The 204,066-nt window shown below is 43.9% G+C and overlaps 4 protein-coding genes, 2 long non-coding RNA genes and 1 other non-coding gene across 24 annotated transcripts; 3 read left to right on the top strand and 4 right to left on the bottom strand.

The window, feature by feature from the left end:
• The first annotated feature begins 4,819 nt into the window (after positions 1-4,819).
• SNRNP27 (small nuclear ribonucleoprotein U4/U6.U5 subunit 27) lies at positions 4,820-12,085 on the top strand. Its single transcript, XM_043917647.1, has 6 exons — positions 4,820-4,946; positions 5,893-6,013; positions 6,657-6,769; positions 7,477-7,556; positions 10,664-10,728; positions 11,690-12,085. The coding sequence occupies exons 1-6, from the start codon at positions 4,913-4,915 to the stop codon at positions 11,742-11,744; spliced, it is 468 nt and encodes a 155-aa protein (XP_043773582.1). The 5' UTR covers positions 4,820-4,912; the 3' UTR covers positions 11,745-12,085.
• A 1,166-nt stretch (positions 12,086-13,251) lies between these two features.
• On the bottom strand, positions 13,252-21,571 carry LOC122703336. The gene is made up of 4 exons (XR_006343461.1): positions 21,375-21,571; positions 20,363-21,099; positions 19,617-19,713; positions 13,252-13,307 (listed from the first exon to the last, which is right to left on the bottom strand). It is a non-coding gene; the product is annotated as an uncharacterized LOC122703336 (long non-coding RNA).
• Positions 21,572-21,883: 312 nt separating this feature from the next.
• MXD1 (MAX dimerization protein 1) lies at positions 21,884-47,537 on the top strand. The gene is made up of 6 exons (XM_043917545.1): positions 21,884-22,208; positions 22,955-23,054; positions 27,930-27,959; positions 40,350-40,464; positions 42,197-42,356; positions 42,551-47,537. Exons 1-6 carry the CDS (start codon positions 22,136-22,138, stop codon positions 42,739-42,741), a joined length of 669 nt encoding a protein of 222 aa, XP_043773480.1. The 5' UTR covers positions 21,884-22,135; the 3' UTR covers positions 42,742-47,537.
• Positions 47,538-63,579: 16,042 nt separating this feature from the next.
• On the bottom strand, positions 63,580-65,169 carry ASPRV1 (aspartic peptidase retroviral like 1). Its single transcript, XM_043918221.1, has one exon. The coding sequence runs from the start codon at positions 64,960-64,962 to the stop codon at positions 64,195-64,197; it is 768 nt and encodes a 255-aa protein (XP_043774156.1). The 5' UTR covers positions 64,963-65,169; the 3' UTR covers positions 63,580-64,194.
• A 4,874-nt stretch (positions 65,170-70,043) lies between these two features.
• On the bottom strand, positions 70,044-166,789 carry LOC122703329. 18 transcript variants are annotated; one of them, XR_006343448.1, is made up of 10 exons: positions 165,632-166,474; positions 164,786-164,876; positions 162,825-162,954; positions 139,393-139,497; positions 122,243-122,391; positions 109,349-109,579; positions 103,977-104,049; positions 101,516-101,722; positions 101,092-101,161; positions 94,807-98,934 (listed from the first exon to the last, which is right to left on the bottom strand). It is a non-coding gene; the product is annotated as an uncharacterized LOC122703329 (long non-coding RNA). The 18 variants fall into 18 exon arrangements; XR_006343443.1 differs by lacking the exon at positions 94,807-98,934 and adding exons at positions 148,830-149,010; positions 151,500-151,564 and having other exon boundaries at positions 100,250-101,722; positions 165,632-166,475; XR_006343442.1 differs by lacking the exons at positions 94,807-98,934; positions 101,092-101,161 and adding an exon at positions 70,044-70,555 and having other exon boundaries at positions 165,632-166,473.
• Positions 166,790-166,924: 135 nt separating this feature from the next.
• On the top strand, positions 166,925-168,621 carry PCBP1 (poly(rC) binding protein 1). The gene has a single exon (XM_043917532.1). The coding sequence runs from the start codon at positions 167,204-167,206 to the stop codon at positions 168,272-168,274; it is 1,071 nt and encodes a 356-aa protein (XP_043773467.1). The 5' UTR covers positions 166,925-167,203; the 3' UTR covers positions 168,275-168,621.
• A 22,809-nt stretch (positions 168,622-191,430) lies between these two features.
• On the bottom strand, positions 191,431-191,502 carry TRNAE-UUC. Its single transcript has one exon. It is a non-coding gene; the product is annotated as a tRNA-Glu (tRNA).
• Positions 191,503-204,066: the final 12,564 nt, after the last annotated feature.

The raw sequence follows: 204,066 nt of genomic DNA, 5'->3' as shown, positions 1-204,066 counted from the left end.
TCACTGGAGAAACCGGTAATTTTCAGCTAGTACTTCACACTGATAGTAAGATCTGTTTTTGTTTTCTTACCAAATACTTTGCATACTTTTCATTCTTTTTAATTGGAATATTTTTAATAAAGTATTAAGTGTCAGCTGAAGTCTTATATGAACTAATATATATGAAGATTTTTTTGTTTGTCACCTTTTGCCTTATAACCTTTGCCAAGTCTTTTTTTAAGCTGCAAGGGCTAAAAAATAAGATTTAACCAACTAATAATTATTTTTACTTGGCTATCAGTAAAGAAGAGGTCCTTAAGAGGAAATATTCTAGAGTTCCATGCTAAATTACTAGAGATATATAAGTATACCTTTCTTTTTCAAAAAACCAATTTGGCTTGAAACTTAGCAAGGTAGGCAAAATTAAATGATTAGTGGTAGTCATTGGTTTTTTACCAAGCATTTAGTAGCCAACATTTTCTCACATTTCAAAGTCTTTAAAGAGGATTGATTGCCATCATTAATAAGTAAATTTCAACATCAGATGTAAAAATAGGGTCACTGTGGCTATCTAAGCTAATTAAAAATAAATAGAATTTAAAATTTACTTCCTCAGTCACACTAGACACATTCCAAGTGCTTAGTTAACCACAAGTAACTAGTGGCTACTGTATTGGACAGTGCAAATATAGAGTCTGTTCATCATTGCAAAAAGTTCTATGGAACAGAGGTGCTCTAAAATATTGGACTGTTAACATTGAAACTGTCAAGAGTTATATTCCCTTAAAGAAGAACCCATGTAAAGAATAGAAAAGGATAATAGAGTGCAAATGGTAGATAACTTATCAATCACCTAGAATGATGTGTTGAATCATAACTTCAAGTAATTTGGACCTAAATCCATTAACTACATTAAAAAAAAAAAAGTCACAGTAGTTTCCTCCCAGCCACAGAGTTTGCGATTCTTCTGAAAGTCCATGATAAAAGGATACAAAAACAGAAAACCTCAAACACCATCAATCACTGTTAACTAGTGGTCAAACTACGTCTAATTGGTGGTGAAATTACTGACTCAACAGTATGCATTCATTTGTAAAGATAAAGTGAAGTTGCTCAGTCATGTGCAACTCTTTGCGACCCCATGGACTGTGGCCCACCAGGGTCCTCTATCCATGGAATTTTCCAGGCAAGAATACTGGGGTCAGTAGCCATTTCCTTCCCCAGGGGATCTTCCCAACCCAGGGATTGAAGCTGTGTCTCCTGCATTGCAGGCAGATGCTTTACCGTCTGAGCCACCAGGGAAGCCCCCTGTAAGGATAAAAGTAGGATGCTTTTGTAAAGGCTGGTGATTTTACATAAAATAGGACTAGAAAAGGTAAAACAATTTAACCAAGGCTCAAGATAGTACATTTGTAGGAATCACAGATGCTTAATGTTGATTCTTATATAAAGTACACACACTTTTTGGCTTCTCTGGTGGCTCAGTGGTTAAAGAATCCCTCTGCTAGTGCAGGAGAAGCAGGTTCAATCCCTGGGTTGGGAAGATCCCCTGGGGAAGGAAATGGCAACCCGCTCCAGTATTCTTGCCTGGGAAATTCCATGGACAGAGGAGCTTGGCAGGCTATATAGTCCATGGAGTCACAAAAGAGTCAGACACAACTTAGTGACTAAACAGCAACATACACAAATTTGCCTTTATTGAAAATTGCCCTGTCTGGTTAGGGAGGCAACTTATAAGTATGATCACAAGAGTTGACAGTACTCCAACCCTACCCCACTGAAGTCATTAAAAGAACCATTAGAATGAGGGAACCTCAAAACGGGATTTTTCTTCAAGATAACAGTGCTGAAAGTACACAGTGACGGATAATCTATATTCTGAGAGAGGGCAACTTGATTAGTAAATAAGGAAGCCTTAGCAGAGCACAGTTTGTGTCCCACATCTTCAGGCAGGGGAGAGGGGGCACTTTCTTTTCTGCCTGAGGTAAATCTCAGGGCTGTCCCTGAGGAAACTTTACTCCTTTGGTTTTCTCTTTCTCTTCTGTACTTTTCCCCCCCTTTATTTCTCTAAACTGACTTGTTCACACTAATATTTTAAACATGCTTAGGTTTCTCCCATCTTCACAAAACCTCCGGATTTACCTCCACCCATATTTTGCCCCGCCATATTTTGCCCTGCATAAGCCAAACTTCTCAAGAGGATTATGCAAGGAATACCCTGGTGGTCCAATGGTGAACCTGGGTTCAATCCCTGGTGGAAGAACTAATATCTCAAAAGCAACACAGACCTAAAAAAAAAGAGGGGGTATACAAATTCTCTCTCCACTGTAAAAGTCATTCACAACTCTATAAAACTGAGTGAACAAAGACTTTGTTGCTAAATCTTTTAGGTTAGATGTGGGTGAGGCTTGGTGGTTTTTTTTTTGTTTTTCATTTTAACATTTAAATTAACCACTTTGTTCTTAAAACAGCAGGCTTCTCTTAAAACTTACTTGATAACACTCCTTCTGTTTCTCTGGCTACCCCTTAGTCTCCTTTTGGGGTTCTTCCTCTAGCCGTCTCTAGGCCCTTTTCTCTCAGCCTCCCTGAGTGGCCTAATGCCCTCTCATGGCTTCAAATGAACATCTGTATTCTGATGATTCCTTTTCTGTGTGGTTGCAGCCGAGAGCTCTCCTCCAAGCTCCAGATACACATCTAGTTGGCATCTCCTTTTGGGTGTTCAGAATGGCTCCTCAAATTAGGTCAAGATACATAGCCTTCACCCAAAACTTATATGCCTTATCTTAGCAAATGATGTTACCATCTGCCCAGTTTCACAAGCCAGAATGGATGTCATGCTTGAATCTTCGAACTCTCATGCAGACATCTAAGAATCAAGCTTTTCCAGTTTTACCAATTCTCAAATTCAGCCACTTTTACCTTACCTACTGATAACCACTCTAGTGTAGGTCACTGGAGTTTCCAACCTAGACCACTGTACCTTCCTCCTTAGGTGTTTTGCACCCCCACCTCCCAGTCAAGTCTCCACGTCACCCAGCGTGTTCTCGGAATAAACTCAAATGTGAGTCCCTCCAGTCCTCAAAGCCCTTGAACGAACAGCTCTCTGTTGCTTTTACATCAGGGTAACTTGACCACAGCCTACAAGGCTTCCAGTCTGGTCTTCACACGTTCACTCCTTGCTCCGTAGGTCTCTACTTTTAGCCCATCTGCTCCCTTACGTCTTGCCCTGGCACATGCAGTCTCCTCTGCCTGGACGATCTTTCCCTGTCCCCACCACAAAAGTCACCCCATTTGACCTGGCTAATTTCTACTCATCCTTAAGGTCTCATTTGGACATTATTTCCTCCTGGACACATTCCTTGAGAACCCTTCCCCTCAAAGGAGTTAGGTATCCACTTCATGTGAACTCCTAGTATCTTGTTCTGCCCCTCTCCTGCATCTTGATACTGTTTACTTGTTTGTATCCCTCAGTGGACTGCAAGTACTCAAGAACAGACTTGCTTTTTTCATTGATTAATCCTCTGGTACAGGACTTCCCTGATGATACAGTGGATAGTAATCAACCTGCCAATGCAGGCGACATGGGTTTGATCCCTGACCCAGGAAGATTCCACAGGCTGTGTAACAACTAAGCCCGTGTGCCACAAGTACTGAGCCTGCCTGCTGCAACTACTGAAGCCCGAAAGCCTAGAGCCTGTGCTCTGCAACAAGAGAAGCCACAGCACTGAGAAGTCCGCGCACTTCAACTAGAGAGTAGCTCCTGCTGGCTGCAACTAGAGAAGGCCCATGTACAGCAACAAAGACTCAGTGCAACCAAAAAATTTTAAAGTTAAAAAAAATTTTTTTAATTCTCTGGTGCTAGGTGTGCAATAAATATTGTTGTGAATAACTGTATTAATCATGCCTTTTTAATTGCTTACATTTTCTGGTGTTTTGACATCTGGGGCCTTGCCAAGACTGCCCTTCCCAGGACTAGCTAATTCTGCGAGATAGCAAATGAGTCCCCTTATGAGTCTGACTTTAGTATGTAAGCCAGCTAGTGGGAAGACCCTACTCTATCACCTCCTTTATCAAGCTCACAAGTCAAGGCATTATTCCTCTGCCACAGATCCCAGGGCCAGGTACCAACAGCTCTGGACAGCCCTTAAATCTCAAGACCCGCTGATCAGTCTTAGAGAACCTGCTTAGCCTGCTTCCCAGCCTCTGCTATTCCCTCCAACAAAACTCAACAAAAGCTCTCAGCCATGCTTTTTTTCCCCTTGCTCCCTCTGCCTCCTGACCCGCCCTACTGCATCCCCGTGTGGACTTAAAACTTTGCATATGGTAAGTTTAGATCGGTTTGATATGAAATATTTTTTGCCTATGGACAAGATAGTCGGAAAGAACAATGGGGGCGGGGCGGGGGTGAGAACTGTGTTAGGGTGGTTTATATATGGCTTTTTCCTTACATTTCTAGAATAACAACAGGGAGCAGAGGCTTTCCTGGTGGTCAGTGGTAAAGAACCCGTCTGCCAATGCAACAGACAGGATTTCATCCTGGAGGAGGAACTGGCAACCCACTCCAGTATTCTTGCCTGGAGAATTCCATGGACAGAGGAACCTGAAGGGCTACAGTCCATGAGGTCGCAAGAGTGGGACACGACTTAGCGACTAAACAACAACAAAGCACATTCTAATGCCCACCTCGAAAGACGGGGGAGAAGATAGTGAAGCCACCAGGAAAGAGGGGTTGGAGGAGCAGAGATGACAACTCTGTTCTCGAGGGAACCTCTGGGTTCGGATGAGGCGGTATCAGGTTGGGGCAGCCTCTCTTCGCCGGAACCCTGGCGAGTCGTTTGGACGTTTCCCAGTCGGCGGTGAAAGCTCGGTTCCCGGCCCTCCCGGAAGTTGTTGCACAGCCGTTTCCGGGTCGACTTGTACTGGAGGATTCCAAATGGGTCGCAGCCGTAGCCGCTCCCCACGGAGGGGTGAGTCTAGAAGAGACTCTGAGGGTCTGGGGCTCGGTTGGAGATTCGTTTCCACGTTGGTTCCCAGTCTAAGGGCCGCGGACAGGGGGGAGCCTTCTCTTCTAAGGAGAAGAGAGGGGGTCTATTGGGAACGAAGACCTGGGCCCTACACGCTTTCAGCCCTCCAGTTTGAAGGCAGTCTTTTACCCAACTGGTGTTTGGCCGACTCTTTGTCAGCTTCCTGTAATAACTTTTGTTGTACTTGTGGCTTGGGAATTTAGAGTCAGGCCATGGTTCCTCCAATTTCTGGGTGACCGAGTGCAAGTCATCCAGCCCTCCTGCGTCCGAATTCCCGTAATTAGACATCTAGGGTAAATATTAAAAAGCTAACATGAGAATGGATGCCACACACCGTAGCGCTCAACATGTGCTGCCGCCAGGTTCTTAAGTGCTCAGGGTTTCCTCCCCAGCTTACAGTAGGGAAATCGACGTTTAAGAGTTTGCGTTCAGGGTGCTCACCTCTTAATGACTTCTGGCCCCAGCCCCCTAAAGGAGAGAGGGGAAGATTTCACATACAACCTCGATTCTGCCCCCTCGTTGGTTTCTATCACCTTCAGCTAATCAGGGTTTATCTTAAAAGTTAAATGAGCCCTCGAACCACAGAGGACTATTGAGCACTTAACAAGTTCTCAATCCGAATTGAGAACTGATGTTTAAGTGTCGAACACAGCGGTTTTCCTTGGTTAGTGCGGATAAAAAGAATATGTGTTTTTATATATATATATATAATGCATGTTGAAATGGTGGTGGGTGGTTTGGGTTAAATCTATACTGTTAAAATTAATCTCGTGTCTTTACTTTTTAAATGTGACATCTAGAAATGGCTTGCATTATATTACTGTTGGCCGGCTCAGCATCCAGTAGATGTTTGAGGTAATTTTCGACTCTGCAATTTTGTTTTTATTAGAGCGTAGGCGGTCCCGGTCCACGTCCCGGGAAAGAGAACGCAGGCGCCGAGAAAGGTCCCGGTCCCGGGAGCGAGATCGGAGAAGAAGCCGCTCTCGCTCCCCACACAGAAGGCGTTCCAGGTAAGTGCAGCAGAGCAGAAGTTTTACCACAGCTGCGTAGTCGCTGCTCTTGACTTTGTTGTTATCGCTTACAAAGGGACTTACGGTTTCATGACATCAGCGGAACTTTATCCCACTTTATTCTAAACCTAACATTCCCATTGGTAAAATGGGGTTGATAACATTCTATATAGTAGAGTTGCCTTGAGGAGTAAATGAGAAATAATACATGAAAAGCACTTAGCAGGAGTAAGAAATAAGCGGTTTGTATATTATAGTCTTACTTTTTTATAAACTTTTGGTGATAATAGTTTAGTCAACCATATAATCAAGACTGTGAGATCTTGGAAGAATCTTAGAAGTGGACTCTGATTCTTAATAACCATCAAATACACTTTTGTTTTCTTTTTTCTGCCTTACAAAAACGTTTTTGGCCTAGCTATACTGAGTGTAACTGATAATTAAACAATGAATAATTTTTTGTTAATAGTCAGGGCCTAGGCAGAACTTTCTTCCTCATTCTGCTTTGGGGAACAAATTCCTACCTCTGGAGTACGGCTTTTGTTCAGCCTTTACCTTTCATGCACTCATGTATATCTGTGCTCGTCAACACAAGTCACCAGGTATGTCTCTGTTTCTGACATCTTTCCTTATTAAATATTAGGTCTCCAAGACGACATAGATCCACATCTCCTTCCCCTTCTCGACTGAAAGAAAGAAGAGATGAGGAGAAGAAAGAAACAAAAGAAACAAAGAGCAAAGAACGTCAGATAACTGGTAATATTAGATAAATAACTGTAGGAAATGTACAGCCTTGTTTAGAAATTCAATTAAGAAATTAAGTATAATTTTTGAACATTTAGCTATTTAAGTTTTTGACAGTATTCAATAGGGGGTTCCGCAGTGGCTCAGTAGTACAGAATCTGCCTGCAATGCAGGAGACACATGTTCAATCCTTGGGTTGGGAAGATCCCTTGGAGGACAAAAAGCAACCCACTCTGCTCTTCTTGCCTGAAAACTCGCATGGACAGAGGAGCCTGGCGGGCTACAGTCCATGCCGTTGTGAAAGAATCAGATATGACTGAGTGCACACACACATAGTGTTCACTGCATATGGTTTTGAGATTTTGTTTTAATTGTACCCTAATTACTAGTAATTTGGTGCTCTTGATACAGGAAGGACAGTTAAAAACATGAAAATATTCTATTTTGGAAGTCTCTTCACTGATGTTGAAGGTGGTCCTTCCTAAAGATGCCAAGCATATCCTTTTAAGCAATCTCTTACAATGGAGGATGGAGACCACACTTCTTCCTTGCACCTTAAGTTATATTCTATCCAGTTTGAGGGATTTTTCATTAAATTCAAGTCTTTAGCTAATTGTTTAGTATATTCTCTGCTGGTAAAGTGGAACAACTATTAATCTATTGCCAGCTCTCTTTTTTATGTATAAAATAAGTTTAAAATGTATCACTTATTTTTGTAGAGGAAGACTTAGAAGGCAAAACAGAGGAAGAAATAGAAATGATGAAGTTAATGGGATTTGCCTCCTTTGACTCCACAAAAGTAAGTAAAACATGTAGCCAGTCAAGTATTCTTAATGTGAATTGATCTGCCCCATTTTTCAATATTCTTTTACTATCACTTGTAATTTCTTCCAATGATAACAAGTTTATTCTGTTAGAAAACAGTAACTATTTGTGTGAAGGGATTTGAAAGCAAAGAGAGGAAGTTGTGGGCTGCCATTGGAATTCAAGGAGTATTTGCTTGGGATATTTGAATTAGATCTTAAAGGGCCAGTAGAGGTGATCAGACAAAGAAGAGGAGGAAGATCATTTGAAGTAGAGGGAAAAGCTCACAGAGATGCCCTGTCAGCGTGAAGCAGCATAGAGTATTGGAGGAGGTTCAAATTCAGTGACTAGAGAAAGGGTGTTGATGGGCTGATGACTATAGATGGGGCTAGAAATAGAGGTAGGAGGCAACTCACGGAAGGCTGATATCCTTAGCCATACTGAGGAATATAAGTTGATTATTTTGGTGATGAGAGGAAGCAATGGTATTTAAGCAAGGGAGCAACAGAATATATGTATGTTTAGAAAGATGACCTGAGACCTCATGGAGGACAAACAAAAGACTGGGAGTACTGCCCAGTCATGCAGTGAAAGATGATGAAGGTCTGACCTGAGGAGAGAGGCTGGAATACTGAGAACAATTCAGAAGCAAGAGTTAGTGGTGGTGGGAATGGAGGTGAGTAGTCAGTGATGACTCTGAGGTGTCAGGCTGATAGGGTTAACCAAAGAAAGGATTGTAGGAAAGGGAAGTGCTATGAAACAGAATGAAAAGCAGCTGCTATCTCATAACTCAAGAAGAGGGATTGACAGGAATTTGAATGCTCTCTAGCCCTGACCATCGTATTGAAAAGAATAAGGAGGTGGGGAGGCAAAAGAGGGAAGGGTTGTGGAGTGGGAGATGGGGTAGAGAGAAATAGAGCAAAGGGGAAATGGAGGGAGAGAGGAAATTGAATGAAGAGAGAAGGGAGGATAGAGGAAACTATTAAGAATAGACAAGGAGAGTGTGTGTGGAGAGAAAATATATTTTTAAAACTTTCTTTATAGAATTTTAAGTCCTTTTCATTTTGCAAGTAGAAGTTGTAATCTCTGAGGAGAGGTGTCAAAAGTAATCCACTTCCCCTAATCTTGTGTTCCATTATGTCATGAATGGAGTGGGGTAATCGCAGATGCTCTAAGAGCGTCTAACTAATGTTATTCTGTAGGATTCCCGTGTATTTTTTAAATGACAGTGTGTGGCCTAAGAGGATTACCAGAGGCATGACTGTTTTGAGGTGAGAAAATTAAGAATGAGCTCTTTGATTCTCACAAATGGTTATGTGAACCCCATTTTAAATTTAATGCAATTTCTATATCAGGTTTTTTTCTTGACTATACCAGTTCCTTATTTGCTATTCCAATGAGGGTTTTGTAAGTAAACTGGTTTATTAATACATATATTGGATGAATAAAAATATTTTCAAAATGAGACAACTAAATTTCACTGTTTTTAGAAGAATAGTGAAGGACCTTATTAGAATTCCTGGTTTTTTGGGGTTTTTTTTTTGGTTTTACTATTGCCTGACATGTTTAGAATTCTTGAGAATCAGATGTAAAGATGGAACCACTACTTTTAAATGTAGTCTGTGCTGAAGATGTTTGTTTATAAAGGAAAAATTAGGTGAGAATTTATAGATTCCATAAAAATTATGGAGTACCACAAGAACAAATGATGTCAGTTGTTTTTTTAATGACATCAACAAGGATGTTAATTCATACGCAGTTGGCTTCAGGACTGTCAGTTATAGTTTCTCAGCTCATTTGTATTTTTCAGTAATGTGTATCTTGTAATATTTCATCATCATTCTATGGTGGAACCTCTTCAAATGCCAAATTAGTCACTTATTTTCCCTTCTATTTTAACATTCTAAAAAATTTCAAAGTTGGTTTTGTTTATTTACGGACAAATTTTCTATTCCAACATGTAAATGAGAAGAGAGCTGAAAATATACAACTCTACAAATAGTTTTCAAAAATCAGTTAGGCTTTAGTAATTGAACTTAGTAAAAAAGATTAATGGACTTTCCTGGTGCCTCAGTGGTAAAGAATCAGCCTGCTAAATGCAGGAGACTTGAGTTTGATCCCTGGGTGGGGCAGATCCCCTGGAGAAGGAAATGGCAACCCACTCCAGTATCCTTGCCTGGGAAATCCCATGGACAAAGGAACCTGGCAGACTATAGTCCATGGGGTTGCAAAGGGTCGGATGTGACTTAGTGACTAAACAACAACAACAGTGTGATGTTACACATGGTGATCATGTAGATGTTATCATCATGATTAGACATTGTGATAATTGGAGGGTAGAAAATGAGGGAATTGTGAGGAAAGCACAGTTAACATTCTGTGGGAGTTAGAGGAGAGAGCTCTTCCTAGCAGCTGGGTCATTTGACTTGGGCCTTGAAGAATGCACAAGAATCAGAGGGTTGAAGATTGGATGGGCATTAAGAAGGCAGTTTAGGCATGAGGAACAGAAAGTGGTGAGTTCATTTTGCTGAATCAGAAGACCCATAAAGGAATTAATGAAGAAGAAAGTCTGAGATACAAGTGATACAACGTTAGTACCTGTTACCCTGATTCTTGATTTAAAAATCAAAATTTCAAAGCCTATGCAAGAAATGGGATTATGTACGAATGGTGACTGATTGAGAATCCCACCAGTTCAGGTCATAAGTTAAATTTTTGTGAATGTGAATTTTTCTAGAGGAGATATCCATAACTTGTATTTGGTTTTGAAGAATGCTCTGACCGGAAAAGGTGAGGCTCTGCTACCTACTTTCCCTGCATGCCTTGCACATAATACATATGAGCGTTTGGTGGTTTGAATATTGGTATTTGCTTATATGTGACTAAAAATGTGAACAGAGTTATAACACTTGGGAGTTCCTGGGATATCATCAGGATCTGAAAATTCTTTCAGTCATTGGACTACATCATGCTTAAATGAATCTTGCCATTAAAGAGGTCTGTGGAATCCAGCTCTTTGATCAAGTCATTTACTGTATTCTTTCTCTTGTGTGTTGTTTGTTTGTGTGTGTGTTTTGGTTTTTGTTTCTTGCTTTTCTCCAGGGGAAAAAGGTGGATGGCTCTGTAAATGCCTATGCCATAAATGTGTCTCAGAAGAGAAAGTATAGGTATGCATAGCTGCCATTATTACGTTTGAACTAATATAAATTATATGCTTGGGAAAGAATTGGTTTTGGGATAATCATGTTTCTGGAAATGTAGCAGTTTTCTATACAATCCCTTACTTTAGTGAGGTTTCCATATTTTTCCTTGATTTAATCTTCCTTGTTTATATTGTTGTATGTTAAAATAATTTTAAATTTACCTGTGAACCAGAAACTATTACAGAGAAAGGGTAGTTGGCTTAAATATTTTAGATTATAAGTAGTTCTTTCTTCAAAATAGCATAATCTCAAGTCTTTAGACTTTAATTTCATTATAATTATAGGTTTTAAAATAGATTCCTCCTGAATTATTTATCTAAATTGATTATGTAAGGATTTCAACTATAAATGCCTTTCTGTTAAGTATAGGCATATTTTATTAATACCACAAAACAAACCAATCCATACTTGAAATCTCAGTGCATGAACAGGAAAGTCAAGACATCTTCAAACGTTGTCTTTTTCTCTACATTTATCACTTCAGTTAATTTAGACTAATACTTCAGTTAATTTAGGAATATGAATGGTGTGATTTGAGACTGCTGTGAGTTAAAATACTAGAATCAACAGTCCACTGTAAAATTACCTTCAAATAAGGTCTTATGGGGAGAACTAGTACAGTGTGTAATCAGATTTGCTTGATAGGTACCCGTTTGAAACACTTCTGTTTTCCTTAAACTTGGTAGGTGTTTAGTGTTACTTAAATATGGATTTTCAATTGATTTTTTTTTAAGTCTGTAGAATCTTCCCAAATAATATGAAAATGTATTTCCATACTTTTGTTTAGATTTTGACTTTGAATACTTATTGCCCTAGACGTTGCCATTTTAGAAATAGTTTATAGTTTTAACTTCTGAAGCATATGATTATTTCTTTTATAAGACAAACCCACAATTTTTTTAATAAATAAATTTTCTCATCATAGGCAGTACATGAATCGAAAAGGTGGATTCAACAGACCTTTGGATTTCATTGCATGAGCTGAATTGTTGAAGAATGATGTTTTTTCCCTCATCTTAAGAACAGTGGATTTTTGTATTTAATACACATCAAAAACAGGATCACAGTCCTTCCTCCTTGTAAAGTAAGAAAATTTTATTTATGATGTGTGTAGTTCACTTACCCTGCCTCAAGAAAAAAAAGTTAAATATTACATTTTTTTCCTTTAGGAAATATCGTTTGGGGCAGTCATCAACCCCATTTTTTTGTCCTTATTCCTATGGAAACTGTATATGTTTTTCTCTTGGATGCTCTTTATGACTTTTTAAAATACATAAAAGTGATTTGGAAGTAAGTTTCTCAAATAAAGCAATAATTTCTACCCTTTTGTATTTGATATTTTTATACCTAGAAAAAAAAGGATCTCCCTACACATTTTCTTTTTTCATCCATAGATTTAGATATCATGATTCTTCATAGGTTTAAAAGTTAGAATATTGAAAAAATATAACTGGATTTTTTGTGTCTTCTGTGTTTTTTGCCCCCTGCCCCAATACTGTATTTCCCCAGTTAAAAAGCAATACATGCTTATTCAGTTCAGTTCAGTCACTCAGTCGTGTCTGACTCTTTGTGACCCTATGGACCACAGCACGCTAGGCCTCCCTGTCCATCACCAACTCCCGGAATTTACCCAAACTCATGTCCATTGAGTTGGTGATGCAATCCAACCATCTCGTCCTCTGTCGTCCCCTTCTCCTCCTGCCCTCAATCTTTCCCAACATCAAGGTCTTTTCAAATGAGTCAGCTGTTCGCATCAGGTGGCCAAAGTATTGGAGTTTCAGCTTCAACATCAGTCCTTCCAATAAACACCCAGGACTGATCTCCTTTAGGATGGACTGGTTGGATCTCCTTGCAGTCCAAGGGATTCTCAAGAGTCTTCTCCAACACCACAGTTCAAAAGCATCAATTTGTCAATGCTCAGCCTTCTTTATAGTCCAACTCTCACATCCATACATGACCACTGGAAAAACCATAGCCTTGACTAGATGGACCTTTGTTGACAAAGTAATGTCTCTGCTTTTTAATGTGCTGTCTAGGTTGGTCATAACTTTCCTTCCAAGGAGTAAGCGTCTTTTAATTTCATGGCTGCAGTCACCATCCACAGTGATTTTGGAGCCCCCAAAAATAAAGTCAGCCACTGTTTCCACTGTTTACCCATCTATTTGCCACGAAGTGATGGGAGCAGATGCCATGATCTTAGTTTTCTGAATGTTGAGCTTTAAGCCAACTTTTTCACTCTCCTCTTTCACTTTCATCAAGAGGCTCTTTAGTTCCTCTTCACTTTCTGCCATAAGGGTGGTGTCATCTGCATATCTGAGGTAATTGATATTTCTCCCAGCTTGATTGATATTGATTCCAGCTTGTGCTTCTTCCACCCCAGCGTTTCTCATGATGTCCTCTGCATGTAAGTTAAATAATCAGCCTTGACATACTCCTTTTCTGATTTGGAACCAGTCTGTTGTTCCATATCCAGTTCTAACTGTTGCTTCCTGACCTGCATACAGGTTTCTCAAGAGGCAGGTCAGGTGGTCTGGTATTCCTATCTAAATAAAAAACACCTTGGGAGAAATCAGAAGGTAGGGAAAAAAACCAAAAATCACCTATAATCTACCCCCAGAATGTTAACATTTTGGTATTTATATTTCCAGGCTCCTATGGGTGTATATTTCTTGCCCCTAGCCAAAGAGACCGGATGCTGCTTTCTTTGCTAATCCTTTTTCTCCCGTGTACTATGAACGTCTGTTAAATGCTCTTATAAATTCTTTGGAAACTTAGGTTTTAGTAGCTACTTGGTTATACGGTAATTTATTAACTAATCTTTTATTGGTGAACATTGGCTTCCCTTCCAAGATTTGCTGTTATAATTAAAGCTATGAGTAGATTATTTAGGTTGTAAGGGAAAAAAAGCAAAACACAACATCCATGAAGTAGTATCCCTGTTGCGTGTATCTTTTTGTACTTGTTGCCTTATTTGCTCATTTTCAGTTCTTGGCGGTGGCATTGCTGGGTAAGAGAAAGGTGCATGCTTTACCCTTTATGTGCATGCTTAAGGCTTTTGATACATGTATGGTTAGAAGGCTAACACCTAAGCATCACCAGTAAAGTATGAGCATTCCTGTTTTGTATACGTGTACCAGTATTGAGTGTTTGGTTTTTTTTTTTTAAGCTTCCAGTCTGATGGTTAAAATAATGGTATTTGGTTTTGTTTAGTTTCTAAGGAAGATGTATGTTTTTAGACTGTATTAGCCCTGTGTATTTCTTTTCTGAAATACTAATTTCAAACCTTGGCTCCATTTGTCTTTCAGCAAGCTTTTCTTTTTCTTATTTGAAGGAATCTCCTTTTCTAATGACCATTACCTATTCTGTTTCCTGTCTCACTGATATTTGAGGCTTGTGGCTAGATTTTTAATTTGGCGGGGGGTGGGGGGAGTGTTGAGTAACCAATATAAACACATGGAACACAATATGATGTGCTAACTGTATCCTTTTGGAGATATTCCATGAATACATAAGCATATAATTTATATGTATATGTGTCTTTTATTACTCAAATTTAAGCAAACTTTACACTCTATTTTGCACCTATTTTTTCACTTACTACCACATCTTAAGATTGTTTCTTATCAGAGTAGGTAATATTCAGTTCAGTTCAGTCACAGTTGTATCTGACTCTGCAACCCCATGGACTGCAGTTCGCCAGGCTTCCCTGTCCATCCCCAACTCCTTTTCTAATGATTTTATTTATTTTATTTTTGGGTGGGCTGGGTCTTTTTGCTCTGCAGGCTTTTCTCTAGTTGCAGAGGGTGGGGGCTACCCTGTAGTTGTGGTGAACTGTAGTTGTTGTAGCTGTGGTGAGCTGTAGTTGTTGTAGTTGTGGTGAGAAGCACGGGCTTCTCACTGCAGTGGCTTCTCTTGTGGAGCACAGGCTCCAAGACGCACAGGCTTCAGTAGTTGTGCCTCTGGGGCTCAGAGCACAGGCTCAGTAGTTGCGGTGCACAGGCTTATCTGCTCCACGGCACATGGGATCTTCCCGGATCAGGGATCAAACCTGTGTCTCTGTCATTGGCAGGTGGATTCTCTTCCACGGAGCCATCAGGGAAACCTTATTGCCTCTTTTTTTAAGGGTAGCAGTTATGGTTGGTTAAATGTGCTACATCAGCTGTACAGCCTGTAGTACCCACTGCACAAGTGTCACTACCCCAAGCAGTTGGGTTATTTTGCTTAGACTTTTTGCCAAGTGAGTTGAGTAGATTCCCATATCCTGACCCTCCGAAATACAGCCTATCTGTAAAGTATCTGCGATAAGGACTGTTTCTGATCACATTTGTGCACATCTAAAGAAAAGCACACCCAGTTGTCTTACTGGGAAGCTAAAATTTCTGGAATGAAATAATATGCTCCAAATCAAACAATGGGTATTTAGATTGTCATTTTAGTGTGGTGTTCGGTATGATTGTCATTTCAGCACACTAACTTGAGATCCTCAAGGCAGCATACTTTGTAAAGAAATAATCTGAGAATACCTAATAGAGCAATAGGTTCACTCTCTGTGAGCTAACACCAAAGAAATGGAAGAGGAAGAAATCTTTAAAGATCTAGAGATGAGATCAGGTCTTGCTTTGAAGGAACTTTTATCCATCAGATCATCTGATTCTGTAAGAATAACAAAGATGGAGCATTCTTGTCTTCTTCTAACAGGCTGCTCCTCTCAGAAGACATAAATTCTGCCAAATCTTCTAAGTATCCAAATGTCAGAGTGCTCCAGGGCCCAACCCCTAGACTCTCCTGTCTGCCTCTGGTGAGTTATCCCTTCACAAAGCGTCAAATGTCTTCTGCTGTGGCTCTCCATTGTATACTTCTAGCCTTACTGTTTCACTGAATTCCAGTCTTGTAGATGCACTTGGATTAGTAGGCACCTCAAATTTAAGATGAATTGACTTCTCATTTCCCTGCCCAGTCATCTTCTCTCAGGCTTCCCCATCTCAGTGAGTGGCCTCTCCATTTACACCTTTGCACAGAGTGAAACTCCCTAGGCTCATCCTTCGCTCCTCTCTTTCTCCTGTGTGGCACATTTGATTCATTAGAAATCCCTTCAGCTCTAACAGAGTATATTTTGAATCCAACAACTTTCTCCCCCCATATTTATTGGGATATAATTGACAAATGCAAGTTTAAGATATTTAAAGTGTATATTGTGGTGATTAGATGTACATCAAATCTGACCATTTTTCACCCACCTATACTAACAGAAGCCATCTCTAATAGATTTCCTTCCCTCCCTTCTGCCTCAGTTTATTCTCTACCTAGCAGCAGAGTGAACCTTATAAATGTACATCTGGTCATTGCTTCTGGCTCTGATGGCTTTCTATCATTTAGAGTGAAGACCAGTCCTTATTGTGGGTCAACACATCTGTATAGTTTGGACTGTGGCTTCCTGCAGCCTCACCCCTTGCTACTGCATGCAGCCACACTACTTGCCTCTTTGCTGTTCCTTAAAAATAGATATACATCTACCTTAAGAGTCTTCCTACTTGCCTTTCCTCCTGGAATATCCCTCCTCTCCCTCCTCCCACCTTTCAAATTTACATGGTTAGCTTCTTTATATTGTTCAGGTCACTGCTTAAAATAAGGTCATTCCTGACTACCTTGTCCAAAACAACAGCCTCCCCTTCCCTCTCTATCCTTTTACCCTGTTTTACTCTTTTTTATTTAGCTTTTTTTATTTTATTTTATTTTATTATTTTTTTTTTTAGCTTTTTTTTAAATTGAAATAAAATTCAACCTATTAAAGTATATCATTTCAGAGACTTCCCTGGCGGTCCAGTGATGAGGACTCTGCACTAACTTGCAGGAACTAATATCCCACAAGCCCCATGTGGCATGGCCAGAAATAAATAAAAGTATACCAGTCAGTGGTTTTAATATATTGACAGAGTTATGTATTTATTGCCAGTAATTCTAAAATATTTTCATCATCCCCAAAAGGAACTCCATGCTCATTAACAGCTGCTTCTCATCCCTCCCCATCCATCTTACCCTCCACCCCAGAAACCGCTAAATGTACTTTGTCTTTAAAGGTGTATCTATTCTGGACATTTTCATGTAAATGGACATTTCAAATGGATGGAATCACACAATATGTGACATTTTGTGTCTAGCTTCTATTGCATGGCAGTGTTTCCAGATTCATTCATCTTGTATCATAAACAGTACTTAAAGGGCTTCCCAGGTGGCTCAGTGGTAAAGAACCCGCCTGCCAGTGCAGAAGACAGACTTGGGTTCAGTCTCTGGGTTGGGAAGATCCCCTGGAGGGGGAAATGGCAACCCACTCCAGGATTCTTGCCTGGAGAATCCCACGGACAGAGGAGCCTGGCAGGCTACAGTCCATAGTGTTGCACAGAGCCAGACATGACTGAAGGGACTTAGCGCACACACATCCCTTTTTTATAGTTTATAATACTCTATTCTGTGGATGTGTGTGCATGTGTGTGTGCATGCTCAGTCGTGTCTGACCCTTTGCAACCCCATGGATGTAGCCAGCCAGGCTCCTTGTCAGTAGAATTTCCCAGACAAGACTACTGGAGTGGGTAGCCATTTCCTTCTCCAGGGGATCATCCCAACCCAGGGATCAAACCCGATTCTGTCTCCAGCATTGGCAGGTGGGTTTTTTACCACTGTGCCACCTGGGAAGCCCCCACATGTCACATTGTAATTTATAATTCATCAGTTGATGGGAATTTGGGTTGTTCCACTTTTTTGGCTATTATGAATAATGCTACTATGGATGTTTGTATCCAGGTTTTGTATGAACAAATGTTTTCAGTTCTCTTGGGTATATAGCTAGGAGTGCTATTACTGGGTTATATAGTTAAACTCCATGTTTAACTTTTTGAAGCACTGTCTGTTTTCCAAAGCAACCACACTGTTTTATATTCCCACTAGCAATTTGTGAGGGTTCCAGTTTCTCCACATCCTCTGCAGTTTCCTTTTCCTTATAGTCTATCAGTGCCTGACACACTCTGTATTACTGTCCTTGAACTTTCAGAAGCAGGGCTTCTGTCTTGTTAGCTGCTGCAGCCCCAGCACCACAGTGCCTGGCACCCAGTAAAGCACTCAACGAATACCTGTACCTGAATGTAATCTAGTGACATTTCTTCACTTAAGGACTTCTCAGTGGTTTTTTTTTAATTTTTATTGGAGTATAGTTGATTTACAATGTTGTGTTAGTTTCTGCTCTTCAGCAAAGTGAATCAGTTATACATATATCCACTCTTTTAAGATTCTCTTCCTATATAGGTCATTATGGAGTACTGAGTAGAGTCCTTTGTGCTATACAGGAGGTTCGTATCTATTTTATATATAGTAGTATGAATTCGTCAATACCAGTCCCCCAATTTATCCCTCCCCCCTTTTCCTCTTGGTAACCGTAAGTTTGTTTTCTGCATCTGTGACTCTATTTTTGTTTTTTAAACAGGTTCATTTGTACCATTTATTTTTAGATTCCACATATAAGTGATATGTGATATTTGTCTTTCTCTTTCTGACTTAAACTTCATTCCACTTCCCTAAGTTTTTAAGTTAACCTTTAGTTATCCAACTCTTAAATGAGCACATTTTTCCTATAAAAATTTTAAAACATGACTGCTTAATCCCTTTTGAGCAGGCCTGATCCACTGTGAATCCTTTGTAGTGTTTCCTTCCAGACGTGCATGCCTGTGTGTGTGTATATATATATATATATGTAGCAGACTTAGTGTTAGAAATGAGGGGGAAAGCCCAGTTTGAGGTGTTTGGTTTGTTTCTTGTTTTTTTTACACAGATAATATGCTACAGGGATCATCTTATAACTCAGCTATTTACTCAGCACTGCCTTGGAGATGTTTCCATGCATATATATATATATACTCGTCTTTTTTTTTTTTAACTTCTGCATAGTGTTCTGTGTAGTGTGTGTACCCGTTTAGCCATTGCTCTGTTTTTAAAAGTATCAAATATTTGTGGAGTAATTAACTTGTGCAGATCAGTGTTTTTAAAGGTTTTTACATTTTAATTTTGTGATACTGTATATCATTATGTTAGAGTGTCCCAGGTAGCCACAAAGAAAGGGATTAATACTAAGACAGTAAATCACAGTCCTGATTTTTACACTTCGAAAAATAAAATCAGTTCCTCAGAAACTTAGAAAACAAAATTCATTTTAATGTCATTGTAAGTAGTGTTTTTTAATTCAGCATTCAGCAGTTCTGGAACTTTTTAGACAGTTAAAGGATTAGAATACCAACAGTTGTCTTCTCTGCACTCTGAGGTACTCAACTGAAATGCACCTGTCTGTCAGAAGTTCCATTGCATTTAATAAACCTGCCATTCAGCACTGGTATTTACATACTGTCCTTTGCCCACCTAGAGTATAAACCCCTCAGAGGAAGGAAACTAGGGCTTTTAAAAAAAATACAGTAAAGATTATTTGACAAATACAGTCTTTTGTGCTTCCCATTTTCAATATATTTTTAGTTTCCAGTTCTATCAGTTTAGCTTAATACCTCAAGGATATAAACTGTTGTCAGCCTATGTTTATCCTATTTCACATAGCTTTTTACTTAAAATTCTGGTCATAAAATTTAGGTTAAAACATTATGGAATTTCAAGTTCTTATTTTGAGGGTTTTGCCTATCCATCTGTTAGTGCTTGTGTAATGCCTTTGAAGTGCTAGATGCTGGGGGTAATCACTTCTTCATTTTAGGATTTCAATTCTTCAAAATCTATACTTTCAGATTATCTAACTGGTCATTGTAATATATTTGTATAAAATAATTGCTAGAAAAACAAGAAAAAATCCTTTGTTTTATACTTACTGCTTGATGTCCAGTAGGTGGCATCAGACACTATTTGGAGTTCTTCATGATACTAATTTCCTAGTTGGTGTTTCTGAATTACTGATTTCTCCCTCCGCTGCCAGGGAACAGAAAGAGGTCCATTCCTTAGTCTTAATTCTCTGATTTTATATATTATATAATTTATTTTTGTTTGGAATTTAAGCTAAACCTGTCGGTGTATAAATGGTTCCTTTGCTATATCTGACTCAGATTTCAACCATTTTTCCTTTTTTAATTTTATAAGTATGATTTTCAATCAGGCTAACTCCAGGGGAAGGATCATGATTTTGAAATAAGACTGGCTTTTTTAAAAAAAAGAGTTGAGGGTAAGAGAAAGAATAAAGAGATGCTAAATGTTCATAATAAAATCAAAGAGAAAATATAGAAGTATACAGAATCCAAAATTAAGAATGAAATCAGTGTTTTTACTATCAGTAAAAACTATATTCATTCCTATTTTCAGATTTGTTTTACAAATAACGTGCAGTTAAAAATAGTATCTTCATAATTTTTATAAACTTATATCCCCAATTCTAGCTTTTTGTGTTTTGAAAACTTTTATCTTCAGTGTATTTATTAATTGCCATAAAGAATCAGCTTTTAGATCCAATTAACCATTAAAACCAGAAAATGTGTTCTATATGTCAGGACTGGGTTACTCTATTCTTCTTCTTTTGAGTTTAATGGATTTATCAACCATTAAGAAAGACATATTTAAAACTTACCATCATGATTACATGTTTTTCTTTCTTTCCCCCGTGTTTGTCAGTGTTTGTGACTCATGGAGATCCGGTTCTTAATTCCTGTTTTTTAGAAAAACTATCACCTATAGTATGGGCTTTGGGTGAAACAGATCTAGGTTCAGTTTCCATTTCTGGCTGAATAGATGTCTAAGAAAGTCATTTAGCTTCTCTGGGCATCAGTTTCCTTATGTGCAAAATGTAGATAATTAACCTATCTAATGGGGTTATGTTGAGGATTAGCAATAATGTAGGTAAATTACCTTACAAGCTATTGTTTTCACATATTGGCAACAATAAACGTTTTTAAAGCTTTGTTAAATATGTTCATGCTTTTACTAATTTCTATATTCAGGAGTCTCAATTTACCAAGAGTTTTATTTCAGTTTTTTTAAATGGAGCTGTCAGTATATTAACAGCGTAACTTGGGTCTCAAGCTTAAGGAACAACTCTTAAAATTTTTAGTTCTGTTCTACGTACATTTATATTGGTACCACACACACAAAAACATCATTTATAGCCATCTTGAATAGGAAGTATTCTTTTTGAATGTTTTCCTCTAGAATTGGAAGGAAAGACTGAAAGAGATGTCAAACAAATCTCAGAATTCAGCGTCAGTCTGCAGGTACGGGAAGTTTCTGAGCTGTTAAAATCCACTCGCAGGAGGGAGTAATTGGCCAGCACTCAGGGCGGGGTGTACAGCCTCACGATTCCAGTGCTTTCTGGAGAGAGAAAAAAAACGCTGGGTGGCGAGCACTGAACACGAGACAGCCTCCCCCGCCGAGTGCTACAGCCACGTGGCGCTAGCCGGAGCCCCAGGCCCACCGCCCTACCGGGCTGTCGGCGGGGCTTTCGGCCCCGGAAAGCCTGGAACCTCCGGGCCGCAGGTAGCAGGCCCGGGGATCTGGCCCCGAACCCGAGCAGGGCAGAGCGCCCAGGTGAAGCGCGGTGCCAGCTTCCACTCTAGGGACGTCCAGCAGATCCCCGGAACTTTTACCCGGAGACAGGTTCCGGCAACAGGTCCGAGGCGGGGTCGGTGAATCAGCGCTGCTCGGTGCCCGGGTCAGCCCTGCGATGCAATGCCAGATTCGGGTAGGAATAGCCCGGCATCTAACCACCAGCCATTCAGGGATCGCTAGCCAGGGCAAAGATGACGTCATCGTAGCTGGGCGGTGTCGGAAGGTTCCACCAATGGGAGACAGGCAAAGTGGCTTGCTTTCTGTAGCTCTTGGCCAATACTAACAAAGCAAAAGGGGGCCCGGTTGTCCGTATAGAACCAATGGAAAACAGGGAAGGAGCACGAGGCGGAGTTGAGAATCCTGTCACCAATTGGAAAGAGGAGGTGGAGCCCGGGCCTTGTCAAGCGTGACCAACCAGGGAGAGGAGCGGACTCTGAGGGGTGGGGCCGTAGTGCCTTCCCCCAATCGGACAGGTCCGAGGGCGGGGAATTCTTTAGGGCGCCCAATGAGGAATGCAGCCGAAGTGGGCCTGTCAAGAGAAGGGCCTGGGGGCGGGGGAACGGTGAGTCGGGGATAAACACTCCGCGGCGGTGGCGGCTGCTGCTCTTCTGTAGGTTCTGTCACGGTGTCGGTGGTGCCCAGCTCGCCGGTCCCCTCCCCCCTTCCGGCGAGCGTGGTCGCCAGAGAGGCTCTCTCAGCCCTGCTCTGCGGGGTCCACAGCGGGGCGCGGGTGTCCGGCGGCGGCGGCGAGCCCGTGTCCAGTGGGGGTTGGTCCCGTGGCTCCGGCCCCCGGTGCAGAATGGCGGCGGCGGTTCGGATGAACATCCAGATGCTGCTGGAGGCGGCTGACTACCTGGAGCGACGGGAGAGAGGTGCACGGGGACGGGAGGGGTCCGGCCCGAGCTAGTGCCGGGAGCTCTGAGGGGCCTGGCAGCGGAACCAGGTGCCCAGCCGCTCCGGGGGTGGTTGGAGGAGCTGAGAGCGCGACCCGCGAGCGCTCCCAACCCCTCCAGCTTTCCCCACGCGCGGTCCGAAGGGAGGCCGTCGCTGCCCCAAAGTCAATGAATGGGAGTGGAAAGGGACCGCTGCCCCCGGGATTCTGAACGCTTCCCCCTCCGCATCCCGTCGTGAGTGGGGTGCCCGGGGCCCCTTCAGCCAAGCACTTGGTTTACCTCACCCGGCTCTTCCCGGTCCGCCCCCAAGTGGGCCTGGCGCCGGGTCTCCCAGTCGGCGGAGCAGCGCCTCCCTTGCCCCGCATCCTCCGTCCTCGGCTCTGGCTCCCGGTGTCTGGCCCCGAACCTTCGTCTGAGGCCGGTCCCACTTAATATACACCAACCTGCTGGACGTTGCCAGTGGGAAACCCAGGCTCCATGAGACTTGCTGTGTCTTTCTCAACAATGAGCAGCTGGAATGCTCTTTACACCTGCTCCGAACTGAGGGTATTCACTCAATTGAAAAAACAATCATTGTTCTAAGAATTCCACCTTGCTCCTTTTAATTATTTCCACAGTCTTATTTTAATGAAAAATAAATCCGTTTTTAAAAGGAAATATTGTGAAGGGGAGAGAGTGTTGACTGTTCTGGGTTCATTCATTAACTGGATCCTCCGGTTTTCTAGAAGCTGAACATGGTTATGCCTCCATGTTACCATACAATAACAAGGACAGAGATGCCTTAAAACGGCGGAGCAAATCCAAGAAGAATAACAGCAGTAGCAGGTAATTTGGTAAATATTTCCCTTTCTCTTTTAGGTTATGCCGCAGATGATGCCGGGTTTTAACCCCATAAATGAAGCGGCAGTCGTGATTCAGTAATGTATACATAGTCCTAAGGCATTGGAAGAAACCCTTCTGTTTGAGTTGAGGGGACTGAAAAGAAAAGAGAAATGGAAGTGTTTTCTATTTCTTTATGAACTTTTATTTTCCAGAACTTAATTTTGCTTTTCATCCCTTTTGAAAAAAAAAATATGTGAAAACTTCAAGTGAGATTAGCCGCAGTGACAGTATTTTGTCTTCAGAAGTTGCAGATTCAGGGCAAGTTTTCTATAGCTGAAAATCCTGGACATTACCCACTTTTTACTTTTCATAGTGAAGATTTTATAAATATGTTAAAGTATTGATTTGGCATAGGCGGTAGGATTTCATATTTGACGTGTAAATTAAATACAGTGATATGTCTGGTAATCTGTCACTCGATTTATAATGGCAAAGAGGAATGATTGAGGTTCAAACCTGCTTGTTGGGATGGAGGAATAGATTGATATAATATTAAAATATTCATATGCCACAAGTTTTTTACGTTAATCTTGTAGTTCTTGAAATTTGTAAGTCTCACTGGAAAGTATTTGGTTAATGGTCAATGAAATCACATAATAAAACCCTGAATGTACTTCCTGATATGAGTACTCCATTAATGCTGTTGCACCCCCTTTTTCCCCTCTTTGCCCTTAATATATACATTAGCTGGGAAACCTGTTTTTATTAGACTCATTGAATTATACCTTTTATTCCAGTAATTGAAAATCATTGACATTTTCCTTACTGATTTAGAATCCTTGTCTATCTCCCATTCTCATGAATACTCTCTGCAAATAACTGTATTTGGTTAGCGTCTATGACATTATACAGACTACTAAAAGCCAGAAGTTTCCCACTTAAACCTTTAACTCCCTTGTTCTTCCTTCCTCTTCTGTCCTTGGTTCACCCCATTGTCTGTAGCATTGGAAGAACCACAGGATATGAGTGAGCAGCACATATGTGCCGACTCTTGAATAGGAAGGCATGGGAAGGATGAACCTGTTAATGAGTTACCTGGTGGTTTTTCCTTTCCCTCCCACCTTTGGCATTATCTGAAGGTGGTAGCAAGTAGATCTGTGCACGAGTACTGACGGCCTTTAAGAAGAAGGTTAATGCTGACGTGTAGTGTGCAGTGGTATGAAGCAATATCTGTGTTGCTTTTTGTTACAGTATTTTTTTTTATAACTTTTTGACAGGACAGTGAAGCCTTTGGCTTTATTTTTATGGAAAAGTGTAGTTCATTTGTTACTTTTACTCTTGTCCACTCATGGTTTAAGAGGAATTGTTCATATTAATAGTCAAAGCTTAATCTGTAGTACTTTAATCCTAGTACTTAAGTACTTACTACTTAGTCCAAGTACTTAGTACTTGTTTTTTTCTAAGTTTCACAGAAAAGTTGTTGAAGGGATGTTCAGTGTTGAGGAGAAGAAGGGGATGTTGTCGATGAGAAGTAGCTTGGCCCCAAAAGGTGATTGCCATGCTATGCCATGCTAAGTTGTTTCAGTTGTGTTGACTCTATGCGACCCTATGGACTATAGCCTGCCAGCTCCTCAGTCCATGGGATTCTCCAGGCAAGAATACTGGAGTAGATTGCCATTCCCTTCTCCAAAAGGTGATTAGGAAAGAAAAATAGTGATAGTTGAGAATTTCAATTCAAGAAATAGATTCTTTCTCTTTTCTTTAGTATCCAGCTTTATTCCTGGGAAAATGATTGCAACTCTGGATTGGGGGAAAGCTCTATTATTTCTGTCAACGGATTTGGTTTGCTTTCCATGGTTAGAAACAGGAGGCTCTCACAGTTTTTCATGTTCTTGACTAATGATCAATTCGTGCAGTAATTTAAGTGGTACAGGGATCTCTGCGAGACCATGATTAAACCTGGAGATTGCACCAAGCAAAACAGATGAAGCAACAGCAGGTTGTTTTCTTTAAATGTAATCACTTCCTTCATGACCTGTTTGGAATGACCCTTACCTGAGCAATGAGACATCTCCCTAGAGAATGCAGTTTGACCCCTTGATTTGAATCAGACTTATATCCAAGGCCATGTATGGTCAGAATTTTGAACTGATTTAAGAGCTATAGATTACTTCTGGTTTACATAACCATTGGTAACAGTGTATTCTTGTTAATTCAGGTTCAAGTGCTGGGCTCTTTGCTTGTAGCATCTGGGAGTTACTCTTCCTTGGACAACAATTAAAAAAAAATAAGATTTAGCTGCATAGCAAACTTCTTGGAAACTGAAAATGCAGATCTTAAATTTCTCTAATTGCTTGTTTAAAAAACAAAAACAAGTGAAATTGTGAATATTGATTGTTCTCGAATCATCTGGAGAACTACAGGAAGATGGAACTTTTTTTTTCTTTCCTACTGATTTTTTAAATCAGTTACTTAAACAATTAGACTTGAAATCCAGAGTTTTTGAAAGTGTGTTTTGTTACATTGGTGAAGCAGGCATTGGCACTCATGTGAAAGAGGAAGCTCAGCCCTCGTCACCCAGTTCTTTTATGAGACAGTGGTCATATAGCTGACTTGACAGGGTGAGTCTTTTTTAACCCAGGGACTGGTTTGGCTTAGTTACATTTTTGTTAAAATATATTTGGACATTTGACCTTTATCAATGAATCCAGAGTTATCCAATCTTTTCAGTAATCACATGGAAAATGATTTTGATACAAGGTGTCTATATATTCTTATGATTCTTAAATTAAAAATGTAAATGTTTTCCCATCAACAGAGTTGACAGGGAGTCTCTGAATGGCCTTTTTTCAATGGCCTTCCTTTTATTAAAGACAAATTTAGTTTCACTAAACCAAATGTACTTCAGTAATGTCCTAGCTGTTAGGTATAAGTCCCCTTGTAAAAATCACCATGTGTTCAACACTCTTAAGTAATCAAATAAGATCCATAGTTTCCAAAACTGTTCAAAGTTTGGAAGGAGTTGTGCTGCTTATGGAATTTGTAAAAAAGATAATCTTGGGAATTCTGAATTTTTTTTATATGTATCTTCAAAGAATCCAGATGGGATAAGGGTAACTTGCGGTGCTCTGATTTTTCTGTAATCAGACACCATGTTCTTTTCAAATATCCACCCCTCTCTTCTCCACCTCCTCAGAATGGTCCTTGTCTACAGTTAAACAGGGAAATTTTGACCACCTGTCATCATATATTTTCATCCATCTAAAAAACCTGTCAGACTTTGAACTTGTTATTCTCTGTTAAAACCAGAATGCCATGTGCTATCAAGCCAAAGGTTTGCAGTTGCAGGCCAGACTCTTGTTAACTGTGATATCCTGCTGGCCATTGCAGGAAGTGAAGTATACATCAGAAAAACATAACTGAAGAACACTGAACGGTAACCAAGCGAATCAATTTAAAGCTTTCAAGTTAACCAGTTTTAAGGTTCATATATCCCTTATCTAGAAAACAAATATTCTAAAATTTAAAATACTGTCATTATTGTCTTGTTTGTTTTTCCTTGTGAATGAAAATTGGTATCCCAGAAGCCTTGTGGAAAAGAAGTTTAGTGCTGAATTAGAAATTTCCCATTTCAAGAATGCCCCAGATCCCACAACTAGTCTCTGGTGTGAATGAACGTGATGGTGGTGCCCCTTGATGTGAATTAGGGGTTGAGCATTCACAGAAGTACGGTTTCTCCATGATTACTGTGAGAATTTATTTCCAGTGCCCAGTAAAGTTCCAATTATTGCCCCACAGAATTCTTGACCTGAGCCAGGGCGTCATCTCTCCTGAACTGATTAGATTCTAGAGAATTTCCAAAAATAAGGTCAAGATTCAGTTCATTTATAATGCTGGGAGGTTCCTCAAGTTTATTTTTAACTAGTTGGGATGAGTTATGTGAGATGGACACTGAGATAGCCACACTGACTGACTTCTTGTGACATCTGTGAAAACCTGTCCATAAATCCATAGGCCAGACCTTATATTCAAGGTCAGCTATAAACACACTAATAGTCTGATTTCACACACACCTGTGCTTTCATCCAAGCCTCTCTCATCACTTTTACAGTTGCTACCTCACTGATCCACATGTGTTCTGTAGATAATTGGCAATCATTTTTATTTCCATTTTACAAAAGAGTAAAGGACAGGATGGTAAGCGTTTTTATTTCTTCCACAGTATCAGTCAGTGGCAAAGCTGGACCTCAGATTCCACCCAAAGGGCTGCCTTAACCAGCCTGTCATCTTTACATTGAACTGAGTTTTGGAAGCCCCTTCCTAAAAACATTTGGTAGCTCTTCAACAGTAGCATCTTTGGGGAGGTTGCATGCAATAAAATAACTTCAAGGAGTAGAAAGATTAAGGGAAGAAAGGTTATATTTATCCTTTTAAAACTGTGTCCTATGGTCAGACAACTAGTGTACAATTTTGGTGTACAGTACACCTAGAGAACTGCAGAGTTGGGTGGGGATGCCAAATTTCTGGTGTTCCACGCTCAGCCTAAAGAAAGCCTTGTGGTATTATATAACCCAAATTCGCATCACATTTTGCAGCTGTTTTCCCTTTGTATAAATAGAACCCTTTTATTTCCTTTCTTAAAATGGATTACTTTTCCACTAGGGATTGCATGCCTCTCAGTTTCTCCCTTCTCCTTGAACGCTGTTTGAGATATTTACATTTATCTATTTCCCCAGAGGGACTAATTTCTTTAGTAGAGCCCTTCCTCTGTCTTCTCTCCCTCCAGCTTGAGAGAGAAAGAAGTTAAAATAATTTTGTTGGCATTGGAGCAGTCCTTTAAAACAAGAATAATGTTTCTCTTATTGTTCCCTCTTTCAGATCGACTCACAATGAAATGGAGAAGAATAGGTGAGTTGGGGGTTCCGGGGGTGGGATGGGGGGAGCTTTGATGTATTTTTTCATTGACACTTGGTTGCTGCTCTTGACTTCTCACAATGAGCTCCTGATACTAGAGTTCACTCAGGACCATCTAATCAGCACTGTCTGTACAGCCCTTAGATAGACGGGCTCACCAGTTCCCAAGATGACACCCCCAGCCCTCACCCCTGCAGCCTGCTGTTCCCCAGCAGGGCTTTCCATGTGACTATTCTAAGGCCAAAGTGTTTTAAGTCAGAGGTAATGTTTCCGCAAATAGTGTTTTTCAAAAATTACATGCTACTGAATATAATTGGTAGTGCTGTCTTAAATCATGTACACACACAGATATATGTACATACACATACAGAAGTTCCCTTGTGAATAAAGATGCTCAAATTTTAGGTAAATATATGCAAAGCAGAAATTGGAGATAGTGAGGCACTCAGACAAGGCGGGCCACCCACCCTGGCCTCCATCTTACCACATCTCACCTGACTTCCCTTCTGCTGCCGATTTGACTCCTTATTTTTCAAATGATGTGGCCTAGTCACTCTTAACTCTGGTTGCATGTTAGAATCACTTGCAAAGCTTTTAATGTTTTTAAAAAAATTTTTTTCCATTAAATATAGTATACACATACACTCATATGAGTTGGGAGGGCATGGCTCCCCACTCCAATATTCTTACCTGGAGAATCCCATGGACAGAGGAGCCGGGCAGGCTACAGTCCGTAGGGTCAAAAAGAGTCAGACACAACTGAAGCAACTTAGCATGCACACACAGTCATATACTCTTTGGGGTAAGAGAACACATTTTTATTTTTTCTCATTATATAGAGTAACTTTTTATTATAGAATTTTTCAAATATACAAAAGTAGAGTGAATATGTAATCCACTTCTATGTATCCATCACACAGCTTCCACAATTATCAGCATTTTACCAATCTTGTATAATAAACTCTCTGTGGAGTGTTTTTAAAAGCACATTTTCTTCTACCTCTAGTAATACAAAACATAACCACTTGCTTTTATCATGCTGAAAAAAGTTAATAATTCTTTGTGGAACTTCAGATGAAAAAAAAAAAAACGAACACACACCAATGCTCAGACCTCACCCCTAGCAATTCTGATTTAATTGATTTGGGTTGAGATCCTGCACTAGTATTTTTTTAAAAGCACCCCAGGTGATTCTCATGTTCAGCCAGGGCTGCAGACCACTGAACAAGCCTCATTCTGGTCTCTGAACTCCCATCAGTACAGGCTGCCCATCCAGACTGAGTGCTTTCTCGGTGCTCTGCGTGAACAGGCTGATGTGTGATGATGGTTCTCTGAACACATGTGGCTATTTCATGCAAACCCTCTTTGAAGAGAGTCTGACTCTGATAGTCAGGTTCTGAATGGCATGTTTCATCAGTGAAAGGGAATACCAGACCTGACAAGGGAGGAGAATCTTGGAACAGGCCAAACATTTAGCATTACGTGTGTGTGTGTGTGTGATGAACTGGAAACTCCAGAGTGTCTCTTCTGAAGGCAGAAAGGTAGTCTGATGTGGCTTCTTTTTCTCATCTTTAGATTCTCTTACATCTCCATGCTTTTTAGGGGAACTGGTTGACTGGGACTGTTTCTGCTGAAAAGCCTCCTAGTTCTCCTCCTCATAGGCATTTATTTGTATTATTAAAATGTCATCCCTTCAGGTAAGGGCTCTTAGGTGTACTCATCTTTGTGCTTCACCCTCTGCAGGAATACCACAGGATGTCAATTTTATCATTTATTTTAGCACTTCAAGAATGTTTATTTTCTGCCTGCCATGTCTTAAGAGCTTGTGCTCAGTACTGGGGTACTAAGTAAGTTTATCCTGGGGTATGAAATCAACATGGTCTCCATCTTAGAGAAGTGTAGTTTGTCTAATGAGAAACATACAGACAGTCTGCACAGGAAGCGATGGAGGTAAAGGTTCTAGAAAACTGGATTTGAAGTCATCACAGGGCCGGTTGCTTATAATTCAGATTGTGACCAGTCAACATTTGCTTATTGAAGGGCTAGTGATCTAGTTTCCTTATTGTCCTTCCTTTTTTGGAATTTGGTCTTCTATGGTCTTGATCATTTTTCCTCTAGTCTAAAGCATGTGAGCAGAAGAGAGGGAAGTAAGGACTCACATTTAGTTAATTTAACCAAGTGCTGGTTGCTGCAATTGGTGATCAGGGGGGTGGGAGGGAGTTAAAGTTGTTGGGTTCTTCTCTTGTAAAGAGTAGATGCTTGTGATTTTAAGGTTTGATGGTCAGTTGAACAGCTGCAGTCTCCTTGGTTTTCATAGCTGAATCCTACAAAAGAAGACCAACTTGCAAAATGCTAATACAGTTAGGCCATTTTTTTCCTTAACATCACATTAAAAAAAAAGACTGACATGGCTCTCAAAAAAAAAAAAAAAGCAATTGAGGAAAAGAATTCTAATAATTGGATTTTTTTTTCCTCTTTAACATTGCAGAGTTAATTAAATTTGTGTTAAGTTTTTTCACACCAAAACCTTTTCGGTGGCTTTCTAGAGATTCTGAATAGTTGGTGTGCATCAGGACTCCACTATGAGGACATTATATTCAAACTGCCCCTTTGATAATCTTGGCAGTGGTGGGACAATTAAAAGATTTCCTGAATGGTGGAGATGGAGGTGGTAGTGGCAGAGGCGGCAGCGCTGATTTTCATTCGATAGACTAGGCATTCGAGGAGCACCGTAGATGCTGAGTACTAGGTGCTGGGATCCAGAGCCCAGCAGAACCCAAGCCCCCAGGGCGGAGGGCTCAATCTAGCATCACTGTAGATACATCTGTCACTTGGCATGTGCTTCTCTGCATTTTAACTAATTTTGTGAGTCTAGCCTCCTAAGGAAACACCCATGGTGAGTGTGTGGTCTTTCTTTCGCTTTTAAAAACTGATCTCATAGAAAATTTTGAGAAATATATAGTATATTGTGTGCTCAGTCGCTTCAGTCATGACCTACTCTTTGTAGCCACATGGACCGTAGCCCGCCAGGCTCCTCTGTCCATGAGTTCTTCCCAGCAAGAATACTGGACAGATCCAAGGGATCTTCCCCACCCAGGTATCGAACATGCATCTCCTGCGTCCCCTGCATTGCAGGCAGATTCTTTACTTCTGAGCCACTGGGGAAGCCTTGAGAAATATAGAAAATCATATACTAAAAATTAAATCATCCATAATTCTAGCAGCCCAAGGAGATCAGTGAAACTTTGAAATGTATCTTTCAATGGTTTTTTGGAAAGAAACATTTAAAATAGTTTTGTGTAGTGAGTTGGAAAGTTCAGAAAAGCACAAAGAAAATAAAAATCACCAGTAACAGACCTTGCAGCAATAACAACTGTCAACAGTCCTGCTAAGTTCTGTATCCACTAGACTTTTGTGCATACTTTTTAAAAATCAATATTACATCATATGGTGTGCCATAACTCATATAACCAGTCTCCTATTTTAGGTTCTTCCCAGTATTTTGCTAATATAATTGATGCTTCCTTACACTATCTTATAGATAAATCTCTATCCAACATCATAATTATTTCCTTAGGGTAAGTTCATGGTTGTGAAATGAATGGTATCCAAATGGTTGTGGTTTTTGATGTTGACTGCTGGATTGCCCACCAGGCAGATTATAGTCCATATTTTCCTTCTACCTTCACAAGTTTATATTTTAGCTTAAGACTTTTATAAATTTGATAGATACAAAGCAAACACACAACTTATTTTAACTTGCATTCTTATATTACTAAGACAGTTTAACAGTTTTCATTATCTTTGACAGTTTGTATGTGTGTGTGTGAATTGCCTGTTAAATAAGTGTTAGTTGCTCAGTTGTGTCCAACTTTTTGCAATACCCTGGACTATAGCCCACCAAGTTCCTCTGTCCATGGGATTCTCCAGGCAAGAATACTGGAGTGGGTTGTCATTCCCTTCTCCAGGGAATCTTCACAGCACAGGAATCCAACCCAGGTCTCCTGCATTATAGGTAGATTCTTTACTGTCTGAGCTTCCAGGGAGGCCTGTTAAATAACCTTTGCCCAATTCTCTACTGAGCATTTATCTTTTTCTTAATTTTGAAAAGATTCTAAAATATGAAGGGTGTGTATGAAAGAAATTGCCCCTTGGTGGACTTTCCTGGCAGTCTAGAGGTGTCTAGACTGGGAACTCCGTGTTCCCAATGCAGGGGCATGGGTTCAATCCCTGGTTGGGAAAGTAAGATCCACATGCCATGTGACTAAAAAAAAAAAAGAAAGAAACGGTGTTGTCCCTTCAGGTATCATACAGTTGTCCTGTTTGTCATTTACCTTTACAGAATCGATGTTCTCACACTGTTTAAAGTTGCTGCCTCTTTGTATACTAAATTCTTGTTTATGGCTAAGTTTGGTTCTAGACTTGTTCTTCCATTCCACTGATCTGTCTGCTCTTCCTGCACCAGTGTACAGTTTTAATCATTGTGGTTTCATGCAGTTTAGGATCTGGTAAAGCAAATCCCTATTCTTCCCTCCTCCTTTTTTTTTACCAGTTTATTTTTCTTAATGAATTTTATAGTTAGTCTTTCAATTCTCCATACCCCAAATTCTTTGGGGATTTTCAAATTTCAAACTAAATAATTTCAGTATAAATTAACCTTTAAAAGTACATGTTTACATATTAGAGTTTTCCATCCAGGATTTGATGTGTATGTTCATTTACTCAGATCTCTTTTATGTCTCTAAGCCAAGTTTTGTTGTGTTTCTGTGTAAATCTTACACATGCCTTGTAAAAGGTATTCCTGGATTTATATGTATATATTTTAAAATTGCTACTTGTTTCCCACTGTTACTACTACTAATTAATTATTGTTGGGATGTGGAAAACCTTTTAGTCTTTTTTTTATGCCCTTTATTGATGATAATTGTGCTGTCTCTTTTCCTTAGCTGGTAATTCCTCTGGTTTGAATGCCTTTCAATACGCTGCTCAGCAAAATGGAGACTGAGTGAATGCAAATACGCTGCAGCCTGTGGGTCAGGAGTCAGGTGCTTGAATGGGCTCCTTTTCAAAAGAAGGCTCTAGCATCTCCTTTAATTGTAGACACCCATTTTTTCTGGAATGGTACACACATGCAGGCCTTTCTGGAATTAAGCAGCTGGTCTAGAGAGATTACCTCTGCCAGAGTCTTCTGACCCCATGACAAAAGATTTCTGTGTGTGCTCTGTGAGAAAGACTCGGCAGCCTGACCTAAGCTGTTGTTTTCATCTGGTCAAACAGTATTTCTTGGCATCTGGTCTGACTTGAGAAGCCATTTCAGTCAGGTCTCTCTTGGAAAGATATGCTAATGGACTGCAGTTCCCTAGAGTTGTTTCTTCTGGAGTCTTGCTTTTCAAATGGCCACACTCCCACTGAAGGGGTAGGGGCCTGAGTTGTGATGGGCATTGCACCACTCTTCCGCTTTTGAACGCCCTTGACCACATTCACATTTCACTAGAATGTTGTAACAAATCCACATTGTTTTGTTGCCACAGGGGGCTGAAGACACAGCTTGGTCATTACAGAGGAAAGGTATAGGTATTAGTGTACAAATCTCTCTGGTGATGGTGTGGAGGTGCACCCTGATTTGTGCTACTAGAATCCGTTTTCCTGGACTGTACCTCTTGGAAGAACTTGTAGAAGAAACAAGCTAGTTATTCAGCCAATTTCTAATTCCCTACCAGAACACTGGAGGCACTCCCTGATTTTTTGTCCTAGACAGTAATAGTTGAAGGGTGAGATAGAGCTAGCAGGTATTAACTATAATCTATATTTTGTGTTTTTTAAAAATTGGGCTCTATAAAGGAAATATTAAATAGATGATTATGTATTTAATACTTTAATAGAGAATTGACTTTATTAAAATGTAGTCAGCATGAATTACTGTTTACGCATTGCTCACTTAGTGTCATGTTCCCATACAGTGAGGATGTATGGCTATCTTTGTGTATTTCATAAAGCTTACTATCACAGTTATGAACGATCTTCAAAACCTTCCAAGATTCCACTTAAGTCAGTAATAAAGATGCATTTGGCAATATTTATAAAGGGACCATTTTAGAAAAAGGAGAGTACTTTTTTCCCTCAGAGAGTGACTTGTATTTTTCCCCTGGATTTTTTTGTAATCCAGTAAGGCTTTGGTCTCAACTCAAAATCTGGAGAAGGTTATGATCTCCATGACCTGTAGTCACTTTTAGGGGAGTAAATTTTGACACCATAAGATTTATTGCTTCTTAGACTATACTAAATATTCTATTTTAAAATCACTATGCAGCTCATACATACCCATATTGGAAATTATCTTTATTCATCCTCCAGTTATTCAACCTTCCCTGGCTCGGGAAGATCCCCTGGAGAAGGAAATGGCAACCCACTCCAGTACTCTTGCCTGGAAAATTCCATGGACAGAGGAGCCTTGTAGGCTATAGTCCATGGGGTCACAAAGAGTCAGACACGACTGAGCGACTTCACTTCACTTCACTCTACAGTTATCCTATAGGATTTACTGTTTAATTGGCTAAATCTGTGTCCACACAAAAGTAGGAGAGGAAATAGGCATGGTTTATGTAACTTATTTTCTCCCTTCTAATAGTCTTAGGCCCAGTTTTAATGAAAACTAATACTCGGTGAGGTCCAGTGGATCATGTTCATTAAGCACGGCTTTCCTCAAAGAGAAGGCATGTGAATTACCAAAGAGATCAGATTCTACTCTTAGGATAGCATCTGCAGGTGCTTTATTATTTGTAGACTCGAGTGGATTAACACGAAATGGAAGACAGTCACTTCTGTTAGTTGGTAATGGAAGAAACAACAAATAGATACACAGGAGGTCTACAGCATGTAAGTGAAAGAATAAATGAATGTTATCTATTTGGAAAGGGAAACAAGCTTCTAATAAGCTGTGAAAGCTGTGAAAACCCTTATGGAGAAGTTAAGTCAAACAAGATGTGGATAAGGGAAAAGAAAAAATAATGTTTGGTAGAGGGCAAAGGAGGGTCCATTCTAGAACTTTCAGTGGGAGCTGTTATTTGTCACAGCCTGAAGGTAGCTGAGATAAGTGATTCTTCAATAATTTGTTTACATGTTTGATGTAAACTTCAGCTAAACTTTAAGTACTTCAAAGGCAGTGACTTTGTCTCACTTAGCATTCTATCACCAGCACCTAGGAAGGTGGCAGTGCATAGTAATCCTTTGAGAGATGCTAGAGGTTAACAAGTGAATGAAACAGCCAAGTGTATGTTTCAGGATTTCCATCTGTGAACCTCATTACTTATCTGTCCTCTTCACTGGCTACCATCCTGTTCGCTCTGCCCCAGCCTGATACGTTTTTGTGTCATACATTTCACTGTGAAAATCTGGCAGAGAGAGTTCAGTTACATCCTCCATAAAGAAGAGTAATGTCTGATAACATGCCTTTCTCTCAGTACACTCACACACACGCCTGCACACCTGCTTTCGTACCATTCCTCCTGGTCTTGGCGACATACAAGTCAGGAAGAACTTCAGGGATCACAGAGTAAATTCAGGAGCACTGTCTGCACATGGCATCATCTCTACCTGGAGACTTTTTTTGTTGTATCTTTCCATCAATTTACAAATCTGCTCACCTGAGCGAGAAAGGTGTGGATAGAATCAAAGAAGCTTGAGTCTGGAAGCAGAAATAAAAAGGGCAGCATTCGGAATTGTCTGAGAGCACACTGGTGAACCCACGTGCCTTCTGTCAGTGCCAAGCTTGAATGACAGGAAGTGCCCCCAAAAGACCAGAGCCCACTTCACTGATGACCCTCATTCACTTGCAGGTTTAATTTTCCATAATTCGTGGCTGACATGAGTTCAGGAAAACTAACAACAGAAATAAGTCATATCCAAATATACTTTATATTTAAATGTTTAATATATTTAGACTGTCTTTTGATATTTATTTCCCCACTCCCCTGCTATTTTCGGAGTAATCTGTTCTTTTCCAAGGATTTGCAGTGTTAGCTCCATTATATGCTCAATTCACATCTATTCCTAAGTCTGATTCTGGGAATTTTTTCTTCTCTTCCTTTGATTTGTCCACCTTTTCCTATATTAGTATATTCTGTTTTTAATTATTGATACTTTGTAATACAACTTAATGATCAGTATAGCACAGTCCTCTTCATTCTTCTTTTCTAAGAATTTTGGCAGTCTCTTTATTCTTCTAGATGAAGTTTAATTTCCCAGCATTAAAAAGAATGCTGTGGGGATTTTTTTCTCTTGGAATTACATTAAATTTGTAGAAAAAGTTGGGTAACATTGATATTTTTATTTTGAGGGTTCATATCTAGGAATGTGCTATTTTTTCCATTTATTCAGATTTTCTTATGTCTCTCAGCAAAGTTTTATAGTTTTCTTCCCAGAGAGCCTTCCCAGACTATTTTAAGTCTGTACTTAGACGTGCTTTCCTTTCTTCTTGCTATCGTACATGAAATATTTTAGGTTTTCTGGGTATGGATAACACATCCGGAAATGTACTTGCATTTCCAAGGTCAGTACATATTTACCCCGATTTTTACTTGCCTTTGGCCTTTGCACTAGAGATGTAGGCAGGAGTCTTCATGTGCTTTAGATGGTTCCTTCCACACCGCAGAATCCCTTCCAGCCCTGCCTCCGCATAATGGGGGTGGCCCCAAGCGAGTCTTTCCTTTGGCATGGGTTGTTTTGTAAAGTCCCTGCTAATTTTTTAAAGTTAAAAAAAAAAATAGTAACTTTGGCATAAGCAAGATCTGTGTCTCCATAGAAAATGGATTAGATTTTCCACTAAATCTTTTAATGACAAAAGATGTCCGTTTTCCTTAAGGAAGAGTTGAGTGAACTGGATTGTAACCAGACAGCCTCTGTTTACCTAGTGAGACACTCTGAGTTCCCTGTTGATTTTGAAAGGAATATGATAGGGTTATAATTATCTGTGTTTGCTCCCAGCAATTATCCTTCCTCAAAGGAAGCTAGGATTGAAAGAATAACTGCTACCATATACAGAGCACTTCCCGTCAGACCCTGGTCTGGGCTTCCATACCCCGTCTCAGTTAACACTCACGACAGGCCTTGCGGGGAGGCACTGTCATCCTCCTCTACTGCCAAGGAAACGGATGCTGCTTGGAGTTACGTCATCTGCTCAAGGCCACACAGGAAATAAGTGGCAAGGCCAGAGTCCCAAACCTTTACCCTTAATCATTGCGCTAATATTTGGTTGTATAGTGACTGACACATTCAGAATATAAAAATAATTAAAAACAAAAATAAAATTTGAGATACTAAAAAAAAAAAGCATAGCAAAGAGAAGCTGTAGTTTGCATCTAGTTTAATTATCACTTGTTATAGGCCACACTTGACTCTGAGCATCCAGATCAAAGACTGGTTTCTCTGTGCTACTGTAGACCAAAGGTGTATCAACGTATTCACAATAACGAGAACAATATTTCTGAAGAGTCAGCAGGTGAGGTTTGTCAAAGTCTATCACTTACAAAGCAGTTGGATCAGTGCAAAGAGGAGGCAGTTGGGGCAGGAGGGGGCCAGGATTTGACTACTCTTTTCTGCTGGGGGCGGGGCGGGGATGGGGAGCTGGGAGGCAGCTCTTGACAACAGGAAGAGGTCTGTCTGAATATGTGATGAGAGGGGACCCAAGTAAGGGTCAGATGGAGGTGTCGTGTGGCTTCCTGTTGAGGAGATGTAGCCAAACCTGCTAATTCCTGGAAGAGGGGGTTAGGCCAGGTTCACGGTGGGACAGTAGGATCCTTCTAGAAGGCCAGAGCCCTGGGCAGGGGAGGGGTCAGGCCTGAGGACAGAGAGCTGAGACAGGAGCTTGTTCTACTTGTTTTAGATCTAGGCACTCCATGGGTGCTCACCGCTGGCTGACGGATTCCGGGTTCCAGCTTGGGGGTAGGGGTGTGTCTTGGAGTCGAGGACCCTCGGTGGAAGCTGCTACAGGGGGGTCTGTTTGCTTTACTGCATCTGGCTCAAGAATTGAATTTCACTGCTCTGTGATGGAACTGAAGCTTCCTCACACACCTCATCCCTCCCCTGAGGTCGGTGCAGGTAGCAGCCTGCGGATGTGTGTGCGGCACGTGGGCAGGTCAGCTGTGAGGCTGGAGCAGTGAGGCACTGTAGCAGGCCGAGGCAGGCACTCCAGAAACACCAGCTGGCTTTGGATCTCTACAAAAATCCAGCAAGCACTGCGGTCCTATTTTCACAAAACTAGGTCAGCAAATACTGAACGAACATGTATTACTCTAAGCTTGAACCAGTCAAATGGATGATTTCAAGTTTCACAACTGGGAGTGTTCTTCGGCCACCCACACTTGGGGAGTGAAATTGTCCTTTCTTGGCCCGACTCCCTGGATAACTAGAAATGACACAGCATGGAAAGATGACTTTTATTATTTTTATCAGAAAACAAACTTCCTTAAGAATTTACATACTCATATCTATAGATAAACCCACATCATAGAAAGACTAATATGACACTGTTCTGAATCATGCAGTGTTTGCAGTGAGCAGGCTGAAACAAATGTCTAATTTTAATTTTTGAACTTTTAAAAAAATTTTTAAACTTTGTAGTGGGAATAAGTTAGATAGCTATATATGACTAATCATAGTTTTTCATAGTGTTTCTAATAGTAGGATCTGTTTTCATGACTCTTTTATGAAGAGGTGAACAAGTACATTTTATACACAGGTCCTGTGTTTGTGTTTCTCCTCATGTAGTAGTTGAAGGAGCAAACTTCTAATGTGAGTCTTTGTTTGCAGCCATTCCACGTGGGCAGGTTTTCAGAGCAAGCAGAAGTCTTATAAAATAGTACAGAATTTATACCACTACATCTTCCTAGCTCAGGAATGGACACCAGGGCTTAGGGGTCCTTGGAGACCTTAGGGCAACTTCGACAGTTGATGGGAAGGAGCTCAGAAGCAGATGAGGCGGGGGCTCAGAACCACTCAAGCCCCGAGAAACTTAGTCCAGTGGAATAGAAGACACCATCCATGCAACAAACATGTATTAAGCATATATATGAGAGGGGAAGGCATCAAGGGAAGCCAACAATAGTTAAGTTGTAATCCTGACTTTCTAAGGAGTTAGCAATGAATGGTTAAGTCACAAATAACCAAAAAATTCAGGCAGAACAGTGAATTTCCCAATGAATAGTATGAAAAGTACTCAGGAAAAGGAGGAAGCCCTGTGGACTGGAATGGCCTGTGAAGGCTTTGAGGAGGTGGAGGTTCACTGAAGCAAGAACCCTGAACCTCAGCTGTTTCTTACATTCACGGAATCTGCTAGGTTCCAGGTTAAAGCCTAAACCAGGGTTTCAGTGAAGTATTCATTTCCAAAATTCTAGAGACTCTTGTGCTTCTGTTCTGTAGTAAATGCTGTCTCTTCAGTGAGTGTTTGCAGCTTCTGCCTCAGGCAGCCTTCCTCCCGTTCTGTCCTGCTCCAAGACATACAGGTGGTCCTTGCCAGCTCTCAGCATGCTTGTTGGTATAGCAATACCACTGATAGGCTTTTTCCTTATTTTTGAAAAAAATGCATTTAACTTTTTGAATGGCTGAAAAACCAAAACCTGTAACAAATTATTCAGTAAAAATTCCCTCTCTTTCTTTGTCCCTGTCCGACTAGCCCTGATGCCTCTCTGCCTGGTCGCTGTTACTAGTTTCTTATGTATCATTTCAGACTTTCTTTCTGTCACACAAGAAGATATGAATATAGATAATTATTTTTCTTCCATTTTTACTCAAAGCTAGCATGTTATAGGCATAGTTTGGTATCTTGCTTTTCTCTTCTTAACAGCGTATCTGAGTGCTCTTTCCTCATAAGGCATAGAGCATATTTTCATTGTCTTTCATAGCTGCATACTACTCTACTGTCTGGGTGCACCCTAACTCACTTGACCAGTTCCTATTGATGATGGGTTGGGCTGTTTCAATCTTTGCTATTATTAATAAAATTGTAATGAATAACCATACACATTTGTCATTCACAAGGATAAATATTATATACAGCAAGATAAAGTTGTCATGATTTAGTGGTCCTGAAAGGGGAAAGAGAGGTATGGGTTCAAAGGATTCTCTCACTGACATGTATAGTGTATAGATATCAGTGTTTACCCTTGATGTGTGTTATAGACTTAACTTTAGAAAACCATGGATTTTGCATCTCCTTGGTTTTTATCAGAGTTGCCTAATTTCAAAAGATGTTCACTTGGCCAGAAGTCCCTGGTGGCATTTGCCGTCAGTGGGCCTGGGCAACTTCATACTCTGTTAGAGCTTGTTCTTCTGGGTGCCTTCTGGCCAGCTATGAAAGTCTCAAGTGCTTCTGTGATCTTGTTTTTGTAGACGGGCCCACCTTCGCTTGTGCCTGGAAAAGTTGAAGGGGCTGGTGCCACTTGGTCCAGAATCAAATCGACACACTACACTGAGTTTATTAACAAAAGCCAAATTGCACATAAAGGTAAGTGCACCCTGAGGTGCCTTTTTGTCTTGACCTGCCCACTGAGAGTTTGTTTGTTGTTATCAGAGACTGTCTCCAGGACAGTTCCCTCTGCTGAACTCTTCCAACCCACCTCTTGGACGAATCACAGACTAAACCTGTCCAGCACCCAACTGAGTAATTCTCACTCCCAAGAACCAGAAGTTAAATTGTCCATCCAGCTGTCCGTGTGATGTACGAGCCAGAAATTCAGGGTCACCCTTGATCCTGATATCATCTTGCTCCTTAGCCACATGCCTTCAAGACTCACATATGCCACAGCCTGCTCTGTTTCCATAAACACCATCATGAACTGCAGCAGACTCCTCAGAGGGCTCTTCCAAACTAATCTCCCTGCTTCCCAAGGTCAGTCCTGCCAAAGTTCAAATCAACATGTCACCACATGTAAAAGTGCTGCACGGCTGCTCGGGACACACTGTGTCACCAGGCCTGCCCTACCCGCCCCCTCCCCACTCCCTTGCCTGTGCAGCAGCAGCGCTTGCCAGACACTCTCCTCTCCCCACCCCCGCCCCCGGCCCTTCTCTCAGTCCCTTGCCCTTGCCAGGCTATCTCACCACAGGGCCTTTGCACATGCTGTTCCCTCTGCGTGGTGCACTCTTCCCCTCCCTTCTTCACCTAGTTAACTTCTTGTCATCCTTCAGACCTCAGCACAGGTGTCATGGTGCAGGGACACCTTCCATGACTGAGTCGCCTTCTTCCTGTTAAGAGATGGTCCTTACTGCTGGATCTCTCTCTTTAGGACTCATCACAGTTGACATCTGACCATGGTTTGTGTGACTGTTCACTTGTCTCCATCCACTATGTTAGGATACAGACAAGGATGGGACCAGATCTTTGTATTCACCTTGTATCCCCAGCACCTCCCAGAGGATCTGAAACAAAGTCAGCACACAGTATGTGTCTTGAAAAGCAAAGGGTAACTCCTGAGCCAAAATCACCGTTTAGCGTGTTTTTATAGTCATAGTCACAAGTGGACACATGTCACTTGAATTATAGTTAGTAGCCTGCATACATGGCAGTTCTGCGGCAGTGGGGCAAGAACCTCTGTTTAGAGCAAAACAACCACAATTACACAATCTTCATAATTATCTGAAGAATTATCTGAGAAACTAGAGAACAGATTTGTGAAAACAAAGTGATCTATGAAAATGTGTTTTCTAAGCTCTTATTTGGACAGTTTGGAATGAGAACTTCAAAAGGGAATATCATTCCTGCCAACAGACAAAAGTTAATTGAGATTTGGCATGACACAAAAAAATCACGAGTGCAATTGGGATGCGTACTTGAATAAACGTACCTTTACAGGGAAAGGCATGTTTCTGAAGCTTCTGTCACACACAGTTGCTCAGAGAGTAGGTGTTGGGGGAGGCGTCACCACAGGCAGGGGAGACCAGCTTGGGGGTTCCCGCCAGTCTGTTCACTGTCGTGGCTGAGGGGGGCGGGTGCCAGTGTGTCAGCTCACCCCGGAATCCACACGATGGTGTCACCGTGCCGCTGACGCTGATCAAGTCAGATGAACACGGGGTCAGCAGCCAGTCAGCTGCTTCCTGTCCCCGCGAGAAGCTCAACAAGGGACACGGCAGAGGCTTCTGTGGGAAACTGGCACATTTCACCTCTAGGCAAGGAGGTGTGGGCCATCACCTATTGTGAAATCTGCCCGTGCCCTTCAACAACTTGCCCCTTCGACCCGCAGAAACTTGAAGACTGTGACAGAAAAGCCATTCACCAAATCGATCAGCTGCAGCGAGAGCAGCGGCACCTGAAGAGGCAGCTGGAGAAGCTGGGCATCGAGAGGATACGGATGGACAGCACCGGCTCCACCGTCTCCTCCGAGCGCTCTGACTCCGACAGGGGTGAGCGTCCCCCCGCCCCCGCCCCCGCCCCCTCCCACCCGGGCAGAGCGGGGACCAAGAGGCCCCCTGACTTAGAGAAGTCAAGCGGTGTGACCTGCAGGAGCCAGCCTCCCGGTCCCTCGGCGGCCAGGCCCCGCAGCCGAGCTTGTCTTTCCCAGAGCAGGCCCTCACTGCGGTCTGTCTCGTCCCCACAGAAGAGATCGACGTGGACGTCGAGAGCACAGACTATCTCACGGGCGACCTGGACTGGAGCTGCAGCAGCGTGAGCGACTCGGACGAGCGGGGAAGCATGCAAAGCCTGGGCAGTGACGAGGGCTACTCCAGCTCCAGCGTCAAGAGAATAAAGCTCCAGGACAGTCACAAGACGACGTGTCTTGGTCTCTAGGAGAGCGTGGTCGCTTCGGCTGCCGCCCGGATGGTCCTCCCTGTCGGCTCCGATTTAGGTAGCGTATGGGACCTGCCCACAATCCCCTCGCACGTTGGCTTCCGTGTACCACGTCACCAAGAGCAGCTGCGTTTAAAGTTGTCAAGGAAGTGATTAGGATTGTGGGTTTCTGTTTTTTTCTTTTTCCTGTTTTTTTCTTTTCCCTGTTTTTTTTTTTTAAATCCCTGATCCCCATCTCGAAAGGGGTTGAGCGGCCCGCGCCGCTGAGCCAGTCAGTGCAGCCAGGACACCCAGGGGCATCTCGACTCTGTGTTGCTCAGTTTGGGGTGGCTGAACGCTGCTTAGCCCCGCAAAAAGTTGGGGGACGCCGACCAGGATCGTGGATTTCTGATTGCATCCTCTAGCTTCTCTCTTTCTCTCCACAAGTCTCTCTGAGAGACCATACATTCCAATCAGTTTGAAGCATCCAAGAACTCTGAGGCCGAATAAGCACCTCTGACATCTCGGCAGTTTCCCCCTCTTATTTACTGTCCTGTGTGGTCTTCTAGACCTTCCTTAACGTTTTCTGGCTTCCTGTGTGACATGCCTAGCAGAAACGTCCGAATGTGTCTTGTGCTTAGGAAACTGAAGGAAACAAACTTCTCAAGTTGAGATTCTGATCTCAGAACTCCAAAGTAAGCTTTGAAAGTGGCATTTAAGAGCACTTAGCCCTGGCCCTCACTACCCGTGACAAGTCAGGAATACCTCCAGAAAACATGCCCTTCACACACACACAAGTACACACATCCCGAGTGAATGCCCCAACCCACGTGCAGACAGGAGCAGTATTTCTCACCTTCAGATGGACACCTTGCTTATAAAAGTTCCAACGTTATTTGTTCTCATGAACACAATGGTACAATCTATTTTTGCGCGCTGTCCCTGGGTCCGTGCTGTGTCCTGCTCTCCGAAGGCACGTTTCCCCTCCAAGTTGGTTTTGCTACTTGTCTCTGGAGCATTTTTTTTTCCTACCTCAGAGATAAATGAGATCTCCATTTCCCACTTAACACAAACTGATTATGCCTCTTTTTTTTTTTTCCCAAATAAGTGACATTTGGTCCAATCCTTAACTATTTTCCTATGTAACTTTCAGCAATAACTGAGCTTTGGCACTAGCTGAGCTAGTGTCCATCATCAGTGAAAGGGGAAAAGTCCACATTTCTACTCTCTGTTGCAGGTGAACAGGAGGGGATGGTACAGTGTTACTAGAATCCCTCTCCTCACTGTTTTTGGACGCACCCGGAGACTTCTTTATGGAGGCTTTTGGGTTGATAGTTTAAAAGGCTGATTTTTCTTTCTGGTTATGATTTCTCCCTTAAGTGGTCTCCCACTTTGTAGCATTTTTATTTAAGCTAAAACAGAGCACATGTATATGTACATAAGACACATTAAATCTATAAATACTATTTATTCATTTTATATAAACTAATGTAATGGAAAATAAATTCTTACGACTTTGTGCTTTTATAGATGTTCTAGAAACTTTGTATGTAGGTATCTACAAAATTGGTTCATTTCCCCTTAATATTTTTGCATTCATATTTTCGAGGTCTCAATGTTTTCAACCTCTGGCGAACCTTTTTCATTGAATTTGAACCATTTGTAATAACTGTGACTCTGAAACAGTGTGTGTCACAACGTGATGAGAACATTCCTAAAATCTACAGCCGCACTGCAACCTAAGGGCTCGCTGGCGGAACTGGTAGTGGGGGCCGCCTGTGCCCCCAGCTGACCTGTGGTCTCCCCACCACAGCCTCGCACCTCCTCTGTGCCCCCTCCTTGCCCACAACTAAAAGTTCAAACGCACTCCACACGGAAGCTCATTCTAGACATGAAGAGCAGTCTGAAACATTACCTTTGTGTTTATTTTTGCTTTTTAAATGATTTCTTAATGTATTCAAAAAATTTTAATTGGAAGTGGTGGATTCCTAAATGATTCCAAAGTCATCTCTAATTCTTCTATTTTTGTTTTCTGTTTTTCTCTTCATTTCAGCTTTTGGGTGGGGGGAGGGGCAGGTGATACAAAAGATTTTTCTTTCTTTTTTCTGTTTTTTAATTGTTGGAATCTTTTCCAATTACCAGCTGAAGATTTGCACTGAAATACAACTTGTATGCCTTTTGCATTTTTAAAGCCTGCTTCCTGAATTTAAGCAGAGTGATAGTGTTCAAAGAGCCAGCTCAGCCTGTAACATGTTTGAAAAAAGATATAACTGCACTTTGAGGTCCCTTTTGAATGCCATTCACTAGACCTCGAAAGCATTTTAATTGCTACCTTCAAGCGCCTCACAAGTCCATGATGCTGGATGCTGTACGGCATCGAAAACTCAAGACTTTGGGAAAAGCTTGTGGGCTTGCGTTGAGGGAGGGAAGGGAACAAAACTCATGTATTTTGTTTGTTTAATTTAGAAATAAGGCATCTGAGAGATGCCGTTATTTTCTGTGTTTTAATTGTTGTGCCTTTTGAGTTAAACTGCATTTTTGTCTTTTGGTTGAAATATGAAATGTACTGTCCCAATATAAAATAGTAATTATTTGACCTTTGCACTGTTTGTCTGGTCCTTTTCAATTTGATGGCATATAAATGTGGAACTTGATAGATCTCTATATTTTTTATTCACTTGTGATAAACTGACACCAGGGTTAGACACAACTTTCAAAGCTCGAGGTAGACCAAATCGGCGTGCCAGACAAGCCTCTCTCTAACCAAAACTGTAAGCTTCAGGACCAGCAAACTCAGCCCAAGGCAGCTAATCCTCTTCCCCATGTGGCTGATCAGCCGCCCTGATTCGCCAATCTGCCCTGCCATTCACTTATCCACCAGCATGACTGTTAAGAGCTAGACAGTCTTTTGGGTTCTGGTTTTTCTTTTCTTTTTTTTTTTTTAATTTTTTAAGCAAAATGAAAAACCTTTCTATTAGGGTTGTTGGGGGGAGGGAATGGGCAAAGATATAAACCCCAGCCTTTAAGACTTTGACTGTTGTACGTAAATAATAGATGTGTGTAAATATAGGCACATGCATATTTTTATGTGAAAACTGGTTTTAAGAAACTAGGAAGAAATCTACACTCTTATTGATACCATTGCAATGCAAGTGGGAAAATAAATAGTATGTAGTGCAGTTTAATTTCATGCAGTGAGAAAATCTCTATGTGTGCTTCTGCTAACACCCAGAAGACCTAACTTTCCCTGCCTGTTGGCTTAGAATGGCGGGCATGCACCCAGGGTGTTTTTGGTTTCTTTTGCTAAGCAGAGATCTGGAATCAAGGTGGTGATAGTGACCGCGGCTCATTTCTCTAGTCACATATCTTATGCTAGTGATTCAAAGAGCGTCACCCTTTAGAGCAGGACCTAGATTTTTCTTCCTGTCAACTCAAAGCTAAAATAATTTCAGTGTTGATTCAGAATTGAGCTCTAAGAAGGCCCTGACCCTACACTTGGCCACTTAAGTGGCTTGAGGATTTTTTTTTTTTAAAAGATGGGCATTCTCCTTTAACCTCTACTTTTTTTCAAAAGAAACAAAGGGTCCTTCCCTGGGTTTCCTATGGGTCTCTTCTCTGTCCCTGAAGTGGCCAAAAGCAAATCTTGGGGTGTGGGGGAAAAAAGTATAAACTGGGTAGGATTGTGATGTTCAGAATAACTGCCAAGCAATATCTCGGGACTTAATAATGCATTTTGTGGACTTCCTTCTTCCTCTCCCCCATCCTTTAAAGAGAAAACTTACTTTTGAAAAGTATATACAGACACATAACTTAGGTTTTTATATCATACTGAATTGGCAAGGATACCACTTTCATTGTGCTTTATAATCCATTTAGTCCCCCAAATCGCACTCCTTTCTTTCTTCTTTGTTTCCCCAAGTGTCTTTGTCTTCCCCTTTTACCTGCCCTGTGTGTTGAACACCAGAAAGTCAAAGGCTGCAAAGCAATTTCCTGCATGTCAGTTTCTTATTTTTGTATGTCTAACTCTTGGATGCAGTAGGTTTCAGTAGCTGGCTACTCCTGATTTTAAAAATCCTTCCTGGGAGAAGATGACCCAAAGACCCTTTTAGATGAGGTGTTTTTTCTCATTTTACATGATCAGATCTCTGTAGACTGTGGGATGTTTTGTTTTTGGAAATATTTGGGGATGGGGGCAGGGGGGTATGATATGTGATTTATCATGATTTTTTCATTAATTTACTACATGGATGATTTTCTTACCCTATCTTCTGAAAGAAGAAATAATTGCCTGGGACTGTTATCATCAGCTATTGAATGGCTGAAGAAATTGAGTATCTTTGTCTTCTCTCAAAATCATAAAATAAGAATTAGTAAAGCACTTGTTTCTAAGATTTACCCAGATTTAAAATTTTTATTTTATATTCTGTCTGGAGGGTGTGGAGGATTGAGAGGGCTTTCTTCATTTTAGCTTTCACCAGAGAACCAAGCTTGCCTTGACCCCTGTCCTTAGAATTGGTGCTCTAGGAATGTTGCTGTCAACCATCAATGTTGGGGGCCATCACCCTAACAGTAAACACAGCCTAAACAGGGAGCAGCAGACAAGAGTGTGAATTTCTGTTTCCAGATGTTTATTTCTTGATGTAAATATGATGCCAATGTAAATCCTGTGTCAAGACATAGAGAATGGTGCTTTTCACTACAGTTAGTACATGCGTTTTGAGAACTACTCCATGTTTTAGAGAATCTTTGCTGTGTATATGTAAACTTCTGTATTGTTCAACCGTTAACAAATAATAAATTATTTCATTATTAAAGAAGTTTGCGTCTTCCTAATGTTCTGTACCCAGTTTAACCTTCCGTGGTTTTTTACTTAGAGAACTGAGTTCATCAGGTTTCTCTTTCCTTTTAATAATCATGGAAAATTTGCTGGCCAAAAGTTCTCAGGACTTGGATTCTGTAGTGGGAGCTTTGATCTTGTGGCTCCGATTGAGGCCCTTCCCCGCTGCTTTCCTCCTGTTCTCCTGCTCAGGCACTCGCTCTTGGCTCTGCTCCACTGTGTTACATCTGATCATGCAGACTGTCTGGGGGACCACACAGCAAACCAGACTACCCTGTCTTTCTGGCAGCCCATGGTCGGTGTGGAAGAGGGCAATGTACTCACCACTCAATGCAATACAGTTGGTGGTGGGATAAAGTCATACAGGGACTGGCTATGAGAAATCATAGAAGTGGTGACATTCAAGTTGGGCCCTGGAGAAAGAGTTTTCCCTTGCAGGCAAAGAGAAGAGTCAGTACAACCAGGCAGGTGATGGAGAAGGGAGAGCTCCTGGGGCTGGGGTGTGGCTGGGAGCCCATGGTGAGTGATGGGGTGCAAAGGGGGACACTGCACCAGGAAAGACAAGTCACTGAGAGGAGAAAACACACCCAGTTTAGGAAATTTGTTTTTTCACATATTAAACCCTTTGATTAATTCACATTTATTCATTCATTTTTAAAAAATTTGTTTGGACTTCATTTGTTTTTCTTGATCCACGATCCTACCAAAGACACATGTTAAATCCCAATCATCTCTCCTTCAGACTCCTCTGGCTGTAACAGTCACTCAGACTTCCCTTGTTGTTGCTGTTGTTCTGAAATATTTATTATTTTTTAATCATTTATTTGGCTGTGCCAGGTCTTAGTTGTGGCACTCGGGTCTTCAGTCTTCATTATGGCATGCGGGATCTAGTTCCCCGACCAGAAATTGAACTGCCCCCTGCATTGAGAGCACAGAGTCTTGGCCCCTGGACCACCAGGGAAGTCCCTTTCTATTCATTCATTTGACAAACAGGGATTGAGTGCCTGGGCTAAGCCAGGCTCTATCTTAGAGCTGAAGACATACCAATGAACAAAATACACAACCCCCCTGCCCTCTCGGAGCTCCTTTCTAGAGCATCAGGCTTCGTGTTCAAGTCCTTGGCCAGGCAAGTCTGCTGAGCTGAGTACACCGCCCTGACCTGCCATTGTTCCCTCAGCAGAGCACTTGTTCAGTTAAGGAAAAAGGTGTCTTTCTTCTTCTTGGCCAGTGGCTTCTTATTCTAAAACCACCTAAAATTTTTGAAAGGTTTTTATTGTGCCCCAAAAGTGAACTATGATGACTTGAGGGTGTTATGAAAAAGGATCCTTCTGGTATTTCTACTTGGGAAAAGCTAAGGCCTACCTCTTCTGTTTTCTCCCCAAAAAGCAGAGCTATATGGTAGGCCTTCCTAGGACGTGTGAGTCCTGGGTCCATCTGTGTGGACAGGCTCCAAACTGAATCCACCAAAACTAAATCGCCAGCACCATGGACAAAAGCCACATTCTGCCTCACATCAGGACCCCTGTTTACTGTGGCTGAGAGAGGAAGCTTTAAACCACAGATAACCAAGACAGCTCTCACATAAAGAGAACCTCGCCCACAAGATGACAAATCTTATTTTCAAGGTTTCCTGACTTTGTTTGTTCATAGTAGCCTGATGAAAAGAGTCCTCTTCTGCTATTTGGGCCCATGGTCAACTCACATGTGCTGAGTGCTCATTGAGCACTGAGTGCTCTGCTCTGTGCCCCTCGATCCTGGCCAGGAACTCTCACAGCCCTGGGGATGAGCCATCATTATGCCCACTTCACAGGTGAGGACTCAGAGAGAGGGCTGAGGCATCTTGCCTTGAGTCCACGGAGCTGGCGACCTCTGGCCAGAGTCCCGCTCTCCCTTGCCTCAATTTTTGCAAATTGCAATTGTGTCAAGTTCTAATTGGTTTTTCATGCATAGTCACCTTTTCTGTTTTAAGCCTTTGAATGTAGCTACCTACTTTCTCTGGAGTCACTTTCAGCTCCAGTTAGTGGGGCAGAAACAGGGAAAGCACAAGACAATTGTGGATTGTCATGGCTTGGTCATCACCCTCTCCTAGATCTCTCCTCTCTGAGCTGGCAGTGAGGAATAACCACCCTCTCTGGACCCTAACACGGAGCCCGTGGCAGCAACCCAGGCAGCTCCTGAAGGAGGATGTCTGTCCAAGAGTTAAAGATGCTCTTTCTCTACCATGTCCTTTGGGTTGAAGACCCCATGACGTCACTCTACTGATTCTACCAGCATTACCACATACAGATCTGCTTGGCCTTGGAGTCCCCATCACCCCATCATCACCAAGCACTGCTTTGTCCCCCTCTTAGGTGTCATGTGACCTAGACGCGGACGGGCACACCGAAGCTCCCTACACAGAGACCCTGGTTTAGCAGGCCTGGCCATATAGCCCTCTTGGCCTTCCCTTCTGCTTGGGAGAGTCAGCTTCCAGGGCTCAAGGGCCCCACAGGAAGTCCTGTTCAGGGCTCAGCATTGACTGGGTGGAAAGTCAGCTCTCTGCCCCCTCAGTCCCAGGTGAGACTTCTGGAGTGGCCATGTGGAGCCCAGACGAAGAGGTTGGGGCTGCTGACTAGGGGTGACAGGCTGCCCAAAGGGAAAGGAAGCCACATGCAGGAAGAGCGTGAGGGACCCTCCTTCAGGCGGATGGGAGGGTAGTTTCTGTCTGGCTGGAGCTTCCGCCAACCTCCCTCCTTCTGAGCAAAGTCAGCGTCTCTATGAACACAGGCTCTAGACTTGGTGGGTAGCTGAGGCGAGAGCCAGCACTGGAGCAAAGGGAGTGGCCCCAAGACCACGGAAGAGCTGAAGGCCAGGGAACCTGGTGGGTTGAAGAGGCTCACTGTGGCCCTGGCATGGGTGCTAAGTCATTTTAGTCATGTCTGACTCTGTGTGACCCCATGGACTTTAGCCCGCCAGGCTCCTCTGTCCATGGGATTCTCCAGGCAAGAATACTGGAGTGGGTTGCCATGTCCTCCTCCAGGGGATCTTCCTGACCCAGGGATTGAACCCCATCTCTTAAGTCTCCTGCGTGGCAGGCAGATTCTTTACCACTAGCGCCCCCTGAGAAGCCTTGGGGTGGTGGTGGGGTGTTCTTTTGTAGATTGCTCTTGGCCGCACCTGGGGCAGAGGTGGATGAGGACAGTCAAAGCAGAGAGCTCTGTATCAAGGCTCCGCCTACCTTCAGAGAAAGCATGACCTGGGAGAAAAGACGCCTGGAGGCTGTCCCCAGCCCCACACAGAGGGCCGGGGGATAGGAGACCCAACATCCACCTGCTGGGAAGTTTATTCAGTTAAAAACAGAATGTCTGACCAACTCATGCCTTGCCTGGTTGATATTCCCATCGCCCAGAAGGCAGAGATGTTTTCATGAAACACCAGACCGAATTCTGATCCACGAAGACAAGCAGGATGGCCAAGTGGGAGGAGAGGTCCTCAGGAGGAGCACCATGTCCCTTAGATGCCTCGGAAGGGGGTCCCAGGTGATGGTCAAACACACACACTCTGGTCAGACGGATCCCACCCTTTCCACTCTGGGTGACCTGGCCCTAGTTTCCTGGGTCTGCATAGTGAACATAAAATAGTATTTAACTTCTTGAGGCTGTTGAGGGGATTAAGGGAGACATGGTGTGGAAAGTCCAGGGCCTGGCAGTCAGGAAGCTTAGTGTCTCTGAACAATGACAGTTAGTTCACTTAGCAAGGATAGAAGCTGGAGGAGTGTCAGGAATGTAACAGATTTTCAGGAAACAAAGTTCTGACTTTCCGAAAGAAATCATCCTGGAAGGTAAAATTACACTAGAGGGTAGGGAAGTGTTCAAATATGTCACTCTGACTGTGCTGTTTAGACAACAAATTGTGGGCAGGAAGTGGTTAAACTGAAAGGAGGAGCAGAGAAAGGCTGACTTAGGGACAGAAGGTGACTGACTGCGGGGGAGGCGCCAGTTTTCAGGTGGTCCCTCACCGGGGGTGCTGTTCAAAAGGCAAAACTAGCCCTAATGGGACTTCCCTGGTGGTCCAGTGGCTACACTCCAAGCTCCCAATGCAGGGGGCCCAGGTTCAGACCCAGGTTCAGTCCCTGGTCAGGGAACTAGATTCCACATACTGCAACTAAGAGTTCATGTGCTGCAACTATAGAGTCCTGTGTATCACAGCTAAGACCCAGCGCAGCCAAGTAAATAAATATTAAAAAAAAAAAAAACGCAGCCCAGAATCCCCCAGCCCGGTAAGGGCAACCCTCAAAGAGAACGCAGGCAGTGCAGGGGTGGCTCTGAGAGACGTTTTCAAGTAACTCATCAAAAGAGTGCTAGATCCTCAAGTCCTGGCCTTCGCGTGCATCTTTCTAACAGCAAATTCAGACCAATCACAGCTAGAGTGCTAGCCAGATAGTCAAGGAAAAGCCACACTTCAGGTGTGAACTCTGAGCAACTACAGACATGGTGACATTCTCTGCAATTTTGGAGTTAAAAGCTTGAGTCAAAGCAGTTGCCGGTCAAGTGCAGACCAGCACCAGGCAGTACCTGCATGGGGCCTAGAAAAGGCACCAATGGAAACAGATCATCAGGGCAGGGCCTCTCTCTTCACCACACTTAGATCCTTTAAGGGCTTCCCTGATAGCTCAGTTGGTAAAGAATCTGCCTGCAATGCAGGAGACCCCGGTTCAACTCCTGGGTCAGGAAGATCTGCTGGAGAAGGGATAGGCTACCCAATCCAGAATTCTTGAGCTTCCCTTATGGCTCAGATGGTAAATGCGGGAGACCTGGGTGCAATCCCTGGGTTGGGAAGATCCCCTGGAGAAGGGAAAGGCCACCCACTCCAGTATTCTGGCCTAGAGAATCCCAAGGGGGTCACAAAGGGTTGGATGTGACTGAGCGACTTTCACTTCACTTCACTCCAGATCCTTTAAGGCAGGGCAAAAATTCGAACCCAGTGCAAGTATCCCAGCTCTTTCCCTGAAGAAAGGGTGTGTGTTTCCTCAGAGAAACGGTGAATCATGAAGTTGATCATCTTTCTCTTCTTGCTTTGGCTGCCAGGAAGCTCAGAGTCAAATGCACACCTCACCTTTAGTAATTATGTGAGACCATGTGATTTATAATTAGTGTTCTAAATTCCCCCTAGTCTTTTCTGTCACCTTGATTTTTATTTAAAGTTTCCTACTTTAATATATGTAAATTTGGAAGTCATTTCAGATTTACTCTTGTAGAGAACAAAGAGGATGGTCATATAGGAGCACTGCCTGTGTATAATGAAAAAGTTTCCGGTCTTTTCTTTTGCAAGCAGGGGGAAGTGAGGTTGACTAAGCCAGGGTGAGGTTATGAGGGTCAACAATGAGGACAGGGAAGGTGAAGTGTTTTTCTTTAAGTAGTGGAAATGAATTTGCCAAAGTATAAAAGAGAGCTGCCTCGGGGCGGAGGGTAACCCCACCTCATCTAGAGAAACTGGGCTCCTCCGGGACTTTCCGCAGAGGCTGGAGGCAGCCGCAGAGTTGACCTGGGTCTGAGTCACCTGTCAGAAGTGGAAGGAACACCACTCTTTCTTCCCAACTCAAGAAAGTTCACTGGATTGAAAGCAAATGAGAATAGTGTTTTTATAGGACTAACCTGGAATCCACGCTAGTGCATATTTTTAAAAAGTAAATCACCCACAAAGGTCAGCATTTTATTAACAAATTATTCATGGCCCCACCAAGTGGACCATAGGTTAGTGGACACAATCTGCAAGGTGGTGCCCGAGTGTGTAAACAGAACACTGTCTTCAGCCCTGGACCATTCAATACAGCTGTGGGAACCTGGAGTTGAGTGTGGCCGGCACGTTCTCCACATCTGCGATGACCCCTGGATAGCAAGTTGGCACGCAGACCGCCTGACAGAATCAGGGTCCAGTCATTCTTGACAGGCTGCCGTGAGGGGTGTCGTGGACCTGTGAGGGGTGTCGTCGTGGACAGATGCATTTGAAGAGACAGCAGAGGCTCCTGTGTTCAGTCGTGAACACACCAGTCACAGGGGGCTGTCGCCAGGTGGGCTGGATGCCAAGCCTCCACTGTGAAGGGGCTACCACAGAGCAAAGCCCTCGGGTCTCATAAAGAGGCCCACAGGGGAAACCAGAGCAAGTAGGGGCCCCCAGAATTGGGGCTAGGCTCAAGACAGCACGGGGCCCAGCAAAACTTCCTCCCTGGCTCTGCTCCCCTCACTCCACCCCAGGCTCTCCCCACCCCCATCCACGAGCATTTCAAAACAGACTTCAGATCTCAGCCTTCCTTAATGGCCCGAACCCCCTTGCCGAACTCCACCTGGCTCAGCAGCACATCTGAGTCCCCACATGACCTGGTCCCAGCCACCCTTCCTGACACCTCTTTGCCGATTTCAAAGTCCGTATAGTCAAAGCTATGGTTTTTCTAGTAGTCATATATGGATGTGAGAGTATATGACAGAATCTTTATGGTTGAACCATAAAGAAGGCTGAGAGCCAAAGAACTGATGTTTTCAAACTGTGGTGCTAGAGAAGACTCTTGAGAGCCCCTTGGACAGCAAGAAGATTGCACAGTCCATCCTAAAGGAAATCAACCCTGAATGTTCATTGGAGGGACTGATGCTGAAGCTGAAGCTCCAATTCTTTGGCCACCTGATGCAAAGAGCTGACTCATTCGAAAAGACCCTGATGCTGGGAAAGATTGAAGGCAAAAGGAGAAGGGGATGACGGGGGATGAGATGGTTCGATGGCATCACTGACTCAATGGACATGAATTTGAGCAAACTCCAGGAGATGGTGAAGGACAGGGGAACCTGGCAAGCTGTAGTTCATGGGGTCACAAAGAGTTGGACACGACTGAGCAACTGAACAACAACCCTCCCTGAGCTCAGATCCTACCATCCTACCCCTCACTCATTCTGTTTCACCTGCCCTGGCCTGGGGGCTGGGCCTCTGCCCAGAAGGCTAGCCTGGCCACCTCCCTTCACTCAGGTCTCTGCACAAACATCAGCTGACCCACGAGAACTCCTTGACCCCCTTGGCATAAAACTGCATATCCCCCATCAGTTCAATCCACCACCCACCCACCCTGATTCATTTCTCTTTATCATCACAGGACAAGTCATTTTTTTTGTCTGTTTGGTATTCAAATACAGCTGTGCAAAAGCAGAGGCTTGACTCTGTGGCTCTGTCCTAGCACCTAGGCCAGTGCCCAGCACACTGGATGGATGGATGCTTGAATGGATGGATGGAGGGATGGATGGGTGAGCGAGTGAATGAGTAAGAGGCCAACTTCTAATTCATAGCAGAAGCAGACAATAGTCTCCACAGTCATGTGCCCCAAAGGCAGATGGTGAGACATGGAGTGAGGTTTCTCCTACATGTTAAGGACATTATCACCTTCAAAGCACAATGAAGGCAGCATGATGAGAGTCGTGGAAATTGCCTGAGCTTTAGAATAATCCAGATGACTTGGCCAAAAAAAAAAAAAAGCAATTTGATAGAAAATAATTTGGTTTAGAAGAAGTCGAGAGGAAAACAATTATGCCTGAGGGACAATTTGGTCTAAAAAACACATTCCACCTTATTTTCCAAAAACTGGAATTCTGATGTAGCATAGAAGAGGAGCACATTCTTTTGTGCCTTTTCAAGTATGTTGCTTAAGTTTCAGAATAGTTTTACTCTCTGCTTTAAATATCTAGTTAATATTTTAGCCAATTATTAATATTTTAATTCTGTTCATTTAAAAATTTTATCATTAAATGTCACACATATGGATAAAAGTCCATAAAACATAAATGTATTGCTTAGTGAATTATTATAAACACCCATACAGATACGACCCAGTCGAGAACCAGGACACTGTCAGCCCTCAGGCGCCCCCAAATGCCTTTCCCAACATAGAACCCTCATTACCCAAAGGGATAGGGCAACCCTGCTTCTGCTGTAATCATATCCTTTCTTGCCTTTATAATTTCCCTCCTGAGTAGACATCTGTACACACTGCAGTTTAGTTTTGCTTGTTGGTTTTAGAATATTTTGTAAATGGAATCACACCATACATGTCTGTGTCTGGCATATTTTTCACTTACCAGTGTAGCTGGGAGGCTTGTGTGTGTCACATGTGGTTGCAGTATGCTCTTCTGATCACTGTATTGTGAGGTTGGTAACAGCAAAAGGTTGGAAACAATCTGAATGTCCAAAAATAGGGAATTGGCCAAATAAAGTATGAGTTTACAAAACAGAAAGTACTGCATAATCCTATTTTTGCTAAAAAAAGAAAACCAAGAGTTAGAGAGTGAAAGAGAAAGAATGAAGGGAAGTACATCCATATGAAAGTCTACAGAGAAAGGTCTGGAAAAATATGCCACGTCTGACCTAGGCAGAGTGAGTGGGTACAAGGCTCTTTGCAAAGTTTCTTCATATATTTTTGGACTGACCTAATTTTCTGGTTTTCCTAAATGAGCAGTATTGCTTTTGTAAAAGAAAGGGAAAAAAGGAATTAAATAATGAAAAGCTCATCAAGCAATAATAAGCAACAATCAGAAAAAAAAGACTGTGGAATTTTGGTGAGGTTTAAGGGAGGGTTTTCCTTCCTAGTTTATTTTAACACCAATACGTCTGCTCTACATGTTTGATGACTTTTGTGAATTTTTTCATAAAGCGATAGAATCAATGAATGTTTCCAACCACAGTTAACAGGTTAGTGAGTTCTGCAAATACCTTACACACTGTTTAGTTAATGAAGACCTCTTTGTTGAACATTTCAGCTATTCAAATTCATTTTCACCCACTTTGTCTTGTCTTGCTCTATTTATAATAGATGCAAACAACCTAAATTCACTTTAGCCAAATCTGTTTGTCCAAACCGCTCCAGTGGACTGAACTGAATATTCTAAAGGCAGGCAGGCTTCAGTGCCAACCTCAGTTCAATCATTTACCGTGAGAGCAGCACAGCAAATTAACCTTTCCCAATTTCAACTTCCCCATCTGTTAAAGGGGGGTAAAACCTACACCGTAGGGGTTTTGTGACACTTAGAAAGAAATGTCCACTCAGCACCCACGCGTCACCTCAGGCCAGTCTCTCCGTCTCAGCACTGTTGATGCGCAGGGCTGGGGGATTCTGTGCTGGGGGGTCGGGTTGGTGGGGGGGGTCATGTGCACTGGAGGATGCCATCAGCAACCTCCCCACCCCCAGAGCTGTAACAACCAAAACTGCGTCCAGACGTTGCCAACTGCACCCTGAGGGTAAAACTGCTGCCTTATGTAGACTTGTACCCCTCTCACAGCCCGTCACTGAGGTTCCCCAAGTCCTGCTGGTTCTTCCTCCATGTTATCGGCCCCTTTCCCCACTAAGCCTGCTTAGCCTCATCAGCCAATGACTGAGCAGCACAAAAATCCCACAAAAATCCTAGACAGCCTCCCTTCACCCCGACTTGTTCCCTGTGCTCCATCTGTGGGTAGTGGGACAGGAGAATACAAATGTGCGCTTTTGTTGTTGATTGTTCCATCTAGAGCAAGTAACCAGGGTTTTAGGACTCTCTTACGTCCCTGGGCCAAAAGCCAATGTCACCTGTAAGAGAGAAGATACGTCCCTTACCCATCCTTTGTACCTGCCCAAACCCACGGATGACAATATGTTCGAGTGTCCTGAAAGGGAGGTGGGGGGAGGCCTGTAGGTGAGTGAGAAAAGATGAGGACAGATCTGGCCGGACAGGGGGTGGACCGCAGTCAGTCCTGGAGAGAAGAGACACCCACACACCGCGCAGCAGCCTCATCCCAAAGAAGTGACAAGACAGCACAGGGAGTGGCCAGCCTGGTGTCCCTAATGGCGGGACCTGAGACCTGGGCCTCTTGTACAAGCGTGCATGGCACAGACATCAGCTCGGCCACGTGGCCCAAAGGAACCTGTGGACAGAGACGCGGGCATCTGTGACTTGCAGCCCTTCTCCCGCAAGGCTTCAGTGCTGCCTAAGATTCTGGGGCTTTTCCCCAATCCAGAGCAGGGAATGTCCCCAGAATGACTGACAGTGACTGTCTTAAGAGCCTAGTTAAATGGGGACTCAGAGTAAGACATAATTAGCTTTAATATTGGGGGAAAGTATCTTTAAGTGGCATTTCCCACACATCTCTGAGTTTGCAGAGAGGCTCAGATGTGTTACAAATGCAGATGTCAACATGTCACTTCCCTGCCCTCCCCTTACCTGAGAATGAAGCCCCCTGACTGCACACGATGGAGGAAGCAGATGCTTATTCTCCACACTTGCTCCCAGGACAGACATCACCAATCAATTGTGCAATCTTGCTGGCAGTGTCTGTACACAGTCCCAGAATCTTTCTCAGTGCCTCCGGGCAGGCAGCGGTGTGGATCTGAGCTGGTACTCGAGATGAAACCAACTATTTACTTTAGGACCCACTGTGCCACCACCACCTCATCCTCCACAAACACACTTTACCACTTTTAAAGTTGGGCTACACCACTGATACATACGTTAACATTTACGAGGTTTAGTTTTTCTTTCTTCAAAAAATACTAAATTTATAATGCACTCTTGAATTGAGTGCATCTCAGAGCTGAAGAAATCCAGCGTTGGCTATTCCTGGCCTTCTGGAGGTTCCTCAAAGGCCATTTAGGACCCTGCCCCTTTGTCCCCAACCCCGTTAGCCAGCACCAGCCCAGTTTGTCTCCCTCCCTCCCCTCACGTTTCTCTCTCTACCCTGCATCGTCTTGGGAAAGAACCACTTGTCTTTCAAGACTCAACTTAAAGATCTCCTCTGGAGCCCTTCCTGACCCCCAGCCCCACCACATGACCCTCCCTGAGCCCCTGCGCACATGGGCATGAGGAGGGGACGCCACACGGGGCTTCCTTTGCCTGGCTGCCTTCCTCCTCTTCAGACTGTGAATCCCTGGAGGGCAGGGCTCCTTCACACCCTTCCCAGGGCTGGAAGTGAAGTGAAGTCGCTCAGTCGTGTCCGACTCTTTGCGACCCCATGGACTGTAGCCCACCAGGCTCCTCCATCCATGGGATTCTCCAGGCAAGAATACTGGAGTGGGTTGCCATTTCCTTCTCCAGGGGATCTTCCTGACCCAAGGATCAAACCCGGTCTCCAGCATTGCAGGCAGATGGTTTAACCTCTGAACCACCAGGGAAGAGGACTGGAAGATGCTCTAATTGGAACTCAGAGAGACAGGGCAGGGCAAGCCTGGCCCTAGGCAAGTCCCACAAGCAGCAGGTGGAGAATTCACCCCCATCCAGGCTTAGGCAAGGCTGGTCCACAAAATCTGAGCAATCAGAACTCAAGAACCAATTTATGAGCCCACAGTGAGAAGCAACAGCCAAGTGGAGTGGGTGGTCATAGTGGCCTGAGCAAGGTTTGTCCTCCTTGCGACCAAGCCAGGGAAGCCACATATATTACCCAGGGTTGCTTGGTAGCAGTAGATTCTGGCCAGGACAGTGACTGATGGGACCAGAACATGTGGCATCAGCTCTGACAGCTGCCTCAGTGTCTCCTCGGGGGCTGAGGACCAGGTGGGTAGACCAGGTCACCTCTCTGGGGCATTGAGGCCGGCCAGTCCCTCAGCATTGCTGTAAGAGAAGGACATGTGGCCTTTGGTCTCTGACTCCAACTGCCCTCCTGATGGACACATTATGTCCTCAAGGTAAACTAATGGCCACAGACGGGCACCTAAGCACACCTGGGGGCCTTAACTCGCCTTGTGATGACTGCAGTCTGATTTGATTGTTTATCTTTCTTATTTGTTGCCAAGAACCACCCACACCTGGCACTGAGTAGGTGATTAATAACTGGTTGCTTCTGGCTTTGTTTTTCATAGGCTTATGGTTAGCAGTTCTGAAACTACTCTCTGGGTACTTAGGATTGAGCAAATAAGTAACCTGGAGTCAAGTTTCTCACTGGAGAAAGAAGTTGCAAATATGGAAAGGAGGGAGATTAGAATAAACTCTATGGTGCTGGGTTGGAATTGGAGGTTCAGTATGAACTCAAATTTTAAATATATATATTGAGAGATACATACAGAAGCATACATAGATGAACTATTTTTTTTCTTAGTTCTGATACTGAGAGGATCTAAGAGTATTGACACCCTAGTAGTAACAAGCATACCCAACACCCAGCTCCTGGTTTCTAAATACCAGACTCCACCTAAAGGAACCAGGGCTCTTGGAGAAATGACCAGTTTCAGGGGTGGTTCAGGGAAGGTATAAGATGAACCTAGAACATCTTGTGACAGAAAATAAAGAAGGGCTCAGATGATGGTAGGGACCTGTCCCAGAAAGACAAAAACTAGTTGAAGAGTTTCCCAAGGCCAAATTTAAAACAATGTGAGCATCAGAATGATAGTAACAGAGTTCAGTTCAGTTCAGTCGCTCAGTCGTGTCCAACTCTTTGCCACCCCACGAATCGCAGCACGCCAGGCCTCCCTGTCCATCACCAACTCCCGGAGTTTACCCAAACCCATGTCCATGGAGTCAGTGATGCCATCCAGCCATCTCGTCCTCTCAGTAACAGAGTACAGCTCACCAAATAAAACAACAGTCTGTGAGTCTACAATTATTTAAATAAACAAACAGGAGGGAAAAACTTTTCTTCAGCGTTGACTGCCAGCTAACAAATGTAGGAGGGTAGAATTAGAAAATCACCATTGGCAGGCAAGGACCATCAAGGGTCTAATAGGTAACTGATGAGAAAGGCTATTTGTATAGTTTCAGAGCATCAGCCTGGAAGACACTCATTAATTATACAGGGAAGGGACTTCCCTGTGCTCCAAAGGCCAAAATTCTGCACTCTCAATGCAGGGGGACTGGGTTTGATCCCTGGTCAGGGAACTAGATCCACATGCCGCAACTAGGAGTATGCATGCCACAACTAAAGAATCTTGTGTGCTCTAAATAAGACCCGGAGCAGACAAATAAGTAATAAAGAAGATAAATATTTTAAAAATTTATACAGGGAAAATACATGTAGTTTACAGGGGGAAATCTGGCACCATTTTGACCAGCTAATTCAAGTTAACATCACCAGTAATAGAATAAATAGGTGTCCCACATCACCTGATATGATCCAAGGAGAAGGATACAATACCACTTTTGGGTATTCTTACCAAAAATGCATAACCTGAATCTAATCCTGAGAAAATATCAGAGTCACCCAAATGTAGGTTCACATTCTGCAAAATAACTGACCAGGCTCTTCATAAATGTCAAGATCATGAAAGACAAAGTCTGAGGACTGGTTCAAATTAAAGGAGACTGAAGAGACATGACCCCTAAATGCAGTGTGTGGCTGGCTTGGATCCTGAACCAGAGAACAATTGTTTTCTTTCACTGTAAGGGTCATTATTGGGCTTTCCCTGGTGTCCAGTAGTTAAGACTCTGTGCTTCCAATGCAGGGGGTGCAGGTTCAATCCCTGGTCAGGGAACTAATTTAATTAAAAAAAAAAAAAGCATGAAGAATTCTCTAGCAAAGTTAGTAGACTTAGTAGGCATTTTAGTATATGGGGTTTGCATGCACGCTCAGTTGTGTCCAGCTCTTTTGCGACCCCACGGACTGTAGCGGGCCAGGCTCCTCTGTCCATGGGATTTCCCCAGGCAAGATATAAAACCGGAGTGGGTTGCCATTTCCTTCTTCAGGGGATCTTCCCGACCCAGGGATGGAACCTACATCTCCTGTGACTCTTGCACTGACAGAAGGATTCTTTTACCCCAGAGCCACCTGGGTCATCATTAAAGAGGGTGTCTGGTGGGCATCATGAGTTGCCCCTTAACTAGAGGCATCAGGAAGTTCTAGGACAGGAATTCTCAAACATTTGTGTGTATAAGAATCACCTGGAGATTTTGTTCAGTACAAGTTCTGCTGCATGTCTGGGTGGGGCTCAGATCCTGCATTTCTAACAACTCCAGGTGATGCTCACAATGCCTTTCCGCTGGCCCAGGGACCACCCTATGGGTCACAATGAGGTGGATACAGCTGGGATTAAGACCAGGCCTTCTCGAGCCTGGCTGCACTTCAGGACCACCAGGAAGAAGCAGATTTTATTGATCCTCCCAGGGATTCTGATGGGCAGCCAGGATTAGACCTTCACAGCCTCACCTGTGTCTGTCTTCTATTCACTGTCTCAAGTTCAGACCGGAAGTCTGAATGCTGCCATGGCTGCCAAGCTGAATTTGTTGCTGCTGCTCTACTCTGTCCTGTTCCCAGAAGCCAGGTGAATCTTGCTGCTCCTTCACAGTTCAAACACTTTCATACAAGTTAGGTGCAACTCCCCACCCAGAGATCAAGCCCTCTGAGATGTGTGGCCTAAACCCACGGTACCCGGCTGCTCACCACCCTCCCCCTAGAGCGTCCCCATCCTGCAACCCAGGTTCCCTTCACACTCACAGCACCTGTCTTGTCTCAGTCCAGTCTCCAGGTAAGAGGAACCCTCTCTCAGCACCTTCCTCCAGGAGGCCTGTGCTGTGATGTCAGTCTGGCTGGGCCCACCGGGGTGCTCGCTTCCCCTAGGAGAGAGAGCTGGCTGAGAGCCTGGTGACAGACTCACTCCTAGCAGGAGACGAAGGGTCTCTGAGGCGGGGACACAGGCCATCCTGCTCCTGTTCACACAGGCAGGGCTCTGCAGCCTGCGTCCGTGGGGAATCACAGGGAGGGGACAACTTGGGTGTTGCCCTGAAATTCTGACCTGGCACCCAACTCCCCATTCACCTGTTCACCTCCCACCCACTCTTTCCCTTCCCTCCTCCAGCCCAGCAGGTGGCTAGGATCTGAGGGACCTAGAGGAAAATAGGTCACAGGGAGGTGCCACCTAGATTGTCCCCTCTGGGGAGGGTTTGGCCTAGGAGAGAAGATGTATTTGTCAGGCGTTGAAAACCAAATTTGAGATGGGGAGTGGGGGACCTGAATGCCATGAGACCCACCTCCTTCTCCCCTTCCCCTTGGCTCCAAGGCAAGGGCCAGGGATGGGCCACCACTTCTCTGGTCCTCACATTCCTGAGGAAGAACTTCCTCTTGATCCAGCACCCGCTACTGGCCCATGCGCCCTGCGGCTGATGTAGCCGATCCCTGTTAGGATGCTGGGGAGCCCAGGGAAGGGGCTTCATAATCAAGGGGATTAGAGACTGGGGGTGCCGCAGCTTCCAGGAGAATCATAGCTGGAATCTGAGGGAGGAGCAACCACTCTTGTCTCAGACAGGTTCAAGATCAAGGCCCCAAAGTCTTCTTAGAATAAAGCTCGTCCCCACCTCTGACTCCCACTCAGGCTCTTCCCCTCTCCCTCAGGAATGTCCAGATGGAAACTCCCAGGAGAGGCTCATTCCACCCTCATGTAGGGAGAAGACCCTTCCCACCTCCCATCAAGTTTCCTGAAGCTTTGCACCCTTAGTCTCCCTTTGGACCAAGGAGTTTTCAGAGTCCCAGTCCTGCTGAGTTCTAGAGAGAGGGGCAGGAAACTGGATGCAAATATGAGGTAGATCCCCTAACAGAGATGTACCCCATTCCTTGATCTGGAGTGTCCTCCCCCCACCCCACCTCCACTATCCTGCAGAATGCCCTTGGGCTGCCCCAGGCAGGGTAACACTTGCCCCCAATCATGCTTTCTGCCTCCAAGTCCCAGCTCCTAGGTGGCTGTTAAGAACCTATTTCCAGGCAGAGACTTTATCAGTTGTTTACAATAATCATAATTTTCCAATCCCCAATCAAGACCACAACTTGAGGGTCACTCTTGGGCATAAGAGGCATGTTGGATACTAAAATATTGCAGTTTGTAATGATTAGAGGAATCAGGATTAGATTGGACATGACAAGAATTATGGAGGAAATAAGTCAAGCTATTTGAAATCGAGGTTGTCTTGGAAAATCCAAGCTATATTGTTTCTATACATGTATTCTCTTCTGTTTTCCAGCGAGACCCTCTGAAAATACTTGAGCTTTCCTTCTCTTCACCACTCACTCTCTGCCCCAACCTCTCACATCCATTGCATTCATTCCCCAATCAACACATTACATGGTTTTTCCATGAGTCATCCTTTATTGCTGTTTGAAGTCATGAATTATTGGCACAAGACACAGTGGGTTTCAAAGCAAATGACAGAAGGAAACAGTTTGCAGGTGGGAAGACCCAACAGTGAAGAATCCTAGAGCAGCCATGACCTTGGCCTTGAGGGTTGGGTCTTACTTGTAAGGACCCTGCAGCCAGGACCTAGCCCAGTCGAGTCAGACTACCTGGCCCACAGGTGATCAAGCCACATCTCGGGGGAGCTGAAGGGGTCCCCCAGTCCTCTCTCTAAGACCATCATTGTAGCCTTCTTGGAACCTTCTTCTAGCCTCCAAGTCTTTGCCACCAACAGCAGTGTGACAACCACAAGGACCCCCTCCCCTCTGAGACAGCCAGCCTGCTCTCCTCACCCGTCCCTTTTCCAATGGAAGCTTCCCCTAACCAGGGCAGATAAAGGCCCCTGCAGAGGGAGGAGAGGGGAGGGGAGCAGGAAAGTGGGGAGCAGGAGGGAGGGAGTTGGTTTTAGAGGACTGGCCAAGTCCAGTGGCCCCCTGAGGAGAGGTGCCTGTCCCCTCCACCACAGTGGGTCCTCCCGCCAATATCTGAGGGGTGAGGCAAAGGGGGCTTCTCAACAAGAGAGTTGCTGCCCCCCCTCCTCTGAGGAGGGCTCCTCCTCTATGAGCTCCAGGTCGAACTCATCTTCCAGGGACCCTCCCACCGGCAGAAGGCGGAACTTCTTCCCTTTAAGTGTGCATGTGCGATGCTGGAAGTCCAGGACGGCGTTGTGATCCTGGAGAACGTCGGTGCCAATGATGGCTTCCTCCGCACTCGCGTTGGCCACTAGGAAGGCTGCCTTCAGCTTCAGCTTGCCCAGGGACACCACCGTATCCCAGACGCCCAAGATCTTCATTTCGGCCCCGTTGGCCACTTTCACCACATTCTCAAAGGGCCGCAGCGTATCTAAGTCACCATCAGTGACCTCCTCCCACAAGCTCGGGTGGACCACGGAGACCTGGGCCCCGGAGTCCACCAGGAACCTCACGGGCACTTTGCCAATTTTCCCCTTGAGATAGTAGCCCTTACCCATGCTGTTGGCAAAGACGATCTCCTTGGGCAGGTGGCTGTGGGCAGCCTCGGGCCCCCCAAAGGTCTTCAGGAGGGTCTCTTTCACAGCCCCGTAGTTTCCCTGGTCCTCGGGACTGAGACTATTGAAGGCCCCCAGGGCATCTCCCCTGAGAGACTCTTTCAGGAACCTCAGCTTGGTGATGTGGTCCCAGTGGTTGAGGTCGTTGATGACCTCAAAGCGATGCAGCCAGAGGTGTGGGGCCATGTTGGCTCCATCGAAAAGCTCTGGGACGAAGGCTCGCTCACGGCTCCTGGCTCCGCTCCCGGCCATCCCTCTGCTCCCTTCTGGAACTGCAGCAACAACCCACGGCAGGTAGAGAAAGCCACAGAGCAGTGTCAGCGCAATCACGCTGGAGAACAAGGCTTCTCTAAGCAGACTGTTGCTGGGTGCCCGCTGTTGGCAGGCTGGAGGGACCAGGCGAAGGCTGTCTGACGGACTGCTGGGTGCAGAGCTGTGGCCTGCTCACTCTGCAGAGCCTTTTTGATACCCAGCCTGGGCCCCCAAGGCTCCCCATTCGCCTTTGTTCTGGAAGCTCCGCCCCTGCTCCTCCTACCCCCCTCCCTCCAGCATCCTGTCCGACGGGCAGGATCAGTGCCCCGCCCTTCTGCATCCATCAACTGGACAGGCCGCGGGCAGCCCACGTTGCAAGGAAGGCCAGCCTGGGTCAGAGGGGGCCTCCTCAGGTACCCTCCCCAGCCTGTGTCCCAGAACAACAGATGAGGACAGGACGACGTTACGACATCCAGGTGTTTGTCATCAGCTGGAGAAGGAAGGTGGAGTCAGGGGACCAGAGGCAGGGACCAGAGACCATCAACTTCTAGACTGGGGAGGCCCCTTTGCCCTCAACCTTGAGTGATCCCCTTTGAGTGGCTAAGGGGAAGGAGCTTACATTTACTGTGTTTCTGCTCTGTGTGAAGTGAGAGGCTGGGTGTTTCTCATGAGCTCTGAACCAAGTACAGAATCCCATAAGATTCTCTGGAGAGATGGAGGAGAGTCCCCAGAATCAAGAATGCCCATAAATAGTTTCTTTAAATGAGGGAACACATGCACACATTTTCCATGAATGCAATTGCTACAGTAGTTTTCCCTCGTTGATCACACCTAATTCAGAGTCAGTCTGCCTTCTGGGAGTGGGTGCCAGAATCTGGAGTCGGGCTTCGACTCTAGCTCTGGGCAGGCCCCCTCCTTGGCTTCTCCCCTCTCACCTTCCAGAAGCCTTTATAAGAGTCTGTTCCCCAGGTTCTTCAGACCACCTCTTCATCTGGGCATTTGTGGAAAGAGCAGCCAGAGAATTCCACCCTTTTTATTCCAAGAGGGGGAAGCATCCACTTTGTTGGCAGAGCCAGCAGTGAGAGTCTGGATGGCTTTAGATGGAGGAGGCTGGCTGTGGGACCTCTTGCTGGGCTTGGGGGTGGGAGGGTGGAGGGCCCTCCCAGGCCACCCCATGGATACCCAGAAGACAGATCTGGGAGTTCATGGCTGGAGTCTGACTGGGGCTATTGGGGGACCCACACTTATGACCCTGTTTAAGTGTTGCCCCTCCACAGAGCCCTACTCTGGCCTCACCAGTGTGCCCACTCCCAGGTGACAACCGTGGCTGTGTGGTTCATTCATTAAGTCTGTGTCCTGCGCATGTACAACTGCCTCCAGGCCTGGTAGAAACTGACTCTGGGGCTCTTTACTGGGCTCCAAGCCTGCTGAGTGCTGTCACCAAACAGGACAGATGAAGACAGGAGAGGAGCAAGAACCAGCAGCACACCTGTGGCTCTGGGCTGTTTTTCCTGGCCCAGAGCCTGTCTCTCACCAACTCCCTGTCCCACTGATCACCCAAGCCTGGTTGAATTCCAGAGGACCCTGGCTCCAGCCCTGCCCCTGGTCGGTCCCAGGGCCTCTGACTATGCCAGAAGACCCTTAGCCCCTGTGGCTGTGTCAGCCCCTTGCACCTGACGCAGTGAGCCAGCACAGAGGCAGCTGGGTCAACACCTCTCATCACAGCTGCCTGGCTGAGGTGGGGCCATCGTGCCATTCCAGAAACCCAGAGGAGGGGGAAGTGGAGTCACTGGGCAGGTGGGTCTCCCAGAGGATTGCACAATGCAAAACCTGCACCCAGAAAAATGGCCCTGCACCCACAAGACCAGGAAGCCCCTTCTGCAAGTGGATGTTTGTGGATGGACTCCCAGTCCCTGGAATGGGCGTTGTTCTGTGGCCCAGGTAACTGACCTTAGTGGCTTTGTGGCTCCCTGGTGTTCATCACCTTGAACCCCTGGTCCCCTGGAAGTGGGAGTGAGTTAGGAGGCTGCCATGTGACCAAGGGAATTAAGAAGTAAGGTGGCTTCTCAACTAGCAACTATGACTGCTGGACGCCCCCACTGTGGCCTTTCAGACCATCATGGTGGCCAGTGACGTCAGGTCTCCCTGTTGCCATTGTCTGGAAATAGGACGTCCCTGGCACCTGGGTCATGGTCCTCACTTGATTGGGTTTGGTGTTCACTTTGGCCAAGTCATTCAACGTCTATCCCCGCAGTGAGCGTCAGGACAACCTGCAGGGCAGACCAGCCTGCACTCCACCGTTCTGAAAAACAAGGCGCTTGAATGGCTAAATGATTTGTCTCAGGCCCAAGCTGCCCAATGCATGTAAGGGCATTTTGCAAATAAAGGCAGGGAAGCAGGTGTATTGGGCTCAGAGAGGCATCCAGCTAGGTCCTGGGGCTTTGCTGTTGATGGCCTCTGATGAGGGCAGTGATCTAGCAGGCAGTGAGAGCTGATGGCTAAATATTTGAAAATTTTCTGAGTCTTTTTTTTTTCATTTATTTTTATTAGTTGGAGGCTAATTAATTTACAATATTGTAGTGGTTTTTGTCATACATTGACATGAATCAGCCATGGATTTACATGTATTCCCCATCCCGATCCCCCCTCCCCTGAGTTAGTCCTAAACCAATTGGTAGCTTGAAACCAGACATGGTGGGAGCATTTATACCACAGAAATTGGCAAATTCTAAATCAAGCCCCCCTTTTTCTGGAAAGCCAGCTTGTCATCACATTCCTGCCTGCGGACCTTGGTCACTCCCTCTGGGGCAGGCAAAGCACCACAGCCAGTGATTAACAAGCTTCTAGCATCTCCACTCCTGCCCAGCCACTTGTGCACAAGTCCCCTCTCTAGCCCCGCTTGCCTCACGCTCCCCCACAGCCCTTATTCTTCTGGGTCCTTGGACCTGAGGCCCTCCTCAGCGAACCCCTCCAGGCTAGCTGTCCACACAGTCCCACCTGGGGTCCCCAAGACAGAAGCACACAGGGGGTCTCATGGTTACTAGGCGAGCTGGCAAGGGTTGAGATTAGGGAGATTCTCTCATGAAGATCAGGAAAATGGTGACCTCAGTTCTCCGGCTCCCTTCAGCCTTGGGAGAGGCCCATCCCTGGAATACCTCAGAACCACTCAGGAACCTTGGGATTGCTGTGTCAGTGTTGAACTGATGCGCTAGCCCAGCCAGGGCAGGACAGACGCCACTGCCTCCTCCCAGGTCCCAGGAAATCGTGGTTAATTATTGACAAATATAGGTATTGGGGTGGGAACACCCTCATTATTACCCATTGGCATCTCCAAAGTGTGCTTGGAGGCAGGCACTTATCCCAAGAGGAGGTAAATCAGGATGATAAACAGGAAGGACTTACGGGGTCCCCACCTTCCACACCCCTCCTTGAGATTTTGGGGCTGTGAGCTCTGCTGGCCCCACTCCCTGCCTCCCCTTTGCCATTTCATCCCTCCCATGCCCTAGGGGTGGAGGAGTGGCGTGTGACGCATTATAAGCCCATGAAAGGGCCCATCGGGGGCCCCTGAGAATTGAAGCCCTTGGTGAGCAGTGGGGACACCCCAGAAGCTGCATGCCCGTTCTCTTTACTGTTTCTTCTGCCTGACCACTGCTGGGGCACAGTGGGGCCCAGAGAGGAACCCAACTCCTCAAGTTCTGAGATTAGGGGGGTCCTGAGGTGCAGGGTGGGCATTGGGGGGGGGTGCTGGGAGGGGACCTGGCATTCTCAGGAGGTCATTTTGAGCAAAGAGGCTAGAGACACCCTACAGATTCCAGGGCTCCAGGTGAGGCCCAGATGTAACACCAGGAGGGGCAGAAAAGGCACCACCAGCCCCTGCTGTGCCAAGATAAGGGGCTCTGCAGCTCCTCTCCAGCTGCCTGGCTGGCGACCTACACTCCCAAGATCAAGGTCACCCTGGGAACTGGATGGGGCGAGAGCAGACACGAATTTGAGGAGTTTTCAAGGCAACAAAGAAGGTTGAGGGGAGACAGAAGGTGCACTTTCTGTAAGCGGGGACGGCTTCATGAGCATCCAACCTGTGAAGTCCCAGGGACTCTGCTCTCAGAAAGGCCAGGGTTGGTCTGATGTGCTGCTGACTTTAAATTCCCAGTAGTTTGGAACAAGGAGACCCACGCGAAATTTTTCCAGGCCCTGTAAATTATGTAGCTGGTTGTATCTCCAGCCCATCTGATGAGACTTCACACACATGGACTTATACACACATGTACATGCACACATGCACACCCTCCTTACCACACATCACACACATGCTGTCACTCAGTTGTATCCGACTCTGTGACCCCACGGACTGAAGCCTGCCAGACTCCTCTGTCCATAGGATTCTGCAGGCAAGAATACTGAAGTGTGTTTCTGTTTCCTATTCCAGGGGACCTTCCCGATCCAGGGATTGAACCTGCTTCCCAGGTGGCATTGGTGGTAAAGAACCCTCCCGCCAAGGCGGGAGATGTAAGAGACACAGGTTTGCACCCTGGGTTGGGAAGATCACCTGGAGGACACAGCAGCCCACTGCAGTGTGGGTTGGAGTGCAGAGTCAGACATGACTGAAACGATTTAGCACACACACACACACACCAACAGAAACATACATACCCACACACATACTACACACCCTCCTTACCACACATCACACATATATGCTCAGTCACTCAGTTGTTTCCAACTCTTTATGACCCCGCGGACTGAAGCCTGCCAGGCTCCTCTGTCCAAGGGATTTTCCAGGCCAGAATACTGGAGTGGGTTGCTATTTCCTACTCCAGGGGAACTTCCTGACCCAGGGATGGAACTCATGTCTCTTGCGTCTCCTGCTTTGCCACTAGCACCACCTGGGAAGCCCTCACACATATACACACGTCCACAAAAATGCACCCACACACACACTGTGCTCACATCCTGCGCATGTAAACACACCAAACACAAACAGTCACACTATAGTTCTCAGCTCAAAACAACTAAGCAATTGTGTAACATGCATATAGACCTCAGCTCCCACCTTTCATTTCACAGATTTCTTTGCACACACATTTACACTGAGTATTAAAACCATATTTATTGGAGGCACCTGCAGTTTATTAGCCCCTGGGCATACTTACTGGCCCAGAAAACTAGGCAGGTCCCATCACCGTGGCTTACACGCTAATGAAAACAGGATACAGCTGGTTAACAGCCTGGTTTTGAAGAGTTTAAGACCAACGTGTGTGTGCAGGCTGACCACTTGAAGCAGCCCCAGTCACAGCCGCACCGCTTCAAAAGTGGGTCACGCCGCCTTCTGCCGCCACCCACCGCCCTCACTGTGCGGGGCCAAAGACACGAGGCCCTCTGTTCCTCCTACCTCCAGGCTCTCCCGCCACAAGCAAACTCCCCCAGGCCTGCCTCGCTCCTTGCAGCTCCCACCTGGCCCGTCCCTCCCAAGGCCCTGTCCTGGGGTTGATGTGAATGTGGAGTTGGGGAGGGTTGATGGCACAGCTCCTGGGAGGTGGGGACCCAGCTGCTTCCGGTGTCCTGCTTCAGTGGGTGGTGGCATCAGGTCCTCAACCTGGAAAGAGGAGCAGAGCAGTGAATTGTGCATGAAAATCTAGTTAGGGATTCAGATCAGAATCCTAGGGCATCTGGGTGGGCTCTGACCAAAGCCAGGCATGAGGGAAAACCCACAGTGCTGGCAGGTGCCTTAACCCCAAACCACAGCCCCTGGACTGCCAGTCCTGCTCACCTGGCATTCACATCACCTGTGGCCAAAAGCGCACGGGCAGGATAGCTTTTCCTTGTGTGTTTCCCACCCTGGGTCCTGGGCACAGCTCAGGGACAGAGTATTCCTGCCCCGGGTCCCTGCCCCAGTTCTTCACTGTTCCAGAACCACCTTCTCCCATTTGCGTCCCCCTCGACACTCATCTACCACCTGGTCTAAAAGCCTTCCACCTGGACGTCACCCCACTCAACCCACCAGCTGAACTCCCCTTGTCAGCAGCCTGCAAGACCATCACACTGGAGGGTCCCAGAGATGTTTAGGGAACAGTGATCCCAGGCCTAAAGCCACTGTCAGCCCTCCAGACCCAGGGTCAAGGCCAGGACCAAACATCAGTTGGTCACAAGTTTCTGGCTGACTCCCTAGAAGTCCAATATGCCAAAACCAGTTCTTCCCATGGTTTTATCTTTCAGTCAACTATGAAGATAACTTAAGGTGTTTGGAAGGCCTCCCCACTCCCCTCCTCCCAACCCAGACCCTCCAAAGAAGGCTCCGCCTTCTTCCCAATTCCTGGTGCCCCTGGACCAAGCCCTCATCCCTTCCTTCTCTGATTTCCGCCACCCTCCCTAGGGGCAGGGGTTCTAGCGACAGGGACTGGATCTAAGGGAAGACCCCAGAAGATCCCCCTCTTTCCCATCCCCATGGTCCCCTCCATTTAACTGAGGTTGGCAGCAGGACTCATCAGGTAGTACAAACAGCTCTGGAGATGAACTCACTTTTAACAAACAGTCCTGAAATTTATGAAACGTTCACAAAAATCAAAGTATGCAGATTGTAATCTCCAAGTACAAATGGGCTTCTAATGACATCAGGACACTCAGCTTAAATCTAGACACGTGGAGGACTTTTGTCCAACTTAAAATACCTCAAAGGCAGCTTTGAACTGATCCCAAAATAGCTTTAATTGCTGCTAATGATAACTGGTATCTTGAGGAATGCAAACGTATAAAACAGCCTCGGCACAGGAGCTGCTGCTTTGGAATCCACTGCCAACTCAGCTTTGCTCCTGACTTACAGAAAATGGGGGACAATGGGTGGCCCCTTCCATCTGGCTTGTCAAAGTGGTCTCTGCTTTACCATCCAGAAGAAGGAAGGGAAGGCAGGAAAGGGAAGATGGAAATGCCAGGGGAGCCCTGACACGGATGGAAATCTCCAGGTTATTAGTAGCAGCAGTAACAGCCATTTATCGAGCACCTACCCTGGGCCACACACCATGCTGGCAGCTGTGAGTGAGTGTAAGGCTCTGAGTCTAGTCTGAAGCTAGATGGGGATGGGCAGTGCCAAAGAAGCGGGTTGATTCCATTCCAGACCTATTTCTTGAGGCTAACCCTGCTTCACGTTGGGTGATGAATCAGATCTGAGCCCGGCCCTCACAGAGTTCTCAGGTGAGTGGGGAAGAAAGACTCAGACACAGGTGCCCTAATTCCGGAGAGATGAGAATGGGAGATAGGCAAGATGGTGGTCCAAGGAGCACTGGGCACCTCCTCCCACCAGAAATCTACAAGTATTACCCAAGAAAAACAAAAAGTAAAGGGATGCTAGAGAGGAGGGAATGAGCTGAAACCAGGGAATGAGGGCAACCACACATCACAAATTCAGATGGACTGCTGTTGCTCTCAGCTCACTCTGTGCAGGGATTTGGGGGCAAAGGCCTTCGGGCTAACACACAAGACAGGAAGGCAATTAGTTTCTAGATACAGCAGTCCAATTGAAAATATGTGTATAAACATGGAAAAAAGACTGGAAGAAGATACTAGGTTAGCCAAAAAGTTGGTTCAGGTTTTTTTACCATCTTATGGAAAAATCCAAGCAACCTTCTTGGCTAACCCAATACAACAAAACAAGGACAGTACCTTTGTCTGGGTGGTGGGATCATAAGGACCTTAATTTTCTTCTATATTCATTCTGAGAATATATTCTCTAATAAAAAGGTTATTTAAAAATAAATAAACTTGTTCTTGCAAGTTCTATAAGTTTAAAATTATTTTCAAGTAAAAAAGTTTTTAACAGGGAGTATATGAGAAATCTGTGCTATGAATCTAAAACTTCCTTAAAAAATAGTCTTTTTTTTTAAATTTCTAAAAGGTACTTAAAGAAGGGATAGTAACATTGACAATAGTAATAACTGTTGAAACTAAATGATAGGTATAAGAGAGTTTGAGTTTCCCACAACTTTGGGGTATATTCAAAAATATTCCATAACAAAAAGTAAAATTGTAAGTAAATAAGGGACTTCCCTGGCGATCAGGGGCTAAGACTCCGTGCTCCCAATGCAGGGGGCCATGCTCCCAATGCAGGGGACCAGGATTCGATCCCTGGTCAGGAAACTAGATCCCACATGCTGCAACTAAAAATCCTGCATGCCACAACTAAGACCTTACACAACCAAATTAAAAAAAAAAGTAAACCAAAGCTCTGTGCCAAGACCATCCTCAGCCTGGCCTGCCCAGTTCTGGACCCACTGCCCCGGGGTCGGTGTGTCACCCAGTCTCGGGCACTGGAGCCACTGGTGACCCAGGACAGGCAGGGTCGGTGTCCCTGCTGGGCATCCTCTCCCCAGCCCCAGAGCACAGGTTCTCAGCTAACTCCTGTCCGCAGCACCAGCTGGCACACGGGGCCTAGGGTCCAGGCTCAACATACAGTCCTGCTCCCCAAACTCATGGCAACAACACTAGCCCTGACCCTCCTGCCAGGGCCGCCACCCAGCTTCCTGCAGGCTGCAGGCTCCTGCCTATACTCTTTCCTCATGGACTCTCCTCCCTCATCTGAGTCAGCTGGCACCAGGCTCTCACATCCTAAAAATGAGTCCCTCGCTGGTCCAGCATCCCCGCCTTGATTAATGACCATTCCTCTCCTTCCTCCCCAGTCAGTTTCTAGAAGGGCTGGTCCACACTCACAGGACCAAGGCCTGCACGTGCCCCACTGTGGGCACATGGGACTCAAGGCCACCTGTGTCCCTCTGTCACCAAGCTGGTCTACCTTGCACAAGGCGCCGCGCGGTCTAGAGCAACCTTGCTTCCCTCTGTTTCACTGTGTCCGTGCCACTCACTCCCCAAGCCCCTGGCTTCTGCCCCCTTCTCCCGGAGCTGCACCCTGGCCAAGGGCATCAGTGACTTCCCAATGGCCGCATCCCAGGAGCCCCTCAGGGAATCTGCTTTTCCTCCTAGGTCTCTCCTGCCCCATTGGCTCCTGGGACCCAAGTTTTTTGATCTTGTGCCTCAAAGAGCACTCCCCTAGTCTTTCCTGGCACCTTCCCCTGGCATTCTACAATCTCCCCAGCCTGTACCCCTGACCTAACTCTCCGCTCCACTGCCGCGTGCACCCCACAAGTCCACTTTCAACACTAAACACATTGTCTTCCCAGACCTGCTCTGCCTCATGTGTTCTTTCTTTATCTGGGCAAAAGTCACCACCGTGGAGCCAGTTTCCCGATTCATTCATCCTCACCGCCTGCCTCCTCTGCTGGCTCCTCCTGAGTCCCTACCCCAACTCCCACACCCACCTCCATCCCCACCTCCATCCCGGTCCGCCTGCCCTCTACACCACCACTGCCCTACTTCAAGCCCAACTACTGTAATAGTTATCCCACAGGTCTCCATCCCAGCTGTCCCCTCCCTGGTAATCCACTCTCCCGGGGATGCCAGAGTCCTGAGATGGAAGACTACTCATGTCATTCTTCTGCCCTGAATTCCTCCATGGCGCCTCAGGCCAGAACAAAGTCCTGACTCTCAGCAGGGCATGTGAGGCCCCTCCCTAACTCATGGTCCACCTACACCAAATGGCTTGTAGTTCCCCAAACATGAGAGGCTTTTTCCTGCCTTTTCACAAGCCTCTCACTTGGCTGGGCAAGCCTTCCCCACAGCCCTATTCTCCAGGTGAACTCTAACTCTTCCCTCAGAAGTCAGCTAAGCTACTGCTACCTCTGGAAGTCTTCTTTGATTTCCCTGACAGACTTAAGGGCTCCATCCTCTAAGCTCCCATCTCAGGGACTATAGTCTTCATGCCATCTGCAAGCTTCCAGAAGCCAGAGCCAGACCAGTTCCTAGTTGGAGCACCAGCACGATCTAAGCATGAAGGACGTGGTCTTTGAGGGTCTTTACTCCTATCACTCCCTCTGCTCATCCATCCTCTAGACCCTGCTCACCTTCACTCTTTTCCCCAGAAGCACTACCTGCTCTCCCTCAACAATTGCCTCTCCTCTGTGACTTTGCAAGTCAGGCTAGCAGTGCTGTCTTTACCAGGTAGACTGGTGTTATTCAAACCTGTTACTGTGATCATAGTAAGGAAGACATTTTTCATCATACTCCAGCATACATATGCATTATAACATATGAAAAATACATTTACATATGTGTATGTGCTGTGCTTAGTCGCTCAGTTGTGTCCGACTCTTCCCAACCCCATGTACTGTAGCCCACCAGGCTCCTCTGTCCATGGGGATTCTCCAGGCAAGAATACTGGAGTGGGTTGCCATGCCCTCCTCCAGGGGATCATCCCAACCCAGGGATCGAACCCAGGTCTCCCACACTGCAGGCAGATTCTTTACCATCTGAGCCACCAGGGAAGCCCAAGTATACTGGAGTGGGTGGCCTATTCCTTCTTCTTGGGAAGATCCCAAGGGAATCTTCCCAAGACAGGAATTGAACCGGGTAAAATGCATTTACCATATGTGATACACTCATGTTTTCTATTTTACTCCACTTTGTCTTTTTTAAATGCTGGTACTGACACACTAAATTAAGCTCCCAACCATGAACTGGTCCCCTGCCCCCACCATTTAAAACCTCTACCGTAGCCAGTGGGGATCACTAAGGGATTCCTGCAAGGCAGCAACATGATTAGAAGGGTGGGTTAGGACAGTGCTTCTCAAATGTATGAAAGTGAAGGCCCTGTGCATTTACAATCCGTCCTATGCTTTACTTTTTAAAACTAGCAATAAAAATGAATTATTAGAAAAGAAAATAACAAAAATATAAAAAAATAACACAAGTCCCTATTTGTTATAATAAAAAAATATCCTTAGTAGACACTGTGGAGTGATGTCAGGAGCATGCTGGGAGGTAGATGCTAGGCTGGGACCAGAGATGTGAGGTGACATTGCCAGGCCTGTTTGCCAGGCAATGCATTTGAGCCCTTGACACGTGCCACTCTTGCACTGCCAACCTCTCTGCCAGGGCACTTCCAATTTGCACAGTCTGAAGGGCTTTGCTAAGGTGGCAAGCGCTGCTATGCAGGCTCCTTGTCTATGGATCCACCCTGCTTACATTCGAATCCCAACTCAGCCACTAAGCAGCTCTGGGCCATGGACAAAGGACTTAGCCTCTCCCAGCCTCCGTTTCCTCTTGGAATCATCCTGGGAGATTAATAAAACAATCTGTCCTGCAGGGAGGGGCCCAGAACCGGAACCTGGTTGACACCCTTGCTTCTGACGCTCACAGTTAGGATTCTGCTGTCCTGGTCCCCCGTCTTTCTGAGTCAGCCTCATCCTTGCAGGTCCCTTCTCTGCCCCTCACCGACCACTGCAGCCAAACCACCTCACTCCTTGCTTCCTCTCTTTCTCATGCTCTCAGAATATGGCTTGCATCCTACAAGGCAGAGAGAATATAGTAAGCCCTAGGTTCTGTCCACTCCCACTCCTTTCTCGGGGACTCTGTGCCCATCAGACTAATCCCTCCACCTGAGTCTCACTCACCCACTCCTCCTCTCTACATTGACGGAGCTTCTTTTCACTGATTATTCCCTCCCTCTTCTGAGTATCCTTCCAAAGAGTCAAGTCTCTGATCAGTCCTCAGCCTAAGGAATCTGCCCTGTGGTGTGCTGATAAGTGTTAAACAACAGACCTGCTAGAGAAAATAATGTATACATATATACACGTATATGAGTTTATTATAAATTTTACTGACATAAAAGATATTTAGCAATTTATAAATAATAATAAAAATACTGTATTCTTTATTGTAACTGAATATAGCAAATGGAGTCTTATATAATGCTTTCATTGATTTTTACCAACCCCCTGACTCCATAACCAACCAAAAATTATAACTGAAAAATGAGTGTAGTTCCATTATGAATGGTGGTTGATATTTTTGTTTGTGCTATCTAGTGAGAAAAAAAGTGAAACAATAAGAACATATGTTGGAATTTGTCTATGGTGTGACCAACTTCCCTACTGAATCAGATAATAGTTTTTGAATACTGGAAGAACATGTGTTCAAATTTTATTGCGCCATTCAATAATGTAGGGGCTACTGGCAAAACATACATTTAAATTTAATTTAATCTGCCTTGTTAACATTTCCTTTATAAATTTCTTATGTCTAGATAGTCAACAATACAATCAATCAAGCCCTGATTTGTGGTATTTATGAATTTCAATGATGTAAATATTCCCACCATGGCTGACTTCAAGCTACCAACAGGATGTCAGTGAATGCAGAGCTGGGAAGAAAAGCACAGTAACACAACATTATATAGCATTTCCACAGACAAAAGAGAGGTTAAAAAAAAAAAAGCATAAACAGTAAAACCTTGTAAAATTCTTAGGAGATGATGAGTTTGAGTATTTATCTTTGTTTTTAACAGAACTTATTTCATTGTAATTTTGTATAGTTTAATTTTTTAAAAATAGCTAGGTTTAACAACTGTCTCACAAAATTCCTAAAAATTTAGGAAGTTAGCCCTTAGGAGCCGATCTGATCTGAACACGTGTGGACCTGACTCCTCCCCCCATCTCTGCCTTGAATGGGATCTCCAGAAAGTTCTCCCAGCTTGATGGCCCCTTCCAATGTATAAATTTCAGGTACTATCCTGTAAGCAAAACTGAACTACTGCTCTTGCACTCAAACTTGCTCCACTCCAGGGCTACCATCTTGGTGAAGGGTTTCTCCATCCACCCAGGAACCCAGGCCAGAAACCAGGACCCTGGCTAGCCCGCGAGGGTCAAGAGAAGCCCACAGAGAAAGGCATGATCCAGAGGGATTTTAATCAGCACATAGGGAAAATTTGATAAATGGTGATGCTGATAAACGGTGATAAAGGCAACAGGGAGCAATGAAATTCTTCCTTATCCAGAATTACAGGCCTTTCTGAAGGATCAATTTGAGAAATATAATGGAAAAATACAGAGTACAGGGTTAAGTGATGGAATCAGAAGTACAATTAAAAAATGCTTAAGGCATGGTGATTCTGGGGAGAGGAGTGGACAGCTTGGGAAGGAATGCAGGAGTACATGCTGACCACCTGGAAGGGATGACTAAGCGGGCTGCCTGGTTCCTGGCCTGGGTGACTTGGAGGACAGTGGCAGCACTCTCTGGAGACCCCAGAGGAATGGCTTTGTGGGGTGACTATGAACTTATCCTGGGGTGTTCTGGGTTTGAGGTCGATGTTCAACCAAATGGAGAAGTCCCTTTGTCAGTTGGCTATTAGAATCTGGACTTCAGGAAAAAGTCATGATCGAAAGATGGAATTTGAGAGTCATCAACAGATCAGTATTTAGGAACCATCACCCCTTGGAGAGAGGGAATTGGTTGGGCAGAGGACCCCGCCTCAGGCCTGGGGACACCAGCATCGGAGGGATGGCCATGGGCCCGGAGATGGAGAAGCAGTGAGAGAGGCAGGAGGCTGAAAGCAGAGTGGAGGACAGAGAGACAGAAGGGGTGACAACTCTGGGAGGAGGGCGTGCTTAGCACCAGCCAAGGGTGGGGAGGATGGAAGTTATTGCTAAGCATATTAGCAACTTGGTGGCCCAGGGACATGGGTCGAAGGAAGGCCAGTTGGTGAGGACAAGGGCAGGGCAGCAGAGGGAAGGAGAAGGTTGGGAAGAGGGGATGCTGGCTCCCAGGAGCGTGGGGCCTGAGGGGGACAAATGAGGGAGACGTCCACAGCCCCGCTGGAAGGGTTAGCCTTGGGCGGGCAAGGAGCTGTGTCTCAGGAGGTGTGCAGGGGGACACCAAGGCGAGCTAGGAAGGCGGGGTGTCCGTCCAGATTCCCTAGGAAGCAGATGCGGAATGGAGTTAGGAGTGACGAGATTCAGTGGGGAGACACCTGTGAGAGAGAGGGAGGGCAGAGAAGGCTGAGAGCAGGCAGGAGACATCTCACACCTGGGGAAGAAGTGGGGGGCCCCTCCCTGCCCTGCGGCCTCAGCACTGGCTACAGCTGGGACACAGCTCCCCCCACACCTCTCAGCCTCCCCCCCAGGACTGAGCAGTGTGCCTCCATGACGGCCACAGCGGGGGCTCCCCATCTCTCAGAGATGTGGTGTTGGGGTTGTTTGGCAGGCGTGTGGTGGAGAGCTGATGGATGGAGGATGGCGGGGAGGGTCTGGGACAGTTCCAGGGGAGAAGGAGACTAATGCTGGAGGCCTGAGGTGTGGCTGCGTGTGGAGGCCTGGAGTCTGTAATCACTTCAGTGTCCCCACGGGGGAACGAGGATAGCAGGAGGCTGGTCTGTCCTGGGCCAGATGTCTAGCCCAGTCAAGGGCAGTGGAAGGACAGAGGAGCAGGGGGTGGCAGGTTGGGGGGAGGGTACCTGACGTGATGAAAGGGTCTGGGCCTCTGAGAGTAGGAGGGGAGGATGGGCTAGGGCGGGTGCTGGGGAACTCTGTGAGGTTGAGGACAGGGTGATGGAGTCCTGGATGAAAAGTCTGTGAGGGAGAAGGCTGGGATCAGAGCGTGGGGACTGTTTCAGAGCAGAGGTGGAACAGTTCTAGGTCATGACAGTGTTGGGTGGCTGAGAAAGGCACAGCACCACGAGGCCAGGCTGTTCCCAGGATGTGGGGTCGTGGACTGACGGCACGTTTGCAGTCCTGTCACATCCCCCATCAGCTGGGGCCATGTAGCCCTGTGGCTGATGGCCCCCGGAGCTCCTGGAGCAGGGCTAACTCTCCTGCCAGTGCTCCCCTCAGGGCAATTCCAGGCTAAGGCTTGACCCTCAGGCAGGGTCCACCCCAGGCAGAGGCCACGGAAGATCAAAGACCCCCAACCCTGAAGGGCAGAGCTCCCTCTGACGAGACACTAGGGTCCCGAGAGGAAGTATAAGCAGGCATTAACAGAGGATTTGACTGCCTCCAGGCACTCAGGGAAGGCTTTCCACATTTGAGATCTGAGGAAAAAAAGGGGTGCCCTAGGTGAAGTGATGGGATCAAGAGGAGGCTCACAGAGAGGGCCCACTTGCCCAGAAGGAGCCCCAACCTGCAAAGTCCCCTTTTCTTCCCGTCACACTGCCTTCCTTCAGGGTTTTGAAGGGCCCTTGTTATCTTCCACCACAGGCCCCTTGCACGTGCTGTTCCTCACCCTGGAAAGTTCCCCTGCCCTCCCCCCCTCCCTTCTTTAGGGAATTGCTGAGTTTGGAAAGTACCCAGAATTACTTGAGGAAGGCTCTAGAGCAGACACACTTGAATTTGCCACACGCCTCACTCAGAGGCAGAGGCCAAGTCTGTGGTTTTTCTCCCCGGGGAGCCATGTCATCACCAGTAAAGTGTGGGCCTTGCTGAGTGATAAAGGGGAAAGGAGTGAAGCTTGAAGGAGACGTGAGCCTGGAGGCCCCTCACTGTGACAAGCACAAAGTAGATGCCCAAAATTATTTGCTGAATAACTGATCAGTTGGGCCCAGCCTCAGTTCAGTTCAGACCTAACATTTATTTTTAAGATGGCGGAGTAGAAGGACATGTGCTCATCTTCTCCTATGAGAACTCCAAAATTACAGCTCTCTGCTGACCAACCATCAACAGGAGAATGTTGGATTCCACCAAAAAAATACACCCCACATCCAAGGGCAAAGGAGAAGTCCCAGCAAGATGGTAGGAGGGGCAAAATCACATTTAGAATCAAACCCCATACCCACCAGAGACACTCAGAGGGCTCAAACAAAACTTTATGTGCACCAGGAAACTCCACAGAGACTGAGCCAGACCTGTATTTGAGTGTTTGAGTGTCTCCTGTGGAGGTACGGGTCAGCAGCAGCCTGCTGCAGGGGCTTTGGTTGCAGCAGATGTGGGTGTGGCATAAGCCCTCTTGGAGGAGGTCGCCATCAACCCCACCATAGAGCCACCAGAACTTACACAGGACTGGGGAAACAGACTCTTGGAGGGCACACACAAAACCTTGTGCACACCAGGACCCAGGAGAAAGGAGCAGTGACCCGACAAGAGACTGACCCAGGCTTGCCCGTGAGTGTCCAGGAGTCTCCGGCAGAGGTGTGGGTCAGTGGTGGCCTGCTGCAGGGTCAGGGGCACTGTGTCCAGCAGTGCATGCATGGGACCTTCTGAAGGAGGTCGCCATTATCTTCATTACCTCCACCATAGTTTGGCCTCAGGTCAAACAACAGGAAGGGAACACAGCCCCGCCCATCAACAGAAAATGGGGTTAAAGATTTACTCAGCATGGCCCTGCCCATCAGAACAAGACCCAGTTTCCCCCTCAGTCAGTCTCTCTCTCATCAGGAAGCTTCCATAAGCCTCTTATCCTTATCCATCAGAGGGCAGACAGAATGAAAACCACAATCTCAGAAAGCTAACCAATCTGGTCACATGGACCACAGCCTTGTCTAATTCAGTGAAACCATGAGCCACACTGTGTAGGGCCACCCAAGATGGACAGGTCATTCTGGAGAGTTCTGACAAAACATGGCCCACTGGAGAAGGGAATGGCAAAGCACTTCAATATTCTTGCCTTGAGAACCCCATTAACACTATGAAAGGCAAAAAGACAGGACACTGAAAGATGAACTCCCCAGGTTGGTAGGTCCCCAGTATGCTACTGGAGATCAGTGGAGAAATAACTCCAGAAAGAATGAAGAGACGGAGCCAAAGCAAAACAACACCCAGTTGTGGATGTGACTGGTGATGGAAGTAAAGTCCGATGCTAAAGAACAATATTGCATAGGAACCTGGAATGTTAGGTCCATGAATCAAAGTAAATTGGAAGTGGTAAAACAGGAGATGGCAGGGCCCAGCCTCAGTGGCGTATTTAATGTCCATGCTTCCTCAAAAACAATGAATTTCCCTTTGACTGGACTGAGCCAGGGTCAGTAGATGACCTTGAGGCCACAGCATATGTTGGAACCTGTGTTCCTCAGGGCACAAGGGGTTATACCTGTCCTTGCTCAAAAATTACAGGAAGTTGCTAAATGGGCCAAAAGAAGAACCTGCACACTCTCTGCCCCACCTCCAGCTGTTGCTTCACGAAAGGTCAAAACAAACAAGATAAAATCTGTCCAATTCACAGCTGCAAAGAGACAGGAGTCAGAAATGTGACCCACCCGTCCCCATCTAACTCCACCATGTGGCCAGGGGCGGCCCAACCCAACCCAGGACAGAGACCCCTGAGGCGGGCGCCCCAGCCTGTGCCAGGGTCCCTGGGTCTCCATCTTTACACTCTATGCTGGTCTCTCGTGAGAGCCAGACTGGTTTCATTTCTGGACAGTGGGCCTGGTTGCTTTCATCTTCTCTGACAGAAGGTCAGGGGTACGTCAGGGAGGACTAGGGGCCCACAATTCTCCAAGCCCTGCTCCCGGCCCACTGGCTTCTCAGGGGAACTGCGGTGGTGCTTTCTCTTGGAGCCAGGCCAGCCCCATGGCACGTCACTCCCTCCAATCTGATCTTGAGGAGGCAGCGGTGTGCAGGGCGGCCTTCACCCCCACCACAGCCCCAAGAGGCCAGGCTCCAGCCAGGAGTCTCTCTGGGGCCTTGAGGCAGACTGGAAGCCCTCAGGCAGGCCATGGGCCCAGAGCAGACTGATTCTTTCGTAGAGAGGACAGAACAGAACCAAGACATACCCTCAGATATGAAACACGTCCCTTCTGGAACTTGACACTGGGTCTTTGCCCAAAGGTGATTTTATATCATTATTTGTTGAATCTTCTCCAGAATTACTTGAATGAATGAATGAATGACACTGACACTGTCAGGCTCCTTCAAAAACCTATACATCTCTGGGTTAAGGAAACTTTTCACCAGACCTCTTTCCTTTTTTCCAGAGACTCCACCTCATCCCACCAGGGCACAACCATGGCAGACAGACCCCTTCTCCCTCAGGTCTGGAGCATCCCAGAGAGGAAGACGGCATGAAGCCTCCTTTCCTCATGGACACCGGCTGCCTCTTCCCCACACTTCTTGCCCACTCTGCTCTGTCTCTGTCATTGTGCCCCATGTAAAGCACACATAGAGAGCCCTCACCCAGATCAGCCTATGTGAAATCGTCTGAGGATAGAAAGTGCTAGAATACAAAATACACACACACACACACACACACACACACACTGAAGAAGCACAAACTGGACAAAAATATAGGAATTAGATTTCACTGAATTTTTTTAAATTATGGGATTTCCCAGTGTCTCAAAAGAAAATTACAACCCCTCCCCCAGACAAGCATATATAAGTAAACAACATAAAAACACTGGCAACAAGCCCACTGTGGGTGGGAAATCACCAGCAAGGGGAACTCTCCTCCCCATGAGAGTTCTGTAATTGTTCCACAGGTGCCTTTCCTGCATCTCCAACCAGAGTGTAAGTTGCGTAAGATGCTGTTGAAAGAGCAACGGGGCCAAAAGGCAGGAACCTAAGTGGCTGTGTGACCTTGGCTGAGCTCTTTAGTATCTCTGGGCTATCCTCTTTCCACCTGGAAAATAAAGGCTGGCCTTTAGAACTTCTGTTGTATTCATAGCACCTGGCCCAGTACCACCTTGGAAGGGCTTTTAATAAATAGAAATGGAAAGAAATGGTCCAACATGATTTATGAGTCAATATAACCCCAAATCTGAATTAAGATTTGGATGAAGGTACCATTACCCAACAAATTCTTCAGGAAAGTTGGATAGAATGCATCTTTGGAGGATCATAAGAGCTCTTCTCTTTTTTGACAACCAATTTTTCAGCCCCTGGGGTGAAGGGGAGAGAGGTTGAAATTAGTAGGAGTAACTCTGTGGGGGCAGTGGAGGGACTCGTGTGACAGAGTCACTAAGCTGGGTCTTGCTGTGTCACTGCACCACTGTAGGCTGGCTTGCACCTGTCTCTAGCTGGTGAGCCCAGGTCTCTGCCCTTGGTGGGTGCACAATGACAATGCATGTGTCTGCCCACTGACTGGATGCAAGTTCAGATGTCACCCCCACTCTGGCCTAAGGAGGAAGCAGGGGAGGTACCTTGGACCCCATTTGCAGAAACACAGGAGAAACGAGGAGAGCCCTCTGCATGACAGGTGTGCAGGCAGAGACCCCAGAACTCTGAGAGATGCTTGCTGTCATCCTCAGAGAACCCTCTTCCCCAGGAGTCCTGACTCTCCTCCCAATATTCTCTCCCTATCGGTTCAGGATGCAGGGGGACATGAGAACCTGGGAGTCTCCTCGGGAGGACTGTCCTAGATTGGTTCTTGGGATGGTCACACGTGCCTCCCAGGACATTTGCCCTCAGGTTCCCTCTGGCCCAGAGGGGACACAACCCAGTCGGCTGGAATCCTCAGCACAGAATCTAGAATTCTTAGCCTAGAATCCTCAGAGTCAGCCAGTACCACCCCTCAGTCACCATTCAGCTGTGGGAAAGCTACCTGACCTTTGTCTCCTCTCTTATAACATGAAAGATAGGACCAACCCAACACACATTAATGAGAATTAAATGAGATAGTGTACCGAGAACACTGGCCAACCCAGAGCTAGAGCATATTTACCGTGAAGATTACACAGAGCTGCACACCCCTCACAGATTAGACCAACAGCAGGCCTCAGGAAGTCTGTCAGCCACACTGCTAAAGGACTCCTGGTCAGGTCACGTGACAGGGACTGGGACAGGCCAGGAACATCACAAAAAGGAAAACCTGCCCCCTCCCAGGACTGGCAGACTCTAGGACGGTGCGTGTCCACAGCTGCTGTAGAGGTTGTGAAACCACCCGCTCATTGCACAGCCAAGGAAACATTCTCAGAGACTATGGGTGACATGTCAGAGGCCACGCTACGAGTTGTGACTGCATTTGGACAAGAGAACATATCTTCCAGTGTCTTCTCAGCATGGCCAGATTACCTTCCCAGATATTAACTTGTGTTTTAATGGTTGTGTTCTTCCTCTCTCTTGCCATTCCAGGAAGGTCTTGGATCTGTCTTCTTTGAGTTTCAGGGCCAGACACCTGATCCTGGGCACAGAAGCCTGACTCATGACCTGGAGGCAGAGGCGGAGTCTCACAGGGCACCAGGGCCCAAGCAAGTGGACAGCCCATAGGAGGCCACTTCCTGCAGCACCACAAGGCTCCTGGATTCCAGGGTGACCCTCCCTGGGAAGGGCCCTAGAATGACCACGGTGGAATTCCCTCCCCTTCAGACCTGATGGGAGCTCAGGGGTAGAAACGAGTTGATCTCGGGAGGGTGGTGGGTTGAGATTCGCACTGTCCACACAAGGCACTGCTCAGGCCCCTTCACTACATGGTTCTCTCTGACCACATCACCCATTTGTATAGCGCTTGACCAAGTGTCTTCACAACTGTCCATTCAGTCCCTGAGATTCTGCCCATCAACCACAGGGAAAAAACTGGAGCTCGGTAAATGGACTGCACTCGCTCAAGGCCACATAAGTAGTAAGAGAAGTAGGACAAAACCCAATTCTTCTGATCCCAAGACAGAGCTCTTGACAACACGTCACTGCCTGCCCTGTCCTGCTCTTTGCATACAGCTGGTCTCCTGGCCACTGGTTGAGCCTAATCTCGGAGAGCACACCTCATGTCACCTGGGTCCACAACCCAGGCCAGGCCTCTGTGGGAGAAACAGGCCTGGAGGAGGGCACCTGGGGGGCCCACCCTGCCCAGGGACCTGCCTTGATGACTTGGCAGGATGCAATGATGACTTTCTAGAAACTCACCTGACACTGGTATGATGTCAGCTTGGGTGGAAGCTAAAGGCCTAGACATGGACAAAAACCCCTACAGGTGATTGGAAACCAAAAACAAAAAGTACAACTGGCCACCAAATATGAACAAATCTGTAAACCCACTAACAATTAAGAAACGCATGTTAGGGAAATTCCTTTGCAGTCCAGCAGTTAAGATTCTCCATTTTCATTACCAAGGGCCTGGGTTCAGTCCCTGGTCAGGGAACTAAGAGCCCACAAGTCGTGCGGCATGGTCAGAAAAAAGCCTGTTAAAGGCACATTCCTGTTTTTGCTCTCATGTCTATTAGATTGGCAAAGTCTTTTTCCTTCTATACTATTCATGAGAATAAAAATTGATACAACTTTTCTACACACACACACACACACACACACACCCAAAGCCTTAAAAGTATTCATTTTCTAAATACAATAGGAATTTGAATTTTCCATGGAATGGAAAAAGGACATTAGTAAGCTATATATACCTATGGCTGATTCATATTGCTGTTTGACAGAAAACAACAAAATTCTGTAAAGCAATTATTCTTCAATTTAAAAATAAATGAACTTTTTAAAAAAAAGAGCATTGGTTAAGAAAACTGGTGAAAGCCAAATAAAGTCTGGAGTTTAGTTAATAGTAGCATACCAGTGTTAACTGATTAGTTTCAACAAATATACTCTGGCTGGTAAGATACTAACATAGAGGAAGCTGGGTGAAGGGAATATGGGAACTTGCTGTACTATCTTTGCAAATTTTCTGCAAATCTAAAATTATTTCAAAGTGAAAGCTTTTTTTTTTTAATGCTCACATTCTTTTACCCAGAATTTCACTTCTAAGATTTTATCTCAAAACTTACCAGAGATGTGGATGGACATTTACGTATCAGGATATTGCACCAATTGCGATAACCATAGAAATGTGGAAAAGAATACGTCCAAGAACAGCATGTTGAGTAAATAAGTTATGGTGCATCCAATGATGATAGAATGTAGTCAGAAAGAATCACACTATAATAATATGTATTGACATTGAAAATGCTTATAATAGAAGGTAAAGTGAAAGAATTAGGACACAAAACTATATATATTTTAAGCACAGTACAATTTTTAAATGATGTACATAAGCAAAACCACCAATATATTGATGTTAAAGGCAGTTATTAATAGATATATTAACCTACTAATGTATTAATAGATTTTTAATATAGTTATTAATATAATTATAGTGAACCTAAGCTGCTTCTTGGGCTTCTCTGGTAGCTAAGCTAGCAAAGAATCTGCCTGCAATGCAGGAGACCTGGGTTCAATCCCTGGGTCAGGAAGATCCCCTGGAGAAGGGAATGGATACCCATTCCAGTATTCTGGCCTGGAGAATTCCACAAACTGTAGAGTCCACAGGGTCACAAAGAGTCAGACCCAACTGAATGACTTTCACTTCACTTAAGCTGCTTCTTAAATACATTTATGTATATTGTAAATTTTCTACAATGAATGTATATTACATTTATAATAAGGGAAAAAAGCTATCAAAAATCCCCAACCCATGGCAGTTCCTCAAAAATTTAAACACAGAGTTACCAAATGACCGAGCAACTCCACTACAAGATATGTACCCAAGAGAACTGAAAACATATATCTGCAAAAAATAACTTCTATGTGAATGTACACAGCAATATTATTTATTTATAACAGACAAAAAAATGGAAACAATCCACACATCCCTCATGACAAATGAAATGTGGTATAACCAGCCAATGGAATATTTTCCAGCAATAAACAGAATGAATTACTGACATGTATAACATGGGTGAACCTTGAAAATATTGTGTCAAGTGAAAGACACAAGACACAAAATGACACTGATTATATGATTCTATTCACATGAAATGTCCAGAATAAGTAAATCCATAGCAACAGAAAGTAGGTTAGTGGTTGGCAGTGGGGCGTAGGGAGTGACTGCTAATGGGTGGGGTAAAGAAAATGTTTTGGAATTAAATAGTGATGATGGTTCTGCTACTTTATGAATATACTAAAAACCACTAAATTATACACTTTAAAGAGTAAACGTTGTGGTTTGTGGATTATTATATCTCAAAAAAAAAAAGAGAGAAAGAAAAAGAAATAAAAAATTCCCCTACCCAAATACTACATTTCACTGCTTCTCATCATTTCAACAATTTATTTTCCTTACTTTTCAAAGAAAACTCAAGACGGTAGAGACCAGCTGCCCCCCAAAAGCCAAGCCTTTGTAGGCAGAGCAGGTGGCCATATGTTTATGGCATAAATGGAATTCTGAGAAAGTAACAAGAAATCACACCCCATCAGTTCCTTCCTTCCACCAGTTAGTCCTCGCTCCCTCCCCTCCTCCCTCTTTCCTTCTCTCCATCCCTCAGGCACTAGAACTACCCTGCCCAGGGAACCCCACAATAAGGAGCTAACCCTTCAAGTTACCCTTTGAGATTGACACTCTCTATTAAATCTCCCCTATAAATACAAGTTTTCTGAGATTTTAAATGTACCACCTGTGTGGGAATTAACTGATGAGACCTCCCAACATACAGCTGGCTGAAAGGGAAGGCAACCCAGGAGAGAGAACTTTGCTAGGGCCTTGCCGAGGTTCACAGCAGCAGTGCCTCCTGGGATGGACAAGTCTTGGTGGGCGTGAGGGCACTGGTGCTAGGAACCTTCGAAGAGGGAATGGGAATCAAGGCAAACATACCAACTTCCCAGTCCTGAGCAGCTAGATGTGCTTCTCAACCTACTCAGGCCTGGAGGCCTTAAAGGAGGAGTGAAGAGGAGCAGAAAGGGCTGGCAAAGCTGGTGATGGGTCTCTCCCCCAGACCCACCTCTCCCATAGCCCCACGGAGGGCTTGGCACCTAAGGACACTTGGCGGTCTCAGTACTTGTCTTCTCAGTTTGTCCCAGTGGAGCCTCTTGTTCAGTTGGAAGGCCAAGTTCTCCCGCAGCCTTCCCAAGAACATAGGACAGGGCCAAGAGTAAAGTAAAAAGAGTCAATTTAAAAAAAAAGCATACTTGAAAGTTTTAAGAACTGGCCTGAGGACTTCCCTGGTGGTTCAGTGGTTAAGACTCTCTATTCCCACTGCAGTGGGCATGGGTTCCATCCCTAGTCAGGAAGCTAAGAGCTTGCAGGCTGTGTGGTACAGCCAAAACAAAAATTTTTAATTAGAAAATAAATAAATAAAAAGTGGCCTGAGGTTTTTTCCGCAGGGTGTACAGAACTTAGCAAAGAGCAGGTGAGTATGTGGGCTGGAATTCTTGTGGAGGATGGGGCAGAGGCGGGAGGTCCTGAGCAGTGTAGCCCTTTGAGTAAAGATGCGCTCCTCCTGCGCGGGGCCAGGCCGGCCTGGGTTGGGCAGATAGTGTGTTGAAATGAAAAACTGGTGGAGGACTTAACCTTACTCGGTATGACAGACTCTAGGTCCATCCACATCTCTACAAATGGCCCAGTTTCATTCCTTTTTATGGCTGAGTAATATTCCATTGTAAATGTGTACTACATCTTTATCCATTTGTCTATTGATGGACATTTAGGTTGCTTCCATGTCCTGGCTATTGTAAACAGTGCTGCAGTGAACACTGGTGTACACGTCTTTTTGCACTATGATTTTCTCAGGGTATATACCCAGGAGTGGGATTGCTGGGTTATATAGTAGTTTTTAGATTTTTATCGTACATTAATGCATATATGTGGAATCTAGAAAAATGGCACAGATGAACCTATCTGCAGGGCAGGAATAGAAATCCAGACATAGAGAACAGACATATGGACGCAGGGGGATAGGGGAGAGTGAGAAGAATTGGGAGATGGGTTTTGACATATACACACTGTCATGTGTAAAACAGACAGCTAGTCGAAACCTGCTGTAGAGCACAAGGAACTCAGCTCTGTGCTCTGTGGTGACCTAGAGGAGTGGGATGTGGGGTGGGGTTGGAGGGAGGTCCGAGAGGGAGGGGATATATGTATACACATAGCTGATTCACTTCGTTGTACAGCAGAAACTAGTGCAACATTGTAAAGCAATTACATGCCAATAAAAAAATTAGTGGAGGAATTCAGACAGTGGAGGAGGAGAGGGGAAGCAGTAGGTACATGGTTCTGCGCATGGAGTTTAGGAACTAAAAGGGGAAGATTCTGTTGACAAGTACAAGGGCTCCACAGGTGCCTAGAGACCAAAGCCTCCCATTCATCCAACTCAACATTGAGTACCTACTATGTGCAGTCAATCCTAAAGGAAATCAGTCCTGAATATTCATTGGAAGGACTGATGCTGAAGCTGAAGCTCCAATACTTTGGCCATCTGGTGCAAAGAACTGACTCACTGGAAAAAACCCTGATGCTGGGAAAGATTGAAGGCAGAAGGAGAAGGGGATGACAGAGGATGAGATTGTTGGGTGTGATCACTGACTCGATGGACATGAGTTTGAGTAAGCTCTAGGAGTTGGTGATGGACAGGGAAACCTGGCGTGCTGCAGTCCATGGGGTCTCGCAGAGTCAGACACGATTGAGCGACTGAACTGAACTGAACTATGTGCTGGGCACTGTCCTAGTCTCTGGGGACACAATCATGAACAAGAGATTAAAAACCCTGCCATGATGGCAAGAACATGGAGAAACTGGAACCTTTGTACATTGCCAGTGGCAATGTAAGATGATATGTCCTTTGTGGAAAATGGCATGGTGTTTCCTCAAACAATTAAACATAGAATCATGTGGCATATACATACCATGGAATGGAATATTATTCAACTTTTAAAAGGAAGGAAATCTGACACATGCTACCACATGTCTGAACCTTGAAGACGTTATGCTAAGTGAGATAAGTCAAACTCAAAAAGACAAATATTGTATGACTCCAATTATGAGGCACCTAGAATAGACAAATTCACAGAGACAGAGTAGAATGGTGACTGCCAGAATCTAGCGGGAGGGAAGTTGGGAGTTATTGTTTAAAGAGTGGAGAGATTCTGGTTGGGATGATGAAAAAGTTCTGGAAATGGATAGTGGTGATAGTTGCAGAACAATGTGAATGTACTTGAATGCCACTGAACTGTACACTCAAAAAATGGTTAAAATGGCAAATTTTGTGTTGTGTATGCTTTACAATATATATTTTTTAAAACCTGGCACATGGAACTCAGGTTTTAGAGGCATAAGCTGGAGCAGAGCTCATTAACAAAGGGTAGCGCTAACTGTCCCCATCTCAGATCGGGGGCATAAACTACATCCAGGTTCTTCAGAATCTGGGTGAGGCGGTAGAAGAGGGTCAAGAGAGAGGAGGGCAGGCACAGGTTTCCACACGTCCTCTTCACACAGAATATCTGTTTTCAATGTCAAGTCTGTTCAGATGAAACTCTGGGGGAAGCAAGGCCACCACATAGATTCATCAGTTGTAACAAATACATGGATCCAGTAGGAAATATTCAGTGCTGGGGGAGGCTTTGTATGTGTGGGGTCAGGGCGTATATGGGAAAACTCTACCTTCCTCTTAATTTTGTTGTGGACCTAAAACTGTTTCTTTTTAAAAATGTCTTTAGGGAAAACAGAAGGCCACCACTGCTTAAAAACAGGTCTTTTTCCTAAACTACTGCCTTCTTTCTCTAAAATGATCACTAGTTGAGAGATGTTTCCTTGAAGAGTGAGCAGGCAGGGACCACTTGGCAGGAGGGTCCCCTGAACCAGGGTTCCCAGACAGGCACTGGCTTTGTGGGGGGATCCCATGACGAGGCAGGGATCCGGGGAGCAGGAGACAGGCCTGGCAGGGTGGGGCTCTCGGAGCCCTCTGGCCCCTCCCCTGGCTGGAGTAGTCAGTTATCAGACGTCTGGCTCCAGGTCCTCTGGAGGGCAGGGTTCCCAGCTGAGTCAACTAGAGTCTTGCCCAGGGTGAGGTATGGAAACGGCACCCAATTTTGGCCTTGGAAACCTTGGGTCCAAGTCGTGGCCCCACCCTTTATAAGACACTTAAGGTTCCAGCCTGTTTGCTTAGCTGTAAAATGGGGATGACTGATACCAATACCACCTGTCTCCCGGGATACGCTGTGCCGACTGCCCGGGGAGGCACCCAGGGGGCTTAGCATCTGGGGCCCTAAAGTTCAGGAAGAGGGTCTGTGGGTCCCTGCTGTGCTGGGTGCCCTGGGGCACCCCTAGACCCTTGGACCTGCCAAGCCAGCCTGGCCAGTCCCAGCATTGATGGGATGCAGCAGGGGCCCTCATGCACGGCCACCACCCCCAGAGCCAGCAGGCAGGGAGAGTACCGCATTGACAAGACAGCAGCCCTGGGACACCTGAAAATGCTCTGGAGCCAAGTCAGGGTTTCAGAAGCTCGTTTCAGAGGAAGGAGGCCCCGGCCTGCCATACACACCCTGCCCAAGGCTTGCCCTGTGCTGCCCGAACCCCCTCTTCACACGTGATGGGTCTCCACCTTCCACACTGGGCTTTGAGTTCTGGAAGGCAGGGACCCAAAGTACTGGCCTCTACTTCCCCAGCCCAGAGATCAGTAGATTAGTAATTGTGTGACAGATTGGGGAGGTGGGGGCGGTGACATCAGGTAGATGACAATCACAGAGGTTATCTGGTACACAGCCCTTAGCAAAGCTGTGGCGTGGTTCTAAGGGCCTTGCTTTCACTCACATAAACTTCACAAGAGTCCTAGCAGGCGTGTACTATTGCCATGATCCATGTGTTTAATGAAGGGACCAAGGTGTAGAGAGTAACAGGCAGAGTGGCAGAAGCAGGACTTGAGCCCGAGGCCTCAGTTTGCCCCTTGCTCCAAAGTGCCTGGGCCAATGTGCTCTCTGCGGACTCCTCATCCACGGCAAAGCGGATCTGCAGGCCACCTGGAGAAGCATCCGCCCCGAGATGTCCCTGCAGGGAGGCCATCCCAAGGCTGCACAAAGCTTTCACTGACAAGGAGGACACAACCTCCTCAGACAGAGCCGAGGCCTGCTTCCCTCTCACTTGGCCCGCTCTCGGGACATACAGCCTTGTCCCCTCCTTCACTCTCAGGCAACTCTCAAGTATTTGGACTCTTCCCAAAGCTGACGGTCCTGGTCTCAACACCCTGGGCTCCCAGGTCCCCAGACCCTCTCCATCCTGATGACCCACCCCGGATGTTTCCTTCTTGGTGAGCACTCCTGGTCTACAGGGAGCTTGTGCAAAATCAGCCTCTTCATGCCCCTCCACAAGCCCATCTCAGGCTACCCCAGTACCTACTTGGATGACTAAGTTCGTTGAACCCAAATATAAAATACTACCTTTCCCTTACAAAATTCCTTGCTGTTTCCACCCTGATAAGACTGTTTCAAACCCTCACTTTGTCACCCCAAAGCCATTTACCAGAGCTGTCATCTTTAGCTTAGAGCAGACCCTACCCAGTGGGTCTTTATTGATTTAAAATTGCTGAAAAGGACAGCTTTCGGTTTCCTTATCTGTGTTTAAATCTAGGACTAATAAATGGATCTGTCTCTGGGTAGACTGCCTCTCCCTGGAAGTACTATTTCAGGGACATGAGTCAACCGAGATGGGGAAATGTGACAGGTGGACTTTGCTCTGGGGAAGCAGGTTCCATTACCATCTCCCTCTACTGTTGGGAGCTTCATTTCATTCCATACGATGTTTGTTACTTTTTCTCCCCAGCCTGGGGACTATTCTCAAGGGAGGCAGAGTTGGGAGTAAATGGGAATTGGCTGATTTTTTTTTCTCTGTGACATGAATACTCTGCCCATCCCCCCAGCAGAGGGCCTGTCTTTGCCTTATTCCTCCTCTTGACTTCAATAAGGAAGCAGTCAACTTTTATGCTGGTTGGGATTCCTGTACAATCTCTTCTAATTTTGGACTTGGCTCCTTCTGGACATTCTCACATGCGTGTACCACACACCAAGTACCCCATACATGTGCAAAAACAGTGGGTTCATTGAAAATCTAAGCTCATGGGTCTTCTTTTGCTGATTCCCCTTCTTTTCCCTGTTAAAATCATTTGTGATTTCATCATCAGAATCTAATTTCCACTAGTTACAGTGCTTAAGCTTCAGTGTTTTTTTCTCTATCCTTCACATTATATTCCTAATTAAAAAAAAAAAGAATTCCATTAGGCAGCATCTCAGAACCACCACCTGACCAAGCCCAAATTCATTTCAGGCCTTGGGGACACATCAGTGAATGACTTTGCAAACTCCTGAAATCTTTTTAAAGATTTGTGATATTGTCATTTTAGTTTATTGTTATTCTCCCCATGGGGAGACATGGTATTATCATTTTATAGTCAGACAGCATTTGCAAATATTAATAATATAATTGTATTATGCTTGCATACTATGTATAATCTATTGTTAAGACAGAAACCTCAGACTTCCCTGGTGGTCCAGTGGTTAAGAATCCGCCTGCCAGTGCAGGGGACACAGGTTCGATCCCTGGCCCAGCAACATTTCACATGCCACAGGGCAACTAAGCCCATGTGTCACAGCTACTGAGCCTGAGTGCCCTAGAGCCAGCGTTCCACAACAAGGGAAGCCACTGCAATGAGAAGTCTGCACACAGCCACGAAGTGGAGCCCCACTCATCGCAACTAGAGAAAAGCCCGCACACAGCAACAAAGACCCAGCACAGGCAAAAATAACAAATAAATAAGACAGAAACCTCCCAGGGGTGTGACAAATCACCAACTCCACTGCTTTCTACTCAAAGGTAGCTTTCTCAAATGGTGTGGAATAAGTGATCTCTGTCTCAGAAATAATCTGACTTTTCTTTAAGTCCCCTTACTCCTTGGGGCACTCCTGCAGTCACTCAGGGTGACTCACAGAAGCAGATTTGGGGATAAGGTGGCCAGTGAGCCTCAAATGGACAGGTTGGGGGAGAAGCAGAAACCTGGCTCTGTCTCAGTGAGCAGGCTGCCTTCAAGCAAAGCAGTGAAAAGGGTAGAACTCGGCCCCCCACTGCTTCCTAAAAACTCATCCCAGCCCCAATCCCAGGAGTTTCGTCCTGCCCTCTGGTCAATCCTAAAGGAAATCAACCCTGAACATTCATTGGAAGGACTGATGCTGAAGCTGAAGCTCCAATACTTTGGCCATCTGATGCCAAGAGCCAACTCACTGGAAAAGACCTTGATACTGGGAAAGATAGAAGATGAAAGGAGAAGGGGGCAGCAGAGGATAAGATGGTTAGATAGCATCACCGACTCGATGGACATGAACTTGAGCAAACTCTGGGAGATAGCAGAGGACAGAGGAGCCTGGTGTGCTACAGTCCATGGGGCCACAAAGAGTCAGACATAACAGTGACTTAACAACAACTACTAGTCCTTCAGGCCACTGCATCAGGTCCTGCCCCACCCCACCCTCAGGGAGTGTCCAGTTCAGTCCCTTCTGAACATCTCCCTTCAGGATATCAGTGAGCCACAACTGTATCAAAAAGCTTTCAGAATGGAAAGAGTTCATTCACAAATTCACACTGGTGAGCAAAGGAACCTGACGTAAGAGTAATGGAGGGGTTGCAGGCTATGAGGCTGACTAGGGCTGGATGGGGAGGACTTGCCCATGAACCCAAGCTCACAGCATGCCTCAAACTCCGAACTAGCCCTGACCAGCAGCAGTTCAACAGCACCTGAGTTCCAGAATAACTGAGGTTCCCATGAATGTTTTCTGAAAAATGAAACTTCAACAGCCAAAACACTATTTTAACCACTTTAAAGTGGTTGCTCAAATGTGGCCCACAGTTTACTAATGCTTTAAAAAATACCCTTTTCCAAAAAAATAAAAATAAAAAATACCCTTTTCCCACTGAAGTGGTCATTATTAGGAGCTTTCCCTAAGGAATGAGACAACCATATGACTGTGGTTACTGTTTACTGTTTCTCTCTCCCTCCCCATGGCTTTTACTTTCCTGTTACCTACACATCTCTCTTTCTCTAGAAAAGACCTACCACCAACACCTGTCCAGGCAATTTATTTTCTTTTTCAGTGGGTTGAGAAATCAGATAGCCGCTTTTCTTAGAAAAGTGTACTAAACAAATGTCAACAGACTTTGAGGCTCTCAGAGAGATAAAGCACCCGGCTTAAATGCAGGGGTTTTGAAGTAGTTACTCCTACAGGTTCTGTTTTCACTAACTTCCAGTTCCAGAGGGAGAGAGGGCTCCAAGATTCACTGCACCTGGAATGTTCCTTGTGTATTGATGGCTTTATCATCCACCCTCTGGCCAGTAAGAGCCATCACTTCTATCGTTGTTACTATAACGCATGCAAGAGCCCCATGTTTTGCTCTTATTCTATTTGTTATGTGTAGCCCTGTTAGGTGAGTAGGGCTTCCTGGCTGGCACTACCAGTAAAGAATCCATCTGCCAATGCAGACGACGCAAGAGAAGTAGATTTGATCCCTGGGTAGGGAAGACACCCTGGAGGAGGAAATGGCAACCTGCTGTAGTAGTCTTGCCTGGAAAATTCCATGGACAGAGGAGCCTGGTGTGCTACAGTCCATGGGGTCTCAAAGAGTTAGACACGACTGAGCAACTGAGCCAGGTGAGCAACACCATGAGCCCCAGAGGGGCTGGAAGCTTTGCCTCCACGAGGAGCCTCATCTAATGGATGAGATACACAGCCCTGTGACACTTGACACTGAGCTGGCATCTTGCTGTCAGGCGTGTGGAGTGCTTCATAGACTTCCACCTCTCAGCACTGACAAAAGTATCTGTGCCCATGGCCACTTTATGGCACAACCAACAGGGGCCCTGAAAGGAGACTCCACAGAGAGAGCAGACAGAGCACTGCCCAGTGGACCGCCACCAGGCGCACACAGCCACCGGCGCCATCATCTGCCTGCTTGTGGAGGAACCGAAGAGCAACATTTGGAGAGGGCCCCTCGGCTGTGTTTGGAGTTGTTCTGAGCACTAATGATCTTACTCTGTGTTTTTCACCCTGTTGGGTTGGGACCCATGACTGGGTTGTGAAATCAGTTTAAGGGGCTGCAACTAGCATTTTTCTTTAAAAAATAAACAGAACAGAAAATACCCAAATGGATCACACAGAGTGTGTGTTATTTTCACAAAACTTTTGCTTCAGTTTTATATATCTGTTTGTAAGTGGTGATCAAAGAAGTTTGAAAGGCCGTGACCTTGTGCACATCCATCCTGAGACCCATCTTCCTGAGACCCATCCCTGCCACCCCCATACCCAACTGGGAAGCCAGTGGGAATCTGTTCAGAGCTCCACATCTGGCTTCACCTGGAAGGGATGGGAGTCAGGGAAGTCTTCCTGGAGGAGGCAGGGCTTACCATGGCACAAGCAGGAATAGAGAGGGAGCCGCAGGGCAGAAGGAAAGGTATGGGTAGTGTTCTGTGGTAATGAGTAAGGTGAACCAGGCCTGGGAGAGACTGGAATGGTTTAAACGCTTACTAAAGCGTAACTGGTTGATATCAAGGGCCTGAAGAAAACCAAAGAATGTGCTGTCTAAGGATGCTGGTGGAAGATAAAGCTCTTTGATCAGCAGATGAGGAAAACCTTGAGACCTGTGAGGAAAGGAAGTGACCCACAGTGATTACTCATCCTCAAGTGAGAAGACTGATTTTATTTCCCAGCAGTCCTCAGCAACGGGGCGGTTACATGAGAAATAAGCATTTCTGTTTCAAGGGAGGGAGGAAGAAGTAGATAGACCCACGCCTTCCCAGAGGTGAATGAGTATGAACTTGGCCTTCTTCTGCCTTCTACATTCACTCTACAACCATGCCCATGGCTTGATCTATCTCCTTCCCACCAGTGACTCCCTGAAAAACACCACTGGTCCAGGCCTGGAGATCCACATACTTGCTTGGTGTTTTCACCAGAAGCCTCCATTCAACAATCCCAAGAAGAATTATAGCAATCTCTGGCCCACTCCCCACCCCCCTTCCTGTATTACTGATTCTGGCTCATCCACCACCTACTCAAGCCGCCATCCAGGTCAGCACCTTGTGAGTCACCCCAGACTCCTTCCCCTCCCTCCTTGCTCCCCACCCAAGGTCATCATCCTGGCGACCTCTCCACTCCGCTTTGAATCTGTCCAGCTCAATCCCCTCCTGCCCTCACTATTGCAGCAGCCACCCACTGATCTTCCTGCGTTCTGTCATGGCCGCCTCCAGCCAAGTGGTTCTTCACCAAGATAAGCAACAGAATGACTTGGGGAGGTATTCAAAATCTAGACTCTGACTCAGTACATCTGGCCAGACTGAGCATGTATACTTTCGCAAAAGTGCTCCCAGGTGATTCTGATGTGTACCCTTCACTAAGAACCACTGCCTCCTCCTCCTCGTTATTAATAACAACAAAAACAACAATTAACATTTTTGGGGGCACTGACAGGTACTTCCTTGTGTAATCTTCATGACAAACTAGTGAGGTAAGAGCTATCACCTACTCCCATTTTACAGTTATTGACACTGAGGTACATAAGTCCCATGGCTGGTAAGGGGGATGACCAAACCATGACCCATCACTCCTAACCATTCTGCTCTCCACACCACTATATAGTCTTGGTGTGAGGCTCCCTCCTTAAGCCTCTTTAAACACAGTTCTAGAAAAAGATGGCAGCCTGGGGACACACTCGTGATCTCCCTCTCCATGCAACCTCCCACCAACAGCTTCTTAACTCTGAAAAGATTACCTTGATCAGTGTGGTAGTTTCATGGTGTACAGATACAAAAAAAACTCACTGAGATATATGCTTAAAATTTGTGACTTTATGTTCATTACTCCTCAATAAAAACGGACCCTGGAAAAGTCACTTAATTAAAAAAAACAAACCTAGCAAATGTGAAAGAGGAGGAAACTAGGAAGAAGCCGTCACAATGCTGGCAATTATGAAGAATTCTCTAGAAGTAAAACACATTTAAGAGTCAATTAAGGAAAGATCCCCAGAACTAACCTACAGGAAGTCATTAGAGAAGAGAAGACTTGGAGACGGCAACGACTGAACACAGGATTCCCTGCAAGATGAAGAATAAAAAACCCCAGTACAGGCTGATTTGTCTACAGTGGGGAGCATATAGCTGGGAGCTGTAGCAGCCACAGCAGCAAGGACACAGGGGCTCTGAGAATCCACAGGAATATCCTTGGGCCAGAGAATGGGGGATGCCCCCAAGTCAATAGCAGTGAGGGGCGTCTTCCTAAAGAAACCTCATGTAAGATTTCTGTACCAATAAGGAAGTCCAGCTTCATCAAATCCAGTTCCTGGTATATTTGGTGCTGATGAATACCAAGGGTCCCACTGGGGTCACTGGTGTTTCCAGCTCCCACTGTGCAGTCCAAGGGAGCAGGGCCTGACACAATGATTTTGAAGGCCATCCTAAAAGAGCAAAGAAAATTCTGAGAGGAAAAAGAACAACTGTGAAGTATACCTTATCACTAGCACTGATTAGATATATTGGGTTGGCCAAAAAGTTCACTTGGGTTTTTCTGTAACATCATACAAGAAAACCTAAACGAATTTTTTGGCCCACCCAATATTTAAGGAAAATGTGATCAGGACATATGGTGCTAGTGTAGTACCAAACAATTCACTGGGACACACCAGAGAATTCTGGAGCAGACTCAGGTATATACATGGAAATCTACTGTAAGATCCAGGTGGTATTTCAGATCAGGAGGGCAAGGATAAATAGGATGAAATGGCAACCCACTTCAGTATTCTTGCCTGGAGAATCCCATGGACGGAGGAGCCTGGTAGGCTACAGTCCATGGGGTCGCAAAGAGTCGGACATGACTGAGCGACTTCACTTCATCTATCCTTAGGGAAAAGAAAATTAAATCTTTAACTCACAACTCATGAAAATACAACAAATTCATCCAGATTTTAATGTAAAAATAAAAATCCCTCGAAAAAAAGAAAAAAAAAAAAATCCCAAAAAGATAAAATTAAAAGTATTAAGAGAGAATTTATCTCAATCTGTAATTCTGTAGCAGAGAACGCCTCTCTGTGCTTGACACAGAGACAGAAACCAGGCCAGGCCTAGAGATCCAGAGACTCCATCAACAGTCGCTCCCCCTCACCCCCAGCCCCTCCTCTTCCTGTATTCCCCATTCTGGCTCATCCTCTACCTGCTCCCTCTGCCCTCCATTAGCACCCTATGTGCTGCCCCAGATTCCTCTCCCTCCCTCTTCACTGCCTCACCAAGATCACCATTATCGTGGCCACCTCTACTCTGTCTGTAACTGCACAACTCAATTCTCTCCAAGGGGCCTCACTATGGGCCTTGTTTTGCCACCTTGGTACCAGTGCAAGGGCCACCAATGGGCTTCCCTGCTCCCAGCCACAGCCACCTCCACCTAGTGGCTTGGAAAGCCTATACAGGCTACCTTGACTGCATGGACATTTTAGTTTTACAAATGCTTAGTGAACAAAACTAAATGGCAAATGACAATCTAGGATAAAATATTTGTAATATAAAATAGACAAAGAGTTAACAGTCTGAATATACATTGAGTACTCTTTTCAATCAATAAGACAAAAAGAATAAACCACATTAAATTTTTTTTTAAATGCGACCCCATGGACTGTAGCCCACCAGGCTCCCCTGTCCATGGAATTCTCCAGGCAAGAATACTAGAGTGGGTCGCCATTCCCTTCTCCAGGGGATCTTCTTGACCCAAGGATCGAACCTTGGGTCTCTGGCATTGCAGGCAGATTCTTTACCATTTGAGCCACCAGGGAAGACCCTAGTAACACTAAATAATAATCAAATACAAATGAAATTTTAAAAAAGAATATACCAATAGAAAACTAGATTGAGTATACAATCAAACAATTTGTCAAGAGAATCACCAATGACTAACTGGCCTGTAAAAAAAGTCCAAAACAAACAAAGTCCAAGTAATAAAATAATAAGTAAAAATAAAGCAGTAACAACGAAACACTATTTTGCTTATCAAATTTGCAATTAAAAATAATAATATCTAATGTTGGGAAAGATGTAGTGAAAGAGATAGTCTCACAGGACTACAGAGCCTAAACTGATATAAACTTTCTGAAAGGCAACTGGGCAATGTATCAAAATCACTGAAAGTGTGCATATCCTTTGATCTAACAATTCTACTTAAAGACTAAAACCTAAGGATTAAAAATAAGGACATGCACAGAGTCAGTATTATATATAGGCCACCACTGTTGGTAACCTAAAGGGACAATAATAAGGAATTGGTTAAATTGTGGTAGGTATATAGTGAAATACCAGAGAGTCATTAATTTATTGACAAGGAAAACAGTCAACAACTTATTGCTAAGTATAAAAAGTCAGTCACAGAACAGTATGTAACGTATATGAACCCATTTGTGTAATGGAATGTGTATGTATATTTATATCCATGTGTGTGCACAGAAAAAAGATCTTAAAGGATATAACCAAAATAGTTTATAATATATATCTCTGACAAGCATTAATTAGTATGATTTATTTTCTTGTGTTTCCTACTTCTTTTACAAGAAACACACCAGTGTGATACAGACCTCTCCCGTCACCTGGTCTAGAATTCCCATTTGGCTCTGAGGGTCCTTATATGTAATATACGGCCCTCATCTGCAAATCCAAAAAGCGAAGGATTGAAAATACTCAAGTGGGAAAAAAATCCATAAAGTTCCAAAAAGCAAAACTTGAAATTGTCCCCTCACTGGCAATCATTTGCACAGCATTTACACTGTATTTACAACTATTTACATAGCATTTCCATTGTATTAGTTATTGCAAGTACTCTAGAGATGATTTAAAGTATACTGGAATTCCTGGAGGTCCAGTGGTTAGGACTCCATGTTTTCACTGTCAAGGCCTGGGTTCAATCCCTACTTGGGGAACTAAGATTTTACAAGCCAGGCCAAAAAAAAAAAAAAAAAAGTATGTGGGAAGATGTGCATAGGTTATATACAAATACTACACCTTTTTATACAGGCGACTTGAGCATCCATGAATCTTGGTAACTCCAGGGATGAGGAGAGAGCTCCCGGAACCAATGCCTGGACATGGAGGGACAATTCTGTATATTTCTGTGCTATTACAACTTTTCAAACTTAATGTTGTCTACTCAATTCTCTTGACTGTGGGTATAGTCTGTGTCTTACATTTCTTTTGTGTTCCTGTCAGAGCCTGAAAGAAAAAGTGTGAAACTGTTAGTCGCTCATTCATGTCAGACTCTTTGAGACCCCACAGACTGTAGTCCACCAGGCTCCTTTCTGTCCATGGAATTCTCCAGCAAAAATACTGGAATGGGTAGCTGTTCCTTTCTCCAGGGGGTCTTCTTGGCCCAGGGATCAAACCTGGGTCTTCCACAATGCAGGCACATTCTTTACCATCCAAGCCACAAGGGAAACCCCTTCTCAGTACCTAGTACATAGCAAGTTTCCAGCAAACAGCCCAAGGATGAGTATGTCATTTTTGTATCAGTACTTCTTGGGCTGCCCAAGCACGGGCTGATTGGCTCCACAGGTGTAGCATCCAAGCTGGGTTCCCAGCCAGGCTTGAGGCTGTGTGTTGTGGGCCACCTGTCAATCTGGTCTTGTGAAGATGCCTATTGTTGCTGCTAATTACTGTTGAGTGACGGGGCTGTTTGTTTAAAGCAAAGGTTACTGCTCCCACACTCAGAGGCATAGCCAATCCTGTGGCATCCTATAATTAATAAGTATTCCTTATGGTGAAAAGTTGGCTTTGATCCAACAGATCCCTTCCCACTCCTTCCGCCATCCTCATCCTATTTACAACTTCCCATCTTGGCCGTTGGAGGCCTCATCTGGAGAAGCACCCCCTTTATCCAAACTATGGGCCTTGTCAGAACAGCCTGGCATCCCTGGTGTCCCTAACCTGACCCACCAGCTCCTCCTTGTCCTCCTAAAGGATAACGTTTGCTCTCGTGTTTAAGCAAATCTACTTCCCAAGCAGCCCAGCCTGTAAGCCCAGAGGCTGAAAGAGTTCTAAGAGACCACTGTAGGAGTGACATGAGGAATTTTTTTCGTGTAAACTCAACAAGTAAATTTTCATGGTTGTCCATAATTTTTGCCCTCAGTACTCATTTCAGTTAAACTCTCTGGAGAAAAGAAAATACAAATGCCACTGGAAACAGAGGTGTCAAAGAGAGGACCAGTTGACTGCTTTTCTTCTCTTTGTACAGATATAAACAATCCAAGGTTCTGGAAGAAGCGGAGAGAGAAGGAAAGTCCTGGAGCACTTGCAATGAGCACTTGAGAGAGGCCAAGCTTAGATGCCACCATGGGAACCTTGAGCTAGTAGTTTACAGCCCCATGCCTCAGTTCCTCATCTGTAAATGGGACGATAATAGTGGAACTTGTTTCATAGACTTGTTGTGGGGATTAAATGAGTTCATGTGTATAAACTACTTTAAAACAGTGGCAAGCTAGAGGTGAACAAGATGTTAAGTGTTTGCCACTGATAATGTCACGGTGACAGCCATGTGCTGAGCACTGTCTGCCCTTCTGTAGCCCAGGATTTCTCAACACTGCTGACATTTTGGGCTGGATAACTCTTGTCGTGAACAGCTGTCCTGTGCCTTCATTGAGAGGATGTTTAGCAGCATCCGTGTCCTTCCTCTATCCACTGGATGCCAGCAGCACATCCCACCCCAGCCCCTCACTAAGTTGTGACAATGAAAAACATCCCCAAACATTGGTAAATACCCCCTGCTGGTGCCAGTGAGGGCAAAATGGCCCCCATTTGAGAACCACTGACATAGTCCTAGGGCTTCCCTGGTGGCTCAGCGGTAAAGAATCCACCTGGATTCTGGAGACTCAGGTTCAATCCCTGGGTCAGGAAGATCACCTGGAGTAGGAAATGGCAATCCACTCCAGTATTCTTGCCTGGGAAATCCCATGGACAGAGAAGGCTGGTGGGCTACAGTCCATGGTGCTGTGGAGTCAGACATGACCGAGTGACTAAACACTCATGACACAGTCCTATAAAAACCACTGCCAAGGAGAAGCTGTACCACATACTCTGACCTCACACCTCTGTGCAGGTTCCAGTGTGGGTCTAGACCTGGAAGCCCCTCATTGACGCCCCTTGCAGTCAGATGTAGGAGCTTCGGGTGGGGAAGTAAACAGTGGCCAACTTGTTTCTCTAGATGGCTACCCGCTTCTCTTCTTTCAGATAAACAGGAAACTGGAGTCTGGGCCATCTCCTAGCTGGGAGGTACCCTCGCCCTTGAGAGACAAGAGGGCGCAGGGAGGACAGGAGTCCAGGGGCTGACTTCGCTGGCAGCCTGTGGCTGTGGCCTTAGTGAAAGGGCATAGGCATGGCTACTGAGGCTCCTGGGAACACAGTCTAGCCCAGAGAGGCGGCCAGATAGGAAGCAGAACTGAAGCCCTCACCATGGCAGAGAAAACAGCCTTACCTAGTGAGGTCTCTGGGCACAAGAGGTGTAGCCCCACCTCTTCTCAGGAAACAAGTGGCCTCTGTACTTGATTCTGAAAAGAAGAACATAGCTCTCTTCATAAAATAGGCTTCTAACCGCTTAGCACTGTTAAAGTTTATCGTGCATTTATTTTGACCCAACATTTGCAACTGCTACAAACCCATCTATGGAGATATTAGCCCAGGTGTACAGCATTCACACGGGGCTATGGTGTACTCAAGTTTAGGCTTGGGACCTGATGCCTGGTTCAAATTCCAGACGCAGCACCACCAGATATGTGACCAAGGGAAAGTTACTGACCTCTTCTGTGGCTTAGTCCTTTTATTTGTGAAGCAGGGGCAATAACAAGGGCCTATACCTCAATCGGCTGATATAAGGGTTATGACTTTCCATATGCTAAGAACAATATCTGTGATCAATAAATGCTAGCTAAAAAAATAAATAAATAAATGCTAGCTATTGTGATATTCATTGTGCCCTTGATTAGTAACAGCTAAAAATCTGGAAATTTAAAACCATGTGGCACATCCATTCTATGGAATACTGGGCATCACTGAAAGAAAGTTGAACTGTATCTATTTAAATAATAGAACTTATTTAACAATAAAGGTCAAATTGTTAAATAATCAAAAGAGTTGCAGATAAGTACCTGTAGCTTGAGATTATTTATATATAAAAAGAGCTATATAGAAACGGACACGTCTTTATCTTCGTGGGAAATTTCTAGAACATTCAAGAAGCTGTTAGCAATAGTTGTCTAGGGAGTGGGAATAGATGACTAGAGAATTTTTGCTTTCTCCTGCAGTATTGTTAGAATTTCCTACTATGAGCCTGTATTTAAAAAAAATAATAGTTTTTTATTTTAAAAAAAAGATAAATATATATCCACTTCTGTGGAAACATTTTCAAGATATATTATGAAATCATTTTCACAAGTGGCAAAATATGAATGGTACAAGCCACAGGAACAAATCTCAGTTCACAAATTCAGATGTGCAAGAAATCAAACTTTAGTTTCTATAACTCAACACAGTGTTTATGGTGCGTTTCCATCCTGCCAACAGGAAGCTTAATGCTAGGTATGTCTGCACACTGAGAAGTGCCAGACATGGGACACTGGAGGCAGTTGTGAAGTGGGCTGAGGTCAGATCTAGTAACCTCTGCTGCTCTTGGCCGCTGTGGGCAGCCAGGGATCCTGGACCAGGCTGCCTGGGTCCCCCCAGCTTGGCCCCACCATGTGGCCATCACTCTCTGGGACCTCACTCCTGCCTGCCCAGGTGAACTGCTAGAAGGCAGGGCAGGGCTCCAGACACCTCAGATCTTTCTCCCCTCTGTCTCCTGCCCCCATCCGGTCTGCAGAGGGTAAGGCTGCAAAGAGTTGGGGTCTTGCCACCTAGGTGAAATCATTCTTCTATCTTGTTTCCAGTCAAAGCATTCATCCTGAGGAAGAGAATCCTTTTTCTTCCATGAGCTAGTCTACACATCCTAAAGTTTCCCTAAGTGTGCAAGCTTTTGACACACAAAAGCCAGAGACATCCGAAGGATGATTCCTTTTTCTAATCTGAAGAGCTGACTCAAGAGAGAGTCAGCTCCATGAATATGAGAGTAGAAAGGGGGAAAATTCAGGGAAGAAAAAAAGAGATTCCTTTCTTAAGTTTCATGCAAGCCACACATATGTGTAAATGCAAAATAGAAAGTCTGAACATTTCCAGCAATTAATTAGCCCATCAATACCTACCAGGAATGTAAACTTTTAAGACACGGGTAGGGATGGAAGAGGAGCTTTATCAGTATTAGTCTATGAATCTCTAACCTGCTTGGATTTCTAATGATTAAGCTATATTCAGTATTGCTTATATAATCCATTATTTTAAATAAATAATATCCATACATTTTTTACCTTCAGCCTGGGGATAGAAGGTGATGAAGGTGACACCTGTCTGGCACACTGGTGCCTTGGGAAGCTAAATTTGCATGATGGGTTGAGGTGCCTGAACTCTTTCTAAAGGGAGGAGGAAATAGGTACAATGAGCTGACCCAGAGACAAAAGCTTTGCTCTGTGGAATGGAGGAGGTAATTCTAAGCTAGGATGGTAGTTGTGATTTATAGATGTACCTGTGGAGTTGAAACTGATGGCTCTGTAAGGCAATAGGGGTACCAGAAGCCCCATGGCCCTGCTCTGATACTAGAGAGCTGGCTGACTTCATGCCAACAGGACTGTCAGTGGCTCCTAGCAGGTGCAGTGTGCCTGATGGGTGTGTTAATGTCCAGCAGATCTGATAGCTCCATGGGGTGTGGCAGGGGCAAAGGGAGGTTGCAGAGCTGGAAAAAGGGAAAAGATAGTGGGAGTGGGGGTAGGGGGTTAAACTAACCTTATCCATCAGCACATGGGAAACACACACCCTGAGGATCCCCAAAATGATCATGGGGTGAGCAAGTGGGAACCAGGCAGGACCTAGGATCTCGCACTGGCAAGTAGGAGCAAGAGTCAGAGACATTCGGCTGGGCTCTAATGACGTGACAGATAAAGTCCAGGTGTGTGCACAGGTGGGGAGCACAGGCGATGGAGCCACAGTGTCTATACGGGAGAGGTCAGGGAAGGTCTCCTGAGTCAGCTGACACAGGTAACTCAGAGTGGGTGGGAAGGGTGGAGGATGTGAGGAACCCTGTATGCAAAGGCCAGAACTGTGAGGGAGTGAGCCGGGGTTTAGGGGAACTGAAAGTAGCTCAGGGCGAATACAGGGTAATGGTTAAGAGGCCACAAAGTTTGTGTTCCATGGTAAGGAATTTGAACTTTATCCTACAGGCAGTGGTGACACTCAGAAGGGCACTTTAAGCAGGGAAATTGGGATGATCAAAGCACTAGGAAAGCTTTTTCACTGCCACACTCCCACCACTCCTAGCTAATTCCCACCCAGTTGTGCAGTCTGAGTGTTGCTTCCTCCAGGAAGTTGTTCTTTGGCCAGCCCTTGAACTTAGCTAACCCTCAATTAAAGCTTCTAGGGGTTCCCAAGCACCCCCCAATCTCTAACACTGTGTCATGCTCTCCTGTGTCCTCTATATTTTCTCTCCCCTCATATACTGGGAGTGCTGAAGGCAAGGGACTGTGCCTTCTGGGTGTCTTTTCTATGTTGTATCCCCAGGATCCGGCACAATGCCTGACACGTAAGTACACAATATGAATTTAATGGGAAAACAAAAACTGTTATGGTTTCCAGCCTAAGCTGGAGTATAGGTTTGAAAGGGAGGAGAGGGGACCAGAGAGAGGGTTCTTGCAACAGTTTAAGAAATGATGAGGGCCTGTCCAAGGCAGTAGTGGAAGAACTGGAGAGCAGCGAGTGACTGGGGAAATACTTAGGGAGCAGAACCGACAGGCCTGGGTGATTAGACGATGGAAGTAAGGGAACTGGATAAGCGGGAGAAGAGCTCCTGGGCTTCTGGTTTAAGTGGTTAGGTGGATGAAGGATTAACCAAGACTGGCTATTCTGGAAGAGAAGGCAATGTGTGGAGGAAAATGATGAGATCTGCCAGTGACATGCCTATAAGCATACTGGTGAAGAGGTACAAAGGGAAGCTAGACTCATAGAACTGGAGCCCAGGACGGATAGCTGGACTAGACAGAGACTTGGAAGCTGTCAGCCTGCAGGTGATGGCTAAAGACCAGGGAAGGGATAAGATCACCCAGAGAGTGAAGGAGCACATGAAACAAGGACACCCAACTATAAGAGGTGGGCTGAGGGGGAACTATGGAGAGAAAATCAGACATGAGAGAGGGAGAGATAACAGAGTTGTAGCACAGCTATTGGGGGAGAAGTGTCTCCAAGGACTAGCAAATAGGGTCCAACAGTATGGAGAAACTAACAACCCAACCAGGCCCCTCATGCAGTTGAAGAAACTGAGACCCAGGAAGGCTGACTGAGGTGTTGGAGCCCGCAAGCCATCACTGCCCATGATCACACAGATCAGTGGCTATTGTATTATGATCTCTGGACTCCTGTGGGCAGCGGGGTGGCGGCGGAGGTGGGGGCGGGGGGAGTCCATAATAATACCAAGACTTTTTTGTAGTGTTCACTTTGTTGACATTTGTACTAACACTAAAGCAACAAGAGATGAAACTGCTGGGGCCTTAACACAAATCAACAAAGTCATATTCTTCATTCCCAAGCACTTATGTTTTAATAAAAAGGTCAATTTCACCTAAGAATGTCTATAATGGAGCAATAATTATTAATCTTATTAAAACATGACCCTTGAGTACACATCTTGTTATGAGCCTGTGCACAAATCACTTGGGCTGAAGTACTGGACGCATTTATGTTATTGTTTGCATAGATAGCTAAACTACCTGCTTTTGGGGGGGAACATCATTTTTATTAGAAAGAACAATTGACAAACTTTGATAATTCAGACTTGGGTATTGGAAGACGGGTTCTCAAAAATGAAGTGAACTTGTCAAATCAAGAAACCGCTAGTATTTTTTTCCGATAGAATTTGAGCTGTCAAGTGAAAACTGTTGAAAGAATGAGCTTGACAGCTTCCCAATATCTACACTTGGTGATGAAATTAGTGGTAATAATAACAAATGTGGTATTTTGAACTGAAATGTGTCTACATTCAGAAGATTTGCCTAAATCACTGAGCCATTATTTTCCAATGACCAATGCATGATGTTAGAAAATCAGGCATGAATAAAAGACCCATTCAACACACAAGACAGACCAACAGACTTTACTATAGCTGCTGTTTAGTCACCAAGAAGTGTTTGACTCTTTGTGATCCTATGAACTGTAGCCTGCCAGGCTCCTCTGTCCATGGGATTTTCCAGGCAAAACAGTGGAATGGACTGTCATTTCCTTCTCCAGGGCATCCTCCTGACCCAGGGATCGAACTCATGTCTCCTGCACTGCAGGAGCCACATTACTTTACCTTTAGCTCATTACTTTACCACATTAGCTCACTTTACCGCTGAGCCACAAGGAAGCCCTAATATAACTGAGTATGAGAAATTCACTGATATGGTTTCAGATCTCACACTGCAACTAACCTTTCAGAAAATGCCATCTGTCCAATTCTGATGACATATCAAAAAACATATCCACGGAGTAGGAAATGGCAACCCACTTCAGTATTCTTACCTGGAAAATTACATGGGCGGAGGAACCTGGCAGACTATAGTCCAGGGGGTCACAAAAGAGTCGGACATGAGTCAGTGACTGAGCCCACACACACACAATGTATAATATATAATTTTTACTGCTGTGTAAAGCAAATAAAGGTCTTTATCAAAATATTATGACTTCAAATTAAAAGATATCCACAATTATCTGAAAAGACTCTTAAAATACTCTTACTTTTTCCAAATACGAATCTATATGAAGCTGAATTTCATTCATCTACTCCAAGGAAAGCAATATATTATTGAATACAAAAGCAGGCATGAGAATCCGGCTGTCTTCTATTAAGCTATTCATTAAAGAGATTTGCTGGGACTTCCTTGGTGGTCCAGTGATGCTTCCAACGAAGGGGGCGTGGGTTCAATCCCTGGTCTAGAAACTAAGATCCCACATGCTACACGGAGCAGCCTGGAGAGAAAAAAAAAAAGAGAGAGATTTGCAAAACTATAAACAATACAACTGTTCTTTTTTCTTTTAGAAAATATATTTTTATAAGAAGTATGCTAACATGTAAAAAATTTGTTACTGTTATTTTAAAATAATAAACAACTAATTTTAAAGCCTAAGTTTTTAAGTTTTTTTCATATTTGTACTATGGTAAATATCTATAGCTACAATCCACATAAATAAAAGTATTTAAAGTCCTCAGTAATTTTTATGAGCATAATAAGGGTCCCAAGACCGAAACATTTGAGAACTGTAGATACAGAACACCTGGTTCCTGACTCCCAGTTCTTTGGGCTTGTTTCCAGCACACCTATCCCTCCCACTCACTTCTCCACAGAAAAAGAATTATAAAACACCTAAAAATAAAATCAAAAACAACACCTAGCTGAAGAAGAGATAAGGGAGCAAGCACAATGAGCTAAAGAGAGAATAAGATACTTTCCTTCCCTTCAATATAATGTTCCTTTAAGGTTACACACCAGAGCCTGGTAAGGCAGTTCTCCCAGGCGAGGCTGGGTTCACCCACAACCCCTCCCTGCCACCTGCGGTAGCAGACAGACTAGGGGCAGAGGGAAGAGAGCAAGTTCAGGTGTTTTATCTCCCTCACACTCAGTACCTGAATTGATACAGCGAATGATTAAGACAGGTGGGGCCGTTTTTTATTAGTCACGATTTACAGGGGAGGAAGCAGAGGTCTATACCTTGACTAATACCAGTAACTAAATCACAGATGGGAGCAGCAGCCTCCAGATTGCAATCCAGGTTTCCCTCCAGGCGGCACTCACTTTAAGATGTCTCCCATCCCCACTCAAGGCCAGAGGTCCGTCACTAAAATGCATTATTTTACCTGTTAAATAAGGTCTTATAAGTCACATAAAATTCTTTTTTAATCTTTTGTCCATTCTTTTGGGTAACTGGCCTTCTTAATAAGATGAAAATGATCCTTTATTTTTCAACTACAAAACTAGTTTAAAACTGATTAAAAAGTAAAACAATGAAATAGAAGACAAAAAAAATAGAGATAACACAAAAGCTGGTTATTAGAAAATGGACCTCTAACAAAACTAATCATAAACAAAAGGCATGAGGGACTTCCCTGGCAGTCCAGTGGTTAAGTTTCACGCTTCCACTGCAGGGGGTGTTAAGTTCCATCTCTGGTTGAGAAACTAAGATCCCATACAGGGCACATCGTGGCCAAAAAAAAAAAAAAATTCTGGGAATGAAGAAAAGAAGATTAAATACAGTATATATGGAAAAAAGACTGAAAATTTTATGCTAGTAATTTTAAGGTTTTTACTTTTTATAAAAAATTTTAAATGACCAAAACTGACTAGAGGAGAAGTTAACATTTTTAGTGATACTAATAATACTCTGAAAGTATCCTTTTAAAATGCAAACCCCTGGGACTTCCCTGGTGGTCCAGTGGCTAAGATGCCATGCTCCCAATGCAGGGGCCCTGGGTTTGATCCCTGGTCAGGGAACTTTATCCCACCTGCCACAACTACGACCCAGTGCAGCCAGATAATTAAACAAAAACTTAAAAAAAAAAAAAATTAAAATGCAAACCCCTCAGGGCAGGAAGTGCTAGTGAGTTGTTCCTCACCTTTCTTTTTGTGACAAAACAAGAGTTTCTGGAGCCCAGGCCTGTCTGTCTGGTTGGAAGGAAAGAGGGTACAGAGGAAGGGCTGGCACGGCTCTGTGTTTAGCGACCCTGGTCAGCCTGGACTCAGATTATCCCAAGGCCAAAGCTGGCTGCTAGCACATCCCCTGCTGATTTTCCCAAGACTAGAACCTTAAACACTTGAATCTCAGTCCCAGAAGGAAACAGAGACATCCCTGTCAATCTGGCTCTGCCCAGCTCCAAGGCCCTGGCTACAAGCCCCTCATCCTTTTCCCCTTCCCTCCCCTCCTCACTTCTCCCTCTCTCCTTTCTCCTCCTCTTCCTCCCTCTCTCCTCTCCCTCCCCCCACCCCCATATTCTGCTGGATGACAGAGTAGCTCAAGGTATGGCTGCAGGCATATCAGGTGCTACACCAGCTCTCCTCACTCCCACCTCCTGGTACTTCCAGCCAGAGGAGTTGTGACAAATAGGTGGAGTCCTGAGGCCCAACCCTCAGCCTGTCTTGGCTCATGTCCCAAACTTATTTCTGAATCTGACGTCAGAATCAGACCAAGAAGAGGTCTGAGGGGTGTGGTACTATGTGCGGTAAAGGGAGATAGTTGTCGAGCTCTGACCCCGGTCATGGAGTTACTGCAAGAGATCTACCATTTATACCTTGCTCTGTGGCCCATATGAGTGTCCCATATTACAGAAGCACTACTGTGTCTCAAATTTGTCAATGCAGCCAGATAAATAAAAATTAAATCTATTTAAACGCTCCCCCTGGCTTGTGACTGCAGCCATGAAATTAAAAGACACTTGCTCCTTGGAAGAAAAGCTATGACAAACCTAGGCAGTGTATTAAAAAGCAGAGACATTACTTTGCCAACAAAGGTCCGTATAATCAAAAGCTATGGATGTGAGAGTTGAACCATAAAGAAAGCTGAGCACTGAAGAATTGATACTTCTGAACTGTGGTGTTGGAGAAGACTCTTGAGAGCCCCTTGGACGGCAAGGAGATCAAACCAGTCAATCCTAAAGGGAATCAGTCCTGAATATTTATTGGAAGGACTGATGCTGAAGCTGAAGCTCCAATACTTTGACCACCTGATGCAAAGAACTGACTCACTGGAATAGACCCTGATGCTGGGAAAGACTGAAGGCAGGAGAAGGGGACAACAGAGGATGAGATGGTTGGATGGCATCACCAACTCAATGGATATGAGTTTGAGCAAGCTCCGGGAGTTGATGATGGACAGGGAAGCCTGGCATGCTGCAGTCCATGGGGTCACAAAAAGTCGGATATGACTGAGCGACTAAATTGTACTGAAGTGTTACCCAGTCCATACCAGCTTGTGAACTAGCACTATCTTAAGCAACAGACACTAGAAGCACCACCTCTATGTGTGCACACGTGTCTGTGTGTGTTTGTGTGTGGAGGGGTGAAAATACCTTGGGTATTTTAATGAGAGAAAAGGTGACCCCTTTCAGAAAAAGGATAGGGATGACCAGTGTACCCAATTAGCTGGGACTAGTGTTATTCTGAGTTGCTGACACTCTCTTCCACCCCCAGTGCAGATGAAGTCTCTAAGAATGAAGTGTGATGGGGCAGGTGCTGTGGCCAAGTTACGATGTCTCCTTATGGTCTTATCCATGGGGGTGGGAATGGGAAAAAGGCCACAGCACAGAGTTGAGTTTAGGCAGAAAGGGCTCCTTTGTGAACCTGCTAATGAGTTAGTCCTTGACTGACTCAAGCACCTGGCAGCCCCTAAGGCAGGCTCTTCAGTGGACTCCTTACCTTGCTAAAATCTCAGGAGTGGGATGGGTTGTGGAAGGCAGATACTCACTGTAACCTCCAACTTCTGCTGACTGCCTGGTCAGGAGTGACCAGCCTGTCCAGATAACAGATGACTGATGCAGCACTGACCCTAACCACACCCAAGGCCAGGAACTTGATCAGGCATGTTCAAGTGCATTAATGGACACAGTGGGTTGCAAAATTAAAATCTGGACCATATCAGATGTTTGGCAGTCCTTACCAAAGTCAGCCTCTAGTGAGAATGTGAACAGGAATCCAGAATCAAAGACCTAAAAACCAACAAAAGACATGCCACCCCATGGACATTTCCCAGTCCAGGTTGGTATTATGATTTGAAAGGCCCTAAGGAAGGTCCCCAGGTTCCCCTTCCTATCTAATGAAATAATGCCTAAAATTTACAAATTAGACCCCTCTTCCTTTCACTGCACTCCCTCTACTTTGGGCAGGGCTGGGTGGAGTTGGAAGGAGCTGGGACCAGTGTTATTCTGAGTTGCTGACACTCTCTTCCACCCCCAGTGCAGATGAAGGCTCTGAGAATGAAGTGTGATGGGGCAGGTGCAAGAGTAGACAGAAGTAATGATGAGGAAGTAACTTTCTAATAATGCCTACAACTGACTCTATTGACAATCTAGACTTTTAGGTCTCTCTCCCTAACCCCACCAAACACATCTGGGTTCCCTCTTTGGAAACAGTGAGCTGCTTCTTCAAAGTACCCATCACTCCCTGCCACCCAAGACCTACGAGGTAGGATACTTTCAGGATAGGCTCTATGTAGGCTCAAAGACCATGTAGTAGTGATTAACTCAAAACCTCCCTCTGTGGGTTCCTCTGTATAAATGGTGACATAGTAGAAAGCCTGGTGTATTTTGACGTGATCTGTCAGACTCTTAGAAGTCCTCCTTCCAAAAATATCCTCCTTGCTCCAGACCTACCTGGCACCGAAAATTTCACCATTAGAGGTACTTAAAAGTAATTCAGTAGGTCTCTTGGAAAACAAAAAGATTTCCTGATTCAGGGTAGGGGTGGGGGATTAGCAAGGAGAAGTCACATAAGAACAAATCAGTGGTAGCCTCTGAATTACTATGCACCACCTGAAGGGTTTAGAGGTAGCAATCCAGTGTGGGAAGAGGAGTTGGGGTGGGGAAGCAGGAGGGCTGGAGGGTCTGAAGTCATTTTTCATAGTGAATATAGGGGTTTTGATTACATTATATATTTATATATAAATATATATATTTATATATATATGGGTGGGTGGCTTTGGCGAGTGGGACTGATAGAGACCTGGGATGCTCAAGACTCCTCCATAAACCATACCATGATGCTAACACTGCAACAAGAGAAACAAGCAGAGCTCTAAGACCAAGGAAATCAAGACACAGGAGTCCTGGACTTGGGGGCAGGGGTGCGGTTGGAAGAGAACACCAAATTCAATCCCTCCCCCTCTTGGTCACTTTGCTTGTCAGAGGCAGGCAAACACCCCAAGGCTCAGCTGAGAAATACCCAAGAGGGTCCTGAGTCCTCAGAATTCTCTGCAGGGTCCCCTCCCTGGAGGAGGCCTTGAACAGGAGTGCGGACCCAGGCCAAGAAAAGGCAGAAGGGCAGAGTAAACTGTGGACTGTCTGGTCACGTGATGAGCTCTCATTGCTTCCTGTCGTTTAATTTCTGTCCCCCTCCTCCTCTGATCTCTCCCCCTCCTCCTTTCCCCTCCCTCTGCTCTGTTTTCACTTGGTTAAAATAGATGCAAACTCTGGTCTTTTCTATTTTTAATACCTAGCCATTACATAATCCACACTGTAATTGCTGACTTGAAAAAGTACTGGCAACAGTAGAAAATCCCCCGAGTTTTAAACAGGAAAAGGATTATTACAGCACAAAAGGCAGTTTTACTGACTGGTAAACCGTCTGTAGTCGTCACTTGCCAGTAGAAGTCACATGGGCCTTGGGAAACACTCTCCTCATCTCAGGGAAAGCAGGCTGGGGGAAGGGAAGAAACGCAGCCTCGGCTGGGAGGGGGAGGCTTTGTGTGGCGAGGCAGGGGGTGGGACCGTGCCCTGGAGCTCCTGCTGGGCCCGGTCCAGAGGGGAGGGAGGAAGGAGTGAGCTTCAGGATACCCGTCCCCTCCTCCCAGGGCCACCTTTTACTGCATTTGTTTCTGGTTAAGACAGTCAAGTCTCCAACATCCCCAACTTCCTCATTGACTGCCTGGGCCTTCCTACAGTCTCCAACACATTTCTGGGCAAACCTGAGTGAGGGTGGACTATCCCAGTTAAATAGATGATTTCATAAAGACAAAGGAGCAAGCAAGACTGCTTGTTAATCACACAGATCTGACCCACTCCTCTGCAAGGCTTTCCACTGATTAAGTCAACCACCACACTATTTAATTCCTCAGTAAAATGCTCTAATAACAACATAAGCACTAAAGGTTTGATAAAGGCTTTCCCAACCAAATTGAAATTAACTATCTCATTTAAGACAAAAATCCGGGACTTCCCTGGTGGTCTAGAGGCTAAGACTCTGTGCTCCCAATGCAGGGGGCCAGGGTTCAATCCCTGGTCAGGGAACTTGATCCCACATGCTGCAGCTAAGGCTGGGAACAGCCAAATAAATAAATAAAATAAATAAATATTAAAAAAAAAAAAAAAAGACAAAAATCCTCTGTGTGTTGGGGGTGTGGGTAGTGTAGGAAATACAAAGGGGATAGGGACAGCTTTCCCTGCTTTTGCCAATTCTGCCACAATCCTAACCCCAATAATCAAGGAGGATCAGTCCAATCCGTATAACTATTCATGGCAATTCATTCCATAAACATTTGCTGAATGCCATATGCTGGACTAGTTGTTTGGGGATAAAACCTTTAGTAAAATCGTTGCCTTCATGGAACTACCAGGTCAATGAGGGAGACAGAGACATTAATCAAACTATTACATGATTAATCAAAATATTACACATCATTACTAACTATGATGATGTATTATAAGGGAAAAGCATAGAACACTAGGGTCACTTAGAACAGAAGGACCAGATAGGGCCTGAGGGTTCCTAGGTACCTAGGGACTTCACGGAGAAGGCACTGGCACCCCACTCCAGTACTCTTGCCTGGAAAATCCCAAGGATGGAGGAGCCTGGTAGGCTGCTGTCCATGGGGTCGCTATGAGTCGGACACAACTGAGTGATTTCACTTTCACTTTTCACTTTCATGCATTGGAGAAGGAAATGGCAACCCACTCCAGTGTTCTTGCCTGGAAGGCTTCTGTCTATGCGGCTGCACAGAGTCGGACACGACTGAAGCAACTTAGCAGCAGGGACTTCAGGGTTCTTTAAATTCAGCATCCCATCTTCCCATTTCCTCCCTCCTTCCTGTTTTTTCCATATAGAGAAGATAATGCTAGGTTCCTTATGGTCTCACTTGATTCACATAGCAAACTAAAAATTTAGCACTGTAAGACAAAAGGTCATGTTAAGAAAAACCAAACCACACTTTACAATGAGAACTATACATAATTCATAACACAAATTAAGACTCAACTGGCTACAGGTGTCAAAAATCAAAATCAAACTTTCAAAATGAAAAAAAAAGGGGGTAGGGGGAAGCCTAGACCCATGTAAATGAGACATCCAGACTTAGACTAGCTTCAGGCATGATTAGATCTCTGGTGCTCAAAAGATGTCATTAGTCTCCGTTACTCAATCTCACAGCTCAGCTTTCACCTGTGTTGTCTTCAGAATTTCCCCCCCGAGGTAGCAAGATGGTCACCAACAACCTCAGGATTACATACATTCTAGAGGCTTAGCAACCTAGTTGGAAAAGAAATGAGAATTCATTTAACAGTTTCAATGAAAATCCAGAGTCCCAACTGGTCTGAATTTTGAGACCATGCCATTCTCTGACTGGCACAGTTAGGTGTCCTCCACCTAGAGCCAAAGAATGGACTTAACTCCACCATAAGTGATCTGAGAATAAGAAGGAGGTGATCCCTCAAAGGAAAATCAAGGTGCTCTTATCTAAGAAGGGAGAATGATGCTGGGCAGTCAAAGCCCACGATCTCTACTGTCCTCAAAGTTTGTAATTAAGTGGATGTTAAGAAGAAACAACAGGTTCTTCCATCAACTGGGTCTTTCTTCCTGAGGAATGAGCAAGAGTGCTTATTTAGTGTGGCACTGGCTGGATCTGCCCTGTTCCCAATCCAGCTACATGGAGACCTTGGCATCTTTAGGGCACTCACTGGAGTCTTAATATTCGTTGAGGTACTTGCTCAGAGCAGTCTTCAAGTCTCACACCTTGTGAAAAACTTCTCCTTCTCCTCCCTTCATTCCCTACTCAGTGCTGGCAGGGCTGTGAAGGCCACAGCTCTCTTTGGCTTTGAGAAGTGTCCTCAGAGTCTGTGTAAATTACATGAAAGAAAAGGAATGACCAGCCCTTTGTTGGGAAGTTTTGCTTCCCTTCTGGAGTCTGAATTGAAAACGGCTTCCACTGGGCAGGAAGGGGAGTATCAGGATAGTTCCTGGAGCATCCAACCAATAGACCTCCATAGAAAAGATCTTCAGGTAGGGAGTGGATCACTGTCAAACATTCTACGAGTTACACAGCACTACAGCAATCATATGTCAGCTGCAACCACCCTGTCCATGTCCTTATAAAAGCTGCCTGGACTCCCCTATCCAATACCCTCCCATAATTTTTACAAATTCCCAGCAGCTAATGCTTTTTTTTCCCCTTCATGGGCTCTGAAATCACTGCAGATGGTGACTGCAGCCATGAAATTAAAAAGACACTTGCTTCTTGGAAGAAAGCTATGACAAACCTAGACAGCATATTAACATGCAGAGACATTACTTTGCCAACAAAGGTCCGTCTAGTCAAAGCTATGGTTTTTCCAGTAGTCATGTACGGATGTGAGAGTTGGACCATAAAGAAAGCTGAGTGCTGAAGAACTGATGCTTTTGAACTGTGGTGTTGGAGAAGACTCTTGAGAGTCCCATGGACAGCAAGGAGATCAAATTAGTCAATCCAAAAGGAAATCAACCCTCATTGGAAGGACTAATGCTGAACTGAAGCTCCAGTATTTTGGCCACCTGATGCAAAGAGCCAATTCATTAGAAAAGACCTGGATGCTGGGAAAGATTGAGGACAGGAGAAGGGGATGACAGAGGATGAGATGGTTTGATGGCATCACCAACTCAATGGACATGAGTTTGAGCAAGCTCCAGGAGATGGTGAAGGACAGGAAAGCCTGGCCTGCTGCAGTCCATGGGGTCGCATAGAGTCGGACTCAACTGAGCAACTAGAGAAGCCATCACATTGAGAAGCCCATGTCCCTCAACAAAGAATAGCCCATGTGGAGCAATGAAGACTCAGCAAAGCCAAAAATAAATAAATAAATACAGTTTTAAAAAAAGAAGACAGCCTTAAATATTGTTCAACCTAAATGAATCCTCTAATAAAACTTAAGACAAGATGAATACATTCCAAATCAAATAAATGAAAACATTAAAAAAATAAATAAATAAGTAGGGGTCTTCCCTGGCAGTCCAGTGGTTAAGAATCCACTTTGCAATGCAAGGGATACTGATTCAAACCCTGGTTTGGGATGATCCCACATACTGTGGGGCAACTAAGCCTAAGAGCTACAACCGTTGAGCCCATACACTGCAACTATTGAGCCCACACGCCTAGAGCCCATGTACCACAATGAGAAGTCCACGCACTGCAATCAAGAGCGGCCTGCTCGCTGCAACTCAAGGAAGCCTGTGTGCTGCAAACAGACCCACCACAGCCAAAAAGCAAAATAAGTAAACAGACCTTTTAAAAAATAAAAACATAAATAGCAACATTCTGGTCATATTGCTCTGTACTTGCTTTTTTCTTTTTTAGGGGGGTAGATATTAATTTATTTACATTCAGGCCTTACACTGGTATAAAAGTCACATTTTGTGACAAATTTAATAAAATGTATCAACTAAAAACAAAGCTGGAATTATCCCCAGAAAACTCTGGACCCCTACTTTCACTGACCCCTATTTTCACAGTCCTGTGGGGTATACTTGCTTTTTTCACTGATACAGAAGCTATTGTAATGTTTTCATGGCCACACAGCATTTCACAATCCCTACTCATGGATATTTACCAATGCAATGAACATTCTCATCCAGAGAACACTGTGCTAAGAATAAGCACTTCTTTAAATGAAATTTAGTTTGCCCCGCTGTGACTTGTCTACTTGTATTCTTTGCCCATTTTCTACAGTCTGTTGTCTTATCGTTACTGATTTTTAGAAACCCTTTATGTATTACAGAAATTAATCCACTATCACATACATCCCAAAAATCTTCTCCCAGTCTGTTGACTGTCTCCTATCTTTGTTTATGTTGGCTATGTCACACAGCAGTTTCTCATTTTTATGTGGCAAAAGCAATTATGAACAATTTATAAAGTACCATCATGGGTGCAATGCACTTGAAGCTCTCAGCCACACAGCCTCTTCTGCTGGGGACCACAGAGCTGTGCTTAGCAGGTTCCTGTGGTGAAATGGCTGAGTAAGCAATCATTTTCTGAGCTGTTCATATCTGGTTTTACAGCCGTGGTGGTGGTGTATATTAATCAAGAAAAAAGCAAAAGAAATGTGAAAATTTTACTTGATTGCTCGTTTTCATCTATTAGGAGGCTTCTTTCTTAAATGTTTGAGTAATGTACTAACAATGTCAAAGAAATCCTGAGCCACTGAAAATCCAAAAACATCTTTATAAACAATAATCTGAGTATTTCCAGACCCTTTCAAATTGTGGGCTTTAGGGCATTATTTGCTGTCACTGCGGAGGGAAAAAATACATTCCAAACCCGACATGAATAGAAAGCTCAAGAGTCCAATAACTCCTAGTATTTCAAAGCAAGAAACTGTTAAAGTTTCCCGTCAGCCTTACACAGAAGATAAGCATTGGCCCCCCCACTCTGATCCTGAACAGTTAAAAAGCCCCAGTGGGGAAAAAAAAAGAAAACCCTAGTGGCCAAATGGGATTTTCCCTGCAAGAGTACTTAGTCCTTGTTGCTGCAAACTCTGCCTACAGACCCAGTACTCTGTGGAGGTTGTCCCATTTGGCCAGAACTGCCTGCCTCCCCAGTGCTAAAACTCTATGGTATTCAACCAGCTGTGCAGAAGGCAGGACTAAAGATGCTTCTAGACATCTTTTCCTTGGTTGAAACCTGACACTCCTTAAGGAACTTGGTTTCTGGACAATAAGGATTCTGCCATAAAATCATCCTTCAGTACCCAGTGGTTTCCAAAGGAGAAACAGATGGTCTGTCTCAGTGCTGTTTTATTCCTATAACCTTAAAAAAAAAACAAAAATAAAAACCCTCCCTTGGCCGAGGTCTATACCAAACTACTATGCTCCTCCTCCTCATTGCTGTAAGTTAATAACCTCTCGCTCATCAAGGACTTTGCCTCCTTGATCAGTCTGCCTTTCCACTTCAAGTCAGACCTGCCTGCTGACGATCTCCTATGTCCTCCTATACAAAGGACCTCTCCTCATCTCACCTACAGCTGCTTCTTCAACTCCACTGAGGTTTCCAGACTCCCGATACCCACCTCCCTCATCACTTGGCTGCCTATCAGTCCTCTCCTCGATTCACTTCTTTCTCTAGTCAACTAGATGACCACTCTGCTGCTAATATCCCAGATTCCTTCTACTCCAAGTCTTCCATTTGCCCACAGAACACAGCTCCTATCTGAATATGAATATACTCTGCTTTAACCCCCAAGTTGCTGAGTGGGCACCGCTAAAGCAATCATTAGTCATGAGGGCTACTCCCTCCAGAAAGTTGCTGCTTCCAGTATCAGTTGGGTCTTCAGCACTGTTCAGTTATCCTCCCACGTGTCTTCTGATCACTCCATGAGCATGACAGCTTTTAAAAACCATGCTGCTATCCCCACTCTCCCACCTGCTCCTGGCAGATGACCTCAATTTCTGCTGCCCAGAGAACACCTAGCCCAACAGAAGGAAAATGTCTCTCCAAAATCTTACCAAACCATTCTGCCCATCACACCCCTCGCCCCGACACCATGCCCCTCACCCTGATCACATGAGACTTGACAGTGCTTAACAGAGTGCTAGCAAAAGGTAGGAAAGCAATAGATGGTGGTGCGGTGGTGATACACTTAAAATCAGCGACAGCCTTGGCTTTTGTTCAGTTCAAGTTTATTCTTTTTATTTTTTATTATTTTTTTGTTCAGTTCAAGTTTAATCCCTCTACCTGCACTCTGGATACAGCAGACCTTTCTCCCCAGGAGACTTGCTCAACAATTGTTATTCTCTTTTCTAGCTTCAACTTCTCCTTCTCTACTAACTTTTTCCCCACAGTGCAAGATCATGCTTGGGTCTCAAATAATAAATAGACCTCCCTAGATCCTGTGTCCCCCCTTCACTAACACTCCTCTCTTCAAACAAGCTTCTTGAAAGAGCAGCCTCCCTAACTGAGTCCGCCCTTGCCCCCAGCTGCCAGCTGCAGAGATACTATCTAATAAAAGAGAGTGGACTCCTCTTATTTACCAAAGGTCTGTTCTTTGGAAAACTTTTAGAGATTAGCAAAGAAACAGTGAAAAGAAATACACTGCGTTGCTATTAATTCCAAATTTTAATAACATGAATGAGGAGAATAGATTTCCCTTTGTAATCAACACTACCTCTGACTAGGGTACAAGCAAGTTTGTTTCAAGTGTTAGACAAACAGGTTTTCACAAAACTTCCCTGATTCTCTAGATCCAAAAGCTAAAAATAATCTTTCCTCTCTGAGTTCCCACAGCATTAGTCTTATACCTGTCATACACTATCACTTTATATCAAATTATCACATAACTCTACAGTTAATAAGTAATTGATAAATGCATAGACTTTACAAGTACCTATTACAAACTGGATAATTTTAACAATAAATCAATCTACTCAACCAATTAACTCAGGATCTGTGAAGATCCTCCATGACATTTTGCTAACTTAGTAAAGTTGCATTCAGTCATTCACAACCTGTAATAAAGGTTTTTACTTATTTAAACCCGCCTTAAGAATATCAAATACTAAGACATTACCGTGTCATTTGGTGTTCAGACTGAAAAGACTAAGGTAAAAGTCAATGGGGGCAGGAATTACCCAATCTGAGGGATGTGAGCAGAGCATTCCAGGGGAAAGAACACATTTTCCCCTCCCTTACCTGAAAAATGGCCCAAGAGATGCTCCTCAAGGAGGGACTGAGACTTCCCCTCGCGCAGTGTCTGCTTCAATTCCTTTCACATAATCTGAGCACTCAAAAGCACAGGCGCCGCTTCACCATTCCTAGACCTCCCGTAGTTTTGTTCATTTCTGAAACAAGGAAATTTGTCTAGAAAATCTCCAAAGTTTTTTTCTGATGCAAATAACTGCACATTATTTAAAGCATGAAAATTAAATCTGATTTTGAAAAGCAGGTTTAATGCTTAAAAAAAAAAAAAAAACAGTGGTAAATCCTTTTGTGAATATGAAAAATCTCCATGTCCTTGTCTCCCAACCACCCTCAACATGATAGCATCTATATGAAATTGGTAATTCTCCTAAATCACAACACAGGGACTGGCATCAGATACTTCTAAAGTACTGACATTCCTGCGCCCACAGTTCCTCTGAAGAAGCCAGGCTTTAATCCTCACCCAGGCAGAAATAGGGGCTTGGAGGACTGTGTAAAGGTAAAAAGGTGGCCAGGAAAGCATGCCAGGAAACACAGGACAGGGCCAGGTGACAGGCCCCGGCCCCCCTGGAGCCAGAGCCAGAACCTCCCAATTTGCTTTAACCTTGTAGAGGGCATAATTTCCAGCCAGGCTAAAAATCACCAGGGGCACACAGCCAGAGGGCAGGGCCAGGCTGGGTAAGCAAAAACCAGGGATGAGCCTGAAAGGCTCCTGATTTAGAATCCAAGCAGTGAGGAGGAAGGATGGTGGAGAGCCTCCTACAGACGACTTACAAAGTAGCTGCCTTCTTTGAGAAAGATCCAGGTTGCCAACAGGAACTCTCCTACCTCCGTGGGCCTCTCACTTGCCCCACAGACCATCTCAGCAGCCTGATTTTCTTTAGGAGGAGAGATCATGTGACTGTGACTCAAGTCACACTAGCACACTGGCTTTGGAAATGTCCCCTCTCTGTGGAGACACCAGCTCAGAGCAGAAACTTCCCATGGTGCCACTTCTTCCCTCCCTGCTACAAAATCTTGAGTCTTAAGACTTGTTCCCAAACCACCTAGCCAAGTAATAATGGGAGGCTGTGAGAAGAATGCTTTATACAACTCAGCATGCCTTGGGTGAAAGATTCCTTCAGTCCTTCACATGATCGCTCTCTCACTCACTCACCCACTCAATCACCCACTGTTTCCAAGCACTATGACTGCCCACTATGCTCCAAGCACTCAGGTGCAAGGATGCCCTACAGGACTCTTAGCAGACAGCAGTTTGTCAACTGCCCAAGAACATCTCGAAAGTGGACCCTGGTGACCCAGAACTTCTGACAGGAGACAACTGCTTTTTGTGTCTGTGCTATCAGGACCACTTAGTTAAACAATTTCATCCCATAAATATGACTGTCAATTGGGAAACTGAAGTGACTTAAGAGATGTCTGATTTTCTACTCATTGAAGCCAGTCTTCTTTGGCTCTCTACCAGCTAGTGCATACACAAGTAAGTTACCATGTCATTCCAAAAGTAAACAAACCTAATGACGTCACACACACACAAAGAAACCCTTTTTTCATGTTACTAGTTAAGCGCTTCCTTCATGGGTCTAAGTAAATACACTTTTATTGTAATGCTCTCAAAAGAATGAAGCCAGAATCTCATGAACTACCAAGTTACCACACAAACTCTGCTGTAACCAAACTTTCCAACCTTACTTAAAATACTTCAAGCTATTTATGAATAGATTAGGACTTTTCCCCCTTGAATTCAATGGAACATTCAACATTCTCTGGTTAGAGGAATGTCAGGGCCTACAAGGGATAGGGGACAGGGCAGTGACTGTGAGTGCCATGGTGTCTTCCCTGGCTTTCATCTTCCTCCCACCTCTTAATTGTAGGTACCGCTATATCCAGGCTACAGCTTTTGCTCTAGTTTTTCCCTCTTTGGAAAATTCATCTCTAAGTGACAGAGAGTGAAGACATGAAAAACAGAATTTGAGGCCTGTATCCTATGGCTCAGTGGGTAAAGAATCTGCCTGCAATGCAGGAGACACAGGAGATGCAGGTTTGATCCCTGAGTCAGGAAGATCCCCTGGAGGAGGAAATGGCAACCCACTCCAGTATTCTTGCCTGAAAAATCCCACGGTTAAGAGGAGCCTGGCTGGCTACATCCAAAGGTTGCAAAGAGTCAGATATGAGTGAGCAAACACATACTAGATCTTTGGGCTTCAATGATAGCTCAGTTGGTAAAAAATCAACCTGCAATGCGGGAGAGCTGGGTTCGATCCCTAGGTTGGCAAGATCCCATGGAGAAGGGAAAGGCTACCCACTCCAGGACTCTGGCCTGGAGAATTTCATGGATCGTATAGTCCATGGGGTCGCAAAGAGTTGGACACATCTGAGCGACTTTCACTTCACTTACCTTAGTTTGGGCTTTACAGGTGGTGCCAGTGATAAAGAACCTGTTTGCCAACGCAAGAGAAATAAGAGACATGGGTTCAACCCCCATGGGTTCAACCCCAAGGTCAGGAAGATCTTCTGAAGGAGGGTATAGCAACCCACTCCAGTATTCCTGCCTGGAGAATCCCCATGCCAGAGGAGCATGACAGAAAGGAGGAGCCATAAGGTCACAAAGAGTCAGACACAAGTAAAGTGTCTGAGCACACATGCATACTTTAGTTTGAGTCCTAATTTTACTAACGGAACTTCAGTTCTATAGAGGAGTAAAAAAAAAAAAAATAACACATAGTATACAGGATTGTGTTAAATAAACTGCTGCACATAATGGCCTTTGTAAACGGCAGAGAGGTTTTAAAATAATGATGATGACTGCCCAATCCTACCTCTCCTCAAGATCTGCTCTCAGGTTCCAAATGAGACCAACGCCACATTCCTCTCCAGAGTCTGTCAAGACCGCTAACAGCAAAGGGAGAACCAAGTATGACCCACCCCATCCCTAAGAATTTAAGGACATCAAATTTAGAGCCCCCACTTTCACCTATTACCTCTCTTTTTACATGTAACTTTTTCTTTAAATGGGAATCCCCAGCCTAAAGAACATTTCCTTTCAGATGTACCTCTAGCCCTTCAAGTTCAACCCCAAGAAACAAGTTTGTCTCCTCTTCTAGAAAGAGTGCTTCTCCTTTCCAGTTACCCCTATATCTGTCACGACGAGTAGTTGTCCAACTTCACAGGGTAGACAGACACCTTGGCATTATCAGTGACTTATTTTTTCTTCTTTATCCTCTTCCTGCCTGAGAGACGATCAGATCAGTGGTTTCTTCTATGAAGTGCCCTTCAGATTCGTTCTTTTCCTTATAATCCTACTGCTTACCCCAGTTGATGCCTTATTATTTCATATTTCAGGCCTGCACTGCCACTATAGCTTCCTAACTTGTTTCCCTAACCTAATTTTTCACTTCATTCATTTCATACATTCACGCTATAAAACTTTCTTTTATCACCACTATCATTACCTAGCTCAACAAGGTTTTTTAAAAAAAAATTGCCTGGATTCAGCCCATCCATCACCCTCGTCAGAATCTATTTACTATTTATTTAATTTCAGATATTGTTATAATTGTTCTATTTTTTAAATTTATTTTTAATTGGAGGATAATTGCTTTACAATGTTGCATTGGTCTCTGCCATAAAACAACATGAATCAGCCATAAATATACTTATGTCCCCTCTCTTCTGAACCTCCCCCCACCCTCCCACCCCACCCTCTAGGCTGTCACAGAGCCAGGTTGAGTTCCCTGTGTTATACTGCAGCTTACCACTAGTTACCTATTTTACATACGGTAATGTATATGTTTCAATGCTACTCTCTCAACTCGTTATTTCCTATTTTTTTTAAAGTGGCTATTTTTTTTCTGAATCACAAAAGATAATTTCTGTTAATGTGTTGCATGATTTTTAAAATATATCTACCTAATTATGGCTATAGCTCAACTGAAATAGGTTCATATGCTATATATTTTTTCATGCATCTGTTACAGCCATCTTTCTGTGTCAATAATTAAAGATTTACTTCATGTATCATTGTATGGACATACCACAATTGATTTGACCAGTCCCTTACCAATGGCTATTTTGATTGCTTTATAAACTCTATAATAGTAAATATCCTCAAGTATGTATCTCTGTACATTTACCACTGGGATGAATACCTAGAAGTTGAATTGCTAGTTTAAGACCATGTGTACCTTAAATATGATACATGTCACCAAACTGAACTTTAGAGAAAATGTATTAATATTCATTCCCAGCAACAGAGTATAAGTTCTTCTTTCCTCCAGCCCTCACCAGCAATAAATATTTTCTCCCTTTTAAATGTATCAGTCTAAATACAGCCTGATATTGAAAAATGATACCTCATTACCGTTTGTGTTCTCTGGATTATAAATGAAACAGCCTTTTTCTATATTCTTTATTAATCACTTATACTTATTTTTCTATGACTTTTCTCACTTTCTTGTGTTTTTTTCCTATTAATTTATAAGAGTTTACAAATTAAGAATTTTGCACACATTAGAGATATGCTGAAAACTCTTTTTTTAACCAACTGACATCTACTTTTTATTTTGCTTATGGTATTTTGTTGTGATTTTTTAAAAAACTAATCCACCACATTTTTTCCTTTATGGTTTCTGCTTTTGGTACCACACTAAAAAAACTATTTTCAAGTACACTTATCACTTTATGTAAAAATCTTTAGGTTAACACAACACTGCAAATCAACAATAAAAATTACTTTTAAAAATAATTATCAGGTTGGCCAAAAAGTTCTTTTGGGTTTATGAACAAACTTTTTGGCCAACTCAATAACAAGAAATAAAAATAAATAAAAGTATTTATCTAGAATTTATTTTAGAAGAAGGTGACAGACATTTTCTTTTAAATGATTAGATATTTGTCCTCAACACTATCCTTTCCCACTGAACATAGGTCCATTTCTGGACTTCCTAATCTATGCTGAGCACTACTCCCTAACAAGAATTCTTCTTTCCAGTTAGACAAGTTCTTTCATTGCCCACAATAGGTTTTATGTAGGTTCCTGCTTATATTCACAATGTTGCCCTTTTCTCTTACACCTCCTCTGCACAGATCCTTCAAAGCAAAACCATTTCTGGGTTAAGAAGTAGTATTTAAAACAAGAAATACTTCCAAAAGAGAGAAGATAATGTACATATAAGAGGTTCTACAAATCCTTTGTGTGGCTAAGTAGATGAGCTTTTTATTCAGTGGAGTCCTTTAGTGGATCTTGGCTATACGAGGTGAATTTGGGAGAGAGAATTAAGAGTTCAACTGCTTTGCATAATAGGAGTAATAAGTATCTGCAGTGCTTAGTAGTAACAGTAAGGACAGTTTGCAAAGGAAAGAGAGAGAAGATTGTAAGAGACACCAAGGCCACATACAGTAATAGTGATGGATCTTTAATGCAAAGGTGGACAAAACACTTTAAGGGACAGGGAGAGCCAGTATTAGAATTCAAGTTGCTTACTTTGGGGCAACGTAAAATACTCTCCACTACGCCAAACTTTAACAAAGTCTGCTACACACACAAACAAAGGCTTTGAGCTGGGAGATATCTGAGTTCTACCATCTGAGTCAATGTGGATGGAAACAGGAACAGCAATTTGAGACACTAAGACCATCTACAATCTGAACGAATTTAATGGAAGCAAGAACTCAAAATCAGAGTGACCATAAATACAAGAGTTCCCAGGAACATGGTGAATTCTGGGTGAAGGAATCAGAGCTCCCACAAGTTGCAGGACGACGCTTTGAGCCAAAATTTTAAAGGAAAAGACAGTTCCAGGCTAACTAACAGATTACACTAGGATACTCAAGTCCTCAGAACCTTTCAAACAGAATCAAACTGCACAAGGTATATTAGTGCCGAGCAGAAGCAGCTCATGGGGGAGGTGATGATTACTCAACCTGCACAAGAAACAAGCCACATCCCTTCACCGTTGCACGCGCTTCTAAAGAGGTATTCCAGTCCCTATCCCACCTCAGGTGTCCTTAGTCAACTCTCACCTCTTCCACGACGCCTCCTCTCAAAGGTTTGTAGCCCTTGGATGCTTCCTTTCCAGAGCTTCCATTTTACTTCAAATCTAAACCTCACATTAACCTTTAATTATTTTTTCTGTTAACTTCTCTATGGAATTCAACTATACATGTCTTGCAGGCAAGAAATTTAAGAAAAGGAAAAGAAAAAATAAACAAACCATCTAGACACATCCTAAACATCTTACATTATACTCAGAGCCTATTAAATTCCTGGTGGGGGAACAGCACAAAACAATGATTCAGAAGCAAGTTTACTCATCACCCTGGATGGCAATGCTCCTAAATCAAGGAACAAAGGAAAAGGAATAGGCATAAGAAGAAATGAGGGAATAGGTAAAAGAGGATGCTTTGATAAACAATGTAATTTGGCTTGGGACATGTAGAGTTTAAAAAGCCTAAGAGCCATCCAGGTTATGGTATCAACAGTGTTTGGTCATCATGAGTCAGGAACTAAGAAAAGAGACTTCTGTTGGAGATAAGAGATCTGAAAGTTTTTGATAAGCATAGATGACATTAACCGGGGATAGTTTAAGAAGGGAACAGAGAAAGGGACCAAGGAAACAATCTTAGGAAATGTCTTCATCACAGGAAAAGACTAGTTGGGGAAAGTAAGCCTTTTGCAATTACAGACCAACTAATAACTATAAATACCTATAGACTGACCTATATGGAGGTCAGGAAGCAACAGTTACAACTGGACATGGAACAACAGACTGGTTCCAAATAGGAAAAGGAGTACGTCAAGGCAGTATATTGTCACCCTGCTTATTTAACTTATATGCAGAGTACATCATAAGAAATGCTGGGCTGGAAGAAGCACAAGCTGGAATCAAGATGTGGGGAGAAATATCAATAACCTCAGATATGCAGATGACACCACCCTTATGGCAGAAAGTGAAGAGGAACTAAGAAGCCTCTTGATGAAAGTGAAAGAGGAGAGTGAAAAAGTTGGCTTAAAGCTCAACATTCAGAAAACTAAGATCATGGCATCCGCTCCCATCACTTCATGGGGAATAGATGGGGAAATAGATGGGAAAACAGTGGCTGACTTTATTTTTCTGGGCTCCAAAATCACTGCAGATGGTGACTGCAGCCATGAAATTAAAAGACGCTTACTCCTTGGAAGGAAAGTTATGACCAACCTAGACAGCATATTAAAAAGCAGAGACATTACTTTGCCAGCAAAGGTTCGTCTAGTCAAGGCTATGGTTTTTCCAGTGGTCATGTATGGATGTGAGAGCTGGACTGTGAACAAAGCTGAACGCTGAAGAATTGATGCTTTTGAACTGTGATGTTGGAGAAGACTCTTGAGAGTCCCTTGGACTGCAAGGAGATCCAACCAGTCCATCCTAAAGGAGATCAGTCCTGGATGTTCATTGGAAGGACTGATGTTGAAGCTGAAACTCCAATACTTTGGCCACCTCATGCGAAGAGCTGACTCATTGGAGAAGACCCTGATGCTGGGAGGGTTTGGGGCAGGAGGAGAAGGGGATGACAGAGGATGAGATGGCTGGATGGCATCACCGACTCGATGGACATGAGTTTGGGTAAACTCCGGGAGTTGGTGATGGACAGGGAGGCCTGGCATGCTGCAATACATGGGGTTGCAAAGAGTCGGACACAACTGAGTGACTGAACTGAACTGACAGACTGACCAAATGACTGACTCTATTTAAGATCTCTAAATGTCCATTACAAGCCCTTTCCCCCTTCCTGCAAGTGAACTCACTCCCTGATCTTCACAGTTAAAACCATGGTCTTTCACAGGACGTGGCAGAAATGGACAAGTGACAACAGGCCTTCAAGGCCTCTAAGGTGGGGCTTTGTGGGTGGAGGATACTATCTGTTGCTGTTCAGAGAACACCAAACTTAAGGGAAGGTTCAACACTGAGCCTTTCCATCTAGTTTATGATTAGCTCAGCCAACTGAGTTAATAAGGCCAGCCAAACAAAGATCTCACTGATGACAGTAAAGACATATATACCAGGGTCTCAAAAGGCCTGAATCAGGAGTCTTAGTGACTTCTATCTGCTTCAAGTGGTCTTTTCCTATCCTGGCTGAGAATAATATTCAGAGGGAGTAACTGGCTTCCCTTTCCAGCTATGTCCTTTGCACTCAGTCACCCACCCTAGCAGATTTAAATGAGTCTTCACCTGCAAGACTGCCCTGCCCAGAACATGGGTTTATCTTCACTGAAGGGGTGAAAAAAATTATTGTAGTCTGGACTGCCCATGAGCTATAAAAGAAGAGGGATTTCACAGGCAAAGTAGAAAATTTATAATGTCATATCTATTCCATAAGAATGAGCTCCGTCCCACTTAGCACTGATGCCCATATGTAAAGTAAAATCCTGAACTAGCAGCGAGACTGGAGACTAGTGCGGAGATGAACTAGTCCCAGAGTGGGAGAGATGGGGTGCTCAAAAGTGCTACAGAAATCCCGGAAGAGGTCAAAGCCAGGGAAAAAGCCTCAAAGAAGCCCTCCTTCCTTGGATCTAGAAGCCAATGGTTTCTGTGGCCATGATGGCATCACCCATTTCAACTGGACGAAAGAAGAGGATGTAAAAGTGGGAGAAATAATGTAGCATCCCTACCTTCTTCTCCACCTGGGGCTCCACTCCAGATCAGAGCTGGCCTTATGCAGACACACAGTAAGCAATCAAACACATGATGTGATTCCAGCAGAGAGACGGATGAGTAGCAGGTGCTCAGAGGACATCTGTTGAATGAGGAGCCCCAGGAGAGGCTTCCCTACCCAAGAGAATTTTTCTCATTGTCACATTACCTTCACCTAGAATTCCTTCATTTGACATCCACTGGTTTGGGATAAAGCCTTGTACTTTCCGAAACTGTGCCCCACCAACCACCACATTCTGCCAGATTTTAACAAACATTCCTTCAGTCAAAGAAAAAAAAAGGTTCTTTAGTTAAGTCAGTCTAGAAAATGCTGTATTCTCTATCTCCCTTTTTGAGCTTTATAAATGCATATTAAAAGCTCTTCCTGAGGCAGAGGCAGCTGGAGAGCTAACATGAAACTCAGGACAAGGGCTTGGCCACGCCTAAGAGCTTAGTTCCAAAAGCACACCTAAACAGACCAGCAAGACGTCCAATCAGCCCAAAGAGCAGCAGACAAAGTTCAGAGTAGTCAACACGAGGAGAACATTGCATGGGCAGAACTCTACCTGCCAAAGCCTACCCGTAAGAAAAGGAGAAGGGACCCGGCCTGAAAGAGGCTGGAAAGCAAAGGCCACAGTCCCTGCGTTATAGTCCTGGACAGGGCTAGGGGCTCCTCCGGGGAAAAGCCAAAATACAGGTCAAACGGAAGAGAGGCAGAGACTAGTAGACCAGACCTGTCACTCAGGGAATAAGCCCAGGAGTCCCTCCCTAGGGGGGCACTGGCTTCAAAATTTTCAAGGTCAGCAGATCCAACTACATGACTAGATCTTGCATGTGAGGCTGAGGTGGTTGGAGAGAGAGGTAGACGTATGATATAACCAGAAATTTCCAAAAAGTTGTGCTGATTCCAGCAAGGAACATGATCCATACTATATCAAACTTTAGAAGGTGAAGGGTGGAGACTACTCTTTAGGTGGTCCTCTAGGGAAATGTGCCAAAAGAAGAAAGAACCTCAGAGGCCTGAATGAAGCCAAAAGTCTAATCCAAAGAAAATGCTCTGGAAATGTGGGTAGAAATGTGGACAGAGTAAAGGTGAAGCCTGAGAGTGAATGGCATCCATGAATTCAATTGTGAAGAGTTGAGAAAAGCACTGAGATTTGAGCTGTCTGTCAAAGACTCCCTGGGATGTGTGGATTCCAATCACAAAGGCATTTTGAGAGCCTTTGTAAATGGTAAATGAAAAATGAACAGTCAACCAGGAGTGAATTCAATCCAAAACAGTTAAAGATGTGACTCATAGGTGCTATGCTGGCATCTCTGACTTAGTTATTTTGGCTCCACAAATCAGTGAACAAGGGAGAACTGCACCTTTGTATTGACACCCCAAATGCTTTGTCACTGCTTTGGACGTGGCTTATTTTACTTCCTGGTAAAGCCCGATCTCAGCACAGCTCATTGGGAAATCAAGACCAGAAGGTGACTATGACCAGCGGCCACAGAGGAAGCGCCCTACCCATGTCATCATCAGTGGCTTCTTTTGCGCCACCATTTTACACCATTTCTGGGAAGCTGCTTCCTGCTTCCTAAGATCTGTGATGGCCTTGTCTGAGGACATCAGAGAAAACCACAGACTCAAAGGCCCTACACTCCTTGTCACATTCTGCTCGTCAGCTGTTCTCCAGACAACACCATGACTGCACAGCCAGCATACTGGTGGGGAAAGCTCAAACCCAGCCCCTCCTTGAGCACAATAAGCACAAGAGCCTCCATTCTCAACACTCTCAGCATCTTGTCTTTCCTCAGGCAAAACTGTAAAGAACACAAAATGGTTCTTGGGGACCCAACTTCTCCTTTCAGGGCCTTAATCTCAATCTCAATGGTGAATCCTTCCTATCACTATGACTAGGGGCACAATGCTTTCTCCCTTCTGCCCCTGCCTTAGTCTAGTTCTCAGAAATCAATCTTAAGAACTCATTCATACTTCCACTTACATGACCAAGATGTTTCATAATCAAACCCTTTCCTGGAGTCTTTTCATTTTTAATAGGATCTCAAAAAGCTTACATCAAGGGGAAAAAATGTCACTGGTAGAATTCCAAGCAATAACAAATAGTTGAGAAAAGTCTTTGAGGGGCAAGATGTATTCCTGGTGCCCCCTGAAATTATATCACTTGACAGACCAGCCCTGTCTCTTCTTATTTCATCACCTGACACTAAAGCTGTCTCCTCTGCCAGCCCAGAGGCCAGGCTCCCCTGGATCTGGGCCAACACTCACCGCCATCTGGTCTCCCTTGGAAAGGCAAAAGAGAGACACCTCTTGTTTACTCAGTAATAATTCACTGTAATAGTCATGTAACAGGTGCCACCAACTCCCAATACATGCAGTAAGGCCACACCACACCCTCATCTCTGCCGCCATCATGGCTTATTCCCTAGAACACATCAACAGATTTTATTTGGATGATAGGAAGGCCCTCTTAAACTGTACACCAGAGTTACCAGTGGTGTTTTGACAGTGTAAGTTACACTACAATGAAGACCTAAACGTAAAGAACAAAGGCTTTTTTTAATCCTTCCCTATAGTCAACTGGTGATTTTCCCACATAAGTTGCTGCAGCACATCTACATACAGAACCTAGTCCTATTCTACAAACAGGGTGCTCTGGCTAAACACGTCTAAACAAGCAGAACTATGACGTAAAGAAAGGTGGCATCTCCCCATCTTCTCTTCTTTCCCCACCCTCCTTTCTCAAATCTTGTCAGAGACAGAAGAGCTCTATGAAAACAGCGTGGGCTTTGGAACTGGACAGACCTGAGGAGAATAAATCCTAACTCAGCCTTTTATTAGCTGTCTGACCTTGGGCAAGTTACCTAACTTCTTTGACTTTCAGTTTGCCCATGTGCAAAAATGGAGATAATATTTCACTGATTTGCATTATGATAACTAAATGAGAAAATACACAAAAACATCTAATTTACATCTGGCTCTCCAGAGATACGTTTGTTCTTCCCAATCTGGCTCAGTACGTACCTGGTCCCTTCATGTTCCTTTCTGGTTGTCCAAGGTGTGTGCCCCACACAAACTTTCCCTTCCTTTTCCTAAACCCCATCAAAGTTTCCATTCCTCACAAGAGCTGATCTAAATCATACTGCTAAAAGGAAAGCAATTCTGATAAAATGAAGTCAAGTAAAACATGGATGATACTGCTGGGGTTCCTATATTAACTCTGTGGGGGATGTTTCTTCATTTAAAAAAAAGTAGGGACATGGAAATTCAAATGAAAGGGAGGACTTCTAATAATGAGACTCTCCTAGAGGACAGGAAACCAGTGTGTTGGCCTCTTTCCCTGAAAGCACAAACTCTGTGCTAAGGATGAGAAACCTTAGAGCTACAGAACACCATCTCAGATTGCTGAACATCACACCTCACATCAACAGGTCCAGAATAGAACTTGGGAGCCCTGGCTACTCCTTCTGCTCTGGCCAGCACATACTACTTCCTTAGCCAAGAAGTTACGGGGGAGCTTTTTTTCCTAGGAGGTTTCCAATGCTATTTTAAACTCTACAGAATCAAGCAGTAACAGGATGTGATTACATTTATAGCCTTGAAACAGCCTATTTGAGGCCTGAGCTCCACTCCAAATGGTCTCAACAAGGCCCATATTAATATAGGGGCAAGGTGGGCCTGCGTTTTAACTTCTTTCTCAGTGATCTAGGAAGGAAGAACAAAGGGAAATTTCCAGACTTTCTACATCCAGAATCATGGAAGCAGATTTCATTTCATTTATTACAGATTTCAGTTCAGTTCAGTCATTCAGTCGTGTCCGACTCCTTGCAACCCCATAAACCACAGCACGCCAGGCCTCCCTGTCCATCACCAACTCCCGGAGTCCACCCAAACCCATGTCCATCGAGTCGATGATGCCATCCAGCCATCTCATCCTCTGTTGTCCCTTTCTCTTCCTGCCCTCAATCTTTCCCAGCATCAGGGTCTTTTCCAACGAGTCAGCTCTTCGTATCAGGTGGCCAAAGTATTGGAGTTTCAGCTACAATATCAGTCCTTCCAATGAACATCCAGGACTGATCTCCTTTAGGATGGACTGGTTGGATCTCCTTGCAGTCCACGGGACTCTCAAGAGTCTTCTCCAACACCACAGTTCAAAAGCATCTATTCTTCGGCGCTCAGCTTTCTTTATAGTCCAACTCTCACATCCATACATGACCACTGGAAAAACCATAGCCTTGACTAGACAGACCTTGTGGACAAAGTAATGTCTCTGCTTTTTAATATGCTGTCTAGGTTGGTCATAACTTTCCTTCCAAGGAGTAAGTGTCTTTTAATTTCATGGCTACAGTCACCATCTGCAGTGATTTTGGAGCCCAGAAAAATAAAGTCAGCCACTGTTTCCACTGTTTCCCCATCTGCCATAAAGTGATGGGAGCGGATGCCATGATCTTAGTTTTCTGAATGTTGAGCTTTAAGCCAACTTTTTCACTCTCCTCTTTCACTTTCATCAAGAGGCTCTTTAGTTCTTCTTCACTTTCTGCCATAAGGGTGGTGTCATCTGCATATCTGAGGTTATTGATATTTCTAATTTACTACAATGAAAAACAGTCTAAGTGTAATCACTTGGCACAGAATGCTAAGCTAAGGACTTCCCTGATAGTGCAATGGATAAGAAACTGCCTGCCAATGCAGGGGACATGAGTTCAATCCCTGGTCTGGGAAGATTCTACATGCCACAGAGCAACGAAGCCTGTGGACCACACCTTCTGAGCCATCGCTCTAGAGCCTGCAAGCCACAACTACTGAAACCCATGCACTCTAAGGCCTGTGAACCACAACTACTGAGCCCGCAACTACTAAAGCCCTTGCACCCTAGAGCCTGTGCTCCACACAAAGAGAGACCACCACCACGAGAAGCCTAGGCACTGCAACAAAGAGACAGCCCACTCACCACAACTAAAGAAAGCCCATGTGCAGCAACAAAGACCCAGTGCAACCAAAAATAAAATAAATAGAACTTTTAAAATGCTATGCTGACTCTAAATCCCAATTCAGCATGGAAATTCTCACTGTGAGGAGCCCTGCAGCAGTGTACACGTTCTATGTGACTTTCTTGGCAAGGCCCCAGGGAACCCAGAGCACTAGCTCAGGCTGGACTCTCAGTGGTCTGGACACCACTGGGCGATGAAAAGGGCTGGCTGGCAGGTTCAGCAGATGGAATTATGAGGAAATGAATGTGAAATTCAAGGCCAGGGAAGGGCTGGTTCAGGCAGTATTACCTGACAGCACACGCTCAGGGAACTGGGAAAGCAGAAACAACAATAGCGAATGTTTTAAATTATTTTCTATTCATCCAGGTAGTCATTATGGTAAATATCAAAATTTTGCTGGATTTCCCTTATACTTTGCTAAACTTCCTTATGCTTATTTTGTGCTTAATACTGTTTCTGAAATATATACTCAAGGCTGAAATTATAAGGAACATCATAATCTTCCAATGAACATGAATCTGAGCAAACTCCAAGAGAAAGTGAAAAGACAGGGAAGACTGGCATGCTGCAGTCCATGGGGTCCCAAAGAATCAGACATGACTAGCAACTGAACAACAACAACAGTACCAACTATAATCTTCCCATTGCTTAGACCTCTAAAGTTCTAAATCCAGTGCCTGGCTTCAGTATGAAGCAAGAAAAAGCAGGATTCCAAAACTTTGTGGTCAATATTCACTCCTTCATTCAATAAATATTTCTTGATGGGCTAATAAGTGCCAAGTCTTTACTCAGTCCTGGGATACAGCAGCAAACAAAACAGATACACAGTCTAGTAAGAGGAGCTGAGAATAAGAATAAGATTAGGATCCAAAGGAAAAGGTCTATACGAGAAAACAGGCAGGATTCTGTGGCCAGCACTGGGACAAAGGGAGGAAACCTCTTCTGGAACGCCGACAGAAGAGACCACGGCAGACGAGGTGCTGTTCAGGGAGATGAGCTGGGTCAAACAATGCCCTTATCCTCCCATTCCTTTTATCAAGGCAGAGAGCCACTGCAGTGGGTCGAGTTAATCAAGAACAAGTGACCAGGGTCCTCACAGTGCTACCAAGAAGTTGCTCCTTCTCTGCTCATGGCCATAGACTGTGAGACGTGGCATGTAAACTATGTGTGAGATCCTGAAAGTGCCAAAGAAAAACAAGACTTGAGCTGTCTACTGGCAGGAATTCTATGAAATACAGCAGGCCACAAATGGGAAGCATAAAAACACTTGCCAGAAGAAGCTTGGTGACCCTCCCCTGACCTGTCACTGATACTTCCCTGACATCGCAAGGAAATGAAAAGGAAAGTCTGATTTCACCTGCAGGGGTATGGCCACAAAGAGACCTGCTGAAACCATCAGGCTTCAACCAAAAGCCTCCTGAGAGGTATGCATTTCTGCTTTACAGTAGGAAGAGGGCGAGGAGGGGGAAATGCCGCAGCCTGCTATGTTACAGAAAGGAGCCCTCTGAGCAGCTCAGCCCCAGCACTACCATAAGCAGAAGGCTGTAGTGAAGGTGCAGAGCTGATAAGAACAACAGCACAAGATGCAGTGAATGCCCAGGGATCAGAGCAGTGGCCTAAAGAGTTTCCAAGTATTTGACCTCTCCAGGCCTCAGCTTCCTTATCTGAAAACAGAGATGACAGTAAGAGCATGCATTGGTTTCCTAGAGTTGTCGTAACAAATACTACAAACTGGGTGGCTTTAAACAATACAAATTTATCCTCTCACAGTTCTAGAGGCTAGAAGTCCAAAATATAGGTGTCAGCAGGGCCACACTCCCTCTAAAGGCTCCTTCCTTGCCTCTTCCGGCTTCCAATAGGTGCCAGTAAACCCTGCCTACATCTCAACATGGTTGTCTTCTGTCTGTGTTGTCTCCCACTTACTGTAATAACACCAGGCACTGGATTATGGCCCAATCAAGGAATGGCTTCATAACTTGATTATATCTTACAAAGACTCTATTTCCAAATAAAATCACATTCTGGGTGGATACAATTTTTAGGGGAACACCATGCAACCCAGTACAGAGCACCTACCACATCAAGAATTTATAAATGTTAAGGTGCTTAGAGCAGTTCCTGGTATATGCCATGTATGAATTAGCTACCTTTTGTCATTATCTCCGGCAGATAGTAGCTGCCATGAAATATGTGGATGCTCTGTTGTGTATGAATCACCCTCCTTCCATTTTGAGTCAGAGGCAAGAAACTGGATGGGACGAGGGTCCCAAAAAGATGAGGACAGAGCTAGAACATGATGGGTGTACTACCACTCAACAGCTCCTCAACTAATACCCTATCAATATACCTAGGCTGGAGAGAGGAAACACCTGCTACAGTTACATGTTTTTTGAACAGAACTTATCATTCCAAATTAACAATAGCCCTATCAAAGCAGTCTCCAAATAAGGATCCACTTAGTAGGAGCTTCCAGAACCAGGAGAGATGCTACACCAGTGAGCCCAGCAGCTTCATCACATAGTCAACCGAGTTCTGATCCCAAACTGCTTTATACAGCAAATTCATCCCAGAGGAACGCAGATCCGGGAACTTCCCTGGCAGTCCAGTGCTTAAGACTCTGTGCCTCTATTGCAAGGGGCATGGCTTCAACCCCTGGTCAGGGAATTGAGATCCCATGCATGGCATGTGGTGTGGCTGAAATGATATACAACGAACCAAAGTGAAACGAGCTGAAACAAAACAAAATAAAATGGAGGTTTGCTATTTGCTATAGCTAGGATACCTTACTTTCAAATTAGGGGAGGGGAGAATAGATAAAAGGTTCCTGTTCTTACTCCTTCAGTAAAGGGGTTTGGGACACTACTGAAAAGAAAACAGAGCCAGATCAACTGCTATCTTCATATCAAAATAAACTGCAGACAGATCAAAGATTGAAAGATTTAAAAATATATATCCACACAAAGTACTCAAAGACAATAACCGTTTTTATAATTTTGAAGTCGGAAAGAATGCCTTTTCTAAACATTGGTCTAGCAGCAAATATATTATAAGGGAAAAGATTATCTTTGACTACCTGAAAACATCACACTCTTACAAACAGATAAAAAATACACAAAGGTGAAAAATGAAAGACAAACTGGGAACAATATCTGCACGATATACAACTGTGAACACTTTAGCTCTTACAAATTATTTAAAAAAATACTAGTAGGAAAATGTGCAAAGGACATGACATGAATGAGTGATTTAAAAAACATATACATCTGCCCAAAAGATACTGGATTTGTATTTATAAAAGATGTTTAATCTTTAATATTCACAGAAATGTACACTAAATCATATTTATTGCCATGTCTCAGTTACTATTCAAAGCATTTTACTTGGACTAACTGATTTATTTCTCATGAAACAGGTGCCATCATTAACCCTACTTTACCAAAGATGAAAGGGGGACAGAGAAGTTAAATGACTTACCCAAGGTCATATAAGAAGTGGCTGAGTGAGAATTCAGTCCCCATCAGGCTAGCTCCAGAGTCACAGCCTCAACTACCACATTACAGTGACAAGACCACATGTCATCTGTCAGGTGAGGAAAGCAAAAAACACACAAGCCAGAGTTACTGATGATATGGAGAAACAGGCAATCCCATGCACTGCTGGTGTTAACATTCTTAAGTGTAGTTTGGCTCCATGAACCAACATTTTACCTGTGTGTATCCTTTAACTCAGTCATTCCATTTCTTGAAATTTATCCGAAGGAGATACATAGACAAGAATATAAAGATTACGTACCAAAGTATTTTCTAAAGAATGTATATAATATCACAAATATTACAAATAAAAACCTCAATGGGCATACCAAAAATCCAACAAATTCATTCAACAAATATTTATTGAGCACCACCTGTATACCTGGAGCTGGTACTAAGCTATAGGTATAGAAAAAGTAGATTAAAAAAAAAAAATCCCTATTTTCATGGAGCCTATATTCTAATGAAGGGTGTTAGGCAATAAACAAGAAAAAAAAGTAGTATAGCATGTTGGGCTAAACGCTATAAAGAAAAGTAAAGGAGAGAAGGGAGAAGGTAAAGGAAGGGGGATTGTTACAACTTGAAGAGCATTAGGGAAGGCTCTGCTGATTAGAGATGAGATAAACAGATTAAATACTAAGTAATATGCATTATGGTATATCCATATGTGGAAATATAATTCAGCCATTAATTCTATGTTTACTGACATGAAAAGAGGTCTATAACACACAATCCAACAAAAAAAGATTCTCACTATACACAAAAAATAGGTAACTATGTAAGGTAATGAATGTGTTAACCATATTGTGGTAATCATATCAAATCATCACACTGCACACCTTAAACATACACAATGTTATATATCAATTACATCTCAATGAAACTAGGGAAAAAAGGAGAAAAGGATTACAGAACAGTTTTAAAGAAGAAAAACAGTATTAAGGTATGGATCCATTCATGTGAAATTATTAATACATGTGGCAACATAGTTATGCTCTAAATGGGAAAGAAAACAACACAGAAAGAGGTTGATAATACAAGCAAGGGTCTAGGTTGAGTGACAGATAAGTGGTACAGGCAGCATATGTTTGTTCTCCCACCTACTCATTCACCCTCCTCTGCACACCTACGTTTTGATCCAGAAAGGATTATAAGGACAGCAGATCCACAGAGCCCCACAAGTTCATTATCTCTCCCCGTCCTCCTGCTCTTCCCAGAAGCCAGGACACTGTTAGTGTGAAAGGAATAAAAGCTTAAGATGAAGAAAAGCTGAGAGGTCATAACACGGATGGAGGGAAACCCCCAGAGATTCAGATTCCTCTACCTCAGCACACGGGAAACATCCCGGGAGGTGTATTTCCTCCCTGCAAATCTCTAGGATTTGAAGCAAGTCTATCTGATTTAGATTCTCTAGTCCCGCTCCTACTATACCCCAAATGCCTTGCAGGGCAGCCAAGAGCAAGACTGACTCATTCATAGGGCGCTGACAAGCCACAGCAGGCCAGAACACTGCCCCTGGCATACCAGTGCCCACATCTTCCTTGGAACAGAAAATGACACAGAGCTGAGCCCTTTTTGCCCCCTACTTATCCCTCCCTCCATGCCTGGACCCAACAAGCTACCCTGGCTATGCCGTGACACCCTAGAGATAAAGACTTCCCCACTGAGATTCTCAGGCCAGGTCTCCACCAAGAAAGCTGCCCGAGGTAACCAGCCATGCCAGTGTGATAGGAACATTTTCAACTGGGATGCAGTTTCGAGTATATCCATAGGTCCAGATATTTTGCTCTCAAATATGTGGAAGCAGAATATACTTCTGGTTTGAGCATAAAGCCACAAACAAGAAACAGGCAACTTCCTAAAGGTGGAATCCATGTTGCTATTCCCTATTTCTTTAGCCTGAGGGTAACCATGGAGGCACATGAATAGAAATAGGGGACCCAGGGAAAGATCTGACTATTTCAAAACATTTCTCAAACACTATCTGTCACCTCTTGGATACCTACTCTATGCGAGGCCCTATGTTAAGAGCTTTCATATACTTAAACCAAAAATGACAAATTACTTTTATCAAACATTCCTATTATATGCTACTAAATTTAGACACTTAAGGGACATACAGGTCCAACTACCCAGGTGACAGCTGAATATCCACACTTGAAATTAGTTTGAGGGTAAAAATTTGAGACTCTCCTCCAGGCTACAACACAGAAGAATCACTATATTACTACTATCAGGCCACAGCCTCAAGGCCCCATTCCAGCTTCTGCTCCCTCTCCTGGGGTTTCAGAAGGTAACATCACACACACACACACACAAATCTTAAACACATTTAGTCTGCAAGTGGAAGAAATTCTTCACTAGTGAAGAGTATAAGGTGAATCAGAGAAAAACCAAAGCAATCATCTCTTCAGCGGAAGAGTCTCTTTCTCTCTTTATCTACCTCTCTCTAGTCTTTCCTGAATATGCAGTTATTGAGCAGCTTCTATTATGCTTACCGCTAAAGGATATAATCATAAGACATGCCTCCTGCTTGCAAGAATTTACTCTATTTAGAAAGACAAAATCAACACACAAGAAACCTGTCATTGAAAAAGGCAACTCCAATGTATATGTAAAACTGAAGCAGACTGGCAGACACAGAAGACAAACTAGTGGTTACCAAAGAGGAGAGGGACAAATTAGGGGTTACAAACTACTATGCATAAAGTAGATAAGTAAAAAGGATACAGTGCATGGCACAAGGAATTACAGCCATTATAATAGCTATCTTAAAATGGAGTATAATTTGCAAAAATACTGAATCACTATGCTGTACACCTGACATTATATAATGTTGTAAACCAACTACACTTTAACAAAGAGGGGAGGAGCACTAAGATCTCCAGGGCAAGAGTGGTGCAAGTAAACAAATGGAGGGGTAAATGATGTTAGACAAAAGGTACACATAGGTATCTTCAATTTCGAGCACAATCTCCTCTTTTTTTATCCTATTCTTAGTAGAAATGTGTCTCACTTCAAGAAAAATCTGAAATACAAAAATCCAAGATATAAAATTGGGAATCATTCACTAGAAAAAAGGATTTCTTTGCTGTAAAGTTTAAGACAGATAAGATAGTAAATTTTATGTGTTTTTATCACATTTTTTTAAAAAGGCAATGTATATAGGGGTTAAAAATTTCAGCAACACAGTAAGATTAAAAAACACAGAAACAAACCTCCAGAGGTAGTCTGTTTATAGCAAGTAGAGTCCTCTCCTTTTTTCATACAAATACCTAGCATGCCATAAACTCTTATCTTGCTAGATTTAGTTTTCTCTTAACAAGACCTCAGAGATTGCTCCATACCTCTGTATGTCTGTGTGTGCACGTGTGTGTGTGAGAAGGTGGGTATATCTTTCTAACTGCTACATAATATGGTGCCATCCACCATATCAACTAGTCCCTTATCAACATACAGTAAGGTATTTTTTATCATAATGTGTTACAAGGCTTTGCACACCAGTTTTTGCACATTTTCCCCCTCAACAACAATGTTCAGATTTCACCCTTCATAATACTTCCAAGAAACTGTGCTGTGTGCTGTCGCTTCAGTCATGTCCAACACTGTACGACGCTAGGGACTGTAGCCCGCCAGGCTCCTCTGTCCACAGGATTCTCTGGGCAAGAATACTGCGAGTGGCTTGCCACTCCCTCCTCCAGGGGATCTTTCCAACCCAGGGATTGAACCCACATCTCTTATGTCTCCTGCATTGGCAATCAGGTTCTTTACTACTAGTGCCACCTGGGAAACCCAACTATGAATGATAACTGACATTTGCTTTAGTTTGAATTTAACAGTGCTTCACTTAGGCTCATCTCTACTAGGTTGTATGTTATGGTTGTCACAAGGAATCACCAAAGATATGACTGATGAACAAATGGAATACACACACCATCCTCTGAATAATTTGTTCATCCTTCATTCTATCACCTATCTTTACAAATGGTCTGTCAATGATACAGCAGTCCTTCCTTATCCGTGTGGGATACATTCCAAATCTTGGAACCATGGACAGTACCGAACCCTATATAGACTGTTTTTTCCTATGGCATGCACAGCGTAGGTATGCTGAACTAAAGGGTGATTCACATCCTGGACAGGAAGGAGAAGGATGGCACAAGATTTCATCACATTACTCAGAACAACATGCAACTAAAAACTTATGAATTGTTTATTCCTGGAATTTTCCATTTAATATTTTCAGACTTGAAGTAACTGAAACTGCAAAAAGCAAAACCTCTGATAAGGGGAAACTACTTCTACCCTTTACTGTGTTTAATGATCAGAAAATTAAAAATATACATACATACATACACACACACACTCATTACTTAAGTAATTTTTTCTGAAAACACCTCCTTTGGGACTTCCCTGGTGGTCCAATGGGTAAGACTCCGAGCTCCCAATGCAGGAGGTCCAGGTTCGGCACCTGACCAGGGAACGAGATCCCACACACTGTAACAAAAAAAACTCCCATATGCCACAACGAATATGGAAGATCCTGAGGCTGCAACTAAGACCCAGCACAGCCAAATAAATAAATAAAAGTATTTAAAAAATAAAAATAAATAAAAAATTAAAATAAAAAAATAAAAACACCTCCTTCACTTCAGGGTCTCTGAGTCTGCTATTTGGTGTCTTTTAGAGAAAGCACAGTGAGACAGAATGACTGAGGGCTCTACAGACTCACAGGGTTTGAATCTCGGTTATTCCAAATTAATCCACTTCTCAGAGCCTCTAGCTTGTCATCTGTAGACCAAGGGCAATGCCATGTATCTCCCACATAAGGAAAATCATACAGGGTGAAAAATCCATTCAAGAGGACCAAAGTACTTTCTCTATTGAATTAGAACTGCCTGGGGAAGTCCAGGAATTGCTCAGAGAAGCAGTAAACAACAAGAAGCAATGATCAGTCAATGAGAGAAAGGGTGCCTCTGGCAGAGGTAATAACACACATGCCAAGGGTAAGAACTGTGCAGAGCCACAAAGTACCAATGCAGGTACTAATAAGAAGGTGAAAGGCAATTTAGTCAACAAGTCCTTATAGAGTACCTCTACACACTATGCACTGAAGACAGAATCATGAGCAAGAAGGTCCTTGCCCTCATGGAGCTTACAGTGTAGTAAGAAAGAAAGAAAAACGAGTAAAAAGCAATAAGTGGTCCAGTGGAAGCAAACAGGGTGCAATAATGATGTTGTGTTGCTTTACACAGAGAGGCCAAAAAAGACCTCCAAAATGAGATAATGCTCAACTGAAACTTAAAGGCAAAGGATAATGAGGTGAAGAACAGGGTAAACAGTTTTCTAGGCAAAGGCCCTGAAGACAGAGAACTGAAAGCAGGTGATGATGCATGCAGGAGGTAAGGGGAAGAAGGGCTTGAAATGAGACTTGAAATACAGGGAGGGACCAGATCTTACTAGGCCTTGTAGGCCACAATTTGAGTCAAAATGCAAGACTTTATTCCAACCTGAGACATCTGGACTTGACTGTATAGGTAACACGAATGCAACAAGGGATTTTAAAAGGAGAGACAAGGCTGGGTTGTTTTATAGGAGGACAGTAGAAGCTTTTCAGAGGATGGCTGCAAGAGGGAGTGACAACAGCTTGGAGACCAAAAGACAGCCTACATTAGGGCACGGTCACTGTGTACAGAGAAAGAAGCATCCCAGAGGCAAATCTGAAGTGCAGTTGGCAGCCTTCAAACTCTATGTTCCATCCTGCTTTCTCAGTCCAAAGCCTAAGTCCCCAGTATATTCCAGAGCTACTGACCTGCAGTCTACCGGGTCATTAAGGCCCTTTTACCAGGTAGAGTCTGCCTCACTGGGAATGTGTGCCTACCACCAGCAATGAGAAGATGAGGTACACAGAGACAGTTATCCACTGTCCCCACTGGATGACAGGTGACAGTCTAAGGTTCCTGGGACCTCAGGATCCAAGTAAAGAGTTCAAATCCTTTTCTTTCCCCTTTAGGGAAGGGGTAAGGGGAAGGTGGTCAAAAGAGTCCTCTAAGTCAGAGTTTCTCTAAATATGGTCTGTAGATGATGAATGGTGTCAGAGTCACCTACAAGGCCAATCAAAATGCAGATTCCTGGTTACCACCCATACCAATTTAATCAGGATAGCAGGAGTAAAGACCAGGAATTTGCCTTTTTTATTTTATACTGGAGTATAGCCAGCTGATTAACAATGTTGTGACAGTTCCGGGCGCACAAGAGAGTGACTCAGCCGTACATATCCATGTGTCCATTCTCCCAGGAATCAGCATTTTAAGTAAGTATCCAACTCCTCAACACTTGCCTCCATGGATAATTCTGATATATTAAAGACTCAAAACCATAGCTCTAGGAATAGGGCTAATGGAGGAAAGCTGACTGGCAATGTCAAAACCAAGGGACTGCATACAGCCAACACTCGAGCTGGGCAGGAAATAAAGTAAAAAAGGAGTCAGAAGGGCTTATGAAATTTGAAGGCCCCCAAAGTGGTGTTGGAGAAGACTCTTAAGAATCCCTTGGACTGCAAGGAGATCCAACCAGTCCATCCTAAAGGAGATCAGTCCTGGGTGTTCATTGGAAGGACTAATGCTGAAGCTGAAACTCCAATACTTGGGCCACCTCATGCGAAAAGTTGACTCATTGGAAAAGACCCTGATGCTGGGAGGTATTGGGGGCAGGAGGAGAAGGGGACGACAGAGGATGAGATGGCTGGATGGCATCGCCAACTCGATGGACCTGAGTTTGAGTAAACTCCGGGAGTTTGTGACGGACAGGGAGACATGGCGTGCTGCGATTCATGGCGTCGCAGAGTCGGACACGACTGAGCGAGTGAACTGAACTGAACTGAAAGCAGAAAATAGAAGGCAGGACATCAGAGCATGGGGATTAGAAAGCAGAGGAGTCAAAGACAGGTAGCACTCTTGGGGCAATCACTGACGATGGCCATGATCTCCAGCTGCCTTAGGCTGGGTTTTCCCAGGAAGCACTAGGAGGGGAGTGCAGAGGATTCATCTCACACAGACCAGCTGCCTGGGCCTTGGATGTATGTGCATACAATCACTCCATTCAACCATCATAAAGGGGACAACACCCCTAATCAGTAAGTACTGTTTCTATCCCAGTGATTCCCCTTCAGCATCCACCACGATGCCAGCTATTGGTCAGGCTGTAGAAGAGCATCAGGCTACACAGAAAAACAAACAGAACACCTCTAAAGGGTAATGACTAGCCCTACTCACCAAGATTCCTTACTTGGCACATCAGAGCCCTCTAACATTGCCATAAACTCTAGGACAAATCCAGGTAAGAAACTTTGAAGCCCACTGCCTTCAACCTTCAGATCTTACCATCCATGCACACCCAGCCAGCCTTTCACTACTCTTTACTAGGCCTCACCAAGAGAGTCCCACCCTATATTCTACACTCCCATGTCCCTCCTCAAACTTCAGAGAGAAATTCCACAGATTCAGGTTAGGCAGGAAGTCCTGAACTCCTATGCTTAACTTGAAGGGAGGAGGTAGCCTGAAGGAGTGCTCACCATACCTGAAGGGAGTACCCTCAGCCTACCAGAAGGGAGCACTGAGATTGCTAAAGTCTTCTGTACAGGAAACTTATTAAAAATATGAGCGAGTTGAGCCTAATACATTTAAAAGGAGGGAAGGTAAGCTCCTGGGAGCAGAAATTAAAGCAGGGGCAGGGTGAGATAAGATAGGATTTCTGGGGATTTGACTTTAAATAGTATATAAAACACAAAGCAATACAAAATTTAGTTCAAACTTTTATGTGTTAACTACCTGATCCTTCCTATAATCCAACAGCTGGTTTTACACTAAAGAAGTAACAATGCTAGAAGATAATTTTAGTAATCCCAAAGATTATTTATGGCTTTAATCCTGAACTGCTTGCCCTGTCCCTTCTTACACTCCACCCATGATCCAGATTCTCTAAGTTTTTCACCTAATGATTCAGCTTTCAACTTCATCCTTGCCTCATCTTATTATCCCTAAAGCCTTTTGCTTCCTTCCTTGCTTGCTTAGGACTGCACTCCACTCTCAGCTATTCTGCCATCAAACATTCAAATAATCCACCTATTCAGATCCTCAACCTTGATCCTAGGTACTCATGCCCCCTTCATGGCCAAGTCCCCTTGGCCATGGCCAAGGATCGATAGGAGATACCCAAGCAGTGGCAGGGCATTTAAGGAAGCATGTTCTAGGCAGATTAAACAGCCTATGTAATGTCCCTACAGCAACAAAGTGTACTTTTCTTTCCCCTTTAGGGAAGGGGATGAGCTGGGGAGGTCAAGGTAGAGAGTACACTATGGCAGATGATGCTGGAGAGACCAAGGACGGTCTTGAAGACGTATGAAGACATATGAAGCTGTTTTATCATTCTCTTAACAAGTATTCACTGAGTGCTTACAATGTGCCAGGCACTGTCCTGTTTTACTGCTGTAAATAAAACAGACAATATCCCTATTCTCAGAGAACTGACATTCCAATTGGTGGCAACTATAAACAAATATGTGACTAAACTAGAAAAATATCACTTATTAGCAAGTGCTATGTAAAGAAATAAATAGGTGATGTGCTGGAATGTACGTATATAAGTGACTATTTCATAATCATTAGGAGGTCAGGGGAAAGCCTCTCTGAGGAGATGACATTTAGAAGTAGGTATCCAGGGACTTCCAGGTGGTCCAGTGGTTAACACTCTGCACTTTCAGTGCAGGGGTGCAGGTTCAATACCTAGTTGAGGAACTAAGATCCCATATGCCACATGGCACAGTCAAAAAATTTTTTAAATAATAAAAAAATAAAAGTATGTGTATCTAAATAAAAAGGAATGAGCCATTCAAAAATCAAGGGAAAAAGCATTCTAAGTGTGGTAACAGTACACACATGCAGAGGAGTTAGATCATGATCATTCTTACATTTTATAAAGATCACTCTGGCTGCAGTGTGGAGAATGGAATGGAGGTAGAGGAGAATAAAATCAAGACTGGAGACAGAAATGAAAGTGGATACATTAAGAGGAAGAAGCAGCAGACAGTAACAATGATGATAACAGCTAATACTCACACAACACATTCTAGGTGCCTATCCACTGTTCTAAGCATTTTACATACATTAATTCATATAAATCCTCACAAATACTATATTTTATAAATTAGAAAACTAAAGTACAGGGCAGCGGCAAGGATGAAGAAAGCAACTGGATCCAAGAAATACTGGGGAGGACAAGTCCTACGACAGGCTGGCTGTCAGCTATGGGAAGGGGAGGGAGGACCTAGAATGACTACTAGGCTTTGGGCCCAGCAACTGCATGGGTGGTGGTGCTATTTACCATGTGACAGGACATTGGAGGAGGAGCAAGAGGGGAAGAGCAGGAGCTGCATTCTGCCGAGTCTTCAAAACGTCCCAGTGAAGTTGTCCGTGTGAACAATTGGATAGTCTGGTCTGGAGAGAGATCTGGGCATCATCCATGTGCAGATGGTAACTGAAATGGTCAGAGAGGCTGAGACCACCTAGGGGGTATAGGAAGAAAAGGAAAAAAAGGGCCTAGAAACAGAATGCTGACTTTTAAACCACAAAAAGTTCAATAAAAAATAAAAAAATAAAAAATTTTAAACTACATAAGAAAAAAGAAAAACCCAAAAAAGTTTTAAAAAGCACAAAAAGAATTACTGACAAGAGAAAATTAGAAATACCTTAATGTCCCTCAATAGGAAAAAAGGTAAATAAAACATAATACATCTAGTCTATGAAATACTATACGGCAGCCAAAAAGAATGAGACCTATCTTCATGTACCCAGCCAAAAAGAATGAGACCTATCTTCATGTACCAATATGGAATACTGTCAAGGCACATTACTGAATCAAAGAAATACATGAATGATACATAAAATGTGACCCCATTTGTGTAAGTAAATAAAACACAAAAATAGCACTTTAAATTTTTTCTGGGTTCATACATATGTATGAAAACACAAAGTCTGGGAGGTACATTCTAAACTTAACAGGTTGCCTCTGGGAATATAGAAATAATTGAAATGGGGAGCAGGAGTATTTAAAATACCTATAATGTTTTGAAATTAACAGTTTTCAATATATTCATATTTTAATTCACAAAAGAAAAAGGTGCTCCAAAACTGGAAATTCATACTTCTGTAAATCGTGGAAGATTTTAAATGTGGTATTATTTTGACAATGTTTTAAATTTTAGTCACATTTTATTCTGATGAGAATTTTTTTTTTTTTTAAAGGAAAGAAAGTGAAGTCGCTCAGTTGTGTCTGACTCTTTGCGACCCCATGGACTATAGCCTACCAGGCTCCTCTGTCCATGGGATTTTCCAGGCACGGGTACTGGAGTGGGTTGCCATTTCCTTCTCCATCTGATGAGAATTTTTATCAAGATGTTGAGTTTTTGTTTTTTGAAACTAGTCTGTCATAACATATAGTACGTAATCATAGTATTTATTTTCTAACACTACTCTGAATGTGTAGACTTAAATTTACTGCTAAGAGAACAATTATTTATAAAATAATATTAAATCCAGTATTAGCTGTCTATTTCAGACATTACTTACAGAGATCTTTGTTACATTTTTTAAAGAATCACCCTCACTGTTGAAAGTAAATGTACTCTTTGTTTTGGTGCAGCTATTAGTGTTCTAATAAGCATGAAGTTATAAGGTGGTGGCAGCAGGAGGATAATTTTGATTCCACTGGGTAACTTAGGTTTTCATAAACTTATTGGGAAAATAGTTTTCCTTGTGCTGGTGAAGTTTCTTTTTGCTATAGTATCTTTCTAAAAGAAAAGTGTGAAGGAGAAATTGAGTCTGTACCTTTCCTCAAATGACCAGCATTGTATTCATGAATACTGTGTATCTTCCAATGAACAGTGTGGAAGCTGTTCATTTTCCAATCTCAAGTAAAAATACTTTCAAAAACTTTTTTAAAAATCTACACGTTTTGATTTTTTTAGACTATATTATTATATTGTCTATAAAAGTAAAGATCAATTTTTCAAAAAATAATGGGAATTCCTGTACCTTCTTCTCAATTTTGCTATGAACCTAAAACTGATCTAAAAAAAATAACACAGTTTTGAAATGCTGGAAAAGAGGAAGCCTACAAAGGACATCCTTTACTTCAAATACTAAACTTTCTGTTTCTTCCACCCTCGACTGGCCTTGATGTTTAAATCTTCCCGGCTTGCCATCTCTCCATGTCTTGAGAAGTTAACACCAAGCCCCGTAATTCCATGCTCTAGCCTGAATCCTTGGCCCCAGACCAAGTCTGGCCACAGATCCCCTAGACTGGGCCAGAACCCCTGGAGGAGGGTGAAACGCCTAAGTTCTAAACAAATATGAGAGAATGAGTGTGAAGATGCCAGCTTCAAAGACAGGGATCGGGTGGCCGTGCCGGCCAGCAACAATCTCAAAACAGAAAAGGTACCTGAAGATCTGGAAGCAGCTCTGCAGTGCTGGGGGATGAGACTGGGGGACAGTAAGACAAAATCAGGGGATGCTGATTTTGCTGGTGTGGGATAAGCTGAAGAGATCGTCAGTTCCACTCATGAAGGTACCAAGTGAAGTGCGACAATATGATGGAAACCACATTCACAGCAAAAGGAAGAGAGGAAGCTGCATTCTATGAAGGGGCTGGGGCATGGTGAAAGGTTGTCTAGGCATATCTAGAGGAGTCACTGCAGATCAAAGCAGCAATTCCAGGAGGCACAGCGTGAAAGTTCAGAAAATTTCTGGAACAGCAGAAAGAGACCAGGGACTTGGCTCCTTCCTGAAAAGAAAGACGGTTCTACAAATGAGGAGTAAGGACACTGAAATAAAGCCTTTCCTTCTTCAATAAACCACAGGCAGAGAAATCATGATAGATCTCTGGTGATTGTGCTCTTAACTTCCTAAGGATGAAATACGATGTATTTGGTCTACATGTTTTCCTGGCTACCCAAAGAGATGACACTGCCTAGGTCTTACCCAATAGCTGACTCACCATCAATTAGTCTCTATCACAGCCTGCTGTGCCTCACGCATCACATAGTCACATACCGGACAGCTCTGAAAAGAAAACAATCTGGTGTGAGCTGTCAAAGTCCTCTCGGTACCTGACCTCACCCTCTGGGGTAGGTTTCATTTCAAAACTGAAAGGGACTGAAGGGCTGGGGAAATCCAAAGATCAACAGAGTCCAAGAACAGGTGGTTCCCAGCAGAAAAGGGTACCATGCTGGAATTCAAAACAGAAACCAGGCCACTGATAAGGCAGTTTATAATGTCTGTCTCCAAGCCTTCAGATGTCATTTATACATTTTCCAATATTTACAACAGAGAATGACCATGATAATCCTACTTCTGACAACTAAACAGATAATTCTCCAAGTATTCAGAAAATTTCTTGGCTTTATTAAATTTTAGAGCTTTGGGGTATCTCCAACAGCTGGGGTATTGGGGGGATTTCTGAATTCTGCAGTCATTCACATGGGCCACATTTTAACAGTAAAGAATTCTATCACCTCCTCTTCCTTCTTCATCTCCTCATGAACCCTTGGAAAAACTCGTCCCACTAAAAAATCACCAATCAGTTCATGATGGCTCTCTCACTACAGCAATATTCAATACAATGAAAGTGTACCTCATTGAAAGAGTCAGTTTATTTTCTTGAGGTTCATTTTAACTACCTGAATGACCCTTAGGTAAGTCACTTAACCTTTCTGGGCTCAGTTTCTTCATCTACAAAGTAAGCGGGTTGGAAACAGACACAAGGAAAGCAATAAAACTTCCCTTAACTGAGAAAAAACAGTTTTTTAAGTCTAAAAGGTTCATCAAGTAGCAAGCAGAGTTTCTTTTTTTAAATATCATATCTAACTCTATTATGATAAAACACTAAGCATAAAGAAAAAACTTAAACTTTCAAAGAGAAATGGCTATTACTTACAAAGGGAAAAGGATCCTATTGACACTGGACTTTTAATCTCAATCACTAGAAATTAGACAATAGAAAGCTGTATACTTTGTAGTGTGTGTGCTCGGTTACTCAGTCTTATCCAACCCTTTGCGACCCCATGGCCTGTAGCCCACCATGCTCCTTTGCACGTGGAATTTTCCAGGCAAGAATACTGTAGTGGCTTGCCACTTCCTACTCCAGAACATATTCCTGACCCAAAAGTTGAACCCATGTCTCTTGCATTGGCAGGCAGATTCCTTACCACTGCACCATCTGGGAAGCCACACTTCGTAGAGACTAGGACTAGTATTCAAGAATCTTAAACCTAGCTAACACCATTCACACATGAAGATACAAGATACACACACACACAAAGTAAATACATAAATGGACCTTGAAAATAGCATCTAGGCCCCTTTTCTTAAAAAAAAAAAAAAAAATCGCTCGAAGTGTCCTAGTCAAATTAATATTTAAGGAACTTCTTCCCTGGTGGTCCAGTGGTTAAGACTCCGTGCTTCCACTGCAGGGGGCACAGATTTGATCCCTGATATAGGAATGCTGTTCAGCGCAGCCGCCCTCCTCCCTAACTAATATTTAAAATTGAATCAAAGCTGAGAAAAACAAAGAATATGTGAGACATGTTTCTCCTCCCCCCAAGCAAAACCATTTAGTGAAATTTACTAGGTGACTTCTTTCTGATGGTGTTTCCAAGTACAAACAGAAACTGTCCTATACACAACCCTCCCTGACAGTCGGGTCTGCGAGTTGCTCATCACCTAGTGGCCTGACGAAGTAAATGCAGTTTCATCAAGTGCCCGGATAAACTTCCCGACATTTTGTGATCTCTGGCAGTATATACGGGAGCCACAGCCTGATGGCCTAGAGATTCTGAGCAGAGAACTGCAAACCTGCCAGACTCACAGCGAATTGAATAGATTCAGTTCACTATCCATTCGTGCTCCAAGAATGTGGGAACGGCCCACATTTTGTGCTAACTAATCATAAGAAGTGCAAGGCTGCACTTGCAAACAGTGACAGAGGCAGATTGCTTTTGTGCTGACCAATCTGAACTGAAAGCAAGCTTAGATGCTATGAGAAAACTGCAAATATTCCTTATAAATAGGAAGAGTGTCTTCAAATATTCTCACAATTGGATATGGAAGATACAAGCTATAACTGATGAGAACACATAGCAATTAGATTTCAATTCAAAACAAGAAATAATTTTCTACCAAAAAGAGCTATTCAACAATATAATGGAGGAAACCACAAACAAAATGAAAAGATAATCTATAGAATAGGAGAAAATATTTGCAAATAACACACTCGACAAGGGCTTTATTGGCAAAATACACAAACAGCTCACACAACTCAATGACAAAAAAACAAACCACCCAATCAAAAAATGGGCAGACCTAAACAGACATTTGTCCAAAGAAAACATACAGATGGCCAATAGGCATATGAAAAGATGTTCAACACTGCTAATTATTAGAGAAATACTCTTTGCAACCCCATGAACTATACAGTCCACGGAGTTCTCCAGGCCAGAATACTGGAGTGAGTAGCCTTTCCCTTCTCCAGGGGATCTTCCCAACCCAGGGATCAAACCCAGGTCTCCCACATTGCAGGCGGATTCTTTACAAACTGAGCCACAAGGGAAGCCCAATTATTAGAGAAATACAAATCAAAACAACAATGAAGGGACTTCCCTGGTGGTCCAGTGGTTAAGAATCTGCCTTGCTATGCAGGGGACACCAACCAGTTCAATCCCTGGTCAGAGAACTAAGATCCCACATGCCCCAGAGAAACTAAGCCTGTGTGCTGCAACTAGAAAGCCTGTGAGCCACAGCTACTGAGCCCACACACCACAACTAGAAGAGTCCACACACCGCACCAAACGATCTCACATGACACAGCAAAGATCATGTATGCCCCAACTAAGACCCAGTGCGGCCAAAGAAATCAATACTTTTACTTAAAAACTACGATGAAGAATTACCTCACATGGGTCAAAATGTGCCATCACTAAAAAGGTCTACAAATAACAAATGCTGGAGAGAGTATGAAGAAAAGGGAAACTTCCTACACTGTGACTGGGAATGTAAATTGGTGCAGCCACAATAGAAAACAATTGGAGGTTCCTTAAAAAACTACAGAGTTGCCGTATTATTCAGCAATCCTACTCTTGGGCATATATTCAGAGAAAACTCTAATTCAAAAATATACAGGCAACTGAGTTCCAGCTGAAGTGGAATGAGGTTAAGTAAGAAGGTCTCTCTCTATACCATGGCTCAAAGCAGACAGCCTGCAAATTCACTTGTGGTAAAGCACCAAGGAAGCAACTGGCCACAAAGCCTCTCACAAAGAGTACGCCCTCCATTGCAAGGGTGAAGAAATCTCATCATTACAGGCCTGGTATTGCAGCACTCCATGAAATTAGAATTATCAGAAGTCCACTGAACTCCTGATTCACAAACTTTCCTTCCAGTGTGGGAAGTTGCTCAGGACTTCAAAACAGATCTGCACTTCTAGAGTGCAGCTAGTGGTCCTTTGAAAGAAGCAAGTGAAATCTACCTGTGGTTGGCTGTTTTGAAGACACCAACCTGTGTGTTATCCATGCCAAACATGCAACAATTATGCCAATTGACATCCAGCTAGCACGCCACATACATGGAAAACATGCTTAAGCATCCACTCTGATGGGAAATATTTCATTCTTTAAAAATATTTTTTCCTCTTCTTCCTACTATTGGTAGTTCTGAACATTAGATTTTTTTCCTCCATGGGGTCAAAAAGTACCTAAGTATATGTTTGCAAGTGGAAAAATAGAGTACAGAAATCAGGTATTGGCAGTTTTTCCATTTTCATTTCTGTGTGAATTTTTAATACAAATGCAGGGACATAAAGGCATTAATGCAAGTCAAAATGTTTCAGTGAACAAGTTTCAGCAGTTCAACTTTATAACAATTATAAATAGACGTGTTAAATTTCTCTGGACAATGAAAAAAAAAAGATACAGGCACCTCAATGTTCACAGCAGTACTATTCACAGTAGCCAAGACACGGAAACAACCTAAATGCCCATCAATAGACAAATATATGTAAGTAATATATATACAGTGAAATATTACTCAAGTCATTAAAAAACAATGAAATAATGCCATTTGCAGCAACATGGATGGACCTAGAGACTATCGCACTAAGTGAAGTCAGAAAGAAAAACACAAATACCACATGATATCACTTAACATGTGGAATATAAAATATGATACCAATGAATTTATTAACAAAACAGACTCACACACATAGAAAACAAACTTATAGTTACCAAAAGAGAAAACAGGTAGAGGAAGGATAAATAAAGAGTTTGGGACTAGCAGATAGAAACAACTATATATAAAACAGATTAACAATGTGGTCCTACTGTATAGCACAGGACATACTCAACATCCTGTAATAACTATAATGGAAAAGAAAAAAAATACATATATAATTAGATTCCTTGAGAAGTGATGAGCTTCCCAGCAACATAACTATTCAAAAATAATTTAAATGATCACATCTGTCAGGGGACTATAGAAAGCAATCCTGTAACTGAACGGCAGACTGGAGATAAGGAGACTGACTATATTACCTCAAAGGCCCTTTCCAATGCCAAGAGTCTATCATTCTAAATAAAGCAAACAAATAAAACAAAAACCACTAATAAGCAACTAAACAATTTTTCCTTTGCTTTTTTTTCAAGCTCCAACCAAGAAGCCAGTACAATTTTGTGGATGTGGTACCACTTTTCACTTAAGTAAAAGTGGACAAATTATTTAACTCTATTTGCTTCACTCTTAATGTCTATAAATTTAGAACCCAAATAATAGTACCCATCTCACACGATTACTAAGAAGATTAAATAATCTGATACTTTATAAAGTACTTAAAACAATGCCTAACATAGAAACTGTATAAAACTAGCAGCTAGCTGTGGGGAATGGGGGTGGAGGGGTGGAAAGTGAAACCTAAATGTGCTGCTTGTTTTAGTTATCTGTTCCCCACTCTCAACCAAAGAATTCCTGGTTGTCGCTGGCCAGAGGCTAGGTTCCCTTGGCAACCAGCCTCAAAAAAAGAGCTCCGATCTACCTTCCTCAGAAAGGCAGCTCATTCTTTGCCCTGAAATCTAGCATCTCCATTTGCACAAAGCAAACTCCCTCAAAGCTCACAAACACCACTGTGCCAAATCAAGGAGCTGAGCAAGTGTTACCCTCCTCACTTCATACGCCCAGGCACAGAACATCAGAGCTAGAAGGACTATCTCAGAGACCCTCCAGAGAGACTCCTTTGTTTAATAAATAGGACAACAAGCTGAGAAAAGTAAAGTTCTAGGTGTGGCAAGCTGATGACAGAGTCAAGACAAGATCCCAGGTCTCTTTATTCTTAGCCTAGTAGTTAAAATTGCCCCATTTTTCAGTAGGACTGGCCCTTCTAAGTCCCACACTGCTGACCCACACTACGTACTTTTTTTTTTTTTTTTTTTAGTTCTACCACTTTATTGCTACCAACCCATTTCCCTCCACCCTTGTGCACACATGCTCAGTCATGTAATCCCATGGACTTCAGCCCGCCAGACTCCTCTGTCCATGGACTTTTCCAGGCAAGAATACTGGAGTGGGTTGCCATTTCCTTCTCCAACTACGTACTTTAAACGGGTAAAAGAGGAATAGAAGCAGTAGACTGTAGAGGCTGCGAGCAGGGGCTCCGGGACCAGACTGCTTATTCAAATCCCAGCTCTACCACTCACTGTGTGACTTTAAGCAAGTTTCCTATCTCTCTGTTTCTATAAAATACGGATAAGGGTTACAGGAAAGATTGGATAAGGCTTATTTTAACGGTAACAATCCACCTGCCAATGAAGGGGACACAGGTTCAATTCCTGGTAAAGAAAGATCACACATGCCAAGGAGCAACTAAGCCTGAGAGCCACAACTACTAAAGCCCGCACGCCTAGCCCCTGTGCTCCGAAACAAGAGAAGCCACCACAATGAGAAGCCCTCACACCCTAACAAAGAATAGCCCCTGCTTGCTGCAGCTACAGAAGGCCTACACAAAGCAACAAAGATGTAGCACAGCCAAAAATAAATATTATTTTTAAAAGTTTTCTATTTTTAAAAATGAAAACAATATAATGAAGCCTTTGTTTTTAAAAATAAAATCTCCACTACTCTCATTAGAAAAGAAACATATGCTTATTAAGTTTTTCAAAATAAAGCACAGATATACAGTATCTACTTTTAAAAACAGTTGTTCTCTACATCCTTCCCCTTTCCACTTTCCTGTCCTCAAAACTAGTATATTATTTAGTCACTTAATCCTCACAAGAAGATTAGTGTCATTTATCATTATCTCCATTTGACAGGCACAGAAACTGAGGTTCAGAGACGTTCACAACCATATAGCTAGTGTCTGGCCAAGGACTCTGGAAAAGAATTTTCAGACATGCAGGAAGGTAAAGATAGTAAACTCCTTCTCTAATCCTGAGAGGAAGCAGTTACAATAAAAGGTTCCTAGAAGGGACCTAAAAAGAACCAAGTCTGATTAATATGATTTTTAAGAAACTCTTGCTCTAACAAGGCAAGATCAAAGAGACGTTGTAACCCCAAAAGGCAGTCATGCAGTGAGGTATAATCAATCGTACCCTCCCCCAAACAGTGCAAATTATTGATAAGCCTAACAAAGCAGGCTCTGAAGATAACCATATCACTGCACACCCATTCTTACCACCCCGATTCCAAAATGATGTATCATTTTATCCCACTAGAAAGCACAGTTCAAAATAAGTATTTTTTAGAGTGAGCAATTTGAGGCAGGAACAATGTCTTGTTCATACAGATCTTACCCTCATTATCTAGTACACAACCTTCTACTAATATTTATTCAATACATTTCTGTTTAAAAATGAATAAATTTATTCATTCAACTGCTATGTGCTAGGTACTATTCTAGAAAGTGGGAATACAGCAAAGAACAAAAAAAGTGGGTGAAATTTACATTCTAATCATGGGTGGCAAATATTAAACTATAGAAGAGAGTTCCTGAAACAGTGCCTGACACACAGTAGGGAGCATTCAAAATATCTAAATAATGAATGCATGGACAGTATATCAAACAGAAGTAAGTTCTAAGGAAGAAAACAAAGCAGGAAGGGAAACAAGAAAGGCAGAGGGTAGAGATGGTTTTTATTCTAAATAACATGGCCAAGGAAAGCTACACAGATTAGGTGACAGTTGAGCAGAAACCTGAAGGAGGCAAGGGAGGAGGCCACATGACATCTGGAAGAAGTGTTCCAGAAAAAAAAACTACTATGGTCCCAAGGCTTGGCATGTTGGAGCAACTGCAGAGAGACCCGTGTGGCCAGAGCAGAAGGGGAAAGTGATAGAAGACGAAGTCAGAGCAGCTGGGAGAGGTGATACTGAAGATCCCATGCGGCCCTGTAGATCACTTTAAGGACTTCAGTGTTTATTCTGGGTGGGACTCAGTGGACAGTATTCAGCAGAGTGGCATGATTTGATATACACTTTAACAAAGTTACTCTGGTCACTGTTAAGATTAGACTGGGGGACCAAGGGCAAAAGGAGGAAGACTATATTCCAATAGAAACAAGGAAGGGGGTGAGAAGTGTTCAAACTCTGGATATATTTTAAGGTAAAGCTCACAGGACCTGCTGGTGGATTGGATGCTCAAAGAAAGAGAAAAAACAGAGTCAAGAGGGACTTCCCTCGTGGTCCAGTAGTGAAGACACCATGCTTCCACTGCAGGGGTATGGGTTCAATCCCGGGTTGGGGAACTAAGATCCTGAATGCCATGTGACACAGCTCCCCAAAAAAAGGGGGGAAAAAAGAGTAGAGTCAAGGAAGAGTCCTCTATAAAACTGAAACTGAGGTGGGGAGAAACTGCCATAGGTACAGGTTTGAGAGGAGAAGTTCCAGGGTTAATGTTTTGAATATGTTAAGTTCAAGAAGCTATTATCCTGTAGGCAGCTGACATTAGACTCTTTGAGTTCACAGGAAGACATTCAAGCTAGTAATAAATACTTTATAATTCTTAAGGTATAAATGGTATTTAAATTCCTAAAAGAAAGAACCTAGGAAATGAGTATACACAGAGAAGGGATCCAAGGAGTGATCTGAGTACTCCATCACTGGAGGCTGAGGAGATGAGAAAGAAATCAGCCAAAAAGTGGGGGGGGGGGGGGGGGGGGGGGGGGGGGCGGGGGGGGGGTGTTGCTCAGGAATGTGAGAAGAAGGGGCTAGAGAGGTAGAAAGAGAACCAAGGGAGTGGCATCCTAAAAGCAAAATGAAACTAGTGAGGAAGGAGTGTCAAATACTACCGAGAGATTAAGATAACTGAGAAATGACCACAAACATACATACTATATTCTAAGCATTCTTCTCTAAACCACACATATAGTGATATAGTGAAGTCGCTCAGTCGACTCTTTGCAACCCCATGGATGGTAGCCTACCAGGCTCCATGGTCCATGGGATTTTCCAGGCAAGAATACTGAAGAGGGCTGACATTTCCTTCTCCAGGGGATCTTCCCAACCCAGGGATCGAACCCGGGTCTCCTGCATTGCAGACAGACGCTTTACCATCTGAGCCACTAGGGAAGCCCAAACCACACATAACACGTTTTTTTTCTTTTTCTCTTTTAATTTATGTTAAATCCCAGTATTGCCCAATGGATTCACATAAGGTTTCTATTTAATGCAGCTTTATTCACATCTCAAAAAACAAAATCAATGCTCTTAGTATGGACGCTACACACTTTACACAGTGAATAATGGTGAACAAGTGTTTTATCTGGTGGAAGTAACTGTCTCTCTGAAACAATGTCATTAACCAAGTCTTGCTTGTGCTCAGTAGGTGTTATCAGAGAAATGAGCTACTTAAACTTCTTTTGTTCTGCTGTAAGTAGCAATTATTCCTGAATTCGTTTCTCTACTTTCTAACCAAACATCCTAAGCAGCTAAACAAAGACCCCCCTTTAAAAACAAAAGAAAAAAAAACAAAAAACAAAGAAAGGGAACAAAAAAACAACAAAAGTTGGATGAGAAAGGGATATGTTGTCCATTGTAGCCGCTTTCTTTTATTGTATCAAGGGTTAATCATTATTTGCTAATTCAAAAGCTCTGCTTTACCTACATTTTGCCCTTAAAATCTCTAGATAGGAAATGTGATTTCTAGTGTCTTCATCTTCAAAGAGAATTATTGCTACAAAATAAGAATTTTTAACTGTGCTCTAGTGAACATAGGCAAGTCTCAATATCTACATTTCTGAAACAGCAGAACAATAACCACCACAAAGTGAATCATGCAAATATCTTTCATGTCTCCGTGAAATGGTTACAACTTCTGAATGGACTGAGCTCCATGCCTTTGGGCTCTTGCTCCCTCTGCCTGGAATACCATTCCCTACCCTTCACTATGCAATTTACCAACTTGGGACTCAGAGTGAATGACAACTTCTCCAAGCTGCATTCCCAGATTCCCTCTCCAAGGCTTGAATCAAAGGCCCTCCTCTGAACCCATAACACCATAGCGTGGTAAGCACCAAAGCTTACTCATATCCCAATACTTTTAAGACATTACACTGTGAATCCGTTTACTCGTCTAACCCTTCAAGCCATAAACATCCTGAGGGCAGGGACAATATCTCATTCATTTTTACAGCCTCAGTGTTTGGGACATATCAAGCAACCAGTAAGTATTTGCCTAATGAAAGAACATGAAATTTTACCTCAAATATGTTATATAATTTTGTAGCACATTTCCTTAGTAAACCAGGTGAACTGAGGCTAATATTAAAATTATTGGCATCACCCATTAGCAGACGAATGGATAAGGAAGCTGTGGTACATAAGCACCATGGAATATTACTCAGCCATTAAAAAGAATTCATTTGAATCAGTTCTAATGAGATGGATGAAACTGGAGCCCATTATACAGAGTGAAGCCAGAAAGATAAAGAACATTACAGCATACTAACACATATATATGGAATTTAGAAAGATGGTAACGATAACCCTACATGCAAAACAGAAAAAGAGACACAGATGTACAGAACAGACTTTTGGACTCTGTGGGAGAGGGTGAGGGTGGGATGTTTCGAGAGAACAGCATCGAAACATGTATATTGTCTATGGTGAAACAGATCACCAGCCCAGGTTGGATGCATGAGACAAGTGCTTGGGCCTGGTGCACTGGGAAGACCCAGAGGAATCGGGTAGAGAGGGAGGTGGGAGGGGGGATCGGGATGGGGAATACATGTAACTCCATGGCTGATTCATGTCAATGTATGACAAAACTCACTACAATACTGTAAAGTAATTAGCCTCCAACTAATAAAAATAAATGAAAAAAAAAATTATTGGCATCTATATGATGCAGCAATCCTACTCCTGGGCATATATCTGGACAAAAGTGTAATTTGAAAAGATACACACATCCCTAACTTCTCAGCAGTACTATTCACAATAGTCAAAACATAGAATCAACCTAAATGTCCATTGATAGCTGAATGGATAAAGAACAAGTGGTACACATATACAATGGAATATTACTCAGCCATAAAGCAGAATGAAACAATGCCATTTGCAACAACATGGATGGACTTAAGAGATTATCATACAAGTAAGTCAGAAGGAGAAACACAAACACAATATGATATCACTTACAGGTAGAATTTAAAATATGACAAAAATAAACCTATCTACAAAACAGAAACAGACTCACAGACACAGAAGACAGACTTGTGGTTGTCAAGAGGGAGGCAGGGTAGGGGAGAAATGAATTAAAGAGTTTGGGGTTAGCAGATGCAAACTATTATATACAGAATGGATAAACAACAAGGTCCTACTATATAGCACAGGGAACTATATTCAATCCACAAATGTAAACATTAGAGAACCAGAGAGAGGAGAGTCTCTTGAACCAAAAGTGTCAGTAATCTAACAAACGAAGTGGATGTTCTGGGACAGAAAAATGATGACTGGATAGAAAACATTTTGTTGAATTTTAGACAGTTATCCCATGTGTTAAAGTCAGTGACACAGTATGAGAAGCCAAGAAAAGGAACAATCCACAATTAGGAGTCAAGAGCCCCAGCTGAGTCCTAATAAGCTGTGTAACCTTGGGCAAGTCGCTTGACTACTCTGATCCAAAGATGGGTCTTTCACTGGCAAAACTGACTGTGATGATTAAATAACACCTTGAAAAGTTTTATATAACATATCTATGTGAGGTCAAAGGAAGCAAAAATTCTACGTTTCAATTTCCAAAGTGAAAGCCTGAATCACCTTCCCAACCTTGTTAAACCCTTTAACCAACCTGAAAGAGTCATGTGAGGCTCCAGGGGTGGGGTGGTGACTATTTAGTCAGTTACTCTGTATCTCAGTGGCTTCATCGGTAAAATGGGAGGTGTGGAATTCACTCACATATCCACAAGATAGTGCCAGGTCTGAGGAATGAAGTGGAGAATTTACTGTACATGAGTAAAACATTTACACAACCCTCCCTCCCAGGGATAAATAACTCAGATCATCTGGACAGAATTAGAAGGGGCCTTGGAGAGCATTTACTCTCCTGTTTTACAGATGGGAAAACTGAGGCTCAGATAAATGAACTTGATTGTAGAAGCCTAAAAGCTAGCCTGTGGCAGAGCTGGAGCTAGGGGTCAGAGCCACCAATTCCCAAGTCCAGTGCCCTCTTTGCCTGATCTCAGGGTCACCCAAAACACCTGAGGCCCTTAGAACGCATTACCAACAGCAAGACACACTACAATTTCATCAGCAGCTAAATGTGGGCTACCCAAGGGAAGGGCTATAAGACTCTGAAGAGGTCGGTGCTGAGAGCTGGGAAAGGGAAGGCTTTGTTGGGAAGGTGAGTAAAGTCCCAGACATAAAGAGATTAAAGAAATCTGGAAGAAAATGTTTATGACTTCCCTGGTGGCTCAGACAGTAAAGCGCCTGCCTACAATGCAGGAGACCCAGATTCAATCCGAGTTGGAAAGACCTCCTGGAGGAGAAAATGGCAACCAACTCCATACTCTTGTCTGGAAAATCCCATGGACGGAGGAACCTGGTAGGCTACAGTCCATGGGGTCGCAGAGAGTCAGACATGACTGAGCGACTTCACTTCACTAGGCAGTCTTGGGAAGAAAGACCCAGTGGATAAAATTTTCTTTAGGGAAAAGAAAACAGGTGGCAGACGACCAGAATGCTTTGAATCAGGTTAATTCTTTTTTTTTTTTTTTAGGATAATTCTTGATTATAATTACTTTGTAAATTGTAATTTACTCCTTTTGTTGTCTAAGTTTTAACAAGGTTTTCATCTCTTTAGTTTGACATGCATCTCCTTTTAAAAGTAGAGAACAGAAATTACCAGAGTACACTGCACGTAGTATAAGTAGTTTTTGCAAATTTTTTTTCTTTATATAAATGCGTGTGTATGTTTCAGTTATTATGTAAAACATATTTTTCATAGTAGTTTGCTTTTAAAAATGTGAGAACCACTGAAAGAACGAACAAAATAAAAGTTCAAATAGTGCCCAGCACACAGTAACCACTTAGTGCTATAACTGTCATTGTTACTGTTACGTACCTATCTATTAAAGTTGTCTGTGGGACTATCTAAAGTAATATGAAGGCCCTTCGGAGAGTCTAATACACAAGATTGGTGTAAGTGAAAAGAAGCAGAAAGCCCTTCTCTCCACCCATACAACACAGCCCTATTTAGGCACATATCTGTTGCTTGGTCCACAAGTTATTTGTTACAATGAACTGAAAAGTCCACAGACAGCGAATTATCTAACACTGTCACGCTCAGTCAATATCTGGGAAGAAATGGGGGCCTGGCGCCAGAGTTAAGTTTATTTATTTTCACCTGGGTGGAGGTTGGGGTGGGGAAGGGGGAAGTCATGCCCATGTGTAGCTGAAGGAAGCAAATGAGTCATACAGAGAAACTGTTTGCTCCCACAGAGCCAGGTAAATTCAAATGTGCCACAGACCAGGCCGGACTGACAGATACTTGAGCCTTCATTCAGGGCTGAATCACTTCCTTCTCTCTAGTCTCATCCAGACACATTTAAAAAGGAAAAGGCATCTGAGCCCCTGACAGGCATAGCTCACACTAGGAAAAACTGGGAATTCCCAAACAGATACAAACAGGGCATGACTACGCATCAAGAAGTTACCTGAGGGGCTCCTTTAAATGACAAGCTCACCTAAACGTCCAAATAGTACTTAAATTCTAAAACCCTGACTTAGAGAAAAATTTGAAAATGTGCTCACCAATAAGTGTATCAGAAAGTCTGGAATCCATCCTGGACACTGTGTGACCTTCAATTAGTCACTTCATCTCTCTTGGCCTAAATGAATTCATCTGTTAAAAAGAGAGAGAACACGTACTTCAGAGAATCATCGTAAAAATTAAAGACAGTATGCAGTAAAACGGTTAGCTGAGGATCTAGCACTGGTAAATACACAAGAAATGTCCTTCCCTTCTAGTCTACAAGTTAACAGTTGAGGTAAACTGAGGTTCACTGGCCAAGCTGGCCTATGAAAATGGTCATAGGTATCCTAGACGCTTCATGGAAATTGCTTTTTTTTTTTAAAAAGAAACTTTATAATACCATTTCTTTATCTCTCCAGCACAACAGCCTATCTTTAAGTCTAGGAAAGCAGTAATTTCTCATCTCATTCCTTAATGATTGCTAAATGTTTTGGTACTGCATCCCCACTTATCCATTCATTATTAAACATAACGAGCTAGGGACTGGATATGATGCCTACTTTCTACAATTAATCGCGGCCCTGTTGCAAATTAATGAGAAAAATGTATTAAAATTCGCCCGCTGATGGAACTTCCCTGGTGGTCCAATGGCTAAGACTCTGTGCTCATAAAGCAGTGGGCCCCCCGGTTCCAGCCCTGGTCAGGGAAATAGGAGTCCACATGCTGCAACTACAAGGTCCTGTATGCTGCAATGAAGACTGACGATCCCACATGGCGCAATTAAGACCTGGCGCGGCCAAATAAATATTAAAAAACAAAAAAATTCCCCGCTGAGGTTAGGACCAGCCTACGCGGCTTCAACCCACTGTGGTCACAGCACTCGCTGCGCGGAGAAGGCCCCATACCGTGGGTGGGGTGGGAAGGGGGCGCATTCTAAAGTTTTCAGGCCGACCCCAATTTCTCGTTGGCGACGAATCCAGGACACGTGTCGCCATTTTGTGTTCAGCAAATATGGCGGCCACCCCCACGGGGAAGGCGGGGGGGGTGGGGACTGAGGGACCGCCACGTTAGCCGCTTTCCCTAAGGTATCCTAAACCACGCCGCGCACTCGGCCTGTTCTGTCTGGCTCAAGCCAAGGAAAAGGAAACGGGCAGAAATCACAACTGGCGCACCAACGGCCCCAGCGACCTTTCCTTAGCGGGAGGGCCGCTCGGCTCCACACCCTCAGGAAAGGTCCTCCAAGATGGCGGGCCCAGTTGGGGGCCGCCCCCGGACAGCGCGGGCGCGATGGCTGCGCTGAGCCGGGAAGGGGCCGAAAGGCAGCAGCGGGAGCGTAACCCGCGCGGGGGAACCGCAGGAACCCCCTGAGAGCCCGGATAAATGCACGCCATTGTCTTAAACGTGTGACGAGGCGGCAGCGACTAAAACGACACCAGCGTAGGAGGTGGGGTTTCTGCGGGCTTAACGAAGAGTTGCAAAATGCAGACAAAGCATTATGTAAATGGACGCCATTCTCTTTATGGCCCCGTTTCTAGCACTTCCCAGAAACCATCAGCACAGCCGCGACTCTGATGGCGGCGGCGCGAGATAGGTTTTGGTCTTTCTCCCCACCGGCCGCCGCCACAGGGCCGGGGCGGGGGTGGGGACTGGCGCGGGGCGCCCGGACGCTGAGGACGAAGGGGCCCCACGTGCCCGCCCGAGCGGGCGCCCGCCCCAGAGGCCTCGTCTCGCCTCCCCTCCCCCCCGGAAGACCGCGGCTTCCCCTCCCGTCCTCCCCACACCCTTGCGCCTGCGCTCTGGTCTCCTCACGCGCACGTTTTAAACCCGCGGCGTCCTAGCAGCCGCCTGCAGTTATGGCTAGGGCTGCCCGTGTCGCTCCGCACTCAAACCGCTTTTGTACGGCGGGAAAATAATGTGTCGCTCTCAAGCACAACACTGCCATTTCCGAACGTCTGCCGGCGCCTTCTTGGGGTTAATAAAATACATGTTCATATTAAAATTTTGCCGGAATCACAGCTCTTGCCCACCGGGGCTTTATTTCCAATGCTAGCCTATTAAGAGGGTTTTTGAAAAACTACTCTATTGGGGTTGGCGCAATCTTGTGACCTAAAAAGGATGGGTCCTCATTTTTTTTTCAAGGGGTCCTGCGCAGCAAGCACTTCCGGGGTCAGAGGGTACGCGGGGTTGAAAGCGGGCTTCCCGCCCCGCCCAGACCGCCGAGGCTGCCGCCGGAGTCGCCACCGCCGCGCCCTCGCCCACCCGCCCGCCCGCCGCTCCCGGCCCCGCTCGCCCCCTCCGCCGCCGCCGCCCGCCCCTGCGACGACGCCGCGGCCTCCCGCCCGCGCCCGCTCGCTCCCGCGGCCCTCGCTCGCCTCGCGCCGGCAGTTTTGGGCCTACACCTCCCCTCCCCCCGCCAGCCACCAAAGACTTGACCACGTAACGAGCCCAACTCCCCCGAACGCCGCCCGCCGCTCGCCATGGATGCCGGTGTGACTGAAAGTGGACTAAATGTGACTCTCACCATTCGGCTGCTTATGCACGGAAAGGAAGTAGGAAGCATCATTGGGAAGAAAGGGGAGTCGGTTAAGAGGATCCGCGAGGAGAGTGGCGCGCGGATCAACATCTCGGAGGGGAATTGCCCGGAGAGAATCATCACTCTGACCGGCCCCACCAATGCCATCTTTAAGGCCTTCGCTATGATCATCGACAAGCTGGAAGAAGATATCAACAGCTCCATGACCAACAGCACGGCGGCCAGCAGGCCCCCGGTCACCCTGAGGCTGGTGGTGCCGGCCACCCAGTGCGGCTCCCTGATTGGGAAAGGCGGGTGTAAGATCAAAGAGATCCGCGAGAGTACCGGGGCCCAAGTCCAGGTGGCGGGGGATATGCTGCCCAACTCCACCGAGCGGGCCATCACCATTGCTGGCGTGCCGCAGTCTGTCACCGAGTGTGTCAAGCAGATCTGCCTGGTCATGCTGGAGACGCTCTCCCAGTCTCCGCAAGGGAGAGTCATGACCATTCCGTACCAGCCCATGCCGGCCAGCTCTCCAGTCATCTGCGCGGGCGGCCAAGATCGGTGCAGCGACGCTGCGGGCTACCCCCATGCCACCCATGACCTGGAGGGACCACCTCTAGATGCCTACTCGATTCAAGGACAACACACCATTTCTCCGCTCGATCTGGCCAAGCTGAACCAGGTGGCAAGACAACAGTCTCACTTTGCCATGATGCACGGCGGGACCGGATTCGCCGGAATTGACTCCAGCTCTCCAGAGGTGAAAGGCTATTGGGCAAGTTTGGATGCATCTACTCAAACCACCCATGAACTCACCATTCCAAATAACTTAATTGGCTGCATAATCGGGCGCCAAGGCGCCAACATTAATGAGATCCGCCAGATGTCCGGGGCCCAGATCAAAATTGCCAACCCAGTGGAAGGCTCTTCTGGTAGGCAGGTTACTATCACTGGTTCTGCTGCCAGTATTAGTCTGGCCCAATATCTAATCAATGCCAGGCTTTCTTCTGAGAAGGGCATGGGGTGCAGCTAGAACAGTGTAGGTTCTCTCATAACCCTTTCTGCTGTTTTCCCATGATCCAACTGTGTAATTTCTGGTCAGTGATTCCAGGTTTTAAATAATTTGTAAGTGTTCAGTTTCTCCACAACTTTATCATCCGCTAAGAATTTAAAAATCACATTCTCTGTTCAGCTGTTAATGCTGGGATCCATATTTAGTTTTATAAGCTTTTCCCTGTTTTTAGTTTTGTTTTGGGTTTTTGGCTCATGAATTTTATTTCTGTTTGTCGATAAGAAATGTAAGAGTGGAATGTTAATAAATTTCAGTTTAGTTCTGTAATGTCAAGAATTTAAGAATTAAAAAATGGATTGGTTAAAAAATGCTTCATATTTGAAAAAGCTGGGAACTGCTATCTTAAACTCTTTGTTGGTGCCTTTTTTTTCCTCCCCTTTTAGCGTTAGGCCTTTGTAGGAAGAAAGGTGGGCCCGTTCCTGGTATTTTCTCCAGCCCTTTTCATCTTATTGGTAAGATTCCATTCCCTCTCGTCCCAACAAAGGAACCCGGCAGGCTGGGCCTGCTTTGGGGTGTTTGCAGAGATGGAAGGCTCTCTTGGAGAGTGACATCCCTCTAGCTAGGTTCCAGAGAGAGGCCTCTGCGCATTTCTCTGGTAGAAAAAACATGAGGGTTTTCTCAGATTGGAAGAGTATGCCCATTCTGTAGGACCTCTGATGAATGGTAGTGTGTCCTCTAGTCCAACCGGCCCCGGCCCCAGCCCCACCCCCAATCCCATGTGCAAAACTCTTAGCCAGGAACAAAAAAATGTTCTGAGGTGGGAGGAGCTTGGGGGGCCCACAGACAAGGTGGGGGAGGGAAGGGCTGGGCTGGGGGTGAAGGGAGGGGCTGAGGTGGAGGGAAGGGAAGGGGGCTAGGGTGGGTCTAAGGGCTTGGGAGAGGGTAGGTGCTGCAGGGTGGTGGTAGGCGTAGAGGGTGGTCTTTGGGCAGCAGGACTGAAGGGGGACGGTACCAGCGGGGCGCACGTGTCGAGCATAAGCACCTGTGGCAAGCAGCCTGTCAGGATGTTACTACACCTGCCAAGTGGCGTATCCAGAAACAAAGGAGACCTAGCTTATAATTCTTCAACTGTACAATGTTTAGAGAAATCATTGTACCAGGAAATAATTCTGTCTAAATGGGGCAGTCCACACTGGCAGGAATGTAGGCTGATCCGCTGACAACCGCCGAAGAATGACCTCAATGTTAAAAATGCAGATTCCTTGGTCCCACCCCAAATCTCATCAGAAGACCGCATTTTTAACAAGACTCTGAAAGGTTCAGAGTTAGTGCCACTAATTCTCTTCACCGGTGGAGAAGGAAGATTTTGCTGTAAAGGCCTAACAGCCTCGTGTCAGCCAGTAGTTCTAGGCTGAACCTGATGAGAGGAAATTTTTCTACTATTAGGCAAAAACACACAAGAAACAGCAGATGAGGAAAACAATTAGGTGCCAAAGTGTGTAGTTCAAACCAGGCAATGTGGGAGATCACAGAGAAATCCCTGTGGGAGGGGAGTGTTAGCCACCATAAATGCCTGTTGAGGTTTCTTCTCTGCAGGGCATCTTTTTTCCGAGGTACAGACCTGGTTCCCAGGGCCCCTGGAGGTAAGATTGGGGTCTATTATGTACTTCATATCTACTGTGAAGTCAGGCAGGTGGTCACAAGGAGCACAAATCCTGGAATCAAACCTGAATTTAAATTTACATTCTGCCACTGTGGCCATGGGTGAATTACTTAAGCTCTGTATAAGATGGAGCTGTTGAAATTAGCATCTCCTGGGTTTGGGGGTGGGGGAAGGGTGGGGAAAGCATATGTGAAACAGAACAGTGCTTACAAGACAGTAAACTTCAATATAGATTGTGAAAAGCCAAAGGCCCATTTCTGCTCACAATATCTTTGGACAAAGAAATATTGAAAGAAAGCAATGTTTACTAAATGATAAGCTGAGAGAAGGTAGTTGTCTTGGGCCAGGATAAGTTAGGGAGACCCTAGCAAAGACCCAGAAATGGGTTCAATGTCTTCTAGAAATAATGAGCTCTTGTCTGTGTAGAATACGAGGGGATAATTAGGTTGGACCCTGAAATACCAAGCTAAATGGTTTGTAAGATGTCCCTGAAACTTGCTGGGGGAATGGTGCCAATGCCCTTTAAAAAGTAGGCCTCGTTTTCCTCAAACCATCCTTCTTCCCATTGCTTCAAAGGCAAAGCTGACAGTAATTTGTAGAATGATTTAGGTAGCAAGAATGGATAGGATAGAAAGACTGGCAGCTTAGAATAAAGGCAAGAACAGCAGTAAGCAAAATGCCTCAGGTAAGCAGGTTCTAATATTGGTAGGGAAGTAGTTATCAATAGAAATTCATATAGAAGGGGCTGCCAATGCAAGAGAGATTGAAACTGCTTGAGGAGGCGAGAAAAAACGATGTATGGAATGAGAGGTCAGACCTGGTGATTAGAGTATTTGCAGGCAGAAATACTCAACAAGTAGCTTGAAATAGAAGACAAACTGGAAAAAAAAGACAAAGGGAATCAGCTACAGGGAGACAAGGAGAGGAAGGGGCTAGAGACTGAGCTTTGGGGTATAACCTGGAGGTAAAGGGATCTAGTCTAATTGTTCACCGCTATATTTCTAGTGCCTGTCACCATACCTGACATACAACAAGGGCTCAATAAGTATTTTTGGAAGGAATATGAAGGATGCAGCCAAAGAAGAAGAAATAAGGGCAGCAGGAGAAAAACCAGAATAGCACCCTTGAAAATGGTCAAGGAGGAAAGTTTCAAGGCCAGTGGAGTGACAATAAGGCAGTAATTGCAAGATTTAAGATTTATTGGACATCTAGGTGCAAAAATACTTTGAACTAAAACTCTTTAAGTTTTGGTACACTTGGGAGATGTGTAATAGCCCATTGTAGTTAGAGCACAGTACTTGGTAAGGGAGGGAAGGGGAGGTGGAAAAGTTGTGGAATCATTTGAGACTAAATTATAAACAGCTTTCAATGCCAAAATAAGGGTTTGAGCTTTATCTTGAAACCCAGTCATCCAAATATTTTCTTAAAGTGTACCCCTTTTAGAAAAAGTCCTTATTACATGCTCATTTATCAATAAATTGTGTCTGTAGTCATTATGCTTATTTATAAACTATATACATGCATAATTCGAAATATGGCTTGGAAAAGATAAAAACATAAATGTCAATAAGATAAACTGAAGTCTAATTTCTAATAGTTTTTTTTATCACCTTTCCTCCAGTCATTTTGGAGATTAAAGTGGACACTGGAGAAGATAATTTCGATGTCATGAGTATCCTTAGGAAACAGAATTTCAGAAGAGAGATGCAGAGAAGCCAGATTGCTACAGGAGAGGAGGGCCTGGGGACCAAGGCAGTGAAGACAGGAATGTAGATGGCTCAAATGCTTGGTACAAAGGAGGAAAAGAAATAGGACAATAACTTGATGGAGGAAAACTGGGGGAAAGGTCTCTTTTTTGTTGTTGTTGTTTTTGAATGAAACCTCACTAAAGGCAAAGTAATAAGGAGGCAGTAGAAAGCTGAAAATGAAAGCTGCAGGTTTAAGAAGACTAAATATAGAGCATTGGGGCAGTGACTGTCAGATGTCCCCCAGGTTTGACTATTACAGTTGAATCCACTTTGTCCCCTCTCTTACGGGCACTCGCACTTAAAGAGTCCTCCCCTTTCTCTTTGGGGCAGCTTGAGCCCATCCCATTCTTTTCTGGCCTGAGGACTGAAAATGGATGCACACCCTCTGCAGTTGCTGTGTTTCTTCTCACAGCCCCATCATTCCTACCACCAGCTGTTAGGCCACAGCCACTGCCACAGTCTGGAGGAGGCTAAACAGCCTGACAAGCACCTGTTGTGTCATACCCCTGAAGTTGTCCCCTGTATTTAGAAGGCTAGTCTTCCCCCAACCCCTATGCCCTCCATTGCCCCACTCTGCACACATATATCACCACCATATACCCCACCCCAGCCAGCTGAACCATTGGGTAGTACATCACCATTTTAGGGTTCACCCCCTAGAGCAGTTACTTATTCTCTGTCACTTGTTTGCCAAGAGCTTGAGGTTTGTGAGCTGAATCCACGTCACCACCACCACCCTCACCCCACCCCCCAGCTACCCCAAGTAGTGAACCACATATGGTCCGGCATTGCTGGGCCTGTCACCTCCTGCCAAAAAGACAGCACCCAGCCAAACATATAAATAGGCAGTCACCTTCAGAGAAGCTGCCCACTGCCGAGTCCTCTGGCCACCTTGCCTGGCCTGGCCACCTGAAGATTCCAATCTGACCACATCACTCCCTTGCTTAAAGGCCCTCAAGTCCCACCTGCACCCATGGTCTTCAAAAGAAAATCCAAATTCAGTGGAGTTTCCAGACCCTTTGGGATCTGTTCCCACTAGTGCAAAGCCTGCCAGCTTCTTACAGTTCTACAGAGTCATTCTGTTTGGACATCCTTGCATTTGGAAAAGCATTTGTTTCTTCATAATCTGTCCCTGGCTGTCCTCTTCATTACTTTCCTGAGTTCTGGGGCTCCTGCTCTTTTAGCATGAAAATTCTGCAAGGAAATTTATACTGATGAGCAAGAGACCTGAGTTCTAGTCCTGACTCTAGGTGATTTTGGACAAATTGCTCACCTTTCTGGGTTTCAATCCTTCATCTGAAATAACTGGGTAAGATAATATCCATGGCTGCCTTGGGAAATGATACTGCTTTCGTGGGCACCTACCTCTGCTTCTCTTCCTGCCACAGGACTGATTTTTGACACACATGCCTTCTGTAAAAATTCTTAAGAAAAAGGGAAGTTAACAAAAACCTGGCAGCAACAAGCCCATCTTGGCATTTTGGATAACTGTTCAACCAGGTCTTGATGGAGGAGAAAGCAGAAAGGAAGGAACTACCAGAGACATTTGCTCTGAACATCCCTGAAGGTGCTGGCACCTTTAGACTTTATGGGGAAGCAGAAAGGGCAGTAGAGGGGAAGGCACATGGGTCCGTGCCAGGGAAGGTTACACACAGGCAGGCGGAGTAAGCCATCCCACCAGCAGACCCAGGCCCCCACACCTTCCTTCCCCCGCTCTCAGGCCCTAGCAGTGAGGGCTCTATGAAGTGGCTATGGCTCCCCTGAGTGTCCCCTGGACACTAAGGAGAGGATAACTCTAGCTGTCCCCTTCTCCTCCCAGCAGCCTCATAAGACTCCAGACATCTGCCTCGAGGCTGAGCACATCTTGGTGGGGAACTGAGGCAGCTCTGCTTCAGTGAGAGCAAACTCATTCCCCACTTAGTCACTCAGGTGGTGGAAGACCCCAAGTCACTTCTTCCCTGAGCCATGCAGCCACAGCAGGGAGATAGATACACTTTCTTAAACCTGCCTTCATGGAGATGAAAACACATGCCATCATTTGTTAGTTTACGTCTATTTCAGAAAGCATTTTCAGGGCTTCTTCAGTGGGTCCTTAAGAGAACCTTCTCCCACTGGCTCCCGACCGGACGTCAGTGAGGTCAGATGTGGTCATTCTCCAGCCTGCAACCTGAGCCATGCCAGCAACATCTCCAGGACTGGCTAACATTTATCAAAAGCTTGGTGTGTGCAAAGCACTGCTCCAAGCACTTTAAATGAATTAACTCCTTGAATCCACAGGGCCCTGTGAGGTACATATTCTGATGCCACTTTACAGGTGAGGAAACTGAGGCACGTGGCAATGAGATGACTTGTCCAAGGCTACAGAGCCAATGGGAGGCAGAACCAGTATTTGAGCACAAACAATGTGGCTCTCAAACTGCTTTCTAACCACCATTTTGTTTTTTTTTTTTTTTTTTAATGTTTATTTCTGGCCATACTGGGTCTTGATTGCTGCTCCAGCTTTCTCTAGTTGTGATGCACGGGTTTCTCATTGTGGTGGCTTCTCTTGTTGCAGAGCATGGGCTTTAGGGCGTTAGGGCTTCAGTAGTTGGGCTCCCAGGCTCTAGAGCACAGGCTCAGTAGTTGTGGCACATGGGTTTACTTCCCCTTGGCATGTGGGATATTCCAGAATCAGAGATCAAACCCGTGTCTCCTGCATTGGCAGGTGGATTCTTTACCTCTGAGCCACCAGGAAAGCCCCTAACCACCATTTTGGGTTGTCCCATTAGGCCAGAAAAATTGCCCCAAGAGAGTCTAAATGGTCAGAGAATCTGCACATTGTTTTATTTTGTCTTTTTTTATTTTTATTTTTATTTATTATGAAAATATAATAACAGTTTTACAGGAGGCTTGGAAAATACAGAACAAGTTTCCATATAGTTCCACTATATATTACAATTTTTTTAAGTAGATAAATTAAAATTTTTAGTTGGAGTTTTAATATCAAACTCTCAAAAATTAATAGAATGAATACACAGAGAAGTAGAAGGCTATAGTAGACCTGAAAAACTTTGTGAACCAATTCAACATAATTAAGATTTATAAATTTTCACACAACAGTAGGATACAAATTCTATTCAAGTTCCCATAGACTGTAAACTAAGAGACACTGGAACGTATTCAGGGACATAAAACAAGGTACAAAAATTTCATGGTATAAAGGTGTTGAAATCATACAAAATCTGTTCTCTTATCACTGTGGAACTATGTTAGGTGTCAATATCAAAAGATATTTGAAAATAACCCACATATTTTCAAGTGCAATGTGACATTTACCAAGAGAGATCTTTGACTTAGTCATCAAAAGCCTCAATAAAGCTAGACTGAAAAAAACACAGAGGGTGATGGCAGAGAATAAAGCATTTAAGTGAGAGATTAGTATCAAATTAATGTTCAAGATACTTTAAACAGAATCCCATGTGTTTTATTTTTTCTTTAATAACTTTTATTGCCCAATTTTTCAATTAACACAGCAATACATATTTTATAGAACATACATAAATATATAATACATATGAACATTCATATTACTACATTATCGTGACTAGAGGTTAACATTCTCTAGTCTTTTATATACTACTCTTTTAAAGTATATATTAGCCTTTTAAAAATGGATCATACTATACACACTAATTTGTATGCTATTTTCCTTTTTATTATATTGAGATATCCTTCATATACCATAAAATTCACCATTTTTTTTTTTTTTAAATTCACCATTTTAAAATGTACAATTTTGTAGGTTTTAGTATGTTCACAGCGTTGTGTAATCATCACCACTATCTTATGCCAAACGTTTCACCACCTTGAAAAGAAAACCATACCAGTCACTCATCATTCCTCACACACCCCATCTACCCTAGTGCTTGGCAACTAGGACTCCTTCCTGACTCTGCTCCCAATAATCTACTTCCTGACTCTATGGATTTGCTTTGTCTGGATATTTCATATAAATAGAGTTAGCTAATATGTGACCTTTTGTGTCTAGTTTCTTTCACTTAGCCTAATGTTTTCAAGGCTTCCTCCATGCTATAGCACATATCAATCCTTTGTTCCCTTGTATGGCTGAATATATTCCATTGCATGGCTGTAGCACAGGTTGTTTATCCATTTATCAGTCAATAGACATTTGAACTGTTTCCACTCTTTGGCTATTATGAATAATGCTGTAAGGAACATTGCTTTCTAAGTTTTTGTGTGGACATATGTTTTCATTTCTCTTGAGTATATACCTAGGAGTAGAATTGCTGGGTCATGTGGTAAATCTGTTTAACTTTTTGAGGAACTGCCAAATAGTTTTCTGTGGTGGCTGTACCATTTTACATTCCCACCCGCAGTGAATAAGTGTTTCAATTTTTCTACCATCTTGCTAATGCTTGTTAGTTTTTCTGTTTTGTTTTTTTTTTTGAGTCATCCTAGTGGGTGTGAAATAATACCACATTGTGGTTTTTCCCTAATGATTTGCATTTCCTTCATTGAGCATTTTTTCTTGTGCTTATCAGTCATTTGAATATCTTCTTTGGAGAAATGTTTATTCAAATACTTTGCCCATCTAAAAAATTAGGTTATCTTGCTGTTGAGTTGTAAGAGTTATTTATATATTCTATATAATAGAATCTTATCTGAGAGATGACTGCAAATATTTTCTCCCATTCTGTGGGTTGTCTCTTTTTTTTTTTTTTTTTTGGGGGGGGGGTTGTCTCTTAACTTTCTTGATAGTGTCCTTTGAAGTGTAATAGTTTTCAATTTTTTTTAATATTTTTTTTTTTTTTGGCCACACCATGCACAGCTTGCAGGATCTTAGTTCTTTGACCAGGGATTGGACCCAGGCCCCTGAAGTGAAAGATCCAAGTCCTAGCCACTGGGCCACTAAGGAATTCCCAAAAAGTTTTAAATTTAGATGAAGTCCAGTTTATTTTTTTCTTTGATGTGCCTTTGGATGTCATAGCTAAGAAACCATTCCTTAATCTACAGTCATAAAGATTTATACTAACTAAGCAGGGTTGGGCCTGGTTAGTACTTGGATGGGAGATTTATACTAATGTTTTCTTCTGAGAGTTTTATAGTTCTACCTCTTACACTATAAAACTCTTAAAAGAAAACATTAGTATAAATCTTCATGACCTTAGATTTAAGCCTTTGATACACTCACTTTGAGCTAATTCTTGTATATATGATCTGAGTACAGATCCAAATTCCTTCTTTTGTATGTGGATATCCAATTGTCTCAGCGCTATGGGTTGAAAAAAAAATTTTTTTAATTATATTCTATTTTTTAACAATCAACTATGAACATTTTCACTGCAATAAATCAATAAAGGCTATTTTATAGTAGTATTTTTATTAGCCATATGTGCTTTATCACATTGATGTAATTTAACTAATCTCCTATTTACAGAATTTATTTATTTATTTATTTTCTTTTTTTTTTTTCTACCCCATGGATTGTAGCCTGTCAGGCTCCTCCGTCCATGGGATTTTCCAGGCAAGAATACTGGAGTGGGTTGCTATTTCCTTCTCCAGACTATTTACAGAATTTAAATTGTTTTTACGTTTTACTGTCTTAAACAATACAATGGTGAATATACTTAGAAAAATATCTTGAGATTCATCTCTGACTATTTTCTTATGAAAAATTATCAAAATAGGAAAGTCTGGATTAAAGGGTAGCTTTATTTTTGAGGCTTTAGATGCATACCATCACCTTGCTCTAGAACAATTCTCAAACTTTTTGGTCTTGGGATCCCTTTACACTCAAAACCCATTGTGATTCCTAACAGGCTTTTGTTTGTGTGGATTATTTTTATTCATATTAACCATCTGAGAAATTATGTGCTTGCTAAGTTGCTTCAGTCCTGTCCAGTTCTCTGCCACCCTATGGACTATAGACTGCCAGGCTACTCTGCCCATTTGATTCTCCAGGCAAGAATGAAAGTGAAGTCACTCTGTCCTGTCTGACTCTTTCTGACCCCATGGTCTTTAGCCCACCAGGCTCCTCCATCCATGGGATTTTCCAGGCAAGAATACTGGAGTGGGTTGCAATTTCCTTCTCCAGGGGATCTTCCTGACCCAGGGACTGAACCCAGATCTCCCGCATTGTGGGCAGATGCTTTACAGTCTGAGCCACCAGGGAAGTTCCAGGCAAGAATACTGGAGTGGATTGCCATGCCCTTCTCCAGGGGATCTTGAAATTATAGCATTAAAAAAAATTAAACATTTTTATATTCGTTTCAAAATAAATATAATGAACCCATTTATATTTTTATTAAAAACAGTATTTTCCACAACAAAAAAAGTTTAGTGAGAAAAGTGGCAGTTTGCCATTTATGCAGAGCCTTTTAATACCTGGCTTAATAGAATATTCTGGGGTGTCATAGCTCCTTCTGCATCAGTCTGCTGAGATATTGAACAACAACTAGCCTCTGAAAAACTGCTCTCCAAACTAATGAGAGAGAACAAAATGGCAGATGACATCTCAGTGTTATCATGAAAATAGTTTTAAAAGACTGCCTGGCAGAGCTGAGAAATTGTTTAAAAAAATTTTTTTTTTAATAGTTTTGACCTCTCAGACCCCTAAAGAGTCTCAAGGAGCCCTATGGGTCCCTGACCATGCTTGTAGAAATACTGCTCTGTGGAAGAATTTTGCCAAAGTATACTCTTACAACTGTGTACTTTTCTCTGCACTTCCACCAACACTGGGAATTACCTTTTTTAAAATTTTATTTTATATTGGAATACAGTTGATTAACAATGTTGTATTAGTTTCAGGTGTACATCAGAGTAATTCAGTTATGCATATGCATTTATCTTTTCTTTTTCAAATTATTTTCCCATTGAGATAATTACAAAAGATTGAGGAGAGTTCCCTATGCTGTACAGTAGTTCCTTATTGGTTACCGATTTTATATCTTTTTTTCACATTTACTAGGTTGTTAAGCAATAAGTAGGCTCTTTTTTTTTTTTAAGTAGACTCTCTTTATGATTTGAATTTGCATTCTGTAATTTCTCATAATGTTGAAACTTTTTTCATGATTTTTATAATTTATGTTTTTCTTCTATAGATTGCCTCTTCACATCCTTTGTACATTTTCTTCCTGAGATGAATATCTTCTATCTTAATAATTCTAAGAGCATTCTATATATTTAGGAATTACCCTAAATATATAAGCTATAATTTCTAAGGCAGTTAATATGAATAAAAATAACCCACACAAGAAAAGCGTGTTAGGAACCGCAATAGTTTTTCAGTGTAAAGGGATCCCAAGACCAAAAAATTTGAGAACTGTTCTAGAGCAAGGTGATGGTGTGCATCTATTATAGCCTAAATATATGTGCATCTAAATTCCAGGGGTTGTGAATATTGAAGTTTTTTGATGTGCATGAGATTTTTTTTCCATTTATTTTTTTATTGAAGGATAATTGTACATGAGTTTTGTGTTGCTTTATATAGGCAAACCTATCAGCAGTTTTAATGGTTTTATCCTTTCCTTTTGCCCAGTGCTGTGCTGTGCTTAATTGCTCAATCGTGTCCGACTCTGTGACCCCATGGACTGTAGTCTGCCAGGCTCCTCTGTCCTTGGGGATTCTTCAGGCAAGAATACTGGAGCAGGTTGCCATGCCCTCCTCCAGGGGATTTTCCCAACCCAGGGATTGAACCTTGGTCTCCCACACTGCAGGCAGATTCTTTATCGTCTGAGCCACCAGGGAAGCTCTCCTTTTGCCCTACCTATAGTCAAATAAATTCTCCTCTAATTTAATTTCCAACCAGCAGCAGGTGAATGGCCTGTTTGGCCTAGGAAGGCATTGGGAAGTACAGGATTATCACCTTTATAGTATTAATAATATCTTATTTTCGTTCTATTGATTCTTTATTACACAATGAAAGTGAAAGAAGATCTTTAATGTCATCATCCCAGGACATCACCCAACCAAATAAATGTCCTTGGGGAGAAAATTCCTGCCTTCTCAGAACAAGGTAGCAAAAGTAGGATTTATTCTTCGTGTATCTGATGAGGTGGATGTTACCTGCTCAGAAGGCTGGAGCCTGGTGCGTCTCCTGTTCCTCACTGGGGAGGAGGTAGCCCATCTGGGTGGGCCTCCTGGCCTCATGCCAACACTTTGGTGCCCAGCAGGGGGCTGTCTCAACGTACCTGAGGTGGGGCTAATTTTTACCCAAAAATTTAGCAAGGGATTTGGATCTCCAAGAAGTCAAAGCGTTATTCAGGGACAGTAGCCTAAGCACTCATGACCCATTTCTTAGGAAGAGACATTTTAAAATAAGAAAAGGAAACTAGAACTTAACAGACTGACAGGATATTCTAGCTAACCACAAATTTACAGAATTATAGCTTAGCTACAAAGTTCTCCTTTTGCAACTTTTTGCAAATCTCTCCAGTAAATGCTACCTTCTAGAACTTGACTGCTCTCTGAAAAAGGTAATCAGAAACCATTACAGAGTGGATTTTTGCAGCCAAAATGGCTAAACTGCATTAGCAGGGATTTTCCCAATATTGTTTCCCATATTCTCAACCAGACTAGATATTTTTCTTTGCCAATCTGGCAGGTGAAAACAAATGTCACTGCATTGTGTGAATTTTCATTCCTTAGATTATTGGTGATTAAAAAAAAGAAAAAATTATGTTTCTCAGCTGTCTGCATTTCTCTTTTGGTGAATTACCTATTAACATCTTCTTCATTTTTTTCTATTGGAATGGTCATATTTTTCATATTGATTGAGGAACTCATTATATAATAAAATATTAATCCATCATATACTGCATTTTTTCCCCCTCAATTTGTCAGTTTCCTTTTAACTTCTGCTCTGCACAAGTTTCTAATGACTAAGAAGTTAAATCTATCAATCTTTAACTTTATGGTTTCTGCCTTTCGTGTCACGCTTGGGAAGTCCTTGCCGCACCACAATTATTAGAAAAAAAAATCTTGTTTTTTCTTCTAGTGTTTTATATTTTCATCTTTTACATTTAAATGTAATCCATCTGAAATTGATTTTGGTATATATGGTAGAGAAAGCTAATAGTTTTTTACCCCAAATTGCTGGCTAGTTATCCCATTGATATTTCTTGAATAATCCAGGAATGACAAATACGTGCCTTAGTGTAGTTTTCTGTTCCTGGGCCCCTGGAAGACATTTCTAATCAAACGCAGAACTCCTGGCTGAGCCTAGACTAGGCCTCACAGCCCTGCTAGCACTTCAGGGCAGCCACCTCCTACTCCTACCTGTGAGACTTGGTATCCAGATGAAACTCTTTGTCATTCTCTAGACTAATCCTTAGGGCTTCCCTGGTAGCTCAGCTGGTAAAGAATCCACCTGCAATTGCAGGAGTCCACAATTCAGTTCCTGGGTCAGGAAAGATCCCCTGGAGGGGGCCATGGCAACCCACTCCAGTATTCTTGCCTGGAGAATCCTCATGGACAGAGGAGCTTGGCAGGCTACAGTCCATGGGATCGCAAAGCATCAGATAGGACTGAGTGACTAAGCAAAGCACAGCACAGACTAATTCTTCTTCTTCCCAATTATATGAGAAGATCTTTATTAGAAATTACACTCTTTTTTATTCTAGGCTTTCCTTTCTGTCTTATCAATATGCCTGTCTTTTCCTATGCCATCTCCACCTTGTTTGGTTATTACTTCCATGCATTAGAAGGTAATGACTGGTAGCATAAGGCTTATACCCTTTGCAACACGTTCTTGAATATTTTCTCTCATTTAAACTTCTAACTTTATTGAATCAAAGTGCCTCCAGAATAAGCTAACAAAACTTAAAATTCATATTCATTTGAATTTTATTTATTTAATTCATTAATTTTAATTAAAATTTAAAATTCATTCCCAATTTAGGTACACAGTATTTCTTTCCATTTTTATTTTTTTTCTTTCCATTTTTAAAGATTCCCTTCATGTTTCCGAGGAGTGCCTGGTGGCTCAGAGTGTAAAGAATTCACCTGCAAAGCAGGTGACCTGAGTTTGATTCCTGGATCAATAAGATCTCCTAGAGAAGAGAATGGCAACCCATTCTAGTATTCTTGCCTGCAGAATTCCATTAACAGAGGAGCCTGGCAGGCTACAGTACATGGGGTCGCAAAGAGCTGGACACAACTGAGTGACTAACACATTTCTGAATAGTTTTATTCTAAGTCCTACACATTACTGGTTAACTTTATTCCTAGATAGATATTTTATATTGTGGTGAGACCTTTTTTACTAATACAACATCTAACTTCTTATTACCAGAGTGTAGGCTTCATGAGAGCAGAGACTACATACTTTTTGTTCATAACTGTAGCTCTACAGCTTAAGAAGCTATGGCACCACCCTGTAGGCTCTATATAAATTTTTAAATGAGTGAAGGGATAATAGCATAAAGCAATGCTGCGGTCTTAGTGTGTCATTAATTCGTAACAGACAACTTTACTAATTTGATTAGCTTTGTTTTTCACATGATTCTCTGGAGTTTTCCACATTTGCAAATATGACAATTATCTTCTTGCCAATATGTATTGTTCTGATTGATTTTTCTTATAAGACAATGAATTGAATAGATTTTTCTATTCAGGTTTCTATTGTCCTTTGAGAACAATCCTAAATTATAGTGATGACAGTGGGTACCTTTTTGCATTCCTTTTATGGTAACACTTCTAGTGTTTCACTGTTAAGTATGATGACTAGAGTAAAAGTAAATGTGATGGAAAAAATACAATGGTTATATTCTGGACATGTTCAGAGGGATATTAGTGTGGAGATGTCCAGTAGACAGCTGGACATGTAAGAAATCGGGTTGGAGACAAAGATTTGGGAGTTAACATCATGTAGGTAGGAGTTGAAGCCTTGGGATAGATAAATTCACAAAGAGAGAAGGCCAAGGATAGAACTAGGGAACATCAGTCTCAAGGCTGAGTAAAGCCAAGAGGACACCATCAAAGAGATGAGAGGAAATCAGTAAAGAAGGAGTCACAGGATGGAGAAGGAAATGGCAACCCACTCCAGTATTCTTGCCTGGAAAAGTCCATGGACAGAGGAGCCTGGCGGGCTGCAGTCCATGGGGTCACATGACTGAGCATGTGTGCACGAGGGTGGAGAAAAAAAAAAAAAAAAAGGAGTCACAGGAGACCAAAGATGAATTTCGAGGGAGAGGAGGTGATCAACACAGCCAAACAGCGAGAAGAGGAAGATGGAAAATAGGCCAAGGATTTAGTGTCTAGGAGGTCACCCATGACCTTAGCGAGTGTCAGGAGTGTCCACATTGTGACGGAACTGAGCTCACCTGTGGGAGGTTGGGGAGAGGTGAGAAAGTACAGACCGCCATAAGGACTCCTTCAAGAAGCTTCACAGGGAAGAGAAACCAAGAGATAGAAGACTGAGTTGAAAGGGAGACAGAATTGAGAAAGGGATTCCGATTTTTCAGGTGGCAGTGACACGAGAATGTAAGTTGAAAGTGCAAAGACTATGAAACAGACTAAAAGTTTGAGAAAGAAATACAGGGAAAACATAGGCAAACAAAGCACAGAGGGTGTGGAAAGGATGGGCTCCTGGGGTGGGGACCCCCGTTGGCCTCAGTCTCTGCTTTCTCTGAAGTGCAAAGAAGGATGTAAGATGGGTGAGGACTGGGAGTTTCAGGAGAAAGTAACTCCCCACCTCTGTCCTTTCTGACCCTGACTGGCAGAGGAAGAAGGATGGAAGTCTGGAGGGCAGTGGGGGGTGGAGAATCACAGGCTGGGCCTGCTGAACAGGGAGGCCTGGAGGGCTACTGGGCAGACTTAGGCTTCCAGCTGAAACTGGAAATCATAAACCCACCTGGTCAGAGTAAAGGCCTAAAGAGATTCCAGTTTAACTGGTCTGGTTTTTAAACAACAAGGTCCTACTATATAGCATAAGAAAGGAACTATGCTCAATATCCTGAGACAAACCATAATGGGAAACAATATAAAAAAGAAATTATCTGTATGTATAACTGGGTCACTTTGCTGGATAGCAGAAAGTAACAACATTGCAAATCAACTGTACATTAATAAACTGAAAATTAAAATAAATGAATGAATAAGTATGTATAAATGAAAGAAAAAGAAAAAGCTGCCCCAGTGATTCTAATGTGCAACCATGATTGAGTATTGCTGGGATCAAAAGGTACCTTTGTGGGAATTCCCTGGCAGTCCGGTGGTTAAGATTCCATGCTTAACCAGTGCAGGGGGCCCAAGTTCGATCCCTGGTCAGGGAAATGAGATCCTGTAAGCCACACCACAAGGACAAAGAATAAAGTACATTTTGCATACAGAGACCCCAAACCTAGTTGGGAGGATAAAGAGAGGCTCAGTAGTTCTGACTGAAGCCTCAGTGTCCTGTGGGGGTGTGGACATACCCCCAGTCACAAGAGGACAGATTCCTGCCTTGTTCTGCCCTTTGGTCAGGATCTGAATTCCTTTCCTGCCTTAAGTTAAAACACAGAAAGTTTCCCTGACAGAGAGACCCTGGAATGGCCTGGCCATTCCAGAGGGGCCCCTCTGGAATGGCAGTAGAATGCCAGGCTGAGGAATATGACAGTAGTTACGGCAAACAATATGCTTTCCCACTTAAGAACCAAGCCCTTGGCCGGGCTCACTCAGAGTGTGTGTGTGTGTGTGTGTGTGTGTGTGTTTCAGGCTGCCTATTCAACTGAAAAACAAAAGCAGCTCTGAGACCAGAGGGGAGGTTTGAACAAGTGACCAGGATGACTCATGCGGCTTGGCTGCAGGGGTCAGGAGGCTGCCACCCCTAGTGGGCAGGGCCTGAGAGGGAAGAACTGCAGGTACAGTGGCTCCTGTGAACTTCCCACCCTGCCCTTGGGCAGGCTGCCTTTTGGGTCAAGCAAATATTTTTACAAAAACTAAGACAAAAAATGCAACTTTCCACTTACGGCAGCAAATTTCTGGTGGAAGCGCACAAGCTAAAGAAAGGATGAGGCCAAAGATCTTACAAAGCCCTGGGGATGTTCACACAAAGATCAGGTTAACAATATTAGGTCAGAAACTGTGACCTTTTTCAACACAGGCTCCAATGGAACAAGAGACGGCTGCAGAGCATGGATGCCCCTGTGAGGGGTCAGGAGGTAGGAACAGCCCAGAGAAGCACATTTAATGGCCACTTTCAATGTGCAGGTTTTGAGACAGGAAAGAAACATTGAACCTATGCTGCCCAATGCATATGTTGCCATATGTGGCTGGTGAGCACCTGAAATGTGGCTGGTTTGAATTAGATGTCAAATGCACACCAGATTTCAAAGATGTAGTACAGAGGGAGAAAAATGTGTAAAATAGCTCATTAATCATTTATTGATACTTTTTTATACTGACTACACAGTTGAAATAATCATATTTGCACATAGTAAGTAACCTGTTATTAAAATTAATTTCACCTGTTTCATTTTACTTTTTAAAATGTAGCTATTAGCAAAGTTGAAATCACATTTGTGGCTTCCCTCATATTTCTATTGGACAGTGCTGGCAGATGCCCTTCACCCAATGAAGTTTTATTGGACACCTACCTTGCCCAAGGAAGCGTGAAGGTACAAAGCCATATAATATTAATAATGGCTCCAGTTTTTTTTTTTTTTTTTTATGGCTCCAGTTTTTACAAGGCTGACTACTTGCCAGGCACTTTGCACTGATTTAGTAACTTGCCCTAGTTAAGAAAGTGCACTGACTTCCAGAACCCACATTATTAACCAATTGGCCAAGCTACCTTCCTGATGGTAAAGACCTTGGGGTCTAGTTGGGGTACATCACAGATGACTGCCCTGACATCATAAAGAGACTGTCACACAGCTGAGAATATCCAAGTTAAAGACTCACCCTCAGGATCATGTACATTTTAGATGTTTTTTTTTTTAACATAATTGAAACACACAGCCATCTAGCTGCATTCTCCCCCTTCCCCCTGCCCCTTTTTTTTTTAACAAAGATTGCCAAACTTTTTTGACATGCTGGTCAGAGGAAGAGGTTCAGGATGTGACTGAGGAAAGAACAGTGGTTCTCCACTTGGCTGCCCAGTGCAATAAGCTGGGGAGCTTGGGGAAGTGCTGACACCTGGGCCCCATCCTTAGAGATTCTGATGTAATTAGTCTGGTTTCAGGTCTGGGTTTGGGGTTTTTTTAAAGCTGCCCAGGCAGGGGTGGTTCTAATGTGCAATCGTGGATGAGAATCACCGGAGTAAAAAGTTAACTGGTCCATATGGAGGTTGGATCTCCCAACCCCAGGCTCTCTCATTTGTTTGCTTCTGGTTCATTCTGCCCACCTGACCAGGTGAAGTGTGCCCATGTCCTGAACTCATGACAAGAGGCTGCTGGGGTGAACGGAACTCAATACAAGAAAGGGGACAAAGCTCTAGCGTTTCGTAAAGGCTGAGCATTTTGACTTGGACTTTTTCTGAACTTGGGCATTTTTTAAATACAGCTACCCTACGGCAAACTCTGTTCCACTGTATTTACTGCTCAAGTTTTATGTATTTATAAATCTATACCCACATACACATATGCTAGCAGATGAAATCAGCAGGAAGTTGTGGAAAGTACACTGGACAGAAAGTCAAGAATACTTGCAAAGAGTAGTAAATAGCTCCAGAGATTTAATGCACAGTGTAGTAAACAGTAGACAACAGTATTGTTTTATAATCATCATATCTAATGAGATCAGAACTTAATGTCCAACCACTAAAAAGAAAGGATAATTATGTATCATTACAGAAATGCTAATTATTACTGCAATGGCAATCATTACAATATATAAAGGTACCAAATTAACATGTTGAACACCTTAAATTTACACAGTCACACAGTGTTGTATGTCATATATTTCAATTGGAAAAAATGTTTTAAAAAGCCAAGAGCACTCCTCTCCAGTTCAGTCTGCCACTTCAGAGATCTTAATTTCCCCATCTGTAAAATGGGTGAGTTGGCTTAGGCAGGCCTAAGACCTCTTCTTTTTCCAGTAGTCATGTATGGATGTGAGAGCTGGACTATAAAGAAAGCTGAGCACCGAAGAATTGATGCTTTTGAACTGTGGTGTTGGAGAAGACTCTTGAGAGTCCCTTGGACTGTAATGAGATCCAACCAGTCCATCCTAAAGGAGATCAGTCTTGGGTGTTCATTGGAAGGACTGGATGTTGAAGCTGAAATTCCAATACTTTGGCCACCGGATGCGAAGAGCTGACTCATTGGAAAAGACCCTGATGCTGGAAAAGATTGAAGGCGAGAGGAGAAGGGGATGACAGAGGATAAGATGGTTGGATGACATCACCGACTCAATGGACATGAGTTTGGGTAAACTCCGGGAGTTGGTGATGGACAGGGAGGCCTGGTGTGCTGCGGTTCATAGGGTTGCAAACAGATGGACACGACTGAGTGACTGAACTGAACTGAACTGGACTGGAGCACGCCAGGCCTCCCTGTCCATCACCAACTCCCGGAGTTTACCCAAACTCATGTCCATTGAGTCGGTGATGTCATCTAACCATCTCATCCTCTGTTGTCCCCTTCTCCTCCTGCCTTCAATCGTTCCCAACATCAGAATCTTTTCAAATGAGTCAGCTCTTCCAATCAGGTGGCCAAAATATTGGAGTCTGCTGCAGTCCATGGGGTTGCAAAGAGTCGGACATGACTGTGTGACTGAACTGAACTGAAGACCTCTTCTAGTGTTGACATTCCAGAATTCTATTTATTTATTTATTTGGTTGTGCCATGTGGCATGGGAACTCAACTGTGGCATGTGGGATCTAGTTCCTTGACCAGGGGTGGAACCCCAGGCCCCCAAATTGGGAGCTCAGAATCTTAGCTACTACCAGGGAAGTCCCCATTCCAGAATTCTAGATTGAGGGCAGACTCTGCCTTAAATTTTGTGTCTGATTCCCCAGGGCAGGTCCCCTCTCTACAGCAGATCCTGTGCTGTTGGCCATGATGGAGACATCACCTGTGAAACAAAAATTTCCCTCTGTATCCTATCTTGCTTATCCCACCCTTCCCACCCCCACCCTCCTCATGTAAATTAGCCTGGGGACTCAGATCTTGGAGAAACTTTGATCTCTTTATCTGGAGGCATAAAGATAGCATTGCAAAGCCTGTGGCTAGTGTGGAGGTGGCATGGTTCTGCATGCTTCACATTTTTCTGGCAAGTTTTATTCCTACCATATTCTCAGAGCAGGGACTTCTCCTCCAACAAGACCCTGGGGAAACTGTGATGGAATGTAGGCAGGAACAAGGACAGGGTGGGGGAGTCTTCTTGGAAAGGAAACATCAGCATATTCTGATATGCAAAGATTTGAAAAACCCTTCACTTCAAGGTCACTCAGAAAGAACATGGGACTGAGCTATGGACTTGGTTCTCTCACTGTATCATTTGAAAAAAGATGTTTCATGTTTCCAAGCATTAGGTGCCAAAAGGCCTCTCTCCAAACCCCCGAGTCCCATTCTGCGGCTCTCCAGCCCACCATCTGTCTGCATGCTGCCAGTGAGTGCTCTGAAATGCACATCTGACCATGTTCCTCCCTAGCTTAAAATCAGTCTCCAGCTTGACTCCTACCAGACCACCTCCATGACCAGTAGGAAAAAAAAAATCAGTAAAATCTAAGTTCTTCTCCATGTCCTTTGAAGCCCTTCAAAATCTGGTCCCAGGCTACAATTTTTATTCCATCTTGTGTAGATCTGTGCCTTTCTCCTACTCTCCAGCCCACCGAACCTGCTGACCTCCTACTGTCCTGTGTCATATCCCCCTCTGGGCAGCTCCAGCAGGACGGACGGTGGCTGGGCCACTCCAGCTGTGTCCACCCTCCGGCACCCATCCCGGCTCTCGGGACACAGGCTCAGTTAAGGTCTGCTGCCTAAATGACCAGCTAACTGAGCTATCATGTAAATTAAGGCCCCTGGACAAGACAATTCCTAAATTCTCTTCTGGCACTAGCTTCTGAGAACTGTTCCCCTGGACCAAGCTCAAACCTGCTTAGAATGTGACCCTGTTCATACTAACAGTCACTGCAGTTTCCAATCCAGAAAAAATAGAGACAAGTGGTCTGACAAAGGGTTTGAAAGGTTTTTGTTTATTTTTAGTAAAGCATAAAAATGTTTAGTAAATCCTCTGGTTGCATAACAATATGAATGTACTTAATGCCACTGAACTGTACGCTTAAAAATGGTTAAGACAGTAATTTTATGTTACGTGTCTTTCACCACCATTTTTTCAAAAGGACCATTCTGACCACAATGCCTCCTAAAGAAAATGGAGAAAGAGAAGATTCCTGGTTTAACAAAATGTTCAAGTGCAATGATACTCAAAGTACCCTAGTACCACTAATTGCCAGAAGTTTCAGCTGTCATGCAGCCCAGATCTAAGAAATAAGCAAAAATAGCCTCTTGAGTGACCACAATAAATGTCACTAGACTAATTAAACAGCTGATTTTATAAGGTTGGCAATCTCCACTTCATGGTCAAGGAAAGTGAGGCTTAGAAAGGGTAACTTGTCTAAATTTATACACCTGGCCAGTTAAAGAACCAAGATTCAAGACTACTTCAAGTGTGGAAAGAGTTTTAAAAGAAAAAAAAATTCAAGTTCATGCTCTTTCGATTTCACTACGATTTGACTTCCTGGATGCTGTAATATTTATAAGGTCTTCCTTATATCACTTAGTTTGGTTTTTATTTCATTTGTGCCGTTTTTTTTTGAGGTATAGTTGATTTACAATATTATATTTGTTTCAGGTATACAACTTAGTGATTCAAAATGTTTATAGATTACACTCCATTTAAAGTTATTGTAAAATATTGGCTACATTCCCTATACAATATATCCTTGTTGCTTATTTATTTTATACATAGTAGTTTGTATGGCTTTTATTTTGTTTTCTCAAAACAACTTTGACTGCTTGATCCAAATAGGACTTTACTGGAAGGAGACTAGGGGCTCAGAGAATTGAAGGAACAGCTAACAAACAGGGCCAGACTGGCAGGAACCAGGCGGCTAGGGGACCTTCTATCTAGAATGCAGTGGTTCATGTGACACACACTTGAGCTTACCAGGCTCAGAGACTCTCTGTTCAGGTTTCAAATTCTCAGGAAGGAGAATGTGGTTTCCTGCCTGGGTTAGGTGTCTCCAGATGTATCAATTAGCTCTGCCAGGGAAATGGAGTTCTGGACCCCAGACTGGGCCACTGGGGCTCATCCTGGGTGCTGCTGGCTCTCTTCTCAGACAAGTGGGGGGAGTCCCTGTGGGCCAGGCAGACCTCTAGGTGTGTCCCTAGAAGGAAATTTTCTGGGGGAGGGAAGAAGGCATCAGGAGTGCCCTGTCACCCCGAGAGGCCCCTGTGGAAATGCTCTGAGCTATATAAATTCAGCCTAAGCTTTGCATATTGTTCCATTCATGGTTTCATCATTATTCAGAGTTACAAACTTTGGCAGCATATCTGCAATTTTAACCTCAGCGGACTTCTCAAAAACTGTTAAAATTCATCTCACCTGTGCCAAGGTGTCTTCTCTAGGATTTGCCTTCCAAAGGAACCCTGGGGGGTTTAGTGGTCAGAGGGTTGCTCAGGGGAGGAAGAAATGAAGGCCTACAACAATCTAGAAAGCTCAGAGCTGTCTGGGTGGCAGGCTGTGTTCACTCTCCAGGAACCCTGGAGGGCTCTCTGAAAAAGATGATTAATATGTATTTCATGCATTTGACTCCATTTAGCTGTTTGTGTTTGGGCTCATTGCATGATGACCTGCCCCCACGGCCAGTCTTGTCTAGCAATAACCAAGCCTGGTCTAAATTCTAAAACTCATTTAAGGTTATTAGAACCATTAACTCTAACGCAAGTTCAGCTTATAGGCACAGATCACTAACCACATTAAATGGCCAGCCTTTCAAAGTCAGGAAGGCCTGTGAGTGAACCCGCAGCAGCAACAACTACCCTTGCACAACACCTTACTGCTGGTTCAACTGCATGTCTCTACAATCCTGAGAAAGCTGTTATTACAACTATTGAAGGATGAGAAAAATGAGACACAGAGGAGTTCTGACTTGGCCCTAGAACAGAATCTTGGGGAATCCCAGACAGAATGAGGACTTGAATTCAGTCTTCTGACCCTAGAGTATGTTACCTAATGATTCTCCACCTTTACACAGAAGGGCTGACTTCTCCATACAAAGGTACCTTTAAAGACTGCATCGGATTAGTTTCTCTGCCCAAGAAAATACTGTCACCCTTTCCCTATGCTCTGATTGCTAGAACAGCTGAGCTGGAGCAGATCCTGTTGACCATTTGTTGCCAAATCCCGGATTATACAGTAGACAAGAGGGGTTTTCTAGGACTACGTTAAAGTGAGTATAGTTAAGGTAAGGGTTTCAGGACCATGAACTAGAGAGAACCTTATTCTAAACCTCAGGATTGAAATCCAAAACCAGTTTTTGCTTTTGCCTGTTAGATGTCAATCAAAGCTTAGTTCAGCTTCAGTGCTTATACACAAGGTCTTCAGTGTTCTCTATGGATTGATGATTGTCTGGCCTCTCCGTCACCCCTGGGCGTGGGAGATGAGTGAAAGTGGCATGGAAGTGGGCAAGATTTGGGGAGAGAGAAAAGCAGCCTCTTCGTGGTTCTGATCTGTGTTTTACAAACTCTGTGTCAGGCTTCACTGATGGGCTAAGTCAATTTACTAAGACTGATACTTTTTTATTTTTAAAAAACTTTTGACCACGCCATGTGGGATTTTAGTTCCCTGGCCAGGGATTGAACCCGGGCCCCAGCAATGAAGGTGCTAAGTCCTAACCATTGGACCACCAGGTACTTCCCTAAAATAATTTTTAAAAATAAACATTTTTGAGGGTAGTGGCTTGCAATGTAAAAAAACCTTTTATTTATTTATTTATTTTTTACAACAAGTCAGTTAAAAAAAAAAGTTTAAAAACCACTGGCTAAGTGGATTGAGAGCTGGAATGCCTAGGTTTATAAACCTCTGCATTTTATACTAGGTCTCAGCTGTCAGGGAATATCATGGGGGTTATTTAAAACTTGCCATGTAGAAGCATGAAACCAAAACCAAAAGCTGGAAAGAAAAGATTTAGAAACTAGATTTTAAAAATATTTCTAAATGTTCTGCATTAAAAAGTATAAAAGAGAGGGTTTACCTGGTAGCTCAGTGGTAAAGAATCCACCAGCCAATGCAGGAGACACAGGTTGGAACCCTGGTCAGAGAGGATCTCACATGCCGTGAAGCAACTAAGCCCGTGGGCCACAGCTATTGAGTCTGTGTTCTGGAGCCCAGGAGTGGCAACTACTGAAGCCTGTGTGCCCTAGAGCCCGTGCTCCACAGCCAGAGAAGCCACTGCAATGAGAAGCCTGCACAGGACAACCAGAGGAAAGTCCACGCGCCCACGGAGACACAGCGCAGCCAAAACTAAATAAATAAAAACTAATTAATTAATTAAATTATTTTTTTAAAGTATAAAATAGAAGTGAAAGGTAAAAAACAAACTGAAAAAAATACACACACATTTCAAGTCAATGTTATTAATATAAAAATGACTATACTAACACAACACTGTAAATCAGCCATACTTCAATAAAATATTTTTAAAATGGCTATACATAAAAGTCTGCATATTCCAATAGAAGGAAAAAGGGTAAAGGCAAATCATTCAAAAAAGGGAGAGATGCAAAGATGTCCAACTTCACCAATAATGTTACTTAAAACAAAATATTTTTTTCACCTCCCAGTGTTTTTTAAATACCCAGTTTTGTCAAAGACGTAAGAATATAAAAGGCATCACATACAGCTGGTGGGACTATAATTAGATAAGCTGGAGGAAAAATTGGCAATCCCCACCAGAAGCCTTGAATATCATGTACCCTTTGACTCAATAATTCCTCTTCAAATAATTTATCTCAAGGAAACAATGATGGGTGTGTTCAAGGTTGCTACAATAGCAGAAACTTGGAAAACACCCTAACTGTCCAACAATAGGAGCGTTAAGGTCTTCTTTGTGTAAAAATTGAAATAAATAACGTGCATAGCAGAGTGTCCTAGTTAAGTCCAGTCTGGGCATAGAGTCTGGGCCATTTGTGGGGCTGGAAGACTGATAACTCCTCTGGAATTCATTTCCCTGAGCTGACAGGTGAAGGCAGGAGAAAGAAGAAATTTGAGGAACACAAGATTAGGAAAAGGCAGACAATGGGACTTTGAAAATATATGGAAAAAGAGGTTTGAGATAGAAGCAGAAAAACTGTTTTCATGAGGGACTTTTTAGACTGAATTGGCACGTGGGATTAACAATATAGGTAAGCGTAGTGGTGAAAACTTTCCTGGAGAAAAGTAAAGCAGATAAGAGTACAGGGAGTGTGGGTGAGGTGGGTACTTTGCAAGTTTATTTAGCGTAGTCAGGAACTGGCTGCTTGCTCAGTTGTGTCCGACTCTTTGCAACCCCATGGACTGTAGCCCATCAGGCTCTTCTATCCATGGGATTTCCAGGCAAGACTACCGAGTGGGTTGCCATTTTCTTTTCCACGAGGGTAGTCAGGGAAGACCCCTCTAATGGACTGACACTTGTCAGAGACCTGAAGGAAAGGTGAGAAATAAAAAAGGAGTCTAGGCAGAAGGGACAGCAAGGACAAAGGTCCTGAGGCATCAACACACTTCTGTGTTGGAGGAACAGCAAAGGGGACTTGGGGCTGGAATGCAGTGAACAAAGAGGGGAGTGAGAGATGATGAGTCAGTGAGGCAGCGAGGTCAGGTCAGGTAGGCCTTTATAGCCACTCTAAGGATTTGCCTTTTACTTTGAATGAGTCAGGGAGCCATAATGGGATTTTTGAGTAGAGAAGGGACATGACCTGAGTTATGCTTTTAAAGGATCACTCTGCAGAGTGCAATGTAGACAACAGGCTTTGGGGTCGGGCATGGGGGCAGGAAATAGAAACTGGAGATAGTTAGAAGGCTACAGCAATAACACAGGCAGAAGGCAGTAACTTGGACCAGGATGATGGCAGAGAAAATTGTAAAGAGTGTTCATATCCTAGATATACTTTGAAGATAAACTGGCAGGAGTTGCTAATGGATGGGGTGAGATGTTGGTTTATGTGTGTTTGTGTGTGAGTGTGTGTGTACATGGGAACCCCACTTCATCCCAAATGAATCAGATTGTCTGCATGCAAATAGTTCATGATATTTCGTAAAAGCTTCCCAAGAAGATGCTAACCAAGGTTGAAAACCACAGCTCTACATTGGTCATAGGTTATAGGAGACTCTCTTCTTTAATCTTTGTTTTATTTTCTATAATAAAAGTTATCATCAGTAGGAAAGACATTTTAAACAAAACATCTCTCCTCCCCCGCTCTGGGATATAAAATATGGGTAAGATAACAATCACAGGGCTTTAATATCTCCCATTGCCAAATTCCTACCATCCTTCCATGGCTAGCAGAAATGCTACCTCCTCTCTGGAGTCCCTTAGCTCCCCCAGGGCCCTGCGATGGCTTATTTTTGCTTATTCACTTTTGTAGCGTAGTTCTCCAGATTTTGTGTGCGGAGCTTGCATTTTGACTGGAGGGAGTGGTCCTGTAAACCCAGTCTGGAAACTGTCAAAGCAGGCCTTGGAGGGTTCTATTTGTCTGGAGGCCACAGTTCAGCTGGATGAAGTGGTGGAGAGAATGTCAGCCAGGGGGACACAGGCAGGCTAAAGGCTGGCCCTGGATCTGGGATAGGCCGTGGCCTCCCCTGAGGCACTGGGCTCCTGGTTCATCTGTCCTGAAGCCCCAACTCTGGGGAGGCAGGGAGTGAACTATTTGTATAAGCCATGGCCCAGGAATGTATCCCAAGTTCTTTGGCAGCAGGCTCCTGATTTGGAGGTCTAATAAAAAGTTACAAAGAAAAATGCAGAAAGCTTCTTTCCCTCTTACACCTCTGCTCCACACGCACTGTTTAGTATCCTGCTTTATAAGCTTTCAAGTCAAATTATGACTAGTTTCCCATGTCATTACACATTCTTCAAAAATATAATTTTGATGATCACATATATTATTCTCATTACCTAACCATCCTTTAATCACTCCCCCATTGTTAAAGTGTAGGGTATTTCTAGCTTTTACTTCATATTAAATACCATATATCTGATCTAAAAGGAAGAATTAGAATGCAATCCCCAAATTTTGAGACTACAACCAAGAGGAAAAGTTCTTTTTCAAAGATTTCCTTACTTTAAAAAAAAAAAAAATCTTCTTTGGAAGGGCAATCACTCTCACCATCATGTGAGTTATATTTGTCTTTACTATTATTATTTAGATCTGTATATAGCTCTACAGTTCATAAACCTCTTTTCCCCACATCATCTAATGGACACAACAACACTATGAAACAGGCTGTTATTTCCATTTTACATTTGGAGAAATGAGGCTCAGAAAGGCTACATGACATGTTCAATACAATTACTGAGTGTCAGAACTTAGACTTGGGCCCAGGTCTTGGGACTCCTAAAACCACATCCTCTATGATGTGCAAAGTATTAGGCTAGGGTGTCCTGGGGGAGGAGATGGACAGACAGCAGTAGAAGGACAAGTATGGTACAACTCTACAAAGCAGTGTGGTGAATGCCACTGGAGACAAACAGATAAAGTAACACCAACATGGGCCTTGCAAAGACAAAGCAGTTCCTCTCACTGGGGGACACTATAGAGGTTTTTGGAGAAAAATGACTGAAAGTCAGGTCTTTGAAGAGGAGTAAGATCTGGACATTTAGAGTAAGAAGGAGGACTTTCCAGAGGCGCAGCGAGGGCGAAAAGAAAGTGTGGCTGATTGCACAGAGAAAGGAGCAGCAGAGAGAGAGGTAGGTGGGGTGGGGCTGAGAGGAATGGAATGGTAATTGTAGCCTCACAGAGGTTAGAGCCAGAGGGCCTTGGAGCTCATCTGCTGAGGAAACCAGAGACGGGAAGGAATTTGCTGAAGGCAGTAGGAGGGGAGGAAAGGGCAGGTTCTTGGTTCTACCCTAGCCTCTGGTCACCCAAGCCAGTGCTTCTTCCCTGCAATAAACTTGATTGATCTCCTGAATCTAAGGGGCCATTTCCATGGCACAGTCTTTGCGATGGATCTAGGACCTGCAGCAAAATGAGAGATCAGCACCAGACCTTGGGAGGAGAAAGCCAGGAGGCTACCGCAGTGGCCTGGCAAGGTGACAGAGGAGGTCTGAAGGAGGAGGAGTCAGAGGAACAAAGAGGAGGGAACTGAGAGATAAATATTGCAAAGGTCACACAGCCAGGACCTGATCAGATAGGGGAGGGAATGGAGAAGGGACTATATCTGAGTTTCCAGCCCCTCAGAGAAGGCAGCTTGATGGTGTGACGGGGGTGGGGGTGGGGAGAAGTCAGTGAGGAGCCAGAGAAACCAGGTAGACTTCAAAAAAATCCTGCAGCATTGAAGAGCAGTCTGCACCTCTGGCTACTGTTTGTGAAAGATACATAAGTCGCTATAATTGTTCTGGAAAAATACACAAAAAAGTGGTATCACTCAGGGCCTTGGGAGAAAAATGGGTGGTTAGCAGACAGGGGTCTGTCTGTGGTCTCTCCCTTTCAGATATACCTCTTTGGATGATGAGCCACGGGCACGCAATATCTAACAGCAAAATAATTAGAAAAAGGTTTTCAAGTTGTATAGAAAATGGAAGGAAAGAAGTAAGAAAATAACACAAAGGAGTAACGGTTCTTTTTTCCTTCATAAGGGGAGACTTGAGCACCTTGAAAATGTGAGGGGGAGGGGATAGTGAACCGTGGCCCGGGAGTGGGAGGAGAGAGCTCCGAGGCCCCGAGGAAGTCGGGTTGCCAGGGAGGAGGAAGACGTTTAGGAAGAGCAGGGTGGGAAAGAGGAAAATGGAGGGAGTGTTGCCCGCGGATTCCGCTCAGAAAGCGGGCGTGACACTGACAGCCGGCGGGCCGGCAACACACTCGTGGACCTGGGGAGAACGACCTCTCAGACCTCCCTGGTGAAAAGCGGAATTGCTCCTGCTCTCGGGGCCTGACATTCAAGGCAGCACCGTTTACGGTGGTAAAACGACAGAACTGTTAAGTAACCCGGCATGGCAGGAGGTCCCTTCATGCCGTGGATTAATATTAAGTGAATCCCATCTGGGATTTGGGGTTCCCATGAGAAACAGAAAAGATGCAGAGCGGTGTATATTATATGATGCCATTTTGGAAAACAAAAGGAAGTGCCGTGTGTGTAAAACAAAAGGAGTACTGTGTGTGTGTGTGAGAGAGAGAGAGCGAGAGCGAGATTTTACGTGGTCATGGGGAAAATCACGGACGTATACAGGTTAAAACTGGGATAGTGGAAGATGAGGAAGGCAGAGGGGGCAATCCTTCCTACTCACAGTAAAAAGGAGCAAGTGCTAAACAAAAGCAGGAACCACCCAGTACCCGAGATCCGCGGTAAAGTCCCTGAGGCCAAGAAGCCCGGGGCGCGGGCCGAGGCGCACCAGAGCAGAGGGAGGGCCCGGCAGCTTTATTTCCAATTCTTGGGCTTGGGAAAGGGCTTCCTCCCGGCTCTTTGTTAAGGAGGACCGGGAGAGGGCAGGGCGCGTGCGCCGCCGGCCCCTGCGGAAGGGCAGGGGAGGGTGCGCGGGCGGCGGCCGGGCCCTGCCTCGCCTTGTCGCTCCGCCGGTTGGCCGGGCCCTACGCTCGGGCTGGCGTTCCCCCGCGGTCGCCGCTCCTCTGCTCGGCCTCGCGCCTCCCGCCGCAGGGCCGCCGCCGCCTCCCGTCCGGACAAAGATGCCTGCCTCGGGCGCCGAGCCCTGCCGCCCCGCTCTCGGGCCGCCCAGCAGCCCTTTGTTCCGCACCCCCTTTTTCTTTTTTATCCCCCCTTGCTCCGCCCCCACCTCCCTCAGTTCCTGGTAACCTCTCATCTACTTTCTCCATCTTTACAAATTTGCCCGTTCTAGATATCTCCTCTGTCAGGAATCGCACAATATTTGGCCTTTTGCGTCAGGTTTATTTTGCTTTGCATAACGTTTTGAAGATTGACTATTGTTGTGTATGAGGACTTCATTTTTTTTTTTTTTGCAACCTAAAATTTACCATTTTAATGCATATTTTTAAAATTAATAAAAGGAAGGAAAACATTAAGAAAATACACAAAATCCTAGAGATTTCAATTTAACATTTATTAAAAGGCTTGCTTTCCTCCATCTGAGGACACAGCAATAAGATGGTTTACCATCTGCGAGACAGGAAGAGGTTGTCACTAGACACTGAATCTGCTAGCACCTTGATCTTGGAATTCTCAGTCTCCAAAACTGTGAGAAATAAATGTTTGTTGTTTACACCATCAAAAAAAGAGAGGCCAACAGCGTGCAGCTGGAAAATAATCAAGGGACCGCAAAGACTACACCCAAGTGAAGGATGGGAGTGGAGGAAAGCAGTTAGAACTGTCTTGTCAATAAAAATGTAAAGTGACTCATATTTAATTTTTTTAAAAAAAGGAAAACAAAAAAAGTAAAATAAAATAGTGAATTCTCTGACAGTCCAGTGGTTAGGACTCTGTACTCTCACTGTCTAGGGTGCTGGGGGGAACTAAGATCCTGCAAGACAAGTGGGGTGGCCAAGAAAATAAAGTTTTCTAGTAACCACATTAACAAAAATTTCAAAGCAGTAAAGCATTTTACTTAGTCCAATGTAGTAAAAATATTATTTCAACATATAATCAATTTTTTAAAAAATGAGATATATATCATTCTTTCATCCTTGGGCTTCAAGATTGGGGAGGTCATATAAGTGCTCAATAGCCACATATGGGTTGGAACCCGGGGTGGGTGTCAGACAGGTATCAAAACCCATATTTCATCCCTTACTAGGCTGTGTAAACACAAATTACTTGTCTTCTTTCACCTGTTTCTTCATCTATAAAATGGAACTAACAGCAGTACCCAACCTATAGGGTCATTGTAAGTAAGGTCATTGTAAGGTAGATGGGGCTTCCCTGTTGGCTCAGACGTTAAAGTAACTGCCTGCCATGCAGGAGACCCAGGTTCCATCCCGGGGTCAGGAAGATCCCCTGGAGAAGGAAATGGCAACCCACTGCAGTATTCTTGCCTAGGAAATCCCATGAACAGAGGAGCCTGGCGGACCCTAGTCCATGGGGTCCCACAGAGTGGAACAGGACTGAGTAACACTTTCACTAACACTTTCAATGGTGCATGAAGCATTTAGTACGTACTCAGTAAATGTAGATGATTATTAGTGGTAAATTAGATGGCTACTAATTTGAACTAATGAATTTTGGTGTTATTGTGACTTCATTCATTCCCATCAGATGTTGTGCTTTGGGGACAGTCCAGAGGGACAGTTAAAAGAAATGGACAAACTGGGAAAACTTATTTGCAACATATATGATAAGCAAAATATTATTTTTAATATGTGCCTGCAAATATTATTTTTAATAAGTGCTTGCAAATAAATAAGAATATGAAAATTTAAAAAAAAAGAATATGAAGAATTTAAGTGGAGAATTCAAAAAAGGACACCAATATCTGATTTTTTTTTTTTTTTTTTTAAGGAAGACCCATTTGAAATAAGTTCAGCTATCCTAGGAACTGAATGAAAATAAACATGATACCATTGCTCAGTAACAAATTGGCAACAACCAGAATTTGGTGGCACCTAATTTTGAAGATGAGGTGGGGAGATCGACTCTTTTTTCAAATCAAGGTTTTCTGAAGTTTCAATCCTCAGATATACTCCTAGATTATCAGGGTAAACAAGCAGAGTTCTGGCTTCAAGGGGAAGCTAGCCAGACAGCCTTTCTATCCACCTCGTCCCTATTCCAAAGGAAGCTGAATAGCCACAAACACCTTTTAGCAAGTTTGATTTATGTTTCCTTATCCCTTGTGCAGTCATTACATATTTGCTTTGGTAACAGTCCTTCACCTCTATTGTTGACATTTCATGTAGCTTGAAATAGTCCCAACATTGTTGCAAATTTGGGCAGGGCTAACTGACATTCTTACTTAAGCCACAAAACCCCCAGAATATTCTTAGACTTTGGCTAACTTCTTCAGGAATGCTCTATCTGCCAGCAGGTTCAGCTATGTATTTGGGGGACCCAGTGCGAAATGAAGACGTGGGATCTCTTTTTCATAAAAGAAGGAAAAAAGCTTTTTCCTTTCTTCTGCAGTCTCTGCCACCTGTTATGGTGTTTGCTTTTTTTTGTTGCGCCCTCAGGCATAAGAATACTCAAGGGGCAAGTGTGGATCCTCCACAGGTGCCTGGGGTCCTGCACTTTTCAGTCTGGGAAAACTTGATCTAGGGCTGCGGGAAGAAACTCCCTCAGACTAAGTCAGCCTTTGGGTCTCTGCATTCTGCTCTATGGCAGGAGCCTTGAGGTGAAAGATGCCTCATGGTGCAGTCATCTCAAAGGGAGGGAGGGTTACAGGAAACAGGAAAAAAAAATACGTTGGTTAGGAGGTCAAAATATCATCCCTGCACGTACATGAGTATCTGAAAGTTGGATTAATGAATCAGCCCCCAGAGAGCTGATCCACTGTGTGTGTTAATACATGAGGTCTCAAGCCAGGCAAGGCTGAGGGCCAGTCTGACTAAGCCCTGAAGTGAGCTGACACCATGGAGAATCTCTGTGGATTGGCCTGCCAGTCTTCGGCAGTGACCCTATTCTGTCTCCCTTCATACACTTCTAGGAAGTTCCTAGATTGCTCAGGGGCCCAAATAGGAGAGAGGATGGTTAGTTGAAACCCTGCTTTAGAAAAAAAAAAAAAAAAAAGAAACCCTGTTTTATTGCATCACAAAATGCCTCTCTTGAGGCACTTCCAGGCCCCACCTTGGAGGGAAAAGCCTTCTGAACATTCAGTAAACATTCTAAAAGATGTTATGTTGGAAGCCAGGGCTGGGGATGTCTTCAGTTACAGTCCAGGGACCAACGTGCCTCACTCCAGGTAAAGCCAGCTTCCATGTGTGGGTGTTCCCTGCCTCCCCCATTCACTGGGAGTCCAACATTAAAAGAAGCCAACACAGGTCCCTCACTTTAGTCAGCCAAAGGATTAGAAATGATTCTTTCCTGACTCAGAGGGAGGAGCCCAGCACCCAAATACCGGCAACTACATGAACCAAAGAGGACAGTGGGGGTGGAGGGTTGGGAAGGCACTACGTGGGCCTCATTTGGTATCCTTTCCAACAGCTCCCCAGGCCCCAGTGTCCTTAGGGTTCAACTCTTCCCTGAGACAGTTCTCTCCTGTCTGGTCACTATCTCTGTCCCACCTGGAACATGTTCCTGTGACCACTTGAGTTTTGAGGAAAAGGAGAGGGAGAAAGCCAAGAGCCTCTTATTGGTCAATATTACTCTTTTCCTCTCAGCAGCATTTATATTATTAACCATCTTCTTCTGAAAAGCCTTTTTTCCTTTTTGTGGGGGGGGTGGGGTGGGTGGGTAGGGAGGGGGCATATATCTCTCCTCTGGTTCATTCGTTTATTCACTCAGTCGTGCCTGCTGTATGCCAAGCATAGTGATGGATGTGGGAGACAAAAGGGTGAGACTCCTCGTGAACTCTTCAGGTTCGTCACTCACAAAGGACTTCCCCTTTCCCTGGTACTCTTCCACCTCCCTCACTTCCTCCTTTTTTTCCCCTCGGTTCGCAAAGATGTCCTCTCCTGAGGCTTTTTCCTTTGGTCCTCTTTTCTCCCGCATGCCTTCCTTCAATCCCATAACTCCAATGTCTCACAAGTCTCTTATAGCGCAAGTCTCTTAAATCCTACCCCCAGATGAAAACTCTCTCCTGAGCTACAGAACTGATTTTCCAACAACTGACCAGTTATTTGTACCTGGATGTCCCACAGAAACTCAATATAATTCAAGAAAACACTTCTCTAACTTTCCATCACTCCCACCCCCTCCTGCCTTACCTCTCTTGACCACCTTATCCTTGTGACTTCGATGCTAATGTGAACAAAAACACTCTTTCCCAGGATAAAAAGTATGGTTTGTTTGACTTTACCCATGCCCCTGACCTTCCACGGTCAGTCAGTGGTCAGTTTCTACAGATTCTGCAGCCAGGCTGTGTCCCACAGATGTCTCTTTATTTTCATTCCCGCCTCCACCCTGGCTGAGTCTCTCCTGGACTGTTAAAAAGTCTTTTATCTGGTTTCCATGCTCCTGGCTTTTCCTATATATATATATATTTTAAAATATTCTACTGAGTATTTTCCCAGGTGCCAAAGTGGTAAAGAATCTACCTGCCCATGCAGGAGATGCAAGAGACTTGGGTTCGATCCTTGGGTCGGGAAGATCCCCTGGGGTAGGAAATGGCAACCCACTCCAGTATTCTTGCCTGGAAAATCCCATGGACAGAGGAGCCTGGCGAGCTACAGTTCATGGGTCACAAAAAGACCCAACTGACCACACACACACAAATTGAGTATTTATATACTATTTTTTTAAAGCACTGTTTATTTATTTATGAATGCACTGGGTCTTCATTGCTGCATACGGGCTTTCTCTAGAGCGTGGGCTCAATATTTGTGACGCACAGGCTTACCTGAACCTGTGTCCCCTGCACTGGTAGGTGGATTCTTAACCACTGGATCAACAGGGAAGTTCCTGACTTTTCCTCTTTTTAATGTGGAGCTCTCAGCAGGCCTTTTTCTTGTCTGCAAAGTCTTCAGGGATTCAGGCCATCACCAGAATAAAATACAGAATCCCAAAGTTGACATCTAAGGGCTCATCAAAACAGGCCTATCCTTTGCCACATATTCTATTTTTCATCAACACAGGCCATTTCCTTCTCCAGGGAATGAAGCATAAAATTGAGGCAAAAAGAATTGATTTCCCATGACTACATCTTCCAGGGCCTAGCACAGAGCCTTGTATGGAATCGCAACAAAATGAAATAGAAAAAATAACAACTTAGAATGAGAAGCCCTGGTTACTAACTGTTACACTTAGGTCACCTAATATTTCTCAGCCTGTTTCCTTATCTGTGGTTTCCTTCCTCATGGCATTTACTATCTATCAAGTAGATATATATGTGAAAGGTTTGACAGATAGCAAAAATAACCTATGTGAATTTATTTAGTCAATAATACTTATTCATTGAAAGGGAAACAGTTGAGGAGAATCACAGAGGGAACATGGGAAGCTGCTCAGGAATAAGAAGGCACAGTGGTAAGCACTGCTACAGAAGGCTTCTTCTAAGTTGCCTATATTCTCCCCTCCAGTTGCACCTCCACATGGTGGAGACAGTCATCTGGCCCAGTCCTAGCATGAGTGGGGCTAGGGACGAGAGTGTAAATGGAGGCCCCCTTATCAAATGCCACATACCTTCATAAAAGCAAAATCACAAAATATGAACTATGGTTTTATACAACTGCAAGTTTCACTAAAGTCAACTGAATTTAATTAATTTTACATAAATTGTGGTATACCTTGATAAGACTAGCAATATAGATAAAATAAACAGAAACATAATTCTTTTTTAAAAAATAATTTTAAAAATTTTCTTTTTGACTCTTCTGAGTTTTCGTTGTTGCGTGGGCTTTTACCTAGTTATGATGCGTGGGCACTGCAGTGGTTTTTCTTGTTGTGGACCGTGTGCTCTGGGGCACACCGGCTTCAGGAGTTGTGGCACGTGAGCTTAATAGCTGTGGCTCACGGACTTAGTTGCTCCTCAGCACATGGGCTCTTCCTAGACCAGGGGTAGAACCCATGTCTCCCGAATTGACAGGTGGATTCTTTACCACTAAGCCACCAGGGAAGTCCTCAGAAACATAATTCTTAAATTATCATACATTCCATGAGATTATTTCTCTTGTGCTCATTTTGGCAAAACCTCTAATGATGTGTGTGTGAAAGTCACTCAGTTGTGCCCGACTCTTTGCGACCCCATGGACTATACAGTCCAAGGAATTCTCCAGGCCAGAATACTGGAGTGGGTAGCGTTTCCTTTCTCCAGCTAATGATGTGTGGTAAGTGTAAAATACACATGAATTTTGAAGACTTGTTGCAAAAAAAAAAAAAAAAGAAATGCACAGTTTCTCATTGAAATATGTATATATTATATATTGAAGCTATAATATTTTGGATACATTGGTAAATAAAATATATTATTAAAATTAATTTCACCAGACTTCCCTGGTTATAGGGGACACAGGTTTGATCCAGGAAGATTCCACAAGCCACAGGGCAACCAAGCCTGTGTGCCCAAACTACTGAAGCCTGAGCAACCAGAGCCAGTGCTTCCCAACGAGAAGCCACCACAATGAGAAGCCTCTGCTTGCGATAATTAGAAAAAGCCTACAAGCAGCAACCAAGACCCAGCAGAGCCAAACATAAACAAATACTTAAAAAAAATTAATCTCACCTATACCTTT

This window comes from Cervus elaphus, chromosome 11, assembly GCF_910594005.1.
Source record: "Cervus elaphus chromosome 11, mCerEla1.1, whole genome shotgun sequence".
Taxonomy (NCBI): domain Eukaryota; kingdom Metazoa; phylum Chordata; class Mammalia; order Artiodactyla; family Cervidae; genus Cervus; species Cervus elaphus.
This window is presented reverse-complemented; position numbering and strand designations above follow the sequence as displayed.

Coding starts and splice junctions, on each gene's coding strand:
- SNRNP27 (XM_043917647.1), top strand. CDS start 4,913: ATGGGTCGCAGCCGTAGCCGCTCCCCACGGAGGG. Junction 6,014..6,656: donor CCACACAGAAGGCGTTCCAG/GTAAGTGCAGCA, acceptor ATTAAATATTAG/GTCTCCAAGACGACATAGAT. Junction 7,557..10,663: donor CCTCCTTTGACTCCACAAAA/GTAAGTAAAACA, acceptor GCTTTTCTCCAG/GGGAAAAAGGTGGATGGCTC.
- ASPRV1 (XM_043918221.1), bottom strand. CDS start 64,962: ATGGCCGGGAGCGGAGCCAGGAGCCGTGAGCGAGCCTTCGTCCCAGAG.
- PCBP1 (XM_043917532.1), top strand. CDS start 167,204: ATGGATGCCGGTGTGACTGAAAGTGGACTAAATGTGACTCTCACCATT.
- MXD1 (XM_043917545.1), top strand. CDS start 22,136: ATGGCGGCGGCGGTTCGGATGAACATCCAGATGCTGCTGGAGGCGGCT. Junction 22,209..22,954: donor CCTGGAGCGACGGGAGAGAG/GTGCACGGGGAC, acceptor CCGGTTTTCTAG/AAGCTGAACATGGTTATGCC. Junction 23,055..27,929: donor AAGAATAACAGCAGTAGCAG/GTAATTTGGTAA, acceptor TCCCTCTTTCAG/ATCGACTCACAATGAAATGG.